The sequence below is a fragment of the Martes martes genome (assembly GCF_963455335.1).
Source record: "Martes martes genome assembly, chromosome: 4".
In the NCBI taxonomy this organism is placed as follows: Eukaryota; Metazoa; Chordata; class Mammalia; order Carnivora; family Mustelidae; genus Martes; species Martes martes.
The window spans coordinates 190181625-190411157 of NC_137891.1; the positions used below are offsets into that span (position 1 = coordinate 190181625).

Below are 229533 nucleotides of genomic sequence, written 5' to 3' on the forward strand. Positions count from 1 at the left end.
AGTGCCCAGCTCATGGGCCACGTGTCACACAGCTAGGGACGCCGGTGTGGGGGTCGCGGGTGTGGGTGTAGCGAGCGGACGGCAGTTTTCGGTAAGTGGGCCAGCTGCACATGTCCTGTGGCTGGGAGGTGGCATGCAGGTCACAGGCCGCCTCCCTGGTTGTCCTGAAGCGAACACCACCCTGGACAGGGAGGGCGACCCAGCTGGTGGCAAAGCAGACGCCGTCAAAGCCGTGGCTTGGATGAGCGCCCGCCCGACGTGCTCACGCGGGTCTTCAGGTGCTGCTTTTTACCGGAGATGTGACGTCCGGTTGTGGTCGCGTGGCGGCTCCTCCAGCCTGCGCTGCTGTTCTGGAGCGGGCCTCGCGGGCCCGGCGTTGGGGTGAGCCCAGGACTCCCGCGCTTTTGTCCTTGTGCCCACACAGCCCAGGGCTGGGGAGGCGGGAGCGGGCTGGTTTGGGCGAGACGGTGGCTGTCCTGGCCGGGGGACAGCGTGTGGGTGAAGCCCCAGCAGGCGGAGCCGCAGGCCGGGCCTGGAGGACGTGGCTCAGTGGCCCGCGGGAGCCCCAGGATATTTGGAAAACGTTCCCAGACCCAGCGCCTCCCTGCACTGCCCCCTGCTCACACTCGTGTTTTGGGATGGATGTGAATTGCGAGTCCCGCTGGCCCGTTCTGAGAACGCCGAGGACACTCTTTAAAATTAGTGGTCTTCCCGATTCACCGCGGGTCCGCGAAACCCGGGGCCAGAGGAAGCCACTGCAGGCTCTAGAGGGAAATTGGTTTTCTTGGCAGAAGCTCTCAGGGTGCCCCCCTTTCCTCCTCTTCTGGATGGGGCTTGTCCTGGGAATGCTGGCATCTCTGCCCAGCGCAAAAGAAGACTGCCGACGACAGAGACATCGGAGGGAAAAAAGTGCCCGTTTTGAGTTTTGTAAGCAGTTCAGTTAAGGCTTGGCAGAGGGCCTCATTGTCTTCCGAAGTAGGTGTTGGTGCCGTGGGGTCCAGGCTGCGGCGTGTCTGGATCCACTTGTAGCACATTCTTCCGCGTGATTGCATGGGATTGGGTGCTGGGGCCACGCACCCCTCAGGTCCTCGCAGTGACTGGGGAGACTGGGGGGACACGGGTCGTTGCAAACAAAGGTGTGGCCCTTGGTGGGATGGATGCTCGGGACCCTGGGGCAAGGAGACTGCCTGGGCTCCGGGCGGGTCCCACGTAGCAGGTGCGCAGGGTAGCTAAGCTGTCCCACCAGCTTGTGACTTTCCCTAGGAAAGTGTCAGCTTTTAGTGATTCTTGGGACTTTTTTGATATATATTATCCTTTATTTTAAAAAATTTATTTTTAAAATATTCTATTTATTTACTAGAGACAGCAAGAGAGGGAACACAAGCAGGGGGAGTGGGAGAGGGAGAAGCAGGCTCCCCACGGAGCAGGGAGCCTGACTCGGGGCTCAGTCCCAGGACCCCAGGATCGTGACCTGACCCGAAGGTAGATGCTAACTGATGTTTTATTCTGCGACGTGACGAGCGTTTACACAGCGGATGCGCCGGAGTGTGAGGCCCGCGCCCTGGAGAGCTGCATGCTGCTGCGGTCACGGCTTCTGTGGGCTCCCTGATGCCTGCAAGCCACGGGGGCGGTTGGGGACACAGACCCCCGTGGGCCACTTGACGTGGGGTCGGGGAAGCCAGAAGCTGAGTTGTGTCCCATGTGTGCGAGGAGAACCTGGCCTCGTACCGGCGCCGAGCCCCCGCGGGCCGCCGTCCAGTCCCGTCAGGAGAGGCTCTTGGGCCGGTCTCCTGTCCTGCAGCCGGGCCGGCGGTCCGCACACCGGGCTTCCTTGCGACGGTGAGGAGGGCCTGTCTCGGGGCAAGCTGTGGTGGGAACAGGCTGCCAAGACCAAGTTCTCCTAGTAGGGGGAGGGCTGGAGGGTCCCAGAGGGCACACCCCTCCCCACCGAGGGATGCTGCCTGGAAACTGCAGACGGGATGACCTGTTCACCCCTTAGACTCTTGTGGCAGCCTTGAGGGGGCGCGCAGCGGCCCAGCCCTAGAGTCTGAAAGGGCAGCTAGTGGCCACCGGAAGGGGCACAGGCGCCCAGAGCAGCAGGGGAAGGGGCGGTGGCGTGGCCCACGCTGTCTGCAGTGATGCTCCAGGGACAGGCCTTTCCGCTCTGGCCAGTGAACGTGGCCAGCGGACTAGGATGGCTCTAGACGGGCAGAGGAAAGGTCCTGTCTGCGGGCAGGGAGACGCCGTCTGGGCAGACCACCTGCGAGGTCCTGGCGCAGAGGCGTCTCAGAGGGTCCCGTGGGACCCACAGCGACAGAGGGGGTGTCTGCTCTGCCAGCTGCAGAGACCTGGGAAGAGCCGCGGGGGCAGGACTGGTGTTCGCTCCGTAGGGTGCAGGTGGGGCCCCGGCCACCATGACACGTGCCCGGTCTGGGGCAGAGGCTGTGGGGGACGTTTAAGTCCCAGTGCGAGGTGGGTCGTCATCCACGCTGCCGAACCCAGGGAGGTACAGGGAGGCTGGGCCCGTCGGGAGCATCGGGGTAGCAGGAGGCCGAGGGGCTGAGGGCAGGCCAGCTGCTGGGTGGACACAAGGAGCATTGCTGGTCACCGCCGGTGGGCTCGGCCTCCCTGTGGAGGGCGTCTCCCAGCAGTCCTGCTGAGCTCCCCAGCTCTGCTACTCGGGGGCACGGGCAGAAGCTGCCCATCCCCGGTTCTCAAGCACACGGGAGACAGTCTTGCCTGGCCCGCCCTCCTTGATGGGGTCACATGAGACCAGGGATGGAAAGTGCTCTGTGCCACGAATCTAGACCCTGCCCCACACCCCACTGGACACCGAGAGGCCTCAGTGCCCCCAGAGTTGTAGGATGGCAGCCCAGGTTCACTGAACCCCATCCCTAAGGGGGCTTGGTCTCCCCACGTCAAGAAAACACAATCTCAGACCTGAGCTGCATGGCCCCCTCCCCCCCACTTGTCCCTGCCTCTTGGGATGGACCCTGGTTGTGTTCCTGGGGCCTCAGTCTTTGTGCTTTTCCTTTTTGGGGTGCCAAGTGGGGTGGTTTTTGCAGGTGAGGACGTGACCCTCTTACAGAGCCCCAGCCGTGGGCAGGCTGGGGACCGAGAAAGGGCCACCCTCGACTGTGAGGCCTGGCCAGGGAGCCACCAGGTGGGCTTTCGGGCTCCAGGACAAGCAGCTTGCTGGGAGCCGTGAGGCTGTCAAGCCGACTGGGCTCCCGAAGGCCCCAGGAGGCCCAAGCAGACACAGGGCACCCCTGCCCCTCAGCCTCAGACGTGGGCACCTGGGTGAGCCTTGAGAACGTGTCCCCTGATGGGGACATTTGGCCTGTTCCGGTTCGTGTGGCTGCCCCCGGACCTCCCCCCTCCCCCGTTTCTGACTGGCCATGGAGACTGTCATGGGGTTCTCTCCGGCTGACCTTTGGTGTGGTGGTTACCCCAGGGGAGGGCAGGAGCCTGTGGCGGGTGCCCTGGTGAGGTGGCACGTGGTCAGCCGTTCCCTGCGTGTGGATGACTGTCTCCTCCCTCTCGCAGTCTGGACGTCGATGGCCACCTTGCTCAGTGCCTGGCGGAAAGTGCGGAAGACGTGGTGTGGTGAGCCGACGTTCCCGCCAGCCCAGCCGGTGCAGAGGCCCAGGCCCTCCGCCGGAACCATGTCCTCCACCTTGAAAGCCACGTATTTAAAGTGTGGACTCGGGGCGCCTGGGTGGCTCAGGGGGTTGAGCCTCTGCCTTCGGCTCAGGTCATGATCCTGGGGTCCTGGGATCGAGCCCCGCATCGGGCTCTCTGCTCAGCGGGGAGCCTGCCTCCCACCCCCATCTCTGCCTGCCTCTCTGCCTACTTGTGACCTTTGTCTGTCCAATAAATAAATAAAATCTTTAAATAAAAAAAAAAGTGTGGACTCCTGGCATGTGTGTGTGTCGGGACTGACACACGGGCTCCTTTCTGTTTCTGGCCTCGCCAAGCAGCGTGCTCTTCTGCCGTCAGACGCGGACAGAGGTGCGTGGCAGAGGGACCCCAGCCGGGGGGAGGAGCCCAGTGTGCTGAGCGGAACCGGCCGCCGCTGCAGACAGGTGGACGGCGGGGTCGCACGTCCTCCCGCCTCCGCACACGCCACTCGCCCGCGTTTCACCTCCCCGGATGAACCGCCCAAGACCCCTCACCCCCGGGCAGGCGGGGACTCAGGGGAGGGCCCAGGCCAGCGTGCTGGAACATTCCCCACTGGCCAGGTGGCGGTGGCGCTTGCAGGGCAAGTGGAAGGTGGGGCACAAGAGCGCCTGGAGGTAAATTTCCTTCCCGGCCCGCAGACTGTGGGAGAGCTGGGCTTGCGTGGCAGCCACGGTGGCCGCAGAGCGGTGGCGGTAGGGGGCAGGTCAGCGGCCGAGCAGAGATCGTGGAGGAGACTGCGTGTGACCGAGGGCAAGGTGCCAGTCTGCAGACCGCGTGCTGCGTGACCCCTGCCGTAGGGGCTTCCGGAAGAAGCACAGCTGGAGACAGTAAGGAGACCAGTGGTCACCAGAGGACAGGCACGCAGGACATCCAGGCGGTGAGGCTCCGCTGCGCGGTCTGCACTACAGACACGTGTCCTCTCGCCCAGGCCCGCACTGCGTCCCCAAGATGTGAACCCGGCACCCTGGGGATGAGGACGGGTCTGTGTGGTCCGTCACACGTGGTCCCTAGGATGGGAGGGTGGTGGTGGGGGCAGGGGAACCTGGGAAATCCCTGCAGATGCCCCGCAATTTTGACGCGAAGCTCAAACACTGAAGTCAGTTTTTTAAAAACGCCTTCCAAAACTGCTGCTCCTGAGAGACGCCTGCTTTTTTTTTTTTTTTTTAAGATTTTATTTATTTATTTGGCAGAGAGAGATCACCAGTAGGCAGAGGCAGGCAGAGAGAGAGGGGGAAGCAGGCTCCCCACTGAGCAGAGAGCCCGATGCGGGGCTCGACCCCAGGACCCTGGGATCGTGACCTGAGCCGAAGGCAGCGGCTTAACCCACTGAGCCACCCAGGTGCCGGGAAACACCTACTTTTATAAGACATCATAGCGTGCGCGTTCCCTGGTCTGCCATAGACGTAGTGGCGGACACCAACTCTGGCTGTGGAGGGAAGACCGCTGGCGGCAGGTGCGCCGGTGAACCGCAGGCCGCCGCAGCCACGGCATCTCCGTCCACGGACCATCCCGACCACCTGGGCCACTCGTGAATGTTGGGGCTGCTGCTCCCAACCCCCTGTGGTGCTGCCTTCACCTCCTTATACAGCAAGCGGCTGCGCGCATCCCCAGCCACGAACCCCCCACCCCCACCGCACACACGTCAGTGTGGGAGCCGCTGTTCGGTTCCGTCACTGCAGATCTGGGGCCCCTTCCTGCCGTGACAGACGCTGGCATTGTGCCCAGTGTAGCAAAATGACCCCATCAGGAGGAAGGGGGGGCTCACAGCTCTCTCTCCCGCACACACGGTGGGCTCTCCCTCCCCGTGTGACCCCGCCCGTCCCAGGGCTCTGCTCCCGTCCCGACTGACCACCCATGAGCCCCATGAGACCCAGAAGTTGGCTCTCGGGATCTGCTCTGGGACCCCTCATTTCGGTGTTTGGAGACAAGTCTTCTTGGCTGTAGTTGAAGTGCTGGGTGAGACATGTCTCCTAACCCTGCAATGGTGGTGGGGGGGTGATGTCCAGAGACCTTGGGCGGCCTGGGGTCAGGGGTCCCGCAGGCATCCACGCGGTGTCCCGCCCTGAGTGTGAGAGTCGGCTCCTTGTCGGACTCAGGGGAGGACAGGGGCGGTGCCATACACGCACCCCTTCATTTCCACCTTCCGTACCACAGCCTCCTGCCCCAAACCACCAGCCACATGGCGGAGACCACCGGGAGGGTGTATGGGGACGCGGGGTCCTGAGGGCGGTCGAGGCGGCCTCCCACGCTGCCCACGGCTCCAGCCACACTTCATGGGGTAGAGACTTTGAGAGCCCCTGGGGCGTTCTCTCCTTCAGAACACCTTCCGTAAGGCGTTCACCCGAGGAGGGTGGCGGAGGGACACGTGCGTCCTGTGCAGGCGACTGGCCGCGGGAAGCACGGCGTCAGGGATGTGCAGGATGTTCGTGGGTCTCCAGATTCACTAAGGCTGGGCACTCGCACACAGACCTTTTTACATTCTCTAACTGAGCATCGTTATTACCGACAAAAATACTGTTTCAAAGATTTGATACAAGAGGTCACGCAGGCACTGCTTAGTGTTTGCAGAAATATTTTATGCATATTTCATTTTCCATTTCCTCCCTTGTTTTGGTCTCCGGGTGCTTCGGTGAGCAGCGCTAGAATCCGGGATCCGGTCTTGCCGCCTGCCCGCGAGCGCCCTGACCACCGAGACGCGCGTGTATGACCTACGTGTTAACGACACAAACTCACCGGGACTTAGCAAACCTCACAGATTTGTAAATTCTTCACTGTGGTGCCCACCCCCCCCCCAGGCACTCGGGCTCCCGTCCCCAGTCCCCGCCCCCTCCAGCGCCTCCCGCGTGGGTGTCCCCGGCAAGGCGGGGCAGGTGCCGACACAGAAAGAAGGCACCAGGAGGCTGCGACATCATGGGCACATTTTATTCCTCAGGACATCACAGGCTAACTCTCCTGGCGGAGCAGGTCAGTTCTGTTTCCGTGGAAAGTGTGCACCTTCAGAATCGTGGGGCAGTTTCTCCCTTGGACGCGGTCACCGCGGCTCCTCCGCGGCCCAGGCACAAGAAGCAAATTTCTCCAGCTCGGAGCCGGCCGCACGGGCCCAGACGCAAGACTGTTCCGCTCCGAGGAGGGCCGGCTGGACGCCCCGTCCGCGGTCTCTGCGGCAAGTGTCCCTCCCTGGCCGCGCCTGGAGCCTCGCGCCCAGCCTGGCATGCATGCGCTGTGGTTAAGGATAGAGTGAAGGGGTCATTCACAGACGTGTCCGCGGCAGAGAAGACGGCCTCACACGGACTCCTCGGTGGACAGCAGTAACGGGTTGATGTACTCAAAACCTTCAAACTCCGACTGGTCGATCCTCTTGATGACGTCCCTGTGTGGACAGGCAGGGCGTGGGGATGGGTGTTGGGCCCTGCCCCCCAGGCCCACCACCGACCCCGACAGGGCTGACAGCAGGCAGGGAGCCCTGACCCCGTGGCCATCCCCCGCGGGCCTTACTCGTCGTCCGGGGTCAGCTGCACGGGCTCGCTGGTGAACTGGGTGTCGAAGTTGTCCAGACCGTACTCGTCGGTTATCTGGGGCTGGAATGGCGGGAGGGCCTGCTTCTTCTCCAGCTGGGAAGAACAACGCAAGAAGTCAGGTCGATGCTGTCTGTCATCTCTGTGGGATCGGGTCTTTGCAGGGACTTAAATCACAGAATGGGACAGGAAGACAGTGTTTCACCAGGTGTTCGAAGGCCAGTTTTCGTTTCCCTTAAACACGAGTCTAGGAGAAAGTATCTGAAGCCAGAAAAATCCTAACCTGAGTTTAGAAATGCTGGTTGGACAAGGCCACGCGGGCCCCACACCTGGGACACAGCCGTGCTGGGGGTTTGCAGCCCCGCAGCCTGGCCCTGAAACGGAGCGGGGCTGGTCTCGGGAGTGTTTTCTGTCTTATAACTTGGAACCCTGGTCACGAGGGAGCTCGGACTTGGCGGGGCCACCGCTGCCCGCACCACTGCCTGGTGAGTCCCTGGTGAGTCCCTGGCGGGTCCCTGGTGGGTCCCTGGCGGGTCCCTGGCGGGTCCCTGGTGGGTCCCTGTCCTGCTGCGACCTTCTTGCCTGAAGAGCCGTGAAGGACTCGCTCTGCTTCCCATCAGAAGGGGATGCTCGTCAGGCAGGAGACGGTGCTCCTCGGGATCCGGACCGACTCCCAACTCACCTTTTATCGGCCTGAGACACGCTCGTGCCGCGAGGTGGAGACGGGGCGCCCGCTCGCTCAGTCCCTCCGGGACCCACACAAGCTCCCCCCATCCCGGGGTGTGCGCTGGGCACCTGCGTTGGGCCAGGCACATCCCCAAGCACTAACACGGAGCCACTGTGTTGGGTCCCCTCCCTGCCGCAAAGCCGCGCGTGAGGCTGGGGGCGGGGGGCGAGAGGACGCACGGGGCAGGCGGCGCAGCCCTGCTGGGCCCTCGGTAGGGCTGAGCCTGGAAACGCCCGCCGCGCGGGGCTGCACACGTGCCCGTGCGGGCCGTGGAACCGTGCAAGGCCGACGCGACGAGCCGTTCAGGAGCAGCAGCGGCGCCCGAGCAGGCGTGGGAAGCGAGCGGCGCGGGCCCCGCTTTGGCGCGGGGAGGACGCGGGGGTGTCCCAGACTCGGGCCAGTCCTGGCCGCCGGCTGCCCCGGGGCGCGCGGCAGAGCACGGGCCGCCCCCGCAGGCAGAGCGGGCGGCTGTGTGCGCGGCGCCCGAGGCCCCGTCCTCGCTGCTTCTCCCCTTTTCTGCACAACTCGCCACGCTCCTTTCTACGGAAGCTGTTCTGACGGGGGTGGGGGGCACGTTTCTCCGGCCGCTTCTCCACCCCGGGTCTCGCCGCGCTCGGCTGTCAGCAGCAGCTCCCAGCGGACCCAAGCAGCGAGCGGAGCTGCGTCCGCGGCAAGAAGCTCCCCGGGTCCCCCACGCCCACCACTCGCCCTGGGCCCCCCCGCCCCCCCCCCCCCCCCCCCGTCCTCCGGTCTGCCCGGCCTCCCTCCGAGCGCATCTCACAAGCGTTACGCCCTTTCTCAGTCAAAAGCACCGGACAAGAACAGTGCCACCCGGATGCCGCCGGGGGACAGGCCGCCGCTGGGGTGTGCCGTATGAGTGGAAAGGACGCTGGCGGGGGCGCCGTGGCAGCCAGGCAGACTCCAGTCCTGAGCGCCGGAAGGCAAGGGGGGGCGGGCCACCCCGCAGGGAGCGTCGGGGGCGCCGGGGGCTCCGTGACACCCGAGAGTCCCTGGACAGAGGAGGGTGCTGCTGGCAAGGCTGGGCTGAAAGCGGTCCCGTGCCAGGGGTGGGGAGAGGCCCAGACCCTGGAGGCCGAGTCCCCCAGGACGGGGTGGGAGAGGCGGGGCGGGGGGTTGGTCCGGGACAACTGCATCTCCCGGCGGGGCTTCTCTTGTGCGCTAGTCCCTACTTCCCCAGCTCCGGGTGATGCACCCCCCACGGGATGGGTGCGAGGCAGAGACTGTCCTAGACCCTGCCCTCCTGGCCGTGGGGGCAGCGAGGGAATTCCAGGAGCTGCCCTGTGAGGGCAGAAGGACCTCGGCACCCGTGTCTCCCCTCCACTATCTGCGCAAGCCCCCCCCGCCCCGAAACAGCACACCCCCGAGCACTGCGGGCACTGGGCTCAGGACCCCGTGTGTCAAGCAGCACGTGTCTTCCCGCTGGCGTGTGTCAGCGACGGCAGCGGCTGGGCAAGTGGTCACTCACTTCCTGGGGCCACGGGTGTGCCCGCACGCCCCCCATGTTCCCAGGGGACCACCTACGCCTTCCTGGGCGCATTGGGGTGTGGACGTGACTTATGAGCGTGGACACGGCTCATAAAAGAACCACCTCATCGTTTCACGTCTACGCCATCGCCCCTTAGCCTGCTGAACACAGCAGGCACAGGCTGCCCTTGAGAACCAGGTTTTCAGCAAGAAGGCACTGACCAGGAATGACCAGATGCTACCCCCAGGGGACGACGCCTGCCTCGTGGGTGGGGGGGCTGCACGCTGCCACGGGCAGACCCTACCCGTCAATATGTGGTCCGTGGAGGCTCAGTGTGGCCTCCAGGTTGTGGACACCTGGCGGGGGCACTTTCCTCTGGGCCAGGTATCCCAAGCTACACTGGTAACGGTCAGAAACCAGCCCAAATCTACATTTCCTCTTCCTTGTGCCCTCAGTTTTTCTTTCTTTCTTTCTTTCTTTTTTTTTTTTTAAGTAATCTCTGCATCCACCATGGGGCTTGAACACATGGCCCTGAGATCAAGGGTCTCACACTCCACCGACGGGGCCCACCAGGCAGCACACTAGAGGCTCCTGTGCTCTGAATACTGTAGAGCATTTGGGTCCAGTAACTCCGAGGGAGAGGATGCAGATTCTGTTTTGCAACCCCCCAGCTGCGGCCTGGACAGGGCCGAGCGTGGGCGGGATGGGTGCGCGGTCTGAGCACGTGGACCTCACCACAACCCCCCAAACGCACGGACAACAGTCCTGTGGGGGGAAGTGACAGTGACCGGAGGGAATGGATGTGAGCCGCTCTGCCTACGCGGCCGGGAGGTGGACCTCAGCGCTGGCCGTGAGGCTGCCATGACTCTGCCCCAGAGGGGGGCTTTTTTCCAATCCGGTTCGAGCGAAAGTTCGACGTTGACTTACTTGGCTAACTGATCTTTGTCTCAGAGGAGCACAGTTTAAAGGTCGTGTTTCAGGAACTCCAACCATTTATATATTTTGAAACAAATTGAGTTCAATCTCCCTTTAGTATCAGGAACCACGGCGTTAGAGTGCAAAGGGTTTGTAGCCTTTACTGTTCGCCGTGTCCCAAGATGGGACTAAGAAGGGCAGGTTCTGGAAAACCAACCATGAAACTGGCTCCCACCAGGGGCTTTTACACAGAATCCACCAGGCGGTGTGGTCAGATTGAGGACGTCCCCAGATGGACCCCAGGCAGCACGGCACGCGGTGGGAGACACCCGGGCAGGACTTCTCCCAGGGCCCCAGAGAGCGGCCCCACCATACCCTTCGTGCCCAGCCCTCCCTCGGGGGTGGGGGGCAGCGAGCAGGTCCCCGTGCTTTACCAGGTCCCAGTCTATGCTTCGGAAGAATGCGTGAGACTTGATATCGGAAAATCCCGTCTGTGGCCGGCAGCCGAGCCTCTCTTTGGGGTCCTAGGGGTCAGAGTTCAAATAAGGACCAGTCAGTATGGAGCGAAGCAGCCCGGATTCACGGCCGGACGACACCGGCTTCCTCCCCCCGTGACGTGCTGTGGGCGGCTCAGCCACCCGGCTGAAGGGCAGACGCCGCCTTCCCTGAATTTCTCCTGGGCATCATCTCTCGCTCTGTTCTGGCAAGTGTGACTAAAGACCGACGGTGCACGGGGCAGAGGTCAAATGAGGAAGCGGAACCCCCACCCCTGGAGGTCCCGCAGCGGTCACGGTAAGAGCCACGCGCCGTGCTCGGCCCTCCTGGCGGCCGTGCTGTACCTTGTTTAAAAATCCTTTCAGGACGTGGGAGGCCTTCACGGAGAGGAACCGGGGGATCCGGATGGGCTTCTCCAGGATCACTGCAATGAGGGGGCCCGTGTGAGAAGTCGCGTCCCTTCGTGCCGCTGGCCGCGGTGTCTGCCCTGCCCAGCTGCGGGAGCTGGGCGGTCTGCAGGGCTCTCGAAACCCTTTCTGAGCAGGAGCGTCCGGGGCATTTTCAGTGCCCCGGCCCCTCCTCCCGACATCCAGCAGGGTCTCTCCCCGACAGAGGGGGCCCCCCCACACTGCTCAGGATCTCGCAGGAGCCAGCAGCCCCCTCACGGCCGAGGGCGCCTCTGCACGTGACCACCAGAGGGCACTGCGGGGACCACCGTGTTCCGGGCATGGGCCTCCCGCGGAGTGAATTCTGGCCAAGGGGCAGGTGTTCCGCACTCGCACTCGAAGGCGGCCAGGAGCCCTGACCGGGTCCCACCTGCCCACACCTGCAGGGCATGGGGGTGCAGGGGCAGGAAGGAGTATGGGCTAAATCAGGACAGGCCGTCTCTCCCAGGGAACCAGCTCTCCACACCGCAGCTGCTCCCACTTCCCCAACACACTCTTTCCGTCCCTGAGAGCGGGGTCTGCGAGATCGACCTTGCTTGCAGGGTCAGGCGGTGGGGGAGGCCCAAATGCACAGCCCGGGGGCGGCACCTGAACCCTTGGGAGACAGCTTGCGGCCCACGCACCTTGGAAAAGGTAGTCCTCCGTGTTCATGTCGGGGTTGTCGGTGATGATGTCAAAGGGGGAGCGTCCGGCCATCATCTCAAACATCAGAACGCCCAGCGCCCACCAGTCCACACTGAACCCTGGAGGGACGGCACAGGCGCGGCCTGCAGTCGGTCGGCAGGGGCTGGGCCTTGGTGGGGAGGTGGGGGAGCGCGGCCGCAGGCACGGCTCTGGCCAGCGCTGGGCTGGGTCCCCTGACGGGCCCTGAGCGGCCTGGCCTCCCCTCTGCCCAACGTCATGGGGCCCTTGTCTTTTTCTTTTTTAACTGGCTGCAAAGCTGTTTTCACATCAGGGCCATTGGCCTCTTGCTGGCACTCTGCTGGTTTTCCAGATTGTCATCTGGCCCTTTAGTCCTGCCCGTGGCGCCCCGACCACGCGGACTTGTGCTGAGCCAGCCGTCCTCCTTGCTCTCCTCTGGCTCACTACCTAAGCTCCAGATCCCTTTCTCAAAGCCCGCAAGCTCTCCTTCCCAGTCTTCCTGCACCGCCGTTTCACGGTGTCTCACCGCACCGGGGGCGGGGGGGGGGGAGGGGAGAGCCCGGCTTCCGTGGTGCCTGCGGCCTCTCGGACCCTCTGTAGCAGCAGCCCCATCCTGGACGGGACCCCCGCCCCAGGCCAGCTTCTAGACACTCGATCCTGGTCTGCCCATCTGCCGTCTGTCCTTCTCTGTCTGTCCTTGGTGACCCCGGGAGAGCAGCCTGGCGGGGCCTCTGACCCGAGCGGGCCAGGGACCTGCCCACCCAGCCAGCCCCCATGTCAATGGCAAAGGAAATGTTTAGAAATATTTGATGGCGTCTTTGTGACACGTTTCAGTGAAAACACTAGGACACAAGAGTATGTAGGGCGTGACACACGCACAAGCATGTAACACATGTACATCACACACACGTGCCAACACAACATGCATGTGAGCACACATCCTACATGCACGCACACATACAACCACGCACTATGCTCACACACAATCACACGCAAGCCACGCACATGCACTACATGTGTACAAACGTGTCACACGTGGCACTTCACACACGCGCGCACACACGCACATGCCCACGTGATCTCATTTTTGTCTCAAGCCGAGAAAGCAGAGGGCCAGAAACACGGTCCACAGGGGCTGCGGGCGGCTCAGCCGTCCCCCTTGCTCCCTCTCCCACGGCGGGGGCGGCAGCCAGCGGGGGGCACTGGTGTACACACGTGACTTCTGCTTCCCTACCCGTGAGGGGTCCTATCAGTTCCTCTACCCGGGGCTGCCGGAGTGGACACCCGGGAGGACAGAGGGGGCCACACAGGTTCAAGGAAGAGCTGAGGCCACATGGTGACAGGGGCTGACAGCAAGGTGGGTGGGTTTCAGGTGTATTTGGCCACTGGGCTTGGGCCCTGGAGCCGTCGGCCCTGGACAGGTCCACCTGGCCCCCTCTGCCCCGGGACCATGTCCCTGAGAAGACGGTGCCTCCAGGAGCCAGGGGCTGTCCCTGTCTGCACCCGCAGGCCGTGTGCCAGCGAGCCGCCCCCCGCCCGCCTGGCAGCCCCGCTCACCGTACTCCTCCCCCCGCAGGATTTCTGGGGCGATGTAATTCGGGGTTCCGCAGAAAGTGCTGGTTGTGTCACCAGGGCCCAGGCCTTCCTGTGGGGACAAGTCTGTTACCAGGAGGGAAGAAAATCTGCAGTCACCCCCCACTGGCGGGACGACGTGTCTCAGAGAAAGCCAGCGTGGGACAGGGAAGGCGGTGGAGGTGCCTCGGCCCCCGGGAGCCGCGGAGCCCGCGTGGGCACCTCTGCAGCAGGGGCGTTGTCCAGGGACCACGTACTCGCCTTGCACATGCCGTAGTCCGTCAGCTTGATATGGCCGTCGGCGTCGAGGAGGACATTGTCCAGCTTCAGGTCCCGGTAGATGATCCCTCGCTCGTGCAGGAAGTTGAGAGCGATGCAGATCTCGGCAGCGTAGAACCTGGGGGCAGCGGAGAGAACCCCGCGAGGAGCGTGGGTGGGGGCCCGCGCAGGCCGAGGGGAGCTGGGGGGACGCCACCGGCCCCACGGCTCTCCCAGCAGACGCCCTGGCGTCTTCTCGCAGAGGAACACATGGGCCAACCAGGCCACGAGACGCTCTCGACGTCCTCACCGTCAGGGAGATACAGATCCAGACTGCCTCCCGCCCATGAGGATGGCCACTCTGACAGACAGACGGACAGCCGGACAGACTGCCGGACGTGCGGGGGAGGGCTGGGGAGACCGGCACGGGCAGCCGCTGAGGGAACAGTGTGGAGGCGCCCCAGTTAAATCCAGAAATCCCCCTCGAGCTAGGGTCTGGGAGAGAGGTGTGCACGGCCCCCTCCTAACTGCCGTGTTCACCGGCAGTTAGGTGAACACGGAGGCCACCCAGGTGCCCCTCGCCAGACAGATGGACGAGTGAGCGCGGCCCCTCCACGCAGTGGGGAACTCCTGAGCCTGCGGCGACCTGGCCGGACCTTGTGGACTCTCGCTCGGTGACATGAGCCAGTCCTAGGACAAATGCGGTCGGGTTCCCCTCAGGAGGTGCCCAGTGGGGACCAGGGAGGCTGGGGGGCCAGTGTCTCGTGGGGGCAGGGCATCCGTCCGGAAAGATGGAACGTTCCGGAGACGGACAGCGGGGACCACTGCACAATGGTGTGAACATGCTTCGTGTCTCTGAGCCGTGCACGCGTCGAGGGCACCGTGAACTTCACGCGCCATCCAGTTAGAGAAGAGGCTCGTGTGTGGGGAGGGACCGATGCCTGACTTATTACTGCCTGCCTCTCCCCAGAACAAGCTGCACGAGCTGTTTCAGGGGAGGGCGCGCGGAGCAGGGAGAGCCGTGGGGAGCAGGAAGGGGCAGGGACCCTCGGGTTTGGGTTCCCGTGGCGGCAGGAGGGCGGGCGGCAGGGTTGCTGTCACTTAAACAGAAATAGGTTCTACCTCTCCAAGCGCCAGTGCCCTGTTTTGCATCGGTGTAACGAGAACCAGAGCTGGCACGATGCCCACTTGGGGGTTCCCGGCCGGAGCATGTGCCCCCCTGCCCCCCCAGGTGCTGGACACAGGGCAACGGCAGCACCGCACGCAGCACTGTCGTGTACCCGCTTTCCCAGGAACCCCCACTTCTCCGGGGGATGTGCCGTCCTGCTCTGGTGGCCGAGACCCAGTGGGCCGTTTCTGAGGTTCTGCAACTCAGGGGACCCACAAACCCTAGGACCCCAAGCTGCGCCAGAGGGGACAGCGCGTCCTCTCCGCCGCGTCCCCCAGACTCCACCTCCCTTCCAGCTCACTGCCGGCCTCCAAGGAGGGGTCCCGCTGCCCGCCCGCCGGCACAGCACCCACCTGGCGTGCTCCTCCGGGAGCTTCCTCTGTCTCTGCATGTGAAACATGAGGTCGCCGCCGTTGACGTACTCGATGACCAGGAACAGCCTGCAGGGGGACAGCGGCGTGGGGGCTGAGATGCTGCACGGCCCAGGCCGGACCTCGCTGGAGGCAGGTTCGACGTGGGGAAGCACGGTGACCAGGAAGAGCCGAGCCTGGGTGCAGGCAGGTCCGCTCTCCTCCCGTGAGGCCGAAGCAGGGGGGCGCCTGGGGACGCCTGACCCCTTCAGGCCAGTAAGGAAAGCAGCCCTGACCAAAAAGTCAGGCTCTGCACCCGGGTCCCTGGGGCGTCATCCTGGGGGACGTCGAGACTCTGCCTGTGGGGTCTCTCGTCCTGATCAGTTCTGGTCCCGACCCAGGGAAACAGCACACACAACCATTCCCGTCACCCAGCAGAGGAGCACGTGCTGTTCCCACGGGACCGGTAGAGGCAGGACACGGAGCTGCGGGACCACTGTGGAGGCCGAGGGGCCTGGGAGAGCAGATGCACAGGCCAGGTGAGGGGGTGGCCACGTCTGGCGAGCGATTGTTCTGCCCGCCGAGTCTGGATGGACCCCAGAGAGGCACAAGGAGGTGGTCTGTCCCCGGGCGGAGGCCCCAGTGGCTTGAGTGGGGACGGCGCAGTAGGGGGCACCGAGGACAGCCGACGAGCTTGCAGAGATCTGGATACCAGGGCGGAGAGAAGGGGGTGGGGCCAATGGACGGCCTGTCCCAGCACAGGGGTGAGTTGGAGGCAGGGAGGAGGCCCGGGGGCAGTGGGGGCCAGGGTGGGCCAGCATGACCCTGCGTGACCTCGTGGCTAAGGAACCGGGACCACACACCATCCCAGTCTCTTCTGCAGGAAGATGCCGTTTCCAAAATCAAATTCACGCACAAGAAACACCTTGTTGAGGGCCCCTCACGGCTCCTCTGGGTGGGGAGTGGGAGTGAGCGCGGACAGCTTGCGGGCCGGCTCGTGGGTCACAGGCGGCCGGCCACGAAGACGGAGGTCATTTTACATGAGGGAGCACCCGAGCTGAGGCCACCACGGAGGTTTTCATGGTGCTAACCCGAGTGACACCCAGAAACCCGTGGGCCCGCGGACTGAAGAGGGCCCGGGCCACAGGCCAGGAGCCTTCAGCCCTCGTTCCGCGCCCCCGACTCCTCAGGGTGTGTCAAGGTGGACGAAGAAAGCTCGCCCGCCCCGGGATTCGCCTGCGTCCATAAAGCTTCACGGGCGTGGAGCTCCGTCCACTCACACTCGTGTGTGTGTGCCGGCGCTCACGCGACAGCACACGCCAGATGGAAAATATTCACCGTCTGCCCGTGCACATCCAGTCCTGTCGGCCACCGTGAGGGAAACGCGGAGGTCATCCCACCCCTGGGCAGGGACCTCGGGCCTCACAATTCACCAAGGTGTTAAAAAAAAAAAAAAGCACATTATCTCAAACCTCTTAGGGTGACCTTGAAGCGCAGGTCAGAGATTTTCCACAACCACCAGGGACTGTGTCCCCGGGGCACGGCTCACTTGAGAACCTGCCCCCTCCCAGCGGAGGCGCGCACCCCGGCGTTGTGCTCCTTGGGAAGGGCCTCCAGGGCCACTGGCCCACTTGCGGTGACATCAGGTGACAGGGACAAACCCGATGCCACTTCCAGGGAAAGGAGCGGAACACACGGCTCCCGCGGGAAGCACCGACAGCCCGAGGGAGCTGGGGCGCGAAGAGGGCGTTCAGACGTGTGGAGAAGCGGAAGCCAAGGAATGTCCCTTCCCACCCGGGGAGAAGTCCAGCGTGGGCGTCTGGGGCGAGGCGCAGCTGGACTGGCCCCTGCCCCAGACGTCACCGGTCGGGATCTGCTCATTGGGCGAAGCTGGTCGGGCCCAGTCCGCAGCAGCCGCAGACACAAGCCTTTCGGTTCGCTTTGTGTCTTCTTCCGGTCTACAGCCCGACCTGAGGACAGCCCCGGACGTGGCTTCGAGCAAAACGGTACCAGAGCCACAGGACGCGGACTCTCCGCCGGTGTCCCGGGGGCCTCAGAGCTGGCCGCCGTGTCAGCGGGGCTCACCTCCCGCTCGGGGGCACCTGCCACGTGCAGCAGCTCATGGGGTGGCTTGGGAGTGGCATGTGTCCTTGCACCCACGACCCCACCAACCCACCTGGAGGGAGAGAGGTGATGGGTCCAGAGGCCTGCGGCTGCCCGCCAAGCTCAGAGGGCCACCCTCGGCCAAGCTCTCCCACCGTCCGCTTGGACGCCACCCCGGGAAGGGAAAGAAGCAGGACTGTGGAGCCGGGTCACCTCCTGACCCCACGACCCTGGTCACCCAGATGGGGACCCGGGGGCTGCAGCCCCTGCTGGCTGGAGCAAACCCGGCACAGGGGGACTCACAGAGCGCCCGGGGGAGAGCCAGGCGCGGACTCGCTCCTCAGCGCAGAGGACCCATGACACCCTCCCCACGCTGCTCCGGTGGAATGAAGTGCCCAGCCCCGCCCGTCCGCTCAGAGGGAAAGACTGATGCCACCAGACAGAGTGTGTGTGCTCGGGTCCAGAGCTGATGCCGTGTCCGGCCCACCACCTGTGTCTGTAGATGAAGTTTTATGGGGACACTGCATGTGTCTCTCCGCACGCACCGTGTACGTGATCTCCGCACCACCGCAAACGGTGTGGTCCTCAAAGGTGAAAATATTTGCTCTCTGGCCCCTGGAGAAGCAGTGCTGACGGCTAGTGCACAACCTAGAACAGCCGTTCCCGCCTCACCAACCCTCAGGCTGGAGACTCCGCACGTCCAGGCATTAATGCTTAACACGGTGACCCCAGCAGCGGGGAAAGCGGGGCCACCGGGAGGTAAAGGACTTTCTCAGGATCACAGTCACTGTCTGTGAGATCGGACACCACAGGATCTGCGCGAACCCAGAACCCACAGTTGGAACCCCCTCCTGTAGGTACCGTCCCCACATCACAGGGGTGGCCGCCCCCCAAAGGAACTGTCCTATAAGAAGGAGAGGACGCTCGGGGGACAGGTGGTAAGTGGCAATCAGCGAGCATAGCGGGACCGGTCGGGTCAAAGACCAGAGGAGGACACGGCGGATGGGAAGCTGACAGAACTGACAGGTTTATGTTGTCCAGAGCAATCTGCCGGAGCAGGAGACAGCGAGCCGGGCCTCGGGTCCCCCCAGAGAGGAAGAAAGCCAGAACATACCCCCAATATCTGGGGGCCTTGAGGCCAGGCTGACCCCAGTAAGCTGGGGCCAAAGTGGGACAGTCGCCGTCGGGCGGGAAAGGGAAGGCAGCCCCCAGCCCCAGGACGCCGTCTGACCACGAAATGGAGTAAACCTCGAGGACACGGGAAGCAGCCACAGGAGGGCCGGGGTGGCACGTGGGCACCAGGAGGGCGCAGACAACCGGGGCGCGGGAGGGGGGCTCCTTCTCCAGTGGCGGCCAGTGGCGCGCCCACGGGGCAAACACCAGGGCGTTCCGCGAGGCCAGGAAGAGGCCGGGCTCGCCCTCCACCAGCGGCCGCCGCGCGGGGCAGCCACGGGCTCCGTCCTGGGACGCACGAGCAGCAGGCACAGGCTGGAGAGGAGCGGCCGCCCGCCCGCCCACCTTCTAACCACACCCCGCGGACGCGGGAGAACCGCCGCCGGCTCCGGGGGCACCGAGCACAGGAGCCGCACGTAGGCGGCGGCCGCGCCGCTGGGAGGAGGAGGCGGGGAGCGCCGGGGACGGTCGTCACGCCAGTGGGGAAGCCTCTGCATGACGGAAACGTCGCCCACGCCGAACGGGAAAGAGCGACAAGGAAGACACTGGAGGCGAAACGGGAGGAGCGACGGCCTGGGCCCTGCGTCCGCCGCGACCTCCCTGCACGGGGCGCCCGGCCGGCTGGGTCGGAGGAGCAGCCATGCTTGATCTGGGGCTCGTGACTTTGAGCCCCGTGCTGGCCACAGAAATGGCTTAAAATAAATAAAGAGCAAAAACACCGCATCAAGTTCTTAAAAGAATTCTTTGAGGTGGCTTCTGACGGCACCAGGTTGTTGGCAAAAGCAGTTTCGGGTCTGCCCTGACAGCCCCCTCTCATTCGGGCCCGAGGCCTGCCCAAGGCCTGTGCTGGCCGAGGACGAGGGGGCCCCAGGGCCTCATCCAAGTCAGGTCCCCGCGTCCCATCGGCGTCCCCAGGACAGACAGCGCAGCCCGCAAGCCTGCCTCAAGGCGCCCCCCCCCCCCGAAGAGGAACACACACGGCCACTTGCACCGCTTGCACGGTCCCCAGGGGACACAGGCCAGTCCCTGAGGGTCCGCGGCTGCCCAGGGCCTTGGTCACCCGCAGCGTTTCTAAAAGCAGCGCAGTCTCCCTGCACCTGCGGGTCAGATGAGCCCCCCGCCATCTCCTGACTGCCGCCGTGAGTCACAGGCCATCTCCTCCCCACGACGCCCCCTGGGCTGGGTTGTCCACGGCCCAAGCCAACTGCCCCAGGAGCCTGCGGGTTAGGGCGCCCCCACCGCCCCTCAGAACAAAGGCTGCACGGACACCCCATAGCCCACCTGCCCCCCAGCGTCCACGCCTTCTGTTCTGGGCTTCAGTTAACTTCCAACTCCAACGAATGTGCTGTTTGGAAGGTACAGAGACACAGTGCCCGGAGGGGAAGGCACCAACCCCGTGGGTCTCGGGTGGTTCCTGCTGCGCTCATGGCCTCCCTCCATGAGCAGAGGCCCCAAGAGAACCCGGTTTTCCTAAGCTCCCCCCAGGAGGCTCGACCCGGCTGTGGCTCTGCTCATCCACCTCTCCACTCGTCAGCCATCACCCCTGCTCGAGGTGTGACCTCCTCCGCGGCCCCCGTCGCCACAACCACCTGGCGCACACGTGCTCGCCGCCGACCCCGGCGCCCCCGGCTCGCTGTGGGCAGACCCTCACTCCCGCCCCCAGATCTCCGCCACAGTGTAGCCTGGTGAGTCCTGCCGCCCACCCCCCGGCATCAGGTGACACGTACTGTCCTCAGCTCCATTCTGAAGCCTCCTACTGGGCCTCCATGTGCCCAGTGGGTCCGCGCCTGTGCCCGGGCCCCACGCTGCCAGCCCTCCTAGGGACTGGGCATCGGGCGTCCGCAGGAGGATAACACCAGGGCCTCTGTCTCCCTGGAGCCCAAGTGGCTATGGACAGCTCCAGGATGACCCCTCACATCTAAGCCCCTTTCTCTTCCTTCCAAACAAACACCACCTCCTCCAGGACGCGGCCCTGTGCCCGTCCCCCTCCCCACACCCTGCTCCTTCACTGCGTTCCCGCACCCGCCCTGCAGCACTGCGGTGCCCCCCTGGCTGGGCCGGCCCGAGCCCTGGTGCAGGCCCTCCAGACCTGCAGGCGAGTCCTCGGGGGCACGTGAGAAGGAAGGAAGACAGCACCGGCCAAGTGGCATTAATACCCAGACACCACTCTGAACCGAGGACAATTCACTCAAGCGTCGAGGTCAGCACGCGGTGTGGGAGGTTCTCCCGCAAACAGCAAGGTGTGGCAGGCTCACTCGTCTACAGAGTGTGAGCCACGTCCCACGCGACGGGAGCGCGGCGCGGGAAGTGGCGGCACACGGCTGCGAGCTCGCGTTCTGGTGCAGGGAGCCGACTGTCAGCACTAACGACAGCTTGCTCGTCTGAGATCTGGGGTCATGCTAAGTGCGACAAACGTCCCCAAACGGCAATTTGGGGGGGGGCTGCTAAAAATAGTCACCTCAGCTACACCCTTCGGCCCATTTTTCCTGGAATTGCTCAAACAGAAGCAATTTTATCGTTAATTTTCATTGCGGCCATCATCTGGGAAGGAGGGGCTGTCTGTGTGGCCGCGAGGTGTGGTTTTTCCACAGCGCAGACGTTTCTTCTGGGTTAGAAGAATCCTTGGTCTCCGCTGCGTGTGACACAAGTGCCCAGCCTGAACCCCCAGGGGTCCCGTGCGGCCGAGGCCCTGCCAACGACCACGCTCACAGCAAGCTGCCGGCTCACTCGGCAGACCTCCCCCCACGGCGGCCCCCAAGTCCAGGCACAGCTCCGGCGGCTGCTGGTCGTCCTGTCCACAGGTGCGGCAGGTTGGGCTCCCCGCCCCCCGGACACAGGCCTGCGGCAGGCTCTCGGGGCAACAGAGCCTCCTGTAGCCCAGGAGCCGAGGGGCGGCCTCCTCAACCCCCCACCAGTGGGGCTCCCCAAGTGTCCCGTCCCCCAGCTGCCCACACCCCTGCTTGCTGGGGCCTCATCACGTTCACGACTTCAGTCCCCGGGGGTGTCTGGCTGGCTGTGAAGGTTTGCGGGCGCCGTGCTAACCGCCACCCGACCGTGATGGGGGACGCTGCTGGTCCTCCGGGGCCTGGACACGGCAGCAGCACGGAGCGGGGCCCTCACGCGGACGGGCGTGAACAGCAGTCCCCCAGGTGCCGGGCCTTGCTGTCGGCATTTTAACATCTTACTAACCCCGGCAGCGGCCCTAAGAGGCGGTGTCCCTGCTGCTCCCTGTTCCTGGAGGAGACTGGGGTGCAGACAGGTTCCCCCAAGTTCACACAGCAGACAAGAGGAGGGCTAGGCCTGCACCCCAGCTGTGGCTCTAGACCTCAGGAAAAACTAGGTGCCGTGTGCACTGGGCCCTCCCAGGCTGTTCCCGTGGGCTTCTCCGAGACTTCCCGACTCTGTACGCAGCCACGCGGCGGAACCCGTCTGCCGGAAGGTCATCCCAGCTCCGCGCTCCAGACCGCTCAGGCGTGTGCAGGACTTTGAGCTCCTCTTGGAGCTGTTTGTAACATCTGTAACCCTCACTGATTCGTGAGTCACAAAGAACACGACACGCGTTCACTTTATACTTGTACCAAGCATGTGACTATACCTTAAAGAAACACTCTTTAGGGGCGCCCGGGTGGCTCAGTGGGTTAAGCGCCTGCCTTCAGCTCAGGTCATGATCCCAGGGTCCTGGGATTGAGCCCCGCATCGGGCTCCCTACTTTGGGGGAAGCCTGCTTCTCTCTCTCCCACTCCCCCTGCTTGTGTTCCCTCTCTCAGTGTTTCTCTCTGTCAAATAAATAAATAAAATCTTTTAAAAAAAATAAAATAAGGGGGGGGCACCTGGGTGGCTCAGTGGGTTAAGCCTCTGCCTTCGGCTCGGGTCATGGTCTCAGGGTCCTGGGATCGAGCCCCGCATTGGGTTCTCTGCTCAGCAGGAAGCCTGCTTCCCCCTCTCTCTGCCTGCCTCTCTGCCTGCTTGTGATCTGTCCCTCTGTTAAATAAATAAAATCTTAAAAAAAAAAAAAATATATATATATATATATATTCTTTAAACAGTGTGACTGCCTACAGGGTGTCAGGTACCAAGCAGATGCTGGGGGCCCACAGGCACTCGGAGCCACACTGCTCTCTCCAGGTGCGTGCCACGGGCTGGGGACACAGGCACACACACAGTCGGGGTCAAAGCAGGCACATAAAAATGGCCCAGGGGAGACACCCTATCTGGACTAACCAGGTGTTTGGAGCTTCTAAACAGACCGAAAGATCCTGTAAAAATGAGACAAACTTGACATCCTGGGATGGGTCCTCCCCTCGGGAACGCTGTAAACACACCTTCTACACGTCAGTCTGGAAAAGCAGAGTGGCTGTGTCACAGGGTCACACACAAGCACTGAACGGACACACTTGTTTTCAGTTCTCTTCGCACACCTGGAACGTGACACGAGGACCATCTCCGGGGGTGGAAAGTTCTGTGCTCCCGGCAGTGAAGACAGGAGGGAGGTTGAAAGTCTGACCCTTTAACACCTCCACCCCCACGAGTTCACAAAATCAACCAAAAAACAAGTCTTCTGGAATCTCACCATTCAGGAAATGTGGGGTTGGGACGGGCTGTCTGCCCTTGGGCGTCGTCTGTAATTCCAGAGACCGTGGTCAGTGTTTCACAGAGGCATGGGGAGAGCGCACGGAACACAGCAAGGGGACCGTCCCAGAAGCTCTGAGGCAGGAGGGCCAGGGGGAGGGCAGGGCCCACCTGGCGGTGTGACAAAGATGGACAGAACAGAGCGATCCAGGGAGAAGCCTGGTCCCAGCAACCTGTCTCGGGCCCAGGGGCCTAGACCCCATCCCAGAAGCAACTGGGAGAGAATCAGAGGAGCTTCAGAGCAGGAGAAAGACACTTTAGATCTGTGTTTTCAAAATATGGCTTAATTCCAACACGGGGGCACTGACAGCCTGGGGAGCCCCAGTGACCAGACGCCCCAAAGGGGCCATGGTCAGGGTTCAGGCAGGAGAGAAGGGCAGAGTCTGAGACACATTTAGGAGGCCGTGCCGGTGAGATCCAGAGAGGGGACAGGACATTTAACCCAGGTGCCGTGTGCCTGGACACACAGGCGGGTACAGGGCCTGAAGGCCGGGCAGGAGGCGAGCGTGGACGCGGGTGTGGGGACGCGCGAGTCACCGGTCTGATTTACTGTGAGCCGGACAGAGACTGTCGTCCTCAGAAAGGCCCGTTTTCCAAGGCTGGCCCTTGGCTGGCGTCTGGGAACTTAAGTGGTAGATGACTCCCTCCACTGGTAAAAACCTCCCCCGAGTCCCAGGCGCGGTCTGCTGCACGTAAAACAATACGGTTTCTGCCGACACCGGCTTCCTCCCGAGCCGGGAATACTGTGGTGCGCGCCAGCCGGCCGCGGCCTGTGTGGTCCCGCTGGGCGGCTCCCGGCCGCTTTCCTCCCCGCGTCGTCACCCCGCGTCTCCTCCCCCTGCCGGCTCTGCTTCATACCCTGTCACGGCGGGAGAGCTTAGCCTTGAGTCCTACTGTGTGCTGGTCCTATGAGTTCTGCTAAAGCACCGAACCCGGGGGTGGTCCAGAAGACCCCGGCACAGAACAGAGTCAATATTTTTTGCAAATAAACAAACTGAGTGAGTTCAAGTCAACTGACTGAGAAGAATTCTAAACCGAGTATATACTGACTATCCTGGACCAGCGGTTTTCAAGCCTTTTAAAACAGCAGGATTTCAATATAAAGTTTTACTAAATGAAGTTGCTGGGTTTTTTAAATTTATTCTGCTTATTGGTAATATCTGTGAGCACAGAAACCCGCCTCCTGCCCAGTACGGCGTCCCAACACCTAACCCAATGCCTCTACTCCTGTACTTAGTAGGATGTTTTCCATAAATATTTTACAAATGCAATTAAATAATTTAGGTTCAAATCCATGAAATTTACTTGATACAAGACACCGGTGCTGATGAGACCAACAAAGTTAGTTTTGATGAGCCAAAACAAAACAAAAAAATCAAACATAAAAACCCCAAAACAAACCCATACTTGCAGCTAAAGAATCCTACTATGAGGGTGGACGCCACATGCCAACTCACTCGCTGTGGAATGCAATTCTGAAATCAGCAGACTCTTAGAAATACGCTCTTTTTCTTACCGACTTGTTGTCTGGAAGCAGGAGTGTAAGCCGACCAGGAAAGGGTTGCTGGATGCCTGCTCAAACACATGCTTCTCTGTCTGCACCCAGTCAATATCCTGAAATAGAAACCAGGGCATGTTAATGAGCCTCCTAAATACTCTTCATCCTCGAGAAGGGGGCAAGAGAGAACTGTCTCTCACCTCCGCTTGTAGGAAGACAGTGCAGACAGGAAAGAAAAATGCCCATTAAGAAATACATCACCACCACCACCCCCATCTCTACCACCATCCTCACTGTCATGTTCATCACCATCACCACCACCATCATCATCACCACCACCATCATCACCACCATCATCATCATCACCATCACCACCACCACCATCATTATCACCACTATCATCACTACCATCACCATCACCACCACCACCATCATCACCATCACCACCACCATCATCACCATCACCACCATCACCACCATTATCACCACTATCATTACTACCATCACCACTATCACCACAACCATCATCACCACCATCATCATCACCATCATCACCATCACCACCATCATTATCACCACTATCATCACTACCATCACCACCACCATCATCACCACTACCATCATCATCACCATCATCACCACCACCATCACCACCACCATCATCACCACCACCATCATCATCACCATCATCACCACCACCATCACCACCACCATCATCACCACCACCACCATCATCACCATCACTACCATTATCACCACTATCATCACTACCATCACCACTATCACCACACCATCATCATCATCACCACCATCATTATCACCACCATCACCACCACCATCATCACCACCACCATCACCACCACCATCATCACCACCACTACCATTATCACTACTATCATCACTACCATCACCACTATCACCACACCATCATCATCATCACCATCATCACCATCACCACCATCATTATCACCACTATCATCACTACCATCACCACCACCATCATCATCATCACCATCATCACCATCACCACCATCATCATCACCATCATCATCACCACTACCATCATCATCACCACCAGCACCATCATCATCACCATCACCACCACCAGCACCATCATCATCATCATCACCACCATCATTATCACCACTATCAACACTACCATCACCACCATCATCACCATCATCATCACCACCATTACCACCACCATCATCATCATCACCATCATTGCTACCATCACCTCCATCACCATCACCATCACCACCACCATCATAATGACCACCATCATCACCACCATCACCATCACCATTACCCTCACCACCATCATCACCATCACCATCATCATCATCACCATCATCACCACCACTACCACCATCATCATCACTATCATCATCACCACCATCACCATCATCATCGCCATCATCTGTCACCATCTCTACCGCCATCACCAGCTGTGTGCTGGTCTCTGAGCTACAGACTCTCCATGCACTGCCTCATGTGCTCCCTGTGGCAGCTGTGGGGGGCTAGTATCATCTCCACTTAAGACAGGAGGGAACAGGATGGATGCTTAAGCAGGTTCTCCCACGTCCCATGCCCATCTCTAGAGCACCAGCTCTAGCACAGGGCTTTCTCCCTCCCAATCCACACTAGAATTTGGGGAAAGCTGCAAAGTGAAGTCCCTTTAGAGGCACAAAGATTCCACAGCTCTGATTTCATTCCGACCCAGAAAGCGAGTTAGATGAAGTTAAACCTCTCCTCCTAAGGGTTGAGAAAGCAAGAGGGAAACAGATGTGTCCAGAGTCGTGCTGCCTGCCCCTGAGGGTGTTTGGAAACAAATGAGCAAACTCTCAGTGGGGTTCACCCTCCTTGGACTCAGTCCAGAGTTTCCTCTACTCCCCAGAAGACCCCCTGGGTGGTCCAGCTTCGGAGCCAGCCGTCCAGGCAGAGTGGCCCCAGCCCCGCCTCTCCTTGAGCTCAGCTAATGCAACGGCCAGTTGGTAGCCCCATGGGGCGTCTGGCACTGCACGGGAGGCCCTCAACAGAGCTCCCAACCAGCCTCGGCCATCTGTGCTCCAAAGGGACCTGGTCACCCAGGTGCTCAGGTGAAAACCCTGATAGAAGGCTGAGACTTGCCTTCCCTCCCACATAATAAAGAAACCAGGGTCTCCTGCTTGCGGGCAGCTGCTCCTTCCTGCCTGCAAGGCTCCCGAGGCCGTTTCAACAAAGTCCCATCGACTGGGGGCCTGAAAACATCCAGCCCCAGCCTCTCACTGTCCTGAGCCAGAAGCCTGAAATCCGGGTGCCAGCAGGGTCACACCCCCTCTGGAGCCCTGAGGGGGGACAACCTGCCTCTTCTGGGCCTCCCTTTGCACACTGGTTTCCCTGTGTGTCTCTGTTTCCTTCTGTCTGTCTGTCTGATCTCTGCCTTTCCCTAAAAGGACACCTCTTACTGGACTCACGGCCCACCCAAACAATCCAGGACAATCTCCCCAAGATCCTTCACTTAATCACACCTGCAAGGACCCCATTCCCAAGTAAGTTCCGATTCACAGGTTCCAGGAGTTAGGATGTGGGCAAATCCCCTACAGACCACATCTAGCCCGCTGCAGTGTCCCCACGGGCTGAAGTCCACGGCCCAGACTCACGGCCACAGACACCAGGGTCTTGCACAAGATGCACAAACACAGACAGGCGTGCGACACACGCAGACACACATAGGCACACATACACATGTGTGCACACGCAGCTCCCACTCACTGACTCCTAGAGTCACACTTTTCTCGAGAGATCACCTACAAGTCCCACCTCCACATCTTGGTCCACAGGGGATGATTTAAAGAGGCCAAGAATGAACCAAAGCAGTAAGTCTCTCCTAATTGCTTCTTTCAGTTCTATGAACTTGACTTCAGACAATCCACTAACTTTTCAGCTGGCCAGGGTTCCAGTAAGGGGGTCTGGAATCATCCCGCTGTGCTGTTGACTGGCAGTGAAGACTGGGGCAAGCCACCTCCTCCTAAGCCTCAGTCTCCTCGGCTGTGAGGCACTGGTGCCACCACTCACTCACAAGCTCAGCACTCAGGGGCCCGTTGGGCAGTCTGTGCACTGCACAAATGCACCCTGCTGGTGGGGCAAGTAACAGCTCTAGTTTAGCCCCAGCTCTTCCCTCCAAACCACGAGCCTGGGCCAGGGCTGGGAGCCCTCCTGTGGTCCACTGGGCCCACGGAGCTCAAGCCGCCTCATGTACTACACGGGCCCGAAGCAGCAGCAATACTGCTGCCCGTGCATCCAAACTGCCTCTGCTTCTAAGACACGGACTCTGCATTTAGCTGTGAAAGACGAAGACCAAAAGGACACGAAGCCAAGAAGCCCACAGAGATGCTCAACACCAGCAGCCATCACGGAAATGCGGATCGAGCCACAGTGAGGTGCCGCTCCACACCCCTCCGTGATGATCACAAACCAGAAAATGGCAAGTCCTGGAAAGGGTGCGCAGAACCAGGGCCCTCGTGCACCGCTGGTGGGGATGTGAAGCGGCGCACCTGCCGGGCACGGCTCACTGGTTCCTCCCAGAGGACAGTGTGAGTGCCCCTCTGAGTCAGCGCTTCCACTCCCAGGTCAATCCCCCAAGAACCGGAGACAGCGCCTTGAACAAATGCCCACACGTGAACATTCACCGTGGCACGGCTCACAGTCACCAAAAGGTGCGGGCAACCTCATCTCTATCAGCAGATGAACAGATGAGCCGAAGGTGGTCTGCTCAGAAAATGGAGTATTATTCAGGCATAAAAAGCAATGAGGTTCCGGGGCATCGGGGGGGCTCAGTTAGGCGTCTGCCTTCAGCTCGGGTCATGATCCCCGGGTGCTGGGATTGAGTCCCACATGGCACTTCCTGCTCTGTGGGGCGCCTGCTTCTCCTTCTGCCTCTGCCTGCTGGTCCCCCGCCCCGCTCATGCTCACGCACTCCCTCTGTCTCAAATAAATAAAAATCTTAAAAAAAAAAAAAAAAAAAAAAGCAAGCAGGGACGTTCTGACACACGCTACTATGGGGATGAACCTCAGAACGTGACACCCACTGGGAGATGCCGGACACGAAGGGCCGCACAAATGTGTACTTTAAAATGGTTAAAACGGGGCGTTTCGTTACGTGCACTTTACTCCCATTGCAAGAAAGAGGCGGCCGGGATGAGGGTCCTGAAAGGACGCGTGAGCCGGTGTCGGCGCTCACCTCGTCATCGTGCACCAGCTCCTTCTTCACCACCTTCATGGCGTACATCTGGTCGTTTTTCTTCAGCCGCACCAGCAGGACCTTGGCGTAGCTCCCGCGCCCAATGACCCTGATCAGGTCGAAGTCCTGCAGTCCGAGCCCCTGGGAGATTTTGATTCCGTCCATCCCGTCGATGACCGGCTGCAGGTCCTGGGGACGAGAGAGGACGTGAGAAAGGAAAGACTCCCGGCCGTGGAGCTGACGAGTCCCCGCGGGCAGTTCTGCTCACAGGCTCCAACCCCACGACCACCCCAGGCTCCCCAGTCACAGCCCGAGGCCACCGCCCGAGCACGGGGTTCCCCGGGGGCTCCCACAGGCCCCCCAGCAGTGCTCTCCGGGGGTCAGAATGCTTCACCAGCTGAGGCATGCCCAGCCCCGCGCCTGGGCCGCAGAACGAAAGAGAAAGGCGATCCCGTGAAAACAGAAGCTCCCCGCCTATCATCCTCTCTGGCGAACGCAGGAGGGACCTCAGTGCTCCTGCCTCATCCCAGACGCGGACCGACCAGGTAGAAAAATCGGGAAGTCCGGTCGCTCTAGAGAAGCTGTGGCCCAGGAAAGGGGCAGCTGTTCTGAGGTTTTGTGAGCGGAGGCTGCCAAGTCCTGTCGCTGTGACTTCCTCACTCAAGGGAACATTTGCATGTGCCTCACTCGCCACCCCGAGCTGGCCGCACACTCAAGGCCAAACGGAACCTCAGTCCACATCTGGGAAGACCACAGAACAGCAGCAGAGGGCTCGCCGGGACGAAGGGGCAGATCCCGATCCCAGGATTTCACGAACACACACGTGCTCTCCCTCCCATTCCTGGCACAGCAGAGTTCCCCAAGCCCTCAGAATTCCCTAAGCACAGAAAAGGTATCTTTTGCTATGTTCGTGAGACTTTAGAGACACCCCAGGCTACCCAAAGATGGGGGCTGCTTGCCTTGCCGGGGGACCAACCAGGTGACTGGAGGCTTGGAACCCAGCCTCACCCCGACCTCCGACCTCCAGGGATGGGAGAGGGGCGAGGGGCTGAGCTCATTCTCCAGTGGGCAACAACCTGATCAGTCGTGCACGGGAGCTCCGCACCCTTCCCCCATCCTGACTGCAGGCAGCTCCCGAGTTAGAGCCTCTGATCATAAGCCAGTCATCTAGTAAGTGAAATGTTTCTCTGAGCTCTGTGAGCTACTCAAGCGAACCAGGAAGCCCACGGAAAGGGGCACGGGAACCCGATTCACAGCTCACTGGTCAGAAGCGCAGGGGACCACCGAGCCTGTAAGTGGCCTCTGAGGGCGCCAGTCTTGTGGCCTGAGCCCTCCAGCTGCGGGGGCTGATGTGAGCTCCAGGCAGACGGGGTCAGAGTGGGGTGAAGTTTTGGAACAGCCGGTCAGTGTCCCCCAAGAACCGGAGACCTGCTCAGTGATGCGGGGAAAGCACACCAGACAAATAAAGGAAGGGTTTTATGCCAATAAAATTTGACAAAAACTGCGGCCCAAGAGCCAGGCCTGGAGCCGCTCCGCTACCCGGGCACGGAGGGTGCTGGGGAGACGGAACCCACAGCGGCACGGAGCCACGGCTGGGTCCCAAGAGGCTCTGCGATGGCAGCCCCCGGGAGAGGCACAGAGGCCCCCCGCGGGCCGTGCCCGTGCGTGCCAGCACCCCGCAGCCTTGTGAGCTACTGATCTCCCAGGGGTGGGAGCACCTGTCGGCGGCAGGAGGCGGAAGACAGTTGCGGAGAATGTAAGCAGTGAACCTTGGGACGGGGGGGGGGGGGTCAGGTCACCAGCAAATGTGCTGCGTGTCCATCAGTGTGCGTCTCGTGTTGGCCCACCGGGCCACAAACCTGCCTGGAACAGGACAAAGGGTGATTCCTCCACGACGGCAGCCATGCGAGAGGAGGAAGGGATCCCACCCCTCAGGGACCAGCCTCCCACCGCTTCTCGAAGCGCACGAGCCTGGGGTCTCCGTGCAGCCCACTGTGGGGGCCCGAGCCGCCCTGTGCTGACACGGGGGGGGGGCCGACGAGGCGCCGAGGAGAAAAGCTTCCCGCGTGCCGGGCGTTCACACACACCCTCTCGGCTCACCCTCACAAAAAGGTGCGGCCATTATCCAGCTTGACCAAAGAGGACTCTGAGGTCAGAGAGGCCAGTGACCCCTCACGCCCCTGCAGCGCGCAGCTGAGATCAGCACAACCACCCCGCGGCCTCACAGCGGACTCGGCGCGGGCCCGTGTCTGCCACAGCCGCTGGCTCTCTGTCCGCCTAACGATGCGGAGATGCCTTCTGCGCCGAATACCGGAGACTCCACGGGACTCCGCCCTGAACCCCTCAGTGCGTCCCCGGAGATGTCCGCAGACCAGGCCCTCACAGTGGGCAACAATTCCCAAACCTGTCTAGTCCATATTTAAATTTCCATAATTGCCCCAGAAATGAGCTAATGAACTTCTAAGAAGAAAGTGCAAACACTAATGAGCCATTTCATACACTCACCTCAGAGTCCTCTTTAATGTTGTCATGTTTCCGGGTTGAAGAAATGTAAGCGACTAGTGAAGAGAAAGAAAAAAAGCAGGACATCGCCGGCATCGTCAGGAGCGCAGCCCGGGACGCGGGGGCTCCCCGCTGCCCCTCCCTCCCCCGCGGGCCCCTGTGGACATCGGGCCCAGGGCAGGCTGGGGCCATCCCGGCGCAGTCACACCTACTCGCAGAGGCCGAAGGAAATGCAGCCCCCGGGGCCCACCCGGACCTCCTGACTCTGCACCTCTGGGAGTGGAGCTTGGGAACCAGCATTCGTGGCGGGTTTTCTCAGCGATTCATCTAGGAGTGACTACCCGCGAGATTTCAGCGCCTTCTAGATGTTCTTGGAGTGTGCAGGTGGGGGAGGAGGCGATGGAGGGGTGAGGAGGGGACGGTGGTGGGCGGGCTGGCTGGGTAGGTGGGTGGGTGGGTGTGTGGGTGTGTGGGTGGTTGTTTATTAGAAATCTCCTTCGTGTGAGGTTGTGCTAAATGCTTTATGTTCTGTGGCCTCATTTCATCCTTCCAGGGCTCTCAGGGCACAGAATGCACATTTATGATGTGGGGGCTGGGGCTCTTAGTGCCTAGACTTTGGGAGCTCAGAGCTGGGCTATCAGTCCAACCAGTATTCAAAACCTTTCTCCAAATTAAAAAAAAGTAGCACAACATTAAAAAGAGTCTCTCCCCCACCACAAAACCCCCACAAAATCCCACAGAAACTCAAGAACCAACTTGACAGCAGGCTTTCCCATGGAGACCAGCCTCTGCAGCAGCCCACCCGTGGGAGGGCCTGGCTGCAGTCGCTGCCACAGCGAGTCTTTTCTAGAACTCCCAAAGTTAGTGCCGAGGAAAACGCCCGCCTGGACCCCCACGGCGGCCTCTCTCAGAGATGCGTGCGCCCAGGGAAGGCCACCCCACCCTGCCACCTCTGCCCAGGGATGATGGAAGGGCCTGGAGACGCCAAAATTGACCCTCGGAGAGCAGGTGGGAGCTAGGAAGGACTCGGGGTCAGAAGGGGAGGCACGCAGGGATTCCAGGGTAGAGAGCCTGGGCTCCACCAGCAGGAAGAAAGCAGCCCCTACTTCCATCGGTATCCTCAGAAGGAAGGTCTGCGTCGTCCTTGTCGTCCACTGCAGGTTCTTGGGAAGGCATGACAGAATCCTGCAAGGGGGTGGGCATTACAAAGTGACCAGGCAGGTGTTACGATGTAGCTTTGGAGACACCGTGTCACTTTCTATCACCACCTCCCGTGATAGACACATTGTAGCCCACGTCCTGACACCAATTCCACCGACGCGCCTGCTGTCCTCCGCACACTGGAGGCAGGAAGACCCACGCAGAGCTCTCCTGTGACCCGACAGCGGGTGGCCACCCAGCACCTCCAGCTGTGATCTTCCCAGCAAGTGCTTTACAGAATGGGGCATCTGCACATCGTGCTCGGAAGTCCGCCCCGCCCCCACCGCTGTGTCACAGAGTCCCGGGGGGCTGATGTCACAGCTGAGGCAGCCCCCATTGGCCGACACTAAGCTCTGGGCACTGGCAGTCCTCAGCCCCTGGCAGCTTACATCTTTGGGGCTGGCCTTATTTCTTAGGCTCACGCGGACCTGTGGGGTCAAAGGGTATGTGCACCTTCTTGGTTTTCGGCAGCCACGTCTGAAAGGACATTAGGAAGACGGTGCACATTCCCCCCACACCGGTCTGTGGAGGGACCCCACTGCCCAGTGCTCAGCAATATCGGGGTTAGACATCAGAAATGAACAGCACGTCGGAGAGCCAGAGTGCTTCACGTGCACGCTCACAGGCTGGTGGTGAGGGACACATGGGGGCTGTGTACTCTGACTTTCAGGGTGCCCTGGGGCTTTCCTTCCGCTCCAAGCCTGGGGTACAGACGAGCCGTACCTTCACCCCCGTGCAGCAGAGGGCCCTGGAGGTCCCACAAGAGGCCCCCCCACCCCAAGAGTGCAGGGGGCTCCCAGGGCTTGGGAAGGGGGCCCCACCCCATCTGGGGTGCCGGCCTGGGTCATGGCTCTGCCACCCACAGGCACCCCCTCCTTTGGTCTCCGTGGTGGCAGGCTCCCTTCCAGACAGAGGGAGCCCGAGGGTCCCCGAGGCCGCCCCCCTCCGCAGGGCCCTGGGCTCGGGGCAGCCACACTCACCATGCGCCTCTTGCAGGTCAGTGGGACGAGCACGTGACAGCGCTTATGCACCAGGAGCTGGCAGTGGACGCAGCGGTAGCCCTGCCTCGCGAGACCCCATATCCTCTCACTGCACTGGCCACAGTACGCTCTCTGTGGGCAAGAACAGCGGCCGTCAGGGCCGGGGTGGCCCCGGAAGCCAGAGACCCAGATCAGCACCGGGCCACGTGACGCTGTCCCTGACCGGGAGCCGGGACAAGACGCGGCCCGGTCAGCTGACCACCTGGACACCAGGCTCTGCCTGACCTCGGGAGCCCCCACTGCGGTCCACCCCAAGGCTGGGGGAGCCGAGGGCCCCAAGGAGGGGGCGGGGACCCCGCTCTGGCAGGGCTAATGAGACCCCTCCTTTGGGCAAGGACACACCCCTGCTAGTGGGGGCAGGAGGGGGACCGCAGCTCCGGCCGGGCTGTGTGGGGGACGTCCAGATTCGCCTCGGGTGACCATGGCAACAGCATTCTGACGTGTCATTACTTTGAACTGCTAGGGGCAGTCTGTGATTATCTTGGGGTGTTTTTTTGGGTATTTTTAAAGATTTTTAAGTGACCCATCTTTGTTCTTCAAGGCTCTAAACATCGGAAGCTAATGGTAACTAGGGCTTGTTCGGTGATGTTTTCCCAAATTTTGACTGTTACAAAGCGCAGGGGGATGAATGTGTTCAGAAATCTGGCCACACGTGGCAGGTGGTGATGTGAGTGGTGCTGGGCCCCCGTGACCGTCTTTTTTCCAGCTTTGTAACTCAAATGCAGGTTTAACAAATTTCATTCTTTTGAGAGAGCTTCTCATTACTCCTGAGGAGCGATAAAAACAACCACAATTGTACTGAGCGGAGTTCATTTACGACGGCTGATGGAATCCTCCTGGCACGTGGGCGTGGGAGGCAGTGGCGTGGACGGACCATGTGCCCGGAGCTCACGGCCACGGGCACCAAGACGCTGCCTCAACGTCCGCGAAGCGCAAGCGGGGAAACCAGGGCCCGAGGGGGCGGGTCCCCACACACAGAGCTTCAGCGACCCGTGCCTGGGGCAGTGCCCAGCACAGTGTGCCCGAGGCATGTCCGCTAAGGTCAAGTAAACATACCCCCCCACTACTTTCCACTTCGGAAACAGGACAAAAAAGCACTTATTCCAAGTCTTGCGCGTTGCGTGAAGCACCCGTCCCGCGAGCTGCCGAACGAGACCCCAGGCCGTCGGGGAGCGGACTGAAGGGCAGCGGACGGCGGCGAGGGCTGGACGGCGGGGCAGCCGCAGGAGCACCGCCAACGCCTGCAGCTCTGGCCACCCTCGTTTCGTCCCAGCGCGGCCCACGGCGGGCCACCGCCGAACGCCTAAGCTCGGAGAAGAGCTTTCCGTTCTCTCCTGCGTGTCCGGATGCGTCAAAGCGCTCGTCAAGCCGTTAGGAACGATCCGCCTTTCTGGTGGAACACACCGACGTGTTCAGCTTCCCACGGTCACCGCCGCGTGACCAGCCCGCGACGCTGCTCCCGTGGGCCCCTGGGTGACCTCACAGCGTCACGGCCTCCTGCCCGAGCTAAGCAGGGCCAGGCGGCAGGCTGCTCTCCCCGGGCTCCGCACCAGGGGCGCGGAAGAGACGTGGGACCCGCGCGCCGGCGAGGCTGCCACAGGCTCTTATCTCAGACCTGTGTTTGAACCGTTAACACTTCAGGAAATGCGATGCTAAAAAATAGAATAAAACCTAAACCCAAAGCTTCGATACTCTGAAATTCACCTGATGAATAAATTAAGGGGTTTTAAGTGTTTTTAAGCCTCACATGCTGCTGACTCGGTTCCTGGCTCGTGCTCTCCATCGCGCGTCCTCCTTTCCGGTCACACTGAGCTCTCTTCCGTGTGAGCCTGTGGTCAGGGTTCCTGCGGGCTCCTGCTGGATGCCCTGTTCCCACTGTGCTCTGCGCTTCTCACCAGGTGAGCACTCCTGTCCTACCGAGTCACCTGTGGGGTCCCCTGAGGCCCTGCTGGCCCCCGAGGGGCCCTCCTTGGCTGGCCCGTTTAGGCTGCAGGTCTGGGGTTCCAGGACAGGCTCTGACCTCGTCCTCATGCCCCACCCTATCCATGACACTGGTGTTGCCCCCTTTCCTAGGGTGGAGGTCTTCAGTTCTTCTTCAGAAACTCACTGGATCTCTCCCTTTGATTCACCAGTGGAACTTTTTCTCACTGTTCTAGAAGAAAAGTCGTGTCAAGGCCAGATAAAGATCTAGGTGGGGAAACACACTTTCTGCCCTAGGGTCACCGAGGAAGAACATGAGAAGTGATCTCTTGTGGGCTGTCCCCCCTTCAGTCTCGCCGTGTCCTGCAGAACCAAGTGTGCGGCTCTTAAAACATCCTTTCAAGTGACCGGTGGAGAGGAAATGCACAACCCTGTGATTAACACGGGGAACGGGGCAGACGCGGCCTCCAGGGTCCGGCCAAGACAGGGGACTCAGAACCAAGGGCAATCGGGGGGAATCATCGTAGTCGCCCCTCGTTCTGCGAACAACTAAACAGTCTACGCGTTGAGAGTCTTTGGACCGGCTCCCTTCTCAGCCTCCCCGTGTCTGTAAAAACCCACTTCTGCTGCTCTGAGGACAGCTGACCATCTGTAACAGGGTGGGAGTGGGGGAGCAGGGGGCACTCCTGGCAGTCCCCGCTCCTCCATGGGGAGGAAAGCCGATTCTCACCGATTTGGGGGAGGGGGCAGCAGGAAGGACAGGCGGGAAGGAGTGGGAGGGTCTGCATCTCGCAATCAGAGAAATGTTTTTCTCCTAAAATCTGTGGAGTGGGGGAAGCCAGGCCCCTCTGTGCTGCCTGGGCCCCGCCTGTCTTGCTGGGTGGGTGGGCTTCATCTTGGACCAGTGAGTCAGTCGTAATGAAGGAAACAGCATTTCACTGAAAGTCAACATGCGGCGGCGGGGGGGTGGGGGTGGGGCACGGGCCTCCAAGAACCTTCCGTCTGACATCCCGAAGGATGGCCAGTCCCATCTGGCTGAGACCCCTCTCTGTCCAGAATGACACCAGTGCCCAAATGGGCAGAAAGAGAAGCCACCTGGCCACACAGCTGGCTGGTAAAACGCAGGGTGAGGGCAGCAGGTGCCTCGCACCCTGGGGGTTGGGACGTTTCCGTCTCTACACACTGTCAGCAGCCAGGGCTTGTCCTTTGGGCTGGCTCACCACGACATCTCCCATCCATACCCCGTCGGTCCTCCCAGAGATGGGACACTATCCACGCGCCCCACTCTGTCCCCACCCCCCAGCAGCACCTGGCACGCAGGGTCCTCTCATACGTTCTTGCTTGGTGACGCCTGACCTCCCCAAGGCGTCTGATACTCCCTGGACCCCGTGTTCTCCTGCCACCCACCTGGGTTCCTTCTCATACCTCACAGACACGCCCCATGCTTTCTTGGTCCCTAACACTGTGCCCCTAGATCTCCCCTAGCTGACTCTCCTCTAGGCAGTAGTTACAACAGACAACAAATCTGTGTTCAGAGTCTCTGCGCCCAGAGCACTGCGTTTGGTGGGGACACAGCAGGCCTGGAGCTGTGAGGAATACCCAGTGCACATGGGAACGGGGGCCCCAGGGAAAGGGCCACAGGGACGACGGACTGACCCAAGATGGAGTCAGGTGCGTCATGAGCTTTGAGCACGTGGAGGATGGGGGAGGGTGGGTGGGGCAGAGTCTCAGCACGTGCAAAGGCCCTCAGGTGCACATGTGCTGGGCTACGGGAGTGGGCTGAATGGTGTCCCTCGAATTCGTGTCCCCTTAGGACCCCCAAATGTGACCTCATTTGGAAAAAGAATTTCCGTAGATGTACTCTTAAAATGAAGTCACAGTGGACCGGCAGGCCATAAGCACGCCTGTTGTCCTTGGAGAGAGCAGAGGCCACGGGAGGACGGAGCAGATGTGCGGCTGCTGCAGCACGAAGGGCCTTCCAGGCCACCAAAGGGGCACAGCCCTGTGCACACCTTGGCCGTGGACCTCTGGCTCCAGAGGTCCACGCCTGCAGGGCTCGGCTCCAGCCGCCCCGGGACACGAAAGCCCTTGGCCAGCGAAGCCCCTGCAGGCACCTCCCCTTCCACGGTGAAGGGGGACAATCCTAAAGCCACCTGAATCGTGTCACTTCTAGAGAACAGAAGAGCATCCTGAGGAGCAAGGATGGAAAGGCCGGGCCGGGAGCCACGCGTCGGGCCGACGTGGGGCTGTCGGGGTCCCAGGGCTCACAGGAGACGCACAACGTGTGCACCAGCGTCATCGGTCAAATCTGCAGACCCACGTCCGACCACAAGCAACCTAGGACCTTGAAGCTCCCGCGCCCCACGCAGGGGCAGCCCAACCCGGGCCAGCAGAGCAACACGGAGACATCCCCCCCCACTCGCCAGGCAGCCGCCACGTGCAGAAAAGGCCCGGTGCCTCTGGAACGGGCTTGTGTGGGACTCTCAGCAGCAAGGGTCCCCACCTTTCTCTTTGCTGGTGAGGTTAGTGCAGGCCAGGCAGTGACAGCCCGGGAGCTGGGGGCCGAGGGGCGTCACTCACCCTGTTAAAGCGCTTGGCCTGGAAGAGATGGCCGTTGGCGCGGTACAGCTTCCTCCATCTTCTGGCTCCGCGGCGGTAGATGGATTCTGGGGGGGACAAGAGAGACGGGTAAGGAAACGGTCCAGCAGCCTGCCAGCCCGACCCCACCCGAGGTGCCCACGGGGACGGCCGCCCGGAGGGGGACAGCAGCTGCGCAGCCCCTGTGAGGGTCCGGCTGGGACGTCATCGGAGGCCAATGCACTTCCAGGCCCGCCTCCCTGTTTTCCTTTCCACCCTCCTTCCCTCCGGGCCAGGAAACCAGGCCCCCTTTCCACACTGGGGTGCGGTGCACACGGGCTGCGAGCTTGTGCCTCACCATCCACGGAGGGGCCGCAGCTGCCACGTGGAGTCCACGGTCAGCCTGACATGCAGCCGGGCGTCCTGTCCACCCGGACACGAGAGACCCCCGCCCGACAGCTCTCGGGGCAGAGTTGAGGCAGACACACCAAGCCCTTACGCTGAGTCGAGGGTTACCAAGCGCGTCACTTTCAAAAACGGCATTTGAGAATCCAAACTCGTAAGAAGGACGCCGCTAACCAAAAAAGCTGGAATTACGCATTTAACTAGGACTGTCGGTTTCGTTCTTCCCCAAAAATGCTCGTAACTCTGCTCCTTCCAAACACTCTGAAGTAAACGCCGGTACGCACAAAATACTCAGGACACAACGAGAAGCTTTGTGCTTTTATAAAGTCCCACAGTGAAAGCCACTTTCATGAGTCGTGGAAGTGCCACGAACGTTCCCCAATGTGGAGAGACTAACGAGATGTTTTTAAAACAAGCAAATTCCCAGCTCTGGCTGGACCCTGCTGAAATCAGGTCACGGCCACCGGAGAGCCCACTTCCCTCCCTTTAAACAGGAGACTGAGTGAGAATCAAGATGTCCGGTTCCTCTGCGGCAGGAGCCCCCGGCGGTGGGCAGCTGGGGGGCCGGCAGAGGCGCACACATTGCCCAGGACTCCTCAGCGGTTTCCCGCCACAGACGCTCAGGCAGCACCCAGACGTGAGCAGGGACACTTGGGAGGAGGTGGCACCAGCCTTCACCTCCCGCTCCGCCACCTGCAAGTTCACACCTGGGCGCCACAGGACACAAGGACCACCCTCAGTCCGTTTGGCCCTCAGCTCTAAGGAGTCCCTGGTGATGCCCAGGGCCTTTGTCCAGATGATGGGGTACGTCCTGCCATATCCAGCCCTTCCAGCCTACCTGGCTTGATTTGGGGGAAGGCTGGGGGGGGAGGTCCATGCTGATGTCCCCAGGACTGACCATCCCCACATCCCCAGGCCCCTGACCCTCCCTGCATGTGGCATTCACAACTCCCAGCCGTTCTGCAGAGAGAAGTCACTGAGTGACAGACACAGACGGAGGGACAGAGACACACAGGGGGAGCTGAGCTGGCCCGCTGGGGATACCCTGGTGCCAACACGCTGGTTTTCTTGTGCCCAGCGCACACACCACGCGGAAACCTACAAATATGCCCGACCAGACAGCCTTCAAACCCGTTAGAGCTGCCCGAAGTAAAAAGCACAAAGATGCCCTAGCAGAGGCCAAGGGTACGAGGGGGAGCACTGAGGGGACAAGACCCAGGGCTGCACGCGGCCCTGCAGGCCCAGAGCCCTCGAGGGGGACTCACTGTCTGAGGAGGTGAAGGTGTTCTAGAAGTGTCAGACCAGTGCCAGGTTCGGGACGGTGTGGCCTCTGGGGGGCGCCCCGGGGGCGGGCGCTGGTGAGTCTCTATCCCAGTGGCCGCCGGGCCACACGTGTCCACTACCCAGTGTGCTCTGTAGGCTCGCGAGGGACATGCCTCGCAGGTGCCCCAGAGCCGCGCAAACAGGTAAAACTGTAAAAGCCGTGGGAGGGGCCGCAGGCAGCAACAGTGTGGCTACAAGTGATTTCCGATGTCTCCCTCTGACCCTCTCTAAGGACTCATTTGAACCTTTTTTGGGGGAGGGTTGAAGCAGGGGGGACACCCCCGGGAGCAGGTGCTGAATTTAATTTTAAATAAAGTGTATCAAATTTAAAAACGAAACAAAGCTCTAAGTAGCCAAAGAAAGGCCCTGTCCCCCTGCTGCGGGTCCTGCCCACGGGTGGCCCACGGGGCCACTGCTGGTTGCCAGGAGGTCCACAAAAGCACCCCCAAGGCCAGGTCCTGCCCGCCCACCTGCCTGCCCCGTCACCTCAGGCAGAAGTGTGACCTCCCTGCTGTCGGTGGAGTGTGGCTTCAAGGAAACGTATGTGGGTGCCGCTGGGCAAGGGGTCGAAGGCGGGGGTTCACTCTGTGTGAGCAGGGCTGGGCCGCGGAGCCCAGACGCGCAGCCAAGTGCTGTTCTGGATGTTTCCGGGAGGGTGTTTCTTTTGCTTTGTTTTTATCTGTTTGTTTTTTAAGTAGTCTCCACACCCATGCAGAGCTCATTGCAAAGCCTGAACTCACAACCCCGACATCAAGACCTCCGCTGAGATCAAGAGTCAGATACTCAACCACCAGAGCCACTCAGGAGCCCCAGGGGCATCTCGGGAGGGGACTGACATTTAAACCAGTGGACTGGGAGTGAGGCAGACTGGCCTCCGTGACATAGGTGGGCCCCATCCACTCAGCTGAAGGCCTGACTAGAGCAAATGACGGGCATCCCCGAGCCGGAGGGAACTCTGCCTGCGGCAGCCAGACTTTCAACTTGAACTGAAGCTCGGGCTCTCCTTGGGTCTGCAGACAGCCGACCCGTCCTCAGATTTTGGATCTGCCCATCTCCGTAACCGCATGGGCCGGTTCCTTACCACAGAGCTCTTTTCCTCTAAACACACACCCTACTGGTTCCTTCTCTGGACACCCCCGACGGACACAAGGTCTCTAAGACGGTGTTTACCTTTATCCGCACCCTACGCAGAGACAGGATGGCATTTGCAGAGCCCCTGGCTTTGCAGACCCCAGCAAGGCACCACAGCCTTGGCATGGCCTCAGGCAACGGCAGGGAGTGCCCCCCCCCCACCGGGTGTCCGCTCGATGCCCAGGCCACTGCCTGGAAAGCAGCCGTCAAGTGAGTTACAAAGAACCACAAGGGACAGCGGGACAACCTTCACTTATAAAAATATCTATGTATAATACACACACACGCAATTTATTTATTTCAGATTTACAGAAAGTTCAAAGACAGTACGGAGAGATCCCACGTAACCTGCCCACAGCTTCCCCTCCCGCAACACCTGACTCCCGCTGACGTATTCGTCAAGACGGAGATGAACGCCACGGCTGTTCCCTAAACTCCAGCCGGAGCCGGCAGCCCCCGTACGCTTCACGGCTCAGGACACTTCCAGACTTTGGGAAAGCTGCGGCGAGGGCACGGGAGCCCACAGCGTGCGCGCCCCGCGTTCACTCACGGGCGTGCGGCACGTCTGTCACGACTCGTGAAGCAATACTGACGTGTGGCCACGACCAGGCACATACTCGACTCGGTTTCCTCAGCGTCTCCCTGCCGCCCTCATTCAAACCCAGACGCCACCCAGAACCCCACACAGCCCCGTTCACCCAGGCCCCTTTCGGTGGTGGCTGTTTCCACCAACCCGGCAGGGATGACCCTGCTGACCCTGAGGAGAGCGGGTCAGACACTGGGTCGAGTGCCCCCCTCCTGGGGTCTGCCTGCTGTTTCTCTCAAGACTGGACTGGGATTACCACCTCCCTAATCTTTTTTACAGATTTTATTTATTTATTTGAGAGTGAGAGAGCACAAGCAGGGGGAGCAGCAGGCACAGGGAGAGGAAGAAGCAGGCTCCCTGCTGAGGGGCTCCTTCCCAGGACCCCCAGATCACGACCTGAGCCGAAGACAGAAGCTTCACCGACTGAGCCACCCAGGCGCCTCTCCCCTCCTTAACTTCCGAATTAACTGAGCACCTTTCCTGAAAAACCCACATTCCCACCATGGCAGCCACCAAACCCCCAAAACTTTCGAATGTCGGACTGTTTACTAGAAGGTTCCCCAAGTGCAGGGCTGGATGGAGCGGGATGGTGCCCACTCGGCCTTCCTGAGCTCAGTGGGGGCCCGCCATCCTCTGCCCTCTCAGGCCAGGCCCATCCGCCTTGTGGGCCACCAGCTCCAAGAACTGTCACGTTCGCAGATTCTGGGTTTCTGCCTGGAAAGTCACAGCCCCTATTCCTGATTTGAAGTGACAACCACCGTGTAAACAGGGAAAAAAGAACACATGTCCTCAGAGAGCACGCGTGTGCGGCAGGGCGGGTGCTCTAGGACGGGCGCTGGCTCTGTGCCCCCACTGCACGTCCCCTCCTTGCCCGCTGAGTCCAGCGCCCGCAGGAAAGGGTCCCACACACAGGTCGGGTGGGCAGGAAAGGCCTCCATGGGGGTCAGGGCCCTGCCGGCGGCACAAGGCAGCTGCCCAGAGTCCGTCGGGTCTGCGGTTCAGTCTCGGCCGTGCGGTCGAGGCCGCGCTCTGAGGTCCGTGTGCCGCCAGGGGCCTTCCCGGGCGCCCGCGCTCTGGCCTGGGCACCACGGCGAAGGCCGGGCGGCTCTCAGCGGCGCCCGGGGCGCGTGGGCTGCTCTCCCCCCTCCCCCCAGCATCAACTCCAACCCTTGGAAGAAGCTCTTCGCTTGTCTTTGAGATTCTATAATTAGGAGGCCGCAGGGAATTTTAACGAGCTCAGTTTCTATGGCAATGCCGCGTCTTGAGGGCTCTGACAAGAAGAGCGCGTGGGGCGACAGTGTGAAGAAACCCCGCGGCCCACAGACACGGGGACGAGCGTGGGCTGTGCCCGAGTTCCGGGGCAGGGCAGCGCCGCAGGCAAAGCCTCTCTCGCTGTTCTCCGGCCACGGGCCACGGGCCACGGGCCACGGGCCGGGGTGAGCGGCACAGCCCCGCGCCACGCCGCGAGGACGGCCGCAGAGCCCCGAGCCCGGGGGAGTGCTGCCTGGATGCGGCACACGTTGGGGCGCACCACGTGGGGATTGTCCCATGCCGCCCCCCCCGGGGGGGTGACCCGCTGAGTGACCCGGCCCCAAGCGGGGGCAAGGAGCTGGTGAGGTGGCTTTGGGCCAAAGGGTGGGAAGTGGAGTGCGGCCGAGAGCAGGGGCCCAGGGCAGAGGGGGCGCCGCCGCCCACCAGCTTCCTCCCCGCCGGACGGACGGTGGCTCTGACTGGACTCTGGGGGGCAGGGACCGCCGCCGTCTGAGCAGCTCTCCTCAGTACAAGGCTCGGCCTGGCTCATTCTGGGCAAGTATCTGACACGAAACAGTGAGACAAAGGACACATTGCCAGGGCCAGGACGGCTAAGACATCCCAGTCCCTCGGTCACCCAGGACTGCGCAGAGACAGTCTCGGGGGAGAAAGGTGGTGGCCGGTGCTCCTGCAGGGCCCAGCTCTGTGTCACATCGCCCGCCGGGGTTGGGGTTCAGAGAACACTTGCCCCAGGACCCCCTGCTCTCGCCAAATGCACATTCCACACACAGGCTCCTAGGCACGCTGCCACGTGACCTTCTGGAACCAGTAGGCTGGGGTTTGGGGCCGGGTCCCGACCTCAGTCTGGCTGCCAGGAAGGGACCTGGTGCCCTGGGGAAGCCTGGTGGGCACCCTGGCTGGGAGGTTCCAGAGGACAATGGAGAGTGTGGACGAACATGCAGTCCCTGGGTCCCTTAGGGGACCCAGCTGTGGCTCCCGTCCCAGGCCTGCAACGAGCAGGGCGCCACGGAGGGACGTCCCCGAACACAAGCCTGCCTCTCCAGACACGCTCTGTGGGGGCCTCCCTTGGGGCACGCGGCCCGCCTGCTGCGGCCACCGCAGTCTGCCATGCCTGCCCACATGGCCACCCAGCAGCGGCGAGGTAGCCCAGGCTCCGGGCTAAATCCCGGGGCTGACCTGTGGGCACACTGTGGATTGGAGCTGGGACTGCAGAGGCCACGCAATGGTGAGCCTCTCCACCGAGGGGAACGGGGACGGCACTCGGCTCCCATCTCTCCGGGCCCAGCGTGCAGCCACCCTGCCATGCGTCTCCTAGCGTGAAGCTCACGTGCCAGCGGCGGGGACACGGTCCTCGAGGCTTCGCATCCCCTTCAGGAGCTTCCCGCTGGCCCCTCCCCCAGCAGCCAGGGTGGGCATGGGGCACGCGCTCCGCGAGGCCACAACGGCAGAGCGGGGGGAGCCAGGATGCCACGGGCCAGGGTTGGGGGGAGCGCTGACACACTGTGGAGGATGCGGTCAGTGGTTGGGGAAGGGGACGGGATGCCACTTCTTCCTCGAGAGGAAAAGGCCCCATGGAGGACAGACAGGCGTGGACGGCCCACAGGAGGGCCTGTGCAAACACAGGTCCCCCGCTTTGGAAGCTGATGTCTGATTCCTGTGCGCTAAGAAACCTGGTGCGGCGAGCAGGCGTGTGCAGGCACGTGCCTGGGGATCAGGCTGCTGACTTTTTTTTTTTTTTTTAAGATTTTATTTATTTATTTGACAGAGAAAGATCACAAGTAGGCAGAGAGGCAGGCAGAGGGAGAAAGGGGGGAAGCAGGGTCCCCACTGAGCAGAGAGCCCGATGCGGGGCTCGATCCCAGGACCCTGAGATCATGACCTGAGCCGAAGGCAGAGGCTTAACCCACTGAGCCACCCAGGAGCCCCGGGCTGCTGACTTTTTAAAATGAGAGCTGCTCACCTACAGAGAGCCTCCCGATGGGATACGGGGCTGGGAGGGGCTGGCGGCGCTATGTGCGCGGAACTGACCGGGAGCAGTCACCCAGCACCACGGTGCTGCCTGCCCAGGGAGAGGGTCGTGGAGAGGGTCACGGCCCTCCCAGGGGCTCCTGAGAGCTGCCCCTCCCTCACCAAATGCTGTCAGCACCCCTTAAGAACACCAGTCCTAAGAGGTTAGTTTTAAGGGGGAGGGATTTAACAGTTCAACTTTCTTTTTTTTTTTTTTTTTTTTTTAAGCTTTCATTTATTTATTTGTCAGAGAGAGAGAGCACAAGCACAGGGAGCGGCAGGCAGAGGGAGAAGCAGACTCCCATGGAGCAGGGAGCCCGACGCGGGGCTCCTCCTAGGACCCTGGGATCATGACCTGAGCCGAAGGCAGAGGCTTCACCGACTGAGGCCCCCCTCACCGGCGCCCCCAACAGTCCAAACTTCTAATCATTTTATCACAAATACCTTAACTTTTCAGGGTCCAAATCAAGTTTAATGAAACGGCTGACCAATATTTCACAAAGCTTCTGTGGAAAAAAGGGCACCAACTTCCGAGTAACCTACTATAAATAAATCCACCCCGAACGCGACTCCTTTCCTCGGGGAGGATTTCCTCCAAGGACTCACTTAGAAGGAAAAGCGCTCGTTGCTGCTCAGCGCCCAGCGCTGCAGCAGGACCCGGGCCTCTCCCACGACCAAGGCCGGCGCCTGGGCAGGGAGCGCAGAGCCTCGGCGACAAGGGCACCAGAACCACCGGGCGCCCCGGGAAGTGGCAGCTTGGATGGGGAGCTGGGCCCTGAAGACGTGGGCTGGCACCAGGAGCCAAGGGGCCTCAGTCTAATTCCGTCTCCAAGAACAAACCACAACAGCAGGAAAACAGCAAACGCAATGCGGACAGAGGGATGTGTCACCAGGCCCACCTTGTGTCCTCAGGCTGTGCTACGAGTTCTGGGGCAGGGGTTGCAAACACACCTGCAGGCAGTTCATGGGCACCCGTCTGGAGACAGAAACCCGGGCCCGGGACGCCCAAGACAACCCAGGCCTAAGGAGGTCTCAGTCAGCCCGGACGCTGTGACAACCCTGACAACACCGGGGACTAGGGACACAAGCACTCAAAGTGAGCTCTCACCGTCCGGAGGCTGGGGCCGGAGGTCAGAACGCCTGCCGGGGCCGGTCCTGTCCTGCCGAGAGGACGCTTCCTGGCGTGAAAGTGGCCTCCTCACTCTGTGTCCCCGGGGCCGAGACAGCCCACTGGCCCTTATAAGGGCAGTGATCCCATCTGAGGTTCCCGCCCTCTGACCTCAACCATCCCCTCCCCAAGGCCTCATTCCAAACACTGTCCCATGTGGAGTTAGTTCTGGTTCTGAGGGACAACATTCAGTCCGTAACACTCTGCCCCCAGCCGCCTCCCCCAAATTCAAGTCCTTCTCACATGCAAAACACACTCATTCCATCTCAAGAGCCCCCAAACTCTTAACTCCTTCCAGCATCAGCTCTGACGTGCACATTCTGATCTAAATCAGGCACGGTTCACCCAGAGACAGAATTCCAGTCCAGCTGTGAACCTGTGAGGCCAAACAAGATAAAAACTTCCAAAACACAATGTCGGGACAGGCCTAGGATGGCCACGCCCATTCCAAAAGGGAGACACAAGAAGGAAAGGCGACGGGTCCCAAGAGAGGCCACAGTTTGGCCAGGCAAATCCCATTAGATCTTAAGGCTGGAGAACAGTCCCCTTCGGGCTGATGCTCTGGCCTCCAGGCCCCCGTCGCCCCTGACTGAGAGGATCTCTCAAGACTCCTCAGAAAAGGAAGCCGTGGTGGAGTCAGCCTGTTGAGGCATCGGCTGGACCCTGGGCACACAAATTCAAGAAAAGAGGCCAAGAAACCAAGCAGAAAGCAGCTGCTAAGTGAAAAACAAAACAAAACAAAAAAACCCAAAGCCAGCCCAGGTAGAGATTTTGGCTGACTCATAGTGCTCGGGAGACAACAGCTGGAGATGTGGGTCCTGGAAACCCCCAGACCTTCCAGGTTGAGACGACTGAAAGACACTCAAGGAAAATGGGAAATGGACCAACTTGAGCTGAATCAAGGTAATTTGTCCACATTCCATCTGCCAGAATAAAATTAAACCCTCTCAAGAGAAAAATAACATCATTCGGAATGCCTACAGTTTTTCAAACACAGTATCTGATATTCCATCAAAGATTACCAGGTGGGCCGAGAGAGAGAAGCGTCCCGAAGAGTCAACACAGACCGACTCCGGCCACCCCGGTGTCTAAACGTTTTTCAAAAATAAGATGAGAAGATTTCACCATTGAACTAGACCTACAGAAAAGAAGAGATGCTCTAAATATCCTAGGACTTCAGAACTTTAAAACAAACAAACAAACAAACAAACAGAGTAATTGAAACCAGTAATTCAGGAGAAAGATTTAAAAGCAGATTAGACCAAATAAGACACCTCAGTAGAAAATACCCAGATTAAAAAAAAAAAAAAATACCCAGATTGAAGCACAGACGGTGAAGAAAACCAGCATGGAAAAAAAGACAGAAAAGAGCATAAGAGACATGTGGGTATGGCGAGAAGATGTGGGTATGGAACCCTGGGGGAAGCAGGCAGAGTGAACAGGGCCATAGCGGAAAAGATACTGATGGACATTTTCCAAAAAGACAGAAGACATTATGCCCTACATCCAAAAAGCTCTACAAACCTCAGTTGGGATAAATTCACCAATCCCTCCCTCTCTTTCACAGGGCCGCTGAAATAGAAGAACACAGACCATTTTAAAAGCAGCCAGAAAGAGAAGAGAGCGCGTGCGCGTGAGCATTACCTTCGTGGGAACAAGATCGACAGGTGACTTTCCAACAGAAATGACAACAGCCAGAAAACAACGTACTGAAAATGCTAAAAGAACAACGCTTATGGCCTACATCTGCGCACCCGCTGAAAAACAGCCCCCCAAAATGAACACAAAATAAAGACATTTTCACACAAACAAAAACCAATTAATTGTCAGCAAATCTATGCCAACAAGAAATACTAAAGGAAGTATTTTGGACAGAAGAAAATTGGCCTCAGACATTAGCACGATCATGCAGGAAGAAAGGAAGCACATTAGAAGGTTAAATAAACAGGTAAATCGGAATGGGTACCATTTAAAACAGTATTTTTTTAAAGATTTATTTATTTATTTTGATGGGGGAGAGAGTAAGTGGGGCACAGGGGTGGGGGGAGGAGGGGCAGAGGGAGAGTCTTCAAGCTGACTCCCTATGAGCGCAGAACCGGACATGGGACATGAACTTCTGACCCTGAGATCATGACCTGAGCCAAAATCCAGAGTGGGATGCTCACCCTACTGAACCACCCAGCTGCTCCTAAAAACAATATTAATGATGACTTGTGAGGTTCAAAATATACGTGACGTTCACACACAACAACACCATAAAAACTGACAGAGGTTACATATAACTTAAGTGTTGTAAGGTTCTTGTCTTACCTGGGAAATAGTACAAATATTTAAGGTACATTCCAAGAATGTGTTTCATAATTTCTAAGGCAGCCAGAGTATTTACAAAATATTTTTTCAAGTATTATTTAACAAAGCTAATGGAGGGGGGAAGTGGAGTAACACTTGACTACATCAAAAGTAGCCAAGAAAGGAAGGCCAAAAGGAAACAGATGGGTTGGTGTAAAGTGATTATTAAGACAGCAGATTTAAACTGTAACATACCAGCATGATGTTAAGTGTAAATGGACTAAACGCTTCGGTTAAAAGACACGGACTGTCTAGAGTACACTGAAAACAACTAACTTCTGCTAGTACGATTCATTTCCAAAATCTGACACAGAACAGTTGTAAGGAAAAGGATGCCACATAAACACTAAGTTTTCCTGCTCCCCAACACATGTACACACAAAGGAGACTCCCAGGCTAATAATATTTTCCATCTTAAATAGCAACCTGTCACGATGATAACAGTGTCGATCCAAAAAGCAGATATCATGATCCTAAAGCAGTATGCGTCTAATACAGCACAAAACACATGATGAAAAAGTAACAAAATAAAAAAAAGAGAAAGATAAATCCCTAATAATTTGATAACATCTGTAGCTATTAAAAATGGTTTAGGGTTGCCTGGGTGGCTCAGTTGGTTAAGCCTCTGACTTCGGCTCACGTCACGATCTTGGGATCCTGGGATGGAGCCCCACGCTGAGCTCCTTGCTCAGTGCGGAGCCTGCTTCTCCCTCTGTCTGCTGCTCCCCCTGCTTGTGCTCTTTCTCTCTCCCTCAAATAAATAAATAAACAATTTTAAAAAATAACACACCCACAACTTAACTAAAGAGAACAAGAGAAGACATACAAAATCTCAGATTTCTATTTTAAAAATTAAACACAGAATTTAAAACACTCCCACAAAGGAAACTCCAGACCCATAGGGCTCTACTGGTGAATTCTTCCAAATAATTGAGCTAGAAATAGTATCAATTTTATGTAAAATTGTCTCAAGAATTAAAAAAAAAAAAAGCTTATTTAATTTTATGAGGCCGATATACCTCCAAGTTAAATTCTGACAATGACATGGGAGAACTAGAGGCCAATCTCTCTCACAAATACGGTTGCAAAAACACCACACAAAATATTAACAAACTGAATCTGGCGAAATGTGGAAAAGGTAATATACCACAACCAAATGGAGTGCATGAAGGGAACGCGGGGTTGGTTGATTCAAAGTCAATCAGTTACATCACCTTTAAAAAAAGATTTTATTTATTTATGTTAGAGAGAGGGCTTGTGTGCAAGCGGGGGGGGGGGAGGGGCAGAGGGAGAGGGAGAAGCGGACACCCCCCTGAGCGAGGCGTCTTGACGTGGGGCTCGATCTCACAACCCTGAGATCACAACCCGAGCCTAAGTCAAGAGTTGGACACCTAACCAGCGGAGCCACCCAGGCCCCAATTCACCTTATTAACAGAATAGAAGAGAAGAGCGTGTCAACGGATGAAGAAAAGAAGCATCTGATAAAATCCGGTACAACTCACGGGGCGCCTGGGTGGCTCCGTGGGTGAAGCGCTGCCTTCAGCTCAGGTCATGATCCGAGGGTCCTGGGGTCGAGCCCCACATCGGGCTCTCTGCTTGGCGGGGAACCTGCTTTCCCCTCTCTACATGCCTGCCTCTCTGCCTGCTTGTGATCTCTGTCTGTCAAATTAAAAAAAAAAAAATCCGGTACAATTCAGGACAAAAACTCTCAACGAGGCCTAAGATGACCTTAATTTGATGGTGGGGGTTTACAAAAGAAAAAAAAGTCACTCCACGAACGTCCTTAACAGTGAAATCTGGAGTCACCACTTCTGTCCCACATTGTTTGAGAAAGGTGAGCGGCGCGAGGTTGGAGAGGCGGAAATACACCGATTCGCCGACAGCGCTAGCCCGGGAAACCCACGGGAACCGGCAGACAAGACCTGGGGCTAATGTGTGGGGTCAGCGGGGCTGCCCCAATACGCGTCAGCAAACAGAACTGCGGAGGTAACGCCACTTAAGGCGGCACTGAAAATTAAGCACGAGGCAAGCGCTCTGACCAAACCCGTGCAGGACGGCCACACGGAAGGTTACAAAGCGTAACCGAGGGAACGGAAAGAAGGGTGCGCGGGTGCGCGGGGTCGGAAGCCTCACTGCCCTGAGGACGTCAGTCCTCCCACGCTGATCTATGAACTCAGAGGTGATCTGAACTAAAGACAAACAAACAGCCTCCCTGGGTTTTTGGAAACTTATAGGCCACTCGGAAAATCCGTACCGAAATGGAAAAGGCAGAGAGCGGCCGGGGTCATCCTGGAGGAAAACAACACTGGAGGACTTAGAACGCGTGGTATTCACGGTCACTAGAGCTGATGTAAAGCAGTGTGATGCTGGTACAACGGGTCAAAGGCACAGAAGTCCAGAAGCGGGTCCCCACACGGACAGTCATCAGATTGATGACAAGGGCGCCCCTGAAGTGTGCTGGGAAAGGGCTAGTTCCTCGACCAACGGTCTAGGTGGACGGTCATCGGCAGGGAGACAGCTGCGCTGGGCCGCCACCCCACACCAGCCACCCCACACCAGCTCCGAGGTCCCGCCAGCCCCAAGTCCCGGGAAGAATGAAAGCTCTTGATCTTGGCCCGAGAGACGAGAGAGGACGTTCAGGCCCCTGGGGCACAGAGGCATTTCTTCAACACGGTAGGAAAAGCACTAATCCCAACATCCCATTTTCTTCATAAGAATGAAGAGGCAAGCGGCCGAGTGTAGGAACAAAGAACTCGTCCAAAACCCACAGAGGGTCCGTGCACGCCAGTAAAGAGGTGCGCGGCCTCGGGGCGCCCGGGGCTCAGTCGGGGAAGCATCTGCCTTCGGCTCGGGTCAAGGTCTCGGGTCCTCGGATGGAGCCCCGCACGGTGCTCAGCGGGGAGCCTGCTTCTGCCTCTCCCTCTCCTCCTCCCCCACTCGCGCTCACGCTTGCTCTCTTTCTGTCTCTCGTATAAATAAAAGTTTTTAAAAGAAAGATGTACAGCCGAGCAAATTATTTTTAAACACCCCGATTCTGAGACTGGGCAGAGGACGCGGACAGGCACTTCACCCAAGTGGGCCCTGCGGGAAGCCCGAGGCAAGCAGGAAGGTACTGATGAGTCAGAGGCAACGAGGAAATGCAACCCCAGGCCGGGATGTGATGCCACTTCCCGCCGGCTCTGCTGGCACCAACCAAGAGCCTCCGACAACCGCAGGTGCGGGGAAGGGCGTGTAGGGGGACTCCCCACTAGCTGAAGGGGTACGTGAATTCACGCTGACCACAGGTGTGCTCCTGGCACAGACCTCCTACAGCCACTGGCCCTCTGGGGGGGTGAAGGGTCTTCCGTGCTCCCAGGAGATGACTCGGGTCCTGCCCCACCCCCAGCAGCAGCAGGACGGGGCTGGGGGCACCAGAAAGACCCAGGCCCGAGTGAGGCCTGGAACTTCCAGCGCCGCGCCACGCCTCCGGGGACGGGAGAGGGGCTGGAGGTGGAGCTGGCGCCCCCACCTCCGCGATGAGACCTCACCTACGTCCCCAGCTGACCCGGCGTGGGGAGCTCCCAGGCGCTGAAGCTGGACAGGGCAGGCGCGGGAGCCCCACCGCCCCAAGCCCTGCCCCCGCGTCGTCCCCATCAGCCCCTTCCTGAGTTGCACACGTCACAAGAAGCGGGTAAGCTGGTGTTTTCCTGAGCTCTGGGAGCCGTTCTAGCCAGTCACTGACCCGACGCATGGGGGGAGCACGGGCGGTGTCCGAGGCTGGGGCAGCCCCGCGGGCCGAGCCTCCGGCTCTGGGGTCCGCACTCACCCCAGGCAGACGCGCCAGAACCGAGTCAAACCGCAGGACGCACACGGGGCCGCACCTGGTTGCCGGCAGGGAAGAGCCCACACGGGGTGCCGGGAAGCAGCACGGGGAGCGTGTGGAGGCACGGCAGCTCCAAGCACCCCGAAACAGCCCGTGGCCTAGGGGTTCCCGCCGTGTGCAGGCGGGGGGGGGGGTGTGTGCACAGGGGCCCCCCGCAGGGCGAACACTGCCCGCTCTGAGAGGACAGACAGGGCCGGCACACATTCTCACCCTGGAACCGACCCGGTGCGGGGAATGGTAACCCAGACCACACCCAGCACCACGGGGACTCTCACCCACGGGACTGAGAGCCATAGGACTCCACCACAAAAAGTTCAAAACCAAGCAAAACTCCACGGGGGGGTGGGCGGGGGGGCCGGGATTCTGGGCACGGCTCAGGTGGACCCCCTAAACCAGCTGGAGGCCGACGGGCACCTCTGTAAAAACTCACCCAGTTGCACACTCGAGGGTTTACAGTTTCTGGAACGGTTTATTCTGGTTAAAAACAATGAAGAAAGGAAACGGGACCAGAGAACAGAGGTTCCAGGTCCTCACATCCCCCCCAAATAAGAGCTACCCCAGATCCTCACATCCCCCCCAAATAAGAGCTACCCCAGATCCTCACATTCCCCCCCAAATAAGAGCTGCCCCACCCCCACCAAATCAGGGCAGGCTTAGTACCTTCTGGAGTGAGTTCTCAACTTTTTCTTGGCTTATTATGATGATGGTTTTTTAAAAATTTGCTCTCTAAGATTAACTTCTGGGACCCACAATCAGAACGTGACCTGTTACTTGGTTATCCTCATAAGTCGTATCAAATAAAAGCACTTCTGAAGAACTAACGTCCACCGTATTCTTTCTGTGCAATGGAACAGGCATTTCGTTGGTCCCACAAGCTCCTTCCCTCACCAGACAGCGAGCGCCCTGATGTCCCATCTGATGAGCACAGATGCTGGGAGGCCCGGGGCCCCTGAGGCGTATCTGTCAGCAAGTCTGGTCCGTCAGGCCCCAGAGCGCGCCCTTCCTGTCCTCCCACATGCTCCTGGCACGGCGTGTCCTCATCACAAGAGCCGGGGGAGGACGGCTCTCCGCCTGACGTCTCCAACTCTCCCACAAATGTGACCGGTCCTGCGGTGCCCCAGTCGCCCGCCCTCTACTCCCGGCCAGCCGCCCGCGCACTGCAATGGCGCCTCTGCCCCCAAAGCCAGCCACATGGGGCCTCGACCTGGTGCCCAGCTCCCAGGGCCACGGACGGTCTGCTCAGATGGCCAGTGGGCTGCCCCTCAGTCACTCCCCTCCCCTTCTCCACGCATCAGCTCCCCACCCTCAAAGACCTGGGCACTGGGTCCCCTTCTCTCTCTCAAGACCAATGATCTTGACCTTCCTCTTGGCCAAACCACGGACCTGCCATCCCTTAGAATCACTCCTCCTCCTGGGACTGGACCACAAGCACCTCTGCACATGTTCACACCCAACCCTCCCCCTGCCCCAATGCCAGCTCCCCTCGTCCACATTCCTCGTGGGATCTAAGAGGCCAGCGACCAGAAGTGCCATTACTGTGCAGACCACCAAAACAAAAGACCACTGCCCAGTCAAGCGGGACCCACGGACCGTCTAGACGCACCCTGCTCTCAGGGTGCTGGGAAGTGAGAGGTGCATCTGTGGGGACACAAGGTGGGGTCTGCTCCGGGCTCTTCTGGGAGAAATCTGGTGCTGGTCCTCTCCTCTTGGGTGGAAATTTGCAACCCTTGGCGGACAGACGGTTGGAAGGGGGCTGGATGCACACATGTGCCAGCCTGCTCCTTCTCTGACCACCCCAGCCTCTGCACAGGCGAGCCCCTCATCAGGACTCCGGTCGCCCCCACGCACAGCAGGTGTTTTTCCAGCACCTGCCCTGCTGGACCACACTGGCCAGGTCCACCTGTGCTCGGCACCAGGGCCCACACGCAGGACACCTGCGGCCTTCTGGAATGACTCGGCCCCGAGCACACACACCGTCTCATCCTCTCCATGCACCTTCATGGACATCTGAATGCCGGCAGGAAGACAGCCCTCGGCTCATAACTGGGCGTACAGTATGAACAGGGCCTGCCCTCAGGGGAGTCCAGGGTCTGGGGGGAAGCGGGTGCTCTCAGGAACTGCATGACGACAACAGGTGTGGCACCCTGAGTTGAGGCCCCAGGTGGCCACATGCGAGCTTCTGAGCCTCCAGCCCCCGAACAGGTGCTTTTACTCCCTGCCCCGTGGGGCTCCATCCCCAGCAGGCCAGCCCACCCCATCCCCGTGTAGCAGCTTCTGGCCAGTGAGGCTTGAAGGGCTCCCAAAGGACCCAGGGAACCCAGGGGATCCAGGGGCCAGTAGCAGGCCAGAGGCTTGATTTGGTCCCTGAAGATGTGACCCAGCGGCCACGGGACCAGAGAAGGCACTGAGGGTGTCGCCTCAGCAAGACCGAGGGCAGAACCCCTCCAAGGAAGCCGGGCCTGTGGAGAGGAGCAGGCCCCGCCGCCCGAGGACGAGCGCAGTCTGTGCTGGGCCCACCCACTGCCTGTCGCCGGTCACTCCCGGAGCCCTGAACCACTGTGCTGGACTGATGTGCTCTTCCCTCTCCCTGGGCCACCCTGACAGCAAAGCCACGCTCCCCCAGCACCCCAGCCAGGGACCAAGTCCACCGATCTGCGTCTGGACCTCTCCAGACTCACCCTCACCCCACCGCCTCCGGCCTGTCCCGGCCAGCAGCCTCCCCCCGGGGCGCCCGGCACCAGCAGGATCAAATCTCAGGGACACACACGGGCCGCAGGCCTGTGTCAGGACCTCCCCTGACGCCACCCAGAGCGTGAGCCAGCATCAACCCCCAGGGTCACTGCTGGGACCCTCTCTTCCTCCCCCCCTTCCAGGGGCCCAGCTCCATGGGGCTCCCCATCCACTGGCCACCTGGGGGAGCTCAGGGCGGGGTTATAATTAGCACGTCTGACCCCCACTGCCACGCTCGATCAGAAGAACCCGAGGAGGAGGAAGGGGAAGGCGCGAGGACTCCCCCGCACAGAGGCGCAGCCTGAGGCTGCCTGAGGCTAAGGCGCGGCCTCGGCTCCCGGTCCAGGAAGCCCTCCAGGGCGCCAGAAACCTTCGGCTGGAAGCCCCCGTGGTCGGCTGGACGAGGGCCCCAGAGGTGTCCCCCCACCAGTCCCTGGAGCCTGTGAGTACGTCACCTTATGAGGTGCAGGTGTGACGAAGTTACGGACCCAAGATGGCAGGGGGGCGCGTCGGAGTCAGAGAGATGATGCACGGGCACGGGGCGTACCCCGGCTCACCCGCCCTCGGTGTCACATCGGCACCAACCCACCACGTTTGTTTCAGAGACTCTGGCACAGGGTCACACGGGGGCCTCAACGCCACCGTCTCACCATGGTCGCCAAAGCCACCACCAATTCCCCCTCCCCCTCCATTCAATCTGCCGTGAGTGCCAGTGGCACACAGTGCTCTGCCAAGACCAGGGTCCACGGGGGACCAAAGTGTGGCCCCAGGTCTAGAAACCCAGAAGTGACATGAGCACAGACCCAGGAGGGGCACAGACCCCCAGGGGGGGGAAAGAGTATGGCCTCCAGGAGCCACCACAGTCAACACGTGGTCCCAGGGATGGAGGGTCCCTGACCTTGAGGCAGCCGGAAAGCACAGAGACAAGAGAGGCCAGGCAGGCTTCCTGGAGGAGGAGACATCTGAGCTGAGTCCTAAGGAGGTGAAGAGAAGACAGGATGAAGGGCAGGCTCCCAACAGGCCTCCACCAGGCCCAGGAGGACCACACGGGAGGACTCACGGGAGGGGCTGCCTTGATCCCTTTCTCTCTGAAGTGCTACCTAAAGGATGGGCTCACCCGGGCGCCTGGAGGGCTCCGTCGGTGGAGCCTCTGCCTTCGGCTCATGTCGCGATCCTGGGGTCCTGGGATCGAGTCCCGTGTCCGGTGCCCTGCCCAGCAGACAGCCTGCTTCTCCCTCTCCCTCTGCTGCTCCCCTACTTGTGCTCTCTCTGTCTGTCTCTCTGTCTCTGTCAAGTCAATCAAATCTTTAAAGGAAAAAAGAAGGATGCACTCTCCGGCCATCCCAGGTCCGCGGCTACAGGACCACGCCGTGGGCTCTGTTGGCCCACGAGCAAGACGGCAGCAGGCACCTCGCGTGGGAGGGCTGGGCACGGGGGTGGACACAGGAGTGGGCAGCCCGACGGAGTCAGCAACGCGGAACACAATCCCAGGGCACCCCCACTTGACCCCCTGCTGGGGGCACTCCCAAAGAAGCAAAGCGGCTGTGGCGTGCACGGGGACTGTGGGTTCACCTGCGGCCGAAAGAGGCTAGAAAGAACCCGAGACCGACGAGTCCCCGGGTCCACGCGTGTGGGGCGCTTGGGGCCGCACAGGGAGCAGGAGCTTGTAGGGTGCAGGGCCTCGGCCGTGCGACTCGCACCCACCACTCCCGGGTGAGCGGCTGGACGAGGTATGCGGCAGCCACATGGACACACGCGGCTCTCCCGGCGTGGAACGGGGGCCCCGGAGCTGAGCGCCAGGAGCCGGGCCCCGAAGACCACCCCCCAAACAGCCAAATTTACGGGGGGGGGGGCATGGGGCTGCAGTCCGCAGGGGTGACGGAAGGCAGAGGCCACGCAGGGAGCCTTCTGCACACGGGATCAATGATGCGGCCCTCGCGCTTACGATGCAACAGCGGACATGGTGTTGTGCCTATGTGGGCAGAGCCACGGGGCTGGGCACACCATGCAGGACCCCTCCAGGGTTCTCGCGGCTGCCGGCCCCAGCGGCCAGGACGGAGGCCCTCTCGAGAAAATGGAGACAGTTCTGGAAACTGGCACCTTGGTTACCAATCTGGCAATATTAAAAAGGGACAATAAATGTCTTCTTGTGTTGGGGAGATGGTGATGCTTATCTTCTAGAGGTTTTTGCTACAATATTTGTCCCTGGACGACAGGAAGGCCAGGTTGGGGGCGGGGCTTACCGGCCGGCCAGAGGTCACGGATGGAGCTGAAGAAAGGGTGTGTGAGTCTTCACTGCACGATTCTCTCGACCTTGGTAGATGCTTGGAATTTTTCATAATAAAAATTTTCTTTAAAGAAACCCCAAGAAACTCATTTCGCTTTCTGGCTTTTGTGCCCACTCGGAGCAGGAGCCCCAGTCTCTTCAAAGCCAGCTCTGGGGGGAGAACCAAAGGTCCGTGGAGCCCCTGAGTCAGCTCGGGCTGGGGGGGAGCTGGGCATCTTCCAGCCTCAAACAAGTCAAGTACAAATGAGACCAAGGGGGACCAGGGCCACGGTTCCCACGAGAGCCGCCTGCACGTGCCGGTGACCACGGAGGGCCCTCCCTCAGGGCTCGTCCCAGCCCCCACACACAGCCCTGTGCACCCAGAGGAAGGACTCTTGCCCCGTGACCACTGAACGTCCCAGAGAAATCCTCCCAGAACCGACCGGTCACGGCCCCCAGAGCAGGGCCCAGATAAGACCCAGAGGGCCCTGAGGCTCCTCTTGGAAGCTCTCAGTCATGTGGCCGCCTCAGCCCAAATCAGTCGGCCTGGACGTTGATAAGGGCCTGACGTGACCTGAAACAATGGGCCACTGCCCTCATTTCACTTCCAGCCCATCCAGAGGGAAACAGCCCCGTGGGGTCACCAGGGAGCCCCGGGCACTCTCACCGCCTCCCCACACCCGGACAGGCGGGCATCTGCAAATGCCCTGCACGCCCCTCACCCCGTCCTCCTCTGGCTTGAGGAAGCAGCGCGAGGACGAGAGCAGCGACCCCGCGGAGCGCAGACGCGGCGCCCGTGGGAAGGCCGGCAGGGCCACAGCTGCCGGTGCCGTTAGAGCCACGCAACAGAAAACCGCCCTAGCGCCGAGCAGTTGGGCGCTGTGATGAGACATGACTTTCCGTGAACCGTCCTCAAGCCCCCCAGCTGAAACAGCCCCGAGTCTGAATGTGCTCTGGGGCGGCCGCGGGTGAAGGCAGATCCGCCAGGGCCCACCCGAGCGCTGTCGGGACGTGGCTGGCCATTCTCGAGCGAATGAGATACCCACGTGCTGTCTGACCACAAACGGGCCACGCGGGAAGTCAGCGCGTGCGAGGCTGCGGGCTGCGCCCTCGCTTCCGGACCCCACACACCACCCGTCCGCAGCCACCTGTCCAAGTCCCCCCGACCCACGTTCCCTCCACCCCCACCTGCTCACCTGGGAACCACCCCCAACCCTCCTGGGTCCCACCAATGTTCTCCCAGCACTGGGCACCTGCACGTCTCCCCGGCCCTCTCCTCCTACTGTCTCTGGCCCGGTGGGCAGCAGGGGACTGCACAGCATTCGGCAGGAGTGACCGCACTGTACCACACGCCCAGTCGCGTGGCTCCCACCTCTCAGTGGCACTCCCCCACCCCCGCCACCTCCAGCCAAGTCAGCTTCCTCTGTGTCCAGCTCCTTCCAGCCACGCCTCGCTCCCTCCTGCCCGGGCGGAGCCGGCTCCCTCCCCAACCGGGGCGCACAGGGGGCCGGCACAGGGGGCCTCCGACCTGGGAGAGAGCAGCCTCCCCTCAGCCCTGCCCGTGCAGGTGACGTGTCTGCAGACTCACCTGCCTGCTCCTTCTCTCCCCTCTAGAACGCAGACTCATGTGGGTGGGCAGCGCCATCCCAGCCCTGAACCATACCTGGCCACGGGGGCCTGCGCACAGGAGGTCCTGGGGAGCAGGCGATCTGGAACGGACGAAGTCCCCATCTTCCCTGCGGTTCGGGGGCCACCGTCCTCAGAGGGGCTCTCACAGTCTGGCCCATTTCTGACGTCCAGCGGCTGACGGCTGAACACCCCACCTTCCCTTTCCGTCTCCGCACACCTGGGCAAACTGCTGAGGAAACCCAGATGCCGCCTCTTCTCAGCGTCAGGTGAGAGTTCAAAGCCTGTGTGCGCCAGCCCCGCTCCGCGCCTCACTCCGGACCACCACCGAGACCCTCAGCGGATCTCTCCCCAAAATCTCAAGCCATTTGGGGGTCAGCCCCGAGCTCACCCTGCTGCCCCGGACAGCCTCATTACGGGTGCATGGCCCAGGAAAGAGGGTGGGTCCACCCTCCCCCACCCCCAGGATGGCAGACACAGCGGGGGCGGGGGGGGGGGCGGGGAGACACAGGTACAGGCATGGCCAGGAGCAGCAGGCACTTGCCGCACGTTCCCACCCCACGCGCCCCATGGCTTACTCGCCGGACCGGAGTCCCCCAAGGGCAGGAGTTACAGTCGCATCCCCAGCTCCCGATGGGTCCCAATGAATGGGCGTGAAACAGACAAACGGCAGCGGACTTTCAGGCATCTGTACCTCGCCCCTCACCTTGTTCTGAAAAGGACCCAAGAGAGCAAACCGCAGCTCTCCCCGCCGAGAAAGGCTTGTAACTGTCCCGGTACTAAAAATGTATTCATCCTATCGATGCGATTCAGCGTCAAGAGGCGGTTTAGACAGAGTGCTGGGGCGATGGGTCCCGAAGCAGCCCTCGCGCACCTCGGGAACCAGGGACACCGCCTACAGCTCTGTCTTCTTTTAAGAGAGGCTTCGCCCCTGCCCCAGAGAAGACAAGCAGCCCAAGAAAAACTGGGGAGGGTCCCGTGATCCCGTGGTGCGGCCACTTCCAGGCCGTTACACTTGCTTCCAGACCCTCAGCGAGGTCTGGTGGCGGGGGGCGGGGGGTGCGCCCTTCTAGACTTGTTTTCTACACCATCGAGATAAAGAAGAATGACGTTTCTAGGAATCCACGGTTGACCCAAACAAACAAAAACAGAACGGAAGACCTGCAAACCCACACCAGACCCTAGGCGGGGGGCGCAGAGGAGATCTTGAGGCAGAGCGGAGGGACGGGTCCAGGACAGGGCTGGAGTCAGAGTCACGCCCCACTCTGGCCCGAAACGCCGCCTGACGCGAGGCCCCTCAGACGTTATGCCCCCCCCCCCCCCCGCAGCAGGGGCAGGAAGAGTGGCTGTTCTACGTCCGCTAAGACGAAAAGTGGTAAAGGAAGCCGCAGCGTTGTTCCAACCCCTTATCCACAATCCTCTCTGGCGAAAGGGGCCCTGGGGCTGCACGGACCGAGGCTCAAGCCCCATCCCTGCGCGTGACCCTCGGCGTCACCATCAGACGGCCGGTCCTGCTTGGCGCCCGCCCCGCGGCTCTGCGACATACCCACGGCCCAGCTCTCCCTTGACCCGCACGGGGGTTAGGGCGCCGGCCACCTGCACAGGCAAAACCCCATGTGTAACTGCTGACTCCCCCAAAACTCAACGACGAGTTCCCTACGAGGACCAGGAAGCCCTACCAACAACGAACACTTAGCACGTACTCTGCGTGCCCCGCGCGTTACACAGCGTCTCCGGACAACGCAGTCGGCGAGAGGAAAGGAAACGCTGCCAGGATCGTAAGGAAGATACGTTCACACCAACGTCCGGCATCCAACCCCACGCGCAAGCGGACGCGTGCCGTTCGAACCGAGGTGCTCGAGGGTCCTGTCCGCGGGCACCTCTGCTACAGCGGTCATGGCTCTGCAGGGCACCCGCTGGTGTCGGTCACTTCTCGCTTACGTGACGCGTCCGTGCTGTAAACCATGTGTCTCTGTGTCTGTGGGTCTCTGCCTGTCGCCACCCTAACCCTACACTCTCCCTCTCCCGCCCCTGCTCTGTCCCGTTCATGCATCTGCTACGTACCCGCCACACACCTGTCACCTATCTCCCGCCGATCTCTGTGTGTCTGCCCTCTGTCCACCGGGGCCTGCTAGGTGCCGCTCCAGAATGAGGACACCCGGATCCCTCTGCAGCCACAAGCCTCCCGGGAGGCAGGTGCCGCCATCTCCGTGTGCCAGGCAGGACTGTGGGGCTGGCCGAAGAGTGGCCCTGTCAGGACTCCTGGTCACTTCCACATTTCTAAATCCTGCCTGACCCTTAACCTCCAAGTAACAGCCAGACACGAGGGCAACAGAGCGGGCAGGAACACGAACGCGTCCCGGGGCCTGTTTCAGCAGGGGAGGGATGCCCGGAGGACCCCAAACGCTGCGAAAGGGCAGCACAGAGCAGGGAAAGGGGCTTGTGGTGCAGGTGCCCGGCACTGGACCCTCACACCAGCCCCACCTGCCAGCCGTGACAGGCAGGCGCTCCCACCACCCCGGGTTCACGAGAGGGGTAAACTGAGGCACCGGGAACCTGAAGTCCTTTGCTCTGCGTCCCACAGCCGGTGGCCAAGAAGCCAAGTGCAGCTGAAGTGTCTGCCTCTGGTGACAACAGCTGAGCTCGAACAAGTGAATGAAAAAAAAAGAGAAAAGAACGGGGAAGAAGGACCAACTGAAAAGATAACACGTAAGTCAGCATCGGGGCCTCCCCCACTGAAGGGGACTCCTGGGGCTTCAGGACAAGGTCAAAGGAAAGACAGAGGCTCGGCCCCTGCACCCCTGCATGGGGAGCCAGGGTCCCGGGGGGAGGAGGAGTGAGGAGGGAGGGCGCGCACCAGCCTGCCCTCAGCCAGAGGACTTAGCCCGAGTGTTTTTTAGATTCTTAAATTATGTTAGAGATTCAAAACAGCTTCAGTAATTAAACACACAAAAGGGATCTATTTCTCCTAGAAATTAAGCCTTTTGAAAGGCTTTAACAACTTACTGGGGGGGAAGCCCTGCGTTGCCAAAACTAAAATCCGACCAGGGTTGGGGGCTGGGATTCCCATACTGCTCGAGGGACCCCAGTGTCGGGCAGAAGGTCCCCCCAGCCCTCGAGGGGCCAGACCCGGCCCAGAGCAACCCCTCGGCCCCTCACCAAGAATCGCTTCAATATCCTCGTACAAAACAAAGTTAACTATTTCCTCCTCACACCGCTTATTTCAAAAGTCAGACGTAAGGAAGAAAGGCAAACTCACCAGAGCCCCTGGCCTCCAGGAGACAGGATGGCACCACGCACGGAGAGCCTCCCATGTCCCCCCAGGAAAGTGTGCTGTAAAGACCACATATCAATGATGACAAAATAAAAGTGTGATCCTTTACTTCATGCAAATTCTAGCAAGACCAAAAACTCCCTCCAAATGAGACTCCCCACCACAGGGGCCTCGGCAGACCCCACTCCCCCTCGGTGGGGAGGGCCGTGATGGCCCCCAACAGCCACCGGCCAGTATGGCCGTGTGCGGCACGGGGCTGGTGTGTCTGTGCCCCTGGGCAGGTCACCCCAGAGTGGGAAACGGAGGCGAGGCCCGGAGAGAAGCTGTCCACAGCCCCCCACCGACCAGGCCCCCTGCCTCTTGGGTGCGGCCCCAGTTTCTCTTGGGGCAAGTGGAGGCCGTGGGGGCACGAGAAGCAGTAAGCGGGAGCGAGCCGTCCACATGCGCGCCGGGCGGAGGAGAGGGCCATGCTGAGGGCAGATGACCAGCGTGCCTGTTCCCCCTCATCCCCCCGCTCTCACCCCAAGCAGCTGTCCAGGCTCCTGGACCGGTCCCAACACAGAGCTCCCTCCAAAGCGGAGGGAACGCGCCTGCAAACTGCCATGAGCTCCCCACCCTGGCGTCTGGATGAGGCCAGCCTCCGAGAGGATGGAGTGTGGCACTGAGATCCAGAGGCAGAGCCCTGGGAGAACGCCCGGACCCCGAAGGCCAGAAGGAGGGGTGGCCAGTCAGGGTGACCGGGGGGCAGGGACAGATGAGAGGACCCGGCTTGCAGCCAGTGACCGCCCAGGTGAGCAGGGGGACACGGCGAGACACAGCAGCACAAAAGCTGCCGCTTCCGCGGAATCCTCGCTACCACAGACGCCCGTCCCCCCCAGCACACGCTTTTCCACGCGGCAAGTTTAGAAGTAATTTTAGCAAAGCCACCTTCACCACCGCAAAATGAAATCGAACCGAAGGAAGACGGCACCGTAGGTCACAGGAGGAGAGGGAGGCCAGCCTGTGGGAGGAGAGTCTCTCCCCGTCTGCCTCTGGGCCGGGGTGTAAAGATGGAGAGTCACTGTGCTGGGAGGACACTGGGGACAGTTTAATTCAACAGTGACGGAGGGTGGGGCTCGGAGAAGACCGAGGACCTCGCGGTTTCCAAGCCGATGCGGTCACCCCCGGGGACAGGGCTCATGGCTACCACGTGCTGGGTAGTGAGCTTCGTCTCCTCCCACAAAAGGGCATCTGAATCTCCCTTTCGTTACTTTGAAAACATATTTCAAGACTTTTCTGCTCCTTGCAAGTCTGTTTTTGCTCGACACGGACCACGGGCATTCAGTCCCATCAGAGCAGAAAGCAGGTCACACCCACATTTCAGGTTTGTTGGATTAACTCCTTAGATGTTCATGAAATGCACCCCTGTGGACGGCCAGGGACCCTGTGTAGCCTCCCCTCCCGCCTCTCAAGGGTCCTCTGCCCAGCGGGTTCTCCTACCAGGGCCTTTGCACGTGCCGGGCCCCCCCAACCTGACAAAGCCCCCAGCCCGCTCCTTCCACAGGGCTTCACGTCCACTCAGGCTTTGGCAGGCTGTCCTGGGTGTGCGGCCCCCCGCCCGCCCCGTGTTTCTGTGTTGGCACCGCCACCGTGGCCACCGACACTAACTATAACTTAGAATTTCAAATGATCTGTTTCTGCATGTTTGCTCGTTAACAAGGGGGGGGTTAGGAGTGCACCCCTCCCGGTGGGTGCTCTCCCAGCCTCTACCCCGCACCCACCCAGCCCGGGCACGTGGGGACCCCCGTCAACATGCAGAAAACGTGCCAGAGAACAAACTCCTGAATGAATGAGGACACGGCTGGAGAAGGGGACCTGCCGGAATGCCGTGCTGAGGGTAACTCTAGGAAGGGAGAAAAGGGCCCCCTTTCTCGCTACCTCGTACCGCACATTACCCCGATTTCCTAACTTACTAACCCAGCAGCTCAGGACAAGGGCATCCCTGCTGGGGCCGTGGGCCGCAGAGGCTTCTGGTCACACGGAGTGTGGCTCCAGGAGCGGATTTCTGACGGAACCCAAACCACAAAGGCACCAAGACGGTTGTTTTATCGGGGTGAAGGCAGTCACGGCCCGGTCATCTGGTCCGGAAGCGCCAGCACGGAGGCTGTCTGGTAGGTTCTCAGAGGCTGGCGGCCACGGCCACGGTGGTCCACCACCAGCCCGAGCACTGCTTCTCCTGCTTGGATAGAGCAGAGCTGAGAAGCCCCACCGGGCAGGAGACCCACCGGAGGCTTCCAGGGCAGGAGCTGGTCTTGAGACTGAACTCCGAGCCCCTCTCAGCTGCGGCTCGCTCGTCCTCTCAGCAAGGCTGGGAAGTGGCACAGCTCCCGAAGTCCCGGCCGCCGCCCCCAGGAGCCGAGGCGCCCGGCCTGGGTGCACACAGAGCCGCCCCAGCACCGCCCCCCGGCCCGCCCCGTCCCCGCGCACAGGGGAGGCTCCAGGGGCTGCTCTGTTCAGAGCCAGGGTCACAGCCCATGCTGATGTAGCACACGTCCCGTTCACATCTCCCCACAGGGGTTTTTCTCTGACCGAAGCCTCGCAAGTTTGGAGAAACAGTCCAAAGGCCGGCACAGCCCGGGGCGGCGGCCCCGCGAGAGGCTGCTCACTGAACACCCCGGCACCCCCAAGGCCAGCCAGGGAGGACTTCTGTCCTCTCATCAGGGACCCCTGCCGCACCTCCCACATCTTCCAACAGCCCAGCTGTTTAGTCCCACAGCGAGGCCAGAGAACGTTCGGTGTCCCCAGGACCCTCGGTCACCCCGGGACATGAGACAACGCAGCCCCTCCTGGACAGCCACGTGCCCGACACACACGTTCACACACAGGCTGCCGATGCGCCTCCCCGATCCTGAGAAGCAGGAAGCGCTGCCCCTCCCTGGAGGAGCGGAGCCTGGGTGTGCACCATCCACTTTCTCCAAAACCACCAGCTCCTCGGGGGTGAGGGACCGCAGCCTGTGTCAGCCGGCTCGGCCACCTCTCCCCAGCGAGCGCGTGACGACCTTGCCCCAGCCGCCTCATCACTGGAGCGCCAGGAACGGGTCCCGGTCCACACTGGAGCCAGGCCGCTCAGGGCATCGAGCCCTTTCCAAAGGGTCAGAGACGGCTTAGGGCCCAGGAGGGGCACCAGATGTCAGGGCAGAGCTCGGACCTTGGCTGAAACGGGGGAGGAGGGCAGACCCTCTTTCTCCCCTGGAGGAAAGCCAGAATCCTGACAGCAGGAGGCAAAGCCCCTGTGGCCATAGCCTGGAGCCAGTTCTCCTGGTAGGTCAGCAGCACCCAACGGACACCCTGGGGCTCCCTGGCTGGGCCTCAGGCCACCCCTCCTCGCCACGCCGCTGACACGGCTGAGGCCGGCGGTCCCGAGCCTCCCCTGTGTGCCGGGCGCGTGTCCGTCAGGACGCTGCTGAGGGACAAGCACGGGTATGACCACCTCTGGGGTGACAACTGACACAAACCAGTCCTGCGCACACAGTAGCCGATCGACCCTCCCGAACACAGCAAAACGCAACCCAAGTGTAAGTAGCGGCTTTCGGCGGTGAAGGCTCCCTATGCCACCAGCAGGCAGGCCAGTCCGCGTCCGCTCCCAGGCACGAGGGTGGGAGTGGGAGGGTGGGAGACTGTGAGACTGAGTGCACGTGCGTGTGCGGCCGCATGTGCGACCGTGTGTGGGGTGTTGAGTGTGAGTGTGCATGGGAGCGTGCAGGGACACGCAGACTGAGGTCACCCCGGGCTGCTCCCACCGCGCTTCCCGAGTCTCTGCTACGGGGAAAGCCGGGGCTCGACAACGGTTCGGGGGTTTGGCAACATGACCCTCTGCGTGGGAGATGCTCCGACCCACGACCCGGACTCGGGGCCTCGGGCAGGACCGCTCGCTCTGACCCTCAGGAACAATGAGGCTGCCGTGTGCTCCCTCGAGAGGGTCCTCGCTGGCCTTCATGGAAGGCATTACCGACGCGGACAGACGGGCCACCACGTGTGGGCACCCACAGAAGACGAGCTTGGCGCCAAGCGCGTTTCTACATCCTTGCACTTAATCCACTCAAAATCCACGTGACCTTTGTGTCCACGTCTGCCAACCGAGCACTGGGACCCAGGTAAGAGAGTGACGGGCCAAGATCAGAGCAGGAAGGGGGCCCGGCAGACGCTGTGAGCGGAGGCTCCCAGCGGTCAGGCCTCCAGACATGGGACACAGCCCGCAGCACTGTTCAAACACCCAGTGACCTGACATCTGCGGGAGCCTCTGGGGCACTCACAGAAACCCCTGCCTCCGATGGAGGGAGAAGCCACGGTGGCATCTTCACGACCACCCCGAAGCCCATGGGGAGTGAGGTGCAGGCAGACTGTGCCGCTCGGCCCGGCTCAGGGCCAACCGGGGCGCTCCGTCTACTTGACCCCAAACGCCCCCCTGGGAGCCAGAGCCCGGGCAGGCCAGGTGGCCCGGAAGACTGACATCCGCTGGCCAGGCAGTGCTGACCGTGTGGGCGCCGGGAGAGGAGAAGCAGGGGCAGGCAGGCCCCGGTGGGCCCCACAGGACCCGTGGGTCCGGGCACTGGATGCCGCCTCCAGCACGACCGCGGGCAGTGGGCACCAGAAGGCGCGTGCCAGGGGGAAGGCACAAACCACCGCCGCCCTCCTCCTCCTTACGTGCTCCGGAGCAGCCTGGAAACCAGCCGCTCCTGGGGGTTCCTTCTGTGGTGGTCCCACTCCCGCTCCGCCGCCACGTGGCGGGCCCTCCTCCCGCACGGGTACGTGGCTTTCATTAGCAGCATGTCCTCCCCCGGGAGCACTCAGCCTGCCACTGAAGCCACCAAACCACAGAAGGCTCGTCCACGCCCAGAGAGCCGACAACACAGCCCCAGGGCTCCCGCCGGAAAGCAAAGGACGCCAACAGGTCTGCCGAGTACTGACGTTCGGAAGTCACAGCTGGACCATCACAGAACCGAAAAGCACAGTGACGTCAAGCAGACATTGTCACACACTGTGCAAAACCAGAGCTGCAGGGCACACGGCAAGGCCCCGGGTACAGCGCGGCCAGGGGCCAGGCTGAGGCAGCCTGTAATCCAGGGGTGATGTGCACGGGCCCCTGGGTGACCAACACACCCAGCAGCCCAGGACCGTGGGGCAGGAGCTCCTGCCCGCCGGGCAACTGCAGGCTGCGGCAGACGACCCACGTCCACACCCTGGCTCGGGCGGGGGCACGGGGACACCACACGAATGGGTGGGGAGCACGGGCGAATTGTGACAGAGCTTCTCATAGGGTAGAGCGAGGGAGACGAACGTGGGGCAGCAGCACGAGTTAATTCAAGGCCAAGAGCAGCGGGCAGAGGGTGGGGCTGCCGGGGGCAGGAAGGGAGGCCCCAGCAGAAGCCTCGGGAAAGCCGCCATTGGAGACACGGCCGTGGTAAGCACGCGTCCCCCACGGGGCCAGTGCTGGCATGGCGCGTGCATGCTGCTTTCACGCAGGGCGAGACGGCACAGAGAGGCCACGGGCCCCAGGCCCACGCAGCTCACTGTGCAGGCAGGCAGAGACGGGGTCCGGAGAGGGGCTGCTCCCGTGACAGGAGGTGACGGCAAAGGAGGAGCACCCCAAGACAGCCTCGGACAGAACGTTCTGGAGGACCAGCGGGTTCCCGTGGGAGGAAGACGCTCCGGACGAGGCCGACGGGGCGGGGGTGCGGGGGCGTCCAGAAAGAGACATGATCCTTAAACTCAACATGGGAGATCGACACGGGGGCCAGGGCAGCCCCCACACCCCAAGACCCCTCTAACTGCTGCTCTCACACAGGCCAACACACGGGGGTCCCCGCAGGAGCAGGCTGGGGTCCCACCCCCACAAGCGGTCTGACCTACCCAGAGACCCAAAGGACCCAGGAGGTGCTGCGCTCCAAGTGAGGGGCAGCAAGGAGGACATGGGGAGGCCAGGAGGCAGCCGAGTCGGCCCATCCACACCTGTCTATACTGCCCAGACCTGTCTGGGTGACATCCATGCACATCTACACCGTCCACACCCACACCTGCCTGTCCCTGTCCACACCTGTTGCCCCAGCACCTGGGCCCAGCCACACCCGCTCCCGCCCGTCACGCTCGGGTGGACACCAGGAGTGCCCATGCCCCGGCCGGAGCCTCTCTCACGGCGAGATCCCCCGGCAGGCGCTGCGTTTGCTCTGCACCGTGCCTCTGTCACAATAACCCATCATGGTTTCTGGGCCGGCCCGGGTCTCAGGGGCCAGCTCGTAACTGGTGCAGCTGGGCAGGGCCTGGGCTCTGGGGCCCGGAAGTGAGGGTGGCAGACGGCCCCGCTCCCAGGGGGAGGCAGGTGTGTCAGAAGCACAGGTCTGCGGTCTGTTGGTTCAAGATATTAGGTCTGTTTAATGCCTTGGCTGGGACTGAAATCTAGTCCCCCCCAACCCCAAATCCCTCGCACCCTCCCACCCCCAGGCCCTCTCCCACCTCCCCTGTGTGAGCATCCTGAAAACCGGGGCCTCCACTTCCCCAGATGAACCATCTTTTAATGCTAAAAAATAATTAAATGTAAAAGCTCCCTTTGTACAAAACCAGACCAGCTAAAATGCATGAAGAAACCACGCTTGTTTTGTCTGCCTCTAAGAACACCGATGTGAAGGAGCTTTACGTAAAAACAAACCGCAGAGCTTCCAGTCCCCTGGACCCCACGCTTTCTTCAGAAGCCAAAGCGAGGACAATGAGGGCGGTTTTCCTTTACCTGTGACCCTCGGCCTACAAGGGCCCAGCACTTGCTGCCACAAAGGGTAAGGGCCAAGCGGGGACGGCCGGTCACTCGGTGTACAGACCACTCGGCGCTCTGCTCCCGCCTGGGGTGTCCAGGGCACCCCCAGCATGCAGGGCACCCTGGGGCGGGACCCCTGTGGTCTCTCCTTTCTTGGCGCTGAACTGGGTCTTCCCCTGTGTGGAATCATCCCACAAAGCACTGGGACCGTCCCTGCCGCCCGCGCATGGCAGGGGCCAGAGTCCGGGGCTGGCTGCTCTAACGCGTCCTGTTCTCCTGGGACTCATCTCACACAGGAAACGTGCTGGGGGTGTGGGGCGCTGCGATGACTAAGCCTACGGGGAGGGCCGGACACAGACCCAGTGACGAGCGACCGGGGCGGCTGGACGGGCCAGAGCCCGCAGGCGAGCTAGCATCCAGGAGGGAGAGAGGAAGAGCCTGCCCACTCCCCACTACCCTGCAAGCAGGCGTCAACCCACCACCGCTTACAGGTCCCTCCTCACTCGACAGTTTCTACTCTGCACAAGCTTTCTTCCTCCGAGGACACAGCAGACGCGGCTCGTCCGTCCTCCACCCCGGAACACAGTGCCTTCGGTGTGTCCTGCTTCCTCCATGTGGGAATCGGGGGGCTCCAGCAGGAAAGGCAGAGACCAACACGCCCGGGGCACGGTCCGTCCTTCAAACCCAAGCAGGACAACCCAGCCCATGCGAGCAAACCACCTGATTTAAAGTGTGCAGAAGGACCCGAACAGACGTTTCTCCAAAGATACACACGCGGCCAAAAAGCACACGGAAGGATGCTCACCGGCACCAATCAGCAGGGAAACAGCCAATCAAACCCACAGGGAGCCGGCGGCTCACCCCATCACAGCGGCTGCCACGAGAGGAGCACAGGGGCGCCTCGGGGGCTCGGTGGGCGCAGCGTGGGCACGCGGCTCCGGTCAGGATCCCGGGCTCCCAGAGTCGAGGCCCGTATTGGGCTCCCTGCTCGGCGGGGAGCCTGCTCCCCTCCCCCTCTGCCGGCCTCTCTGCCTACTTACAAAGAAAAAAAGAACAGGAATGCTCTTTACTGAACCGTACACTTAAAGAACAATTAAAATGGTTATGTTCTATATTATGTGCATTTTACCACAATTCAAAAAAACCCAAACCAACAAACCAAGCTACCATGGTGGGCTATACAGTTCTCTGAACTTTTATTAAAATATATCATAATCTGCACATTTGGCAGTTGTTTCTTTTTAAAGAGTTTATTTATTTATTTTTTTTTTTTTTTTTTTTTTTTTTAAATTTATTTATTTGTTAGAGAGAGAGAGAGCGAGCACAGGCAGACAGAGTGGCAGGCAGAGGCAGAGGGAGAAGCAGGCTCCCCGCCAAGCAAGGAGCCCGATGTGGGACTCGATCCCAGGATGCTGGGATCATGACCTGACCCGAAGGCAGCCGCTTAACCAACTGAGCCACCCAGGCATCCCAAGAGTTTATTTATTTGACAGACAGAGATCACAAGTAGGCAGAGAGGCAGGCAGAGAGAGAGGGGGAAGCAGGGTTTCTACCGAGCAGGGACCCCGAGGCGGGGCTCGATCCCAGGACCCTGGAACCACGACCTGAGCCCAAGGAAGAGGCTTAACCCACTGAGCCACCCAGGCGCCCCTACATTTGGCAGTTTCTGAAAATGGTATTCACAGTGTGTACTCAATAATTTCTTAAATCATAACATCCAGAAAATTGAGATCCTACAAATTGAAATTAATATGGTTAAAATATTTTAGGGAAAAAAGTCCAAACACAAAGAAACCAAGTGTCATAAGCAAACATGAAAAGTCCTCCCCGTCCCACGGCCCCCCAAGCAGATCACCGGGGTCCTGGGCTGCGAGGCCGTCCCAGGAAGGCTCTATCTTTTGCCTTTCCCCTGATGCTCTGAGGCTGGCCACACCAGGCGCCACAGACAGAACCACACGGGAGAACAGGGACAGGAAATGAAACGAACACTCAAAGCTTCATTTCCACATGTGCAAGGGGCCTGCCGGAGAAGCACCGTGTGCCAAGTCCTTTCTTCCTGGTGCTGCCAACACGTCCACCTGCGGTCACCACTGTCCCTCCTGAGACACTGGGCAAAGATGCCGCAGCCATGAGGGCTCCCCAGAAGCTGAGCAGCACATGTGACCCCAGGCCGCTCGGTCTCCCACAGCCTGACCCGGAGAGCAGAGGGGACACTCCTCCCGGGCAGCAGGAGCACCAACGCAGCCCACCCCTGACCAGTCCCAGGATATGGAGACCTTTGGGAACACCCGCAGTGGGACGGGGGAGTTGAGTCGTCCTGGGCGGCGCCGTCACTGAAAGATGTCTATGAAGGACACGCCCTTGCAGATGTCACACGGGGTGGGGGTGGGGTGAGCCCTCATGTAGGGGGAGGCCTTTGAGCCGAGACTGGAGGGGGACATGGAGGGAAAGGTGGGTAGAGGGGGGATGGGTGGAGGGCGATGGGTGGAGGGGGATGGGTGGAGGGGGATGGGTGGAGGGGGGATAGGTGGAGGGGGATGGGTGGAGGGGGGATGGGAGAGGTAAGCCGACCCCTGGCATGAGCTGTCTGGGCAGAGGGAGGTAGGGCTAAGGCAGTAAGGGGACCCTGCTGGCCAGAAAGAAGTGGGGGGCCAGAGGAGGGGCCGGGGGCGTAGAGGGCCAGTAGGACTCCTGTTTCCAGGCTCCTTTAGCCAGCAGAGGTGGGTCACCCCGGTGAGGGAGGCGGAGTGGGGACCAGGTAGATGCCAAGTGACCCTCCCAAGGTCGGAGGGACGGGCGGGCAGGGGGAGCAGTACCCGAGGCTGAACCGCCCGCATCTCCACAGGGCCCCTCCCCGCTGTCCCAGGGCCGGCAGAGAAAGCCGCTATTCAGGACCGCCCTGTTCTGGCCGGAACAAAGGACGCCTTCACACCATGTGTCCAGGCAGCCAACACGTGCCAGTCACCAGGCAGCCTGCCCCGCACGCCTGTCCCGGGGCCCCACCTCGAGGCTGGAGGGCACCGTGGCCGGGCCACGGCGGGATGGGACTCCGTGCCCTGCTCCTAAGAGTCAGCTGTGTGTCCCGAGGAGACCGCCGGCGGCAGCAAACCCTTCCCCCTCCTGAAACGCGGACCGCAGGAGCGCGCCGCTGCGCCCCTGTGCGGTCTTCACATAACGAATCTTCTTGATGACACGACACACATATTGCGCCGTGCTCTATCCCTTGGGTCACACAACACCGAAATTTCCCGGACAACCGGACGGAGACCCACGTAAGCACAGCCAAAACGAGGGGATCGCGCAAACCCCGCGAGCGCCCCGGCCCCGCGAGCCCGCCCGCAGGCACCGACACCCGGCCCTCGGAGCGCGGGGCCCCTTCCAGCTGTCCCCACGGGTACCGGGACCGCACCCTGCGAGCCGCCGCGCTCCAAACCCACGGTCTTTCCCCGTTTCTCAAGGAGCTGCTCTGTGCTGACAAGAAGGACGAGCTCCAAGGGTCCGTTGCACAACCACACACAGCCACCACCTCCGAGCCGCACGCCGCGGTGTCGGAGCGACCGAGAGCCGGAGCCCGGCCGACACCGAGTGCTGGGACCGCTTGGCCCCCGCTGCTGGAAGGCGACATGGCGCAGCCCCTCTGGCGGACCGCGTGGGGGCTGCTCACAAGACTGAAGCCCCCGTTCCCGTGCGGGCCAGTGCCAGGCCTGCGCTCTCGGCTCCTACCCGAAGGACTGAAACCTTCCGTCCGCGCAGGAACCTGCCCTCAGGCGTTCAGAGCCGAGACCTGCCCGAGCCTGGGAGCAGCCCAGCAAGCCCGCGGCAGGGGACGGTCAGCGCACGGGGCTCCCGCTGACGGCGGGCGTCACTGAGCGCCACGCGGGGACGAGCCAGCAGGCCACGAAAGACGTGCACGCAGGTCGCCGAGTGAGAGAAGCTGGTTTGAAGGCCACACACCATGTGACCCCAGCTGCACCACGTTCTGGAAGAGGCGCAGAGACGGTGAAACGAGGCGGGGTTCCAGGGCAGGAGGGATGAGCCGCTGGCGCACGGAGGGCGTCCGGGGCAGTGAAGCCGCGAGGACGGAAACACACTTGTCTAGACCCACACGCCGCAGAACACCAAGAGTGACCCCGGCGTCAGCTGCAGGCTCTGGGGGACGATGACGGTCGACCGTCACCAATGCCCCCTCCGCAGGGTGCAGAGAATGGGCAGGCTGGGGGCATCTCCACGCCCTCCTCTCACCCACGCTGTGAACACAACTAGCTCTAAAACAACAAAGAAAAAATCAAAAGAATCATTCAGAAAAGGTTAAGTGGTAAGTCTTGTATCATGTAATTTCTTTTAAAGCCACAATTACCAGAGAAGGAGCCCAAGGAGGGTGGTGGCTGAGGGCCTCGCACGTGCCGGTGCTCCTTCTCCGCCGAGACGCTTTGCACGAACAACGACACCAACCACCTGCTTCCCAGTCTTGAAGCAGAAGTCGTTATTCTGAATACAAATTCAATTAATAATTATAGGGACACCTGGGGTGGCTCAGTCGGTCAAGTGTCTTCGGCTCAGGTCACGGTCTCGGGGTCCTGGGATGGAGCCCTGCGTTGGACTCCCTGCTCTGCGGGGGGCCTGCTTCTCCCTCCGTGCTCTCTCTCATTTGCTCTCAAATACATAAATAAAATCTTTTAAAAAATGATAGTTAATAATAATAAAGAACCACGTGCCTTAGAACACCTAAGAATGCCTGTGTGGGTGGGCACTTCGGTGAGGTGAGCTGTGTTTTGTTTCCACAAAAATACTGAACTGGGTCCCATGTGTCACCCGTCTGGAACGTGACATCGCGAACACAGAGAACACAAAGTTCACGGGACGGGTCCCGCGGGGGAGGGCAGCGTCGCCATGCCAAAGAGCGTTTCAGACCAGTCCCGCACGATTAAACCAGGAGCGGCCTCAAGTCTTACTGATCTCACACGCGAGAGCAGACAGGTTCTCCCCAAATTTCGAAGCAATCCCCAAAATTTATGTGACGTTACCAGTAAGAATTACGAGACTGAAAAGAAAGGGTTTTATAAGTGGCCAGAAAGTAAAATTTTGTCAGCTGCGGCACAGGGACACGGAGGCTTTCGTCTCCGAGGTTTCTCTACAGAAAACACCGCGGACCTGCACCTCGAGGCCGCCGCCAGGGTTCACAGTCTGAAGATCCAGGTGAGGAAGGGGAGAAGCACGTCAAGCCGGTGTTCACCGAGTAGCGTAATTCAGGCTATTTTTCTAGATTTTGTGGTGCCTGAGATATTCACTGGTTTTTAAAAATTGGTCATTTCTTTTGATCTCCATTCTCATGCTAAATACATACACACACTCCTATTACCAGACACACGGACGGTGCAAGACGTGGAGAAGCGCGTCCGCACACGGAGACCACCTTCGCAGCAAGAGTCGCTAACGCGCGCGCGCTCCCGCGTTCACGAGGAGACGTGCAGGCCGGTGAGATGCCCCAGTGAGACCGCGCCACCTCCCCGTGCAGCTTGTATGTCTGAATCAGGCTAACGTGTTGTACGGCCTGTAATAAGACAAACCAGGATGGGGGAAACAGCTGGGAGAAGGGACAGGCTTCCCTCCGGCACGAGGCCCGCCAACGCCAGCGAAGCGACAGGAAGGCCCGAGTCCAGCAAAGCCGCTGGGGGACGCCGAAAACCCCTGCAGGACGCTCTGTGCCTGAGGCAGGATCACCAGGGCCACGGCTCAGAGCGGGTGTCTTCAGATAAAGAGAATTTTCAAAAAACTACAATAAACAAAGCATGGTTTGGTCATCGGGGAGGCTGCAGGCACCGTGGCTGAGAGCGTGGTTTGGGCTCGGCTGCCGGTGGGCTGTGGGGCCACAGGGAAGACCGAGAGAGCCGCCCCTCGGAGCCCCGGCTCTGCAGGTCCGGGAACACAGCTGCACCCCGACTCCGACTACCCGGGGTTCTGTGGGAGGGTCGCTGGCCTCAGCCAGACCCCAGATGTTGGCTAACTGTGCCATGTGCCCCCCAAAATCACGGAGGTTGCGAGAACGCAGTATAACCCCGTGTCCTCGTCTTCCCTTTCAGTAAGTACACAAAAATACCAAAAACACCACCGACAAATTTTTGTTAGAACAAAACACCATCCAAGGAAGTGCAATTTAATGACACAAAATGAAGGGCTGGCCGGTGGGTCCTACAGCAGACCCAGGCCTCCCCTGCCCACACCCCCCGGACCTCCGAGCGGCTCCCGTGACCACCCACGACTCCCTCGGGTCCGTTCCTGCCCTCCTGCCACGCGGCTCCCCACGGCACTGTCGTGCCCACCTAAGCTGGTTCAGAGACCCCGGGAGAACCCCAGAGCACACGACTCCCTCCCTCATCCCTTGCCCAGCAACAGGGCCGCCCTGCCCCAGCCAAGCATTACAGGGTAGGGTGGGGAGCGCTGGTCACAGGCTCAGGGCCATCCCTGTGGGGTGTCAACCGCACACCCCTGACACGTCCCACCCCCCCACCCCCCACCCCACCCCGTCTAGCACCTGGGCCCACGTCTGACCTCCCCTGGCTGATGATGGCGTTGTGGCCAAGCAGACCCAACTCTGGGGGACCTGAGTGGTGGGACACCCAGGATGGTGGGCCCTGAACGTCCTTGGCCCCCGTTCCCCACCTACGTGCCCAGCGTGGGCAGCAGGGAACAGGCCGGCCAGCCACACGTGTCCTGCCCCACATGGGGGCAGAGGCAGTTGGCTGAGCCTGGGGAGCCCAGGGTCCGCCAGGGGAGAGCCCTGCCTCTAAGCTCCCCCCACTGTGAGAGTCTCCGCCTCCGTGGAGGGGGCTTCCCAGCGCATCTCCGGGAGGTTCGCATAACTCGGTGACATTCTCCAGGCAACCAAGGTGTGACGCCACAAAAGCACATGTGGGCAAGTCTATCCCAACCTAAAAACCTGTGGGATTCGGGCCGTAGGGTTCAGATCCCACGTGGCAACGGACGTGTCAGAAACAACTATTTGTTGAGTTTTAGAGAAATACCGTAGAACACACACGTGTGTCTGAAAAGGCCATTCACACACTCAAGCCTTCCAAGAGCTACAGTCTCCTTGCACACTGCACCCGCACGCACTGCGCCGCCCGGGCCGAGGCCATCGGCCCCGCGCCAGACACCCCGAGGTCTGCAGCAGTGCGGCCACCCTCACACTCGAGTTTTGTTTTTTTTTTTTTTTTGGAAAGGGGTCATCTTTATTAACATTAACTCTTTCATTAACAACACTTGTGTCAAGAGGCTTAAATTGAATGAATGAGTATCTTCCCGCCTTAAGTCTCAAACACAGTCAGCGCTGAGGATAACCGCGGAAGGTTTGAGGTCCTCGGTCATTTCCGGAGTGCTCGGGAGACCCCGTGGCGGCCGGCAGGAGGGCGGGAGGCTGGGGAGGCGGGAACGGGGCTGGCGGAGCTGGAGACCCCCAAGCAGCCTGGGGCTGTGTCTCCCTCGTAGCTACACACCCTCCCGCTGGCTGCGGGGTTCCGACTGAGACCCAGAGGCAGTGATGCGGGAAGAAGGTACCACTAGTGTGACAGCCTTAAACGTCACTTCATCTCCAGAGACCTGGTAAGACACAAGGCGGAGAGGACAGTAAGAGTGGCCAGGGGGGCCAAGCCCCAGGCGCCACACACGGGCCCCCCCCCACCGCTGTCAGGGTCCACGTCACCTTCTGGCCCTCCTCCTCCGCCTGCAGAAGCCGCTCTCTGGGGACACCTGCAGGGGTGTGCGCAGCTCCCCGGAGCCAAGCGGGCGTCCCCCACCCCGTGCCCACAGTCACATCGTGGCGGCCGCGTGCCATCGGCGGAGGCGGGGGCGTCCACAGCAAGGAAACCCACAGCCCCGACGCACTGGGTCGGCCTGCTCGCGCCCCAGACAGGACATCTCCAGCGCTCCGCTGCTCGCACCCCAGGATCGACGACCTTCATGTTCACGAAACGATCAGACAACTTCGCTTTCCTCACCGGCCAAGAGACGTGCAGCGCAGCAGACGGTCAGACGGGCGCTTGGAAGATGAGTGACCCCGCCCTCCCGAGGGGCTGCTCGGGCAGCCGCCGGCCCCCGCCCAGCACACATACGCCCCATGACTCGCAGCACGGGGTCCCTCTCCCCAGACACTGCCCAGAGCGGAAGGAGGCAGCCAGGACAGACGGAGCAGGGGGAGCCACCGTCAGGCTCGCAGAAGGATGCGGAACCCCTTCCTGCGCTCACACCCGCCCGGACGGCAGTGTGGAAAGATGCCTGGGCACCTTCCTGCCGCAGCCGCGCGGGGAGACTTGGGAAGTTCAGTCGGGACCAGGACGGCCTCCATCAAGCCTGTTTCCACGTCGCCGATTCTCAGAAGTACAACGTGCGCGAGAAGCGAACAGGGTTACAAAGCGGAGGACGGCCCCATCGGAAGCGGCACTGGGGTGGGACTGAGCTTCCGGGAAGGCTCATCAGGGCACCACCTTTGTCCCGCTCGTCAGACCAAGTGTCCCACAGAGCTGCGGGGGTGACACGACGCGAGGAAGAGCCGGTGTCCAGGGCAGGGCAGCCGCGCCACGTTTCTGGGCCCGTGGATCCATGCTCCTCCTCTAGCCTGGCTGGAAGGGAGGCCAGAGATCCCCTGCCTTGGCCACCGCCCCCCCCCGACCCCGGGGCTCCAGGCCCACCCTCCCAGCCACTCCCCTGCCAGCCTGGGTCTGGCCATCATCACGGCCAGGGCCAACCAGCAGTGGCCGAAGATTCAACTACGTGAGGAAGCGAAGTAGGAACCGAAGTAGGAGGTCGCCGTCCACGAGCACGCCCCCGTGAATGCTGGGGGTGAGGAGTCAAAGCTCCCGTGCGGACCGCCAGACTCCCCCCAAAGCGCAGGAGCGTGCATCCCTCCCCTTGAGTGTGGGCTGTGTGGTGATGTCCTTCCAATGCAGGCAGTGGTGTCCGTGGCAGACACATCCCAGCCGGGCAGCCAAGGTCACGCCACAGTGACAGGCCCTGTTGGGAGCAGGGACCAGGGACTCGATGCAATGAGAGAGCACCCCTCTGGGGTCTCCTCCCCGAAACCCACAGCCCAGTCTGACCGTGAGAAAAACATCAGAGCAGCTCAAACTGAGGGACATTCTACAGAAAACCTGGCCGGCCCCCCCTCAAAGCCACTATGGTCACCGCAACCAGGACTGTCTGACACTGTCACATCACAGAGGGGCCCAAGGCAAGGGGGCAACTGAATGTCTGTCATCTGGGGTCCTAGGACAGAACGAGGACATCGGGGAAAACTGAGGAAATCTGAATCAAGTGTGGACGTCGCCTAACGGTGACGTGCTGGTCTGATCAGGGTCGGCCGACACTAGACTGTGGGCTTTCGTAAAGGGAGACTGTGTTGTTCGGGGCCGTCTTCTCAGTTTCTCTGAAAACCCAAAACTGCTCTAAAGAATGAAGTCTACACACACACACACACACACTCACACCCGTGTGGCCAAGGCACCTGTGAGCCCACCCAGCTCCACTGTCGCAAACCCACTCGGGGAAAGGGCTTGAGAGCCAGCCCTGGGCACAAGTCACCACTGGTCATCAAAGGAAAGTGAGTCACCGCCCCTCCTGTGAGACTCGGCCCTCGGCCCCGGGTCCCACGGTGATTCAGGGCCCTCGGGGCATGCTGATTCACAACATCCACACACGCCCACGCCCACCGGTGAAGACCTTAGCGCCACTTCTCCTGCGTAATTTAGCCTCGGGAAGGTGTCATCTAGATGGTGTCCAGATCAACAGAGCAGCAGGAACCCAGTTATTAAACCAGACCCCTCCCAAGACCAAAGCCAGAGGGAGAAAACCACCAGCAAGAAGGGAAGCGCAGGAGGGGGCAGCGCCACGTTGGAACCTAGGAAACAGGTGGCCCTGGGGTCAGCAGGGGACTGGGCAGAACAGAACCCTAAAAGGCCCATGAGTCGAAGGCTCCATGCCCCAGGAAGTGGGGTGCCCATGGTGTGGGCTCCCAACCTCTAGAGGGGGAGGCCCCGTCCTCACCCAATAGAGCCGGTGGAAGGCGGGCTCGGCCTGGGGGACGGTGGTGGTCCCCTCACCCAGAGCTGAGACGCCCCAGCCCCTCCCCGGGCAGGATTACCACACAGCCACGTCCACCAGCTCTACGGTGCCCCGTGTGCCGACACAGGCAGATGACCAAAGGTTACCCCGGGGCTGTGGAAATCCTCCCAGCCCAAAACAAACTGAGAAAAGAACCTCAGTGGAGACAGAGCCGTGACAAGGACCAAAGGAGATATCAAAAAAGAGACTTCACCACTCACTCGACAGCACGACCCCATCACCTTGCCTGTCTACTGCCGCTCCAAGTCCCGATGGTGCTGGACCAACTCAGCCCTCACGGTGATGGGGGGGCCGCGCCCACGGTCACACCCCACTTACCACAGTCTGAACCACAGGGGGGACAGGGCTGTGCCTGAGGTCACGTGGCTGGCAAGTGGCAGAATGGGGACCTTGCGCTGGGCCTGCAGGGATGAGCCCAGCTCCACAGTGCATGGCTGTGATCTGGGAGAACCATGGGACCCTTCTGTGCCTCAGGTGCCACTCTTACCACAGGACAGCAGCACATCCCTCACTGAGCACTGTGAGGACGACACCAGCTCACACGTGGGGGCCTCGAATCGTCAAGTGCTCGAGAACTCACACAGTTACATTATATCATGGGGCCTGTTACCGTAATTAACAACCTCAAAGCAACGGGGCGATCCCCCACCTCCCAACAAGAGCAAGTCACTGTTTTAAAAAGGAACCTTCAGGGCACAAGAAGGAGCTCTCGGAATGAAAAACAAAGGACAAGATAACAAACTTAATAGTTTAGCCATGAAAAACGGAAAGTATCTCCTAGAAACTAAAACAAACAGAAGTGGGAAACAGACAAAATTGGAGGGCCGGCCTAGGAGTCCCAGCAAATGACCCACAGAAGCTCTAGGAAAAGAGGACAGAAGGGAGGAGATCTTCAAAGAAACAAATGAAAGTATCCCACGCCCGAATGCCCCCAGTTCCTGCACCGCAGCCTCCCAGCACGAGAGACAAGAAAGGCCACATCAAGACACAGCATAATGAGACTCGACAACAATAAAGACACGTGTGCACGCGCGCGCGCACACACACACACACAGGTGAAAAGATCCCGAACACTTTCAGGAGAAAATAAAACACACACAAAAATAAAAATGGCCCCTGACTTCTTAGTCAGATTGGAAGCTGGAAGACGCTGGTACAATCCCTTTAAAACGCTCGGGGAAAATTGTTTCCAGTACGGATTCTATACCTAGCTAAACTATCATGAAACATCCGCTAGAGTAAAGTCCCTATCAGACTAGATCTCGAACAATCTACCTCCAGGGCCCTCTTTCTCGGGAAGGTCTGGGAGGAAGTCTGAACCAGAGATTAAGCCAAGAAACAGGGTGGGGGAGCCAGGGATGGAGGAAGCAGGCAGAGAAGAGGGGCAGGGGGATCCCCAGGGTGATGGCGAAAGGAGGGCCCAGGACACACTGTGCTGAGGCCGAGGGGCACCAGGAGGGATGTGGCCCAGGCTACTCGCCTGGAAAGATTATGGGTAAATCTGAGACAAGACTTCCAGAAAGCACCAAGGCCAGGGGGCGGTGGGGAGCAACGCAATTATTATCCCCCCAAAAAACTAAAAGTTGTACAAGAAAAAATGTAATGTTAGTAGTTTGCAAATACCTTTGCAAATCACCATCATGTAAACACTCAGTGATCAAACAGTAAGTGGTGACCTGACCCCATTTTGTGGGCGGAGACAGAGAGCTGACCCGTTCCAGAGACAGAGGGAAACGGGTAACACCCCAAACAGAAAACTCCGGAAACAGTAGCATAAATGTGTTATTTAGGAATCCGGAAATAAATGCCAAGAAGAACCCGCTCAGACTGAAAGGGAGCCCCCCGGGAGGTGGGAGGGATACCCGTTCTCTCCCTAAACCACGTGGGGCTGTTCAGTACCTTCAAACACAAAGATGTCAAACCCAAAATCAAATCCAACACCTGAAAATAACGAACAACGCACACTTCACACGCAAGCACTTAGCGGCAAAAACACGGCTTCCTGACCGAGACAAGGCGCGCCCAGCCTCCCTGTGCTCCACAGGAGTTTGTTCAGCTCCTTCCACAATCCCATCTCACAGATGAGTAAACAGAGGCACGGCACGGGGCTGGCTGGGGCTGAGCCAACAGGCAGTTCAAGCGGCACTGACCTCCCACCTCCCACACACGCGCGGCAAGGCTCCGTCTTGTCACAAGTCAAACCTTTTTATTTATTTACTTTTTAAAGATTTTATTTATTTATTTGACAGACAGAGGTCACAAATAGGCAGAGAGGCAGGCAGAGACAGAGGGGGAAGCAGGCTCCCTGCTGAGCAGAGAGCCCGATGCGGGGCTCGATCCCAGGACCCTGAGACCATGACCTGAGCCGAAGGCAGAGGCCTTAACCCACTGAGCCTCCCAGGCGCCCCAAGTCAAACCTTTATAAATTTCCCATAGAAGAAGCTTAAAAAAGAAGCAAAGTTAAAACAAAAAACAAAAAACCCAGACACATTCAAACCACCAAACTGAGCCATAAAACATATGCTTGGGGTCCCCTCCGTCCACTGACACTGGGGGCACAGTGTCCTGTTCCTGTGGAAAACGCACACACCAACACCACGGAGCAGGGTCAGCCCACGCAGCATCCGGCTGGGCCCACGGCACCTCTGAGACAACCTCTGGCGGAGGGTCTATCAGCTCTCAGCATGGCTCCCCCCCTTGCCCGGTTTCGGACCTTGCTGGGGCGGGGGACGGCAGACTGCCCTCAGCTGCCCGGGGTGGAGGGGCGTGTGGAGGCCTCAGAGACAGAACAGTAAAGACACAGGTCACAGAGGAGGTGCCCTCCTCTACGTCTTTAGGAGAACCCTAAAACCAAGCTACTACTCCAAGTACACCTGTGGGGCCTCTGTGGGGCCTCTGTGGGGCCTCTGTGGGGCTGTCTCCCGTGCCGTAACTTTACCACCAGAAGCAATCTGAACATTGGACAAGCCACTGGTTTGGACAGTTAACTTTGGAAAAAGCGTTTCTGCCCCTCTCATTAAGCACCACACACTCAAAGAGCACCTGCTTCGTGCCAGGGCCCTGGGCTGGGAGCCGGGGGCCTACGAGGACTCACAAAGCCCAGATAACTCTTACGGAGTGGTGGCTGTGGGGGCAGCGGCCCTAAGTGCATTCACCCTGTGAGAGCAAAGGAAACAGCACAAGCAAAGGCCCAGTGGCAGCAGGGATTCAGCAAGACAGGCCGGACCCACCCCAACCCCAGACCCTGAACTCCTCTTCTGCCACAGGCAAGGCAGGGTGGCACAGAAGGTTACATGCTCTGAGTGTAAACACCAGAGACACATCCAACTGGGGGTGGAGGTTTACCCGCCAGGGGCCTGGCCTGGCTCTGGACAGCGGCCTGCAGGGCTGCCCCCCTTAGCCCAGCGCAGGCTCCCGCTCAGCGCACCCCCGAAATGGCTCCCGGTCCGTCAAGGAAACAGCTGCTGCCGCATCTCTACATCCTCGGGAGCCTGACCACAGGCACCTGCCGACCTGAGCCTCAACCCAATGCTCGGACCTCCATGGGCTCCCCTCTGCAACGTCTCGTGGTCAGCACCCCTGCTCCCACACAAGACGTGGCCCTCGCCACTCCCCAAACGCCAGTGGGAACGAGCAGACGTGGGGGGTGCTTCGGGACCGGGAGCACCACTGCAACCACAGACAAGCCGAGTCCCCACCGGGCTGACACCAACCGACGGGGCTGAGGGGAGCGTCCACGGGGGGAGGGACCCATCCACGGCTCCCAGCTGCTCTGCGAGACCAACTGGGGGGACGTGTGGAAGGTCAGCGAGACCAACTGGGGGGACGTGTGGAAGGTCAGCAGGACCTCAGAGGGGGGCAAGCAGCACATACAACTCCTTACATAACCGTCAGCGGCTCTGAACTTTGAGGCACGTTGTTGGCGGCTCACGCGCCAAGACAGGAAGAAGGGGAGCCCCCACACGGGTCTGACCGGGACACAGACATGGGTGACACAAGCCACAGCCCCCTGACAGCAGCAACACTGCTGGGGGGGGCTCTTGGGGGCAGGCGTTCCCCCAACCTGGCCCCACTCCTGGCTCTGACGGAAGCCTGCCGAGGCCCCAAGGCCCAGGGGCCACCTGCTCCGGCCCGCTCTGGGTCCCCCGGCCGTGCACGGGCAGCGCGTGACCACACGGAAGGAAAGAGGCCAAGATGTCCCAGACATCCCAAGAAACTATGACACAGCTAATTTCTCCTCAGTGGCAAGCACACACGTGAGCCAGCACCCACGCGCCCGGCAACACACCCTGGGTTCCATAATTCAAGGATCCAAAACTAATGCGATCCCCCCGCGACCCGGGCTGGCGGCAGAGTGGCCGACGGTCCCTCCTGCTCCTGGGGGAGGGGCGGGCTCGCTCAGCGGCCTCCCCGTCACCCCAGCACCGTCCACACGAGGGGCCATCCGCCCCAGCAGCCCGTCCACCCAGGCCATCGGCTCCCCGCCAGCCCAAGGGGGCCTGCTGTGGTTGTTTTTTTACAAAACACCTTGCAAAATGGACGTCAGAAAACACCCACATCCCCACACCCCCCCCAGCCACCAAGCAGCCCCCAGGCGCATCTGGGTCTACCTCCGACCATCTCAGAACAGAACACTGGACGGGGACGGCGGCACCACGCTCATCACCGACACCCGAGGACCCTGCTGGAGCGAGCCGGGCACGTCAACACCGTCCGTGCCACCCAGACTCCGACACGACGCTGTCGTCAACACGGACACGGGGCCAGGACAGGCAGCGGCACGCAGAGCAGGAGCAGCCCTGCGGAGCTCGGCACAGGGAAGCAGGTGCCGGCCGCAGCCACCAGCCCCGCGGCCCCCTGGCTTGCAGCAACGTAGGCTGAGCCGCGAGCAGGGCACACGCACGTTCACGCGGGCCACGGCAGACCCCATAGCCGGCCCGTACCCGCACGCGCCACGGCCACGCTGCCCTCCGCCGGGGCCCCCACGCCGGGCGGCCGGCCCCACATGAGCCCGAGTGTCCTGGGGCTGCCCAGCCGGCTGACAGGCCTCGCTGCCTAGGGGCGCGTTTCCTTCCGGCACCCCCGCACCACCCGCACAGCAGGGCGCGCTCCTCCAGGGCCTGTTTTGCTAAAAATCTGTCCCCTCTCCCCACTCTGCCCCCACCCCCCTCCGTGGCTCAGAGCCCTGCGGCCACAGCCCTGTCCCAGGCCTGGAGCATCGCTGCTGGGCCAGGCCGCCGTCCCGACCCCAGCCTCCTCCCGGCAGCATCAACGCCGCCGCGCTCGGCCTGCAGCGCGGGGAGGAAGGGCAGGGGCGCCGCGCAGCACTCACCGGGCTTTCTTCTCCCGCCGGCACGGCACAGGCAATTTTTATGCTCTACGGAGCGGTGGGCGTGAGGGGGGGCATCTTCCTTCCCTTCCGCGCCGACGCTGCCCTGCGCTCCCCGCGGACCCACAATGGGCAGGGTGCGCTCCCCGGCAAGCAGCAGATATTTAAAGGCAGGCTGGCCGGCCGTCCCCCGCCTCTCACATCCCTGCCTCCTCGTGTCTCCAGGCCGGGTGGTACCCGGCTCCCCTGGGAAGCAGAAGCCAGCAGCTGAGGCACCAGCTAAAACACGGCCTGGATGCCCAGGAGCTGACGTCACATGAAAACAAGCATCTCTGCAGGATGGTCCTGGAAGGCAGCGCGGGGCAGCGGCCCAAGGGAGGGAGGCTCAGCCCGGGAGCGCTGCGGGGCCAGAGCCCGGCTGGCTGGCTCCCCCCACCCCCCCATCAGGCCCCCGGGTGGGGTGCGGGGAAGCACCAGGGAGTGAGGGACCTCCGGCCCGCGTCCACAGAGGCCCGGAGGGCGCCCACACAAATGCTTACAGGCTCCAAGGCCTGGGTGCTGTGGCCCGGGAGGGAAGGGAGGACTGAGGCCATGGTCCCGGCCACTGTGGCTAGATGGGAGTCCAACCCCAATTCCCTCCAATCCCATAAAACCCCCAGGAAAAGGACGGAGCCCGTCCAGCCTCCCTGGAGTTGCCAGACCAGCACTGACCCTACGTGGTCCGAGGGGCTTGGGAGGTCAGGACAAACCTCTCCCCGACCCTCCGGCAGACACACAGGGTGGTCAGCTCCCTGGCTTGAACCACCCCGCCCATCCCTTATAGGCAGGCGCCGGGCTCCCACATCTGTGCTCACTGCTGGGCAGGCACAGACTTGGGGCCAAAGCGCTGGGTTCGAACTCCGGCTCCTTCAGGAGGTCGAGCTGGGGCCTGAGGTCGCTGCGGAGCTCCAGTCGCCTGGCCGGTCCGTGTGCGGGCATCGCGTCCGCCGCGTGTCTCGTGAACACAACACTCAGTGGCGCCGCTCGAGGCCAGGGGTGCCCGTCTGCCCCAGGAAGGGACGGCTGGCGAACAGCAGGGCTCTGGGCTTGGAGCCCCACGCCGAGGACAGCTCAAGATTTCTCGAGACGCGGAAATCACGCAGAACACAACCTCCTCAGATTTCGGGGCCCGTGAATAAAGTTCCTTGTGCCTCATTTGTTTGGCTCGAGCTGCTGCAGCACGAACGACGCGTGTACTACCGGGGCCTTTCCAGAAAGCCTGCAGACCCTAAGATGGCAAAGTCGTAGGATAACGGACCAAGCACGTCTACAGGGGGCCCCGCAGGAGACGCAAACGTCTCCCGAGTCCGCTGTCAGGCCTCATCCACAACCAGCTTCGCGCCACCGCCCTCGTCCTCCCGACAAGCACTGGCCCCTCCAACCCAGACCGAAACACCCTGTTCCAAAGAACTCCAGAAAACCCAGCCTCCACGGGCAACTGCTCGTTTTAATGGAAGCCTATTTTCGGTGGATAACTAGCTTTTCCAGTGTGTTTCAAGTAATTTGAGACAAAGCTGAGTGAAACTGAATTTTTAATAAAACAACGGACATACATACAAACACCAGGGACAAACAGGCGTATTTCAGAAGGATTCCGAGGTGACTGGCCCACCCCGGGGCCTGGAGGATGCTCCCAAGGGCTTCGGCCCTCAAGTCGCCGCCCCAGCAACCGGCCAGCGGAGAGCCCCACGCACCCTGGGGCTCTGCTTACCACCCCCCCTCCTGCAAATGACGACGCAGGGGCTTGAACACACCTGAGCAGCCCAGGCTGCAGCGAGGGGCCCTTACGGAGGCTCCGATGTGCCCAAAGCCCTTGGAGACTCTGGGACACTCACACAGCCCCTTGAGGGGCTGTTAGCACAGACGCCTTTACAGGGAAAGGAAACACAGGGCCACATCTACCTGCCTGACCCCGCACAGCTGGGGAGGGGCCCACTTATCGGGGGCCTGGCCCAGGGACGGCCTCCATCCAACCACAGAGGGTCCTACGGTGGGTGCTGGACTCAGCCCCGAACCACCCACCACAGCCACCCCAGGTGATGAGACAGGCCCCGTGGGGTGGCCGGGTGCTGCTGGTTCCTCAGAACGTGGGACACCCCTCCCCGGGGGCAGGCTGCAGCGGGAGCCAGCCCACGGCCACCAGCCCACGGCCACCAGCCCTTCCAGGGGTGTCCCTGCCGTCCGGGTGTGTGACGGGCCAGGATCAATGACACAGGGGACAGCGGTGCCAGGTCTCGGCGCACGGGTGGGGCACTGCTGGCCTTGACGACAGGAGCTACCGCACCCTGGTCTGAATATTCTCACGGACCTCCAGGACCCAGAAGTCCAGCCGAATCAGGACCGACTCCACTCGGCCCCTGCTCAGCCTCGGTGCAAGACGCCCTCTCCAGGGCAGGCGTTGAGTCTCTACCACAGGCCACGGGGAGGCCACAGGGGCCTGACCCGGGGTGGGAACAAGCCGGCAGGACCACCCGTCCCACCGGGTCCCCCGACCAACCGCACGTGGCCGGGCCAGCAGCCACCCACAGGGGTCCCCGAAGCCTGTGGGCGGGCACGGCAGAGACCCCCCTGCCTGACGGGGGAGAGTGGCTGCGGGGTCCAGTTCCACGGGGCAAATCCTGCCAGCAGGCGAGACTCCTCCCCCTCCAGGAAGCCCCTCTTGTTAATCGCCTTAAAGTGTGCAGCCTGTAAGGGCCACTGGCCGCCCCTCAGAGACACAGAATAACCACTCGCTCGGCACAAGGTCTGGTGCTCTGTAATTTTGCAGACATTGTGGTTTTCAGATTTTATTTAGTTTATTTATTTGAGAGAGAGAGAGAGGTGCACATGCATGAGTGGCAGTGGTGGGGGGTCCCGGGGAGGGACAGGGAGAGAGAATCCCCAGCAGATGCTGAGCGTGGAGAGACCGTGACCCAAGCGGAAATCAAGAGTCGGATGCCCTACTGACTGAGCCCCCCAGGTGCCCCTGGCAAACACTGCTTTATACACAGTCCCATTTTACAGACAAGAAACAGAGTCACAGACACACATGGGGGGAGGAGCTGCGTGAAGACGGAGGCCTGCATCGGCCATCAGGAGCAGTCAGGGGACAGACGCCTCCCACTCAGACTGCTGCCTCCAGACTGGCCCGGGGCAACTCGGTTGTGAGCCTGTGACCCTTCCCCGCAGCAAACCACCCTGAGGTCAGGGAGGGACCACCCTCTTCCACCACCTGGTGCCTGCTGCCTTTCCCTGGGCCTCTCCCTCCCTGGACCCGCCCTGCCCCCTCCCAGCAGGGGACACCCCCAGGCGTGTGGGGCATCGTCCACCACCAACCCACCAACCCCAAATAAGACATTTGCTGCATCTTATGGGCCAAGAAATTCAGGCTTGGAGTGCCTGGGTGGCTCAGTGGGTTGAAGCCTCTGCCTTCAGCTCAGGTCATGATCTCCCGGTCCTGGGATCGAGCCCTGCATCAAGCTCTCTGCTCAGCGGGGAGCCTGCTTCCCCTCCCCCTCTGCCTGCCTCTCTGCCTACTTGTGATCTCTGTCAAATAAATAAATAAAATCTTTAAAAAAAAAAAAAAAGAAAGAAATTCAGGCTTCCTGAGCCCCCGGCTGAGCACGGAGACTTGGGTTTGCTGCATCTGGGGCCCAAGAGCTCTGACCACTCAAGACAGGTCTGTGTCCCACCAGACGCCCATGCCCACACTATCCCAGACACAGACTCACATTCCAGATGGGATCAAAGACCAAAATGCAAGAAACAAAATTTTTCTACCCTTTGGTGTAGCCAGAGAGGAAAATATTAACAGATTTGAACAGGGAAAACTGAAACGTTAACATTTCCCAATGACCAGAGGCATGAGAAGGCACGTGAGGGAGGAGGGTTTGGAAGGAGCGTCTGCAGCGCGCACTGAAGCCACAGGGCCAGGCCAGTGGGAGGGGCCAGCGGGAGGACCCGCGTGGCTGCCGACGGACGTGCCCACGGGGAGAAACACAGCGAGTGAGGCCCGGGGCCCCGGTGGCCTTGAGGGGACCCATGAGGCCACAAGGCCCTTCTGTGCTGCCGTCCATGGGCCGCCTGGGGCACTCTGCCCAGAGCCAGCAGGCGCACCTCCCTCAGACACCAGAGCGGCCACGTTACTCCTGTACCTCCAAAGCCACCCAGAGCCACCACGGGCTTGTCATACCGAGCCCACTGTCCCCCCCAGAGCCTGCGCCCACCAATCTGCCAGGATTCTCGATTCCTTATCATGCCACGTACCTGTCCTAGAACGCCCTGGAAATACACTGCCACGTGGTGGGAGGGACCCTCCTGGGTCTCTTGGCTCCTATGGGGCCCTTGTTGCTGACTGCAGGGAGCCGGGCCTGCCAGCCGAACCTCCACAGCACGTTCACCTCCATCACGGCACCTGACAGGCACGGTGGCACCCACGGAGGTCCGCCCCGACGGGGCCCAGGACGGGACTGAAGTCAGGCCCCCTTCAAAGTGGGGGGCCGTCACGGGGCCCTGCTGACGGTGAGTTCGAATGACGCCTGCACATACACATACTGATCAGTCTTTAAGGTGTGGCCGAAACAAGCTACCAGTTTCGTGCTTTCGGACCTAGAACGGGCACGAGATGCCAACAGCAGCACAAGTCACAGTGGCCCGAGGGCCACGCGTCCATCCATCCGTCGACCCATCCATCCGCGCACAAAGAGAGAAGCAAATTGCAGGAAATCCACACAATGAGACACAACTGAGTCCTAAAAAGGGAGGACAGCCAGACAGGAGAGCGTAAGGAAGGAGAGGGCCACGCACGACACACAGACCGGACCCGACAGCCACACTCCTGCCTCCGGGGAGCCCGCGGGACGCTCTCCGGGCAAGCGTGCGCACGCGGAGCCCACGGTCTCCGTGCGCCTCCGGAGACAGACAGAGTGTGTTCTCTGCCTACAGCAGGATGCAGTTAGCCACGAACCACAGAGAGAAACTGGAAATGTCATCCGTGCCTCCAGATTAAACAAAACAGCCTCGAACAACCAACGGACCAAAGGAGAAATCACGAGGGAGAGAAAACAGAGACGCGAGCGACCAGAAGCACTTCCAGGGCGCGGGTCACGCTGCGGGGCCCTCCTGCTGGGACCACCACCCCGTGAACCCCGACCTCAACCGTGACCACCAGCCAACCACCATCATGACTTAAGGAAGAGAAAAAGGAAAAACAAAGTAACCCAGAGCAGGAGACAATGAGGACTGGAGCAGAGAGCCACAAAGCTGGAAACAACAGAGGGAAAAAAATCAATGAAACCAAAAGTTAGTTCTTTGAAAAGATCAAGAAAATTGACAAACTTTTAGCTAGAGGGACTAGGAAAAAAAAAAATGACTCAGATTACTGAACTCAGAAATTAAAGCGGGACAATTCCTACCACTGATGCCGTAGAAAGAAGAGGAACCCAAGACAGCCCGGGAACTGCCCGGCCCAAGCCCCGAAGAACTGCAGGAACTATAGAGAGACCCACCATCGGCAGAGACAGCACCAGTCACCAAGATCTCCCGACAAGAAGATCACTGGCCCAGACGGTTTCACAGGCTGATTCGACCAAACATTTAAAGAGCCAACACCAGCCCTCTCAAGCGTTTCCAAAACACCGAAGAGGAGGGAACTCGCCTAAGCCTAAGCCGTTCTAGGACCCCAGCCCCACCGGCGCCGAAGCCGGGCAGACACACAGGGAGGGAAAGCCACGGACCCACGTTCCCGTGATCCCTGGAGGAAAGTCCCCGGCAAAATTCTGGCCAACAGAACTGAGCCACACGGGGAACGCTTCTACCCCGGGGCGAAGGGCCACCTGCCCCCGGGACGCAAGGGTGGCTTGTGGACGAAACACCACTTGGGGCGACACCCACAAACACAACGGAGGGAAAAAACACGCGATCATCTTCACAGACGCAAACAAGGAGTCTGAAAAGTGAACATCCTTCAGGAAAAGAACAGTCACTAAACCGGGGGACGCCAACGCGGCAGAGGGGGAGAGCCAAAGAAGAACGGAGGACGCAGGAAACGCCGGCTGAGAGAGGGCTTCTGGCGGGGGCTGTGGGGGCGCCGCAGACCACGAGGCCGCCGGGACCACGGAAGGAAGTCCTCGAGCAACCGGGACGGGACGCAGCCTGACTGCCAGCGGCACCCTGAGTGTCTCCGGCCTGCGTCAGACCCGCATGGAGCTCTCCGTGCTGGGGACCAGGCTACTGGGTGCCTGGGTTTAGAGATCAACGTTACAGAAACGGACAACTCCACGTTTCCGATCTAAATAGGCAGTTTTGGGGGCGTCCAGGTGCCTCAGTCAGCTGGGCCTCCAACTCTGGATGTCAGCTCCGGTCGTGATCTCAGGGGTCATGAGATCGAGCCCCGAGCTGGGCTCTGCGCTGGGCATGGAGCCTGCTCCGGACGCTCCCCCCCACCCCTGCTCCCATGCGTGTGCGCTCTCTAAAAACAAACAGGGGCGCCGGGGGGGGGGGGGGGCTCTGTGGGTTGGGCGTCTGGCTTCGACTGGGCCGTGGTCCCAGGGTCCTGGGATCGAGCCCCGCGTCGGGCTCCCTGCTCGGCGGGAAGCCTGCTTCTCCTCCGTCTCCCTCTGCCTGCTTCTGTTCCCTCTGTCTCTAAAATCTCTTAGAAAAAAATAAAATAAAAATAAAAACAAACACGTAAATAGGCAGTTTATTTAGGCCTAAGAGTGCTGGATGAGCCCGGCTGCTGCTGCTGCAGGATTTCTGACAGAGCTTGGGACTACGACTGAGCTCCATATCCTTTTGACAGGTACTCAACTTTTTTTTTTTTAAGATTTTATTTATTTACTTATTTGTCAGAGAGACAGAGAGCAGGAGCACGGGGAGCGGCAGGCAGAGGACGAGGGAGAAGCAGACCCCCAGAGGAGCCACGAGCCGGAGGCAGGACTGCACCCCAGGACCCTGGGGTCATGACCCGAGCTGACGGCAGATGCTTACGGGGCCACCCAGGCGTCCCTCAACTTTCAAAACACTCAACAAACAAGGCACAGGGGTCGTCACGCGCCCGTTTCTCCCCATACTACCATGGGATTAACTCAGTTCTGACAGCACTACGCGAAGATGACGTCAGATCCCACAAGGGAAGGGCTCGGTCCTACAAGACGGCCCTCCCCGACTCCAACCAATCTGGGTTGTCACCCGCGCTTCCGACAGAACGACAGATCAGGCACTGCCACAATCCCCTCCTGGGTGTGATTAAATTGCTAGAGTGACCGGATTAACTCGGGGACAGACGGAAGAGATGCCTAGGGAAAGGTATGGGGGAAGGGCACGGGGCTTCCGTCCTCTCTGGGCAAGCCACTCTCCCCACATCGCCATGTGTTCACGAACCCAGAAGCTCCATGAACCCTCCTTTTGGGGTTTTATAGAGGTTCGGTCCATAAGCACGACTGACTGAACCTGCAAGCCGCCCCCCCCCCAGGTCAGAAGGGAGGACAGGAAGCTCCAACCCCTCCCCCACCAGAAAGACCCCCCCCAAAGTCTTTCTGGTCACCACCCCCATCCAGAGGCTCCACCCTAAAGTACCTCATTAGCATCAACTTCGAGTGTTCCAAAGGGACTCTTAATGACAGACGAGAGGATGCCATCACTCAGGAGACCCCGGGGGACTTAGGAGCTCTGCCAGAACCTGGGGGCCAAGACCACGTGCGCGCCTCATCACAGCACAGATGGAAACTACCTTCACAGAGTCCAAACCGTACACGCAAGCCCCCAGCAAGACCGAGAGCTTTTCCTCCGAGATCAGGAACAAGACAAGGAAGCCCATTCTTCTCTTCTGCACACAGCGGGGAAGCTCTAGCAGGAGCAATCAGGCAACAGAAAAGAGCACAACCACTGGAAACGGAAAAGTAAAACGACGTCTGTTTGCAGAGGATGCAGAAAACCCTAACGATTCCACAAAAACGTTGTCAGAACGAATAAATTCAGTAAAATGGGATGCAAAGCCAACACACAAAACTCAGCTGCATTTTTACACACAAGCAATGAACAATCCAAAAAAGAAATCGAGACAACAGTTGCATTTTACAGTAGCATCAAGAATGAAACACTTCAGAATAAGCCTAGCAGTAAGGGACTTGGGACACCAAAAACCACAAAACAGTGCTGAAAGGGATTAAACGGGACATCCCATGTAGTAGGACAATGTAGGAGGACATCCCATGTGTTGGGTTAGAAGGCTTAACGCTGCCGTCGTGTTAATTCATCTGACCCAACCTACAGATTCCACGCAATCCCTACCAAAATCCTAACGACATGGTTTGCAGAAACAGAAATACCCATCCTAAAAATCATCTCTAGGGACCTAGAATAGCCAAGTCACCTGGAAAAAGAACAGAGATGAAGGCCTTACGTCCCCTGATTTTAAAACTTCCTACAGTAACAGAAAAATGAGATGTTGGCATAAAGACAGACAACATGAAGTCCAAGAGAACAGAGAAACCAACCCTGCCGTGGCGTCCGATGGTTCTCAGCGAGGGCGCTAAGATCATCCAATGGGGAAAGGTTGTTCTTTCCAGCAAACGGTGCTGGGAAAACCAGATATCCACACGCGAAAGGATGAAGTTGGACCCTACTTCACACCTTATACAAAAGTCAGCCCCACGTGCATCAAAAACCTAAATGTAAAGAATTTCTAAAACTCTCAGAAGAAAATAGAGGTGAAACTCGACCACGTTGTATTTGACAAGGATTTCCTGGATGCGGCACCACAGGCAACAAAAACAAGCCAAGGGCCGTCTGCGCGTGAACAGACACACCAGATGTGGTCAGAATGGCAGGACAGAAGGCGGAAGCCCCTGGGAGCCAGGGGCTGGGGGTCAGTGCTTACTGGGGACAGAGCGCCCTCTTACAAGATGAGGGACGTTCTGGAGCTGGACAGTAGAGATGGTTGCACATGACGCAAATGTAATTCATATCAATGAACCGTACAGTTAGTGGTCAGGGCGGTAAGTTTCAGGTTATATGTAATTTACCCCAGTATAAAACCGGGGAAGAGAGGAACGTCGTTGTGACACCTGCTACAAAGGTATGAACTTTGGAAACACCAAGCTAAGTAGAAGGACCCCGTCACAAAACACCACAGGCCACGTGATTCCATGACCGGAAGTCCAAACCAGGTAACCCCACAGAGACTTGGGGGGGCTGAGCGGGGGCTGGCTGGGGAGTGGCTGCTGATGGGCGGGACAGGCCCGAGAAGTAGGCAGACGTGGCATGGCATGGAGTGGGCTAAATGCCACAGAATCATTCGCTTTACGGCGGTTATACATTCTATGTCACAGGCACTCTACATGACTTTTTTTTTAAATTTTTTTAAAAGATTTTATTTATTCACTTGACAGACGGAGATCACAGTAGGCAGAGGGGCAGGCAGAGAGAGGGAGAGGAGGAAGCAGGCTCCCTGCTGAGCAGAGAGCCCGATGCGGGGCTCAATCCCAGGACCCTGGGATCATGACCTGAGCCGAAGGCAGAGGCTTTAACCCACTGAGCCGCCCACGTGCCCCTCTACACGATTTTTTTAAAGATTTATTTATTCCAGAGAGCGAGCGGGCGAGCGATCACGTGCACGGTGGGGAGGGGCAGAAGGAGAATCCTCAAGCAAACTCCCCACTAAGCGCAGAGCCCATCTCGGGACTCGACCCATGACCCCAAAATCATGACCTAAGTCAAAACCCAGAGTTGGACACTCAGCCAACTGAGCCACCCAGGTGCCCCAGTCTACACACTCGGGCTACAGAACCGGTTAAATCGAGATTCACAACCTGAGCAGGAGGTGCTAGAAGGTGTTTAGCTGAAAGTGGACGCAGCCCTGGGTGGTGCGAGGTGGCCCTTCCTGCCTATGCCCAGGTGTCACCACGGGACCACGTTTCTGCTGCCTGTTGTCTCTGGCCACCGTCCGCCAGTCCATCCAGCCCCCTTCACGCGGCCCTGACACAGCTCAAGGGCGCAGCTCACGTGGCACCTGTTGGACCCCTCTCACTCCCCCGGCATCAGGCGTGCTGCTCGAGGCCAAGAACACTGAACACGAAAGCCCACGAAGCCACCAAAACCACACAGCAAACCCAGTCCGTGGTGGCCATCAGTGGCCGGAACTGTCCAAGATTAGCGTGGAAATCAAGCCAAAAGAGTAAAATACCGGGGAGACACCTGAACTCAAAGGGCCTCAGGAGCCCGGGATCCCCTCATGAGACGGGCACTCTGCTCACAGCCCTGGCCAGTGAGGTGAGCCCGTTCTGAGTGCCTGGCGCTCGGGTGCGGATGTGTGGAGCAGGGATCCGTGGGCAGGGAGACACCGGTCAACAGCCCTCAGCCCCTTCCTGGGACTCAGCCGCGGCCCGGGGCCGGTGGGAGGATCTACGAAGACTAGACACTCACAGGACGACACTCACAGGCGGCAGCGGGACAGCCAGGGCGGTGCTCACTTCAAGTTCACATTCCTACATTCCCCTGCGGTGACACAAGCGCTGCCAGGCCACGCCCACTCCCACCTGCGGCAGGGACCCCAGCCCTGCCTGCAAAGCTGGGCTGAGCCCACCCAAGGCCAGGCCCGGCCTGGGGGGCGACCAGGCTGGCTTCCCTCCAAGGCTCCTCCGCGACTGCCCAGGGCCCCTGCAGGCCTTTCTGTCAGTGTCACCACGTCTGCACCCCGCCCAGGCCCTCCCGGCACCCATGGCATGTCCCACCCCATAACCCTCTCTGGACCCACATCCCGGCAGCGTCCAAGCCCCATGCTCAGCAAAGTCGTGCAACCACACATGTGCCCTGGCCCATCTGGCCTCCCCTTCCCTGGAGGGGTCACTGCCGGAACCTTCTTTTCCACGGAACACCTCCTCAGCACAGCTCCCCGCCTCCAACTCTCAGCGGCAGCCCCCTCCCAGCCTCCGCCGCTCCCCCCCACCCCACCCACCCCAGGCTACACCCATCGCTGTGTGATGTGGAGCATTCCCGTGTTAATGGGGCCTCTCACCTGCCCCCCAGCTAGGAGGTCCTGGGGCGCCCGCGGCCCCCCATCCAGCCTGTGTGCTGCACACACAAGGACTAAGGGAAGGGATGTGTCCCTGTGCCTCCTTACACTCTCCCCAAAACCGCCCCTCTGCCCACTGCCTATAGGCTGGCCGTGGCCGAGACCCAGCCAGCCCCGGCCCTTCTGGCCTCATCAGACAACCCGCTCCAGTGCGGCCAGGAGTCCAGAGTCCACGTGGCCCTACAGCCTGGCCGGCGGTTCCTTCAGGGTCCCCTGGTCCCTGTTCCCTTTGGAAGCCCCAAGGCCAGACCCCAATCCCAGCCACTCTCTCCTCTATGCTAAGGGCCCCCAAATCTATCTTCAGCCCCATTGCTTTCCTAAACCCAAGAATGACGCACACAACTGCCCACTCACCATCTCCCCGGGGCCCAGCGGGGCAACACAGCTCCGTCCGGCCTCTGCTCGAATCCTCTGCTCCAATGTGCTCCGGGCGGAGCCAGGGAACCACCTTAGCCCCGAGGCCCTTGCTCACGGGAGGAGCGGCACAGCACCAGGCCAGAGGAGGGTCTGGGTTGTTGCCCCACATGGGGGCTCTGGCCTCAAGGACAAAGTGGGGCCAGACAGCTCTGACCAGCCTGGGGTCCGGTGGTCCCTGGAACAAGGCCAGAAGCTCTGTTCTGGACCCACTGCCCCTGGGACTTCTTCCTGTATCAACAGACCCACATCCCTGCATCCCTGGGGCCAGTATGGACCGGAGAGAGGGCACATGGCCAGGTCTGGGGGTGGCTGGGGCAGATGCCCGAGCCCTTCCCTCCTCGGGGAGATCACGGCATTGCTTGCACTGTTCCTCCTGGCACCAAGGGACCAAGCCAGTGTCCTGAAGGCAGCCCTTGTCAGCCAGAGCACACACACCGGCAAAGGCAGGCACGCCCGCGGAAACCCCATGTCAGGGCACCTCGACCGCTCACTCTGCCTTCGGTCACCTCGTGAGGACACACATTCCTAAGCCACGGCCACAAAAGGCACCCGGTCTGCACCCTCCCGACACTAGGATCGAGAATTCAAGCCACAACGTGCAACACGAGTCAGGAAAACGGCAGTACTCACTGTCTTCTCCCGGACAAGGCATGCCTGGTTGCTCGGGGGTGCTGGGGAACACTGGAGAGAGGAAGAGAGAGAGCAGTCTGTCACCGAGCGCGGCCACGGAAGGTCCTACACCACGTCAGGCCGACTGGACGGACCCCCCCACGAAGCCCATGCTGCCGACCAGCCTGCTCTGAGGGGATGCTCCTCGTGGCACAACTGCGGAAGCCCAAACCTGCTTTAAAAGGACTTCGAAATGTACTGAAAACCTCTGGGGGAGAAGCAGTGGGGGACCCCAGACCAGAGCTGCCCCAGGAGGCCTCCCAACTCAGCGGTAAATTAACACGCAAGTTAGGAGCAGCAGCTGGTTCAAAATGGACTTTTGAAAGCACGTTAGACTCTGTTTTGCACTCAAGGTACAGTTCAAAATTAAATATCTTAAAATACATCCTGGGCTTCCCTCTTGGATTACTCAGACAGGAGCTTACAAAGTATTAAAACTTAACTGAAGCAGCCACTTCCTTATCTAGAAAATAACGCTGTCTTTGGAAAGCACCACCATCAAGAACGCGGGCGGGCGAGGGCTCCCAGCACAAACCCCGTGTCCGGGCAGAGCTGCAGACGCGGGACCCTGCGACCAACACGGGGCCCGCCCCAGGGAGAACATGGCCCCACGGAACCCCCGGTTGAGAGCGCCGGTCCGAGCGGTGTCAGGCTTGGCTCGGCTGTCCCTGCCCACCCGCCTGCCTGAGGGTCTGGGCTGCACAGGAGTGAATGCAGACGTGGCCGGTCGGAACCATGCTCAGACACCCCGAAGGAGCCCAAGAGTGTCGGGGGCAGCCTGAAACCCCCAATGCAGACTATACTGAAATCACAGTAATTCCTAATTCCTGTGATCAGTCTGTAAAGCAGCTCTGAGCTTCTCAGAGAACAGCTGTGAGCCAGGAGACAGGCTCAGGGAGGGTCTCATCCACCCCAAGTGTCCCCTCCTCCACCTGCCCTCCTACACTCTAGGCCGGGACCCTTCCAGCTTCCCAAAAGGTGGAGGCCGGTGAGAGGCCCAGGCTTCTGATGCACCCGTGATGCTGGCCTCCCGGGAACAGGGACATCGAGGACCAGCAAGCAGAATCCAGGCCCCTGTGTCTAGTGAGAAGGAGCTTTTCTGACTCTTCACCAGCTACAGCAATTTTATTTGGGTTAACAAGATGTAAGAGAAGAAACAAACCCAAATCACACTATATTCAACATCCTTAAGTTCTCTAGAGTCCTAAGATTTTAAACCAGGATCCCCGATGTGTTTTCTAGTCCCCCTGGTCATCTGGAAACCATGCTGGGCTCCCACCACCCCAGACCACAGTGGGACCCCCCCACCCCTCCGGCTGCCACCGACCGTGAATGACGAGCCCCTCGTCCCTGCGCTGACAGGCCAGACGGAAGGCCTCCTCCAGCTCCATCTGGGAGGACACGGTGCAGGGGTCACCTGGGCAGGGCAAGAGACATCACTGAGGCCGCCGCAGGCCTGAGGCAAAGGGGTCCAACTCAGGCTGGGAAGGGCAGAGTCTGGCTACTCCTGACCAGTCGCCCACTGCGGAGCTGGGAGACCCGAGAACGGGCAACGGGACGGGGGGTGGGGTCCACATCAGAACCGGCAGATCCCCAGTACGAGCCCCGAGACGTCTGCCGCCAGAGCCAAACCGTGCTGACATTCCTGGCTTGGACAAGATGAAGGACATTCTTCTTAGGTTAGTCCTCGGTGGAAGGAACGGCTCCCTGCCCCCATCCTGGAGCGGAACACAGAAAGGCACAGAACCGACGCCCCAGGGGGTTACTCTGCGGCTCCCCTGTGTCCTTGGCTGGCAGCTGGACTGCGCCCCCCCCCCCACCAGCTTTCTCAGATGTGTGTCTGACTGAGAGAGAGGATGGAGAGAGGGAGGGAAGAGGGGGAAGGACACTGCGGGGGCCACGCCCCCTCCAGCTCTCCCTGAGATGAAAATAAGAAAGAGCTGATCCTTCCAAATCACCCACTGGAAAGCCCAGAACAGGAGAGAGGGAAGGAGGGCGAGGGCTGGCCCCAGGTGGGGACAGAGACCCCTGCAGCCCGCTCCCCATTTGCCCTTCCCTCCCCCCGCCCCCACCCAGCTTCCGTTTTGACCAGCCTCTCCAGGAAGTGATTTCCAGCACCCTACAGGGGAAGACGACTATTGACTAGCTTAATCCCACAATTTTAAATCTCCTCACAGAGGGGCTGACCTAACGTCGGACAGGGAGATCCAGAGATTTGCAGTCGGACGGACAGAAGACCAGGGCTCTACCTTCACTGTCCACCCACTTAAGGGTGAGCGGGTGTCCCTGATGGAGACTGCACATCTCTCTCACTTCCTCACAGAGCTCCTCGAAGGTCATGGCTGCATCTAGGCTGGTGATCAGGATGTCCCTGGGGCAAAGAGGGTGGACATGTGTCACCAAGAAGCACATTTAAATCAAATTAAATACTGGTTAATTGAGTTATTGATTACACAGAGGAAAATTTTCCCAAACAAAATATCACAGGCCCCCCGGAAGAGAACCACTGGCCACAGTCGTGTTTCTAATCACTATCATGAACGCCCTTGCACGGAGAGGAAAGCTCTATCCCGTGCCTGGATGTCCCTAAGTGGGGAGGCAGGGGTGCTAAGAATGAGGCAGGGGTATCAGAAAGCCAGGCGAGCACTCGCTCAGGCGCCAGGTTCCAATCCAAAAGGTCACGTAGGAGGGGTGCGGGGGTGGGGTGGGGTGTGGACACAGTTCGCTCAACTTAAGCCCACTGGCTTCATCAGACCGTCCCCCAAAGCAGACGACAGGAACGGCAGCCTGGGCTTGAGCTGGAGAGAAGGAAGACCCTGCGTGGCCGTGCCTGCGAGCTCAGAAAAGTGGACGTCTGAGACTCGACCTGGCAAAGCAGGGTCTCCAACACCAGTGTGCCTCGCCTGGAGGTCCCCCCGAAACGCAGGTGCTGCTGGACCCCGCCGGTGTTGGCACATCCTCCAGAGGCCAAACTGGGGGCCCCCTATTTTTCAGAACGACATCTTCAATGGGTCTGACCTCCCGCTGCGGCCCTGCTGCCCCCAAACCACCTTCCAGCAGCGAGAGGGCAGCACAGCCCCACCCAGACACGTCGAGGGGTCAAGGGGTCGGTCAGACAAGTGCAGCTCCTGACCGGCGCTTCCCAGAACCAGCCAGAACCAGCCTCGTTAGAGCACCGAGGCCTGCCCCTCCCAACTCAGAAGGGGAGGAGTCAAGTCCCCCAGGAGAGGGACCAGGCCAGAGGCAGAGAGAGCTGGGGTAGGGCAGGAACCCCAGTGCAGCCTGGGGCAGAACCCAGGACTGAAAGCACAGAGGGACAAAGGAGGCGTGGGAGGAAGAGAGGAAAAGGGATGGGAAGGGTGGGGAGAGGAGGAGCGGAAAGCAGGGGGGAGGGGGTGGAGGGAAGGGAGGGAGGGAATGAGGGGAACAGATGAGTGGGGGCCTGTCAGCCCAGGGAAACGAGACGCAACAGGTCACATTACTGGCAGTAACCAAAGCGCTCTCCAGAGGCCAAAGTCAGGGGCAGCGGTGGGGACAGTGGGGCTCCCTCTGGAACTCCCAAGGGCTCCGGTCAGCTTTGGCGGAGACCAGCCTTGCCTGCCTCCATTCCTCCCCTCAGCGCCGGAAGGAGGCTACTTGAACCCAGCCGGGAGACAGCCTGGGGGGGTCCAGTCCCCACCCACCCTGGGCTGCTGGGGTGCGGACTTCCTCTCACTGAGGAGCAACCCTGATTTTTCCCAGAGGAGCTTATTGCTCAATCCCACGATTCCCGGATGGGAAGAGGACTGTCTCTGACACGGGTCCGCCTTCCCCACGGTTCACCCACCAGCAAGGCAAGATGTCGCCCCCCCCCAAGAGTCTGAGAACCAGTTTTAATAGGCAAACCACCCTTCCAGGCCAGAAGACAGGACTCGGGGGCCTCTTCTTGGGGGGCTGGCCGTCCTCCCCCCAGAACTCATTTTCCCAGGGCCCTGTCACCAAGTCTCCCACACACAGCCTGCTCCCAGGTGACCCAGGTGAGGCGGGCAGAAAGGACAGGGGAGTTCCGACCTGAAACCCCAAACAAGGTGCTCTCGCGAGGTCAAGGGCCCCAAGCCCCTCCTCAGCCTGGAGATGCACGCGGAGAGGCACCCGCGAGACCACCGAGACCACCGGCGCAAAGAGGCCGCCGCAGAGGAGCTGAGCTCCCGCCCGAGCACAGTGCTCGGGCGGAGGCAGGATCCGCCCTCCGGGCGCCGCCCGCCCCAGGGCTGCTCCGCGGGAGGGGCCAGACGCTCCCGGCCTCTGACCCCTGAGATACCCGCTCGCCCCATTTTACAGCGAGCAGGTCGAGTCCAGGGCGCCGCGGGCGGACTCGAGCCGCTCAGAGTCCGAAAGATCCGGTCCCAACAGAGCGGCGCCTGGAGACGCACGCGGACCCGCTCCCCGCCCCGATTCGCGCCCCGCGGGCAGCTCACTGCACCTGACCTTCCCCCTGGGTCGTCAAACTGTTCTTGCATATGGAGACGTCTGGCCGGGTAAATTGGGAAAAGTTTAGGAAAACCTTATTTTTAAAACTCTGCCCGCAGTTCCATTTGGCGAAAAGTTCAGTCTTACAGGTCTGTGGCCGTAACGTCCAGTCAACGCCGCAGCGAACGTCAGGGCTGCGCCCAGGGCGGGGGAGCGCGCGGCGACCGCCGCCTCCGGCCCCGCAACGTCCTCCGGGCGGGTCCGGCCCGGGAAGACCTCGCCGGGGCGGGCAGGGACCCGCGCGGCCGCCCGCACCCGCAGCGCTCCGCGCCCGGGCGCCAGAGGACCCGGCGACCCCGCCCGCCCCGCGCGCTTTCCCGCGAGCGACGTCCCAGGGCGCCTCGAACGCCCTCCGCGTCCCGGGCCCCCTCCACGGCGACGGCGCGACAGGACCTCCCGGGGCGCCCCTGGGCCCGGAGGGGCCTCGCCGTCCCCTCCCTCCCGCGCCGCACGAGCGGCGACACGGTCCCCGACGGCAGGCGCGGTCCGGGCCGTCTCCCCGCGCCCGGCTCTGCCCGAGGCCCCCCGGCCCCGCCGTCGGGCGCAAGGCGCTCACCCGCTGTAGTGCGCCTTCAGGCGGACGCGGCAGCCGCTCCCGTCCATCTTGGGGCCGGTCCTGCTGGGCATGGCGAGCTCCGCCGGCCGCCGTCAGCGCCGCGCCCCGGGCACTCGGGCCATGGCGCGGGGACCCAGCGGCCGGCCGGGGCGCCAGGTGGGGCCGGCGGCGGAACGCGGAAGGGCGCGCGCGGCGCCGGGATCCAGGGCACGCGCGTGGGGCCGGCCAACTCCGCGGAACTTGGGTGGCGGGCCGGGCGGGACGGGGGCACGGCCAGCGGGGACGCGCTAGGGGCGCGCACGGAATCCCGGCGTCAGGCCCGGGGGTGGCGGGGGGGGGGGACCGAACATGGCCGACCCGAGGCCCAGCGGGCGGCCAATCGGCGGGACGGGCGGTCCCGGGGCGGGGGCGGTGGCACCTGCGGCCAATGAGGGCGAGGCGGGGCCGCTACCTGGGCCAATCCCCGGGGGTCCCCGCGGCGGCGACCCAATGGCTCCGCGCGGGGCGGACTACCTGTCGGGCGGGGCGCGGCCCACCTGCGGCCAATGGAGGCGCGCGCGGCCCGGCTCTGCCCGGCAACCGGAGGCGGTGCGCCGTCGGCCCCGAGCGCTGACCCCTCGGGAAGGTGGGCTCCGGGCACCGCGCTTCCCAGGTGGGGCCCCTGCGCTGCAGCGCCCCAGGGACCTGTTGGAAATACAAGCTACCTCGGGTGCCGCAGCCCAGACGCACGGAATCGAAACTCCAGCGGTCTGTGCAACCCAGCCCTGGGTAGTTCGCAGGTGAGCGCGATCCGAGAGCCGCTGGTCTAAGGGACAGTGGGAAAGGGTCGCCGGTGACTTGAGGGATGGGAGCAGAGAACCCAGCCAGCGTCGCGGGGACGGTCCGGCTCAGCTGGTTCCCTCGTCCCAGCTGCTCTCCTCTCCTTGCGGAATCCGAGATCCTGTTGTACCGAAGTCTTGTCTACACTAGCTGGTGGTTCCCTCTGCTCCAAATCACTCCTCGGCCCGGACAAGGACACTGCATTTACCCACGTCGCCCGTGACCTTCATTTCTGAATCTCCAGCCTCCGTGGGTCTTAATAACCCTGCGGCACTTGATCTGGACAGCCTCGTCTGGACACTCTCCAGGGCCCTCAGGGGCCGCATCCTGGTTGCATCCCCAGGGCCCAAATCTGCGTTTGCAGGACTTCACCTGGGCACCAGGTGGGCACGCCAGCTCAGGTCGGCACTTCCCTCGTCCTCCCCTTCCCCACACCACCCAGCTGGCAACCTCTGACCCCGGACTCCAGGCCTGGCCAAGCCTTCACGCCCCACTTGGACAATCAGAGGGACTTCCAGGACTCCCCACACTCTCATTCCCTGGACACTTCCTGGCACCTCCTGGGAACCAGGCCCTGGGGTGAGCCTGGAGAACCAAGCGGACAGTCATGGTCATGGAACTCGTATTCTCCCTAGAGATGGACCCAGAGAAACCTGTTGAAAACCTGCCTTTCACCTACCTAAGATGCTGTCAGCTGTCCCCACCTGTCTGTTTCTCTGCTCCTCTTAACAACAAAACAGCCAGGAGTCTGCAGTCCTCATCCCTGCTCCATCACCCGCTACTTTCTCCTGAGCAACACCCCCCCCGCCCCCCTCCACACCTGCACTGTCATCAGCTCCTGTGTTTTGAATACAATGGTGAGTTCTTAGACATTTTCTTGATTGACCCTTGGCAGTTGTCTGGCCCCTCCTAGAAGCTCTGACCCTAGGGTGCTGCTCTCTGCCTTTCCCCCTGCTCCCCCGCCTGCTCTCCCCTGCATCTCCCTCTGCTGCTTCCTCCTGGTCTCACTCTTAAATGCCGCCCCCCCCCCAGCCCCTGCATCTCATTTCCACTTAGGGCTCCAAACACCAACCTGAGGCAAGTCGCTCCCCCGAACTCCTGCTGAGCCTGACCCCCCCCACACACGCGCATGCACACGCACGCACACACACACACACGCGCACGACGCGCACGCACATGCACACACGCACGCACACACCCCTCTCACCCTAGCAGATCTTGCTCAGTTCGAAAACCTCCTTTCCCAGGGCGCCTGGGTGGCTCAGTGGGTTAAAGGCTCTGCCTTCGGCTCGGGTCATGATCCCAGGGTCCTGGGATCGAGCCCCGCATCAGGCTCTCTGCTCCGCAGGGAGCCTGCTTCCTCCTCTCTCTCTGCCTGCCTCTCTGCCTAGTTGTGATTTCTCTCTGTCAAATAAATAAAATATTAAAAAAAAAAACCCTCCTGGGCGCCTGGGTGGCTCAGTGGTTTAAGCCGCTGCCTTCAGCTCAGGTCATGATCTCAGGGTCCTGGGATCGAGTCCCGCATCAGGCTCTCTGCTCGGCAGGGAGTCTGCTTCCCTCTCACTCTCTCTGCCTGCCTCTCTGCCTACTTGTGATCTCTGTCTGTCAAATAAATAAATAAAATCTTTAAAAAAAAAAAAAAAAACAAAACCTCCTTTCCCTCTTACAGCCCGCACGCCTCCGTCTGCAAATCCTGGCAGCACCACCTTCAGCATATTTCCAGTATTCCTGCCACATCCCACCACCTTCCTCGCTACCCCTGGTCCAAGCCACATGCAGCAGCCTCCAATTTCCTTAAAAACATAAGTCGGTCCATGTCCATCAATCTGGTGTTTAAAACCCCCAATGATTCCCACTGTTCTCAGGAAAAGTCCACAGGCCCTACAGGATCTGGGGCCCCATTCCTTTCTGCCTTCATCTCCCACCATCCTCATCCTGCCCCTCTCCCCTCCAGATACCTGGCCACTTTGCTTCCCCTTGCCTCAGGGCCTTTGCACATGCTGGCATCCCTCTCCCAGAAGCACCTTTGCCCAGACCCACACTTCCTTTGAGTCTCCACTTCCTATCCCTGATGCCCGGGTTACTCAGCTCCCCTGCCGCACCCTGCGAGTGATCCCTCCACAGCCCCGGCATGAGCACAGAGAGCTCTGTGGCTGTCAGTTGGGCATGAAGGGGATGGGGTACAAGGGTTTGCCACGCCAGGGGAGCAGCATGGTGCCCATGGGGCTGAGCAGAAATCTGACACAGCAGCAGCATCCAGGTGGCAAGTGTGTGCGGGATGCACCCGTCCCTGTGTCAGGCCCCTCAAGCAGCCCATGGCTGGCGCTGTGGCCTTGTGCCCTTGACCGTCCAGAGCCCAGCGGGGCACATGGCCTCAGGCCAGTCCCGACTGGAGGAGGACAGGGTTGCATCTCCGTGGGCACAGACCATCTCCGAATGGAGGGGGATCCTCTGATACCCCACAGCATCTCCCTGGCGTTCTGATTTCCTGCCTGAAAGGCAGGGCAGGAAGCAGCAAGTCCGGGTCTGGATGCCACCACCCGCTGTCGGCAGGATGGGCCGGCGTCTGTCCGTCTCACTGCATCACCATTTCTCTGATGTCCCCCACCAGACACAACAGCCAAGTCGGGCCCCAGAGCCCTTTCTAACCAGGGAAGCCCTTGCTGGGGTGGGAGCCTCGAGGGTCCCAGTGCGCTTGTGGGGACTGACCTCACCTGTGATCTGAGCTGACACATGGAACCTCTGTCCCGGAAGCTGGTACTGGCAGCGTCTGGAACCGCAGCACCCCCATCCCCGGGAGGGAAGACGGTGGGGGGCGGGGCCGAGCCTGAAGCTGCAGGGTTTGAGGGCCAGGTGTGGGGGGGGGGGGCTCTGTTCTCCATGAGGGTTGGCAGGGGAGAGGCCTATTCGAGGAGGAGGGCCAGGGGAAGGGTCTAACCCGAGTCTCTTATGCATCCTGTCCCAGGCCCAGGTGAGGGCACATGGGTCATGTGCAGTGCCCAGAAAACTTACCTGTGGCCCCCGGGATGTGGAGGACTTTGGCTTTTGCATCCTCCCCCCAAAACAGCTCTGCAAAACAACGGGTCCCCCCTGCCACCAGGCCTGTGGACAGTCTCCAGAGGTGGGCGGCCTCCTGCACTTCCCCCCCCCCCCGAGGGCCTCAAGAGTAGAGGGCGTAGTTGGACCGGCCAGCAGGTGGCCCCGCAGGCAGCCAAGCCCTGGCAACAGGCACAGGTGTTTGTCCCCAGATTTTCCAACCACTCCCCACTCCACACGTGACAGGGGTTGGGACCCAGTCAGCGTAGGTCCCTGCTGTGTCCCCCCGGTGTCTGGGTGTCTGGCACATCATGGAACGAATGAGGGAGGGAATGAGTAGGCAGACACCCCTTAGAAATGCCAATCCAGGCCCTGCGCTGAGGGGCCCTGGACAGGACTACTGCCTCCCCAGTCTGCCAAGTGAGGGGACAGGGAGGGGGAAGGTTGGGGGGGGGAGGTGGACTTGGTTGCCCAAGGACAGACCTGCCAAAGTCCCTGGGGCCGAGGACAGGTCCCTTCCAGCTCTCAGCAGCTTCTGTTTCCCAGCTCTCCCTGCCAGCGCCTCATATGCCTTCATAATGACACTTATTATTTCCAAAATGAAAAAAAACACAAAGGTGTGGGCTTTTAAAAAGGGCTTATTAAAGTGATAGAGGCCTGCTGTAAGTCTGCAACGTCACAGCAGGGGGTCAGGAGCGACCTCAGCAGCCCTGCCTCCCTCCTCTCCCGACAAACCCCACAGGGAGGTCATCCCTCTCTTGTCACCTGGGACCCCAGAGCGGCGCTGGCTGGGGAGGAGGGTGGCCAGGCCCCACCTAGCTTGGCCTCTGATTTTCTCCCATGAATGTTCTTTATGAGGATGCTTTCAAATGACGTCGAGATGCTTTAGGGGTGGGGCGAAAGCCAGGTGGAGTTTAAGCTCCGTGAGCCTCATCAGACACAAGCAAAGGCCTCGGTGGGGGTCCCTCCCGAAAAGACCTCCCTGCAGAACCCCACCCAGGGGCCTGCCTTCCTCATCAGACCCCACGGGCTGCATTAGTGTCCTCTCGGGACTGTCTAGAAGGAGGTGGCTATCGGGGCCTCCCGCCTGCTGGGAGACCGCCCCAGGCAATGAGGAAGCCCAGGGCATGTGCTCGCACACAGCTGGGAGAGGGGAGGGGCAGCAGGTGTTTCCTTTCTTTGTCATAGAGGACAGGATTTGGAAAAACTGGTTCAGGAGACAACATTCCCTTCCCTTGTCCATGAATGTGTTCAGTGGGTGCTGAGCACGGGCCTGCTGGATGCCGAGACACTGGGGCGGATTCCGCCAGATGCGGCGGCTCTGTCATGGAAACTGCACACCGGTGGGGAGATGGGTGCCCGACACTGGTCACACAGATGTGGCAGCTCGTAGGGAGAGCCGGGTCTGACCAGGTCCCCCGGGAGAGAGCCTGGTGATGGGATGGGGATGTGTGCTGTGAGGCAGGAGAGCAAGACAGGCAGGCTGGGTGGCTCCTGCACAGGCTCTGTGGCCCCAGGGGCCAGGGGTGTCTGGAGGTGTCAGGGCGAGGCTGCAGAAGCCGCTGGAACAGACCCCAAGGGGCCTCTAGGGCTGCGTTAAGAAGGGAGGGGAAGCCAGCGACGGGGCCCTGGGAGCTTCCAGAAAAGGTCGCTGGGTTCACTTGCCAAGGTCCCGCCCAGAAGGAGAGGGAGGGCTACGTCTTCATCTCCGTGGGCTTCTGGGCCTGGGTGTGCATCTGTCTCCGAGTGTGTGTGTTGTGTGAGGACCCCCACGTGTGTCTCGCGTGTGCGTGTGTCTCGGCAAGGGTGTGTCGCAGACATTGGTGCACATCTCCGTGCCGGCGAGCACTTTCCCCATCTGCTCCAAGTTCACCGTGGCCTGCGAGCCGGGCCGGCGCTGCTGCAGGACGAGGGTGAGGGTTCCTCGCTCTGGGCGCCGCCGACACGTGGGCACAGCGTGCACCACCGCGGGGGGCCTCTGCGCCGCGGGCGTCCGGGCGCAGGTGCTGGGAGCCCCCCGGCCTCCCGCGTCCGCGCAGTGCCGCGCTGGCCCAGCAGAGGGCGCCGGAGGGACGCGGCCGGGAGCCCCCCGGTGGGCGGTGCTGTGGGCGGGGGGCGTCCGGGACGGCCCCGCCGCCGCCCCGCCCCCGCCCAGGACGCGGCCCGACCCCCGCGGCTGAGGCGCCCCCTCGGCCCCCCGCAGTCCCCGTCCGCGGCGAGGTCGTCCGTTACAGTAAACGGTCCCCGCCCAGAATCCCGGGCCCGGCGCGCGGGGTCTGCTGCGCCTGCGCGCGCCCGTGGGACGCCTCCGTGGGGCCCCCGCGTGTGCGCGTGCATGTGTGGCGTGCGTGTGTGCGCGTGCGTGTGTGCGCGTGCGTGTGCGCGCGTGCGTGTGTGCGCGTGCGCGCCCTGGCGCGGGGCTGGCAGCGGCCGTGTCCGGCGGAGGCCGGGCGGCTCAGGAGCGCGGGAGCAGCTCAGAACCTCCGACCCACGGCCTCCCGGGGGCCCGCGGTCGCCCCGGGCCCTCGCACGAGCGGGGGCAGCGAGGCACCCGCACTCCCAGAGTCCCCCCGCCGCCCCTGGGAGGACCCCTAGGACGTGGGTCTCATGGGCCCCTTCCCCGAAAGAGGACACCGAGGGTCTGGGCGGCCCCCTGCTTCGTCGGGGTCGCAGGACCCGCAAGGTGCAGGGCCTCCCTCCCGCTGGGTGTGTCCACGGAGCGCAGCTCTTCTCCTTAGGGCCCGGGACAAGCGGGGCCAGGGCACTGAGGAAGGAAAGGCTCTTCCCCTCCTGGAACATGGAGTCTGTCCCGATTTCAGTCCCCGCAGCTGCCCGGGACTATATTTAAAACCCCGAGCAAGCCTGAGACGCGTCTGAGGAGGCAGCACCCAAAACCACGGTCACCATGGCAATGCCACCCCGTGGGGGCTGCGTGTGGGCGCTATTTTAGCCACAAGAAAACAGTAGTTAACTAGAAGCATCACAGGGAGACACGGGGACAGAGCGAGACAGGCCCCGAGCGCCTTGGCTGAACCCTTGCCTGCAGCCGGGAGCCTGTCCACACCCAGCCACGGGTGTCGGGGGTCGCACTGGGCATGGTGCCTCCACCTCGCTGAGCCCGCCCTCCACAGTCTTCTTTGCCTTTTACTCGAAGACTGAGATTGGGGCCTCAGTGGGCCCCAGAGCCTGGTATTGTGTATACACTGCCCCAGGGTCAGGCTTCCAGACCGAGGTGGTATCCAGTCACCCCACCCTGCGAAGGGACTGGGAGGAGGTGCAGCTGGGACCGCCTTCTAGAAAGCAAGGTGACAACAAGCATCCCAAGCCTCTGGGTCTCATCATTCCACTTCTGGAAATCCACTGTGAAGAACAAAATGGATATGCAAACATCTGTGCGTCCCCGATGTCTGTCCCGAGAGCCGCAGGACTGAGGGTGGGAGGTGAGACGGCTGGCTGCAGAGTGGAGTCTGCAGTGACCTTTGAGAGCTAATTTTGCACACAGACACATGCACGCTTGGGCTCATGCTCACTCGGGCCAGGCAGGAGTGGCTCTGGTGGGACAGAAGGAGGCCGGACCCCTGCCGATGGCCCGGGCGAACCAGCAGATGGCCCGGCAGCCTGGCTGTGTGCAGGCACTGTCTTGTTGGAAAGCACCCCAGCATCCCCAAGCTGGGGAAAGAGTCCCTGAGACCTTGTCACCCACGGTCAGCAGCCTCCCATGGGCGGGGCCCAGTCAGCCATCCCCAGAGGTGACATGCAGCCCTCGCTGACCCCTGACACCCGTGCCAACCCCAGTGACCCTTCCCCGGGCAGGACAGCCGTGGTTGATAAACTGCTCTCAGGAGGGGACCTCGTCTAATTCCTGCCACACTCACCTGGGGAAGGGCCGTGGCCTTGTGAGAAGTGGCACCAGACAGGCGTCCCCAGCAGGTACCCCGGTGCCTCGGCACACCTGTCCACCTCCTCGCCTCAGCACCTCTGGGGAGCCCCAAGAGCTGTGTCTTCGAGGTTGATCTGAGGGGGACCAGCCTCCGCGTGCAGCCGCCCAGTGGGCCTGAGTGTTCCTGGGACGGCTGGTGGTCGGCAGCTGCTCCAGGGTCATGCCTGGGTGTGTCCTCGGCGTGGAGGGAAACGTAGGGCATCCCAGGCAAAGGATGTGAAGACTGTGGCCACCCCATCCAGATGCTTGTGCACCTGGGCCCACCGGGGGAGGGACCATCCTGACAGGGGCTTGGAAGGAGGGGCCGCCAGGTGTTTTAAAGTGGAGTGCGACGTGCAGGGGTGAGGCCCTCTTGGGGTGGAACCTGGTAGCCCCGCTCGGGAGGGCAGGAGCCAATAGCCTGGGAGGCACAGAACACGGGGAAGCGGCCCACTTGCCGGGCTGCAGGTTCTTGCCCTGTGAGTGGGGGGTGACCGGGGAGGGCAGGGTCCCCGACTCGGCTCTCAGGAAAGGGCAAGAAGTTTCTTTCTGTCGCTGTCGTGGCCCTTCCAGGGCAGCCCGGGGCAGCTCGCGGCCCCTCCCGTGGAGACTCAGCAGGGGACGTTTCACCTCGGAAGCCCCCTAACCTGGAGGGGAGCGCGGGGAGAGTGCGTGGCTTCTGTGCCCTTTCCTCCTTCTTCTCTGGTCTTCCTCACAAGCCCTGTGCACACGGCAGCAGGAAAACAAACACCTAATCTTCTCACCTGAAACGGCCTTCTAGGTTCTGTCCCGTCTCCGTCCTCTCTACGGACTCGCGGGGAGGGACTGGTGCGAACTCACGGCGATGGCCTGAGGGGGTCCTGAGACCCTCCCTGGGCCGGCCTGTGCTTGCAAGACGAGAGCAGCCAGCTCTGACCGGGGCGTCCTGTCTGCAGCCGCGGCTGAGGAACTTTCTGGGACAGTGATCCCCTCCGTTGGGCAGAGGCTGTCAGAAGACATGAGAGTCCTGGTTCAGAGACAAAGGACTGCCCCCCGCCCAGGGGGTGGTGCGAACATCGCTGACTCTGCGCCGGCCTGCTTGCGTCCCACGGGAGAGCACGAGGGAGCCGGGCGGGCACCGCACACGCAGCGGGTTCCAGGACAGGAATCCGAGCTCAGAGAACCCAGATATTCCATAATGAACAGAAAACCCGCCCTTTCCTGGATGAAAGAGAATTCCAAGCTGTTCGTTCAACAAACCTCCTAGAAGAGACAGTCCGGAACGAAAGGCCGTTGGCATCTTGCCAATAAGGATGTGCGGAAACAGAGAAGCTCGTGGAAAACTGTGTCCCGGTGGGAACTTGGAATGCTGCTTCCTGACCTGGCAGGGCCCCGCAGGCTGCCCAGAAGAGTCGCTTCCAAGCCTCCGCCTGGTCGTACTCGGCCCAGGTGGAGCTCCAGCCTCTGTGCTCCCAGGGCAGGCACCCCAGAGGCTCTGGAGAGCAGGCTGGAAAACCTGCCTGGCCTGTCCCCCATCTGACCCCACCATGCCCCCCTCCGAACTTTGCTGAGTTCAGGAGCAGGAGCTGCAAGGGGCAGGAGGGCCCTTCATGACCGTCCGTGCTCTGCGTGGGGCATCCCATGCCACCCTGGTAGACCAGCTGTCTGAAGAATCAAAGCGCCAATCACAGTGTTTACCACATTCCACCGTGTGAAGTCACTGAACCTGGACCTGGGTGTGCCCGGAGCTCCCATGAGCCTGTGGGCGCCCCTCCCTCCTCCCCCCTGTATGCCTGCTTCCTGCAGCCCCCCATGGCCAGGAGACCTGAGCTTTCCCCACTTCTCAGGATCGGTCGGCCTCCTCCCCGCCCACCCCCAGGACAGCCGACATTGGGGCGTGCACTACACCACACCGAGGAGAAAATCTGAGGCTCCTAGAATTGCTGGAAGAGTTTAGGAAATTTCCAAGGCGCAGCGGGGATGGTGAGGCTGTGTTCTGGCTGCAAACCCTATCTTGAATCTCTAAACCCAAATACTGACTGTGGACTTCTTTTTGCATTTCTTCTTTAACAAGGCTAATCCCCGGCCCAACCAGGCAGGGGGTGCCCTGGGCCAACCAGTATCCGGGAACAGCACACAGCGAGTGGTGGGAGCCGCCAGGCACCGTTCTAAGTGCTTCTCATTACTGACAGGGCCAGTTAATTCCCGCAGCCGCCCCGCCCCACTCTGCAGAAGAGGATGTGGGGGTCCTGGGCTGGGGAGTCGCTTGCCGGAGCTTATGCAGACCAAGCGGTCAGTTCAGAGCCCGCACTGCTAGCAACCGTATGACAGGACTTCTCGACCAGGCGGAGTCGTGCTCGGACTGGATCACCGCTCCAACGGCGGCATCTCTCACACTGAAACCCCTAGCTTCCCGGTCATAGACGCTTCCAGGGCCCCGGGCCATGTCCCTGGCCTCGCCTCTAATTTCAGAGCAGCAGGGTGGGCAGTGCCCAAGCACACGGGCAGTGTCATCTCCAAAGCTCTCCTCGTCCCCATCTCTGTTCTGGCCCAGGACCCTCTCTGACCTGCTCGGCCGAGGGCCGCCTGAAGGGGTGGGAAGTGACTCTCCCTGAGGACAAGCGTCAAGCACTGGGGCATGGGAATCGATCCTTGGAAGGGGGTTCCCTATGGGTCCTCAGGGATCTCTGGGGGGAGCAGAGAGTACACCCGTCCGTCCGCCGTCCGTGGGAGAAGCCCCCGGCCCCCAGCCAGCTCAGGAACATGGGGTCTGTGGTCTTTTCCTACTTGCCGTCACTCCCCGCTGGCACACGGCTACCTCCCGGGCCCCTTTGCAGGTGGCCACAGGCACGGAAGTGCACTGGACGTGAGTGTGGGGTTGGCTCGCTCACTAGATGATGGCGAGGGCACCTGCTGGGGAAAAGTGGGGTGCTAGCCAGCTTGCAGAGCCTTCGCCGTGGGGGATGGAGAGCCAGTATGGCCTCTCCCCGGCATCTAAGGAAGCCTGGCTGCCTCCACCAGAGGGCGGATGGTTGGACCGTTAGGCTGAAGGCGCAGTCATAAGTGAGGAGATCCCAGGGATGAGTGAGGGGTGGCCTTGACCGGTCCCCTGTGCTCGGAACGTGTACGGCCTGAGGCCGGGTTTGGGGTCATTGCAAGCAAGTTCACCTGGGAATCTTGTCCTCCCATTCCATGTTCCATTTGTTTGTGGAGGGAGGTTTGCCTTGTCTGGAGTCACAGGAAATATGTCATCCGAGGCAGAGACCTTGGAAAGTGACTCCTGCTGTGTTAGTTCCCGTCGCTGCTGTTAACAAGTGACCACAGACCTCGGGGCTTAGGCCACAGGACTTCACCGTGTCCCAGGCTGGAGGCCCGGAGTCAGACCTCGGTGCCAGCAGGCGGGGTCTTCCTGGAGGCGACAGGGGCTCCTTGCCTCTCTCCAGCTTCCGGGGGTGCCGGCCCTCCTCGGGGCTCCTACATGCGTCACTCCCATCTCCACCTTTGTCTTCACACAGTCTTCTCTGGGTCCCTCCACAGGTCCTCACATACGGGACACCAGGGGCTGGATGTAGGGCCCACACCCTCGCCCAGTATACCCTCACCTTAACCTCCGTCTTACTCACATCTCCGAGACCCTATTTCCAAACAGCATCACACTCACAGGTCCCAGGGATGAGGACTTCACAAACCTTTCAACCCATTACACTTGTCCGTCTCAGAATCTGCCCCCTTCCTCCCGGCATCCAGACAAACAGCTGGGCCCGAGCTCGATCTGAGCGGGGATGCCGAGGACCACACGGGAGGGAAGAGCCCCCCCGCCCCGCCCCCGAGGGACTGAGCTCCTGGCTGATCCGTACCAGCAGGAACCTGAGGTCGAGCCCAGAGCGGGTCTGAAGACGGTTGGACGGGGGTGTGGCATGGAAGGCTGCGCAGAGGAGAGTTTACTGAGATGGGGGCGTTTACCTCTAACTAAGCATTAACAGCCGGCAGAGTGGAGTCAGCCCTAACCCTCTCGGGGAGCCTCTCTGAGGCTGGGACGTGGTGGTGCCTGCGACACTGAAACAGCTTTGGAAGAATACGCGGAACGGGCTAATGCTGGGGTGGGGCCATGCGGGCCGCGGGGACCACCAGCTCACTGGGTCCTGAGGGGGACCTGGAAGACGCGCCTTTCACAGAAGCAACAGGAAAGGGTGCCGGCATCGTCTAGAAGGTCAGCGGCGGCCGATCTGCCTGGCCAGTGTTGACAGGAGGAAAGCCACCATGGGAGCTGCAGCAGGAGAGGGAATCATCACGGCCACGGGGGGGGGGGGGGCGTCATGGTGATGGGAAGAGGGTCCAGAAGGAAACCAGGCGCCCGTGGGAATCTGTGGTCCGTGGTGGCCCTGGGTGGATGGGCGAGCAGCGGACTAGGGCTCGACGTGTGTGAGCAGGCATGACTGAGTGCTGGAACGCGGAAGGCTGATGTCAGCGGCCACGGCAGGAAACACGAGCCTGTTCTGCCATCCAGACCCCTGTCGTGCACGAGAGGCTCGGTCCCCCCTGGAGGAGCTCTACATGACCATACACGCATCCGTGATATGGGTCCCTCCAGCATTTTCCTGCTGTCATCCAGGGGGACTCACTCTGGACAAAGGACACCCAAAGTTTTTTGTTTGTTTTTTTAAAGATTTTGTTTATTTATTTGACAGAGAGAGAGAGAGAGAGCACAAGCAGAGGGAGAAGCAGGTTCCCAGCAGAGCAAGGAGCCCGATGTGGGGCTCAATCCCAGGACCCCGGGACCATGACCTGAGTCTAAGGCAGACGCTTCACCGACTGAGCCCCCCAGGCTAGGACGCCCACAGTTTTGAAGCACTTTTGGATACACGGTCTGAGTTGATGATGATGCCAAGAGAATGTCAAAACTGGCCCCCAGGTAGCATGAAGGCTTAGAGAGGTCAAGGGTAAATGGGGTCCTGGCCCACGTTCCCCTCAGTCAGTTCGGCGGGTCTGTGGACACTTCGGGGTCATTCCCAGTCCCCATGTTCCGCATGGGTGGATTTATTTGACAACATCAGGGTCCGCTGGTGTTGCCCCATCCTGTGATGGAGAACAGCCAACCAGGGCCGGAAGCTGCCCTCGTCCACCCGCAAAGAGACGGCCTCAGAAGGACGCCGCCTTCCCTGGGGACCCACAGGTGTCCAGGCCAACCTCAAAGACAAGGAACTCAGGAGTGGAGACCCTTCACGGTCCAGGTCAGTCTGCTGGTACGGACAACAGGGCCGGGCTGGGCACCAGCTTTCCTGTCTCTTGTGGCCGGAAGTCCAGCGGGGCTTGAGGGGCCTGTGGTGGGTCTCCGCCAAGCCCCTGTCGGAAGGTGTGTAGAAGCGCCCCCGGGATTCTGCGGCAAGGCCACACCTGAGAACCATTTGCCCCCAAATGAGACTGTGGCCGCGGCACCTGGCCACGGGACACGGAGCGGAGGTGCACCCAGAGCCGCCCGCCATGGGCATTGCTAAGTGGGCACAGTCCACGGGCGCAGACCGTGGAAAGGCATCACCTGGCTTAGGATCGAGCGAGCCTCGAGGGTCAAAACGTTGCGTAAGAAGCGGCCCAGGTGGCCCAGGTGATCGGGTCGGCGACCCCGTGGCCTCAACGCCTCCCCCTCCTCTGGAATCTGTGACCTCATGTGGGGCTGGGGTCCCTAGAGCCGCGTGACAGAGGGGAGGCCACGTCGGCCCGGGCTCATGGATGCACCGGTCCGATCCGTCGGGCCGGGTGACCTCGGACTGTCTTGCCTCCTGCGCACTTGAGTGCCGTCAGGAGCGCCAGCGAGCGGAAGCCCCTGGCAGCCGGAGACCCGAGTTGCTCGCCTTTCAGTTCTGCAGGATTCACCTCTCGGGGCGTCCACAGCCGTGGCCCAGAGTGGGTCACCGCAGCCACACGCAGTCCAGCGAGGGCCAGGTGACCAAGGCTCAGCCCTCAGGACCAGGCTGTCGGTCCCTGAGCCAGGCAGCTACTGAAGCAAGCCGAGGTGCTGGGCAGGGACGGACGGGGCCGGTGGGGGGACAGCCTGACTCTCGGGAGCACCTGCGGCCGTGGGCACGGACTGCGGCTTCTCGTGCTCAGTGGGGCTGTCCTTGGTGGTGGCGCTGTGACAACCACCACCTCGGAGAACCAGCGATGTCCTGAGCAGACGTGAGCGCTGCCGGGAGGACTCCCCGCTGCTGTGGTGCCGGTGCCACGGCCCCTCTAGAACTTTCCACGGTGCCGCGGGGCTGCCGGCGGCTTGCAGGCAGGTGACCCTGGGGTGGCAGTGGGTGACAAATGCCCCAGCCCGCGACTCCTCAAACGGATAGTACAGAGGTCTGCTGCACGTGTTGGGCAGAGGCTCCCCAGTGGGACTGGGACCTGAGAGCCCCAGGTGTAAAGCACTTTGTCAGCTTTTCCTGCTTCTTCCCCTCCTGCCTCTGGGACACCCCCCAAACTGGGTTAAACCGTGTTCCCCCGCAAATCCATGCTGACGCAGTCCTTATTTGGAAGTAAGTTCTTTGCAGAGCCTGCCCCAGCCCTCCGGACTTGGGCAGGAGCCGTCCTAGCTCTCAGGGAAGCATCTCGGAGTCTGCATTGGCAACGTACGTCCCAGCCTCTGCCAGAGACTACAGACGACGCAGCCACCAGCCCCCAAAACCGTCCCTGCTGCAGTGAGGCCCATCCGGAGGCAGCCCCCCCAAGCGGCCCAGATGCTTCTGACACAGGAACTGCTGACATCTCCCCAAGCTGGCCCCTCTCAGCTGCAAACCTCGATCCGCCCCAGCCTTCAGTCTGCCCATCTCATCACCACCGGAACAGAACTCCGCGTTGAAAAAGCACCAGCCCTTCCTGTCCCTCTTTCCCGGCCCTGTAAACATGTGGGCAGAAATAGAAGCCTGCAGGCTGGAGGGAGTGATCGCTGGCTGCGGAATCAGGCAAAGGCTCCTGCCCGGGTGGGCCTTGCCGCGTGGGTGCCCGAGGCAGGCACAAAGGCCGGCTTTAAATAGCTCCTTGTGGGTTCTGCGCAGCACAAAGAGGGCAGCCGGCAAGCTGCAGGGGGGTGAGGACAGGCGGACATGGGGCGGGGCAGGGCCCTGCGGCCAGGTGAGCTCAGTGGCTCCCTGAACCTTGAACCTACCTGCACAACCTCTGGAGGCCGAGGGGTGGAGCCTACCCTACCCGGCCTTCCTCGGTGGAACGCAGGACCTGGGACAGGACCCCGGCTGCCTCCCGGACTGGGGAGGGTGGGCAGCCCCGAGCCCCGCGCCCGGCCCGGCAGCTTCCGTGCCCCTCTGGGGCTTGAACACCCCACCCCAGGCAGTGGACAGGGGACAGGGACCCTGCACGGCATCCTGCGGACAAGGTGCCGAGGGGATAAGGGGGAAAGGGGCCACTGCCCTTGGGCATCGCTGTCCTTGTTTATGGAGCTGGCCAGGCTTGGCAGCCCCCACCACCCCTTGCTGTCCTGAGGTGGCCCGGGTCCCAGCTGACCCAGATCCCAGCTCTGCTGCTCGGCAGCCTCCTGCTCTCCGCCTGCCCCCAGGGCCACTCCATTCGCAGCTTCTGGTCACACTGGGTCCTGGAGGTCTTGCTCCTTGGCCGGTCCCACCCCCTGGGATGACTCTGCCAAGCTCTGCAGCCCAGTCCTTGACAGCGGCGGACAAGTGGCAGCCTCGTACCAGGAGGGGTCTTTAGGAGGTGAGGGGCCTTGGAGCTAGAGAAGGAGCTGGAGCTGGAGGGAGAGGCCAAGGTAGAGGTGAAGCTGGAGGCGGAGCTGGAGGGGGAGTTGGAGGCGGAGCTGGAGGCGGAGCTGGAGGAGGAGCTGGAGGGGGAGGGGAGCTGGAGGGAGAGGAGGAGGGGAGCTGGAAGGCCTTAAGGCTGGGTTGTGGTTTGCCCAGATGGGCCAACGCCCTTCTTTGCCCTTGACGCGGCCGGGTCTTTTGGGAAGCAGCTACCCTGCAGGGCTGTTCTGGACACTCAGTGGCCACTCTGCCAACTAAGCCCTTTGGGACTAAGCACCCTCTAGCCTCCTCTCCCCGAGGCCTCGAGACGCTGCAGACCCCTGAGCAGATTGTGTGTCAGAGGCAGATGGCAGGACCACCTGATTCACTCATAGTCACAGTCGTGCTCCCCTTGAGGTGGCTTGGGGGGCCCACCAGGAGGGGCACCACGGGGCCAGCTGGGCAGCTGCCTGCCACCTTGACCACAGCAGAGCATGCCCATGGCTGACCTTGGCCGCGGGAGCCGGCCATCCCAGCTCTGCAGCCACCACTGCTCCCCCCCCTGCCGGCTTCCGTTGTGATGACATGCTCTGTGTTGGTGCCACAGAAAATCTGGACCCCCTTATTCAGATCTCCAATGACCAGCAACCCCCATCACCCAGCTGCAACCTTGTCACCCCACGTCCATGGTGGCAGCAGAGATGGGAAGGAGCTGAGTGGTGTTTGTGGGGACTCAGTGGCCTCCCTTCACCCATCACCATGTCCCAGAAAACAGCATAGTGGCACCCTGCCCAGGGGGCCAAGAGACCAAGGTGAGGTGTAACTGACTCCTCGACCCTCTCCAGGTCCCTGCACCTCTGCCCCTCCCGCCAATGCCCAAGGACGTGGCGACATGGCTCACCTGGGGGACACAGCTCCAAATCCGGTCTGGAGCCCGGGGAGCCCACAGCTAGAGGACAGCTCTCCAGTCAGCGAGGTCGCGGCCGCAGCTCAGCCCCAGCGACAGAGAACACAGCCAGCAGCCAAAGGCTTCGTTTTATTTCATGCTCCACCGCCTCACCAAGAAAGTAGCCCCGCCCATTCCCAGCCTCCCATGACCTGGTCCCAGGTCCACAGAGCAAATGCCTAGAATCAGGATGGTTTTTTGAATCGAATGCAGAGTTCCTCCAGGGCCCTGAGCCTGTGTGGCTCAGCCCCGGGTCAGGCTGGGTCTGCCGTCCAGGAGGAGCCGGGCCAGGGGTCCGCAGGAAGGGTGCATGGGAGAGCCCCAGGGTGGTCTTCCAGGAGCCAGTGCGGACAGAGTCTGGGGTCCTCGGAGAGGCCAAGGCTCTCCTCTCATTTTATGCGGCCTGTTGTCATGCCCCCTTCGAAACAGGCAGAGCAGGCAGATCAACCCAAGAGCCTCTCTCTCAGCGGTTGCGGGCTCCAGGACAGGCGAGGCCCCACCTCCGGTCTCACATGGTGTAGGCCGCCCAGTAGAGGACGTTGACGGCCACGAAGGCCGCCGGGAACACCACGCGGGCATAGATGTCGATGGTGTCGGCGTCAATGGGCTTGAAAAGTGCACGGAGGCCTCCCCGGCCCCCTGAGCGGCCCGCGCCCTGCTTCTTGGCCTCTCCGGTCTCCATCTCCACACACCTGTAGGACCCCATGAGGTTCCCAGGCCCGCGGCAGTGCCGGCGGGACACGGCCAGCTCCTGGGTGGCGCCGGCGGCTGACAGGGAGAGGAGCACGATGGCGTTCTTCACATCCATCTGCACGGCGGGGCGTGGCGGGGTAGGAGACAAGGCTGAGCCAAAGGCAGGCTCCCCACACCAGGACCCCAGCCTGGGCCAGTGCCTAAGTCCCCCCGCGTCCGGCAGCGGGATGGGCCAGAGTCTGGACCTGCTCTCGTGCGCCGGGGGCTGCAAGTGACCTCCCCAGAGAAGTGGGCAGAGGGTCCTGAGCAGGTCCCGGGACAAGGGGCCCCAACAATGCTGCCCCTCCGTGTTGGGGCTAGAGGGAGTGGGGACTGGGGGCCACTGGGAGCTGGTGGGGGAGGCTGTCCTCGACCCTGAGCGCGAGGGAGCCGGCAGGCTCAGCCTCACCTCTGCTTTCTGCTCCTTGACCTTGACTTTGGCTTTCTGCTGCTTCCGGTAGTCAGCGCTGAAGTGGGCAAAGGCGTACTCCACCAGCGCGGCGAACACGAACACATAGCAGATCCAGAAGTACACATCGAGTGCCTTGATGGCCGAGGCCCGCGGGAGAGAGGAGCGGGCGCTGACCATCAGCGTGGTCATGGTCAGCACCGTGGTAATACCTGCTGGGGAGGGGCGGTGACAGTGCTGGGGCCCCCGCCATCTTCCTGCACCCCCAGCCCCGGCCCAGGTGCAGGTCAGGCTCCTCTGGCGGGACCTGGCCCGGCTGGCCACGGGCCCAGGACAGCTGGGAACATGAGGCTGGGAGGCGAGACCTGGGCTCGTGGCTGGCGGGGTGGGGGTCCTATTTCTGGGCTCCTGCCCTTCGGCCAGGTCCCTCCGAGGAAAGGTCAGGGCCCCGTACCTAGAGACACCCTGGCCGGCACCGCTGCCTGGCTGATCCAGAAGGAGACCCAGGACATGGCGACGAGGAGGACGGATGGCATGTAGGACTGGATGATGTAGACGCCGCGGTTCCTCCGGAGGCGGAAATGCAGGCTGAGCCGGGGGAACTGGCCGGCTGTCGGGGAAGCACTCCGGGTTGGGACCCGCCTCACACACGCGGTGGCGCTCGGGAGGAGAGGCCCCTGCGAGCCCCAGGCCCCGGCCTTCGCCACCTCCCCCACACAGCCTGATGGGTCAGGGGTCTCCCCTGCCCAGGCTCTAGTCCTGGAGGGAGGCCGGCTCCTGCAGGGCCGCCCAGAGGAAGGAGATGGGCTCCAGGGCCGCACTGGCCCAGGCTCCTGCCCCAGCCGTGTGGCCAGCCCAGCTCTTCCGGCCCTCCTCGGGGCACAGCCAAACGAAAGGAGAGGGCCAGCTGGGCTCACTGGCACCAGCGACCGGGCGGCCGGAGCTGGGAAGGGGCAGGAAGGACTCGGAGCCAAAGCAGCCCCAGGAGGCGTGGCCCCTGACGCCCTGGCCCCTCATGGTACCAAACCCCAGGGGCTGCCCCCTCCAGGAAGCAGCAAAGGCCGGAGGAACCCGGCCGAGAAGACCTGACCCCCGTCCACACTGTGGTGTCCAGAGTCCCCGGGTGCAGCCTGTGCCCGTCCATGGTTTTCCAGTGTCTCCTTGGGGGTCCCGAGAGCCAGCTACCGGCTCCGTTAGAGGGGCCAGAAACCCACAAGCCGGCTCGTGGGGAGAAGCCGCGAGAAGCGGCATTACCGGATTTGAAGTTTCTCAGCTCGGTGGCGAAGCGGTAGCTGGTGATGGTGAACTGGGCCAGGTGCAGCTCGTTGAGGCCGTGGATCCGCTCCTGGTTCTCCGACCAGTAGTACACGACGTCCTCGGACGAGTAGCCGTCTGCGGGAGAGCCCCGGCGGGCAGTGGAGCCTGGCACCCCCCCGCCCCCGGCAGCTCCCAGCAGGAGCCCCCCGCGTGCATGGGGAGCCTGACGCAGCAGCGACGGGGAACAGCAGAGAAGACCCGGCCAGGGGCGAGAAGGCCTGCGGCCGTGCCCAGCACCCCAGGCAGGCGGACAGGGCAGGTCACCGTCTCCAGGTGACCCACAACGGCTGTCACGCTGGCCGAGTGATACAGATACGTGCCTCATCTGGGCTCCACGCCCGCCTGTCCTGGGCAGGGCACTGGCCCCTGGGGCGAGGGCCTCCCGGGCCTTCCAGCTCCCTCCCTTCGGCCTCGACACCACGGGGCCCAGCCAGGTCAGCCGCAATGGTCCCTGACGGTGCGAGTGCCCTGCCCCCCCCGCCCCCCCAGCAGAGTCGGGAGCCGCCGGCGGCCGGAGGCACTCACAGCTCTCCAGGAGCAGCATGCACTCCTGCTCGTCCATGGGGTACTTGGCCAGGTCCATGTCGCAAGCCACCGTGGACGTGATTCTGCCCAGACAACGTGCTGGTGAGGTCTCCGGGAGGGAGGCCGGCGCCCGCCATCCTGCTTCTCCTGCCCCCACCCCCACCCGGGGGCCCCCTCCAGCGAGGGCGGCCGAGCGGCCTCTGGGGCTCTGTCAGCGAGACGCTGGCCCCAGGGGGAGCGCAGACCACTGCGGTCCACAGACAGACACCCGTGGCTCTTCCTTCGGGAATCGCAGCTGGGCTCCCTTCACTTTGTTGGTCCTTCCAAATGCCTGTTTGGCTAAGCGGGGCGGGGGGGGGGGGGCGGCGCTCGGAAGACAAGGGCCCGCCGAGCACCCGACCTGCGCTGAAGGACAGCCTCTGGGCGTTCCCGCCGACCGGGCCGTATGGGAAGAGGCCGGGGTTGCCAAACGTTCTGACTCTCCAGAAGAATTTAGACTCTTACATAAACCTCCTGGTTGGCAACTAATGCTGTTTTTAAAAGGCACGTGTCAGAAGCACGTGTGGAAACAGATGCGCGGACATCCGTGTTCACAGCGGCCCGACCCACGATGGCCGACATGTGGAGCCGCCCAGGGCTCCCGAACACACGAGGGGGCACCAGGCCACGGAATGCTACTCAGCCACAGAAGGGACAAAACCCTGATGAACGTCACAACACGGGTAACCCCAGAAACGCTGCTGAAGGGAGGAAGGCAGACACAAGGGGACACGTCGTGCATGAGTCACTCAACGTGAAATGTGCAGAATGGGCAGAAAGCGGGTTCGGGGTGGGGAGTGGTGAGGGAATGCTCAGGGGCCCGGGGTCTCCTTTTCGGGGAATGAGACGTTCTGGAATCAGACAGAGGTGATGTTTGCACAACACTGCGAATCTACTGAATGCCACGGAATCATTCGCGTAGAAATGGTGAATTTTATGTTATGTGAATCTCACCCCCGCAGAAAAAGCAGAAAGGCACCGCGTTGGCCAAAAAGCTGCACCGGCGGGCTCCCCGCCGCCCCCTCTGCAGCTGCCGTGGGTTCAGCGGTGCAGGTACCCAGAGGCTCCGGACCCCCCCGCCCACACACTGGCTCCCCGTGGAGCCTCTCGCTGGGACCGGTCCTGGGCTCACCGGATGCTGTAAAGGATCACCCCGTCGGGCTGCAGCCGGATGAGCTTGTTCTCCACCGTCACGTCGTGGAACCAGGCGGACTTGGCATTCACAATGAAGGTGTCTGGGAGCCACAGCTTGTCCACAAAGCGGCTGTCCAGCCCCAGAGTCTCATTGGTGTGGTTGTAGGCCAGCCTGCTGTCGCGCCAGCTCTGGTGTAGAAACACGGTCATGGTGTACTCCTGCGGGGGGGGGCAGGGAGGGCCACCGGCCGTCAGCCGGCTCCTGTCCCCGGGGGGGGCAGGGAGGGCCGCCGGCCGTCAGCCTGGCTCCTGTCCCCGGGGGCCCCGGGCAGGGGTGCGGCAGAGGGTGGCCGGCACCTACCATGTTCACCTCCGAGATGTGGTCGATGCTGGCCACCTCAATGGCGAGGGCCACGTTCACAGGGGGCCCTGCAAGGAAGGAGCTGAGGCCAGGCCCTCCACCCACCGAAAGCCAGGCAGGCAGGACGGGGCTTTGCAGGGAGGACCGTGCTGGCGACGGTCTGCAATGAGACGCTGAGAAGATCCAGCCTCCTAGCTGTGTCCCTGGAGGGGCTAGCTGTCGAAATCTGACACCCTCCTTGGGGACCTCAGATGTACCCCCAGGGGAGCCACCCCAGAGCCAGCAAGGCTTGCACCCGCCGCTGGACGCAGGAGCCTACCCGTGCCCCTGCCAGCCGCCCTCACCTCCGATGCCCGGCCGGAAGTTTCGAGCATAGCCCTCCATCAAGCCATCCAGGTTGGGGAGCCAGGATATCTCCAGGTTAGAGCCAACATAGTCCCCAATATCGTTCATCGCTCTGGAAACAAAGGCCCCCTGGTCACAGGCTGGGAGCCAGGGACGGAAGCTAGGTCCTTCCTGGGACACTACTGTGAAGCCCCTCCAGGCCGGACCTGGCCAGTCCCAGGAATGCCTGCCAAAAACGGGGAGCCCAGGGAGGAGCGGGGCCCGAGATTCCTCCACCTCCCCGACCAGCCTCTCTGCTCAGCTGCCTCCCACCCACCTGGCCTTGAGTGAGCAGGCTGGGTCAGGCAGAGTCCCCAACCTCCCTCCATAACCGGCCTGAGGAGAGTGGCCAGTCCCAGAGTCCCCACCGCCCAATGAATCACCTCAGAGGGCCTGACAAGGGCCCTCGGTCTTCCTGCCAGCCTCGACGGGTGAGGCGCTCCGCAGGAGGTGACTGGAGAGAAGAGATGTGTGACCAGGAAGCTGTTGGGGGTTGTTGGCGGGGTTCGATGAGGTCCCAAACCTGACCCAGGGCAAGGCGAAGGGCCCATGGGGACGCTGAAGCCGACCTCCTGCTCTCTGTCCCGTTCCAGGCAAGCCCAGGCCTGGCCCCAGAGACCCCCAGGTTGTCCTGTGCTTCTGAAGCTTAGCCTGATCCCAGAGCAGCTGGGGCCGTGCCAGGGGTTGCAAGGAAGTCCCACTGGCAGCCTGTGCTGGTCGTGTTTGTCCCCAGCAGAGCCTCGTCGTGTGGCTGGGACACACCAGACTGCCAAAGGCTCCCCAGCAGCCCCACCTGCCCGCCCCTACTTGTGCTCACCCGTCCTGGGGTCAACAGTGCCGCCCAAAATTCATGTCCACCCAGAACCTCAGAATGGGACCTTATTTGGAAATTGGGTTGTAATTAGTTAAGATGATATCATGCTTGATTAGGGTGACCTTAATCCAGAGTGGCGTCCTTATAAGAAGAGAAAGCAGACACACAGGAAGAAAGTCCTGTTACAACAGAGACAGAGATCAGAGAGATGCAGCCCCGAGCCAAGGGGTGCCAAGGACCCCAGGAGGGCCCCAAACTGCCAAGAAGCCCAGGAATGGATTCTCCCTCAGAACCTTCCAGAAGGAGTCAGCCCTACCCTCAGACTTGATCTCGGGCTTCTGGCCTCCAGAGCTGGGAAAGAGTAAATGTCCATGGTCTTAAGCCCCCCCAGTCTGTGGTCACTTGTTAAAGAAGCCCCGGGAAACACACACACCCTGCCCCCTGGCCGGAGGAAAAGGCCTGTCCAGAGTCAGGCAGGAAGAGAGGAGGGCATTTGAGAAGAGCTCTCATGTGTTACTCTGTAATCACGCTGTCCTCTCGGAAGGGGGTTCTAGGACCCCTTGTCCCCTGTCTAGAGCTTGCCTGGAACAGCCCCTCCTCTCTCTCATCTACGGGCCCTTGGAAGAAGGTTGAATTTGAACCAAGAGCTCCTTAGTGGAAGGAATTCACAAACCCTGACCTACCCCCAAGGACCACCTCGGTCCCTCCAGACAACGACTTGGTCCAGAGCAGGGGTGGGCAGGTGATTTGGTAACAAAGTGTGAGAAGGACTTGAACGAAGTCCTGGCCCCAAGTGAAGCACAATTAAACACACAAACAGAGGTCACCCTGAGGATCGGACAGGCAGGGACTGGAACTGGGTTTTATTTTTGGACTGCCCCAGCTGCCATCTTGCCGCAGCGGCCAGCTTGCCAGGAACGAGGCTGTCAGGAGACTCCGTCCTTCCCTGGCCTCAGGGTGGTGGCCCAGGCAGCCGCACCTTTCCTCGGCCGGGTCCCAGGCCCACTCGCAGGCATGAAGGCGGGACCGTGGGGAAGCCCCTGGCCCTGAAGATCGCCTTGAACTGGAAGGATGCCAGCGGACTTCTTAGCCTCTGCCGTCCCTAATGGAGTCCGAAGGGGAAAGGCTCCCGGCCCCATCTCACTTGTCACCTAGGACAGGGGCTGCTCATTTTTCCAGCTGTGAAGAGATGATAAAGGCCATCCGAGAAGGATGCCCGGCATGCTAGCCTGGGTTGTGGGGGCCTTGCTTTCCTCCCATGGTTCAGATGGGCAGCTAAAGGGGTAGACTGGGTCCACAGGCCATGTGCAGGGAGCTCAGCACAGGGCAAGCTTGTGGAGACTCTGACTAGTGCCTTGGGAGAGAGGTTCTGTTTCATCTGATGGCCTTGGACCCAACGATGGCGTGGGGTGGGGGCTCCCCTTGTGTAGACAGACACAGAAGCTCAGAGACAGATGCCCAGACTCCCGGGATGAAGCAGGCCCCATGAAAACACTGGCGGCTCGCACCTAGCTGTCAGGCACCATCGGGCCTCCCTCCCTCGACTGACCCCGGTCACTTGTCTGTGCCCCTGGGGACAAGGAAAGGTGGGTGTAGCTGAGCATGGCAGCGGGGTCCTCTTCACCGTGCACACACAAGCCCACGGTCCCCGACAGCTTTGCTGTCACGGAAGCACCAGCTGCTCTGACACCTCAGTTACCAAGGCGAGGAGGAAGCCCCCACCAGTCGCACCGGGAGCCGGCACGGGAGCGACCGGCAGAGCTCCTCCAGGGACGTGGAGGCGCCAGTGGCCCAGAGCGGGGCCGGCCACAGGGTGTGCAGCCGGCAAGCTCGGGCACCCACTGCACCAGTGGGTCCTCAGGTTCAGGGAAGGCACAACTTGGGCCCAACCCACCAGCGTCACAGGCACTTTCCTTCTTCTCCCACCAGGAAGCCCAGGATCTGCCCCGAGTCCAGGGGCCAGAGCAGGCACCTCCTGTCCGTCCTCCCACACCGCTCTGCCCGGGTGTGAGGACCAAGCCCAAGGGAAGGGAGGTGCCCTCCTCCTGGTTTCCGGAGTGGAGGACACAGAAGCTGGGAGAGGAGGCTCCGGACTGACAGCAGGGCACTGTTTGAAGGTCGCCGCCCAAGGCCTATGAAGCCCAGAGGCTCTCCTCCAGGCCGGGACCTCACTGTGCAGGCAGACACATCCGTTACCCAAACCCCAAGCCAGATGTGGGTCAAAGTTCAGAATGTTTCTGTTTTTAGAAAGGCGATATAATGCACTTCCGGACTTGGGGTGTGGGGGAGGGTCTGGAGAATTTCCCAGCAGGAAAGTACAAGCAGGCCCCAAAACTAGGATAAATGAGCCTCATGGAAAAGCAAACAGGCTTCGCCACCCAATGAGCTTTGGTGTCAAACTTGGGCTAAGACTTCGGGATCCGAAGCAGCTGGGACATTTTGGAATCACAGCTGCGTGGCTGTGCTGGGCCCACAGTAGGTCCCAGGCCTCTAGGACATACGTCCATGGCCACGCTCAGTGCTTTGCCCTCCCTGTTACCTTGAAGTGGGAAGAGGAAAAGGGCCACGGAGCCCCATAAAAGAACAAAGCCCTCGCGAAGACAGGGGTCGTGTCAATGCTGCCTGTGGTCTTGGGCACAATGGGCACACTGTGGCCAGACCCAGAGCTTCCTGGCTCGGCCCCCCACCCCACCAACAAAGAAATTCGGACCACATCTCCCCCCACGTCCCTGATACGTGCTGCCTGGGTGTCTATAACCCAAACACAGGCTGATGTTCAACCTTTTCCAGTTTCTAAGGGTCCAGAAGTCTGGAATGCTACGGGAAGGGGCGGGGGCTGTCCTTGTTCTGGTTTTCTGCAGCGCTTGCACCAAGATAACCCTCAAAAAGTCCCCTCACAACTCCCGTCGAAGGTGACCGGGACAAATGCATGGGATGCCAGGCCACCCGGAGCCCATTTCAAGTCCCCAGAGAAGAGACACACCAGAAGGGACCCTACTGGTCCCTGAGGCCAAAGGGAGGAAGCCACAGCCCAGGGGGACCCTTCTTCTTAACCTCTTCCATTCTCTCCTCCCCCAACCGTTAGAAATCCTGAGTTGTCCTGGATGTCCCCCACCCCCTCACCTCCCATCCCTACGCGCCCCCCCCCCGCCCCCAACCAGGCAGTGGGCTCCTTCCCACCTGCATACTCTGGAATTCAGTGGATTCCATTTGAAAGGGCCCCGGAAAGGAGACTCCAGGGTCCTGAGCGGGAACTTTCTGACGACCACCCACAGCCCTCATCTCGTCCACCCCAGCCCTGCTAGCTCAGCGGAAGCTCGTCTGTGTAGCTCTGCTCCCATGGGAAAAGGAGCAGCCTCCTCCCCCGTGTCCTCAGGATCGCTCCTTCCTGCCTGCCTGCAGCTCGTGCCGAGCCGAGCGCTCAGCCCGCGCCTGGAAGGGCACCAGCCGGCCAGGGACCGGCCAAGTGCCCCTGGGGCGGAGGACCCCAGCGAGCCCGGGCACCCGGGAGGATTGGGAACGTCTCCCCCGCCCTCGTCCAGCCGAGCGGCGCCCGTTCAGCACCGGGACGGCGGACAGCACCCGGGGGCGCCCGCAGCTGGGGTGGCCGCGGCCCGCGCCCCAAGGGCAGCGGCGCGGTGAGTCCCGAGAGAGGAGCCCGCGGGGGAGACGGGGTGGGGGGAGGAGAGTCCTCGCGGGGAGATGGGGGTGGACACGGGGGGATGAAGACGGGAGTCGACGGGGGCGATGAAGACGGGGGTGGAGGTAGACAGGCGTGGGGGGTGGGGATGAAGGCCCGAGGGTTCTCCCCACCGAGGGCGACCCCGGGAGTAGCGCGGACCCCGGGCCGCTTACCTGGCGCCGCGGGGCTGCTGCGCGCAGAGCAGCAGGAGCGGGGGCAGCAGCCCGGCCAGCGTGTCCATGGCCTCGGCGCTCGGCGCTGGACCGGGGACGGCGCCGAGGTCCCGCCGGTCGCGGGCGCTCGAGAAGTTGCTTCTCCGGCGGCCGCGGCAGCAGCACCGGCTGGGCGGGAGCGGGAGGGCGCGCGGCGCGGGCGCGAGGGCGGACGGAGCGCAGAACCCGGAGCCCGCCCCGCCCCGAACCGGGCCGCCCCCCAGCCGCCCCGCCCGTCCGCCCCCACCTGCCGCCCAGCGCGCCGCACTCCCGAGCCGCGCGGATTCCTCCCCGCCCCCGAGCCTCGCGGCAGCGCCCCGCCTCCAGCTCCCGCCCCGCCTAGTCGCGCCCCCTCCCCGGGGGTCGGGCACTTCCCCTCCGCATCACTGCTGCGGGGGAGGCGACCCAGCCCCGCGACCCGCCTGGTCGCCGCCTCCCGCTGCCCGGCCGGGCGCCTGCAGACGGACCGGCGCGGCGATCCTCGTCCCCGGGGCTGTCTGTGGGGGACACAGGTCCGGGCAACCGGGTTCAGGCATTTGAGGAGCGCGGCGCGGGGCGGGGGGCTAGCGCCCCTGCGGCGTTCACCCGCTCCTAGGAGAGACGCCCCCCCCCCCCGCAGCTCCTTCCAAACCCCTCGCACTTGGGGCAGAGCAGAGCCTGAGTGGTCGGGGGGCAGAGCAGCTCTGCCCACCCGAAAGGCCTGCCTGGGGAAGAGAAGGGAGGTGCGCCATGGGGGTGCTGCCCCCGCCGGCCGGGTCCTGGCCGCCGATGCAGTGACTTCCCCGTCTGGCCCGATCAGGCTTTGTCGCACCTGTCCGGCTCCCCCCTGCAGGGCGCTGCAGACGGCCGGGCTGCAAATGGGGACATCCACCCTCTGCACCCCACAAAGAGCTGAGAAAGTCAAGGCCTTGAGCGCTTCCTATTTTAGTTCTTTTCAACATAAAGTTCTATGCAGTTTCCCTCAAAAAACTTTGTCATTGGTCTCATTTATTCACTTCTGGGCTCATTATCAGCTGACAATATAAAGTGAATTCTCATGAAAACACCTAAGAACGAGCCAACTTGTTCTGGAGTGGGTTAAGCCTCCTTGTGAGACCGCAGACACCGGCCAGAGCAGGGGCAGGTAGAAAGGACTCTGCTGCCAGGAATTTCCAGCCCATTCTGGAATGCCAAGTATCCAGGGGTCGGGCTGGTTCCCAGCTTTCTTTTCTCGAGCCAGGAATAGGGGTAAGAGAGCCAGGTGGGTCTCGGTGTAAATGCCACCTTAGGGTGGAGACGCAAAGATCTCAGTGTGTTCCCACACGGCGCGAACGTGCCTGTGCTCTGAACAGGTCTCAGGGCCTCGGGGCCACTTTCCTGTGGGCCCTTTCAGACGTGTTTGTTGGGAGGAGTCAGTCCTCCAACAAGCGCCCAGAGTGTGTCCTTGCACAAAGTTAAGAGTTGTGAGCGTTCACCAGGATCGTTACCATTCCCGCTAGAGCAGAGGTCTCGCCTTCCCGCTGGAGCAGAGGTCTCGCCCGCCTGCTTCTTCAGGCCCCTTCACGTCTAACCCTCTAGCACACAGCAGGTGCTTAATAGATGTAGGGATATACACAGGCTCCGTCTCCAAAGGCCAGCAAAACGAGCACAGTCTGCAGTCGCTTTACCACTCAGGAGCTCCTGCTTTTCAGTCCCAAGTTCTGATCTTTGTGCGGGTCCAGTCAACCATGCTGAGCTCACCGTCACTCTCTGAATATTTGAGAAGGTCCAGGTGCTGACAGCCTCTGAGAAATAACCTTGACCTTGAATCACTTGACTCAGTCAGCTCAGGGTGACCCGGAGCCTGCCGCCATGTTCTTCACTTGCCTGTTAGCTGAGGCATAAAGTGAACCTTAAGCTCTCCCTGCAGCTCTCCCTGTCCTCTCACGGGACAGGAATTTTAGCCTTAGCTCCGGTTGTCTGGGGACATCAGCTCGCCTCTTCTTCCGCAAGCCCTGGAGGCGAGCGCCGTTTCGAGAACCACCAAGAGAAAGAGACATAAAGAAGTCACCTGCTCACACATCCCACCTGCCGCCCTCGCCAGGAGGTGGTTTCTGTAGTAGCCGCTGCGGCCGGGATCACCGGGGCCTCCCGTGACCGTCAGTCAAAATGCTTTTTCTTCCCTAGAATCCTCAAGCTCCATTTCAGGTCTATACTGTCCCTACCTGGTTTGTCTGCGTCTGAAGAGTGGGGTTTTTATTGTTCCTTCTTCTGGTTTTTCAGGAATTAGTTTGTGGCCACTTCTGTGTCCCCTTTTTCCTCTTCCGCCCCATTCAGACAACTGTCCCCGAACAGAGAGGGCCAATTCTGGGTGCCCCCAGCAAAGGTCAGGAAACCCGGGCCTTGGTTCTGCGTGTCTGGCTGCTGGCTGGGCTGAGGGGAGGCCCAGGATACGGGAGCATCTGCGTCTGTGGGACAGAACCAGCCCCCTGGTCCCTCCCTCTGAGGGTCTAGGAAATGCTCCCCACTCAGAGGTCCGTCAAGCCACTTCCCTTCTCTGGAAAACACGTAAGTTGTTCGTGCGAATCCCGTGCCTGGTACTTTTTGAGGGGAGAACCCACCCTCCAAGTAGGACTTTGGTGACTTTCAAAATCCCTGAGAAGGACCCTTGGGGAAGTGGAAGGCTCTCCGTCTCCAGGAAGATCTGTGCCCTTTGTCCAGATGCCTGGACAACCCCAGCCCATTTCTTGGTACCACTAAGAGCGCAGAACAGGAGGCTTGGCACCAGACCAGGGGAATGAGGATGAAAAAGGAACAAATTTCAAACCTAAGGCATTTGGTCCCCATACGTACATCTATTTAACTCGTCCATGGCGTCCCTTTTGGCTTATTTGACGAGGTGGCTTCTCGGTCAGGCAGGACCCATGCAGAGCCCTCTAGTTTCAAGCTGGGGGCAGTGACATCGCTGTCTTTCTCCCATTTACGCAGGAGGGGCGGGGCGGTATGCTCTCCCCATATGGCACGGAGCGGGACAGTTGGGACAGTTGGGACAATCGTGCCTTCAGTGGAAGGTACGGAAACTCCGCCTCCTTGGTTTGTCCCTGGGAGTCACCGGAGCACTTCCCTGGGACCATGCTTGGCAGCCCTAAGCTGCATCTGGAAAAACCAGACAAGTCTGGCCTGCTGGTCTGTTAGATTCTGGAAATCACCAGCCTGCCGTCTTTTTTGTGTTATTTACTTTTCGGGTAATCGCTTCGCCTGGTGCTCACAGCAAATGGGATGGGATGACACCAAGGCTGAGGCCGGGGCGGAGAGCTGGCCGGCTTCTACCCCTGCAGCAGGACGGGCCCCAGGAGGTAGAGGTGAGTCACAGCGATCCGGGAGGGGAGGCAGCACTAGCTAAATTTAAAATCCCTGCCTGATATATTTGTGAGGCTGCTTTACGATTTTACTGGGAAAATGGCAGTGACACAGAAGAATTTTCTGGAGCGTAGCCTGTAATTATTAATGCTGTGATTTTTTACACGGAATCCATTGGTCTGAGAAGCAGAGAGAACTCGGCAGAAAGGATCTGATGCAAACTACTTGCAGCGGCTGGAGGTTGTCTGTCTCCTTAGACGGAGGGCGGGCTCACGGCCGTGGCCATGCTGTTCTCAGGGTTCGAGGCCCTGAGAACCGACAAACCCCAGACTCGGCCGCTCAGAGAGTTGTTTCGACACGAGTCAAATAGACATTCCAGTACATTCATGTTTAACGTGGAAAAGCCAGAATTCTATTCTCCTTTTTTATGTTTTTTAAAGTAGTGATTTGAAATCCTTCACGTAACGAAAACAGTAGACACAAATTAACATTCCTGACCAAAAGGCTGTCAGCCAAGTGAGGAAAACTGTCTACTTTGGATGGAGCGGGGGTGGGTCAGCCGCAGGGAGACTGTCAGGGAGCTGCAGGGGAGAGGGGGTCCCGCCACCAGCCGGGATGAGGTTCTTCCCAAGCTCTGTGACAGGAGGACGCTGCGTCCCCTCCTCTCCCTCTGGTCCTCGATGCTGATCCTCCAGGCAGGATGTCAGACAGATAAAAACAGTAACCTTTTTCATACTTGACATTTGATTGCCTTCGTTAAACTTCCCCAAGAAAAGCCCCCACGCAGATCAATATTCACTTAACAAATATTTTTTTTTTGCTCACTTAACAAATATTAATGGATTATTCATCCTACCACATGCCGAGTATTGGTCTGCACATTGGGTGTGAAGAAGATATAAAAGGGTCCCCATCTCCACTGAGCTCACCTTCTAGAAAGGGGAGGACGGACAGTCAGTGAGGAAACGAAGCATCGTTTCAGATGAAATACAGGCTGTGAAGGAGTGTAAACAAGACCAAAATAATAGAGTAGTCGTGCTGGGGGCGGGGACGCTTCGACAGGGTCGTCAGGAAAGGCCTTCCGTGAGGTACCATTCGAGCTGGAGCTTGAATTATATCCTATCCCTCCTGGAGAAAAAGCCAGCCACATCAAGAGCCAGGTAAGTGCTTCAGAGAGAGAACAGAAAGTGCAAAGGTCCTGGGGCACCTAGCTGGCTCAGTCGAAGAGCATCTGACTCTTGGTCTTGGAGTTGTCAGTTTGAGCCCGATGTTGGGTGTGGAGATTACTTTAAAAAACTTTTTTTAAAGGTGTTATTTATTTATTTGACAGACAGAGATCACAAGTGGGCAGAGAGGCAGGCAGAGAGAGAGGAGGAAGCAGGCTCCCCCCCAAGCAGAGAGCCTGATGTGGGGCTCGATCTCAGGACCCTGGGATCATGACCCGAGCCAAAGGCAGAGGCTTTAACCCAGTGAGCCCCCCAGGTGCCCCTAAAATTTTTTTTAATGTTTTTTAAAAGAAAGTGCAAAAGTCCTGAGGCTGGGATGAACCAGCGAGTCCAAAAAGAAGCAAAGCCAGGCCCGTGTGGGCGGTGACACAGGGAGTGAGAGAGGGAAGCTGAGTAAGGCAGGCGGGGCCCAGGTCAGGTCTCGCACAGCCTTTTAGATTATGGCCTGGATCTAGATTTTATCTTGTTTTATATTAGCTTTGTTGACATATAATTTATATACAGTAAAGTTCACTGATTTTAAGTATACAGTTTTGATAGGCCACAGCCGACCTTACATATTTCTACCATCTTCGTGGTCAGTCTGCTCCCCGGGTCTGGTCCCGAGTAACCATGAGCATCTGCTTTCTGTTGCTTTAGTTTTGCTTTTCTAAAGTGCGATATACACGGATCCCACAGTGTGAGGTTGGCGCGGGCAGCCTCCCACGATGGCTCCCGGCGACCCCTGCCCTGGTACTGGATGTCTGCCCTGGCATGGGGTCTGGACCCACTGACCTGTTTCAATGATACCCCAAAGGGACAAGACATCACGTCCGGGGTCGGCTCGTGAAACACTGTGCCTTGGGTCTTGCTGGCACCCTACTTGCTCACGTTGAAGAGCCGGCTGCCATGTCGAGAGCTGGTGTAGCGGGAGACTCACCAGGCAAAGAACGGGGGACCGGCCCTTGGTCTGGCAGACAGCAAGGAGCTGACGCCCCCCGCCCAGCCAGAGTGAGCTGGAGAGTGCAGCCGGACCCCCATGAACCTCAAGATGACTGTGGACCCGGACATGGCCCTCGGCTTCAGCTTTGCAAGAGGCAGAGCGGGGACCCGACCCTGACCCACGAAAGCTGTGAGGTAAGTGTGTTGTTTTGATCCACGGTGTCTCACGGCCGTTTGTTACACAGCAATGAGTGACTAATAGAGTAAGCTTGTGTCAGACTCCTTTCACTCAGTGTAATACCTTTAAGATTTATTCACGTGCTGGCCGGATCGGAAGTTCATCTCTACGCTGAGCAGCGTTCCACTGTATGAACGTACCCCGCAGCGTGAAGCCACCTGCCGACGGATGTTTGGGCTGCACCCGGTTATGTCTGTTAGGAGTCAGGCTGCTTTGAATGCTCAAGTGCAAGTGTCTATGTGGGCAGGTTTCCATTTTCTTTGAATACGTACCTAGTTGTGGGATTATGGTATTTTAAGGGGAATGTATGTTTATAGGAAACTGCTAATCTGTATCCCAGTGTGGCTGTACTATTTTGTATTCCCACCAGCGACGGATGAGATTTTAAGTTGCTCTGCCTCCTTATCAACACTTGCTTATACGTCTTTAATTTTGGCCGTTTTTGTGACTATGCATAGACATCTCATTGTGGATTTAATGTGCATTTTCTTAATGGCTTATGACTCTGAGACCTCTTTATAGGCTTGTTCAAATCTTTTCACAATATTTTCTTTTAAAGATTTGTTTATTTATTTGAGAGACAGAGAGCAGGGGGAGGGGCACAGGGAAAGAATCTTCAGCAGACTCCCAGCTGAGCGTGGAGTCTGATTCGGGGCTTGAACTCATGACCCCAAGATCATGACCTGAGCCGAAACCAAGAGTTGGACGCTCAACCAACTGAGCCACCCAGGCGTCCCGTCTGTCAATATTTTAAAATGAGATTGTTGGCTTTCTTATTGAGTTGTAAGAGTTCTTTGTATATTGTAGATAGACAGCCTTCATTGGATGTACGTCTTGCAAATACTTTCTCCCAGTCTGGGGCTTGTCTGTTCATTTTTCTTAACAGGAGCTCCTCAAGAGCCGAAGTTTTTAATCTTGATGAAATCCATTTTGCCAATTTTCCTTTATGGCTCACGCTCCCCCTGGGTGTCCCTCCCCTGAGAAGGGCCCGGGAGCGCTTTCCAAGCAGTGAGATAAGATCCTCAGAGGGTTCTTCTACTTCGGTCCCATCTCTTAGGGATCACTGTCTTTCTTCTCTCACATCCAGTAACCTGACAGGTGGTGTCATTCTGCATACGCACATGTTGTTCAGTTTTTCAGGTGTTTCAGGCAAGAAGGTGAATCTGTCTCTGTCACCCCATCCCAGTCAGAAGCAGGAGTCTGCCTTCATTCAAAAAACTTTTTAATAACAACTTTATTGAGATATAATTCACACACCATGAAACTGCCTTCATTTTCTCCAGCTGTTTTCTCTGAGTACAGACGTTCACATCACCAGCGGTTTTTGTTTGATTTTCTTTTTTTCTTCTTTCAGGGTTTTAAAGTTGTGGCTTCACTGTCTCCGGCTTGAATGATTTCTCTCAAACAGATCACTGACATCTCTTTGTTACTCTGCACACGACGTGTCTTTTCTCTGACTGTTCTGAAGAGTTTTTCTTTATTTCTCATTTTGGCCAATTTGGTGATTTATGTCTTCGTGTGATTTTCCTGTATTTATTCTGCTTGAGGTCTGCGGAGCTCCTTGGGTCTGCGGGCTTACCGTCCTCTTCCAGCTTGGGAGATTTTCAGCCACTTTGGCAGCGAATTTCACATCCTCTGGGGTCCTTGCCAGGGTGTTAGATCCGTGTCCCGAGAGAAGGCCCCCCGTCCACAAACTCTCCCCGTCAGAGGCTCCTGTTCGGCCCGTGGACGCCGCGCCTGCAAACCCAGCCCACAGCCGACACCTGCTGCGAATTCCTGCAGCTCCCTTTGGCCTTAAAAATAAAAATTCCAGTTATTTTACCAGCAAAAGACGGGTTTGCTTGGGAACAAAAGAGAAAGGCAACTGGCACAAGCAAGTCACAGCAGAAAAAAATCACTGAGTCCAGAGAACAAAGAAAGAACCGCTCGTTTACAGCGGAGAGGGGGTTATATATAAGCAGAAAGGCCTTGGAGCAAACTAGGAATTTGAATGTAGTCTTCTCATTGGCTGGGCTACGACAGTCCCTCCTTGGCTACATTGTGACAGTCCCTCATTGGCTGGGCTGTTGCTGGGCAGGCGAGGAAAGCCTCTCTTCCTCCTGCTGGGCGTAGTGGAAGTAACACCCACTTGCAGAGTCCCTCTTCTTGTTGGGTCAGCAGGTGATGAGAGGTGGGGCCGGAGGGCGCCCTCTGCGCTGAGCCTCCCAGCTACATTTTAGTGAGGCTTTGTTGTTTTCACACACCGTTCTTTCTTACGGGTCCAGCATGTATGTAATGAAGCGGTGCTACAATTGATCCCTGGTTGCCGGCCTGGCAATGAGGGCGGAGGGGGGGCATGGGGAGGGCGCCGGTCCTGGAAGGACCTTGTTGCCTTGTTTTTGAAACTTCTGCATTGTCTTCCCATAAGAGGGGAGTCCTGGTGTTTCCCTTAGTGGTTGGGGTGAGCAAACTGCACAGTTTCTGATGTTTCAGAAAAGTCCAGGGAGCCAAAGTCTTTAGGGGCACCCACCCAGATATACCCATCCCATGTGTGGAGGTTTTTCCAACCAGGCCCTGACCTTGGCATTGCAAAGCTACCTTGACTGAGAGTCAAGGTAGTTTTATTTTTAATTTTTTTAAAAAAGATTTTATTTATTGGGGCGCCTGGGTGGCTCAGTGGGTTAAAGCCTCTGCCTTCGGCTCAGGTCATGATCCCAGAGTCCTGGGATCGAGCCCCGCATCGGGCTCTCTGCTCCACAGGGAGCCTGCTTCCTCCTCTCTCTCTGCCTGCCTCTCTGCCTACTTGTGATCTCTGTCTGTCAGATAAATAAGTAAACAGACAGAGATCACAAGTAGGCAGAGAGAGAGAGGAGGAAGCAGACTCTCCACCTGAGCAAGGAGCCCAATGCGGGGCTCAAGTCCACGACCCCGGGATCATGACCCCAGCTGAAGACAGAGGCCTTAACCCACTGAGCCACCTAGGCGCCCCTCTGTTTTTAATTTTTTGAGGAACTTTTACACCGTTTTCCATAGTGCCTGCATCAATTCACTTGTCCACCAAAAGCACACAAGTGTTCTCTTTTCTCTATATCCTTGTCAACTCTTTGTTATTTCTTGTCTTTTTTTTTTTAAGACTTTATTTATTTGACACAGAGAGAGAGATCACAAATAGGCAGAGAGGCAGGCAGAGAGAGAGAGGAAGGGAAGCAGGCTCCCTGCTGAATAGAGAACCCAACTTGGGGCTCGATCTCAGGACCCTGAGACCATGACCTGAGGCAAAGGCAGAGGCTTAACCCACTGAGCCACCCAGGCGCCCCTATTTCTTGTCCTTTTGATAGTAGCCATTCTGAGAGGTGTGAGGTGATATCTCGTGGTGGTTTTGATCCGCATGTCCCTGATGATGAGTGATATTCACCCACCATCTTTTCATGGACCTGTTGGCCATCTGGATGTCTTTGTGTTCCTTGGGAAAATGTCTGTTCAGATACTCTGCCCATTTCTTATTTGGATTGTTTGGATTTTTTGCTATGAAATTGTATGAGGTTTTTTAAAAAATATATTTTGGATATTAACCCCTTGCCAGATACATGGTAGGCAAATATTTTCTCCCATTCAGAAGGTTGCTTTTGCATTTTGTGGATGGTTTCCTTTGCTGCGCACAAGCTTTTTAGTTTGATATAGTCCCGCTTGTTTATTTTTGCTTTGTTGCCTTTGCTTTTAGTGTCAACACACTTAGTGTCAATGATCCGTGAACTCTCTCCATCTTCGCAGATTCTCCTGTGGGACGTCTCTGCAGCCAGATCATTGTGCTGTTCTTTCTTTTTTTTTTTAAGATTTATTTATTTATTTGAGAGAGAGAGAGAGAAAGAGAGTGTGAGCAGGAGGGGCAAAAAAGAGGGAGAAAGAATCTCAAGCAGACTCAGCGTTGGGCACAGAGCCCAAGATGGGCTGGAGCTCACGACCCTGAGACGTACTGTTCTTGTATGTATCTCCTTCATCCTCCCAAACACACATCCTTCTCAATCACTGTACCAACCACTGTTCTCCCAACTTATTATCTGTGAAAATTGTATCCGTGAGATACCAATTTGTTCAAGGCATCCACGTTGGAGCCAGGATGGGATACTCACTGCCCGCGGGGCAGTGAGTGGTCTAATTACAACTCCCCCTCCTCGTATCTACTATCTCAGGCCACTCCTGCTACCAACTGTCAATGTGTGTCCTCCAGTAAGCAGACTATGACATGGCATTCAGAATACAAGAGATTTATTGGGAGCTCATGCCTGTGAAAGATGGGGGTCGGGGGGTGGAGCGAAATTGGGCTGAGGAAACCACAGACTGCAGCGCTGAGCTGAAGGCCGTGGGTGGAGAGCACGGAGAAGCAGAACTGGGCAGAGAGAACCTAACTCTGATGCAAACCCGACGAAGTTTTGGCCGATCGGAGGGAAGGCGGCGGAGAACTCTGGAGCACAGATTGTCCATTAGAGGAGCCCCAGGGCTGGTCGTCCACCTAGAGCCACCTAGAGCTCCTGCCATGGTCGATCATTGACCAGGAACCACCCAGAAAGAGAGTGAACTCAGCCCAACCACGGCGCTGCTGTACTCCTCTTCACTAAATGCAAATCCTTTCTCGAAGGGAAATCAGAGCCGAGCTCTGCCACAGAAGCTTCATCTGTTTCCAGAATGGTGATGCAGCATCGTAGCAGCCTTCAAAAGTGATCAATGAAAAAAAAAAGTGATCAACGAGGATTTTATTTTTTAAATGAACTCATGGATGTTAACATATTTGCTGTGCTTCAGTCCACTGTATTTAATTTTTTTTTTTTTTGATACTCAAATTGTCCTTACTTTGGCCAATGGGAGCATCTCCACATTGACTAGCAAGTCCTCTGACACAATGCTGGACTCGTTAGTAATTCCCTTGCTTTCTGTGGATAAGATGCTCCAAGATCATGTTGTGTGTTTTCTGCCTTAGATCTGATATCAGTCATTTTCTAAGAAGCTGTGGTTTCTTTTACCAGGAATAGTGGCGAGGACAACAAGCTGGGTGCTAAGAGTGCTCACTGCTACTGAGTTGGTGATTATTTCCAGACTGGTGCAACCCAACCAGGCATTTTTATATCTTTGCTCTCTAATAGGGCAGCTGCTAGCCACACTGGGCTACTGAACACGTGAAATGTGGCTACTGCAACCAAGGAATGGAATTTTATTTATTCTTTAAAATTGTTTTTAATTAATTAATTTAAAGTAGGCTCCACGCCCAACTTGGGGCTTGAACTCACGACCCCAAGATCAAGAGTTGCATGAGCCAGCCTGAGCCAGCCAGGTACTCCAAGCAATGGAAGTTTAAATGTGTACTGGTGTACAAATATCTGTTCAAATGTTTAACTTTAATTAATTTTACATTGAAATAGCCACATATGTCCAGTGGCTACCATATCAGATGGTTCTAGACCTTTTCAGTGGGCAGAACTAAGAAGTAATTTTTTTCTTAAGATTTTATTTATTTGACAGACAGAGATCACAAGCAGGCAGAGAGGCAGGCAGAGAGAGAGGGGGAAGCAGACTCCCTGCCGAGCAGAGAGCCCGATGTGGGGGCTCGATCCCAGGACCCTGAGATCATGACCTGAGCCAAAGGCAGACACTTAACCCACTGAGCCACCCAGGCGCCCCAGAAGTAATTTTTAAATTATGTATATATTTATTTATTTTTAGAGAGAGTGTGCAAGCGGGGGCAGAAGGGCAGAGGGAGACAGAATTCTAAGCCGGCTTCACCAGCAGCGCAGAGCTGGACTGGAGTTCAATCGCACAACCCTGAGATCGTGACCTGAGCTGAAATCAAGAGTCTGAGGCTTAACTGAATGAGCCACCCAGTGCCCCAGAAATACATTTTTTAAGTTCTATTAATTCATACTAATATTTCCCATTGGCACCCAAGATTACAGTTTTAACTTATTTTCCATTCCTATCTCTTCTCCCAAAGTTAAAACGTTGGTTCCTAATATTCCCATACTACCGATTTCCTACATCTCCCTTCGTGCACTTCCGGAAGGGCGACGGTAAATACCGTTATTAAGGCCAGGACCACTGCAAACAACCCGAGCGTTCTTTGGAGCTCTTTTTGCCCTTACTCGTCAAGTACGATCAAATTGTTGGGTTTTAAAGTCACTTGAATTCTTTTCTGTAAGGTTAATGCCTGACATACAGTTAGGTTCCTTTGTTTCATTTTGTTTCCAATTTTTAGGAACTGGCTTGTCGTTGGCATTGCAGTCCCGCCGTTCCACAGCCAAAGGGACAAGCACATTCAGAGAAACGTCATTTCCACGTGGCGCTCAGCTTCCTGGCCCTGGCTGGCAACTTTCTCCGCGACCCCCAGGAAGTACCCCTGGATGTTCTTCGCGCCTCTGCCCCTCTTAGTAAGACACACCCTGTCCCACCACTTCCTTCCCTGCACAGTAGGTTTTGAAGATCACTCCGTGGGGAGGCAGGACAGTCCTCCCGCCTTCACAGGGGCCGGCCGGGGCTCTCTGCAGGCCTCCGCCAGCCTCGGCTTCTGCCGTGCACGGTGCACGGAGGGTCGTGGACACGCAAAGGCCAGCGCGCAAACCGGGGAGGGGGCAGCCCGGCGGAGGGCGTGGGCGGGAGCAGTGTGGGTTCTGTCAGGGAAGCGACCGTGGGCCGACGGGCGCCGCCGCGGTTCTGCTCCTCGGGCCCAGCCTCGGAGCGCAGAGACCCGCACCCCGCGAGCGGGCGACGGCCGCGGACGCGCGTGGGGCCAGGGCGGAGGCGCGCGGTTCCCGCCTCCGCGGCGCTGTGCGCAGGGCTCGGCGGCCACGCCGGGGGACGGTTTCCCGCGCCAAACCCAGCCCTTCCCGGTCTCGCTGCGGCCCCGGGAGGCACCTCGCGGTCGGGTGCAGCGGCGCGCGGCGCGCGGCGAGGGCAGGGCCGCGCCGCACTCACTCCCGGGTCCCCGCCGGGCCCGGCCCGAGGGGCCCTCGTCGCACCCCACGTCTGCGCTGCAGCCACGCGCCCCGGCGGGCCGGTCGTCTCACGGCAGAGCGGGGCGGGGGCCCCGGGCTGGGCGGCTCGGCGCGGCCCGCACGTGGAGCCCGCAGTCCCAGCCCGCGACGCCCGCGGGAAAGCCCCGTCGGCGCGAGCACGACACTCGCCGGTGGACAACCAGCCGGACCCCGGGCCTGCCTGGGCCAACCCCCAGCTACGGCCCCGCGCGCTCCCGCGTCCAGCGAGCCGCGCGATCCGCTCCGGGACCCTCCGCCGGCCGCCCGCGCCCCGGCCGCACTGCGCCTGCGCGGGGGCGCCCCGGACCGCACCATCGCCCGAGCAGGGGTGCGCGCGGCGGGCGAGCACCCCCCGCCCCGTGGAGCCGCCCGTCGCCAAGGAGCCGCCCGCCGCCCTAGACGCCGCGGCCGGGTCTGGGAGCGCCGCGGGAGGAGCCTCCGCGACCCCCGGCCGGCCACAGAGAGGTGGGTCCGCTCGCCCCGGAGTCCGGGTTCGGCCGAGCAGGCGCCTGCTGCGGCGGGTCTCGCCCCCCGTGTTTTCCGGCCCTGGGGCTGGTCCCCCCCGGCCCCCCGCTTTGCCGGCCTGTCACTGGGGTCGCGGCGCCCGTGCCAGTCCTGAGCAGAGCTGGGGGGGCCCCGGCTGGGGAGCCCCGAGTGCTCCCCGTGGGCTTTTCTTTCTTCTTTAAGTTTACTTTTTAAAAGATATTATTTATTTACTTATTCATTAGAGAGAGACAGAGAGAGAGAGAGAGAGAGAGAGAGAACGAGCGGGGGGAGGGGCGGGGGGAGAAGCAGACTCCCCGCTGGGCAGGGAGCCCCATGCGGGGCTCCATCCCGCGACTCTGGGATCATGAGCTGATCCGAATAGACGCTTAACCGGCTGAGCCCCCCCAGGCGCCCCTATTGGGTTTTTCAAAGGGAGCCCGGTTGGGGCAGTGGAGGGGCCCCTGCTGTGTTTCCCACCAGCTGCTGGTCCTCTCCTCGCACCCTTCCCTGCACGTCCACGCTGAGCCAGGCGCTGCACCAGGTACGGAGCCCGCATCGCCCGGCTGGTCCGCCAGGTGCCCGGAGTTCCCTCACAGGTGCTCTGGGCAGGTGGACGCGCGCGCCCGCGCACCCCGCGCAGACTGGTTTTAAAGTGAGCATCAGGAAAAAATTAAATACACACACACACACACACACACACACACACGCATGCACACATACATGCATATATACATACATACACATACATATGCACACACATGCACATATACATACACACGTGTCTACATATATACACACATGCATATACATGAGTATACATATATACATACATGCGCACACACACATACATACATATATACACATGCACATACACATGTGTGCATATATACACACATATTATACACATACGCATACACACATACACATATACATACACACATGCATGTATACACATACACACATATACATACACACATACATACATAAAGTGAACGTCAGTAGCAACTACCCAGGTCAAGAAATAAAACCATGTCCACACGGTAAGTCAATCCTCCCTTCCCTTCCCACAGGCAGACCTCACTCACCCCCAAGACCCGGACTGGCTGTTGTGATTCTCATTTCCTGGCTTTTCTTCAGGTGCACCCCCCTGTGTACGCGTTCCTGAGCACCATAATTAGTTTCACTGATTTTGGAATAACATATAAATGGAATAATACTGTATATATTCTTCTTTAATTTTTGAAACAACCCCAAGTTTACATAAAAGTTGCAAGTTCAGCACCAAAAGTCGTCTTTTCCTGAGGCATTTGAGAAGTCACTTACGGGATGCTTTCTGACCAAGCCACACTGTGCAGGGCATTCTCCCACATGACCTCAGAAGGGCCATCAAAGTCAGGACAGTCATGGATATGTCACCACCACTGTTAAGCACCTTTTGACAGTTGATCCCAGAAAGCCATGAAAGCGAAAGGATCCTATCTGGGATCACACGTCGAACTCCGCGGTCCTTGTGTGTCTGCAGCGTCTGGCCCTCAGCCTCCCCCGCGTTTCCTGGGCTCTCAGGACGCTGCCTCTGACGGCTGCAGGCGGGTTTGCGGAAGTTCTTTGATGTGGGCTTGTCCCATCTTTCCCCAGATGAGGTTCATATCATGCGTCCTTGGCAGGAGGGTCACAGGACTTATGCGCCACTTTCTGCCCATTCCGGCCTGTGGGGCGGCTCACGGTGGGCCATGTCACGTTACCGCTGACTTGCACCTTGATCACCGGGTGAACGTGCTGTCTGCCGACGTCTGCCGTTCCCTGTGTGATTTACACGTGTTGTGTCAGGAGATACGTTGAAGCTATGTGGCCGTGTCATCCCTCCAAGGCTGGAGCTGGGTGGCTCCCAGTGACACCCCCCCCCGCCCGGCCGGGGTGCTGATGTCCTCCATGGGGCAGCCTCCTCCTGCTCCCGCTGGACATCCAGCTCGGGGCCACAACTCCCCCAAGCCGGCACCCCCTCGGCACCCCCGTCTGGGCCACCATGGATCCTGCTTCCCTGCCAAATCTGGGGCACCTTTTGCACCTTCTTCCCTGGCAGTCATGTTCAAGGGGGGCACTGCAGCACACCGCCCAACGGCGGATCATTCACGTTACCCCAGAGCACCCAGAGGAGGAACTGTGCGCCTGCGGCCGTCCTGCTGCGGGATTCCAGACTCTCTGCTGCTCCCAGCCTTGCCGCTCTGGGGGGTCCCGCTGTGTCCTGATGCCGGAGCGTGTGATGAGTTGAACTGTGTTTCTTCAAGGAGAAAACATCATGGGTTGAAGCCCTAATCCCTAGGATCTCAGAATGTGGCCTCCTTTGGAAATAGGGTCATTGGGGATGTCATCCGTTGTGATAAGGTCCTACAACAAGTGTCTTTATAAAAAGGAGGTATTTGGACGTAGATCTGGGCCCCTGGAGAACACCATGTGGAGGCCGGAGTTAGCCCGCCCCAAGCCAGGGCACCGTTAGAACCTTGGAGAGGCCTGGAACACACGCTCTCCCAGCACTTCAGGGGGACCACGGCGCTGCCATCACCACGATGGCAGGTCCCTGTTCTCTCCAAGTGTTAGAGAATACATTTCCATCACCCGGAGACACCTGGTGTCGCGCTGGTGGTGGCAGCCCCGGGACACTAACGCAGCGTCTCAGCGTGTCTGTAGGACGCAGAGCCCGGAGTCAGAGAGAATGGAAGCGAAATCGGGCCCCCAAAGGCGACCATGACCTCATCCTCGGAACTTGGGAATACGTTAGATGATGTGGCAGGGGAATTCAGCTTGTTCAGCGGGGTCTGAGCTGGGGACATGATCCCAGATTATCCAGGTGTCCTCAGGAGTGGGACAGGGAGGCGGGAGAGAGTCAGAGAGCCCCAGGGGGACAGTAGCTCACACTGTTGGCTTTGAAGATGGTCGAATGGGGTCTTGAGCCGAGGAGTGTGGGGGACCTCCAGAAAGGAACGTGACCCTGCCACACCTGGATTTTAACGCAGCGAGACTCACTGCAGACTCTGACCACCAGAATCCCAGCGTGGTTAGTCCGTTAAGTCACTGGGTTTGCAGTAACTTGTTACAGCAGCAATGGGAAAGTGATACAAAGGTATATACTTTTTCACTTTACTTTTCTAAAAAAAAGATTTTATTTATTTGAGGGGAGGGGCTGACTCCCCGCTGAGCAGGGAGCCCAACATGGGGTTTCATCCCAGGACCCCGGAATCATGACCCAAGCCGAAGGCAGATGCTTCACCGACTGAGAATTACAAATGAGGTTGGGCAATTTGTGTTTATTGCCAACAAACAGCTTATCCAAAGCGGGACCCTGTGAGAGCTACAGGGAATCGCGTGAACCATGGCGGGAGGCAGGCGGGACTCAGGGCCGCTGACACACGGGGGTGCGGCTGCCCCACTTACCGGCCAGGGCGTGCTTTAGGGTGAAGGGCCCTGCTGACGTGCCGCCCCTTTGCCGCCGGCGGCACCTTTGCGGACCCGTGCATCGTCCTTACGTGCTCCTGATGGCAGAGCTTTTGGGCCATGTGTCGAATTTGTCTTTTGGTTTGTAACTTCTCTTCAATACTCCCTTGGACGTTCTCCGAACCAAAGTTTTTAACTTAAATGTACATGACCCGCGCCAGCTTTTCCTCTTGTGGCTGATGTTTGCAGCGCCGTGTGCCCGCCCCCCCCATCCACTGTGGCCCAGGTCGGCTGTTCCCGCCTGCGACTTTCATCCGCAGGGAACCGAGTCCTGGCGGGAAGGCCCGGCCGCTGGGCTCGTGACCGAGGTGGGCGCCCTTGCCCGCTGGTGGCCCGCGCGCTCCGGCTGGGTGTGGGGCGGTCGTGAATCTGCAGAGCAGTTTGGAGAGAACTGGCAGTACTTGAACACTCATTCATTTATGCCGACTTTGTTCTTTTTTTTTGCACTTTTACTGTGGAAAAGTGCGATCTCGGGAGGTAGAGAAGGGGTGACCCAGACTCGCAGGCCCTGTCCCCTTGGGTGCCTCCCGCTCCGCGCTGCTGGCCGCGCCCCTGCGGCCCCTCACAGGCAGGTCCTGGCGGGCAGAGGCTAGAGAGCAGCCCAGGTGGGGTGTTTCCACCCGTAACTACCGCTCTCCCAGTGAAGACTCCCTTTTGGCGTAACTACGAAATCGTTATCAATCCCAACAAAATTAACCTGAATTTCTTGATAAAATCAAACACTTCACATCGTCTGGAAAATAAGTCTTCTGCAGTGGCTTCCTGGAGTCCGGGGACAAGCAGGACCCCCGCACCACAAGTGACCGACTTGTCTCTTAAGGCCCTTTTGGTTTAAAGCGGCCGCCCTGCCCCCTTTTCCACCTTGACGTCCATTTGCTGAAGTTTCTGGATCATTTGTTCCGTTTCTGTATGCTGGAGCCTCCTTTAACGTCAGCCTCCAGCGTCTTCTCCGGAGAGGACCTGCACGGCTTTTGTTGTGTCCGGTTCTCCGAACCTCGTATTTCTTGGTATAATTCGAAACACACGGCATCTCTTCCAAATCTCGTGTTCCCCTCCGTTCTGAAGAACAGGGATATATTTGGTTTTTATGACGGGACTTAGGTCGAGCGACATCACTAAATCATCTCAGTGGCTTCATGACGGGTGTCTGCGTGCCCGGTGGATTGCTCTGCACACAGTCATGGGGTCTGAGAACATTTCCACGTCGAGCTCCTTGTGTTCCTTCCAGCGGGTTCTGGCTGGGAGCCTCGGCGGCGCTGAGTGGAAGCAAACGGCCTTGTTTTGTTCTCAGTCCTGCGGCTTTTTGTGCTTAGAACTCACGTTTCCTGCAAACAGCCTTTCCCACATTAAAGAAATCAGTGTCCAGTAGAAGATTGCGAAGTGGGATGTTGAATTTTATCAGTACTTCTCCACATCAGTCGAGTCGATCATGTAAGTCCCTTCCTTTGGTCTATCACCTGCCGTGAGTTAACCTGATTTCTAATGTGAAATAAGGCCCTGGGGTACCGAGGTTGCATCCAGGCGCTGTTGCGGGATTCAGGGGATGCTCCCCTCCTTCCCCTTTCATTGTCCGGCTTTGGTGACAAAGGTGACGTGAACTCCGGGAAGCAAGTCAGGGAGTGGGCCTTCTGCCCCCGCTCCCCAGAAGCAGTGCGCACGCCTCGCGGGTCTCCCGGAACTTGGCAGGGCAGCCTCTGCGCCCCGAGCCCCCCTCAAGGGACCGTCTGTCTACTGAGTTTCTTTTATGTTCGTGGGATTCTTTAACATTTTTCTTTTCTTCAAACCATTTTGATTACTACTACTTTTCTAATGACTTGTCCATTGTCTAAATTTTCACATTTATTGGCATAAAGTTGTTGATTGACTTTTTTTACTTTGTAATGTTTATTGAGATATTTGTCAGTTTTGCAGACCCTTAAAAAATCCAAACTTCCTGTTTTCGGGGGCCTCTCTCTCACATTTGTTTTCATTGCGTGGATTTCTAATCTTTGTCATCTTCTTTCTTGCACTTTCTTTGGGTTTCTCTGGCAGGTCTTTGCTCACTGCTTGAACTGGACGTGGAGCCTGTTCGCCGTTCACCTTTCCGCGACAGACGCTGTGGGGCCGCACGTCGGCGGGTTTCCGGCTGCGCGGCCGGTCGCCGGGCGCCCCTGTCCTGTAACTCATTGCACTGTTTCCACGACGGTTTTTCCCTGGACCCTGGGTCATTTAGAAGTATGTTTCTTGGGGGCACCTGGGTGGCTCACTCCGTGAAGCCTCCGACCGTTGATCTCTTCTCCAAGCTTGATCTCAGGGTCACGGGATCGAGCCCTGCGCTGGGCTCCATGCTCAGTGGGGAGTCTGCTTGGGACTCTCTCTCTGTCTCCCCCTGCCCCTTCCCTGCCCACACCCTCACTCTCTCTCCTTCTAAAATAAATAAATCTTTAAAAAAAAAGAAAAAGTATGTTTCCTAGTAGTTCTCTAAAAGTAGTTCTCTATTGCTTACTGATTTGGGCTGATGATTTTTGGCTAGAGAACAAGTTTTTAGGATCGTCTTTATTGAGGAGTAACTGGCGTGCAATACTGTGTTCATTTCAGGGGGCACCACAGTGATCTGAGATGCACCTGCCTGGTGAAAGCGTTTCCCTGATGCGTCCCGTCCCCATCTGTCACCAGGCAAAGTCATCACGACATGACTGACTGTGTCCCCTACTCCGTACAAGGCTGGGTACCCTTCCGGGCCTTCGAAATTGACTGACACCTGTTTTGGGCCCAAGACACGGCTTTCATAAATGTTCTGCGTTTGTTGTAGGGGACCCTGAAATCCTGCGGCTGCCGGGTTCCGGGTGTCCATCAGCTCAGTTTGCTAATGACGTCCAAGTGCACGTTGTTGACGACCTGTCTCTCCTGGTTCTGTTAGAGAGTGTGTCACAGTGGCCCACGAGAGTTGTATCTTGACCTTTCCCTCGTTCCGCCCACCTGTGCCCCGCTTGCTTTGTGACCGGTTAGTGGGTGCACGTGGGCTTCTGGGAGCCGAACATCGGTGCGGACGTCCTGCACGGCCACTGCTGCTTTTCACCTCCAGGATTCCGCGTGTTTCTAGATAACTCCGCCAGCCTCCTCTTCACAGTTCCTGGCCAGCGCGTCTCTTTCTGAATTTTGAAGCCCGGGGCCCCCGCAGGCTTGCGTTCTAGACGTCTCTTTGGTAGTGTACAGTTAGATTTTTTGGTCGTTATTATTGTTCTTTTCATCCAACTTAAAAAGAGACTATTTAACCTTGGCCACTTAACCTGTGTATATGCTTGCCTTCACTTAGACTTTAACCTGAAGGTTTCTTATTTTCTAGTCAACTCTTCGACCTTCTTAAGGCAATTAAAGTACAATTTCACCCAGCATTTCTGCTTGTTTTCCGCGCGATGGCTGGGGCCTGGGCAGCCGTGCAGCCAGAAGCAGGGAAGGCACTTCGAGCTGCTTGTTCAGCACGTCTGAGCAAATCTCTGTTTCGGATTCTACCCCGCCCCCACTTCATCGGCACCCAGTTCTGGGGCGTTTCACCGGTGGGTGCTGTGCCCAAGGGGCGTCGTGGTTCAAGTTTTCCCCCAGAAGGTCAGTCCGCACCCCTGCCGGTGGGGCCGATTACATCCTCACGCCTCCCAGCTTCTGTTTTGTTCAAACGATGTCTCCTCCTGTTGGCCTGGTCCTTATGGACTCGTGTGTTGGCAGAACTGAATCCTTCTGCTGTGATTTTAGTGAGAATTTAAGAGGGGCCAAAGGCCACCCCCTAGAAGTGCTCTTTTTAACTGGACATTCAGAGTGTGTGTGGTTGACGGGCACCTGGCTGGCTCAGTCCTCGGAGCGGTGACTCTCTTTCTTTCTTTTTTAGAGAGAGGGAGAGAGGGCTTGGGGAAGGGCAGAGAGAGAGAAAGAAAGAGAGAGAGAGAATCTCAAGCTGAGTCCATGCCCAGCGCAGAGCCAGATGTGGGCTCGACCTCACCACCCTGCGATCATGACCTGAACCAAAGTCAGGAATCGGAGGCTTGACCAACGGCACCGCCCGGGCGCCCCGCGACTCTTGATGTCTGGACTGTGGATTCAAGCCGCACGTTGGGTGTATGCATCACTTACAAACAAAATCTTGAAGAAAGAGTGTATAAAAAGTGCTATAATGTAGTCGTTTTCCGTGAAACTGTGATATACCACCTCTGCTCGGACACTCATTCCCTGGGGGGTCAGTCACACTCGGTCTCCACGAGCACATGGAGGTCATGGCCACGAGGCAGAACAGATGCCTCCACTTTGTGCAGCCCTTCCAAGAGCTCTGCTGTTCGCGGACCAGTAGGTCAACAGATTTTATCAAGCGGGAGGAACATTGTTGGCGTTTTACAAGATGCCTTAAAATTCTGCCTCTCAGAAGGGAAACGCGTGATTGTTTCTTTGTGGCATTTAGAAAATGGATTGGTGGCACTGACATTCATGGTTTGCCCAGGAAACATTATTAGGCTTTGAAAATACTTTCCAGTTAATTATTCTGAAGCAATTGCTAAATTAAGCAGTGAGAAACAAATCCGTCTGTCATTTCAGCATCTCCTACGCGAGATCAACATTTAACGTCCACGTTCCCTGTCAAGGGCTACACAGACGAGCTCCGAGCGTTCCCCAAATGGTGAAGTGCAGTGAATGGCCTGAAATTTCCTGAGAACTGCGTTTGCGGGGCGCCGGGCGGCTCCGGCCGTGCGGCGTCTGCCGCGGCTCAGGTCGCGCCCCCAGCGGCCCGGGCGGTGCGCGGCGACCTTCGCGCTGAAGGCGGGTCCGCGCTCTCCCTCCGCCGCCGCCCCGCGCGCTCTCGCCCTCAGACAAACCAAGAACATCTTAAAAATAAGGTCTCGCTCTGGAGCCGCCCTGCCCCCCGCACCCCGCGCTCCGCCGCGCGTCCCCGGCCCCCGCGGCGCCCCCGCCCCCGCCGCCCCCCGGACCCTCTCCCGGACCAACGGCGGCGCCCGCACGCGGGTCTCCTCGTTCTCCTCCGTGTCCGGCTTCCGTCGCCCGCCGCCGCGTGTCTGAGGCGCGGCCACGTGCGCGTGTGGCCCGCGTCCCCCCGTCCGGTGACCGCGGCGCCCGGTGGGAGCTGGACGGACGCGCGGGGCCCCTACGAAGCCTGTCGCGCGCCCGTCGCCCGGTTCATGCGCCGCAAGTGCTTTTCCCGAGGCTCTGGCTTGTGCGTTTTCTCAATGTCTTTTGGTAGGAGAAATTGTGAATTCTTATGAAATCCAGGATTTACGGTTTTTTTTAAACTATGACCTTATTCATCTGTAACGGTAATAATTTTTTTGTAGCTAAAATTTCCGCTTCCCAAGATGGAAGAAGATGCTGGTCCGTTCCCGCCGGAGCCGCTGCGGGCCCGCCGGCCGCTCGCGGAAGGTGTGGGAAGGTCTTTCCACCGACAGCGGTTGCTTCCACGACAATGAAGATGGACGACGCGCTTCGTAGTCGCCCTTAACCCCTTTTCTTCGGAAAGACAACATCTTTTTAGCTTATATTTTTTTCTCGAAGAGGGAGCTTATATTTTTCTGTCTTTAGTTGAAAGAGAGATCAATGATGGCTGAGAGTCTTGAAAGTGGCAGAACCTAGTTCTCCGGTCCTAACACCTCTACCGAGAGCGAGGATGCCGCTTTTATCCCAGTCCTTTGAATAGGACCTATTTTTGTTTTCTTTCCCTCAAGGCTGTTAGATTAAGAAAAATCACTGATAATCTCACATTTTTCTAAGATATGCTTTGGCTTGGGTTAGTGCTAGGCATCAGGCGGGACAATCCAACCCGGACTAACTTCCTTGGTCCCCCATTGAGCCCCAGCATGGCTCCTTTCTCAGTACTGAAGTGAGATGTAATGAGGCATGGTGATGTCAGGTGAGGTTATGGGAGATATTGTGAGGCGAGGCGAGGCGAGGTAACGTGGTATGAGGTGTGGTGAGGTGAGGTAAGGTGAGGTGAGGTGAGGTGAGATGATCAAGTGAGATGTGTTGAGGTGTGATGTGGTGAGGTGAGGTGATGTGTGCTGAGGTAGAATGAGATGAAGCGCGGTGAGTTATGGCATTGTGAGGCGTGGTAAAGTAAGGAGTGATGAGGAAGCCGGACTGATGTGAGGTGTGGTGAGGTTCGTGAGGCGAAGTGAGATAATGAGGTGCAGTGTGGCGTGGTATGGTGATATGAACTGAGGTGAGATGTGGTGTGGTGAGGTGAGGGGGGTTAAGGTGAGGTGACCTGTGTGACATGAGGTGAGGTATGGTTTGTGGTGTTGTGAGGACTAGTGATGTTTGGTGAGATGAAGTGCGGTGTGGTGATGTGAGGTTTGGTGAGGTGAGGTGAAGTGTGGAGGGCAGTATGGTGACGTGAGGTGAGGTGTGGTGAGGTAAGGTGAGATTTGGTCAGGTGTGGGTGAGGTGAGGTGAGATTTGGTCAGGTGTGGTGAGGTGAGATTTGGTCAGGTGAAGTGAAATGTGGAGTGCAGTATTGATGTGAGGTGAGGTGAGGTGTGGTGAGGTGAGGTGAGATTTGGTCAGGTGAGGTGAGGTGAGGTGAGATTTGGTCAGGTGAGGTGAGGCGAGGTGAGATTTGGTCAGGTGAGGTGAAATGTGGAATGCAGTATGGTGATGTGAGGTGAGGTGAGGTGTGGTGAGGTGAGGTGAGATGAGATCTGGTAAAGTGAGGTATAGTGTGGTGTGGTTTATGGTATTGTGAGGTGTGGCGAGGTGAGGTATGGTGAGGTGTGGTGAAGTGAGGTTTGATGAGGTGAGGTGTGGTAAGATGAAGTAGGGTATGGTGAGGTGAGGTGAGGTCAGATGTGAGTTGGGGTGGGGTGTAGTGAGGGGAGAGGAAGTGTGTGCTGAGGTATAGTGAGCTGAGGGTGAGGTGTGGTAAGGTGAATTGAGGTGACTAAGGTGTGGTGAGTTGTGGTGTGGTGATGTGAAGTGAGGTGGTGATGTGAGGTGACACTTGGTGAGATGAGGTGTGGTGAGGCAGGCTGTAGTGTGGTTTGTGGTGTTGTGAGGTATGCTGAGATGAGGTGTAGTGAGTTGAGGTGAAATGAGGGGAGTCGAGGTGTGATGAGCTGTAGTGAGATGAGACCCGGTCAGGTGAGGTATAATGTGATGTGAGGTGAGGTAAGATGTGGAGAAATATAGTGAGATGATGTCACGTGAGGTGAGGTGTGGTGTGGTGAGGTGAGATAAGATGAGCTGTGGAATGGTGTGGTATGGTGAGTTGAGGTGAGGTGAGGTGTGGTGTGATGTGGTGTGGTTTGTGGTATTGTGAGGTTTGGTGAGGTAAGGCAAGTGAAGCGTGGTAAGTAGAGGCAAGGTGTACTGCAAGTAAAGTGAAATGAGGTAAGATGAGGTGAGGTGTGGTAAGGTGAGGCATGGTGAGGCAAAGTGAAGTGAAGCATGGTGAAGTGAGATGAGATGAGTTGAGGAAAGTCGATGTGAGGTGAGATGAGGTGAGGTATGGTGAGGTGAAGTGAGGTATGGTGATGTGAGGTTTGGTGAGGTGAGGTGTGGCGTGGTGTGAGATGAGGTGTTGTAGGGTGAGATGAGGTGTTGTAGGGTGGGATGAGGTGTGAGGTGAGGTGAGATGAGATGAGATGAAATGAGGTAAGGTGAGTTGAGGTGAGATGATGTGAGATGAGATGAGATGAGGTGAAATTAGGTGAGATATGGTGAGGTGAGGTAGGGTGTGGTGCGATGAGGTATGGTGAGATGCACTAGGGTGAAGTGAACTGATGTGAGGTATGGTGAGGTGAGATGAGGTGAGTTGTGTGATAAGGTGAGGTAAGTTGAGGTAAGATTAGGTGAGGTGTGGTGAGGTGAAATGAAGTTAGGTGAGGTGAGATGTGGTGAAGTGAGGTGAGTTAAGATGAGGTATGGTGAGATAAGGTGAGGTGTGGTGTGGTGAGGTGAGATGAAGTGAGGTGTGGTGAGGTGAGATGAGGTAAGGTGTGGAGTTGTGTGGTATGGTGATGGGAAATGAGGTGAGGATGCTGTCATGTGTAGTTTCTGGTGAGGTAAGGTGTGGTCAGGTGGGTGAAGTGAGATGTGGTGTGATATAGTGAGATGAGGTGAGGTGAGGCATGGTGTTGTGTGGTGTGCTTTGCAGTGTTGTGGGATATGGTGAGGTGAAGTAAAGTATGGTGAGGTGAGGTGAGGCAAGGTGAAATGTGATGAGGTAAGATGAGGTGAGGTGAGGTGAGATTAGGTGAGGTATGGTGAGGTGAGGTGAGATGAGGTAGGTGAGGTGTGGTGAGATGAAGTGAGTTGTGATGTGGTGAGGTGAGGTGAGTTGTGGTGTGGTGAGGTGAGGTGAAGTGTGTTGAGGTCAGATTAGGTGAGGTATGGTGAGGTGAGGTGAAGTTGGGTGAGGTGAGGTGAGATGAGTTGAAGTGTGGTAATGTGAACTGAGGCATGGTGAGATGAGGTGAGGTATGGTGATGTGAGGTGTGGTGAGCAGAGGTAAGATGAGATAAGATTAGGTGAGGTATGGTGAGGTAAGTTATGGTGAGATGTGGTAGGGTGAAGTGAGCTTATGAGAGGAATGTGAAGTATGGTGAGGTGAGGTCTGGTGAGATGAGGTGAGTTGTGGTGTGGTGAGGTGAGGTGAGGTCTGGTGAGATGAGGTGAGTTGTGTTGTAGTGAGGTGAGGTAAGGTGTGGTGAGATTAGCTGAAGTAAACTGAAGAGAGATTAGGTGAGGTGAAGTGTGGTAAGATGAGGTGAGATATGGGGATGTGAAGTGAGGTGTGGTAATGTGAGGTGATGCTTGGTGAGGTGAGATGTGGTGAGGCCGGGTGTGTTGAGGTGAGGTATGGTGTGGTGTGGTTTGTGGTGTCGTGAGGTGTAGTGAGTTGAGGTGAAATGAGGGGAGTTGAGGTGTGGTGAGGTATAGTCAGGTGAGGTGAGGTGTAGTGTGGTGAGGTGAGGTAAGATGAGGTGTGGAGTGGTGTGGTATGGTGAGTTGAGGTGAGGTGAGGTATGGTGTGATGTGGTGTGGGTTTGTGGTATTGTCAGGTTTGGTGAGGTGAGATGTGGTGAGGCAAGCTAAGTGAAGTGTGGTGGGTAGAAGTAAGATGTGGTGCAGTAAGTGATATGAGGTGAGATGAGGTGAGGTGTGGTAAGGCAAGGCATGGTGAGGCAAGGTGAAGTGAGACATGGTGAGGTGAGATGGGATGATATCAGGTGGAGTGAGATGAGATGAGTCGAGGAGAGATGATGTGAGGTGAGTGGAAGTGAGCTGAGGTGAGGTGATGTATGGTGAGGTGAGGGGCAGTGACGTGAGGTTTGGTGAGGTGAGGTGAGGTGTGGTATGGTATGAGGTGAGGTGTGGTGTTGTGTGAGATGAGGTATGGTAAGGTGAGGTATGGTGAGGTAATGTGCAGTCTGGTAAGGTGAGTCGTGGTGCAGTGAGGTATGATGAGGTGTGCTGGGTGAAGTGAAGTGATATGAGGTATGGTGAGGTGAGGTGAGGTAAGGCATGTTGAAATGAGATGAGTTGTGTGGTAAGGTGAGGTAAAGTGTGGAGAAGTGAGGGGTGGGGAGGTGAGGCAAGGTGAATTGAGGTGTGGTGGGATGAGGTGAGGTGTGGTGATGTGAGGTGTGGTGAGCGGAGGTAAGATGAGATGAGATTAGGTGAGGTATGGTGAGATAAGGTATGGTGAAATGTGGTAGAGTGAAGTGAGCTGATGTGAGGTATATGAAGGATGGTGAGGTGAGGTGAGGTGAGGTGTGGTGAGATCAGCTGAAGTAAACTGAGGTGAGATAAGGTGAGGTGAAGTATGGTGAGATGAGGGGAGGTGTGGTGATGTGAGATTTGGTGAGATGAGGTGAGCTATCATGTGGAGTGTGGTATGGTGATATTAGATAAGATGAGACGTGGTGTGGTGTGGTTCGTGGTGTTGTGAGGTTTGTCAGATGAGGTGTGGTGAGGTGAGGTTTGGTGAGGTCAGGTGAGGTCAGGTGAGGTGTGGAGTGATGTGGTATGGTAATTGAGGTGAGGATAGGCATGGTGTGGTATGGTTTGTGGTATGGTGAGGTTTAGACAGGTACGTTGTGGTAAGGTGAGGTATGATGAGGTGAGGTGAGGTGGTGAGATAAAATAGTTGTGATATAGTGAGGTGAAGTAAAGTATGGTGATTGAGGTGAGGTGTGGTTAAATGAACTGAGGTGACTTGAGGTGAGATTAGGTGAGGTAAGGAAAAGATGAGGTGTGGTGTGGCAATGTGAGGTGAGGTGTGTTGAGGTGAGATTGGGTGAGGTATTGTGAAGTGAAGTAAGGTGAAGAGTGGTGAAGTGAGATGAGGTGAGGTGAGATTAGGTGAAGTATGTAGAGGTGGGGTGATATGAGGTGACTTGAGTTGAAATTACTGAGGTATGGTGAGGTAAGGTAGGTGAGTTGAGGTGAGGTGTAGTGAGATGAGGTGAGGTGTGGTACAGTGAGGTAAGGAGTTTAGGTGAGGTATGGTGTTGTGAGGTTAAGTGAGGTATAATGAGATGTGGTAGGATGAAGTGAGTTGTTGTGAAGTATGGTATGGTGAGATAAGGTGAGTTGTGGTGGATCGTGGTGAGGTGAGGTGAAGCGTGTTGATGTGAGGTGACCTGAAGTGGTATTAGGTGAGGCGTAGCGATATGAGGTAAGGTATGGTGAGATGAGGTGAGATGAACCAAGGTAAGGTGAACTGAGGGATAAGGTGAGGTTTGGTGAAGTGAGGTAAGGTGTGGTGATACTGAGGTAAGGTATGGTGAGGTAAGATGAGGTGTGGTGAGATAAGGTGAGGTGTGGTGTAGTGAGGTGAGGTAAGTTGAGGTGAGATTAGTGAGGTATGGTGAGGTGAGGTGAGGTAGGTATGGTGATGTCAGGTATGGTATGGTAAGGTTAGTTGAGGTGAGATGAGGTATGGTAAGGTGAGGAGTTGTGAGGTGAGTATGGTGGGATATGGTGAGGTAAATCAGTACCCAACTTTCCATCTTCTAAAATTGTGTAGAGTTTTCTTGTCCACTCTCTTTCCCATGTTCCCTGTGATTTGCATTGATGCCTTTTTTAGTTCCTCTTATTTCCACTGAGAGGTAATGAAGGAGTGGTGATACATGCTATTGGATGGTTCCATTGGCCATGTTTTGCTGAAAGGCTACAGAGATTCTTTAAGACAATATTTCTTAAACTTTTCTGTCAGAGAATCCCTTTACATTCTTAAAAATTCTTGAAGACCCAAAGAGCTTTTATGTTGATCATATCTTTTAATATTTACCATATTAAATATTCAAGCTGGAAATTTTTTTGTATTTATTCACTTAAATTAGCAAAACCGAACCCGTTATATGTAACAAAGAATCTGGTCCGTCAGAAGACGGCGGATTCTCACATGCGCATCTCTGTTAGCCTGTTGTGATACTATGTATCATGAGACGTTTCGGAAAACTCCGCTGTACACTTATGAAATGAGAACGAAGAAGGCGAATGATGTGGTAGCGTTGTTAGGGGAATGGGTTTTGATTCTGCAGACGCTCTGCAAGGGTTTGTGGCGTTCCCACCGGGGTTCCCCGGGCCACACCGCGACAGCCGTTGCTCTGAGACACCATCAGCTTCTGTGTCCGCCGGGTTCACCCCAGGGCCTCGGGCCTGAATGACTCTCTCTGCTCTTTGTGTTTTCTCTTGCCTCGACTTCTAGAAGGAGACAAACGAGAGGCCCCGGAGTTGGCGGTTGAATTTCCTCCTCCAGAAGCGGGGGCGGGAGCCGGCGCGCGACGGCCCCGGTGAGAGCCGGGGGAGGGGCGGGGGCGGCCTCCCCGCAGCGCCGGAGCCGGGGGAGGGGCGGGGCGGCCTCCCCGCAGCGCCGGAGCCGGGGGAGGGGTGGGGGCGGCCTCCCCGCAGCGCCGGAGCCGGGGGAGGGGGGGGCGGCCTCCCCGCAGCGCCGGAGCCCGGGGAGGGGGGGGCCGCGCTGCGAGGCCAGCCGGCGGCCTTTCCGCGTTAAGCCCCGAGCAGGGGCACAAGGCTGGCGCCGGCGCCCGGGACACGACGGCGGCCCCCCCCGACGGACCGCGGGCCGGCCGGCTGCGGGGGACCCCGAGCCGCCTAGAGGAGCTGCGCCGGGAGAAGGAGCTTGGCGTCCGGAGGACCAGGTGAGGGACGCTCGGGCCGCTCCTCGGGGGAGGGCGTGGTGCCGGGGTCCTAGGATCGTCCCCCACGGGCCCAGGGACCCGCCCGCCACCTGCTCCCGGGCCGCCCGCTGGGTGCTGGGCGCTCAGCGGGAGGCTGCCTCGTCCTCTCCCTCTGACCCTCCGCCCACCCCGCCCCCTTATTTTCTCTCTCCCTCAAATAAATTTAAAAAGAAAACCAAGGGGGGGGCGGAGCTGGGGGGGAGTAACGGCGCGTGGCGAGTGATGGGCGGGGCGAGAGGTGATGGGTGGGGCCATGGGGAGAAAGTGGTGGTGGGCGGGGCAGGGCGGCCCCGGGCTCGGGGAGTGGTGGGTGGAGCCACCGATGGTGGGCGGGGAGAGCTGGGTTGGGGGGCGGGGAGAGGTGGTGGGCGTGGTGAGCGGTGGGCGGGACAAGCGGTGGGCGGGGGCTGTGGGGAGGGAGCTGTGGTGGGCGTGGCGAGCAGTGGGGGGCGGGGTGAGCGGCGGTGGGCGGGGCAACCCTCGTTCCGGGAGGCGTCGGCCCAGCCCTCTGACCCCGCCGGCCCAGCCCTCTGACCCCGCCGGCCTCGCAGTCCCCACAGCCGGACCCTGGCCGTCCTTGATGGACAGACTTCCTCCTGCCTCCTGGGCGGTCGCGTGCAGCTGCAGAGGCTGCCCTCTCTGTTCCCGCCGGGCCTCGGCGGGGTCGGCGCCTGCCTGCACGGGGCTTGCCCTCCGGTGGCCGGCGCCGCCCCTGCAGGCCCCTCCCGCTCCGCAGGCCCCTCGCGCTTCCGCGTGCTCCCCGGGTGTCTGTGCAGAAAAGTTGGAACCTGCGGAAAAGTTGGAAACTTTGGGGCATGGGTGTAGCTGTCGCTCTGCACCGCGGATCGCCTTCTCCGGTCACCTTTCTCCGTTCATGGGATTTCTTTTTGCTCAGCGGGTGGCAAGCAAACTGCGGAAATCGCAATACTTTACTCCTAAATACTAAAAACACAGAAACATCCTGTGCAGAACCTCCGCTCGGTTACTTCCCCTAAGGAGACGGAGTTCTCGCCACACTGCACGCCCGTCCTGCTCGTCCCCGGGACGTGGTTTGGAGCTGCTTTGGTTGTGCTAATCACAGGAACTAGAATTTTGAGTCGGGATCAGTCCGGGCCCACACACTGGTTGGTGGTCCTGATGGGTCTGTGAGTTCTGGATCACCGAGGAGGGGCTACAGCTGTGCCCCCTGTGCACAGCCCCCAGGGCTCTCCCCCATGCCCTTGACATGCCTGAGCTCATTCCTTTCTGTCGCTTCATGCTCATTCTCATTTGGGCTGAGGTCACCCAGATGGTTTTCAGAAACCAGATGTCCAACACCGTGATCATGCAACCTGATTGTGGGAGAGAAATCCCCGGAAAGATGATGTGACCTCAGCCCCTGGCCTGGGCGAGGGGGGCGGATGACCGTGTCCCCAGCCCAGGCAAGGGGAGCTGGAGGGGAAGGCCCCACTCTGCCCTGAACCCCACTGTCGTTTTCTGAAGATGGGGAACAGTCAGAGGCACCTGGGGAGAGCTTGCGGAGAGACCGCACTCTGGAGAGCCATTCATCCAGATTCTGGCTTACTTTCAGAGGAGAGCTGCGTGCTTGCCGTCAGAGGATGGAACTCATCACCAAACAGCAGGCGAGCGTGGCGGCCGAGACGGCTGCAGAAAGAAAGGCCAACAACACGTAGGTCATCTGCCTGGGGCGCTGAGGGAGGCAGGCGGTCAGGGCTCAACCTAGTCCCACGCCATCCAGGATCTGTGCTAACACCTGTGGCCTGCAGGTGCTCGAGGAAGCAGACTAGCTGCCCTCGGGTGTGGGAAACAGACACAACCCAAAATGGAAACAAAGAAACCGGTGATCACGAGGACAAGAAAGCTGGTGGCCATGAGGTTAGGAAAGGTGACCACTTTGAGGCATGTGGCCAGGGAGCCCTCCTGAGAAGTTATCTCCAGGCTAGGACCTGATGACAAAAACAACTTCCCTGCAGTGACCAGGAAAGAACATTCTGGGGGGTGGGGATGTGCGAAGTCCAGGAGCTCCCAACAGAGGGGCCACTCTGTGGGGACAGGGCAGGGGTACCAGCGGGCTTCAGGGAAGAAACGTCAGGACTGGCTTTGCCTTGAACACCCAGGCAGGTGGTGCCTCTACCGAAACTAGGGGGCAGGGCAGGCAAGGGGATCCGGTGTCTGCGTGGCTGCTGCACAGACACACCGGCTTGGAGCTCCGCACACACACGGGGCTGGCGTCCGCAGATGCGCCAAGTGCCCCTGGGAGCCAGATGGCATCCACGCGCTTCAGCCCCGTCATTTCGTAGCAGCCCTTGGAGAGACTTGGGGACACTAGGTGACCTGCCCAGGGTCACCCTGCTAAGAAGGGACGCCATGGGACTTCGGTCCCGGCGCTCTGAGCTGGAGCCTGAGGGCAGCTGCCCCACTTGCTGCGGGAGAGGGACGAGAAGCCGCCACAGCGCCAGACCCACTGGCCCCGGGAGGGCTGATGGGGCTCCTGGCCACTAGGTGCTGGGGTTCCAGGGGCCACAGCACAGACAGGGCTAGGAGCCAGCTAGTGCTTGGAGCAGCAGCTTTGGGCAGCCTGCAGCCCAGCCCCTGCAGGGAGACAGGCTCTTCTGTAGGATTTTGAAATCCTCCTGATTCTGTGGACACAGCAGGCCAGGCGTCCGGAAACGATGCCCGGACCAACCAGCAACTCACAACCCCTCCCCAACGGTCCGCATCTAGGGTCCTGATCACGGTATCCACACAGCCAAGTCCTGTGGCCAGCGTCATCCTAGGCTCTTCCCACAAGGCAGCCCCATTGGCTACCCCATTTATCATAGTGTCCCTGTCATTATGTCAGAACACACCAGGGGTTGGGACAACTGGGCGGCGCGCTGGGCCGGCCCCAACTCCAGCATGCAAGCGGGGAATGACCGGAGAGGACGCGGAGTGGGCTTAGAACCGAGAGTCTCCCACTGGCTTTTTGGCCACCCGGCTGCTCGCGGTCCTGGGGCGGGGGCGCCGGATCCTTCCTGGATCTGAGTGGGCCTGCAGTTCGGACAGGCTGGAGCCACGGGAGCCAGCCCCCGGCGCTGGGGGAGAGTGGGCCATGGTGTGATCCGGGCAGGTTGTCTGGCAAGTTCTATGACTGGCCAAGCAGCCAGCAGTGGCCACAGGACGTCGCACCCATTGCCGTCCCCGCTGGCGGGTTTGGACAGGTTTCTCTCAGGAAGATGAAAAGGCCAGGAGAAGGCAGCCCTGGCGGGGGGCGGCTACGGGGGAGTCTCGGGGCCAGGCCACCGCCCCCTGCCTCCCGTGCTCCCCTGCCCCTGTGTCTCAGCAGTGCAGCCGTGGGCCGCCTCCAGGCGGTGTCCAGACGCCTCTGCAGGGAGCTGGACGCTGAGCGAGTCCTGCAGGCGCAGATCAGGGAGCTGCTGCAGAAGGACGAGTGAGTGTGGCGCGGGCGGGGCAGGCGGGAGCCACCGAGCTTGACCTCTAACTGCCCCGAACCTGGAAGGAACTCGTTCAGTCATTGAAAGGACAAGACTTCACGTTTTTTGAAATGTTTCCCACTTTGTCCATGTTTGTTTACATTAGGAGACCTGTGAAATCTGCTTTTCCGTCCCCCTTTCCTGCCCTGTGCTAACAGAGCTGCCAGCACCGTTTCACACAAGTGTTTCAGGGATGCCCCGGGCGGCTCAGTCAGCTAAGCCATGGGCTCAGGTCGTGATCTCAGGGCTGAGAGGGAGCCTGCCCCAGGCTCTGCACTCAGTGGGGGTCCGGCTGACATGCTCCCTCCTTCTCCCTCCGCCCTCCACCCCCGCTCGCACTCTTCCTTTCTGTTAAAAAACATTTTTTTAAGTGTTTCACAACCTTTGTGAAGGCTCTGCCAGAAGAGAGAGTGTTGCGTTGTCCCCAGTGTTTTGCAGACCAGATTGCAAATATCAGCTTTGCCTCTAGCTCGTTGAAGCAAGAAAGGGACCTAGGAGGGGTCAGAGCTCTCTTGTCCCTCGTGCCCTGCTCCGCCTGCATAGGGGCCCTCTCCCCCGAGCGCTGGCCAAGTGGCCTCTGGGAAACACGCAGGAAGGCACAGAGAGGACCAGGACAGGGCGTCGGCCGCAGGCCACACCTCTGCTGGAAGAACCATGACGGCCCCCAGCAAGTCTCGGGGCCGGGGATCAGTCTGGAACCCCTCCCTCCTGGAAGCTCAGCGCGGTCCAGCCTGATCCCCGGCTCCTGTGGGCTAAAGCACAGCCCCCTCCCCATAATCTAGAGAGAGGAGGGAAGGAGAGAAAGGTGGGCTGGATGGTGGATCCTTCTGTGAGCAAGCCAGAGAGGATGAAGGCATTTACATGGCCCTTGCTTGACAGTTGGCCCCAAGGGCAGGGCTCACCAACCAGCACCCAGCTGGGCAGTCATCGTCACCAGAGCCACAGAAAAGCTATGGTCCTGCCTTGTCAGATTCCCAGATCCATCTGCGCTCCTGTGTGTGGCCGGGGTCCGGGTGACCCGCGCTCCTGTGCGTGGCCGGGGTCCGGGTGCTGTGCTCTTGTGCATAGCGGCACCCGGTGCGTCCACGGTTGGGCGGGACAAGCGTTCTCTCAGCCTTCCTAGAGGGTCGGGAAGCCAGGAGCAGTGTGGCTGAGTGGTTCTGACTCAAGGTCTCCCCTAAGGATGGCAGCCCAGGCAGTGTCGTCTGGAGGCTCACTGGGCTGGCTGGGGGATCAGCTTCCAGGCCCACTTAGTTCTCCCCAACAGAGGCCTCCTCCTAGGGCTTCTCAGAGCAGGACACTGAGCCCCCCAGGTGAGCAATGTTGGGGGGGAGGGGAAGTAGCAAACCGAAAGCCCCGGTGTCATCTCAGAAGTGGCGTGCCGTCCCTTCTGCCACATTTGGATCAACAGAGGCCAGGTGGGGGCCGGTGCTCAGGGTATGCATATGGGACGCAGGGTCACGGGCTGTCGCCTTGGGAACCGGCCACCTCGTGTTGAGTCTCAAGTTGGCGTCCAGACGTGGTGTTGGCAGAACCAGCTGCCGAGCCCGCAGGCGCCTGGCACGTGGGGAACTGAGCCTTCTCCTCACCTGGGCACTTCCGTCTCTGAAATGATGCCATCGCGTGGGCGTCACAGTGGCGCACGGTGAGCTGAGCGACTGTGCTTCTCAGAGAATCGCAGCAGTGACAGGGACGCAGGTGAAGAAGGAAGCCCTGTGTCCAGAGAAAGCGGCTGCTCCCCAGAGCACAGACCGCCGTGCCTGGCTCGGGGCAGGACCGTCTGGGTCGTGAAGGGCGTGTGCAGAGTGGGGCCTGGCCGGCCCTCTGCTGTGGCTGGACTGGGCGCTTAGCCCGAGGGGCCGAGTCTGTGTGCTTCCCCAAAGCCTCCCGCATGTGTCTGGCCCTCTGACCTTCCTGTCACGGTTACTTCTCTCTGACTGACCATGCTGGTTATTTGGAGAAAGTGGGACCTTAGTGAAACCCCCATCTATTTCAAGCCTAGGGACCCCATAATCAATCAGCCAAACATTCCTGCCACCCGTCCGTGCCCAGAGCCCAGAAACCCCCAGAACCCCAGCCCCCCTCCCCTCCATGTCCCAGTGCCACAGGGAGCCCCCTTCAAGGGCAGTGTCTCCCACCTGTGCCCCCGGCCTATTTCAGGGTGCCATCCCGTCCTCGGACCAGGTGGGGGCCGGTGCAGGTCGGTGCCCATGGGCCATCCAGGTGGCGATCCAGGTTCAAGCAGGGCAGGGGCCACAGGTGCTGAGGTGAAGCGGGAGCCTCACTCTCCAGCAGCTGCAGGCCCAGAGGGCTCCCAGGAGGACGAGCTGACCTTCATCGGTGTTTGTCAAAACTGGCTGTCCAGGCCCTCGCAGACCCCTGGAGTGGACACTCCACAGAGGGTACGGGCCCAGGTCTCCCACACCTTCACCGACACAAACAGAAGTGTCTCTTGTTTGAAGGAGCAGCATGTGGCACATGGCCATCCAGGAGAGACAGCTCGAGGATGCCCAGAAGTCTGCCCTGGAGGAGGAGGAGGCCGGCAGGAAGTGCCTCCGGGAGCAGGCGGCCAAGCAGCTCCGCAGGGAGGAGGAGGCCGCGGAGAAGGCTGAGCGGAACCGGCTGCTGAGGGTGAGGTGGGTGGTGAGGACCCGCGGGGCTTGGGGGCTCCGGAGAGACTGGCTTGTCCCCGCTGAGCCCTGCCCCGGCCCATGGCCCGGCTGGAGTGCTCCTCGGCGCCACCCCTCCCCCTCCTGGACCCGACACCCACCTTTCCTTCCCTTTCCTCCTTTGGCTGCTCCCAAGGGCTCAGACCCTCAGTCCCCGGGGTGCGGGGGCCTCCCGTTGGGCCAGGCTCCTGAGCGGGGCAGGGCACGTCCGCACGTGTGCCATGGCCCCATCCCACTGTGAAGGGAACACCCCACTGCCTGGGCACAGCTCCCAACTCCTTACCCGAAGTCCTCGAGACTCTTCCCCTGCCCGTCCCAACCAGTTCACTGCCCGATTGCTCTGGGAACCAAGCCCCCGTCACTCACAGGGTCCTCAGCCACCCCTCCCCCCCAGCTGGGTCCTGGTCCTGCCCGTGGTGCCCGCTGTGCCCGTGTCCCCATCTTGGCCCTCGCCTTTGGCACGAGCACACAGGTGCTGCCAGCCCGGCCCTTCGGGACACCTGTTCCCCAGGTGGGTGTGGGCCCTGCAGAGCTGAGGCTCACGCGTGTCTGTTCCCACTGCCCTGTGTCACAGCAGGAAGTCCATGTACCTCCAGAAGGAGCACGGGCTCAGGCACCAGAAGCTGGTGGAAGACGCCCAGAGGAATCGCAAGACGGCAGTGAAATTCTTGAAGGCTTCCCTGAGAAGGTAGCATTTTCAGACTCTCCCCATCGATACCCCAGAGGAGAAATAGAAGAATGGATCCTTTGTTTTTGTTTTAAAATTCCCCAATTTTATTATTAAATCATCACCTTACTGTTAAAAAATAATAAAACTGTGTTCTTAGTTTTGAGCTGATCACCTGCTTGTTCTCAGAAGAGGACCTCCCACGAGGCGGCGGGAGCCTCCAGTCCCGGGAGGCGTGTTTCCCCGTGTCCTCGTGACGGGCGCCCCGCGCAGCACTGTGCTGTGTCTTCCGTGCCTCCACGTTCCATTATTTCCCTGGTGCACATGACCAGCCCCCAGGCTCCTTCTGGTCTTGTTCTCGCGCATCAATGAGATTTTGGTCCTTCTGGTGAAAAATGCGCCTTCCCGCAGATTTCGGGAGCAGGAGGAGCAGGAGGAGAAGGAGGCCCGGGCACACACGAGGAGGCGCATGGACGCGGTCCTGGCCCTGAAGAACAGCGTCACAGCCAACAGGGTAGGCGCCCGGCTCACGGCCGTCATCCCCGGAGGGACAGCCTGAGAGCCCCCCGACACCCTCAGGGCCCCACGCAACCCTCCAGGAGCCCGTCCAGGCAGGCGTGTGTCCTTCCGGGCAGGGCTCCACACCTGCGCACCGCTTGGCCCGCCCTGCCCGTCTTCCTGAGTCCCCGCTCCTCCAGACGGGGGTCCCATGTCCTCAGACTCCCCACTCAGTCGCTCCCCCAAGGATTTGTTGTCCCCAGGTCTGTGCTGGCCCTAGCCAGGTCCTAGCTGGGCAGGAAGAAAGCCCCCCGACCTGTCCTCAGGGGGCCTGGTCTGTGGGAGGAGTGATGACAAGGCGACAAGGCTCCAGGAGGACCAGGGCTCCCTGAGGTCGTGGGCAGGGGTCCAGGATCTCGCTGGAGGAAGCGACACCCCCAGGGGCCTCGGGTATGGCAGTCGGGCCTGGAATGTGGAGAGGGGAAGAAGGGGACCAGCATTTGCCAAGGCTTAGAGGCAAGAGAGAGCAGGCCTCTTGGCGGGAAACCCAGGGAGGCCAAGAGCGAGCCAGGGGGCAGAGGCCAGCAGAAGACAGCAGACGGCGCCCTCAGGCTGCGGGAAGCCCCTGAGGGTCTTGAGGAGGGAGGGTCAGTAGGTGAGCAGGGGGCAGGGGAGGGGGTGGGGCTCTGCAAACTTCTCTTCAGGAATCTCGGAGCTAATTTAACTTCGCCCGTGAAACAGAAAGTTCCGGGGTGTGTGTGCACATGCGTGTGCCGATGCTCTCTGTTCCCAAGGAGACGCTCCGGAAATTTCAAGCATGGAGCCAGGCGAAGGCGGAGCTGGCGGAGCAGAAGGCCCAGACCGAGAAGGAGGTGCTTCTGGCCCAAGGTGGGGACGCCTTCAAACACCTTTTCCATCAACGCAGGTGCCAGGAGCTGGAAGCCCAGAACCGGTGAGTGCGAGGCGTGCTCCGGGGGAGGGGCCCCTGGGCCAGCCCAGTCAGGGGGGCTGCTTCCCTCCCTGGGCTTCCCCCTCGCATGGGGGCTCCAGCCCTCCCGCCATACCCCGCTCCCCAGACCCCAGCTCATGGGCCTCCCCCGGGCCCCAGAGCCTTCCCGCCCTGTCTCCCCAGCGCAGCCCTCCTCAGGCTCCTGGCCTGGTTTCCCGGTTTCTCAAGAGCTGCTCTGAGTCCCCAGAGTGGCTCGCTCTCCCTGTCTCTGGGTGGCCCATGACCCTCCTCTTGGGGGCTCTGGGCAGCCTGGGCTCACCCTCCTGGGCTCCCCTTTCTGATTTCCTCCGAAAGGGCACTCGGTGCTGAGCCTCCTCACTATCCTGCATCCTTGTCATTCCCCCTGAGACCCCCTCAGCCCTATGGGGTCCCCGTACCTCGTCCCCCAGGCTGCCCCCTCCCTGCTTCCCGCCCCCAAGCCCCCCGCAGGAGTGCGCGTCCCAAGATCCCAAGATCAGTGTTCTGCCCCTGCGCACCTCCTGCGGGGCGTGTCCCTTCTCCCACTACCAGCCCCCCAACCCCCAACCCATCATGGCCACTGTTAGGGTCTACCCAGGGGTGGCCTCTTGGTTGTCTCCCTGGGGACAGCATCTCCAGTCTGGGAGTCCCTGTGCCCTGAGTGTCACCACAGGAGCTTTGCCGTCACCCCACCCCACTACAGGCTCCCTGGGACAGCTCCACCGAGCCCCCCGAGCCCCCGCCGTCTGGCACAGGCCTGGCACAGGGAGAGCCGGGGGGAGGAGTGGGGATGAGTGAGTGTGGCCTTGCTTTGTGCCTCAGTGGGTGTGCCCCAGCCGCCGACCTGGAAGCCAAGGGCAGAGGCCGCACTTGTGGGGTCAGGTTGATTGTGGGGCCTGGGCCTAGGCCAGGCTGGGCCGGAATTTCAAGTCCTGGGTCTCCAGCCTGGCAGCCCTCCTGGCCTCATCTGCTCCCTCAGGAGCCAGGGGCTCGAGCCAGGACCAGTTCCTTGCAACCCTGTGCCCAGGGGCTAGACCTGGGTCCCTGCGGAAACGGCTTCTGAGGGTCACTGTGCTGAGCCAGGGCCGCCTGCCCCCACAGCCCCCCACCCCTGAAGCTGATCGAACCGTGCATCTCGCCCGCTCTGGGCCCACACGGTGTTTTCCCACAGCACCTTCGAGGAAGAGCAGAGGCTCAGAAAGCAAGAGATCGTCGGTCGGATTCTGAAAGAGGCGGCCAAGGAAGAGGGCAGGAAGAGGAAACAGTCATCCCCTGCCAAAGCCCGGGGCCGGCCGACTCTGCGGGAAAAGACGTGGAATTACGTCACGGACGTCTGTGAAGAGAGGGACACAGCAGTCCCTTCCTGTCACCTGCTGGTGAGCCGGGAGCCCTTGCCAGTCAAACGTGCGCACCTCCAGGGGAGCGGACAGATGACCCGAGGGCCCGGGCCCTGGAGTCATTGTATCAACCCGTCCAGCTAAGATCCGACAGAAGAAACTGCCCGTCCTGCCCCAGGATGTCTCCAGCGTGCTCTTCCTCAGGCTGTCCTTGCTGGGGGACCCCATGGGGGCCGGCGTGTCCTCTCCGCAGCAGGTAGGGCGCAAGGCGCCCACCAGAAAGCTGTCTTTTCCTAGGCGATGCCACAGGCACACAGACAGACCCAGGTCTCTGGTGCCCCATCCACATGGGAGCCACCCTCTGGGGACTCCACTGCAGGGGGCGTCGCCTGCAACATGGTGGCTCAGGTCGCCTGACCTGTCCCTATGTAACTGAGACAGGCCAACGAGCAGAGGCCAGTCCCGGCCCAGGGGGCGTTTGTGCCTCAGACTCCTGCATCCTCCCTCTCGTGCACGCCCTCATCCCTTCACGCCGGCATCCCTACCGAGGGCCAACTCTGGCCAGCCCCCGGGCAGGTGACCTATTGACCTGTCTTTGGGGGTGTGGGGCAGGGACATGCGGACACCCACCTGAGCCCAGTGCAGCACTTCTGCCCTTGTATACCCCAAAACCTCGAAGTCCGGGGTGCTGGCTCCAACCAACGCACGGCCGCCAAAAGCCCCTCGGGGCACTGCCCTCGGCCTCTGTGGGGACTTCACTCTGCCCCGAGGTGGTCTTCAGTCTTCTCCTGACTCCCAGCCCCGTGTCCACACTGAGCCAGCTCACCTCCGGGCCTTCCTCCCTGCTGCCTCCTCCCTCTGGCCCCCTGGCCGGAGTCTCCAGCCGCTGCCCCAGGAGCCTTCCCTGCCCGTCCACACTGGGAGCCCTGGAGGGAGGCTGTGCCCAGGCCCCACGGAAGCCCAGTCCCAGGACCAGGCGTCCTCCGAGGGGTAGCCATGAAGGCCTTTTCCAGGGTGTATTTCATAGGAGCAAAAATTAGAAATCATGCAAAACTAAGGGTTGCTGAGAAGATACCAGTAGGTGTCTTATGGATTCTTTTGTGGGTGTTGGAGAAAAGGATTTAATGCTGTATAAAGATACTTACATTTTAAATGGGAAAAGTTACAAAACAAACTGTGTTCCAGTCCCCAGGTAAGCCCCAGGGGGCTCTCTGTGAGGGTTATTTTCTTCTCGCTGATCTGTAGCATCCCTATTTTCTGTAATCAGTTACCACATTCTCTTCCCCAACAACAGGATGGCGACGGGGCCACACACCCCAGAGCCTCACAGTTACTGGAAGCCATTTCCAGTGAGTCCGTCCAGGGAGACCCTGGGAACACCAGCTGGGAAGATGACACGCTGGCCGAGCCGGAGATCCCCGGGCTCTGGAAGGAAGACTACAAGCCGTACCAGGTGAGCGCTTCCTGCTTCTGGGACCTGAGGTTGGAAATGCGGGGCGCCTGCTGGCCTGGAGCCAAGGCCACAGACTGAGCCCGGTGCCCGTCACTCCCGTCGCCCAGGGGGACAGTGTTATTTGTGCCGCTCCCTGCTGCACATTTCAAAACCTTCCTCTTGGCCTGATTTAAAAATCTAGGAAACTGGCGTTCCTCCTGGTTGTGCTGTCTCTCTCTCTGTCAAGTAAATAAATAAAATCTTTTTTTTCGTTTGTTTTATTTATTTATTTTTGACAGAGTTGCCATCCTCAAAGGTCAGAGAAATTTTTAAGATATAGTGTTTCTGGATTTCAACAGATACAGATATTTCACAAAATTTCTCAAAATATTACTGCAGGCACAACGGAGCAGCTGGGCCAGAGAACAGAACCAGAGAACCTTTAAGTTCACAGCTTCAGTGGTCATCGCAAGGCTAAGAATTAATGGGAACATGGCCCTTTGGAAGATGTTTAAAAGAATGTCCACGAGACAATCTTCATTGACCCTGTCCTAATTAGTTCAACATAAATAAAATCTTTTTTAAAAAAGCTTAAAAATCTAGGAAACTGGGGTATCTGGGTAGCTCAATCAGTTAAGCCTCTGTGTCTTTTTTTTTATTTTGCTCTGTTGCTACTGAGACATTAGCTCTTTATTTTTTTTTTAAGATTTATTTATTTATGTGAGAGAGTAAGAAAGAGAGAGCATGGCTGGGGTGTGGGGCGTGGGCAGAGGGGGTGGGACAAGCAGATTTCCCACTGAGCGTGGAGCCTGACCCGGGCTCCGTCTCTCAGCCCCAAGATCAGTGCCTGAGCCACAATCGAGAGTCAGACGCTCTCTGAGCACTGAGGTGCCCACCGCCAGCACGGAGCCTGCTTGAGACTCTCTCTCTCCTGCGGCGCCTGGGGGGCTCGATCGGTGACCATCTACCTTGGACTCCAGTCGTGGTCCCAGGGTCCTGGGATGGAGCCCATGTCGGGCTCCCTGCTCGGCGGGGAGCCTGCTTCTCCCTCTCCCACACTCCCCTCTCTTGCTGTGTCTCCGTCAAATAAATAAATTTTAAAATAAATAAATAAATAAGATCTTTTTAAAAATATATATTCTCTCCCTCTGCTGCTCTCCTGCCAAAAAAATAATAAATAAATAAATAAATAAATAAATAAAAACCGATAAATAAATAAACTGTTCAAAAATCTAGAAAACTCTGGCCTGCCATTACTTCCCAGAAATCTGCTGGGACCCTGCATGGGTCTACTCTTCTCATCCGTCCTTTCTCTCTGAAGTAGGGACCACCGGCCTCACGATCGCCGGGCTCCCTGAGCGGCTTGCCGGGCGGTGCGGGCTGTCCCGGCCTGGCTGCTCCGGCCCTGGCTCTGCACCGCTAACCTCTGCGGCCACCGAGCTGCCCTCGGCCGCGGGGAGCAGAGTGCCTCGCTGGGCCCGGCCTGGTCCTCGAGTGTCGGCCGCTGTTTCCTGGAACCTCAGGTGCCCAAGGAGGAGGTGGACCGGAAGCCTGTGGGGGGGACGAAGATGGACAAGGACATCCTGGCCCGTACCGTGGAGCAGCTGCGCAGCCGAGTGACCCACAGGCAGGTGGTGTCCGGGCGCGAGTTCCGAGGTCGCCCCTTCAAGAGCAAGCCACGGCTCGTCCACTTCAAGGTGAGCCCGAGAGCCCGCTGGGCTGCAGACGGGACGCGGCACTACCGCCCCCCGCCCCCGGTGCTGAGGGTGCCGGGGGGTCAGACGGCAGCCCCGGGAGGGCCCTCGTCCCAGCCGACGGCCTCCCTGGAAAGGGACGTGAGGAGGTCAGCGCTCACACGTCGTCTCAGTCACCAGGCTCTGCAGGACAGGGAGCTGGCGGGCCCCTGGGACGGCACACGGTCCCCTCCGTGACACAGAGCCGGGCGCCAGCCCTGGCCCCACGCTGTCCGAGGTCCCCAGAGAGCTGTGTCCCGCTCCCGCTCTCCCTGCTCTCCCTGCGTCTCTGGAGGGCCCTTCCTAAGTCAGGAGACCTTAGGAATTGTTCCTGGTCTCTTAGGACGCTCCCCATGCTGTCTCTGTCTCTGCCACCATCCTCATGTCATCAGCACGCGGGCGTCGGGGCACATGGGGAGAGGCTGCCACATGCTCAGAAGAACTTCTCTGGTTTTTCCAGGATTTTGATATTGGCAAAGTGTACAAGAAAAAGATCACGTTGACAAACGCCACCTACACCATTAACTACTGCAAGCTGGTGGGCGTGGAGGAGCATCTCCGGGACTTCATCCACATCCAGTAAGAGGCCACGGCGCGCGGCCCGGGCGGTGCGGTCCCCCGTGTGTCAGAGCTGCTGCCCCACACCCAGGCGATCTTGGTCTGGGCTAAAGCCTGCCACTGAGAGGCGGCTCGGTCTGTCAGCTTGGGCTGGCTCTGTCTGAGGTCAGCCCTGTCTGCGTGATCAGGGCTGTGGCACCCCCATTTCTTCCCTGTCCATGTCTTGGTGTCGCCCACTCTGGGTAAGATGTCCCTGGTGGTCGTTGGGCCTTTTCTGTGAGAAGGTTAAAGCCATCCCTGCCTCAGGACTATCCCTCCAGCTGTCTTTGTGTGTCCTCTCTGTCACCGTGCTTCTACGTCCTTCTTCTACGGCCCCACTGGTGCGTGAGTTGGACCTTTTCACGTCCACCTGCTCCCCTTAACACTTGCTTCTCCCCTGCTTTACTTCCCCCCTCCTTTCTCTAGTGCTGACCTGCTTGTGTCCGCGGCGATGTCTCTCTCTGCTTCTGCTCCTTAGCATTTTGCCTTCAGTTTTAAAAGAGCTTCTGCCTGGTTTCTGCCAGCTTTTAGTTGATGCATTTGGAGGCCTGCGATGACCCGGGACAGCTCTAGGACTCCTGGCTGGAGCGCATGGGTGCAGGGCAGGTCCCCACCGCCCATCCCCACCGCCTGTCCCTGCGCTGTGCTCGCTGACCTGGGCTCTGGTCAGCTTCTCCCATGCGGGACATGCTGTCCACTTCTGGGGGCTGCTTGTAGATCAGACGGGGCATCTGCGTTCCCCCTTCTCTCTTTCTGGCAGCGTTGTAGGCTCTTGTGCTATCTGCAAAGGCCTGTGTGGGCAGAGCCCAGCTGGGAACGGCTGCCGGCCCCATTATTCTGTCCTGCCGTCCTGCCGTCATGCTGGAGGCACGGGATTTACTCGTGGTCTGCTTGTACTTCGCGCTGGTCTGTGGGTCTCTGGGGGTTGTCCAGGGGCCCCGACTCGGGGTCTGCTCCCTCAGCACCCAAAGCACTCCCCAGTGGGGCTGGAGCTGGAGTCCTGCCCTGAGGTTATCCCCCCATCTTCTGGTTCCTGTGGCGCTGCTGGCAAGTCGGTGTCAGCCCGAAGCTCCAGACCTTGGTGTGGTGTCTGGCTTCCCTCTGGTCTGCTTGAGATGTCCTTGTCTCCGGGGTCCTGAAGCTCCTCCGCGGCACATCAGGCTTGGGCTGGTTTTCTTAGACACGTTGGGGCTCACTGAGGACCCAGACCTCTGAACAGCTGTGGACGTCTCCCCAGCTGGTGTCCAGGTGTGTTCTCGAGACCGACACTCAGTCGGCCCTTCTCCCTCTGCATCTACTTGGCTGTTGAAATTGTGTCAGTGGCCATACTTCTCATTTCCAGGAGCCCTGCACCCTGCCTCAGGCCGGAAGCTGCCTCGAGACATGTCTGGCTCCTTTCCCATGTCTGTGGTTCTCTATTTCTGTCCTTGGTCATTTGAACGTCTTTTAAAGTCACCGTCCAGTCGTTCTCTTACCTGAGGCCCTTGGAGTCTGGCCCTGCCGTCTGCACGTGTGTCGCTGGTGTCCACGTGTCCTTTCCAGCAAGGGAATCCCATCTTATCACCAGTGGGACTCTGCCCTCCCCCAGGGGGTCTCTGTGATGTGGCGTCAAAAACCTTCCTTCCCACCAGACAAGTTTTGGTTCTGCCTGGTGCTGTGGGGTCACATCAAATCTAGCTTGTGCATTTCTAGCCCACCCCACGGTAGCCCACCCCACGGTAGGGGGGTCTCTGGGGGCTTCTTTTCCTCACTCAGGCTCCAGACCAAGACAGGCGGACCTCCCCCGAGTCTCCCTGTGAAGCCGGGGCCCTTTCTTGGGATCTTTCACTGCAAGTGGGGTTCCAAGGGTCCTGGCTGTGTGCAGGGTCAGTGCCAGCCCCCTGCCTGGCTCACGGCCCTCACACTGGTGTTAATATCCTGCCCTTGGCTCCAGGCGGGTACCCACGTGTCCCCTGGGGGGACTGCTGTGCACCCCATGGCACCTGGCCCCTCCCTCCCTCTGCACACGTTACGTGAGTGTGTCCTGGGCCCTGGGACCTGGGGCTCGGTGCCTGGGACGGGCAGGAAGGGGTCCAGAAGGCCCGCTCGGTGGCTGCTCCGGGCCGTGGCTACTGCGCACAGCTGATTCCAGCCCAACCACACGTTCCCTGTCAATCTGATCGCATGTCACACGGATGGTTGTGCCTGCAGCTTTGACCCCCCTGGTCCCATGTCAGCTGGGATGTCCTGCGAAGTACTTGTCACCTTCAAGCCCATGGTGAGTGTCTGTTCCGAAACCAGATGGTGTGAAGGGACTTTCCTCCATCGTGAGTGGGTGGTGGGGGGAACCCGGTCTCTGCCCCTCCCCAGGCTCTGCAGACACTGTTGTGGTGATGGAGGAGGGACGCACAGGACTCCATAGGGGTCCCACAGGCCTCTGTTCTAGTTCCAAACATGTTCATCCATGTTCCTGATGTTAGGAAGAATCACGAGCCTGCCCTGATGTTTGCTGGCCAGCAGGTGTGATCTGGTGCTGTTCTTGGGTCTAAATGGGGCATGTTGGAATGATCTAATGGGCCCTGGCCAGTGCGAGGCTCCCTCCGGCCACCGTGTGGATGCCCAGCTCCAGCCTGTGGTCCTGGAGCCACAGCATGTGTCCCTGGGTCAAGTTACAAAGTCACAGTGGTTGGGGGGTTCTATTTTTTAGATCAACAAAGATCTGGAAGGAAACGTCTCATTTATGGCCCAGACAGGGGGATTTTCCGTTCCGCTGAAGTGCTCCACGAAGAAATGTGCGGTAAGTGCAGAGACGCCCGACCCAGCGCCTCTGGGGAGGCCCTGGTCGCATCAATACGGTCTGTCCCGGGTCCCGGCCTCCATCCCATGCAGCCCCCGTGAGGCTGGGGCCAAGCCCTGGGCAGGTGAGCGCTCCCGACTCCAGAAAGCCCAGACCGCAGGAGACCTTGGGGCTCCTCTCAGGAGACGCCAGGCTCCCAGCAATTCTGTGAGGTCCCCTCGATTTCCCTTTTAAACGATGGTCACCATGGGGTGCGTCACGTCCCCAGGCCTGATAGCTGAAATTTGCACCTGAGGGCCACCTTCCCCGTTTCGCCTGCCCTGCCTCCCGCAGCCACCGCTCTGCCGTCCGCATCTGTGAGCTTGGGTTTTGTAGGTCCCGCACGGAAGGGAGGCCACACCGCATTTGTCTTTCTCTGCCTGCCGCATCTCACTTCACACAGAGCCTTCAAGGCTCATCCACGCTGCTCCAAATGGCAGGATCGCCTTTATCCGACTGGTCACCCATTGGCAGACGCATAGGTTGTCCACACTCGTTGGTCCTTGTGAGTGATGCTGCTGTGAATCTGGGTGCGGCTGTCTCTCTGAGTTAGTGGTGTCGTTTCCTTTGGATGCGTTGCCGGAAGTGCCGTTGCCGACTGCAGAGTAGCTCCGTGTTTAACTCTTTGAGGAATCTCCATGCTGTTTTCCTAGTGGCTGCACCAGTTTGGTTCCCCTTCTCCACGTCCTCACCGACCCCTGTTGTTTCTGGCGTTTCTGAGTCTCGCCATTCTGATAGCTGGAAGGTGGTGCCTTGTCGTGGGCTGACCTGCGTTTCCCTGATGGTGAGCGACGTTGAGTAATTTGCGTGTGCCTGTGCCTGTGCTGGGTGTGGAGAGGGGCTGCGTCCCCAGCGATCGCCCACCTGATCGCCCCATCAATAAGAACAGATTTAATTTTATTCTCTATTTAAAAAAAAAAAAAGAAAGAAAGAAAGAAAAATGTCTGTTCAGGTCCTCTGGCCATTTTTAACCGAGCTGTTTGTTTTTTCACTATTGAGTTGTGTGAGTTCTTCATATATTTTGGATGGCAAGTATTTTCTCCCATTCTATAGGTCGCCTTTTCATTTTGTCTGCCTTTGCTGTGTGGAACTGATTCTTTTAAAAATCTTTTTATGTATTTTTAACTTTTATTTCTGAGCCGTGGCTGGCAGACGAGGTCCTATTAGTTTCAGGGGTAGGACATTGACTCGGCAGTGTTCCGTGCCCTGCTCAGTGCTCGTCATGATTTTTTTTTTAAAGATTTTATTTATTTATTTGACAGAGAGAGATCACAAGCAGGCAGAGAGGCAGGCAGGGCGGGGTGGGAAGCAGGCTCCCTACTAAGCAGAGAGCCCGATGCGGGGCTCGATCCCAGGACCCTGAGACCATGACCTGAGCTGAAGGCAGAGGCTTAACCTTCTGAGCCACCCAGGTGCCCCATGATCTTTTTTTAATTAAGAAAAATTTCAAATGTAAGGAAAAGCAGAAAAACAGCAGAGGATATCCGCGCCTGGATCCTATCTGTGTCGACGTTTGCCACATTTGCTTGGTCTGTCCGTCTGTCTGTCTGTCTGTCTTCTGATCTGCTTGCACGTAAACCAGCAACTTCATAACACTTAGAGAACTTCCACCGGTCTCTGGGATAAAGGGGGACATTCTCTCGCAGAAACCGCCACTTCGTGGCCCCTCCTGAGTGAGGAAGTCGGCACTCCCTGCAGTGATGCCATGTAACCAGCCGTCCCCAAATGCAGCGGCTGATCACTGCAGCAAGTGTGTTGTCCCACGGTCACGGGTGTGCAAGCTGGGCTTGGCCGGGCAGCCCCACCCCGGCGGCAGTGTCCCTGGCAGGAGCTCCCCGTGGGCACTGGTTGTGGCGTGCAAGTCCACGGCTCTGTCGTGACGGGCAGGCACAGCCATCATGCTCTCCAGAACTCTCCCACCTTCCAGACTGGAACTCTGTCCTCGGGCGGCGCTCCCCACTGCCCCCGCTCTGGCACCGGCACCTCCTCGCCTCCTGCCTCTAGGGATCTGAACGCGCTCGGTGCCTATGGAAGTGTGATCCCGCGGTACGTGTCTCCTGTGACCACCTGTGACTTTCTGTGACCTTCTGTGACTGTGACAGGAGTCATGCATGTTGCCGCATGGGTCAGAGTGTCTGTCCCTCTCAAGGGGGACTGGTGCACAGGCCCGACTTCCATTCTGCCAGCCCTCGTTTCCTGCATCACTGTCTTCTTTTGGGGTTAGCTGGTTGTTTTTAGAGTCAAATGTTTAAACTCCTTCCCATTTCCTTCCATGTACAATCCGTAGCTATTTCCCGAGCCGTTACCAAGGGATTACATTCCGCATCCCAAAGTCACAGCGGCTTCGTGCCACAGCACAGACGGTCCGCTCCTCCCAGCTCGGCCTGCCCCTTCCGGGTGCCAATGTCACAGCACTATATGGCTGTGACTGTGCGTCCAAGACCACAAGCTCACAGTGTCGTGACCGCATTAGTCTCTTAATTTATGTAGAAAACAAAACGTGGGTTACCAACCAAAGTGACAGTAACATTAGCTTCTAGACCGATACCTGCTTAAAACAGACGCAGCAGCAGCAGCGGCGGCATCAGTCTCCTAAGTCGTGGAGAGAACAAAACCCACAGTTAAAGCACTGGGACGAGAACACTGGCTTTCCCGTCGCCCGTGCGCTCGCCTCTACCGGGGCCTCTGGTGACGACCTCCCCAGGCCTCCGTTCGGCCCCCAGGCTCTGAGCACATTTCCTGTAAGGCCTCAGCTTTTGTTCGTCTGGAAATGTCTTGGTTTCTCTCACTTTGGAAAGACGGTTTTTCTGGAGAAGGGTTTTGGCTGACGGTGGTTCCCTTTTGGTCATTTGTACACGTTGGCCCACGGCCCTCTGGCCTCTGGGGCTTCTGAAATATGGTGACCGTCTGAAATATGTGGCCTTATGTGCGCTGGTGTCACCTCTCCCCTCCGTCTCAAAGGTCTGATTATAACGTGTCCCCGTGTGGGTCTAGAGTTGAGAGGACGTCTTTGGCGCTCGTATTCCTGTCTCTCGTCACACTCGGGCACCTGGAGCCACATTCCTCACCTCCTGCCGCCGGGGCCCCTGTGACGCAGATGCCGGCCCACGGTCCCCTAGGCTCTGCTCGCTTCCTTTCAGACTCGACACCCCGTTGTCGTATCTCAGCATCCTCTGAGACTTTCTCCAGCCGGCCACTGGTGCTGATGCCAAGACCAGTCTCCCAATAACGTGGCGACGGCCCCCACCCTCTCTGGAACCCCAGCGCGGCACCACCTGCCCCCTCCCCAGCAAGCGTGGCTGTCACCTGAGTTTTAGCAATGCCCACGCCTCCTGCCTGGAGCAGCCCCGTCCTTAGGCTGGACGAGTCTCCTGGGGCACCGTGCCCCCTGGGTCCCACCGCCTGGGCCTCCCATCCCCCTGGGAAGGCCGGTAGTGCCGCTTTCTGGACTAAGCTGCTGTTTTCTCTCTGTTTCCCCCCGTTTCCTAGTCTGTAGCGTAAGGAGGAGTTGGGACAGACATCGCTTGCGAGGGCGGCAAGTTAGGTTCTCTTTCTCCCGTTTCCTCGTGGATTCATGGGTTCTGTGCGTTCCACATGCTTTCATGGTTTAGGGTCCGTTCTTGGTGCTCACCTTGCCCCCCCGCCGTGGCCATGGCAGCCCCAGGCCCCTGCTTCGGTTCACACACAGCGTGTGTGCTGCGGCCCCGGGCCATGACAGCTCTGCCGGTGGCTGCCAAGCCTCACGGAGGCCATGGGGAGCTGACGTTTGCCGGGGCCTCCTGCCTCCAGGACAGCCACCGCTCCCCGGCTTGGAAGCCGCCCCCACACCGTGTGGACACGTGCCCCACGGTATGGGGCACACTATCTGCTGGGCAACGAGCCTCAGAAATAGCGAGTGCGTGGGGGAGTCAAGCTTCAGACCCCGGACTCAGCCATGGGAGAAGGCCGGGCACTGGGAAGCCCAGCTCCCCTGGAGGGCAAGGCCTCGGGTTCTTTTCTGGACGGACCTGGAAGCACTCACCTGCGGCCTGGACCGTCTCCAAGTACACAGAAGTCCAGCATCCCCCAGTCCAGTCCGCCCAGCACGGGGTCCCCGTGTCCTCGGGGCTCTTCTGCACTTTGGTCGTGAGGCCACTGGGGGGAGCTGCAGGGACGAGGGTGCCCAGGACCGTCGCCTGGTCGCTTGGTCAAGCAGGGATTGTTTCTGCCCCAGAGGTGAGGTGGCCCACGTGCTGCCCTGCCACCCCCCAAACTGGCTTCCAAGGCATCGCCCTTCCCGGTCAGAGGGAAGGGGGAGAGGCGAGGTCCCCACATAAGCCGGGGGTGGTGGTCGCCTGGTGGGCCCTGGCTGCGAGGTCGACGGGGCTGTGGAGTCCTTGTCAGGCAGCTCCGTGCCCCGCAGAGGCTCAGGGGTCTGTCATGTGAACAGGAGGAAGGGAGAAGGGCTAGAGGCACACAGGGGGCCCCTCCAGCCACCCGGTTTCATGGTGGACCTTCTGTCGCCCCCACACTCAGAACACACAGCCCCTGCCCAGGCGGCCACCCAGGCCCACCCAGGCCCTGCCTCCAGCTCAGCACGTTGGGGGCGGCCCCTCCCTTCTGTCCAGACACGGCTTCTGGACGTCTGACGACCCATAACCAGGAGACAGGTCACGTCACGTGCCCCCTAGTCCAGCCACACACGCACACCACACATTCCACACACACCCCCACGCGGCCACACACGCGCACACGTGCACACCCGCACGTGCACACACGTGCACACGTGCACACGTGCACACCCGCACATGTGCACACTCACACACACACACAGGCTGCTCTGTCTGGTCTCAGCAGCTTCTGTCCTGCAGGGGCACAGGGGAGAGTGGAGCTCCTGGGCTTCCAAACCTGGGGTCCAGAAAGGCCCCACAGGGAGGCAGCCTGCACACGACCTTCTTAGCCAGCGCCCAGACTGCCAGGTGCCTGTGGGCCCTGAGGGCGAGGGGACGTGTGCCCTGGAGGATATGCGCCCTCCCAGGAAGGAGGCGCCTACAGCACACTGATGTCACCAGGACGGCGGCGGCCTTGCCAGACCCTCTGAGCGCGAGCATGTCCTCCCGACCCTCGAGACTCCCCTTGCTTGGGTTTTTCTTAAATAACTTTATTGTTTAGAATAGTTTTAGCGTTACAGAAAAAATGCAGTCCTACAGCCAGTTTCCCCTATTAACATGTTAGTGCAGCACAGTTCTCAAGATTATTAACCAATATTGACATATCGTCATTATCAGCTGAAGAAGACACATTATTCAGATTTCCGTAGATTTTACCTGATGTTCAGTTTCTGGGCATCACATCTTGCATAACACGTTCCTTATGGTGGCTGCTGTGTGTGGGTCCTTGTGACTGTGACAGGTTTTTTTTTATTAACATATATTATTTGTTTCTACAGGTCTGTGACTCATCAGGCTTACACAATTCACAGCACTCACCATAGCACATGCCCTCCCCAATGTCCATCACCCAGCCACCCTGTCCCTCCCCCACCACCCCGGCAACCCTCAGTTTGTTTCCTGAGATTAAGAGTCTCTTATGGTTTGTCTCCCTCTCTGGTTTCATCTTGTTTCATTTTTCTCTCCCTTCCCCTAGGATCCTCTGTCTTTTCCTCAACTTCCTCATATCAGGGAGATCATGTGATGATTGTCTTTCTCTGATTGACTTATTTCACTCAGCATAATACCCTTTAGTTCCATCCACATCGTTGCAAATGGCAAGATTTCATTTCTTTTGATGGCTGCATAGTATTCCATTGTGTGTGTGTGTGTGTGTGTGTGTGTGTGTGTGTGTGTGTACGTGTACACACCACATCTTCTTTATCCACTCATCTGTTGATGGACATCTAGGTTCTTTCCATAGTTTGGCTACTGTGGACATTGCTGCTATAAACATTCGGGTGCACGTGTCCCTCCGGATCCCTACATTTGTATCTTTTTTTTTTTTAAGATTTTATTTATTTATTTGACAGACAGATCACAAGTAGGCAGAGAGGCAGAGAGAGAGAGGGGGAAGCAGGCTCCCCGCTGAGCAGAGAGCCCGATGCGGGGCTCGATCCCCGGACCCTGTGATCACGACCTGAGCTGAAGGTAGAGGCTTAACCCACTGAGCCACCCAGGCGCCCCACTACATTTGTATCTTTAGGGTAAATACCCAGTAGTGCGATTGCTGGGTTGTAGGGCAGCTCTATTTTCGACTTTCTGAGGAACCTCCACGCTGTTTTCCAGAGCGGCCGCACCAGCTTGCATCCCCACCAGCAGTGTAGGAGGCCTCCCCTCTCTCTGGCTGTGACAGTTTCTGAGACTTTCTCTTTTTTGATGACCTTGGCAGTTTGGAATCAGTTACTGTGTAGAATGCTCCTCCAGTGGGATTTGTCTGAAGTTTATCACACAAGTGGACCGACGTGGTGGGTTTCGGGAGTAGGACTGCAGGTTCTGGCCTCATCACATCGAGGGCAGCACTACCACGTGCCTCACAGCGCGACGCGCCCTTCTCCTGACTCGGTGTGGCCGCCAGGTCTCCTCCCCATGATGCTTCTCTTCTGCCGCCCTCTTGCCAGACTGTGCCCCGTGGGAGGACTCGAGGGGTGGGAGGCGCTCTCTGGCTCACTGAGGATTGACTGGCCACGTGAATTATTTGGAATTCTTCTGTAACGGAGATTCATCTCTTCCACATTCATTATTTTATAAAATCACATCTTTACTTTACTCTTTGAGTTAGAATCAAATACAACTTCTCCGTTCCTGCCCACATCCTTCCTGGGAGCGACTCAGCCGTCCTCCACATCCCTCTGATGCGTGGCTGTGACTGTGCTCAGAACTCGTCTCGCAGCACGTCCTTTCTTAACAGAAAACACGCCAGGCTCATCTGCGCCTGCCGCCGTGCTAGAGCGAGTCCTTTCTCCAGCTAGCCCCGCGCCTCAAGCTGGAGAGCGTCATTAGCAGCCGGTCACGGGGGTGCCTGGAGGCGCAGTCGCTTAAGTTCCCGACTCTTGATCCTGACTCACGTTGCCATCGCATGGTTGAGCTCAAGCCCCGCGTCCAGCTCCGTGCCCGGTGCAGAACCTGCTTACGACTCTCTCTCCTGTTCCCTCTGCCCCCCCACCCCGTTCATGTGCACCCACACTCTCTCTCAGTAAATAAATCAATCTTTTAAAATAGAGAGAAAGAGGGAAAGGAAAGAAGGGAGGGAGAGAGAGAGGGAGGAAGGAAAAGAAAAAGAAAGGGGCGCCCAGGAGACGGGGCCGCTGGGGCTGGCCTGTTGCCCTAAACATTCACACGGGTCACTCCGCTCTAATACAGTCCCTCGTGGACCATTCTGGCCTCTTCCCCTGGCTCACCTGTGAACTCCGGTCCCACAGCAAGAGCGTGGCTCCCCCCACCGCCCACGCCCTGGCCATTCAGCCCAGCGCGTGCGCAGTGTGGACAGCAAGCCCCCCCCCCTTGGAAACAGTGCTCCTGCCAGAGCCCCCACGCTCCACACCCGGGGCTGGAGCCTTCAGCCCACAGAACCCACCCCTCCCTGGAGTGACTCAGCTCAGCACCTTCTCCCCACTCTCTAGTCAGGGTGTTTCTTCAAACTGTGACCAAGCGAGATTGTTTCGTGACATCCACATTCCAGCCTGAGATTTCCTCAGACTCCCAAATGATGTCTTTTTCAGTAGACTTTACTACTGAGAGCAGCTCTGGGTGCACGTCCAGCGCGAGGGGCGGCCGCCGAGATTTCCCGCGTGCCCCTGCCCCCACCGTCCCCCTCCCCCGGGGGCCCTCTGTTCCAGCGGCCGCGCGGCTCCGACGGGCTCCAGGGGCCCGGTCTCCTGAGGGTCCCCCACGGCTGTGCCTTCTGCGGTTTGGACAAAGCTCCAGCCACACGTCGTCACCGCTGCGGTCACGCGGAGCGCGTCGCTGCCGACCCCCGGTGCTCCGTCTACTCATTCCTCCCCCCGCCCCCAAACTGCTGGCAACCCCTGATCTCTTTACTATCTCCTTAATTTTGACTTTTCCAGAATGCCATACGGTTGGAATCACCATATGTACCCTTTCCAGGCTCTGTCCCTTAGTAACGTGGGCTCGAGGTTTCTCTGTCTTTTCATGGCTTGATCGCTCATTTCTTTTTAGCTGACTTGACCTGTTAGGTTAGCGATCAGGAGCTCCCAAATCATCATGATCAGTCCACAAACCAACGATTTCTAGGACGTGGACATTGTCCCTGGGGTGTGCAAAGGTCCCCCTGGAACCAGATCTAGGACTCGGCCTCACGCAGGAGGAAGGGGCCAGAGCCCTGGGGTCCCCTCAGGGCTGCAGGACAGCAGGCGGGAGAGGAGAGTTTGTCGGGCACGGTCACCCTGGTCATCCCTGGGTCTTTCGGCAGCTATCCCTTGACAAGGAGCTCATCGACTTTGGCAGCTATGTGGTGGGGGAGACCACATCCCGGACCATCACGCTGACCAACGCCGGGGGCTTGGGCACCAAGTTCAAGTTTCTTCGGATATCAGAGTCCTGTGAAATGGGCATCGCCCAGTCGGCCGTGAAAATGGTGAGTGTGTTGCCTGTAGTTAGCCGTGGCTCCTCAGACAGGGGCAGGGTGTGATGCCTCCCCCCACCCAAGACTGTCCTGTGAGTATGAAACCGTGGTGGTGGGAAGGAGCCTGTCAACACAGGGCTGGGTGTTATTGTCTGGCAAAGTGGGGAAAATTGGCTCCATAAGGGGCCACCTGAAGCTGCCTGTCAGGTCCAGTGGCAACTGGACCCTGACCCCTCTCGAGTGTGTGGTGACTGATGGGGCAATGGCCAAGAGCGCCAAGCCTGAGAGCCACAGGGGACCCACCTTTCTGCCGATGTACCTGTGAAGTCCCTGCTTGGGACAGGCCAGCCAAGAGGACATGGCCTGAAAGCCACAGGCAAACCCTGCCCAGTCCTGTACATTTGCCAAAGGCATGAGGTGAGCCACGGTCTTTCCATGGGAAGGCCGTGCAGACATGCTGCTGAGAGAGTGGACACAACCCCAGAGCGACACAGGTGGGACCCCATCTGTGGAAACCACTTCCGTCACACCCATGGGCACGGGGAGGTCTTTCAGGGGTGAGGGTGGGTGAGAGAGATTTCCTACGAGAAGCACGGGGCCACCTTACACTTTTGGTCCAGTAGTGCAGGGGTCTCAGCAGAGGCCCTGGACGTGTCTCCCGCAGGGAGGGAGAGGACCAGTGGGGTGGGGACAGAGGTGAGGAGGGCTGGGGTGTGAACCCGGAGCAGAGCCAGGAGAATGGTGGGTGAGGAGGTGGGCACAGGCTGGGCCAGCTCTCGGACCCGCAGGTCTCTGAGCCAAGAGTGTGGAGCTGGGGCCTGGGGCACCGACCCCACATGTCCCAAGAAAGGAGGGCAGAGTGTCAGCGTGGAGAGAGACCGTGGAACGGGCTGCAGGTTGGGGGACCCAAGACCCGGCATCAGCGCCTGTGGAGGAGCAAGGAGCCAGCCTGGACTAGAGACGGGTGGTCGGGCGCTGCGCCCCTGGGCTGCGGTGGTCCGCACGCCCGGCTCAGGAGAGAGGGAGGAGGACCAGGGCCAGGCTCCCCACGTGGCCCTGCGGGCAACAGGGGTCTGGGCAGTAGAGCGGGAAAAGCAAATGGGAAACTGCCAGTAAGAGTGTCATGTTCCCTTTTTAGAGCAGTGTGTTCACAGATGAAGATAAAAGTTTTTACGATAAAATCATCACCAGCGTTTCTGAGCAACAGATCGAGGGCGACGCGTCCTCTCCCACAGACGTGCCAAGCCAGAAGGAGTCTGGGAAGCTGGACAGCAAGGAACAGGAAGAGGGGCGCCCCCCGGGTGAGCTGGGCACTGGGGCGGACAGGCACCTGCTGCCTCCTAGGGGCTCTGACGTGAGCCCATGTGGTGCCAGAGGGCTGGACTGTGAGGTGTTTTCCTAGGACTTGGTTGTTAAGTGATAGTAAATAAGGAAATATATACATTCAGATAAATACGGGCTGTGGGGGGGAGTGAAATTTGCAGTCACAGGTACGCTGGATGAATCTTTAAAGGAACTGCGAGCATTGGACGTCCAGGCCGGCCACAGGAGGCTCGGGCGTCCTCGTTGGGACAGTTGAGGAGCCCCCCCCGGGGGTGCAGCCACTGGATGGAGCAAAGGGGACGGGGAGGGAGGAAGACTGGGAGGCTCCACTGACGGGGTCATGGGACACCGCGCTGTCTAGGACCACCCCCAGCCCTGCCCGTCCAGAACAGTATGACATGAGGACAGTTTACAGAGGAGCCCCCGCCAACGGCCCCCAGCCCCCAGCAGGAGAAGGGATTCCCTGCAGGCCCAGCCTCGCCCCGACTGCTGTTGGCCGTGTTCCCGTCACCTCCCTGCCTCCCTGGACAGTCCCCCTTCCACACTCACGCAGGAAGGCGGATTTCTCGTGTCAGCCTCACGGGAACAGAGCCTGGAGGACTCACTCCCATGGCTCACGCCGCCGTGGCACCACCGTGTGGTGTCCGCATCCGTAGCCACCTTAGGTCACAGACCTAAGGCCCCCAGGCACAAGTGGGGCTTCGGGGTGTGTGCCACTGTGCCGCCGGCCACGACGGTCCCTGTGAGCGTGTGCAGGCCCGCCCACTGCGTTCCCACGCCTCTCTCTTGTTCGCTCACGGCAAGGTGTCAGTTCAGGTTCCCGCCGGCCGCATCTGGGACCGAGCTGCCCGGCAGAGCCGCGCCAGCGACATCTGTGGGAATCGACGGCTGCTTCGAAAATTCCTGTGGGTACCCAGAGCACCTAAAGCACCCAAAAGAGTTGCGATAAAGACTGGAAGACTTGGAAGACTCGGACTACCTGATTCCAGCACTTTCTCTAAAGCTACAGGGACGAGACCGTGTGCTTGGTGGCTGCAAAGGGAGCGACACAGAGACTCGAAGGGACAGAACAGAGTCCCAAAGTAGGCCTGCACACATACGGCCAGTCCAGCTTCGCTAGAGATGCAAAGGTCACTCCTTGGAGAAAGAAAAACTGTCTTTTCCACAAATGAGACCTTAATTAGATAAACACAGGCTCCCAGATGAACCTCCACCCATCCTCACGCTGTAAACAGAAACTACTCAAAATAAATCATTGACCTAAATGTAAAATATGAAAGTTCTAAAACAAAACATATGAGAAAATCTGTGTAATGGTGTGTTGGGCAAAGATTTCTTAGATATGACCTCAAAAGTGCAATCCATTTTTTAAAAAAATCACCACCTACTGTGGGAGGTGGCAAAAGCAAAAGCAAAAGTTCTAAGAAGAGGGTTCGGGGCCCCCCGAGGCCCCCGGAGCAAGTGTCTCCGACAGCCGGAAGTTACTCCGAACGGAGCTAGAAAAAGGAGAGCGAAGCCCAAACCCAGCAAAAGGGAAAAATAATAAAGATTAGAACAGAAGTAGATGAAACTAAAAAACAAAAACAAAAAAGCAAACAGTAGAATAGATCCATGAAGCCAGGAGTTGGTTCTTTCAAACGATCAACAAAACTGAGAAACCTCCAGCCATGTGAGAGAGAGAGAGAGAGAGGGAGGGAGGGAGTGAGAGGGAGGGACACGACCCAAATGAATGAAACCCCAGTGAAGGAGGAGAAACAACACCCACGGCCACAGACGGCAAGAACACCTGTGCGCCGCGGTGCCGGGACTCGGTGGGTGCGGCTTCTGCCCTTGGCTCAGGTCACGACCCCAGTGTCCTGGGATCGAGCCCCGCCTCGGGCTCCCTGCTCTGCTTCCCCCACTCCCTCTGCTCCTTCTCCTTACCTGTGATCTCTCTCTCTCAGATAAATAAATAAAATCTTTTTTAAAAAAGGAAAAGAGGGGCGCCTGGGTGGCTCAGTGGGTTAAGCCTCTGCCTTTGGTTCAGGTCATGGTCTCAGGGTCCTGGGATCGAGCCCCACATCGGGCTCTCTGCTCGGCGGGGAGCCTGCTCCCCCCACCCCCCGCCCTGTCTGCCTCTCTGCCTACTTGTGATCTCTGTCAAATAAATAACTAAAAATCTTTAAAAAAAAAAAAAAAGAAAAGAAAAAGAAAACCTATATGCCAACAAATTGGACAACCTGGGGGAATGGACAAGTTCCTGGAAACATACACCTTCCAGAACTAAAGCAGGAAAAAACAGAAAGTCTAAATAGACAAATCGAATGAAATGGAATCAGTGATCAAAATCCCCCAACAAGCAAAAGGCCAGGACCAGACGGCTTCACGGGCGACTTCTTTTTTTCTTTTTTAAGTTTTTTTATTTATTTCAGAGAGAGAGAGAGCACGAGCAGGAAGGGAGGAGCAGAGGGAGAGGGAGAAGCGGGCTCCCTGGGGCTTGATCTTTGGACCCCAGGATCTTGACCTGAGCTGAAGGCAGACGCTTCCCCATCTGAGCCCCCCAGGCGTCCTGCAGTCCACAGGTCTAATGTAATCCCTATCAAAATGCCGGCAGCATCTTTCTCAGAGCTGGAACAAGGAACAAATAATCCTAAAATTTGTGTGGAACCACAGAAGACCTTGACTAGCCAAAGCAATCTTGAAAAAGTAAAGAAAAACAAAACTGGAGGTATCATAATTCCAGACTTCAAGTTACATTACAAAGCGGTAGCAATTAAAACATTGCGATATTGGCACAAAAGTAGACACATAAGTCAATAGAACAGGATAGAAAATCCAAATTCGAACCCACAATTATACGGTCAATTAATCTTCAACAAAAGAGGAAAGAATATCCAATGGGGAAAACACAGTCTCTTCAACAGACAGTGCTGGGGAAACTGGGCGGCCACAGGCAGCAGCACGAACCCGGACCACTTTCTTACACCATAAAAATAAACTCAGATGGTTTTAAGGACCTAAATATGAGAACCATCAAATCCTAGAAGACAGCACAGGCAATAACCTCTTTGACACTGACCATAGCAATATTTTTCTAGACACATCTCCTAAGGCAAAGGAAACAAAAGCAAAAACAAACTTTTGGGCCTGCACAGAAATAAAAAGTTTCTGCACAGCGAAAGAAACAGCCATAAAACTGAAAGTCAACCTACTGAGCAGGAGAAGATATTTGCAAATGACACATCCGGTAAAGGGTTAGTATCTAAAATCTGAGATACACGCAACTCAATGCCCCACAGGCCAACAACGCAATTTCAAAAATGGGCAGAAGACCTCCAGGCGGCCGACAGACCTGAGAGGACGGTCAGCACGACTCGGCATCGGGGACACACAGATCAAAACCACAGCGAGCTGTCACCTCCCGCCCGTCGGAAGGGCCGAATCAACAACACGAGAAACAACGGGCGTTGGGGAGGACGCGGGCGAAGGGGAGCCTCGTGCGCTGCTGGGGGGACGCGAGCTGGTGCGGCCGCTCTGGCAAACCCTGCGGAGGGTCCTCAGAAAGTCAAAATAAGAAAAATAAGGAAAAAAAAGTCAAAAATAGAGCCACCCTATGAGCCAGCAATGTCAGTACTAGGCACTTACCAGAGAATACAAAGATACTACCTCATGCGGCCCTATGTGGACATTATCTCCAAGAGCCAAACTGTGGAACTCACCAAAGCAGCATGAGTGACAGACGAGGACGTGGTGCAGAGAACGGACTCGAACTGCCGCGACGTCTTGCCCCGCAAGGACACGGTTGGAGCTAGAGAGTGTTGTGCTGAGCAAAGTAAGTCAGAGACAGACACCGTGTCACCTCACACCGGTGAGATTTAAGGGGAAAATGAGCAAAGGGGAAAAAAGAGAGAGGGGCAAACCAAGAAACAGACTCCTGACCACAGAGAACACCACGGTCACCGGAGAGGAGAGGAGCGGGGGCGGGGGAACGAGGGGGCGGGGCTGAGCGAGTCCACGTCTCATGATGAAAAAACTGAAATAAATACTAAAATAAAAATGAAAGTTGCAACCTGGACTTCATTAAAACTGAAAATATCTGCTCTTCTGAAGATCGTGCTAAGAGAATGGAGAGGGAAGACTTTCCATTTGAAATATTAGCAAATTACGTGTCTGCAAAAGAGCCCGCCCAAAATACGTAAAGAATTTCCAAAATTCAACGAGAAAACAAATGACCCAGTTTAAAAATGGTCAGGAAGGGCACCTGGGCGGCTCAGCCAGTTAAGCGTCCTCTTGGGTTCGGCTCCGGTCATGATCTCAGGTCAGGGGATCGAGCCCCATGTTGGGCTCTGAGCTCTACAGGGAGTCTGCTTGGGATTCTCTCTTTCTCTCTCAAGTAAATAAATAAAAATAAGAGTTTCTTAAAAATGAGCAAAGCCTTAGACATTTTACCAAAGAAGATTTGTTGCCCGTGTTTCTGCACATGAGAAGGTGGTCGGCACCCTTAAAACCACAGTGAGGTTGCGCTGCTCGTGTATTAGGATGGCTGGATCCGAGCCAGAAACAAGGCGAAAAGCGGGCCCACCAGGGGCCGGTGGGGAGCCGCGGCGACCCCGTCTGCTGCTGGGTGTGTGGCCACGCGGGAGAGCTTAGCCCTTTCTTACCAAGGTACGCAAGCATCGCACAACCCGGACACCCCACTCCTGGGTATTTACCGAGAGAAATGGAACCCTATAGTGGAAGGGCAGAGTGTACGCGAACACCTCCAGAGGGTTTGTTTGTAACCGCCACAAACCAGCGCCCGGCGCCAGGGGACCAAGTTGGTGACGCGGCAGCGGCGCGAACCCCGGAGGGGGCCACGGTCAGGAAAGGTCGGGCTCCCAGGCGGCGGACGGTGACTCCATTTGTGCGACGTCCTGGGAGGGCGAAACTGTACAGATGAGTGGCTCCGGGTTGGGGCAGGGGCCGGCTACGAAGGGGCGCACGGGCTCTGGGGGGAGGGAGCCGTTCCGTGTCTCCACAGCGGTGCCGGCTGCACTGTCAGTTTTTGTCAACACTTGCAAGTTACACTGAAATGGGCGGATTTTCCTGCGGGTGAACGATTCCTTCCTAAAAAGGGGTGGAAAGGAAGTCATTCGGCGCCCAGAACAGCAGCGCGGCCGTCGGGCGGGTGTCAGATGCGGAGAGTGTCCGACGCGGAGCCAGAGAGAAGCGCTCGCTCGCACTCACACGCAAAACCCTCACGGAGAAGGACGGACGTGAGGCCGGCTGGAATACGACCCAATAAAGCTTGTAGATGTAAGAACGTGATCGTCGAAACGGGAACCCCAACCGCGGGATAAGCCGCAGAGAGACATTGCTGAGGAGGGACCCAGGGAAGCTTCTCACTGCAGACCGACAGACGGACGCCTGAGCGCCTGGTACAAGCCACGGAGGACAGAGGGAGGAGGTCTCATCTGTCTCCTTGAGTCTAATGACACACTTGTGAGAACTTTCTAAAATGTTGAAACACATCTAAACTCGTGTCTGTTCCCCGAAAGTGAGTAAATACGGGCTCCTCTGGCAGACAGCAGGGAACCGGACACATGACGGAAGGAAGCTCCCGCGACTATCGCTGAGGCCGACTCCAGACCTGATGAAAGTTTGCCGTGTTCGTAGCAAATGGATCGGCACAGTTCCACACTGGGACACCAAGAGACCCCAACCACCACCCACGCAGGATGAGACAGTGACCACAGGGTCTACCCTGGCCTCGGGCTAGGCTGTCATGGTTCTTACTCCTGAAACAGACAAGGACATAAACATCAAGATGGGGACAGCCGACGCCCCCCCCACCCAGGTGACAGCTGTGGCTGCTGAGTGGGGTGACAGGTCTGCCAAGTTGGGGGCGCCCAGACCAACCCCAGACCCCAGAAACGGTGCGCACTACCCTGTAGGTGAATCGTCCAGCCACGCCGGGCACACATGTGTCAGGGGCAGGCCTGGGGCAGGCCACCAGAGGGCACCTGGGACTCCATGGTGGCCAGGCCAGGCAGCCCAGGCACGGGACTAGGAAAGGTGCTGACCTTCACCTCTCCTGTCAAATTGTGTCACAAGCAAAATCCGCAGAAAGACCTTCTCAGACAAGAGGAATCAGCATCTGCTGACAAATAGCCACGGGGCAGGTCAGCACGCACAGGCCACTAGCAGGGGACATGCCAGCGGCACATGACGGGCCATGCTAAGTAGTGGGGACTCGGCTGGGACACTCGGAAGGCGGTGTCACTGTAAACTCTCAGGCCTTGTCCTTCCGCTCCAAGGGCCACCAGAACCGTCTCCCATCCCCAGGCCGTACTCCGGCAACTCTTCCCTCCCTCGGCCTCAGCGCTCCTCTCTGCTGGTCCTTCTAGTTTCCTCCTCTGACTAGACAACCCTCAAAGCCCACTCTCTAGTCCCCCGACCCCCAAAGGGCTGCCTCATTCCAGCTCCTCCGGCTCCGGCCCTCAGACCTCAGAGCACGGCACCCCACCAGCCACACACAGCCAGCTCCTCACCAACCTCACCTCCCCCAGCCTTGGGCACCCCTCTCCCGCCCCCCCCCCGTCTCCAGCTCCCGAGGCCGTGGTGCCCACTGTCCGTGTCCACCCGAGAAGCCCCTCCCTGCTCTGCTCCTCCTGTGCCACTGAGTCATTCTTCTTTGCAGAGCGGGGCTGGAGGGAGGGAGCTGGCTGGGAGCTGTTGCGCCCGGAGGAGGAGGGGCCCGATCCCCCTGGGCCCCATGGGCTGCCCGGCAGCCATCTCATCTGGACCTCCTTCTCTTCCAGAATCCGAGGGAGTGACCATGACCACTGTCGTGACCATACCCCACAACGAGGAGCCGACAGAGATCTCACTGGGAGAGGTCAGCAGGGCCCGCTGCCCCACAGGCCGCCTTCCTCCAGGCGCGCCCTCTTGACCAGCTGCTCCCTCCCCCGGGCAGACCCTCCAGTTGACCAGGGCTGGATGAGGCTTGTCTGGCCTCTCAGTCTCTGGGCAGCCGGCTCGGTCAGCCAGCCTATGGCCACCCCCGTCCCAAGAGGGGACCGGGCAGGACTGGAGCAGCAGAGGGACCGGCAGCAGAGGGTCCACTGCGAGAAGACACAGGCGGACCTGGAGCATGGAGTGTGTGTGTGTGTGCGTGCGTGCGTGCGTGTGTGCGTGTGTGTGTGCATGTGCACATGGGGCCCAGGTCATGGAGAGGACAAGTACGCATAGGTGGGGTTCTGCTGCGATGCTGGGCAGCAAGTCCTTGAAGGGCAGGCCCAGTCCACCCAAGGACACTCACTGTTGTGGTGGTGACATGGCCCAGGGTGAGGACGGGGGGAGCGCCTTGATGGAAATGTGAAAGCTGAGTGGCCTCTCTTCCCATGCAGGACACAGAGGGTGAGATTGGCCCCTTCAGCTCCGTCAAAGTGCCAGTCATCTTCACGCCGGTCATCCCAGGAGAGGTCCAGACCAAGTTCAAGGTTGTGTTCAAGAATCAGCAGTGCCCGACCGTGAGTACCCCGCCGCGGCACGGCCCAGCCCTGGGGTCCCTGCCCCTCTGCGCTCCCCTCACTGCAACCCTGTGAGGGCGCTGAGCGCGCTGCCCACGCCTGGACAGCCAGTCGGTGGCCCAGATGGTAGGGTCCACAGCTGAGACACACGCACATGCACGTGCACGCGAACACGCCTGTGCACACACATCCATGTGCACACGTACGGAGCCCCTGCCCTCAATCACTAGAAATGCCTCTCCTCATTCCAAGTAGTTACAGTCTTGACTTGCTGTTGTGGATCTATTCACTTACTGAAGGTTTGTTAGGTCTTGCTCAGAGACTGTGATCTGCAAATTCTGTCGTTGTTTAATTTGTTGCTACTTTTTTTTTTTTTAAAGATTTTATTTGTTTATTTGACAGACAGAGATCACAAGTAGGCAGAGAGGCAGGCAGAGAGGGAGTGGGAAGCAGGCTCCCCGCCGAGCAGAGAGCCCGATGTGGGGCTCGATCCCAGGACCCTGGGATCATGACCCGAGCCGAAGGCAGAGGCTTAACCCACTGAGCCACCCAGGTGCCCCTGTTGCTACGTTTGTTGTGACCAAAGGCACAACTGAGTTTATCACCATGACGTGTGTACGTGTGTGTCAGAGCTATAAGCAAATTCCCGACCTGGGGGATCACACCGCTCACGCCCTCCGTGCCTTCCCGGCCCTGAGACCACAGACAGGTTCTGTCTTTAACCCGCGATCTTCTTGTCTGTGCCCCAGGGACCCTGTGGCCTAGGGTCTGCCAGCTAGAGTGTTCAACCTCTCACAAGCCCCATCCTGTGGGCTGGCGGCCCCGTCCCTGGGCCGGGGGTCCTGGAGGAAGGTGTGCGGAGGCCTCGGCTCGCCACTGTCACCCCAAGATAGTGCCTCCCCTGCTGGGCGTGTGCCCAGCCTGGGAGGGGCTGTTGGTCACAGGCTGTCCCTGTGGGACCCCCACAGACCCCCAAACGTCCTGAGACCCAGGACTCGGGGTCTGGCTGGGAGGAGCTGGTGGCCGCGGAGGGGAGAGAAGTGCTTCCCTCTGTCCCTGGTCCCTTCGAGACCTCTGAGCCTCCACCTGCGTTGGCTGGGAGAGTTGGCGAAGTGTGTGTGTGTCTGGGAGATCATTATCCTGTAATGAAAGGGTTTGTTTAAGCAGCTGAAAACGCTGACCATGGGGAAGCTATGTGATGGGTGCGTGACAACGCATTACGCTAGTCTATACGTTCTTATGTTTGAACGCTTTGATAATAAAAAGGATTGTTTAAAGTATATAACGTGGGGGTGCCTGGGTGGCTCGCGGGTTAAAGCCTCTGCCTTCGGCTCAGGTCATGGTCCCAGGGTCCTGGGATCAAGCCCCGCATCGGGCTCTCTGCTCAGTGGGGAGCCTGCTTCCTCCTCTCTCTGCCTCTCTGCCTGCTTGTGATCTCTCTCTCTCTCTCTCTCTCTCTGTCAAATAAATAAATAAAATCTTTAAAAAAAAAAAAGTGCATAATGTGAAAACTGCCACAGAATTCCAACACATGGCCGGTTTAACGAGTAACCTTCCGACACTTTTAAGTCCTAAAACCCTGCGGCTGGGCGTCACCCGCTTTGCCGACAGAGGTGTGTGTCACTGACTTTGCACCTTCAAACTCAGTTGTATTTCAGAGTCATGGGCATCGCTATCGATGTGCCGGTCTGGGTGCCGAAGCCCAGCGTGGATCTGAAGATGTGTATGTATGACCGACTGTACCAGGACTCCGTCCTCGTGCACACTCGGTGAGCGCTGCAGGCAGCGGAGCCCGGCCCCACATGCGCCATTCAGCCGGACCTCCCGCCGGGTCGACTCTCATGGTTGTCGTGGTGGGAGGCACAGCAGGGCCAGAGTCAGACGCGGGGGGAGTCAGAGGGGAAGATGAGGCCTGGCCACGGCCAGGGAGGCGGTACCTCTAGACCTGGAGAAGGGTCAGAGTCCTAGAAGGAGGCAGCCCTGGCCGCAGCTGCACCTTAGCCAGAGGGACCCATGTCTGGTGCTGACCTCCAGAACTCCAGGAGAATAAGTCTTTGTTGTTCCAAGCCCCTGGGTCTGTGGTGAGCGGCTCCTGCAAGAAAGGGATGCTTCCCCTCCACGCCCTTGTCCTTGGCGCCTCATGGACACAGACAGGAAAACCAGGAGCACAGCCATGAGAGGAAAAGCGGACGGAGCCCCAAGGAAAGAAGCGAGTTTCTCTCTAGAGGGTCTTGTAAAGGCGTCCAGACACCAGAACAGTCATTTCTAAAAGCTTTTTACTGACATAAAGCTTAGATGGAGAAAAGTAGGCAAAGGCCGTGGTTAGCTCTCAGGCAACTGTCGTTCCCCAAAGAGGCCTGGTGCCGGTACCTGCTGATGCCAGGCCCCCGGGTTTCGCAAGCCCTGCCTCCAGCGCAGACCTGGCTCGTAGGTGTGGAAGTCCCGCAGACTTCCTCCGCGACCCTGCGTCTGTGGGGGGACGTGCCTGTCCCCGCGCCAGGACCACAGACAGCGGGGACTCGGGAGGGGCCCCGTGGACTTGTTTGGGAAGCTAGGGTGAGCGGCCTCTGCCGGTGTATCTCAGGGCGCGTGGTGCAGCTGCTTTTGGGGGCGGGGGCAGCCGTAGGCCTGTGGGATAAACAAAGATCCCAGCTGCACACCCAGGGCGTGTGTCTGTGACACAGTCGGCCAGGTCGCTTGGTTTGCTGGAGACTCAAAGGCAGGTAGGGGTGTGGGGACACTTCATGGTAGGAAAAGGGAAGGTTCCAGGTGAGACCAGACGGGGCCCAGCGAGCGAGAGGCCCTGACTAGAAGCAGACACCCCACGCACCCGACGCCTCTGGCTGCTTCAGAGTTGGAGGAGGGGCAGAGCCAAGGGAAGCGACCTCGGGCCCATCCCCAGCCTTGGCCTGGGCAGGAGTACGGCAGAGCCCCACAGGCCAGGGGTTCCCCCCATCCCGTGCCCACACCCCTCCAGGTCCTGGCACTGGGTGTGCCTGTCCCACTAGCTCTTCCCAGAACACACTGCGGCCTCTGAGAATTGACTGGGGCCGTATTTCCATGGTGGGCTCCCTGTTTGTAGGAACTCCTCCCCAGGAAACCATCCCTTAGCAAGCTGGGCTGTGCTCGCGCACCCGTGGGCGTCTGGGGTGTGCGAGGGGTGTCAGGCCCATGGGTGCGGACACTCAGCGTTGCCGTCTGGCGTCCTCGGGTGCCCACAGGGCGAAGGCGGCGCTGCGTCTGAAGTTTGAAGTGTGCAGGGAGCTGCGGGGGCACATGGAGCTCCTGCCGGAGACGGGCTACATCCAGGCCCGGTCCTGCTACGCCGTGCAGCTCAAGTTCCTGCCGCGGTGAGCGCCCGGGGAGCCCGCCATGGGCCGCTCGCAGGTCAGTGCCCCTGTCCTTCTCCAAGCTGAGTGTGTCCTCTCTTCCAGACACTCCCTCCCAGAAGACGCAGGGAAGTATTTTGACAAGGAAAGCAGAGTCCTAGAGGCCCCGATGACAATCCGGGTGGCTGACCAGGTCTGCGTGGGACACTCCCCGGGAATGCTGGGCACTCGTGTGGAGGCAGGGCCCCGGCGGGTTCCCGGGCCAGCAGCCCCCACACGGTGACTGTGAAGGCAGGGTGTTTGTGGCTCAGGAAGAGACCCGTGAGGGCTGTGCGGGGCCGGCGGGGCGTCCTCCCGTCACCGGAACCCACACGTGCCCACGTGTACACTCACAGAGTGTGCGCGTGTGTGTATGCACGTGCGCTCATGCACTCCCCAACCACGCCCACCCAAGGCTCCTCCCCTCCTCTCTGGCACCTGCTCCCCTGTCCTCCCAAGTCACGGATGTCAGGCAAGTGGCCTTTCCCAAAGCAAGTCTTGTGTCTGGCCCAACGCTTCTGCCTTTCTCACGTGTGGAGTCATTTACAGAAACAGACACAAGTAATTGTGGTGTCCTCGCCGTGTCCCCTTCAGATCAAGCCGGTGGTGTTTACCGTGCATGCCGTGGTCACCACCTCGGACCTGGAGCTCAGTCCCTCGGCCGTGGACTTCGGCTACTGCACCATCTACGAGGCCATCAGGACACAAATCAGCCTCTACAACCACTCCCTCCTGCCCCAGGGGTTTGGGTTCGTCGGGGTCCCCAAGGTGCCTCGCTTGGTCAGGGAGGGGCATGGGTGCGGGGACAGAGTTGGGAAGCTCTGGGGATGGACGAGGCCGGTGCTGCCCCAGGATCCTGATGCCCAGTCCCAGGTGGCCTCACCCCTCCCCAGATTCCACGCCCACCTCGAGGCCCGTCAGCCTGGCGTCTCTCCCTGCCTGTCCCCCTCCTCGTCCCCACTGCCCATATCCCCACCTTGCCTTGCTACTCTGTCCCAGCCTTTCTCTCCCTCCCTGGCCCACGCCCTGGCAGGACTCCAGACCTCTCCCTCTGTTCCTTCCAGAAGTCTGGCCTGCCTGGGCCTGCAGGGCAGCCAACATGAGGCTCAGAGCAGGCCGCCCTCAACTCTCTGGGGCCGCTCCGCCACCAACCCTGCCACCCCCCTACGCATATGCCGACACATGTATAAACGCGACAGTGTGCACACGCATCTGCTCACATGCACACACAGGCACGTTGTGACATACAGACACATGGACAACCCGCATGCTCACGTGTGATCACATACATACAGACGTCCTCACAAAGATGCTGACACACACATACACTCACACACATCCGCATACTCGTATACACTCACACACAGGCCCAGACGCTCACACACTCACATGCTCACACCCACTCACATGCTCGGCCACACGTATGTCCACACAGCCTGCACGATACGCCCCAGCAGACCCCTGTTTTCACTCTGGGGTCAGTGGTTTTCCATTTGCCAGTTTGTGGACATCCAGCCCAATGACGGGTTTGGGACAATCCTGCCGCTAGAAATGCTTCAACTTGACGTGATCTTCCAACCCACCAAGGCCAAGGAGTACAACTTCGAGCTCGTTTGCAAGTCTGAGATCAACCGGTGAGCCTGGCAGGCAAGAGGCATTCGGAGGGCCGGGTGTGGCTGGCTCGGCGGGGGCGGGTGGGGGGCAGTCCCGCCCCCCAGACTCAAGCACTGGCCGCTGGGTCGACTGCGGGGCTGGGCTGAGGCACGATGGGCGGCCAGGACCTCAGACCCAGGTACAGGCTCCTGGGATCCGGGACCTCGCTTGCCGGGCCAGCTTGCCCTGTGCGCCCGCGTGTGTGTGTGTGTACACATGTGTATGAGAGTACGAGCATGGGAGCAGTAGGAGTGTGTGTATGCGTGTGAGCGTGCGCCTGTGAGTGTATGTGGACATGGACGTGTGAGCGTGAGGGGTGTGCATGAATTGTGTGAGCATGCACTACGGACGTGTGTGTGTGCTTGCAAGCAAGCACGTGCTGACACGTGTGGTGTGCGTGCGTGTGCAGAGTGTCCCTCTGCACCCAGGAGGACCTGGGCAGGAGCCCTACTCACTCTAACGTGCCGTGTGATGGGGACACTCCCTGGACCTCCCCAGGCTTCCCATTTCCACCCTGACAAGTGGGATGGGGGAGGCGGTAGAAAGAGAGAAACCAAACAGGGTGCTGAAGGGGGCGTCTGGGATAAGGGCTGTGTTCTTGTTGCTGCCTGAGGTTATCTGTCCCAGTGAGGAATGTTCTAGAGCACCCTGTGCAGGTGTCCAGCTGGGCACCGAGCCCCACTGCCCGCCCTCCTGTTTCTCTTTGTCTCTTCTCCTGTTCCCACCTACATTCCAGCCTGAGTTGCCGTTCGACCCTGTCTGGGGTCAGAGTGCCCAGGGCCCATGGGTCAAGCCCTCTTCTGGCCCCAGGAGTGTGGCCATGGGCAGGACCACTGGTCGCCTGGGATCTGACAGGCTTGTAGGTGAGCAGGGGTGAGTCCACAGGCTGTGAGAGTTTAGAGAGTGAAGGGCAGAGTTAGAACCCACAAGGAAGGGGTGCCTGGGTGGCTCAGTGGGTTAAATAAAGCCTCTGCCTTCAGCTCAGGTCATGATCCCAGGATCCTGGGATCGAGCCCCAAATCGGGGTCTCTGTGCAGCGGGGAGCCTGCTTCCCACCCCCACCCCCCGCCTATTTGTGATCTCTGTCTGTCAAATAAATAAATAAATAAAATCTTCAAAAAAAAAAAAAAAAAAAGAACCCGCAAGGAAAATCAATGGCCTGACTACCCACCTGCCACATCCCCCATCAGGGTCTTAGGTAAAACCCGCTGCCTCCCAGTCATAAGAATGGCAGCATCTGGCCAGTCTCAGTCAAGCCTTGGTGATGCCGCCCCTGACAGGTGGGAGCGGGGGCGCTTCTGGTTCTTTCTATGCAACAAAATGAAGGTGGGCCTAAGTGAGTCGCCAGAGAGGGACTGTTCAAGATAACGTTGCAAGACACATCCTGTGACGTGGGCGCACAGGGAGAGGTTCATAGGGTTGAGTGATGCTGGGGAGCAAAGCTCCCATCCCCAGGGCCCTGCAGGGAAGCCGGGCAGCGCCCCCACCCCCGGCTCTGCCACTCCTGATGCTGGAACCAGCCGGAGAACAGCAGCTCCATCCACCATCCTGAAACACATCCAGTGAACTCTCTTTCTGTGTGTAATGATGATCACACTTGAAACGTTTACTGTTCTTCAATTAACCGCATACTAATAATAACCTCAATGATATCTCCACACAGAAGGATTTTTGTTCCACATTTAGAGCCTGTGGCCACAAGACGTAAAAATACATATTTCAGTACTTCAGTGTGTGTGCAACATCGCCGTCACAGCTGGGTTACGACAGGGCAGTCAACATCAGAGCCTTAAAATGTACGTAATTAGGATGAAATTCAACACGGAGAGCACCGTAGAAATCTGGGTTCGAAGATGTGAACTGGAAATATTCCAGTGGTTAAAATACCAAATATCTGGGCGGGTTTTTGGGATACATTGTCTTAACTCAAATACCAGGCCAATCACACTCGGTCCAAGAACACTCAACCCGAGGTTAAAGATTAGTCTTCAAACGTCACAGCCCAGGTGCCCGGCCAACAGGTCCATGTTCCAGGAGGGAAAGCCCCCTCCCACATCCCTTCTTTTTCTTTAAAGAATGACGGCAGAAATTAACTCCCTGGGGTGTACGGAGTCCTGCACTCGCATTCAAAGACCAATCCGTCGGTTTTATTTTTAAATGCCAATGAATATTTAACAAAATTAGCCAGAAATTAACTCCTCTGCAATTTGGGATGAAATTTTTAGCTCTCCACTTTAAATGGGTGCAGGGGTATACAAGATCTTCCTCGTTTAAGATTTTATTTATTTATTTGAGAGAGAGCACGTGCACAAGCAGGGGCGCGGCAGGCAGAGGGGGAAGCAGGCTCCCTGCTGAGCAGGAAGCCCGATGCCTGACTCGATCCCAGGATCCCGGGGCATGACCTGAGCCGAAAGCAGACGCTTCACCAACTGAGCTATAGCATCTTCGAGAGAGAGTAAAATTCACTAATGAGGTAGCAAAATCTGTGACAAGTGCTGTCGTGGTCCCAGGCGCTGCTGTGCCCATGCAGGCCACCGTCTCCCTCAGGGGCCACCTGCCACAGCATAGAGGGACCCCGCAAACGGCGGCCCCACTGAGCCGCCCACACCCGCCCTTCCAGGTGCTTCAAGCTGGCGTGCCGAGCTGTGGGCGTCCACCCGCCCCTGGAGCTGTCCCACTACCAAGTCAAGTTTGCGGCCACCTCCCTGTATGACATGTCCGTGGCCACCCTGTACGTCATCAACTCTCACGTGAGCATGAACTCGCTGACCCACTCCGTGCCCCGCATCGGCTCCGAGGACACCTCTCCCGTGGGACCCACGTCCTTCGAATTCCTGCTGCCTGCGGACTCGCCCATCACCATCTCGCCCTCCGTGGGGACCGTGCTGCCAGGAGAGGCAGGTGTGGGCCCCATGGGTAGGCTGGGGGGCGGAGCTCTATTGGGGGGCTTGGCTCTTCCCACCCTTGGCCGCAGCAACGCAGCCTGGACAGCCGAGGTGGGGGTGAACTTGTCCATTGTCAGACCCAAGCAGGGCCAAGGAGGTCCCCATGGCCCATGGACATGGGCAGGGCGAGGAGGCCCAGCCAGCCCAAGCCCAAGACAAGGGCACCCAAGGGTGGCAGACCGCACAAGCACCTGCCCGGGAGCCCCAGCCATGTGCACCAGGGGAGGACATGCAGACCCCTGGATCTCACAGCAGATGGGCACAGAGGGCCTGATCACTGGAAGTGCAGGGTGGGTGTCACTCAGCCGGTCAAGGGCTCCACCGCCCCGCCCTGCCCGATAGAGTGGAAAGAACCGGGGCCTGGGGACAGAGCTTCCTCTCAGCCCGCCCCAGGGCCATCCCAGCCTCCTGGAGCTTAGCACTTTCCCTTCAAGAGCCGCCAGGACGACGTGAGGAGGGGCCGATGAGGGTGCTGGGGACTCCTGGGCCCTGGCGGCGTTTTAGTTACTGTAATCATTTAAGTGCGCTTTACGGGGCGCCTGGGTGGCTCAGTTGGTTAAGCAACCGCCTTTGGCTCGGTTCATGGTTCCGGAGTCCCGGGATCGAGTCCCTCATCGGGCTCCCAGCTCCGTGGGGCGTCTGCTTCTCCCTCTGACCTTCTCCCCTCTCGTGCTCTCTCAAATAAATAAATAAATAAAATGCACTTCATTAAATTTAGCCAGAACTACTTAGGTACCGATCCCCAAGGGGGTGTTGTGGTCGGCTTCTGCGCCCGCTCCCCGCCCCCTCCCTCCGCTTTCCCTTCTCCCCCGACGCCATCTGCTCTGCCCCCCATTGCGTGGGCACCTCGGCTGTACTGAGCACCAGGGACACCCGGGAGTGAGCCCTCGGTGGGGCTCAGGACCTCCTGCAGCCTGCGCCGGTCACAGGGACAAGCTGGGGTGAGGAACTCACCCCAAATCTTGATGGCTGAATGCCAAGTTGCCTTTCTCACACATGGCCTGCCTGATGTGAGCTGCAGGCGGGGTCCCAGCCCACCAGGACCTCCGTCACGGGACCCCCGCCCTGTAGGGTAAGAGCAGCCCCAGGGGCAGCGGTCAGGGAACGTCCCCCCGGAAAGAGCCTTCACAAAGTGACAGGAGAGTCCTGTCAGGACCGTCAGAGAGCGAGACCCGGGCCATGCAGGGGGGAGTGGGGACTGCAGTGGGTGCTGAGGGGGCCGGGGCACCCACAGGGTCAGCTCTGCCTTCCACGCTCCTCTCCCCGCAGAGATGCCTCATCCAGGTGGCGTTCCGGCCCGTGCTGCCCAGCAAGCTGGTCCACCAGGAAGCCTCCCAGGCCCTGAGCAGACCGGCGGAGGCCAAAGTGGTGCGTGCGGGGCTCCAAGAGGAGGGGCGTGGGGGACACGGTGGGGGCTGCGACTTCCTGCACCCCCCACCCCGTGACTCCAGGGGAGAGGGAGTCCCTCGGACCCACACGGAGCTGTGCAGTCGGCCTAGAACGACAGCCGCCCACTGCTGCCCTGGGGACACAGAGGAGCACAGCATACTTCTCCAGCATCTGGCACACACAGGGGGAAGCACTTGCCCTCCTGCAATGAGGCGTGGGGGGGACAGGCACCAGGAAGGAGGACCCCTGGTCCCAGGGGAATCTTCCCGCCTGTTGCCTGTTTCCCTGCTGGGGAAGCAAACACTGGGGTCGTGCCCGGGCCCGGGGGGGGAGGGGTCTCTGGACACGCAGCTGCCTACTACACCTGTGGTCAGTCTTCCTAGGAAGCCACCTGGTGCTTGGGTCTCTGTCCGCTCCAAGCCCCTGCCCCTGTGGCCCCTGCACGGGGCAGTCAGCCCAGGCCCGCGCTGGCGGAGAACAGGCCGTAGGGGGTGGCCATGGTGCCCGCTAGGCTGAGCAGAGGCGGCCTGTCTGCACCCCAGCTCCGCAAGGACACAACCAGCCAGAAGAAGGACCTCGGGAGACAGTCCTTCTCCACGCTACGGCCGCAGAGCCCAGGCCGACTGCTCAGGAACTCGACCACCCCGACTGCAGAGCTGGACAAGCAGGACCTCGAGTTCAGGTGGGCCCAAGAGAAGTTCGCCCCACTGCCTCCCTCTGCGCCCACGTGACGAGACCCTGTCCTGACCCTCATGGAGAGGTCCCCTCGCGGGCTGCCTGGAGCAGAGCCGTTTTGAGCCATGTGACCTGACGTCCAGGGCTGGGCTGGCTTCAGGCACAGATGAATCCAGGCACTGCCTCGAGGCCCCTTAAGCTCTGGCTTCCTGGGCATCTGCCCACCTCATTCCCAAGGGCCCCGTGTCCCTACACACAGCCTCATGCCATGGGCTGGGGAGACCCTGCTGCCCCTGACTCCCGCATTCCCAGCTCAGCAACCCCACCCTCCCCAGGTGCAAAATGAGACCAGGAGAGCTCTGAGGGGCTCGAGTCACTCGCCCATCCCAGACCCTCACCTGAGACCCCAGGAACACAGTCCTCTTGTTAGGTGCCTGACCAGGACCCTGGGGTAGGGGGAGGACCCCACAGAAACCAGGAAAAAGTAGGACAGCCACAGCCTGGGGCCCCTTCCCCTCTGCTCCCGGGTCCCAGGCAGCAGGTATGGCCTTGTGCACCCCATCCCCTGCCCCAGGAGAGCGTGGCGGGGCCCCAAGCCACTGGGGTGTGTGTGGTGTGGGCACAGGAGTGGGAGTGCACGTCACTGCCTCGTTCTAGTTCCAACGAGTACCAGATTGCCCAGGCCACCCTGGCCAGATCTTTCCAGGGGAAGTTCGACAAGTTTGTGGTTCCCTGTGTCGTCGCCAGTGGTGACACCAAAGACAGGAAGGGGACAGAACCCCTGAGCTTCAGGTGCGGTGTTCTGGCGGGGTGGGGGGGGCGTCTTCCAGAAAGTGACCGTCCCAACCCAGATCTGGGGCCCCAGAGGGAAGGGCACAGTGGCCGGAGCGAGCAGGACGAGAGTGGGGAGGCGAGGCACAGTGCCATCAGCACACCCCCTCCCCCCAGTCCTCACAATACCCTGTACCTGGAGCTGTGGTGTCCGGCAGTAGCACCCTCTGTCGTGGTGACCTCCAACAAAGGCAAGACCGTCTCTGACTTCGGCGACGTTGCTGTAGGTGAGCCTTGACCAGGCCCAGCACCCCCTGCAACTCCCACACCAGAGACCGGCCCACCCGCAGTCACCGCCTGGGTTCCCACAGCCCATTCCCCGGCCTAGGGCTATACCCGGATTCCACCATCCCATTTCAGGACACCACGCGATAAAGAAGGTCTCCATCCAGAACATCTCCCCGGAGGATCTTGCTGTATCCTTGTCCACAGCCCGCCCAGGCAGCCCACACGGACGGGGCAGGAGCTGGTGCGGGGAGGGCTGCAGGCCCGCTGGCACCTGTCCTTGACACTGGGCCTCAGGTGGAGTTCTCCGTGCTGAAGCCCAGTGGCCCCTTCGTCCTGCTGAACCCCATCAGCAAGCTGCTTACCGGCGAGGCCTGCGTGCTGACACTGTCCTTCTCTCCCCGTGAGAGCAGCCTGGTGAGCCCCAGGCCCTCTTCACGCCATGCCGCACCCTGCGTGCTCAGGCCCTGGGGGCGGCCAGACCCGTAGGCCCTCAGCTCTCGCGGGCAAGCAGGAGGCAGCTGGGGAGCTCCAAGCGGTCTCCGCTCCCGCCTGCCCAGCTGCTCCCGCGGAGCTCCGCCACACGCCTCCGACAGAGGTCTGCTCCGTGCTCACGGATGTGGTCTCCACAGGCCCAGGAAACACTGGACATCATCACCAAGAGAGGCACACTCTCCCTGACCCTCGTGGGCACCGGCGTGGCCTCCATGATCACGTGCTCCATTGACGGGGACGTTCTCGACATGGGTTACGTCATTGCCGGGGAGTCTGTGTCCTCAAGCTTCAAGGTGAAGCACATCACAGGGCCTGGAGCCTGCCTGGTCTCCTGGGAGGGGGCTCCACCCTGGAAGGGATCAGACCCACCTTGGTATGGGAGCCAGGGGGGGTGCAGGCACCCCCCACCGGCTCCAGCCACCCCCGCTCCAGCAGCTGCCACCTCCACTGCGCTGTCCGCACCCCTCCCTCCACCCCTCACCTGCCCTGCCTCAGCGTTCCCTGTCTTCCTGCACGGGGCCTTCGTAGGAGCCGTCCCATCTGGGATGAGGAGCTCGGCTCAGGCACTGCTGTGGGGGTGCGGGCGTGGGTACAGACTTCTGTGGCAAGGTCACATCGCCCTGTGGCCTCCCAGCCCCTGCCGGAGGGCCGGCCTAGCTCCCCATGCTTCCCAAGTGTCTGAGGGACTCACCGGCCTTGGGATCAAGGACCACCACGACACCTGCTTCGTCCACTAGCTTAGGTCGGGACCCGGCACTGAGCCCAGAGCAGGGATTCCCTGAGGTGTCTCACTGCGGAGGGGGCACCACCAGGAGAAGCGGGAGAGGGCAGGGGACAGACTGGGCAAGGATGCTGGTTCGGCTGAGGGCAAGCCTGAGCCCGACAGCAGAGGGAGCTCAGGAGGACAGAGGGCACTGCGGAGCTGTCCCACCCGGAGGCACAGTGGTCCGGCAGGTAGGCCAGCCTGGATGGGGGGTCACGTGAGGCCAGACGGAGCCAACAGCGCAGTGAAGTGCCGTGGGCAGGAGGCGAACGTGACTGGACAGGAGAGCGACCAGACCCCAGCGGGGTGTGATCCCCCCCGGGGAGGCCCCGTTTGCAGCAGCCTGCGTGGGCGGGGCACACCCCTCGGCTGAGGGTCGCCCCTCCTCACAGCTGCAGAACTGCTCCACGCTGCCCATCAAGTTCTCGCTGCAGCTGGACAGCCTCTCCCGCTCCAGGAGCGAAGACCAGCCGCGCCTGCCGCAGTTCCTCACCTCGAGGGCCCAGAGGACTGAAGTCGTGGGTGAGCCGGCGGGGGGGTGAGGGGCGGTGGGCACGGGACCACGGCCGGCCAGGGCCGCAGGGCAAGGCCCAGGGAGGCCAGCACGGGCAGCGGGCGGGTGGGGGGCCAGGGGCTCCGGCTGAGCAGGGCACCCGCCGCACCACCCGCTGGCCCGCAGGCACCCAGAACCACAGTGGCCAGAGTGTGTTCAGTGTGATCCCGGTCGAGGGCATCATGGACCCAGGCAAGGCACAGGACTTCACCGTGACCTTCAGCCCAGACCACGAGAGCCTGTACTTCTCTGACAGGCTGCAGGTCGTGCTCTTTGAAAAGGTGTGGCTCCACCAGCCCAGCCTCGACCCCCCTTCCCGCGTGTCCGGGTCCCTTCCGGCCTTCCCAGCCTGGCCTCCTGGGGGCTCCACGCCAGGGGTGTCGTCAGGTGGAGAGGCCAGTGTCCCAGCTCCCAAGGGCCCGCGCCCTCCCAGAGCCCCACTTACGGGTCACAAGACGATGCTGATGTGCTTCTTGTCCCAGAAACTCTCCCGCCAGATCCTTCTGAAGGGCGTGGCCCGCGAACACATGATGTTTGTGGAGGGCGGTGACCCCCTGGACGTGCCTGTGGAGTCCCTGACCGTGATCCCCACCTATGACCCTGAGCACAGAGAGGGTGAGCCCTGGTGGGGCAGGGAAGGCTCGGCGCAGGAAGAGGACCCCTCCTGAGGCCCACCTGTACCCTTAGCCCTAGGAAGCCAGAAGGGTAGGGAGGTCATTCCTGGCCCATCCTCCAAAGGGTGGGGTCATGCTACAGGGAGATTTTCTGAGGACCAGCTGACCCCAGGCAGCTCCCTCCCTCTCTGCCGTGGCGGCCCCACCCCACCCCATCGGCCCCCCAGCCAGGTCCTCTCTCTTCAGAAGCAGAGGAGCTGAAGCCCATCCTGGTGACCCTTGACTACATCCAGTTAGACACAGACACGCCACCTCCCCCTGCCACCCGGGAGCTGCAGGTGGGCTGCATCCGGACGAGCCAGGTGTCCCCAAAGAAGGTGACCACAGCACCACCCAGGCCCAGCCAGCCCCTCCATAGCTCCCCTGCCTGGGCAGCCTGGGCCCCTCCCAGCCTTGGCCCTTGATGGATGTGGGGTGGGCCGGTCAGGGCTGGGAGGGCAGGCGAAGTCAGCTACCCTCGACCCCAGGCCCACTGCTTCCCGGGAGCTGTGCCCAGCCGGCCAGCCCCACCTGCAGCTCCAGTGTCCCACAGATGGTCGAGTTCAGCCTGGAGGGCGGCACGGCTCTGCAGCACAAGGGCTTCACGATCGAGCCCTCCAGGGGCTCCGTGGAGCGTGGCCAGACCAAGACCATCAGCATCTCCTGGATGCCGCCTGCCGATTTTGACGTAGGTGCCACAGACTCTGGCCAGGAAGGCCTGCAAAAGCCGAAGGCTTGGCGGGATGACACCCCGGCCCCACCGAGGGAAGGGGCTGCTGGGCGGGCCCCGGGCAGGTGAGGGGGACAGTGGGCAGTGAGACAACACACGTGTCTGGTGGGCTAGCTAACCGAGGGTCTCCTTCCTTCCTTCCTCTTCCCATTCCAGCCGGATCACCCACTCATGGTGTCAGCCCTGCTGCAGCTCAAGGGGGACGTGAAGGAGACTTACAAGGTCCTCTTTGTGGCCCAGGTGGTGACTGGCCCCTGAGGCCACAGGAGTCTCTCCACAGAGCCCCCTCAGACCCTCCTGCTCACCCTTGAAGCCCTCCCTTGGTCTGTAAACAGGCCAAACCACCCACAGGCCTGGGACCTGCGCACCCCCGGCTGGGCAGGTTCAATCGTGCAGCCCTCTGTGTGGCCCTATGGCCAGGGTGCCCCACCCCACAGGCATGGCCACTTCCTGCTGCCCTGGACCCCCTGAGTCCAGAGCACACCCTCCTCTGGCCCCACTCAGAACCAGCAAGCAGGCGAGTCCCGTCCACAGCCTGCTCTGACTCTGAGCCCTTCAGCACCCCAGCCCCGCCAGTACCCACCTGCCCAGCCTTTAGAAGCGCTGATGGGGGGAAGAGCTGCCCCCACAGGTCTGTCAATAAACCTTCTGGGCTTCTTCCTATAGGCCTGAAGTGTGGGATGCACACCAGATCAGAGATGGGGACAGAGCCCTGGGGAGGCAGCGCCTGCCTCCTAGCCCCCCATACCCACACACACAAATTGGTCCATAAGCGACGAACCCTGCCCTGGCTCACTGGGGAACCACTGGCAAGGCGGGGTGCTGGGGACACAGGCTGAAGGTGAGACAGGCCCAGACCCAGAGAGGCCCTGCAAAGGTGGGGAAGGGTATAGGAGGCTCCAAAGCCAGAGCACCCTTTAGGATTCTCTGTCCCTCCCAAGTGTCAGGATCCCTGATGACCCTAAGGAAGGAAGGAGCAAATGTGCGGCCCTCGTGCTCAGGCCGTCCCTCAGTGTCTCGCTGGAGTCCAGAGTGAGGCCCAGAGCATGAGTTATGTTTTCCATTTTTCTGGACAGAGTCCAGGCTCAGCCTTCTGGGCTCCAACAGGTCCTTCAAGGTAGAGTTCCCCACAGGCCATACGGCACTCCTGGGAGCTCAGAATGTGCCCTTGCCCCAGCCCCTGCCTTCTGGAGAGAGCTGGTTGGACACTGTCCCCACAGAGCCCATCCAGTCTGGCCCCTCCGTACACAGCATGCCCAGCCCAAGAACTCCAGGCCCATGCCTGTCAGCAGCAGGAGAGAACACGCAACCTTCCCTAGCAGGAATGGAGGGTGTGATGCATCTGGGGGCTCTCCTGGGCACAGACTTCAGGACACCAGCCTGGAGCCACCATCCTAACCCCAGCTCCTTGGTGCCCTTCATGCCTGGAAGATTGCCATCTCCCTGACCCGAGGCCAGTGACAGTGACCCTATAGTGGAGTTTTGCAGGACTTCTGTCTGTGCCCTCCTGGGGCTGGCCAGCCAGAGCCCAAGCCTTTCTCACCAGATGAGAGGCGAAGGCAGGCTCCAGCACCCCAGGCCAAACCCAGCCCCCAGGAGGAGGCACTCCCTGCAGAGCATGGTCCCTGCCTCCTCTTCTGGCTGGTGGGCAAGAGAGGCAGGCCCCTCTCCTAAACCCTGGCCTCACTCTCCTGCTAACAGGCCCTGGTACTCACTGGCCAAGGCCCTACCTGAGCTCCTCGGCACTGGCTGGACTTCTGTCCATCCTCCTCCCTCCCACCCAGTAAAAGCAAGAGGGACAGGAGGAAGGATGACCAGGAACCAAGCTCAGCCAGCCTGGCTGGAGCACAGTGGGCAGAAAGGGCCCGGGGCTGCCATGGCACATCCGGGAGGTACAGAACAGCTTCAGGGCAAAGCCCGGGCCAAGATCAAGCGAGATCAAAGAGCAAGTGCCTGGCAGATCCGGGCGGAAGACCCAAGCTAAGAAAGACAGGTCAAGACGCCTCGGTGGTTCAGATGGATAAGCGTCTGCCTTCCGCTGGGGTCATGATCCCAGGGTCCTGGGATCGGGCCCCACGTCGGACCCCCTGCTCATCTGGGAGTCTGTGTCTCCCTCTGCCTCTGCTCTCCTGCATGTGCTCTCTTGCTCCTGCTCTCTCTCTCTCTCAAGTAAATACAAACTTAGTGGGGGGGGGGGGGGAAGAGGTCAGGGCGCCTGGGGGCTCAGTGGGTTAAGCCACTGACTCTGTGCTTTTGGCTCAGGTCAGGATCTCAGTCAGGGTCCAAGCTCACAGGAGTCAGCTTCTCTCCCTCTCCCTCTGGCGCACCCTCTGCTCATGCTCATTAGCGTGCACTCGCTCTCTGAAATAGATGAACGTTTAAAAAAGAAGAAAAAAAGACAGGTCAAGGGTAGCGGCTCCTCGCCCTGGCCAGACAAGACCGGCCACCCTGCACCTTGCAGTGCTGACCCCCTCCCTTAGCCTGACCGCCAGATGGGGGAGTAGAGGCCAGAGGGACGCAAGCTCCCGGGGCCGCTAGCCTGGTGAGAAGAGCGGTGGGGGGGAGAAACAGCCCCCAGGCTTTCCTGGCAGAATGGACAGCAGGCACTCTGTGAGCCCAGGCCCGGGGACCGCAGAGGCCACACGCCCCAGCTTGGGCACGTCTTTGAAGGCGAGGGGATCTGGAAACGTGGTTAGCGCCGCAGGGGCTCGCCCGGACTCCGGTGGGCCCGTGCCCGGCCAGCCCCAGGCCGCCCCAGGCCGCCCCAGGCAGCCCGCACCCGCGCACGCGAGCCAAGTAAATGCCGCCGAGCACCAGGCTGGGAGCGCCCCAGACCCTCACCGTCGCACCCTTGACCTTGAGCGCCGCGGGGGCGAGCGCCACCGCACTTCGAGGCCACACCCCGTGCAGCCCGGGCGCACCGAGCCTCTCTGCACGACAGGCCTGGCCCGGCCGGGACCCGGCTCTGCGCCCTGGCCGACGGCAACACCCCCCTCCCTCCGCCCCGAGACCCCAAGCGCGCCCACGCGGCGGACGGCGTGGGGGGCGGGGCCGTGGGGCGGGGCTCTCTCGCTGGGCGTGGCTTCGAAAGGCGGTGCCTCTGGGGGCGGAGCTTCGGGCCAGGGGATCCGGGGTGTGGCCGCGGGACCGGCCTCCGACGGGCGGGGCGCTGGGCGTGGCCACGCGGCTCGGGGCGGGGTTTGTGGGGGCGGGGCCTCCATAAAGCGGCGCGGCGGGCGGGCTCGCGCTCCCCGTCGGCGCCGAGCATGGTGGTGGGGGCGCCGGCCTCCCGGGCGCTCCTGCTGCTGCCGCCGCTCCTGCCGCTGCCGCAGGTGGGTCGCCGGCGCTCGGCTCGGGCACCGCGGGGCGGGTCTGCGCTCGGCGCGCCCCGGCCCGGGCTCACCCCTGTCCCCACAGGTGGCGCTGGGCTTCGCGGACGGCAGCTGCGACCCCTCGGACCTGTAAGTCGGGGGGGTGGGAGCCGGGGCCTGGCCCCGCCCTGTGGGGGAGGCTCGGACGGGGCCGTCGGCCCGGCTGGTGCCCCGCCTGCTCCAGGTGTCGCCGTCCCCGCAGGTGCCCGCCCCAGGCCCGCTGGAGCAGCCTGTGGCACGTGGGGTAAGTGGAGGCCACGGCGCTCGCCCCTGGCCAGGCCCACCAGACCCCCACCCCTCCTAGCTGCACGGACGAGGAGGCGCCGGCACTGCCCCCTTCCCGGCGCTGATGGGAAGGCGCTGGGGCCCTCAGCAGCCTCCCAGGCTGACCCCTGCCTCCTGCCCCCAGCCCCAGGGCGGCCTCTCTTGTGGGCCCTGCCCCAGTCCGGGACTGCTCTGGGCACCCAGGCCCTTGGCGGGACTTCCCTTCATGGCCTGCTTATCCACTTCCCACGCCCTCCTTCCTCACCCCTGCAGGAGGCCCCTGTGAACATGGTCATTGGTTTGGACACAGGACTGTGCAGATGGCCTGGGACAGTGTGTCCTGGGAGTGAGCCCAAGGTACTTGTGGCCAGCCCTCGAGAGAGCCAGGGCAGGCTCCGCAGCAGGGTGCCAGGGACTAGCCGGCTCCTCAGACCCAGCTCTGGCCTGGAAGGAGGTCTCTGGCCTGCAGAGACATTCTTTGGTTTTCTTTTATCCTGCCCGTTGTCCTGTCGTGGGTGGTAGGGCCACGACTGTCCCTGGGGAGCGAGTGCCCAATGGCCAGGGGTCAGTCCAGTGGCAGGATCTTGCCCCTCCCTGCACAGGCTTATCTTACTCGCTGTCCTTCTGCTGCTGCTGTGTGGGGTCACAGCCAGCTGTGTCCGGTTCTGCTGCCTCCGGAAACGCGTACACAGCCAGCCACACCTGCCACCAACACCTCAGCCTTGCGACCTGACGGTCAGCCCTGTGGACAGTGACAGCCCTGTGCACAGCACTGTGACCTGTGAGTGCCTGCAGACCTCACCTGTTGGCTTGCCCACCTGCAGGAGGGAGCGGGGGACAGGTGAGAGCAGACTCATCCCCACAAACGCACTCTGGTTCCCTGCAGCTTACAGCTCTGTGCAGTACCCACTGGGCGTGCGGCTGCCCCTCCCCTTTGGGGACCTGGACCTTGACTCCATGACCCCTCCTGCCTACAGCCTGTATGCCCCTGAGCTGCCACCCTCCTATGAAGAGGCTGTCAAGATGGCCAAACCCAGACAGGAAGAGCCACCGCCCTCTCAGTAACCCCGTCTTCCACCTGGGGCCTGAGGCCTAGAGACATCGGCGGGGCTCCAGGAGCCGGCTCCAATGCCCTAGCAGCCCTGGCTATCATCCTGGTGCCCCTCAAAAGCAGAGGAAAACTCTCTTAACCCTCCCAGTTGTGCCAGCCACCCTGTGCTCAGAAGGGACCCCCCAGCACACCCCTACCGTCCTTCCCCAGGGACGGTCAGCCCATCCAGCACATTGCTGCGGCCTTGGCCTCGTTGCTGTGTAACGCCAGGCCGCCCGGCCAGCTGGCCCTGCGTTGGCCGCACACATGAACCCGCACTCGGGCACGCACACGGGGGCTGCTGCGTTCAGCCCTGACCCCACAGGCCTGAGCCTCGGGGCTGGCTGTGACACCCCCAGCTTTTTGGAGAGAATAAAGTTTGTACCAAAGTGATGTCCACCTGTAGGAAGAGGCTCTGGGAGGGGCCTGTGAGTAGCCACTCCCACTGCCTGGTGCAGGCAGAGGGGCCAGTGGTAGGCTTCGACCTGTACCCAGTCTGGCTTTCAGGTTGGTGTCCAGAGCCCAGAGCTGGGCTATCAGCTGGGTGGTATCAGATGTCATAGCAGGAGTGATGGGTCCTGTGCCATGGCTGCCTGAGGAAAACCCTCTCCTTTCTCCAGTCCCAAATCTTTGCCAGCCCCTCCTTTCTGGGCTACGTAGGGACAGTGAAACACGCATTTGTACGGCTGGAGTGTTTATTGGCCAGAGGTGGGGCAGGGTGGGCTGAGCGGCAGTGTGGGCGGCAGCAGGCAGTGGCCTTCGGGCAGGCCTCCCAGGGCCACAGCACCTGCTCACTGGACCAGCTTGAAGGACTCTCCGGTCATCATGGCCACAAACTCTGGGAGCAGAAGCACAGGTCAGCCAGCAGCCTGGCCCGGGCGCTCGGCCCCCAGGCCCGTCCCTCACTCACCCTCGTAGTCAATGGTCCCATCCCCGTCCTTGTCGGCCTCCTTCATCATCTGCTCAGCCTCTGCCTCATTGAGGGGCTCACCTGCGTTCATGAGCACGTACCTGCAGGGCCCCCACATTGAGTGGCAGCCCACAGGGTTCTGGCCCTCACCCACCCCCTGCCCAGCTCCAGGCCCTACTTGAGCGTGTTCCAGTCTATGTAGCCCTTGCCCTCCTTGTCGAAGACACGGAATGCTGCCCTCAGCTCGCCCTCCTGGTTCTGGGCCTTCTCCCAGTAAATCCCCATCAGGGCCAGGAAGCTGTCACAGTTGAAGAATCCTTTGTCTGCAGGGAGCAAGCAGCAGGCCGGGCAGCATGAGGGCGAGCTGGTGCGGCCCTCCCGGCTCGCACTCACGGGCGGCCCCCCACCCAGGCCTGCCCCCTGCCCGGCCTCACTGTCTCTGTCCACGTCCTTGGCCATGGAGGCCAGCTCACTCTTGGTGGGGTTGATGCCCAGCAGGCTCATGAGCCGCTCCAGCTCTCCGGTCCTCACCTCCCCGTTGCCCTCCTCGTCGAACATCTCAAAGACTCCCTTGTACTCCTTGATCTGCTCAGCTGTCAGGCGCTCTGTCTGCAAGGACGCCGGCCCGCCTGCACCAGGGCCTCCTCTGCCCCTCGGTCCGAGGGAGGTGGAGGTCCCAGCACACATGGCACCCCGCCCTGTCCCTCCACCTGGCATCCCTGCAGGGCGTGGGGGTTAAAGGAGTCCCCCTCCCCCGCAGCCCAGGGTGCTTCCAAACAAGGTGGCGCTGGGGAGGGTCGCCAGGGGTGAGCGGGACTCTGTCAGGCGGCTTCAGGGGAAGGACCCGTGAGCCAGAGGCCAGGTGTGAGACACCAAGGCTCAGGCCAGCCATGTGGCGGAGTGTCAGGTGGACCCAGTCTCTGGGGCTGGTGAAGGGTGCGTGGGGGAGTATGACCCAGGTCAGGGTGAAGGACCCCAACCTGTTGTGGCATTTCTGCCGATAGTCTAGCCCCTGGCCTCCCCTGCCTCCACTGTCGGGCGCCCCCGTCCCCGGGCCACCAGAGCGACGGTGGCATCAGCGGCCGGCAGCGCTCAGCGCCCCACTCCTCCCTCTCCCTCCAGCCGATTCCCACAGAGGCGCTCACACCCTCAGGTGTCTGTGCTTGGAAGCCCCGTCCCGTCCTCTCTCCTCCTGGACACGGCTCCCGCGCCATCACCGAGCCAGCCCACCAGGGACCCCGCCGGGTGCCGGGAGCAGCCTTACCATGTCTGCGGCCGGCTGGGAGAACACTGCGGTGGCGCCAGAGACGAGGGGCAGAAGTGTCAGCTGCGTTTTAGCTGGGCCCAGCTGCCTGGGGTCCCCAGAGTCCAGATTCCAAGATCCTTGTATGGCCAGGAGGTCCTGCAGCCCTATTTTGGGACAGGCTTGGCCCCTCCCCACCTAGCCCCTTTCTGGCCCTCCTTGGCCTGAACACCCCCTCACCCTGAAGCTCCCGCTCGGACCCTAGGTCCCAGCAAAGGCCCCTGCCCCAGCCTCGGTGTCTGGAGCCAAAGCCCAGACAGACACCGCGCACTGAGGACCAAGGGCAGGAAAGGGGCTGACGGGTGGCCGGGGAGGCCCAGAGTATACACGCGTTTGCCCGTTGCTGTTTCCTCTTCACCGTGGCAACCTCCTCGAATCTCCTTTCCCACACTGGCTACCCTTCCACCGTTGTGCCTCGGGACCCTCACACAGCCTGTCCTCCCGTGGGGGACATTCCTTCTGAATGCCCACCCTGGCCCCGTGACACCCCCAATTCCTGTGGGCCCAGTGCTTTGCGGGCCGTCTCTAGAAACGGGCCGAGGGAACGAGTGCATCGCCTGGCCTGGCCGCCCCGTGCAGAAGGGGCTGCTAGTCTGCAGTCGGGGGCTGGGGCCGGGGGGCGGGGGGCAGACAGCTGGACCGGGGTGGGGGTGAGAGGGGGTGAGGCGGGCAGGACCAGGGGCCAGAGCAGGTTTCCTCTGAGCAGCCAGGGGCTATTCTGGGGTTTCTCAGAGAAACCTGACCCTCCCTTCCACTCAGAACAGCAGAGCTGGCTCCCGAGGGAGACTCACGGCCAGGCCGCTCAGTGACAGGCTGACGGAAGACACACACACAGCTCCGCGGGCGCGCTCCGCCCTCAGACACACGCACCGACCCTCACCTCCCCCGAGGGCCTCCTGGCTCCCACCCTGGCATGGAGCGCAAGACCCACCGGCCTGGCCACAGGGCTCGGAGGCTTGCGGGTTGAGGGGACGCCTTCCATCCCTGCCTCCAGCTCCCCCGGGGACGGTCACGGAGGGGTGCCCCCGCCTAACACCCTCACACCTGTGCACGGCCCCCCAGAGTCATGCAGACACACGCCTGCCCCAGCCCACGACTGGGCTGAAGGGAGCCGTGCCCCCACCAGCTCAGCTCTGGGCCTGCCAGTGACTGAACCCTCCAGGACGCTCCCCACGGAGGCCCAGGCCAGCTGCTGAGGCCGCAGGATTTGTGCTGACCAACAGGATGGCTGCAGCAGGCACCAGGCCAGAGGGCCCAGGGGCCAGGGTGGGAGGGGAAGCTGGCTCTGGGTCTGCGGGTGGTCCCCTCCCTTTGCCCCGGCTGCTCTCTGTGCCTGGTTTCAGGCTTTGTGTCCCACTCCCTTTGCTTGAAAACCTCAAACTAGAACAGGACATTGAAACATTTCAGTAAACTGGTCCCATCTACAAGCCCAGAGCACCCCATGTAAGGCAGGAAGCCAGCGGGCAACGGCGGCGAGGCAGGGCGGGGGCCTGAGGAGAGAGCGGGCAGGAGGGCTGACCTCATGCGTCTCGCTAGACTGCAGAGCCCGGACTCCGGCGCAGGCACTAGTCTAAATGTCCACACGAAGGGTTTGTTTTCATAATTTATTGATTATAGTGGTGAAATCAACATGAAACATTACTCAGGGGGAACTGACATTTACTGAACATCTGTTACATACCACAATCTTCTTTTTTAATTTGTGGTTAAAAAAAAAAAACCCCGCATATAAAATTGACAATCCTAACCACTTGTGAGTGCATACTCAGGAGCATGGAGCACAGTCACACTGTGGTACAACCGTCCGTCTCCAAAACTTTCCGTCTTCCCAAACCGAAACTCCCCATTAAACATCCACCCCCCAGCCCCTGGCACCCACCATCGACTTTCTTTCCCCATGGATCCAATTCCTGCCTAGAAGGGGACTTATACAGGTTTTGTCCTTTTGGACTGGCTTAGGTCACTGAACATGATGTCCCCAAAGTCCCTCCATGCTCTAGCAGGTGTCAGCACTTCCTATTTTTTTAGAGGGGGGAGGGGCAGAGGGAGCGGGAGAGAAAGCATCTTAAGCAGGCTCCCTGCCCAGTGCAGAGCCTTACATCAGGCTCAATCTCACAACCCTGAGATCGTGACCTGAGCTGAAATCAAGAGTCAGATGCCTAACTGACAGAGCCCCCCAGGTGCCCAAGCATGCTTCCTTTTTAAGGTAGAATAAATATGTCTCTGGGCGGGAAGACCACATTTCGTTTATCTACTTGCTTGTCCATGGGAAGTCAGGTTGCTGTCACTTCTTTGTTACTGTGATTAATGCTGCAATGAATGTAGTCTGCCTGAAGGTTTTAGATGTGATTAACATTTATTTATTCTTTAAAAATATTTTATTATTTATTTGACACAGAGAGAGAGAGAGCACAAGCAGGAAGAGTGGCAGGCAGGGGGAGAGGGAGAAGCAGGCTCCCCAAGGAGCAGGGAGCCCAGTGCAGGTCTTGATTCCACGACCCCAGGATCATGACCTGGGCTAAAGGCAGCCACTTCACCGACGGAGCCACCCAGGTGCCTCTGATGTGATTAACATTTTTTTTTTAAAGATTTTATTTTTATTTATTTGTCAGAGAGAGTGAGCACAGGCAGACAGAGAGGCAGGCAGAGGCAGAGGGAGAAGCAGGCTCCCTGCTGAGCAAGGAGCCCGATGTGGGACTCCATCCCAGCCAGGACGCTGGGATCATGACCTGAGCCGAAGGCAGCCGCTTAACCAACTGAGCCACCCAGGCGTCCCTGATGTGATTAACATTTAAATGAGTAGACTTTGCATTTAGCAAATGACCCTCACGATGTGGGTGGGCCTCGCCCAATCAGTTGAAGACCTCAAGAGAAAAAGAGTAAGCTCCCCAGAGGAGGAGGGAATTTGGCTTCAGAGGGCCACTGGGTTTGAACTGGAACATCAGCTCCTCCCTGGGTCTCGGCCCTCTGAACTCAGCAGCCCCACAATCGCCACAAAGGGAGCCAGTGCCTTAAAATAAATCAACCTCTTTCCCTCACTCTCGCTCTCCCTCCCACTCCCGTTGGCCTGTTTTCCTGGAGATTCTGACTGATACAGAGGCCACTAAAGGCGCTACGCTCCAAGAACCTGGGCATCCACGTCTGGGCCTCCGGGACCACCCTCCCAACTGCAGGGCACATGGAACTTCCTGTGGGCAGGTCTGGAAAGAGGCGTGGGCCCCCGCAGAGAGCAGCTGAACTCACAGAGTGGAAACACAGGCCAGGGTGTAGTGAAAGGCTGCGTGAGCAACAAAACGATCCCAGCCCCTCCCTAATCAGCAAGGGCCTCCCCAGGGACCCCTCCCTGGAAGAGAGTGGAAACCCATAGACACTGGCACTGGGAGTCCCCAGCGAGACGGCAGCACAAGGCCTCCACCCTCCCAGGGCAGCCTCAGGTGCAGACCCAGCTCACCCGCCGCTGTGGCCCCAGGTAGAACTTCTGAAGGGGTAATTTCACGCAGCCTGAGTCCCGTGGCTGGCCTTCCCTCTGCCTGATTCTGCCCCCCACCCTGTCTCTGGTTTTGACCCCTTGCACACAGCCTGTACCCAAACTCCATCTCGGGGTCAGCTTCCGTAGGACCCAACGTACAACCGAAAGGAGTATTAGAGATGATTCCTCACCAGCCGGCTGCGACAGGGCACCACTAGGGACAGGCACACACTCCTCCTTGGCGGTTCACCTGCTGCAGAGGTCACCGTCCTGGACTGGGCAGGAGGACGACCAGAGACCAGGCAGCAGCTCCAGCACCTGTCCTGCTGGCAGGACCCTGCTAGGGAAAGCTGCGACTTTGCTGTCAGGGGGCTGTCCCCCTCAGCTGTAAGACCCAGACCCATCTAAACCTTCTGCACCAGCAGGGTTTGCTCACCTCTCCCCGGGAAGAGCCGCACCCCCGACCTCAGCGGAAATAGACTTCCCAGGCCTCCTCACCCCACCCCCACCCCGGACAACATTGTCCCCGTCAGGACCTCCACCTCCCTCCTAGCCACTAGGCCTGACAACCAGGGGTAAGTGGCAGCCACACCCAGCCGGGTGTGACAGCTCAAGGACAGCAAAGGTTGAAGGGACCGATGGGCTGAGCTGGCAGGAGCTGGGGGAGCACAGGCAGCCCCAGCGGCTCCTTTGAGGGGCCGGAGCATAACCTAGGGAGGCGGTGGTGCTCATGGCTGCCCCTCTCCAGGCAGCTTCCGCCTGAGATGTCCTAAACCAGTGCAGGGCAGGCCACGGTCTGAGACCCACACTCCGCGTGGTGCCCGCAGCGGCCTCCTTGCCCACCAGCAACGGCGCTGCACCCGCGCCACGGTCAGGGTCCCAGTGTGCTGAGCCCCGTCCGTTGCCCTCAGTGTCACCTGCTCAGCCCCAGGAATACCCCCTTCCCACCCTCAACATCTTACCTCCCACAACCCCAAGAAAAACTCCATGTCCTAGTCGTGAGTCTTTGTTTCAGGGTCTGCTCGAGCCCAGCCTGGACAAGAGGCAAAGCAAACCCCAGCTCTAGACTAGCGACCGCAGCAGATGGGATGGCGCACGGGCGTGAGGTCCCCGCAGAGCTCAGGGACGGCCAGAGCCGCTGACGGAGACTGAAGTCTGTGCAAGACTTTCAGGCAACCACTAAAGTGCCAGAAATGGGTTGTATAACTTCCGTATCTGTGGAGGAAAGAAAGAATAAAGAAAATGTAATGAACCCAACAGAACACTGGAAAGAAGACAGAAGCCTAAGAAAAGCAGCAAGTAATGTCATCAAAGTAAACCCGGCGGCCCGACAGCACTCCCAGGGGCCAACGCTGGGACAAGGGGAGCCAGAGTAGAATCAGATTCAGACCCGAGTGTAAACTAAATATCCACTGTGCATCGAAGCACGGCATCAGCAGAGTGAGAAGGCACCCCACAGATGGGAAGGAAATATTCACAAATCACATATCTGATAAGGGATTATTTACGTATTTATTAGAGAAAGAGAGAGCATGAGCAGGAGAAGGGGTTGAGGGAGAAGCAGGCTCCCTGCAGAGCAGAGAGCCCGATGCGGGACTCGATCCCAGGACCCTGAGACCATGACCTGAGCCGAAGGCAGAGGCTTAACCCACTGAGCCACCCAGGCATCCCGATAAGCAATTCATATCCAGAACATGTAAAGAATTTCTACAGCTCAACAACAAAAATAAACAACCCAATTCAGAAGTGAGCGAAGGACTTGAATATTTTACCAAAAAAGATACACACGTGGCAAAGAAACACATGAAAAGATGCTCAACATCACAGATCATTGGGAAAATGCAAGTCAAAACCACAATCATCATTTCATACCTGTTATGGCCACAATCAAATAAACAGAAAACAAGTGTCAGGGAAGATGTGGAGAAATCGGGACCCCGCGCACAGCTGGTGGGAGTGTGGACACTACGCCTGCTGTGGAAAACAGCCCAGGAAATCCTCCAGAAAGTAGGCACGGAACGGCCGCATGACCCAGCAGTTGCAATTCCGAGTCTGTACCTAAAAGAACTGAAGAGCGGAGTCCCAAACAGACACCGGCAGCCGCGCTCGTGCGGCCTCACTCACGACACGTAAAAGGCAGAAACAACGCGAGGGCACAGCAGCAGGCAGATGGGGAGACAAGACGTTGTGTACGAATATGCCGTGTACACGGCAGGCATCAGCTTGACCGGGCTGAGGCACCCAAAACATTACTTCTGCACGTGTCTGTGAGAGCGTCCCTGCAAGAGATGAGCCTCTGATTCCAGAAACTGAGGAAGGAAGATCGTCCTCGCTGAGGCAGGTGGGCATTGTCTAATCTGTCGACGGCCCAGGTGAAACCAAAAAGGGCAGAGGAAGAATGAGTTTATGAGTTTACTCTCCGCCTGAGTGGAATGTCTATCTTCTCCTGCCATCAGAAATCTGTGCTCCTGCCCCTCTGGGCTTCAGACTCCGACCGAACCACCCCACCAGTCGCCCGGGTCTCCAGCCTGCGGAGGGCAGCCTGTGGGACGTCTTGGCGTCCACAGCTCCATGGGTCAATTCCTATAGTCAATCTCCTCGTCTCTACGCACTTCACGCACGTGTATGTATGTATGTTCCGTTTCCCTGGAGAGCCCTGATACAACATACAAGGGAATTGTTACCAGTCAGCCTCAGAAAGGAGGAAATCCTGACACCTGCTACTTAAGGAGGACACTGGAGGGCAGCAGTGACGTAAGCCAGCCTCACAAGCACAAATACAAAGAAAACACACGGGCGCGTCTGGGAGCACAGCCGGCTAAGTGTCTGCCTCCCAGTTTCCGCGGGGGTCAAGATCTCAGGGTGGTGGGAGCCCCAAGTGGGGCTCCGTGCTTAGCAGGGAGTCTGCTTAGGATTCCCTCTTCCTCTCCCCTGCTCCTCTCCCCCCCCCGCCCCAAATAAACAAATAAATCTTAAAAAAGAAAAGAAAAGAGAAAACATACAAATGGTCAACAGATACATGAAAAAATGCTCAGTATCATTAATCATCAGGAAAACACAGATCAAAACCATGATGAGATTATTACCTCCCCTGTCAGAATGGCTGGAATCAAAAACACTAGAAATAACAAGTGTTGGCGAGGACGTGGGAAAAGGGGAACCCAGCTCTGCACTGTCGGTGGGAATGCAAACTCCTGCGGCCACTGTGGAAAACGGTGCGGAGGCTCCTCAAGAGATTAAAAATAGAAGGACCCTATGATCCAGTATTTCCACTACTGCATATTTGTCCAAAGAAAAGAAAACACTAATTTAAAAGGATATATGCATTCCTAGGGGCGCCTGGGGGGCTCAGTCAATTAAATTTCTGCCTTCGGGGACGCCTGCGTGGCTCAGTGGGTTAAGGCCTCTGCCTTCGGCTCAGGTGGTGGTCTCCGGGTCCTGGGATCGAGCCCCGCCTCGGGCTCTCTGCTCAGCGGGGAGCCTGCTTCCCCCTCTCTCTCTGCCTGTCTCTCTGCCTACTTGTGATCCCTGTCTGTCAAATAAACAAATAAAATCTTTTAAAAAATAAAAAATAATATAAATAAAATAGAGTTTATTTTGACTCTTAACTCTAGGGAAGAAACAGGGTGGCTGGAGAGGCATGGGGTAACTGGGGGATGGGCATTAAGGAGGCACATGATGGAATGAGCATGGGGTGTTGTATGCAGCTGATGAATCACTGAATTCTACCTCTGAAACTAAAGTACACTATATGTTAATTAAATTGAATTTAAATAAAAAATTATTCTTTTTTAAATTTTATTTTTAAAATGTTTTTAAAAGATTGTATTTATATTTGAGAGAGAGAGAGAGACAGCACGAGGAGGAGAGAAGCAGAGGGAGAGGGACAAGCTGACTCTGTGCTGAGCCGGGAGCCCCGTGTGGGCCTGATCCCAAGACCCCGAGATCAAGACCTCAGCCGAAATCAAGAATAGGACACTTAGGGGCGCCTGGGTGGCTCAGATGGTTAAGCGTCTGCCTTCCGCTCCCGTCATGATCCCAGGGTCCTGGGATTGAGCCCCACATCGGGTTCCCCACTCTGCGTAGAGCCTGCTTCGCCCTCTCCCTCCGCTGCTCCCCCTGCTTGTGCTCTCTCTGTCTGTCAAATAAATAAATAAAATCATTCAAGAAAAGAAAAGAATGGGACACTTAATTGACTTAGCCACCCAGGCGTCCCCTTTTAAAAAAGTTAAGTTTATTTTTAGAAAGAAATTCAAATACATCAATAACCAAAACAATGCATTGAAAACAAATAAAAAGTAGCAGACTGTCAGACTGAGAAAAAAAAAGTAACAGATCCCACCTGCTCTTTGTTAACAGGACCCAACCTTCAAGGCAGGGCTGCAGGAAGGCGGGATGCAGGGGTGCAGGGGTGCAGGGCTGCAGGGATGCAGGGTTGCAGGGGTGCAGGCGTGCAGGGATGAAGGGTTGCAGGCGTGCAGGGGTGCAGGCGTGCAGGGCTGCAGGCGTGCAGGGGTGCAGGCGTGCAGGGGTGAGGCCGGGAGGGCGCAGCTCCGCTCCGGGGGGCGTGGCCCGGGCTGCGAGCCCCTCCTCATCCGCGCTCTGCTCCAGCGCTGGGTGTGCGCGCGCAGCCCCAGAACGTCGTTCTCCCCCCGCAGGCCCGGCCTCAGTATCGATCACTTATCGATTCACACAGAAGAGCAACACCAATCTGACAATCCGACTGCCTTCGCCGACCACCGAGATTCCGATTAATTTCGAAATCCAGACGCGAGGACCCAGCGGAAGTGGTTCCAGGGGCTCGTTTCTCCTGGGGAGGGGGCGAGGGAGGGGCTGCGGGGAACGCGCCCCGAACCCGCACCGGGGCGCCTCGAGCGGAGCACACGCTGTCTCGGAACAAGCCGCGGCCCCCGGGCTCTTCCTGGGGAGTGCCAGACCCCCGGCGAGCGGCGCGGGCGGGGTCCGGGAGGGGGCTGCTCCCGCCCCGGCCCCCGCCTCGCTCGGGGCCCGCCTCTCGGCCTCGGCCCCGCCCCCGGCCCCGTCACTCAGCACGGGCCCCGCCCCGATCCGTCGTTCAGCGAGGCCCCGCCCCAGCCCACAGCGCAGGCCCCGCCCCCGGCCCCGTCACTCAGCACGGGCCCCGCCCCGATCCGTCGTTCAGCGAGGCCCCGCCCCAGCCCCACAGCGCAGGCCCCGCCCCCGGTCCGTCACTCGCACGGGTCCCGCCCCCGCCCCCGCCCCGCGGCAGAGGCCCCGCCCCCGCGCCGGCCGGCCCTCCGCTCCCGCCCGGAAGCGGCGCGGCCGGCGGCCTCTCCGCACGCCGGCACTAGGCGGCGCTGGTGGGCCGCGTGCAGCCAGCCGGGCCCCAGTCGTCCGCCCGCCGCGTTCGGGGTCTGCGGTCGGCGGTCCAGGGCTTGGGACGGGGCGGGGGTCGCCGCCTGGGCCGCCGGCCCGTGCGCCCTCCGATTCTCGTCTCGTAACCCTGCCCTGGAAACCTCCTTTTCGGTCCCACTTTTGTCAGAGAAGTAGAGACCCGCATCTCCCTTTCGCTCCGGCGGCGGCGGGGAGTGGGGCAGGGCGCCGACTGCGCAAGAGTGGAGCCGCGGCGGGCCTCGGGCCGGCCTCCGACCTGAAGGTCCAGCCCCGCAGAGAAGGCCCCCGGCCCCCGGATGGCCCGGTGCACCGGGGGCACCGCGGCTCCTGGACTTGGCGTCCGGGGACACTGCCGGGCGACTGGGAGACCGTGCCGGCCCCCAGGGGCTCGCAGCGGGGCCTGTGCCCCGGCTCCTCCGAGGGGCTCTGAGGCCCTTCTCTCCTTCAGCCTCGCTTGCACCTGACCACACCGAGGACGTTCTGTCCGAAGCCTCATCAAGAGCCTCGGGCCTGGGGCTTCCGGGGGCTCCGTCGGTGAAGCTCCGGTCATGATCCCGGGTCCGGGGGTCCAGGCGCGTCGGGCTCCCTGCTCGGCGCAGAGTCTGATTCTGCCTCTGCCCCTCCTCCTCGCCTGTGCTCGCTCCCCAAGAAAAAAGTAAAATCCTTAAAAAGAAAAAAAGAGAGAGGCGCGCCTGAGACCTTCGCAGTGGGGTTCGAGCTGGCCCAGCAGCCGGACGGGGAGAGGCCTGCAGGTCCATCCCGCACAGAGGGCGAACTGAGGCTCAGGGTGAACCCCCTGGCAGAGGGGGACGGCCCACCCTACCTCTCCACTCAGCCCAGCCTAAAGCGGCCCTCAGAGCCTGTGGCGCAGGGCCGGGCAGTGGGGGTGGGGCACCCAGGATCGGGGCCTCAGCCGGGCCCAGCCGGGGCTGACCCAAAGCTCCTCACCCTGCCCGCTCTTCAGTGGCTTCCTCCCCATAGTCTGTCTCAGCCGTCTGGGCCCCAGAGTGCCCACCCAAGGTCTGGGCCCCGTGGCCACCGGGGGCTGCTGAGGGGCAATGGGAAACAGGCCCTTAGAAGTTCGATCCAGCGGGCTAAGCCATCCCCTCCCCCACCCAGCATACCCCAGAGCAGGTCCTGCACGAGCGTTGGGAGTGTAGCGGGGCCCAGCTGGTCCCAGACAGGCGTCACGCGAGAGCTCCAGGGTCCCCGGCACCAGGCAGCCGCCCCACGCGCCTAGCCACACCTGCTGGTTTCCAAAACACCCTGTGCCTCAGGAGAGGCAGCCCCAGGGCCCGTGGGTGCTCCTGGCTCCTCCCAGCACCCCTCCTGCTTGGGGTCCCAGCCCACCCTTTCCTCCTCCACCTCGTCAGGCACCATGTCCTCCAGCCTCTGAGACCACGGCCCTTGCAGACCACCCTTGTCCTGGCAGATGCCCCCCGGCCCCGCCCTGCCCTGGCTCCGATTGCCCTTCCCCGGCATACCTTGCATCACCTCCCAGGTGGCAGAGGGGCTGGGCCTCAGGGACGCTATTCTTGACAAACAGCCCTCGGCCCCAGGGGTCCTCTCCAGAGATGTGGCAGGCTGCACCTCGGGGTAGCGTCTCGGCCGGCCGACACCTGCAGGACCGAGACCCGGGGAGGGTGGGAGACCAGGGTGCTGCAGGGGCCCTGCAGAAAGGCCGTCGCAGTCCCACAGCCCTCACCTGCCTGGCCGGAGTGTAGGGTGCCCGCCTGACGCAGAACAGGACCTAGTGGCCAAGAGCAAGTGGGGGCAGAAGAGTGTGGGGGCCCGGTGCCCCCCTGTTCCCACAGATACCCCTACAGCTCCCTGAGCACCCACCTTCCCTTCAGGAGACAGTCTGGGGGTTCCGGCTGTTGGGGCAGCCCTTGGGCCCTAGTCAGGGGTCCGCGTCAGGGCCCCCGGGGCAACCCCGTCGTCCTGATGGGGCGGCCTCGCGCAGGGGCAGGAGAGCAGCTGGTCTGAGGGAGGACAGGCTGGGGCAGGCAGGAGGGGCCAGGGCAGCTCCCTCAGGCCCCAAGGAGGGGAAGGGAAAGAGAAGGAGATGGGGCGAGGGGCTGGGTCCTCCCCCTGCCGGCTGAACGGTGGGGCCCACGGGGACTGGGTGCGGAGGGCCCTCCGGGAGCAAGACCGCACCTCTCCCTGCGCTGCCGGCGGCTCATTTAGTCAGGGGCTGCTCGGCGTCCGGCCCTGAGAAAGGAGGAGTCTCTGCTCCCAGACAGCCCAAACCACAAGAACCAGGAAATAAGAATGGGTCGGCGAGAAGTGGAAGAGGGCGGGGCGGGGGGTGCTGCCCTGGGGGGAGGAGGAGACGAGGTGACAGGAAGAGGCGACCCTCCCGTCCTCCCGAAGAGCCCCCAGACCTGGTCCTCAAGGCCTCCATGAAGCTGGCTTCCGGCTTGCTCCCTTCCCTGTCCTGCCTCCTGGCTGTGTTCACACACGTCTCTCCTCCCGCCGGCTCTGGGACCCTGTAGCTCCCGAGTCCATTCCTGGGATACCCCCCGCCCACGCTGATCCCCACTTCCCTGGCCACACCACCCTTTTGTCTGCAAAGTCCCTTCCCTCTCTCTGGGGTTCTCTTCCTTCTCCCGTCTCTCCCTCTGGGGGCGAGGGGACACCAGCAGCTCAGGGACATCCTCGGCTACACACTCTCCCCCATGCCCACGGCCTTCGTGTTCACTACACACCCACTTCTCTCCCCAACATCTAGAAGCATCTCAGACTAGAAAGGTCCAAGACACAGCACACTCTCTCCTGTCCCACCAGACCAGCCCCTCCAGCTGCCCCTCTCCACCCTCCGGCTCACCCCCGGCTGCTCAGACAGGCACCCTCTGTCACCCTACTCCTTCCATGCCCTCGTTCCTGACCCACCACAGCCTCCTCATTCCAGAATACGTGGCCCTGTCCAGCCTGTCCAGCCCACTGTGCCACCCTCCACACAGCTCACCCCGGCTGAGGCAACCAGAGGGGGCCTTGCCCTTGTACCGGCCCCCCAGGGGCTCCCATCACCGTAACAGGACTTGTCCTCCTCACTGCCACAGGCCCTAAGGGAGCTGACCACTTCCGAATGTCAGAAAGTCTAAGACGCCACCCACGGCCTTCTCCTGAGTTCATCTTTTTTTAGGAAATAGCTGATGAATGCCAATGGCCTTTTATTTTCAGTGAAAGAAACGTAGTTCCTCAGATTCCTGTGGAATTGCAAGGGACTCAAAATAGCCAAAACAATCTTGAAAAAGAAGAACAGAGCTGAGAGTCAGAGGCTCACACATCCCGATTTAAAACTTATACAAGGGGTGCATGGGTGGCTCGGTCAGTAGAGCACGCAGACTCTTGATCTTAGAGTCACGAGTGTGAGCCCCACGTCCGGTGAAGAGATTACTTAACAATAAAAATAAAAATAAATTTTTAAAAAGTCTATGAAGTTACAGTGATTGAAACAATGTGATATTCATAAGAACAGTCACATAGACCTGTGGAGTACAACAGGAGCGGAGAAAGGAACCCTCACATGTGCGACCAGTTGATTTCTAACAAGAGTGCCAAGACCATTCAATGGGGAGAGGACGGTTTCTTCAACCAATGGTGCTGGGAACACTGGAGGTCAACATGCAAAAGAATGAAGTTGGACCCCTACCTCACACCACATATGAAAATTAACTCCAGATGAATCAGAGACCTCAGTGTAAGACTTAAAGCTACAAAACTCTTAGGAGAAAACACAGGAATAAATCTTCATGGACTTAGATTTGGCAATGGTTTCTTAGATATGACACTGAAAACACAATAACCAAGAAACAAAAAAGGAAAAAGAGATAAAGTAGAGTTTCTCAAAATTAAAAACTGTTGTGCATCAAATGACACTCTCAGCAGAATGAAAAAACAGCTAACAGAACCAGAGAAAATATCTGCAAATCACATATCTGATAAAGGTCTAGTGTCCAGAATATATAAAGAGATCTTACAACTCAACAACAACAACAACAAACAAGTTCAAAGAAAGGCAAGGATCTGGAATACATAGTCCTCCAAAGAAGATATGCACATGCCCAATGAGCACATAAAAAGAGGGTCAGCACCGCCAGTCACTAGGAAAGTGCAAATCAAACCACAAGGAGATATGACTTCCCGCTCACTAGGACGGCTAGAATCGAGAGGCAGACAGTCACAGGTGTCGGCAAGGGTGTGGAGCATTTGGAACCCTTGCGCGTTGCTGGGTGGGAATGTAACATAGATCAGGGGCTGTGGGAAACTGGTGGTTCCTCGGGGTAGACACAGAGCTGTGTATGACCCCACGGTTACACACCTAGATAAATATATAAAACCGCAGCAACTGAAAACAGGTGTTCAAACAGAAACTTGTACACTAACAATCATAGCAGCTCTCATCGCAATGGCCAAAAGGTGGCAACAGCCCAAATGTCTGCCCGAGGAGGAGTGGATAAGCGAAGCGCGGTGCGCAGAATTACTCGGCCGCAGACAGGACCGAGGCACCGCCAGCTGCTGTGAGGCGCTGCCCCTTGGGAGAAGCCCGACACAAACGCCAGACACGAAAGGTCTCGTGCTGTATGAATCTGCTCAGATTCATTCAAGTGCTTGAAACAGACAAATTCATGGAAACGGAAAAATCGGTGGTTGCCAGGGCCTGGGGGGACGGAATGGGAGGTGACTGCTCAACGGGCACGGGGTTTCCTTCTGGGCCGATGAAGATGTTCTGGAAGGAGAGGCCGGGCATGCTGCCCGAGAGTGTGGAAGTCGTGGGTGACAACGGCTGTGCACTTTGAAAGGGTCTAAGCGGTAAACTTGATGTGACGTGTATTTTACCACGATTTAAAAGAGAAAACTGACGTGGTAGAACCCTATGTGGGCGAGCGCCTGAGGGGCCTCCCTGCTGGTCGGAGGTCGGGGGATGGGGTGCCTTGTGGGTGGGAAGTTCTTCGTGGAGACTCGATCCCCTGAGCCGGGCTGGTGGGCTGGGAACTCTGGCGCTTGGGCCATGATGCCGAGTCCCTGCCCACTCATAGGACATGCGGTGTGAGGGGTCTTTTTGTCGGGGAGGACAGTCCTTCCAAGTCTTGCCAGAGAAGAGAGCGACGGCAGTTGGGACAACAACCAGGATCCAGGCCCAGAGAAAGGGCCGTTCTCGCCCGGCACCCCGGGAGCCAGGGTGTGCCCGTGTCAAAACCCAGGTGGCCTGGGCTGGCAGATGTGACCTGGCGGTCTGTGGATGACGTGGCACATGATGTGGCATGACTCAGTAGGGGATGCAGCGGCCGTGACCGGCTCATAGTGTGGCCGCCCCTCGCATCCACACCCTTTCCCCCTATGCCGCTGCTGGTCCCGGCTCTGTCCTGCTTCCCCAGCCCCAGGCAAGGGCACCAGCGCCTGCCCGCCTGCTGGAAGTGGCTTTGAGGGGCGTCTTCCTTTCAGAGGACCTGAGTCCAGGCTCCTGGGGTGCCCCTGGATCCATCTCTGGGCTGCCCCTTACCTGGCTGGGACTGACAGGGCAATGGATTCAGGAAGGCTTAGCAGGCAGCCCCGGGGGGCCGGACCACCCACCCTCCTCCCCCCCGCTGGGCCACAGGTGCAGGCTGTTTACACGGCAGGTGCTGGTGGGGCTAAGTCCCAGGGCACTATCCCCGGGGAAACGAATCCCCAGAACAGCCAGGGTGCCCGTCCCCAAGGCAGGGCCCCGGCAGCGGCAAGCCGGGGGAACTGGAGACCAGGAGAGGTCTAGTCCCTTCCCCGGGTGGGTGGCTTTCACCCCACACTGCCCTTCCCCCATCAGTCCCTGTTCATCACAGCTGCAGCAGAAAAAAAGGGGGAGGTAGCATCAAGCCTGGGCTCAGGCTGGGGTGTGGGCAGAAGCCTCGGTCGCCCTGCACGGGCCTGCGGCCCGCCCAGCCAGTGTGGCCTGCCCGTGGTATATGCAACACTGGGGCTGTGTCCCCACTTCCTGGCCTCAGGGCCCACACCCCCAAGCATGCTCAGGCCTTTTGGCGGCACCTCAGGGCAGAGGGCTTGGCCTGGCCAGGGATGGGGTGTTTCCCAGAATCCCAAGGCCTGACTGAGACAGCAGCCGCCCCCAGCCCTCACCCCACAGGTTCTGTCTCCCAGACCCCGTCCACTCTGGGCGCTGGGGCCTCTGCCCACTGTCATCTTGCACCTGTTAATGGGTATGAGGGTCTGAGTGTGCCCCTCCCTGACCCCGGTCTCTCTCTGAGTTGACATCACACTTGCTCGGTCCCTGGCTCCGTGTTCCCAGCCCTGGCCCAGGATGCCTGCCGCTTGGCTGGCCGCCGCTCTGCAGGGCTGGGTGGGTGACCGTCCGGCTTTCTGCAGGCAGCTGGGGAAGGTCCGTTGGGAACAATCGTGGCCTCCTTGCCAGGGGAGCCTCCCAGCCCAGAACTGGAAATGGGGCTGGGCCGGGTGGAAGCACTGACGACGCCATGGGACACCCTTGACACCCCTGCCCCGGGAGACCCCCAGAGCTGCCGTCGGGGGCAGAGCAGCCCAGGAAGCCAGTCTCTGCCTCCAGCATCCAGTTTCGGGATGGAGCAGGCCAGAGGCTGGGGCAGACGGGCCTCCGCCAGGAGGAGCGGGGAACTGGGGCGTCTGCGGGCCTTGAACCCAGCAACCCACAGAGGCTTCATTTTCTGAGTAGCTCAGCTGTTGCCTAAACCCTGCTTTTAGCCAAGAGGCAGGTAGGGACACCTGTGTCTTTCTTTGTCCAGAGCCCTCTTCTTCCTCGTGACAGCACCCGCCTTTGCTCTGGTGGCTGTGTGTTGTCCCCAACAGGGGCACTGATTGTGGCTCCTCCGTTCCCTGCCTCCGGAGCCACACGGGACCTGCTGGAGAGCCTTCAGAACCTCCTGCCCTGAGCGCGCTTGGGGGCGGGGGTCGTCCCTGAGGCCAGGAAGTGGGGACACAGCCCCAGTGTCGAGTATACCATGGGTGGGCCACACTGGCTGGGCAGCCCCTGCCCGACCCCGCCATCCATAGGGCACCAGAAGTCCCCGCCACGCAGCACCCCACAGAGGAAGGTGGGCTCTCTCGTTGCAAGCGTCTTGGGAGGGCAGCTCCGATATTTGCTAGAGCTGAGCGAGGTCCCTATGGTCTCAACCCACTCGGGAGGGCTCATTCTGGGAGCGGCGAGAAGAGCACCAGGACCTTCCCTCGGGCGTCTGCTCCGAACCCTGGGGGAGACGGGCTCTCCGCTTGCCACCCCCCTTGGCACTTTCTGATTCTCCACTGCCCCCCAGGTTTTGGTAACCCCCATGAGGGATGTCTGCTTTGTGACCAAAGGGAGGTGACGAGGAGGATCATGGGCTTGGAGGTTAGGTCGTGAGAGGCATGGGGGGGGGGACTCAGAGACAAGGAACAGACCTGGGAGGGAAAGGGGCTGCTTCTGCTGTGTAGGGAGGGTCCAAGGGTCCTTCACAGTCTGACAACAGCCAAGGGGAAATAGCCAACACCCTCCCCAAGGCCACAAGGCACACTGTGCCCTGTGCTCTCAGTCCTCGACCCTTTCCCGGGCCCTGAAGTTGCCCAGCCCTCCCACCCCCACACCTCAAAGCCTGCTCTGCTCCACCAACAGTCATCTTCCCCGGGGCCGTCCTGCTCTCCCCACGTCCCTTCCAGCAGACCTGCCCCACATCAGGGTGGGCCCGGGCCTTCCTGGCCCCCGGTGGAGAGGGCACCGCTGAAGAAGGAAGGAGGGGCGGGCTTCCTCACTATCCTGACCCTGTTCCGCCCCGTGGCCAGCCCCTGCCTCTGGCAGCCTGGAGAGCTCATTAGCGCTTCTTCTGCATCACCTACATTCTGTGCCCTCTCCCTCCCTTCCCCGCCCCAGTCCTGTCCTCTGGGGCCGGGGGCCAGGGTCAGGCTCCGGTTCACCGGTTCACGGACTAGAAGAAAGGCAGGAGGGCTACCCAGTGAAGGAACAGGCCACGCTTGGCTGGAGGGGAGCCTCGCCCGCTGCCCTGAGACCCTTTAAAGCCGGGCTGGGAGCAAGGCCCCCGGGCTTGGGTCCTGGTCACGTGCACAAATTGTTTGAATAATTCAGATTTAAAAAGACCTACTTTCCGGTCACACCATTTCCTGCTAAAGAGCAGATGGGGGGAGCGTCTGAATAATGCATTCGCACACCCTAGGTTTTCAGCTGAGGCTGGGCACCGGGCCAGCCTCCTGCTTTCAGCCCCAGGCCCTGCTCAGCCCTGCGCCACCTGGCTGGCCCTGCCACTGGCGGGGTACCACTGACAGGGTGTGGCCCTGGACTCGGGACTTCAGGCCGGTCTCTAAGCCACTTATCTAGAGAGGGAGGGAGTGTCTCCAGGAAATCAGGAGGTCAGCTGGGCACAAATTCTCCACGCCGTGGCAGCAGGTCCGCCATGGTCTCTGATTTCTGCCCCACTGAGGAGGGGGCTGGGCGGCAGATGGGGGCCAAAACTGCAGGAGGCCTGGGCAAAATGGGTGGAGGGGAGGGGAAGGAGGGCAGGCTCCCCAGAAGGCCCTTCATACCCTTGAGGCCCCAAAGTCTCTGGCTGGGGCGTGTGTCGCCAGGGCTAGAGGACCCTGCTACTTGGGGACTGGCCTTAGAGAAGGGGGGAAGAACCCTGGGACCCTGTGGCTTCCGCGCACTGAAGGGAGAGGAGGCGCCAGTCTGTGTCGGAGATCTGGAAGAAGGACTAGGGCTCTCTACTTCTTTCCTCCTGCCTTCCCCTCGGCTTTGCCCTCCCACCCATCCATAAACATGTAAAGGAGGATTTCAGGCCTGGGCCACAGCCCTGCAGATTAGCGGGGGGCTCCCCGTCTACACCCAGAACCTCAGACGGCTGGTGCAGACTCTGGCCTGGTGGAACCAGGGACGGGCCCCGTCAGGCCTGCAGTGGGAACAGGTGAGCCCCTGGGCCGGCCCCGTCAGCTCCCGGCCCCTTCAGCTCCCTGCTGCACAGGCACGCCAGGCTGGTGGCGGACGGGTTCTGAGGATCCCACAGGTTTCTTCCCATCCCCGCGGGAGTGCAGAGGTCTCCAAAGAGACCATCACCCCCATTTCTTTCTGCTCTGCTGCTGGCCCTGCCCCACCTCGTTCCCCCTTCCTCCTCCCTCTCCTCCTTTCCCATCTCATTTTCCCCCTCTCCCTTCTCATTTCCACGTTTCTAAGTCCCGGGCCTCGGTAGGCACTGAAGGCTGGCATCTGGCCTGCTGGTTTCAGAGGCATGTCGCTGACCCTGAGTCTGGACCCTCGGGCCCATTGTTTCTGGGCCCCACCTGCCAGTGCTCAGAACACTTGTCTTTCCAACATCGCATCGGTCCCCCCTCCTCTGGAGCGGTGGGGAGCGCCCCAGCGCCGCCGGCCTCGTTCTGGACTCGGCCACTCAATTGAACACTCCCCGCTGTCCTGCCCCTCTGGCCGTCGTGCCGAGCC

The 229533-nt window shown here is 59.7% G+C and overlaps 6 protein-coding genes across 11 annotated transcripts in view; 3 read left to right on the forward strand and 3 right to left on the reverse strand.

Annotated features, from left to right (window-relative positions):
* Nucleotides 1-3892, forward strand: part of FAAP20 (FA core complex associated protein 20) — a 5374-nt gene extending 1482 nt beyond the window's left edge. Inside the window, exon 4 of the mRNA XM_080800751.1 lies at nt 3547-3892. Coding sequence (XP_080656877.1) covers nt 3547-3610 — 64 coding nt within the window. The 3' untranslated portion in view covers nt 3611-3892. The remainder of the gene's footprint in view (nt 1-3546) is intronic.
* Nucleotides 3893-6238: 2346 nt separating this feature from the next.
* Nucleotides 6239-101905, reverse strand: PRKCZ (protein kinase C zeta). 2 transcript variants are annotated; one of them, XM_080800657.1, is made up of 18 exons: nt 101585-101905; nt 98769-98890; nt 97847-97936; nt 96481-96531; nt 38123-38208; nt 33563-33694; nt 32489-32567; nt 31386-31438; nt 28881-29069; nt 24677-24774; nt 15259-15345; nt 13741-13876; nt 13465-13552; nt 11889-12008; nt 11164-11243; nt 10759-10848; nt 7177-7292; nt 6239-7051 (listed from the first exon to the last, which is right to left on the reverse strand). In XM_080800657.1, exons 1-18 carry the CDS (start codon nt 101653-101655, stop codon nt 6964-6966), a joined length of 1776 nt encoding a protein of 591 aa, XP_080656783.1. In that variant the 5' UTR covers nt 101656-101905; the 3' UTR covers nt 6239-6963. The 2 variants fall into 2 exon arrangements, with proteins under 2 accessions (XP_080656783.1, XP_080656784.1); XM_080800658.1 differs by lacking the exons at nt 96481-96531; nt 97847-97936; nt 98769-98890.
* Nucleotides 101906-118083: 16178 nt separating this feature from the next.
* On the reverse strand, nt 118084-127651 carry GABRD (gamma-aminobutyric acid type A receptor subunit delta; the record flags this gene model as incomplete). 2 transcript variants are annotated; one of them, XM_080801385.1, is made up of 9 exons in its annotated part: nt 118084-118821; nt 119155-119366; nt 119609-119764; nt 120409-120546; nt 120997-121079; nt 122168-122388; nt 122531-122598; nt 122875-122987; nt 127584-127651. In XM_080801385.1, the coding sequence occupies 9 exons, from the start codon at nt 127649-127651 to the stop codon at nt 118522-118524; spliced, it is 1359 nt and encodes a 452-aa protein (XP_080657511.1). In that variant the 3' UTR covers nt 118084-118521. The 2 variants fall into 2 exon arrangements, with proteins under 2 accessions (XP_080657511.1, XP_080657510.1); XM_080801384.1 differs by having other exon boundaries at nt 119155-119369.
* Nucleotides 127652-154944: 27293 nt separating this feature from the next.
* On the forward strand, nt 154945-204566 carry CFAP74 (cilia and flagella associated protein 74; the record flags this gene model as incomplete). Its single annotated transcript, XM_080801756.1, has 38 exons — nt 154945-154949; nt 156289-156435; nt 157026-157238; nt 158045-158143; nt 159797-159904; nt 162410-162583; nt 163194-163304; nt 163695-163797; nt 164576-164733; nt 165920-166124; nt 167380-167538; nt 169041-169214; nt 169711-169829; nt 172038-172104; nt 172534-172623; nt 181063-181227; nt 182354-182516; nt 189318-189394; nt 189906-190028; nt 191676-191797; nt 193250-193378; nt 193463-193550; nt 193991-194164; nt 194897-195030; nt 197670-197946; nt 199264-199362; nt 199926-200065; nt 200716-200850; nt 201007-201116; nt 201250-201305; nt 201412-201531; nt 201747-201902; nt 202765-202894; nt 203052-203206; nt 203408-203540; nt 203786-203916; nt 204051-204266; nt 204465-204566. The coding sequence occupies 38 exons, from the start codon at nt 154945-154947 to the stop codon at nt 204564-204566; spliced, it is 5067 nt and encodes a 1688-aa protein (XP_080657882.1).
* Nucleotides 204567-207509: 2943 nt separating this feature from the next.
* Nucleotides 207510-211635, forward strand: TMEM52 (transmembrane protein 52). 4 transcript variants are annotated; one of them, XM_080801080.1, is made up of 5 exons: nt 207510-207640; nt 207726-207769; nt 207882-207923; nt 208546-208724; nt 208830-210245. In XM_080801080.1, exons 1-5 carry the CDS (start codon nt 207575-207577, stop codon nt 209006-209008), a joined length of 510 nt encoding a protein of 169 aa, XP_080657206.1. In that variant the 5' UTR covers nt 207510-207574; the 3' UTR covers nt 209009-210245. The 4 variants fall into 4 exon arrangements, with proteins under 4 accessions (XP_080657206.1, XP_080657207.1, XP_080657208.1 ...); XM_080801081.1 differs by having other exon boundaries at nt 208546-208784; nt 208921-209720; XM_080801082.1 differs by having other exon boundaries at nt 208921-209709.
* On the reverse strand, nt 209714-211814 carry CALML6 (calmodulin like 6). The gene is made up of 5 exons (XM_080801083.1): nt 211208-211814; nt 210378-210552; nt 210122-210266; nt 209944-210044; nt 209714-209871 (listed from the first exon to the last, which is right to left on the reverse strand). Exons 1-5 carry the CDS (start codon nt 211208-211210, stop codon nt 209825-209827), a joined length of 471 nt encoding a protein of 156 aa, XP_080657209.1. The 5' UTR covers nt 211211-211814; the 3' UTR covers nt 209714-209824.
* Between the last annotated feature and the right edge of the window lie 17719 nt (nt 211815-229533).

Excerpts from the sequence above, each read along its gene's own strand:
- CALML6 (XM_080801083.1), bottom strand. Across the intron at positions 210,267-210,377 it reads CAAGGACGTGGACAGAGACA|ACAAAGGATTCTTCAACTGT; the intron begins GTGAGGCCGGGC and ends TGCTCCCTGCAG. Across the intron at positions 210,045-210,121 it reads ATAGACTGGAACACGCTCAA|GTACGTGCTCATGAACGCAG; the intron begins GTAGGGCCTGGA and ends GGGGCCCTGCAG.
- PRKCZ (XM_080800657.1), bottom strand. The coding sequence starts at position 101,655 with ATGCCCAGCAGGACCGGCCCCAAGATGGACGGGAGCGGCTGCCGCGTC. Across the intron at positions 96,532-97,846 it reads CGAGGGGCTCGTCATTCACG|TGTTCCCCAGCACCCCCGAG; the intron begins GTCGGTGGCAGC and ends TCCTCTCTCCAG. Across the intron at positions 13,553-13,740 it reads CGGACTACGGCATGTGCAAG|GAAGGCCTGGGCCCTGGTGA; the intron begins GCGAGTACGTGG and ends TTGTCCCCACAG.
- TMEM52 (XM_080801079.1), top strand. The coding sequence starts at position 207,575 with ATGGTGGTGGGGGCGCCGGCCTCCCGGGCGCTCCTGCTGCTGCCGCCG. Across the intron at positions 207,924-208,545 it reads AGCAGCCTGTGGCACGTGGG|GCTTATCTTACTCGCTGTCC; the intron begins GTAAGTGGAGGC and ends CTCCCTGCACAG. Across the intron at positions 208,785-211,065 it reads CAGGAGGGAGCGGGGGACAG|CCGATTCCCACAGAGGCGCT; the intron begins GTGAGAGCAGAC and ends CTCTCCCTCCAG.